Source organism: Aythya marila, assembly GCF_965140915.1.
Source record: "Aythya marila genome assembly, chromosome: 9".
Lineage (NCBI taxonomy): Eukaryota > Metazoa > Chordata > Aves > Anseriformes > Anatidae > Aythya > Aythya marila.
The window spans coordinates 18,953,701-19,203,791 of NC_139050.1; the positions used below are offsets into that span (position 1 = coordinate 18,953,701).

General features: G+C 38.9%; 5 protein-coding genes across 9 annotated transcripts; 2 read left to right on the top strand and 3 right to left on the bottom strand.

The window, feature by feature from the left end:
• Nucleotides 1-44,689: 44,689 nt before the first annotated feature.
• PEX5L (peroxisomal biogenesis factor 5 like) lies at nt 44,690-145,863 on the top strand (the record flags this gene model as incomplete). 5 transcript variants are annotated; one of them, XM_082766851.1, is made up of 15 exons in its annotated part: nt 106,950-107,012; nt 108,350-108,454; nt 108,972-109,010; nt 121,722-121,833; nt 124,584-124,793; nt 125,874-126,000; nt 127,143-127,239; nt 133,030-133,125; nt 139,903-140,019; nt 140,956-141,099; nt 141,954-142,024; nt 143,217-143,414; nt 144,210-144,375; nt 144,750-144,907; nt 145,659-145,863. In XM_082766851.1, the coding sequence occupies 14 exons, from the start codon at nt 108,386-108,388 to the stop codon at nt 145,861-145,863; spliced, it is 1,809 nt and encodes a 602-aa protein (XP_082622977.1). The 5 variants fall into 5 exon arrangements, with proteins under 5 accessions (XP_082622975.1, XP_082622976.1, XP_082622977.1 ...); XM_082766849.1 differs by lacking the exons at nt 106,950-107,012; nt 108,972-109,010 and adding an exon at nt 44,690-44,710; XM_082766852.1 differs by lacking the exon at nt 108,972-109,010.
• A 9,000-nt stretch (nt 145,864-154,863) lies between these two features.
• On the bottom strand, nt 154,864-202,856 carry USP13 (ubiquitin specific peptidase 13). Its single transcript, XM_082767533.1, has 21 exons — nt 202,603-202,856; nt 193,759-193,884; nt 189,562-189,622; nt 181,721-181,842; nt 181,157-181,299; nt 180,742-180,926; nt 176,336-176,430; nt 175,062-175,249; nt 173,630-173,701; nt 173,269-173,362; nt 168,973-169,098; nt 167,532-167,685; nt 167,160-167,334; nt 165,061-165,149; nt 164,696-164,818; nt 164,188-164,214; nt 162,424-162,567; nt 161,315-161,481; nt 160,649-160,811; nt 158,933-159,017; nt 154,864-158,265 (listed from the first exon to the last, which is right to left on the bottom strand). Exons 1-21 carry the CDS (start codon nt 202,759-202,761, stop codon nt 158,172-158,174), a joined length of 2,592 nt encoding a protein of 863 aa, XP_082623659.1. The 5' UTR covers nt 202,762-202,856; the 3' UTR covers nt 154,864-158,171.
• Nucleotides 202,857-205,267: 2,411 nt separating this feature from the next.
• NDUFB5 (NADH:ubiquinone oxidoreductase subunit B5) lies at nt 205,268-209,913 on the bottom strand. The gene is made up of 6 exons (XM_082767033.1): nt 209,755-209,913; nt 209,136-209,221; nt 208,224-208,290; nt 207,383-207,444; nt 206,259-206,365; nt 205,268-205,518 (listed from the first exon to the last, which is right to left on the bottom strand). Exons 1-6 carry the CDS (start codon nt 209,873-209,875, stop codon nt 205,398-205,400), a joined length of 564 nt encoding a protein of 187 aa, XP_082623159.1. The 5' UTR covers nt 209,876-209,913; the 3' UTR covers nt 205,268-205,397.
• A 52-nt stretch (nt 209,914-209,965) lies between these two features.
• On the top strand, nt 209,966-216,467 carry MRPL47 (mitochondrial ribosomal protein L47). Its single transcript, XM_082767034.1, has 7 exons — nt 209,966-210,105; nt 210,695-210,840; nt 211,098-211,158; nt 211,656-211,752; nt 212,062-212,192; nt 213,130-213,225; nt 213,580-216,467. The coding sequence occupies exons 1-7, from the start codon at nt 210,005-210,007 to the stop codon at nt 213,695-213,697; spliced, it is 750 nt and encodes a 249-aa protein (XP_082623160.1). The 5' UTR covers nt 209,966-210,004; the 3' UTR covers nt 213,698-216,467.
• ACTL6A (actin like 6A) lies at nt 216,328-224,549 on the bottom strand. The gene is made up of 14 exons (XM_082767032.1): nt 224,465-224,549; nt 223,779-223,855; nt 223,419-223,593; nt 222,725-222,825; nt 221,400-221,497; nt 220,623-220,717; nt 220,256-220,362; nt 220,087-220,176; nt 219,849-219,910; nt 219,419-219,533; nt 219,003-219,083; nt 217,965-218,060; nt 216,977-217,063; nt 216,328-216,466 (listed from the first exon to the last, which is right to left on the bottom strand). The coding sequence occupies exons 1-14, from the start codon at nt 224,487-224,489 to the stop codon at nt 216,386-216,388; spliced, it is 1,290 nt and encodes a 429-aa protein (XP_082623158.1). The 5' UTR covers nt 224,490-224,549; the 3' UTR covers nt 216,328-216,385.
• Nucleotides 224,550-250,091: the final 25,542 nt, after the last annotated feature.

Consider the following 250,091-nt stretch of genomic DNA (forward strand, 5'->3'; position numbering starts at 1 on the left):
ACCAAGCTTCTAAAACATAGCAGAATATGTTTGAAAAATACAGTGCGTATTTGACTGAATTCTGTTCAGTTAATAGAACTATGGCAACTTCTACTTCAGAAAACTGGGATCTTAAAGGGACACTGGGTGTTTTGGAAGCCCTCACTGCATTGGGATGAAGGTTTTCCCACTTGATATCTGACCATAATCAGTTATTTGTCCACACCCACCTTTATTTTTCCTCACACAGTTTTCTCTATGCATTTGGATATCTTGAGAATCCAATCCCAGCTGCAGTTTTAAAATTTATTCAAATAAACACATTTAATAAAAATGATGCAAATGCAATAATACAAAGGAATCAAATGTAGCCAAGGGCTTACATAAACTAAACAAAGCAGCTATCAGAACCAGACTAATGAACCCATGTAAATACAGGACGGTCATCATGGATCGGGTATTTTATATTGTAATTCACTTTGCTGCATTTCAGAAGCAGAATTAGATTTTCGGACAACTTATGAAAATTTATATATACCCATCTTTCAAACCCTACCTTCCTTCCTTCCTGTTGGATCCATCTACTCTCACAGTCCTCGTTCCAGTATTTTCCCTCTGCAGGTTATGAATAGCTGCTACTCTCTGCAGCAATGCTCCGTGCAGCCTTTGTCATATAAACAGAATCTAAAACAGAGGGTATGCACTCAAACTGCTCAGATATAGTTCAGGTAGACCTTCTGGGAAATGAGGACGGGGGCTATTCTTGACTAAAGTCATTATCTCAAAAGCCTTGTTTCCAATTTAAGCTTAAAAAGGGTCCTGAGTTTCTACTCCAGAATAGGAAAAGCTATGGGCAGAATCCTCCACATTGTCACTCCACCATCAGCGCTGGGTTTAGCCCTGTGCAATGTCACAGCCAGAGTGACTGAAGCAATACATGTTGCCAGAAGGATGGCACTTTCTAAATTTTAAGGACCCTGAAAAAATGACTATACCTTCAGACCGACAACAAAGATAACACAGTTTTTTCTGTCCTGAAATTTGTCTACAGCCCCTAAAACTAATTAGTTTAAAATCTAGATTAATACATTAATGATAAATAAGATAATTATCTCTAGTTTTATCTTTGTAAACAGAGACCTACAGAAGTGGGTGAGTTACTGAACACACTGGATAGGCTGAGTTTTTCCCAACTAAAAATTAGATGCACAAGCTTAGAGAGAATGAAAGCTTTTCCCCCTCCAGATGGTAAGCTGCCTAGGCAGTAATTGATTTTAATCACAGACTCCTGACAATATTCTCTGCCTAGGAAGGGTTCAGTAGCTACTGATGTCTGCAGCTGAAAGAATATGGTGCCTATTTTCAGTCATTTTATGGTCCAGTTCCCAGTGTTCCCAGTGAACTTTCAGTAGCATGGTTTATAACGTTATTATCCCCTCTTGTTCTGTACTTTACTGCTTAGTTTCAATTGTTGTTGGACTTAAGACTGAACTTCTGAAAATGCCATCTATCTTTTCCAGGCCACTGATAGAGCCATCAGTTTAGAGATGTATATTACCTAATCCACCTGGTTTGACACATTACAATATCATATTTCCTGTTCACTCATACGTGACACATAGCCAAAGCTCTTTGCCCTCAAGTTTATAAACTGGATTCAGTACCCTTGCCAGAAACTGTCCCCAAATTTCAACCCAGTTCATTTAATTCCAGTATCCCTTTAAAGTGAGCATAGTTAAACATATTTATCCCCCAGTTCCCATCTTTCCCAGCTGGCTCTCTGGGAGAACCATTTGCAGTAATCTTTCAGTGACACCAAAACACCTATTTTTCATCTCCGTCTAAGCCCACAAAGTATGTGAGACATTATGTTTACTACAGACCACAAAACTTTCACCTTTTGTGTATTGCTTTAATGCTGTAATAGGCTGTCCCTAAAATCTCTTTGCTTCTCCTTCATTGCCTCTGAAAACATTTACAGAAGTCCCAGGACTTCAGTCAATGCAAGAGCTTGTGTGCCCTGGGTTTCAGATTACATCCCCAACCATGAAATATTAAAGAGCATTCTCTGATGGTACCCTTCAGAAATTACTAGATATGAGTGAAAATGCCCCTTTTAACAAACTGTTGGAAGGAATTAAATAATCACAATCAACCCATGATACTCTCCTCTGGTACATTTCTCACAAGACAAGAGAGATTAAAACTTTTTGCAATACCTCAGCATCTCCAGTAAGATATCTATACTTCAGAAAGAAGAGATTTAAAATTATTCACTACTGGGTCTTAATGAAGGACTTGAACCAGCTCAGATTCAAGTAGTTTTAACTTAGATTAGATTCAAATATTTCCAATGAACAAATATTCAGATGTACACAGGTAACACAAACTCAAGAAGCTCTTTACCCTCCACAGAATAATTTCTGTGGACTTTACAGATGCTATGGCATAAAGAAGAGTTAAGTGCATCATGTACTTGAAACTATCACATACTTTTCCTTTATTATACGTATCATTAGGAAAAAATATAACTGCACCCCAGGCATCTCTCAAATACCACGTACAGGTCCTTCATTTGGTTGATACACTCTAAAGACATATTGGGTATAGCCACAGATGTTCTTTACTAAGTTGTACTGAAATCAATCTAATTTTGAGATGAATGAGGTGGTCTGATTTAAGGACTTGATTTCCCAGCATAACAAAAACATTAAAAGAAGTGAAGTCTCTTACCACTCGGAGTTCTGATGGATAAGCCAATTTCTCAGTCATGGTTTCTGCCTTTTAAACCAGAATTTCAGAAAGGTATCTATGAAGGTAACATCCATCAGCTATCTGGGAGGCATCTGGGAGAGAAAAAAAAAAAAAAAAAAAAAAAAGACATCTCAGATTTATAAGCAACACTAAGTTAAATTGCAATTAAGTATGCAAAATATTGCTTTAATACTAGTGACAAGGTAGTAGAGGACCAGCACCAAAGAATCAACAGGGATAGTTATCCAGAGATTTTTTTAAAAAATGAGTTTCGGTACCTTACATACAGGGTAGTGTGATATGGCATAGAGCATAAGATCAACTACGTCCTCACTTGACAGCGTGCCAAATTTCAAAGCTGTCTGATGGCATATGTGATGTGAGCTCATGGCTTCCATCCAGTTCCCAGTCAAATGATGTCCTCATCTTACCCACTGACACTATCCAGCCGCCTCAGCTGAGGAATAGATGTTAGAGGGAACTACAACATTATACAGAGGCAATGGAAATTTTTAGGCAGAATTTTTTTCTGTTGAAAAAAATAAATAAATAAATAAATAAAAATTTAAAACTTTTTGTGGGCCAAAACTGGCGTTTCTAAATAGCAAGAGTGCTATTTTGTTAAATGGTACAGAGAGACTCTGTGCTGGTTTTCCAAAGCCATGCCCACTCTGTGTGATGCAATATTGATCTGAATAAGTTTGCTGTAGCACTGGAAGCAGCACCGCTGTGTTTGCAGAGTGCTCCCTTGGCTACTTCTCCCTGCTCAGGAGGAGGTGAGACAAGTTTGGATGGTGCGTGGCTCCCATGCAGCTGCACTGTTTGCAAGCACTTGCTGAAGCATATAAGTAGCCAGTACCACAAGCCCACTAAACGGGGCTGGGGTGCAGTTATTTGTGTAAGTCACGTAACGTCAGCATCTCCTTGCTGCTTTAAGGATCACAGCGTTTCCCAGATCGCTGCAGCACTGTGGCTGTGCTGTGAGAAGTCACTGTTGGCACAGGCTGCAGCCTTGTACACCTGTCTCATGACTACGACGGCAGTACAGTCTGTGACTCTAGTGCAGGCAAACATATATTCTTTAGGATGAGTAATTAAACACTGAAATACTCTCACCCTGAGGAGCAGAAGACGCAGTTCAGCTTTTAATGTACATGTGTATCTGTTCTAGAAAGCTCGTGAGTCCTCGCAGGCAATTACATCCAATTACAAAGAACTTTCTCAGATAAAGTAATGTTTTCTTCAGGAAACTTCATCAAGCATATTATGGAAATTAGCATTTTATTACCATTACTGCATTATTTATTTTTTTTTTTTTACTGTAGGCATCACACAAACCTGGAACCCTACTGTGCAAACACATGAAAGCAGCTACTTCCCCCAAACACAGAAGAGGGGTCGTACTGTTCTCATTTTTAGTACACTTTATAGACAGCTGAAGCACAGGGGATATAAGTGGTTTGCTTGAATCATGCACAGTTTATGGCAGAGAGGGGAGACAAGCTGAGCTCTCCCTAGAACCAGCTCTAGTACCAGGACTGCAAAAATCACCCTTTCCCTTTAAAGGGCCGTAACACACTGTGTTTGGGGGAGAAAAAAATGCAAGTGATTCTCTGCAGGACTGGAGCTTAATGGCTTGTCACTGTAGTCAAATAATTCAGTGTCAAATGCCAATTTTGTTTTTAATGATGTAGCGATGTACCCAGCTCCCACACACGTTGGAGGTGCCTGGGTACTGTGGAGTCTCACTGGAAGCTGTGTGAAGTGGAATTCAAACATCCTCCACCACCTTTTTAATGAAATAAATTCATCTTCTAATAGAAGAGAAGTCCTTCCGTGCTTGAGTTCTCCATTTTACATTCATACATACTCTGTACCTTGTCTGTTTGCATTAAAAGAAAATCCTTTTGATCAATGCTCTGGCAACAAAATTGCACTCCCCTGCATAGAGCTCCCCTCAGTCAACCCGCAGTGTAAATGATAGTTAATAGATAAAGAGACACGCTGTCAGGATCAGCTATGCATGTGTTAAAGCTTAACTGTCTCTAAGGTAGCAAGGAATAAAAGCCTTTCAGGTAACACATTACCGTCTAGCCTCATCTGCAACACATTTCAGTACAAGCAGCGAGGCTCCTTGCCTCCTCCTCACATCCTGATTTCCCTTTGCATCAAGTCTCCAGTAGGGTGAATGGCAGAACTTTGTCACTCACAAACTGGGCAACTGAGACAAATGAAACCAAGGTATCTGACCAAAAATATGCTTTGCCTTACTGGCACAGGTGGCACCAGAAACCAGGAATCCACCGATTCCAGCCTGTTACTGGATCATCAAGCTAGGTTGCTTCTACTGGCATCCAAACGGTGTGTCAGTGGTTATTCTAAATAAAGCAATAAAAAAATTTACTGGCAGCCTTAATGGGATTTTACTCTTCCACATTAGGATTACTCAGTGAGGAATCAGCTCCTTAGCACATGGTACAGAAATGACCACATAGTCACACAAATCCTCCTCCATTTACTGAGCTGCATCCACTTTGCAAGGAGCAGAGATTATAAAAGCAGGAGCTGAGCCCTGGCAGTCCTTCTCTGAGCACAGGCTAGCACTGTGGGGCAGGAGATATTTCCATGCACTCCTTATGCAGGTACATAGAGAGGACTGGTTATTTATTTGCATATAAACCTACCTGGAATTTCAACACTTTGAGATTTAAAGCAAAATATGCAAATCTACCTTTGCTTTTTCACATTTCCCAGCCAGCTACAAAGCTTACTGAAATTTTTGAGAATCAGTATTTGCAATTTAAATAAAAAGCAATCAAACTTTGAACTTTTTTTTTTTTCCAGCAAGTCAGAACACTACCGTGATGAGTAAAGAGAAAATTATCGCGGTAGTCAAAAGGAAAATTTCATCCCCCATAAAAGCAGGGGTCTCTGTCCTTTGCACTGTGGAGGATCTACACCATAGTCTGCTTGTTAATAGCCATGATAGGATCAGGACTATGAAGATCCATGAAGAAAACCAAAAAGCAGAAATAGCAATCCAAAGAGGTGAATGTGCTGTGCATGGTTAGGAAAGGAACGCTGAGGACAAGCAGGATCATTATCTTACCAGATTAGTAAAGAACAATATTTTTTACATTACAAGAAACATAAAGCAGCAACGCTGGCAGTTCACAGCAGCATCAGTATTCAGACATATGGTTGAAGTTCCCCAAAGTTAGTGCACAAAACTTGTCAGCCTGAGAGGAGATTTAATTTGTTTGGGAAGTTCTTACGCAGCTACTGCCTTTAACTGTAAAAAATATTTCAAAGCTCTGTCATCTCCAGCACTGTTTCCAGCTGTGTTTAAACAAATCTGATTTTCTTTGTCATCGTATGCAGCTGTATCTCCTCTCTTCTCTGCTTTCTTTTGAAAGCAGTTCACGGTGATCAACTCAAAGGAAATGCAGCTTCATTCCAAAGGGGTTTCATTTCTTCCCCACTCTGATGGTCACTGATCACAGACCCATATTACAAAAAAGAGACTGAAATTGTACTAAAGGTGAATTAATTCACGGGTACTCCTGCCCGTAAAAGTATGGTGTATCAGTGTCAGGGCACTAATCACCCCCAGTCCTCTCTGCTCACATGAATGATGTATTGGTCCAGTGTTGCTTCCTGTAGCAGGAGTACACAGAATAGGAGCAAATCCCTACATCAAACCAAGACAGATCTCACACACACACCCTGAAGGCCCCACTAAACAAACAGGATGAGAGAATAAACATTATAACATGTTACTGCTGGTTTGGAAAAGGTTTGGAGAGGGGAGGGCAAGGCAGCAGATACAGAATTACTTGCCATTTCCATCATGCCCTCTCGCTCCCTCCCATCCACACATGTTTATACACAGCAGTTAGTGGGAAAGGTGGGGGGAAGAGAAGGAAAAAAAAAGGAGGGGCAGCACAGAAATCAAAGCTAAAAATAAAAAAAAAACAATTATAATGCCTGTTTTTCCAACATATGTCAACACCTTGGAAATAAAAAGAGGTGAGAAGTTCACCCTCTGTACAGCATAACCGCTAGCAGGGGACTGGAGCGAGAGAGCCCCCAGTTTCATTCATAGGTACCTCTGAAAACCTGAATTAAGCAGCTTATTGTGCTAGCACATAATGTGACCAGCTTTGCAGAGATCAATGTCTTCTCTACAGATGCCTGCTCACCAGCTGAGAAATCAATCAGCTAAGCCTCAACAACTGCCAGAGGAGCAACCAAGGACATGCAGCCCTAATACTAAATTTAAACAGAGATTACAGCTCCTATTTCCCCAGCAAAGTGTTTTGGCATGAACTTGTGGGAACACCCGTTCAGAGCTACTGTCACATATGCTGGAGAAGAAGAGAAATGAGGCCTCGCTTCAGTGTGTCTGAATTGTCATATCTAAATAGCACGAGACCTTTTCCCTGCTATATATCCCTCTTTCTTTTGTGGAATGGCCTCATGGCACCTGACCGAGGCACAGATGAGCTAAGTGCTCTCAGTGCACAGGACGCCCTCATCCTTTTGATAAAAACATTTAGTCTCCACACTCAGCATCCTTACATGTGGAATATTACAAAATTCACCAATGTGCACAGGCACATTACTGATAAAGTCCTTTGATATTACCCATAACTAAAGAGAGATAATATTTTTATAATTGCTATGGGCTTTTAGTGGAAGTCTGAAAGAAAGGGAAAATACCCAGCTATCTGCTGTGGGGTCTGCTTTTGCTCTTTGGAGCTGATTTTGCATTCTGAGAGCTCAGGGAAGGAAGAGAGTAAGAGAAGAATTCATCTGGGTGAGCCTGATTCTTTCAGAAATACAGAAAAACTTGGTTGTTGAATAAAACAACTTTTGGAAAATGCTGTTAAGTCCAGAGCGCAGCGCTGCGGAGGGCTGCGGCTCAGCTCTGCACTCCCTCATCCAGGGCTTGGGAACAGCTGCTGCTCTCATGGGCTTGACCTTGGCAGCTGCCACGCACCGATGGCAGTCACTGGTAAACGTGGGATTTCTTAAGACATTTTGTTTTTTCTGACAGTTTAAGATTTGAGATTTAGAGATGACCATCTGCATGCTGCACTGCAGGAAGACACATGCAGGGAGGACACCCTTTTTTGTTCTAATACTCTTCAATCTGTTGTGAGAGTTACTTCTGATTAATTGAGTTAAACAATCTGGTGTGCTGTTCCTATAAGTTAATGAACTTTTCAGTCATCTTACTCATCAGCATGTAAATCTAAACCCACTGTGATTTAGAGAAGAAAAACAGGCAGTGAAGAGGGTGCTAGGCTCAACCTGCAGCAGTTTGGATCTCAGGCAGTTACTGTCAGACTAATTACAGACTATGTGAAACCTAAGTTCAGTTTCTGCATTTTCAGATATTTACTTACTAATAATTGCCTGAACAGACTGAGCTACAATATATACATACCTAAATACATATACATAAAGCCTCCTCTCAATCCACTGGTCCATATCCTGCACTGCAGCTTCCCATACAGGTTCACTATAGGCAGCAGTGACAGCCTGCAATATATATCTCACGTGGTTTTCTGATCAGGGGTGTGCACCCCTCATTAACCAGTGAGACATCATCTGTCCCACATTCAGCCCAGCACCACCATGCCACGAGAGTGACTGCTTCAAGGACACAAATCCACAAAGGCAGGAAAGATGGGCTTTGCCTTCCTCCACTCTTTGCTGCCATCTCAGCAGAGACCAGTATTTATTCTTTGTCAGACCTCCTAGAAAGGTCAGACAAGTTTGTTCCATCCATTTTTTTAAAAAACAAAACTTTTTTTTCCTAATCAAATAGGTCTTTGTTATGGTTTCATTTGAATACCAGTGATAAAGACATCAAAAGTTGTAGTTAGCTCCTGAGCAAGACCCTGATGATATACCACTGATAATACCACTCAGTACTATTTCTCACAATTAATATCTCTTCCCCGCATTCAAATCCATCCCTGTGTTTACATATATTTGTTAGAACATAGAAACACATATTTCAGGATTGAAATGCATACCTGGAGAAATTAAAACATGAATTACCCAGGCAAGACTTCAGCCTGTGTGTGCTGTATTTCACATCCTATCTCTAGAATTTCACTTTGAGAATTTCCTGATAAAAAGTAGAAGACAGGCAAACCCCTTCCAAAGAAAAAAAAAGATTAGAGGAACCTCATAGAAGGGAAACAGCTACTCAGAATGATCTGCTACTTTGTAGCGTCGTAATTTCAGTCCCTCCTGCACAGCATCTCAGATTGCTGCCGACAGAATGGGAGGAGGTTGGGTTGGTACACAGTGGTGCCAAACAGCACTCCCTGCCTTCAGCAGGGATTTTAATAAGCAAACAAAATGAAGATAAGGACATTCTGGAGAAAAAGGGGGAAAAAAAAAAAAAAAAAAGAGGGGGTGGGGGAAACTGTTAGGGATCAAAGAGGAGGCAGGCATGACTTGGATGACAACAAAAATCAATCATTTTAGGGTTTGGTTCCCTGCTTCTTAATAACTATAAGAAAAAAGGTTAGACGATAAAGGGAAGGACTATTTCACAGCTCAGACTCAGGATTTTTTTTTCCTAGATTTTAAACTTTATAGGAAAATGATCTATTAAAACTGATATAAAGTAATCAAATCTTTCTTGAAATTTCATTCCTTTCATTAGCTTTTCATCAGCAATGTACCCGAGACTTCAAGATAGTTAATGAAGTTTTGGCTGATGCAAATTCAAAGTCAACCATAAAAAGGCTACTGTACTTTATATGCTGCATAATCTTTCACTGAGTTTAATGTTTTTATGGTCTACATTGTACAGATATGACTACAAGATAGATTTCAGTTTGAAAATGGATTACACAATATTCCTAGCATTCAAGGCATGCTATCAGTAAAAAAGTTTAAAGAGGAGATAATATTTACTGTGAACTACTTCTTCCCTATCTGAAGTGGAAAGTGAAGTATTCTGTAGCTAAATGAGAAATGACTCATTTTCAGAGCATAAATCAGCGTTTTAATTGAATTGAATTAATTGACAGTTGGTATCATAAGGAGAAGATTTTCTGTAATTTTTTAGGAATATCTAATACGTCTTCTTCATAAAGCAAAAGTTTGTAAAAGGGAAAATAACAAAACTCTTTCTTGCTGGTTAATCTTTCTTGCAAAAGTCGCTTCCAGGAAATATATAGCTCCTATGTTAATGAACACAATCATTCACAGGGATGCCCAGGGGCTTAGAGCAACCCTACATGAACCCAAACTGCAAATAAACCCATCTCATATATTGAAATAAAACAAACTTCTCTGTACTACGCTAGAGTTATCAATAGAATAGGAAATCATTTTTAGTGGGGAGAGCACATTTTTTTAGTCCTGACATGGATAAAGTGTTTGGCTTTCATTTCCACACTGAATCATCTGGGTATTCCTTATGGTTCTACAGAAGTAACATAGGATCCTGAGCCTATTAAAAGTATTGGCAAAATTCTCTGTAATTATAGCAGAGCAAGGATTTTACTCAATGTATCAACATTTTTTTTTTTTTTTTTTAATGTGAGTGCATATAAATTAAAAAGATGCTTTTGCCAATGCATATCTGAATTACTCCTGTGACTCCAGAAGGATGAGTTTGGAATCACAAAAGCAGAACTAAGATAACACGATCCATTATGTGGCTAGCAATTTCCAAAGCAGGAGAAAAATATCTGTTGCATGGAGACAGAGCTAAGAAGTCACACAGGAAACATTTTCTCTCACAGTCTCTCTCACGATCAGCTCAAACCAAAAGCTTCATTCTGCTGCTCTTTTAGAGCAGCCACAACCTTTACCTCTGATGAAATATTTGCTGGGACAGAAAGAAAAGGCTCAGGATCAAATCTTGTAATGACAACTCAACAATGCTGTCCTTTGGAACATTTTTCTGAAAACCTTTCACCTTCTTTCAGTGCAGTTAACTGCACCAAACAACTTTTGCTCTACCAGCTGAAGTCTAACTACTCTACAGATTGTCTGACTGCACTGAATTTCTACAAGATCTGATTCAGGAAGATACCTGGCCACTTATCTGATTTTAAGTGCGAGGGTAGTCCCCTTGCAATCATCAAGTTCCTCGTGTACTTAAAGTACAGTGTTGGCCCAAGAATAATCTGATATTTTTAGTTGAGTATTCATTCAAAAGGATGTGCATTTTCACATGGTCCCTTCCCTATTCTGACCCTTCTGAATGTGACTAGCCGTCTCCATAATTAACTTCCTGTTCATTTTTACAATTTCATTCCCAAAGTAATTAGTTCATGGGCTGCTCCAGCCTGAATCTGATAAATTTTTAAAGCAGCAATGGCTCAAACTGTGGCATCCCTTCATCTCTTGTAAATACCACCTTCTATATTCACTAGTTTTTGGAATAAATGCCTCTGGAAGAAGTATATTAGAGCCCTCCAGGTGGTGATTAAAACATCCCCCCCTGAAACACTCCACTGGCCTGGCCTTTCCTGAATCCTTTCTTAGCTTGAGAAATTTAAACTGCTCAGCGTCTCAGAGCTTAATGGGGAGGAAATTAGGGTAGGTTTTAGGCTGTTCCTGGGCTGTCCTCTGGCTATTCTTATTTGGGCATGTCTGAGAGACTGCCTAAAGCTACAGGAAATACAGCTTGACTAGGATCACTGTGACATTGCATTCTGCATTACCTAGTAGGGACATTTTGACTTAAATTGTCACCAAATCTAGCTATTACTGATGAAAGGGTCATTTCTCCTCTCTCATGACACATAAGACATCCTTCCTTTGTCCCTAACTCAGGATTACTTTCAAATCATACTTACATGTTGCGTACAGTCATGGCTTCATCAAATTCAATGTATTTATTCTCCTTCAATTACATATTCTAGCTCTCTTTCTCTGTGCCTCTAACTATTCAACCTCTCCATTTAATTTGCAAAAACACTTGGGGACAGAACTTGCAAGAAACAGAGTTAGAGTACAAGGAATCACATTCTTCTGGTTTTTATTTTTAGTTTTCACCATTTTGGAAATTAGTTTGATGTTAATTCACTGGAATTGAAGCCAGTTTAATTTACTGATTGGCAATTCTCAAGAGAAACTTTAAGATTTTTGTAACCAGACCTATTAATCTGGAAGTACCTTCTCTATTATTAATGAACTGCCTTTGCTTTTAGCACACTGCTATCGGGAACTGAAGATGTTATTTCGACATGTTTGAAAACATGACTTTCTCCAGGAAGCTTCATCCGCTCATTTATTATTTGCCTTGAAGCTCTCATCAAAGGTAGATGACAGAAATGTTCTTCCAGATAACTGCCCTAAATCCTCTGAAGAGGTTTATTTATGTCATTATTACAGTATAAATGATTGTACTGATATTAGTAAGGTTTTACTTTCTGCATCCTTTCCACCTCTTCTGACATGAATTTAAATGCACGCAACTGACACTTTTTCTTAGTTCCAAGAACGACAAGATTACTTTCAAGAACCTTCATAATGGAAACTGCACTGCACCAGAAAGGCATTTAAAATCTGTTTTGCTTTTGGTGAGGACAGCAGTGAAGTGCTTGAAAGCTGGGGAACACTAAAAGCAGCTTCTGGGCTCCACCTGAAAGCACATCGCTACTGGGTGGCTGCTGGAGGCACACTGCCGGCAGCTCTCCCACCCCTTCTGCAATGAGCAGCCTCTTCCTCCTGCCCTCTGGTTTCTGTGTGACATCAGAGCTGCTCCTGCTTTAATTTAATCTCCTACTACTAAAACCCACTGCTAAAGATTAGTGCCAGACACTTTTCATTCCATTCATGTGAAATCCAAAGACAGACAGCGCACCCTTGTCTAGGTGACCGCAGCATGGGCTGCCACAGGTGCAATCCTCTGAGGCCAGGCTTCAGCAGAAACCCATTATTACAACTGAGGTCACTTTTTCAAGTGTGCAGCTTTCTGCAACCTTCTAATGTAATATTTTTGACGAAACTGCATTAAGAGTTTGGCACACTAAGTACGCAAGGTACTCAGTATGTAAGTAGCCAGCTTTCTTTAACCAGAAATGCCTTTCCTGATATTAATTACATTTTGCTTGTGCTTTGGTGTCTGAATCCTAGTAAGAGCTGAAGAATCTCTTTGGGTTTTGTTCCTATGTTTGTTAATACCAGATCTGTGCATTGCCGATCCACTTCCCATGCAATGTACTTGACGTAGTCACCAGCACGGAGAAGGAACTCACCTTTTCTTTCCACACAGGGAGAAATGGCTGATTAAAAACTTTGACAGGTTTGAGGTCTGCCCAATTTGAGTGGTTTTGTTGTGGGACCTGGTAAGGCTTGAAAATATTACACAGCTTGGGGGAAGCCATCCACTGTGTAGTAATTACAGTTCTATCCTTGCTTTATGTTTACACATTATCATCTGACTGCCCATTTAGGAGAAATAATTAGAACTTAGCTAACTATAAATAAGACAGATTTGTTCTTTCTGGCAAATTCCTTAATGCAACTGATTACCCTTGGCAGAAAAAGCTACAATGGCATGAACCTCTTAAATAAAACCTGCACAATGATCTTTCCATCTGTCTAACTACAATAATTAAAGACATCAGCAATGCAGAGTGCTTTAGATTTGGTTCACAAGCATGGATGGCATCTATCATTAATTTGACTGACAGACTTATTTGTCTTCATTGCTCCATTTGATCTTATTTCCTGCTAGTACAAGGAGGCTTGCAGAGGACCAACAAGTCTGACAGATATACTCTGCTTTCAGCTACACCAGCAGAACCTGGAACGTCTTCATTCAGTTGCATCAACAAACAAAAATAAGCAAAATTTTACTGATTGGCTGCAGACAAATCCACAGGTTTGTAATGAAATATATGTCTGTAGGAGACATAAGGGAAATAAACATTCTTTTTATATGAAATAAGAGTATTGGCTTCAATCTAGTTTATGTTATTGCTGAAAACATTAAATGCTAACAATGCATTCTTTGTTACAAAGGCAGTTATTCCTGAATTCTGAAGAGTGATATTTTCCATTGATTATGTAAATTGCATTGAAACTTGTGGTGTGTTGCAAAAGACTTCTAGGAATATCTAGCTATACTAGTTGAACCAGAGCAAGGCAGTGAAATTAGATAGTCTACATAATTTCAGTCTAAAAATCCATCCCTGGGGAAGGATGGCACTGTTGGTTGGAAGCAGCGGTGTGTGAGGTTCAGGCTACATGGATCACTTAGTCTCTATTAAAAGGCTAAATATAAAATTGTTTCAGAAAAAAAAAAAAAAAAAAAAAAAAAAAAAAAGTCACTCCATCAAAGATATTGGAATTTGAAACTAAAATCCTGCAGATAGATTACTCATTTAGAAATGTTGCCATTTTCATTCTGATACAGTCAACATTATAAGGATTTAAGTAAACAACTTGGTCTAAAACTGCGTTTGCTTTGACAGCTACAGAGACCAGACCGTTAGATTCAATACCAGTTAATAAAATATCTATGAAGCACATATCCTTCTGGAAAAAGAGGCAGTCTTGAGGGTAGAAGTTCTCCTGTACCTGAGCATCATCCAAGAGCGTTAGTAGAGAAGGGCTCTATGGGAGGGCACTGCCTTCTGGGGTCTGAGCCCAATGCAGAAGAGCCTTTCCTTGCTGGCAAGAGCTGGCTTGAAGCAGACGGCCGCACGCCAGCTTTGCCCACCCTCTTGCGGATGCTTTCAGCCCCTGCTGCCAATTACCACTGCCAGCAGTGCACCTCCCACAGCCTCGAAGCAGACAAGTGCAGTTGCTGTAAATGTTATGGGTTGCAAAAGACGGCACTTCTGCTCCTTCCCAAAAACACACAGCTGAGAACTGGCAAACTGATCTCCAGCCTACAGGAAACCTCACACGAGGAAACTTCTCATTGGGTGTGACCTCTCATTTACAGAGTTTTTAACCCAAATTACCTCATTGGATGCACAAAATAGAAGTGAATATTTAGGTATCCAATAAAGGTTGCATTTCCCCCTCCCCTCTCTGTTAGATAGGTAGACCTGCCTCACAATGATCCTACAGGTAGTGCAGCAGGACATTTTTGTGTAACAATATAGAGAAAAATGATCTGGGCAGCTGTTCTCAAGTCTCAATGTATTTGCTGTCAATTTTTTTTCTTTGTCAGATGCATGTTATTACAGAGAATGAAATACAGGTGATCTCAGCTGGGGAGCTAATGATCAATTTGCAAGCAATAACGAGCAAGTCCCCAAAGTAGAGAATTCTCATTTATCTTGTGTTTCCTTTATATTTTTGTAGGGCTTCAGGTTGGATAATACACAAGTCAAAGTGGGACACTTTCACCATGTCAGAGGTTAAATACTGGTTTCCCCCTGGTCACCAAAGTGTTTGTTAATTCTCCTTGTACAGAGCACTAAGCCCCTCATGCCTGCAGCAGTTTCATAAATATATATTATTCTATAGGACTTTTGTCCTAATTTAGCACTTCAAAGAAGATAAACTGTGAGCCTGAGGAGAATCAGAGGGAGAGAAGAGGATATAGTAGAAAGAAGTTCCTAAACCAAGAGCAGGATGACAAAAATAGAATACACATGTAGCAGAAAACAGAAAGCCAATCCAGATTCTGTGGGTAAATCCAAAGGAAACTGCTGTGATCCTCCGAACATCTCCATTTGGAGATGTGTCAGAGCTTTCTCACACACGCCTTGTGCTCCTTTCTCAGTTCTGGGAAAAGTATTCCAAAACCTCCAAGATTTTGTATCTCCCTCCCCCGGCAACTTCCTCTGTTCTCCCGCCTGAACCAAGCCATGTGGCTGAGGCACATCTGCCCGGCCCTCTCTGGTTTCTCCGTATGAATAAGCTGCTCAGTGGGACCGAGGAGAAGGGCAGGGATGCCAGAGAACTCAATCAGGTTCAACACTGAGTTTCCACAGCAGTGTCTGGCCTTGTACAGCTACAGCTGCACCTCCTCCAAGAGCCACAGCCAGCAGCCTGGGGACTGCTTGCCACTGCTGCCCCATGCTCAAGGAGACGAAGTCCAGCAACACCAACAGAAATCCTCCTGAGGGCTCCAGCTGCCTCGTGGTCTCTCCTGGCTTCTGTAACACACCCAGGGGAGCAGCCTGCCTGTAAACAGACTTGAATATTCTCACCTGTGTGCAGCCTTTTTCTTTGTTTCCGGGATTGCACACAGCTTCATTAAGCCTGATTTCTGTGTATGAAGTGCAGATGGGGTGGCCTGGCCATCACTGCACACTTCCACATACTGACCCACATGGGGTCAGGCCCCGTGTAGGATCCGCAGTTACTGCAGAGCCAGTTCAGAAATCCTTAACCATATAAACCGAGTCACAGCCCAACAATATCAAGCTAAAATCACTGTTATAATTTTAATCAATTACCTTGTGGGTTCTAAGCCTTCAGGTTACAGCGTTCATACTGCCAGTGTTTTGAACAGTATCATGCTGACTTGATAATTATTCAGCTTACTTCTTTTTAAAATGAAAATAGACTCCCTTTGAATCACCTGACAACAGTGCTCAGGGCTTCAGCAAAACAAACATTCACCAGGATGTCAAGATGCTTCCGTTGTTTGCTAGTTTCAGAATAAAACTGTGATCCTAGAGCAGCTTTCTCTATGAACAGAAAATAAAGGATTGTGCTGTTAAATCCAAGATTGCAAGTGAAAATGCTGGTGGGCTAACCACACAAGGATAGAGGCCCACAGTCCTGAGGTAATTTATGTGTATTGGAAATCATAGTAAAAATGATTATCTTACAAATAATAAGGGAAATAAACTTATAAATTCCTTGGCCATTTTTCTACTGCTCTCCTAAAAACTGTTTTTCCTTGTAAACGAGCCTATCGCAGATTATTTGAAATGAAACTTCACAAACATCAAAATCAAATGAAGAGTATGATATGCTACAACCCACACAGTCTCTAGGAGCAACACGCGAGGCCAAGACTAATCTGAGCAGCACCTACAATCCCAGTCTTGCAACTGCCTATTATAATTAACGCTCAATCATAAAGAACGGCACCAATCTATTTTTACAGATACAAATGCCTCACTCTTTAAAAGCCTTCTTCAAAAATCAGTACTGACTAGTCTTGAGACAGTAATTTCTATGTATTAAACAGAGAAACACTTTCTTAGAAATAAATTTTAAAAAATAATAAAAAGGATGTCATAAACCGGTCCAGCTCACTGGTGATCAGAGAGAACCAAATGCTGGAATTTCAGCTAGAAAGCAGCAGCGTTTCACGTGCAGCACAATGTGCTTCAGAGCCAGGTTTCTGCATGCTGGATAAATTGCAGCTTTGCCATCCTTTGCTGCAGAGAACAAGCAGAGGAAGGATTCTGGTTTTGCAGATAACAATTAACACACAGTATTAAATTCCCTTTAACGCTCACTGTTATGACATCACCAAATAGTCGTATATGTTGGTGTTCTGGCCTCCTCAGTTAAGCTGGCAATTTAGAACAAAGAATATTTCGGATCTGGTTTCAGTACCAGGAAATAGAGAAGTCAGTGTTGATGCACACATTTCCAAAGCTGAAAGGACTTCAGTCTAAAGCCATGAATTATTCATAGAATATTCTGACACATTGGGGAAGAGACCTGAATATTCATGTGCCACACAACTGGTGAAGTCCCTACAAATTTGGGAAATGATGAGACTGTGGAAACTTTCCTTACTTTCCTCATGGGAAAAGCTTTGCCACGGCGGATTTCACTGATACAAGACATGCAATCAGAGCAGATGATGCCATGGGACAGACTTGAGCCTTGAATCAGAGTTCCTATTTTTTTAATCAGTTTCCTCCAGAACAATTGGGGATGCCAGCAATCTGAGAGCTGCATTGTTAAATCATGGTCACTCATAAAAAATTACCAATCGCATTACACTCATTTGCTAATCAGTTTGGAAGTTGTTTTCACAATGCAACCATATTCAATAATGTAAACATCTGATTTGCGATTCTCTCTTGCCATAAATCTTCTTCAGCCATTTATAATGAGACAAAATGCAAAGTGCAAAGCATAACTATGCAAACTTGGTGGTCAGTTCCATCTACTGTGCATCGATAAAAGTGACTGGCTAATGCCCTTAATGATAAAGAATGGGGCCTTCTTAAGTGTCTGACAATTAAATCTCAATAAAACAAAATAACCAGTTCTATAACGTCAATAAAAAATATTGCAGAAGTCTGTTGCGGCACTGGCCAGGCAGTGGGAAATCAAGACTACAATGTTCCTCCACCTTTTGAAAATTCCTGTGTGATCTTGGAAACCTACTTTAAACTTTGTTCTTCATTTCAACACTTCTTTTTTTTCCATTTTCTTCAATCTATCTTAAATTCTAAACAATTAAGACATCAACTGTCTTGTAACACCTCTTACAAACATGTCCTGTTCTTGTCAGGGGTATCTCAGAAGGACAACTCTGCTATCAATACTTAAATCATAAGCAATAGTATCAAGATTGCCCAGAATTTGCCTTCACTTAATCTCTGTATTTCAATTTTCCCACTGCAACGTTATTATTTTTTATTTCTCATGATATGTAATGAGGCATATATTGGCTTTGACAGCCCAGTACCTCTTGGCACACAGTGCCAGGAGAGCGCTAAAGATTATTGAGCTAAACAGCTGATAGCAGGCACCCCCTTTATAAATGACTTGGATAAGATTAAATGATGTGAAGAATAAAATTGATGTTAACTGATGGTCATTGCAAAGTGTTATTTTCAGAAGGCTCTTCCCCACAATGTGTTTCACTAATGCAAAGCAACAGGAGAGCAAGTTAACGTGACTAAGTGCATGGATTAGGTTTATCGTGGAGACAATCAAAGCTGCCCTAAACACCCAGGCACCCAATTTCCATGAGTGCAAATTGAAAACAAGTGCTTAGAGCTCCCAAGTTGCCTTTAAAGAGCTCAACCCATAAAAGATATTTTCTTCTAGTTAAAAGATTTTTCAGAGCTCTGTTTCTCACTTACACTTCCAAAACGAGTCTCTCTCTCTCTCTCTCTTTTTTCCCCAGAACTGGCTGTGAGGCTGTGGTTACGCTTTGGGCAGCAGTACAGCCTCAGCAGGCTGAAACAACCACTCCATGCATGTTCCTACCCTGTGTCATCTCTGTAATCTGCCAGCAATTGCAGAACACCAGAAGCTTAAAGCTGGAGCTGCTCATTTACTTTAGAAGTTGCTGCTCACTCTTTCATATGAAAAAAGATCCAAAAAAATCATGATTCTAAATTGTGTCAAAAGGTACGTACTGTTCACCACTAAGGCCATACAGATTCTGTTGGGGTAAAAGCATAAGAAACAGCAACAACACACACTCAGCTGCTGAACTGTAGCCATAAAGTGAATTACAGTACACGTGTTAAGTACGACAACCAACTTCCCTTGGACAACAACTTACAGTCTTCATTCAACACTCCAGCTACTCACTGGTATAGGTAAGTAAAATCATCTCCATGTCAACTAGACAAACTGAGGACCAGAAATCCAAGACCTGTCTGAGTTTTGCTTTGGTAAATCAGTACTTTTGGAAGGAAGAGCAGCACGAAGGAGCCCTGCCCTGAGCCAGTCAGTGCTGCTTTTTCCTTCCCATTGTAACCTAACTACTCCCTCATTCGTGCTGTTTATTATTGAATGAAGTGCTGAGATCAGAGCTAGGTGTTTCCTAACGCCAGTTCCCAGATACTCATAAATACTGTTAAAAATCTGCAGCAATTTTGCCACGCACAGCGCTGCTGAATGCAGACTGCCGCAGGTACAGATGTCAGATTCAAAATGTGTGAGCTCAGCAGATGAGCCCCGTGCTCTGACACTGATCATATGTGTTGTATGAATGTCATATACGTCATGTGAGCTGAGAGATACAGCTCTCACATCACTGTAAATATCTTTAGACTAGTTATGCTAAATTACCCATTTATTACTGTGAGAAATAAGTATGATTCAGATATCTATTTTAGGGTGAAATGAATTATGCTTTAAACTCCAATGCCTGTACCAGTCCAGACTTTCCCGGGAGTTAGGATCACTGTTCCAGGTGAATGCACTCCCTTGTAGCCGATGCTGAATGCCTTCTGCAGGATCACCAGCATCACACCAGTGCAGAGCTGGGAACAGCCCTTCAATTTCCTGGCTCAGCCTGATGCTTTGTGCTGGGTATTATTGCCCTGCTTTTGAAACTCAGGCAGCACAAATCTTAACTTTGTCCACCGGATATAAAATAAACCACAAGTTAAAAAAAAAAAAAAAAAAAAAAAAGAAAAAGGCACACACTGAAGACGCATGTATATAAGAGTGACTTCTCATTACCGCTCTCCCAATTCCCAGTGCCGTGAGCAGTAGGGTGGCATTTCAGCCTAGCGCGCTGGGTATTACCTTGCTTAAGGAGCGGAAGCACATAGTCCCCATGAACCAGCCTCAGGTGGATTTAAATTACTCTGCTCTTTCAAAGTGACAGTTTCTGATCTCCAATTTCCATTGGTTCCTAAGCTGCTAGAAACAAGCATATTGTACATGGGTAAATAGTTAGTGTGTATATCTGGGTCAGTAGCCAGCCTGTAATGCAACCTGTCCTTAGTGGTAATACACACTGTGTTCCTTCACATGCATGTTTACTGGCTACAGCAGCTTAGCCATACTTAAATATGCTGAAATTTAGCTTCAGAAAGGTGCAAGAGGTTGTCGATGTTGCTCTGGTGAAAGAAATCAATCCAAAAAATATATTATATTTCCTCATCTAGATAAAATCTTGGAAATCTTGGAGCTATTTGGCATCTCTTAACATCCCCATCCTTTCTTGGACAGATGTCTTTGCTTCAGGGTACATGGTTAGCTATAAGGAAATTCAGGTGGGACACTCCCCAGGAGGAAGCTACAAATAACAAAAAGCACGTCCGAGGACAAAGGAAGCTGCATAAAATAGGAAAGGTTTTGACTTGCACTTTCATGCATGGAAACAAACCAGCTGCATAGATCCATGCCCATTTCATGGTCCTTGAGCCAAGATGGCAGGAGCAATCTTTTTTCCTAGAGCCCTAAGCTGCATCACACACTCTTCCACAGAGATCCTCGAATAACTGTGAACAGCGTGAAAGCGTGAAAAATCAGCTCAGATTGCAATTAGTTCTATATAGATCCAGTAACAGAGGAAATACAAACTGACAGAGACAAAACACTAACTGGTTTCTCCTTATGTAACAGAATCCTTGCTATAAGCAAAATAACCTTTTAATTGCAGCAAAGTCTTTAATGATACTTATAGCTTGTTTACAAAATAATGATCCCTCCTTAATCATTCTGTATTTCTCCTCTGTCGTACTGCATATTGATACATTCTGGGGTTTTAAAATAGGACCTTGCTTATATAACGCAGGCACAAGTGAAGTGAACGTGAGATAGAAGCCTTGGCACTACAGCAATTCACACAAAGAAATATCTGTATGATTTCTTCATGGCTGCAAGCAACATTGTCTTCACTGAAAAGTTTCTTTTCCCAATTCATTCTCAAAGTTCAGTATTTTTAATCTTAATAAAAGCGCATAACATACTGCTCCAAGAGTCACCACATACCTTAGGCTAGAATACTGTCAGCTCATCATTCACTTCTTAGGAAGATCAGTACTACGCAGTTCACTTGAACTGACTTTTCATTTTAAGAATAAAAAAAAAAAAAAAGGCATGCTTTACATAAACAATTAGATATGTTCATTAGGCTCATGTTATGGAACTGTGACTGGACCCAGCTTAAAGAGTGCTCCCTGGAAACCTCCCAGGGCTGAGGTGTGGCAGCTCAGCAGGCATCAGGATGGGATCAGATGAATGCTGGAGATGCTATGGGGGCCACAGTCCTTTGGATGACAATTTTATAAGGAGGAATAATAGGCTACAATGTCAAAATTTAGGGTATTAGGCAGGAAACTGAAGACAAAGAATCTCTACTGTAGGATTCCCTGAAAGGCTGCAAGTAGCTCATGTGTGGACAAACCTGGGAGCAAAATCTCCCCGTATAGATGTGAAAACGATGTGAAGAAGGGCATTTCACATTCAGTGAAAGGGTTTACACAGAATGACTTTGGCTTCACATAAATATTATGGGAAGCTGGCAACTGATAACAGTAAACTTTTTAAACTAGGGTAGAAAGTTGGAGAAAAAAAGAGTACATGGTTTGGGTTGCTCCATTTTCCAGGGTGAGGTAAATACACTCAAGAAAAGGGTAACAGAAAGTTACTAGGACTAGCGTGACTCAATTTAAGTGAAAATATTATTATAAAAAGCACAGGAGAAAATTGTAGAAGATAACTAGTAGGATACTGTAAACTCAGTAAACAGCAAAAGAAAAACAAGTAGAAGAAAGAATCATTCTGTAAGTTACAGAAAGCTCAGCTCAGAGTGAAAAGAATCCCTGCCGTACTTACACAATCCAATCCCTGGGCTGAAATTCCAAGGTCAGATAGGAAAAGTACAGCACTGAGATTGTATTACCAGTCACCTGGCCATGGGGGCGATAGCAGCTACGACATGCTGGAAGGCGTCAGAGGCTATGAGAGCAGAAATGCCATCTAAATGTAGAAGAGGTGGCAGGCATGATATCGAGATTAAATATCTAGACAGCACTGACAATTGCTTCCTTGATTAGCTCCTTGCAATTCACTGGAAGAAAAGCAATTCTTGGCTTGATTCTGAGCTCCATATAGCACTGGCTTGTGATGTCCTTATAGGCTCACAGGGATTAAAAAGGCTCCACCAAGAAAGCACAGTCATGCACCAGTGCCTGTGCAGTCAAGGGGTTCCCAGCCTGTCAAGCCCAGCGGTGTCCAGGCCCGGAGAGGTTTCCCATCAAAGAGGAATCCAAAGAGTATGAATACAAAGCAATTAGTTTTTATATACACAGAACTATAGGAAGTTAGTTCTTTGAATCTGGTAGCATTTCACCTTATTTTTCCATGGATAAATAGAAGCCAAAGGAACAGAATACAGACATTCAGGGTTTGTCCTTCCATGAGTTCAGGATGTATCACATCAAAAGCATGGCTTCTAAACATATGTATATATTTTTTGTTGCTGTTAAAACTAACCAAATAAATAAATAAATTGCATGGTTGCACATCTGCCTGCTAAAAACAACAGAGAGCTAACAGAGAGCTTAGCTGACTGCCTAACCAGTTTCTCTTACTGTTCAAGATGTTATCTCTTTGCATTTGTACTCCTTGAAAACATGACTTTGTACAGCATCAAACAGGCACAGGGACAAATGCAAGCACAGATGTTGATTCCGTGGTGTGATGCAGTTAATTTGAACTTGTTCTTAGTGATGCTCGAAAACCTAATATATTTTCAAATTAGGCTCTTGAGGTTTGATCATGTTCTCATTAAATATATGAACGAAACTCCCAGTGATTTTCACCAAGAGCCAGGATTTGGTCTTTAGGAAGATAAGAAAGCTTAATGTTAAGTGCTGCAGTCCTCTTAAAAAGTATTGTCACTATTCATTGATTTTTTTTCAGAAATAGCATCTCATAAGCAGTTACATCATTTGTTATCATAAGAAGTTCCACTGATGCCTCGGGCTTCTCTGAGTTTCTTTTCACTATATTTTCTTGTCTGGTAGAAGGATATATGCACAAGGAACAAGGCTGTTTTAAAGTAATTTTCTTTCATTTTAATTTACAGGTTTTTGTAAGATTGCAGTTGCTATGTGCAATTTCTAAAACCATAATAATTTGCATACATTAAGAAGGTATGTGCTTGCAGTATGTCATTACTTCTGTCTCCTGCATAGCTTTTCTATATGAAAAGCAATTCTGATTCAGAATTATGAAAAATAACATCTAAAAATACTGTAGAGAAGTTGAATTAATAATACTTGGCATTTATTCCTTCTCTTGAAAACATTAATAATTGGGGAGTGTTCAGAACCTGTCTAGTTCTGAATATAAGTGAAGACCCACTGGAGACAGAAAATGTCTCAAATTTTAATGCCATTTAACTGACAAGGAAGGAAAGGACCGGGTAAGTGAAGAGATTTGCTACAGGTTTTCAAGCTTTGTCTGTATTCAGACAAATTTAGTTTTTTAAAAAGTACTCAAACCCACATACCATGTTCTTTTTTGTCACAAAAAGTTGTTACCAAGCACTGAGTAGTTTTAAAGTCCTGCCAGGGCTGACTCTCCTGATGTATAGCTACTGCACGTCCTGAACTCTATGTGTGAAGTGAGTTTTTGCTCATTTACTCAGGTGAAAAAACAATGACGAAATTGCGCTTATTTAAGGACTGATTGCTTTAAATAAAGGCAAATCAGAAATTTAGAAGAGAATGTTAATTACATCCAGTGACATACATATCCATTATAAACTTGAAAAAATGTACCTGGAGGTTGCTCACTTCTCTGAACGAGCCAAGTTTTATGGCTTGGCTGGCAATGCCACTGAGTTTAGTACAGGGCAGTAACCTTGCACATTGCTTTAATACTGCAACATCGAAATGAACAGAAATTCAGGGCAGCTTGTTATAACCACAGCAACAGTTAGATTTGTCTTCTTTTTGCAAGCTTTATTCCTTTGGCCTCCCCTTAAAAACAAAGATCCCTGTTGTCTTGAAGTCTTTATTTTTTTTTTTTTATTTATTCTGAGTGATGAGAATTAGTCACAATTTTCAAAATTAAATCTCACTAATGCCTTATAAAATGACAATGAAAATTTCTCTTATAGTTCTACTGGAAATTTCTTGTCTGACATACATCTCGGGTTGTTATTTACTTTGTTTCATGACTGCATCAGACTGGTGGCTCACAGTAATCCTGTAAATCAAAAACTGCAGTTGGCTTCTTCCTGTCATTTTCAAATAACAACCCTCTGGCTTTAATCACATCTGTTTGTATTTAAACAGTTGTAGACTTCTTGCAGGAATTATTAAAGGAAGTTCTCTAGCTTGTGTTAAGCAGGATGTCAGACTTCTCATGCCTCCTGGCTCAAAAAGCTAATTCTATAAACCCATAAATCTCAGGGCATCCACCTATCTCTAACAGAGCTGATTATGGGGGGACTCGCCTTGACCAAGTTATTCCATAACTACTCCCTGCAACATTAATCAGTCCCTTTGCTAAAGCATCTAGGACAGCATTTTCAGAGTCACAGTACTGGATAAATATTGAAAACAATTATATTTGCACTTGCTTAAGTGCCTTGCTGATGACATGAGCTGGTTTAAATTTGTATGCTTCTACAGGAAAAAGTAAACACTGAGGCAGGTTAGAAAATAGACTTGTACATAGGAGCCTGATTATTTAGCACCTTCATTAATGCTTTAGTCATATTCTTTAGAGAGCAAAGGGCTATGAAACCTACTGGAATTTTTATACTGATGTGATCCAGACGTAGTCTCTGCCCAGATTCTGTTTAGTTTAGCATCATTATACTTTTACCAATATTTACTTATGATCACATTTCAGCTGTGGTCTCGTGTTTCTTTACCTGATCCTGCTTTTTCACTCTGGTTCGTCACTTTTTGCTGGCTTTCATGGTTGAGCTCTCTTATTGTTCAAAATTGCCTTGCAGCTCCTCATGTTTATGGAACTCTCGAGTTTGGGTACTGAATCATTTCTTACTTAAGATGAATACTTATTTCTACTTGCTGGAAATAATAGTCTAGCACTTGGGTTTGTTTTTGCAATTATCACATCACAGAGCAGGATCTTTCCATTAGTTGCATTCTGAAACTTTAGTCTAAGTTTTCAGTCTAAGTCTGAACAACTGTCTTAACTTTTTAATTCTTTAACTAAACCTGTTCTACCCTATGTGCACAAACACTTTCTGGTACTTGCTTTTAGAAAGCACTTCTACATATTTACACTTCTCAGAGGAATGTAAAAGAAACTTTCAAGGTTTGAGATCTCAGAAACCTTGGAGACACATCTGATTTCCCGTCCCCTGCCTGACTTCAGGAGAAACCCCAAAAGAAAGATTTGCTGTTCTGTGTGATGCAAAACCAGATCAACTGAAAATGATTGGCTTTAATCTTCATTAATTTAGCATCTACTTAATATCTGATTTCTATGTCCCTTTGCCGTACGAAAGATGTAAGATAAGAAATATAAGAACCTTTGTAAGCTCCCACATAATTAGTTTTTGGTCTTTCAACTCGAACTGTACCAAAGTCATGTATCAATTTTAATTAATCTGCTTTTTTTTTTTTTTTTTCTTTTTTTTCTAATTTTTATTACTCAGTTCCTTAGCAGGCCTATTATCGCCCTACCATGGCAAGCTGAGGACTTGGCCTCTGAGCTGTTCACCTACCGGGACTCATCCTCCTTGCAGAACAGAAACGGAGAAGCAGAGGAGCAAGACAGCTCCGCACCTCCCCACCAAACTCAGTTGTACTTTCTGCCTGTAACACACATATCGTTATTTTGGGTAACAGCTCTGGGGCTGTAAGGCACAAACAGCAAGCCCGTCTATGACTGAAATGGCTGCCAGAGTGCTTTTTCTAATTACGAAATAGTTCACCAGCACATGCAGACATCTCTCTGCAACCCTCGTGCAGTCTGAGGCTACCTTATATTTAAGCTCTTAGGGTTTCTCCTGACAGCTTTCCCAATACTGAGAAGATCAGTAGCCTGACTCTGTGTTACACAGTTAAAAAATAAATAAATAAATAAAATAAGGAGGTAAGGACTGGTCTGCAAATCAATCACATCACGTTACAGCCCTGTCTCACCCTACAGCACTGCTCATCTCTACCAGTTGCCATCTTATACTCCAGAAAAGTGTACTCAAGCACCCTCCTGTCAGATGGCAGCAGCTGCCAAGGCTCTTGCACATTCAAGGAGCTGAGAGTCCCCTACTTCAGGTGGGAGACAGTGAAATCTCTGGTTGTCCCATCGTCAAACATTTCAAGGACAGTAAGAACCAAAGGATAAATTTTGTCCTGAAATATTGAAGACGAGCTGATGGAAAACTACCTGGCTCCTCTCTAAAATGCTGCTCTGCTAAAGGAATGTGGAACACCGCTGTCTATTCCTCTATAGGTAGATGACCTCCTTATTACTTTGCACGCATTGCTCCATTAGCCAGCTCTGCTCTTTCTCACTCTAATCCTCAGCGAAGAGTTCTGCAGACTCCTGCTAATTGTTGCAAAAACTTTACAGTGCTGAAAATTATTGCTGGATCATTGCAATTGCCTGTCATTATGAGTAAAACCAAGTATTTTGAATGGAACAAAGCAGTTCTTTATCATTAGTATGGTCTTGTATGAGGAAAAATAATACAATGGATTTGTTTGCAACATTCTTCCAGCTATTTTCTAAAACTTGAACAGGGGACTTCTACAGGAATAAAGAGCATCACTCCACAGGCTTCCAAAACTGTCAGATGCTATGGGGTATCTGCAGGGTGGAATACTTTGGAAGTACCAGACAGTTCTGGGAAATGCTGCTGACATAGCCACATCAGGACTTAGAGGGTAGATTTGCCTAAAAATAATGTGCTAAAGTTTGTCACACACACACACGAAGTAATTGTTTCCAGTGTCAATCACTCTCTTTGTCTTCTTTTCTTTACCCTTTCTTTCCTCTTTTTCTGTGCATATATATATAAATAGATATACATCCAGAGATGACATCCTGCTCTCCATGGAACACGTGTCACCAGCCTTTGAAGACAAATATACGAAGTGCCAGCTGGATGTAGCAGAATAATAAAATGTGCACTGCTAAAAGTTCCTTTCTCTTGCAGAAAAGGGTAAATAAAAGGATGCATGTGGAGATCGTTTGAGATAACTAAGACAGATAGATTAGATGTTACTGATGGAGTAGGCAGCCAAATTCATACCATTAAGAGCCGGTCTGTTATTTTTCTAAAATGCAGAAAAATAAGCAGTGGAGACACAGGAGTGACACAAGAAAGCCTACCACAGCTGTGTCTCAGCAGCTCCGTGCCTCCTGGGACCGTTCATAGGCTGGAGCTCAGGGGAGGGCTTGGAAGAATAAGCTGGATTTACTATAGTGAAGACATTATCCAAATATCTTGTTTTTCTCATGACACTACTATAGTCTGATCTGGAAAATATTTATTATTTACAGTATAACACTGTAGCATAATAAGAACCAAGGGGTTATTGTGACTACTCAAAGTTTGGTATGCCCTGGCAGAATCAGGCTTGTCCTTACATTATATGAAATATTTACAGGAAAAATCTGAAAATGTCAAAATAGAAGCCCCTGAATTTCATTTTGAAGTTGTAATAAGAAATGCCAGTTTCATGGGGACTTTGGTCCTTGTGGAGGAAAAAAAAAAAAAAAGAGAGAGAGAGAGAGAGAGAGAGAGAAAATCCCCCAAATATAATAATGGTTTTATTTTTCAATTTAAATTTCAGAACTGTATGCTTTCATTTTGAATATGTCTTTAACCTCTACAAATGTCTCATGATTCCACTCTGACACAGACTGACCTGTCAGAGAATATTTTATAAAGACCATTTCCTAGTTTGTAAAATAATAGAAAGCATAATTACAAATTAGATTTATCAAAAACATATGAACTAAACATACAACTTCTCATCTCCACACCACCTTAGGATCACCAAACCCTAAAATCTTGACAGAAATTTTCACTAACAAGAGCTCAAGATGATGTCTTATTCTGTGGAAAAATGCTTACTGAATGCATTGAATCAGTGAAATGCCTTTCGTTAAGGCGAGAGTAGAAAGAGAAAAGTTTTGTGACAGTGACACTGTTATGCACACGATCACCACAGAGCACAAATACCTTCACATCCCTCAGAAATTCATAAATTTTACTGACAGATGATAAGTAGACAGGACTTTTAACTTCCTTGTTTTCTTCAAACAGTACTTTGCTTTTTCAGTTTTCATTCCTTTTATTTTTTTTTTCTAAGTGTTTCTAGCTCTTGCCAGATCCTAAGAGTTCTTACCATATTTTTACATTTTATAAAAACTAATTTTGTAACAGTCCTTCCTTTAGCAGTTAAAACTGAAAAACTGAATGCTGAATAATGAATTACAGCTCTTGTTAGGTAATCCTTGTCCTGCTGTTGATACTTCTTAATGCTTTCCTTGCTCTCTTTTTACAGCAGGGTTCCTCATGCTTTATTTTTATCATTTATTATTTACAAGGTGCCATGTGTTCCTCATTCTTCACAAAACAGCAAACGTTCCAGGTCCCTTCCCAGAAAATCTTGTGATTTATGATCAAAATGAGGTGCAATCTTCTGCTTTAAAACCCTCTTGACTGTTACATCACTGAACAACAAGTAGAAATGTTAACTGCCTATCCCAGCCCACTGCTGACCAAATAAACCTAAGACAGCACTGAGGTCTCATTCATTACCTTTACCCCCTAATCTGTTGCCTTTCCATTACTTCCATTCCATTACTTCTGCACAGTGGAGCTGATGTTTACATCATGATCTGCTACACATCTGTGATGTGCTCTTGTTTTGATGCTGATCTGATCTTACAGTTCATAGAAACCCAGATAGATAAAGAACTTGAGAAGTGATCATGACATAAAGCTATATTGCAGAGCATAGTGTCTAATTTCTTCTGCTCTTGTAAGGTCACATTCACCACTACACACTGGACAGCTGGCTATAGGTCTCAAAATATAACTATCAGATCTGTAAATGCAACTAGTTCGTTCAATCCACATCTTGGTGCCGAATACATGTCATTAAATGCCAGCCAACAACCTCTTTTGCTATTCTCTGGCGTGCCAATGAAATGGCTGGAAAAGTCATAAAGATGTGGAATTTAACTTTGATTTCTCATCATTCTTTTTACACTGGTTAACAAACAGTTCATCCTGTGACAACAGAAGTTCAACCACTACCAGACTTCTGAACGTTCTTGTCATTTGGGTAAGCATTTCAGGCTTTCAATAAGCCTGAGTTTTGTAACTTCTCAGAGATGTTACACTGCTGAGAAAATACAATATGAAACCATTTTCATAGTTCAGAAAACAGGCTCAAAATTTTCAACATTGAAAAAGCCAAACAAGTGGATTTTGTTAAGTACTGCTATTAGCCATGATCATCTAAGATGATAAGCACAGCTAGCTTTTTAACAGACCAAGCAGAACAGCTGGAAAAAGGAGACAAGCGTTCAGGTATGTGAGCCTTTCTTTAGGTCTGAAAGAGAAGTTAAATTTCAAGCTAAATACGAGCTACAAACAAGCCAGTTTGGCACATATTGGGCTTCCTGAAGCATTCTGAACCTGACGATACAGATGAAAGCTACAAAGATTATCTTCAGAAAGGCAGAAAGAGGGAGAGTTTATAAAACATGCAAGTGTTACTGGGATGAAGAAGAAGGAAAATTACCAATTTCTCTCTATAAACTATTCATTGCTAGATATCCTGCAATTGCGTCCTTTTTTCTTTCTAAAGAAGAATTCATCTTCTTTCTAAAATAAGCAGTCCCTATCCTCGTGGTCTCTTCATAGCAGACATAGATAAGAGTGTAGCTTAGTAGAGCTGCACTCAGCTCTGTTAAGCCTCTATTAAGTTCCTAATTGAACCAAGAAACATAACTTTGGTTTAAGGTAAGGTGCATTTCTCCTGCCAGGCTTTGTATTTATGGGCATGACAAGACCAGGAACATTTCCCTCTCTAGCTTGGGAGACATAGTTATAGATCAGAAACCATTATGCTAATCTAAGTACAGCAAATGAACAAAAAAAGGCCTCGGGAGGTAACAATCTAGACTCAACCTACCTCTGCTCATGTGTTTACAGTAACCAGGAAACAGCTAATCCTCTTATTTCTAACAACAGCTCAGTTCCTCCAGGACAGCCAACTGAGAATTGGCTGTAATTACTGATTGCAGGAAGTGATTACTCACTTCCCTGACCTAAAGAAACTAGGCTTCAGCCATGCCTAGGGTGTTTATATATTTCTGTGCTCATATAAACACTTTTCTGAATCCCTCTGGAAACTGCAAATCATATTTGAGCACTGTTCTACAGAAATGACAAATGATCTTATATTTCGGAGACAAGACTTCAAACTTGGAGTCATCGGTACTTCAGAGTTCTCCAACACATTTAACTTTGCTCTGAGATTCAGTGAGTTCCTCTGTCAAGTGGTGATGATGACCACAACCCGTATCATCATATTTGCAGTCTAAATTCATTATCTCTTATAAAATGTTTTGCAGTGTTTAGAACAAAAAAAAAAAAGTTACAGAAATGGAAAGCATTTTCACTGTACTAATTAGCTGTGAGAGTGAGATCTTTACAGAATTGTAGCTCACACTACAGGGGTCCCTTTCCAGGGACTGCAGGTCTGCAGCTATCTGTTAAATCTTTTTTTTTTTTTTTGATGTCTGAACACATCTTTATTATTATTTTTTATTTATTTACCACAACCGAAACATGTAGAAAAGCATACAGAATGTATGGTGCCAATATTACTCCCCAAAGCACTGGTTTAGCTGGCCTTAGTTCTTCATATTTACATCTGAAATTATACAGCCCTACTGGGAAGGAATAACGCATACGTTTCTTTTTGTCCTAAGGAAGTGCTGTGAAAATTAACATGTAGATTACACACAGGAATCACGACTAGAGCTTCATAGCTTGACGGCTCACAGCAACTGCTCAACAGGTTGGAGCAACAATAAAGGATAAGGAGGGGAGCCAACGGGAGTGCTGAGTGCATGGGAAGGAGTTAGAATTAAGGTGGGCAGAATGCAATTATTTAAATTGGAATTTAGATAAGACAGCAGAACCAACATGCCAGTAATGTGAAAAGAGAGAGATGAGGTAGAGGAGATATTTTGATTACTGTTAGCTCACTTCACAGATTTTGCAGGGTGATAGCACAATCTGTTATCACGAAAAGAATAGTGAAGTTTTAATTGAACACATTAAGGTCTCTTTATCCATCCCCGGAGCAAAGTCTTCAATGTTATAAAGTCTAAGTGCGTTTTCTAAATCTAGTTTGACTCAGTTTTTGAACCACCATTTGCATGAACAGTCCTTGAGCAGCAATTTGCTGGCTTTGATTTATGAAGAAGAACCTGGGCTGGAACATCAGCATCCCAGAATCAACTGGTGGAAGGATTTACAGCACACTGGAATGAGACACCCTGAGTGTCACAGGGAGCAGATAGGCACCAAGCAAGGCTTCCCTAGCAAACAGAAAGGGCAGACGAGCAATAATACAGATTGTTGGAAATCATTCCATACATCAGAGAAGGAAAATAGTGTAGAGAGTGAGAGAGACAGGACCAAATTTGTCTCTATAGTGTCTCCATCTATGGGTCTGGTTACAGAGTACAGCATGATAAAAATAAACTGAATAAAGGAGAATTGAGTTGCTCTTCAACCAGGACTTACCAAGTAGGAGTTTTTTTGTTGTTGTTTTGTTTTAGCCACAGCACAAATTCTTTACATGCCCTCCAGCCACCAAACAGCAGCAATGCTTCTGTTCTTCATCAGCCAGACAGTTTCCAAGTTATTTTGCCATGAACTCATCTAACCATATCTCTCGGTACGCACTGCATCAGCATGTGCCTCAGGAAACAGGGACTTCACATGCTACCCACATTCACCCTCATACCCAAGCACATGCATATGTCTACTGCAGCTTATATCTTAATCACTGGTACTTTCTGGAGAAAAGTTTCAACATCTGCTGTGTCTTAATTATAGCACCTCAAGGGATACCAGCCGTCTTTCACGTTAGTTAGCAAAGCCTTTCCTGTTAGTGATTCTTTGGAGGCCAAATCGTTCATCTTAACATTGCCACAACACAGCAGGTGAAGCACAAGACCTATTTGCCTTCCAAGCCTTCACATAGGATTTACTTATTTGGTTTGCAACAGAAATGGTAAATACCCCTCTGCAAAGGGATGAATTCCACCTCGAATGAAGTGGAGTTGTTCAATAAGGAGCAGGCCTTTGGCAGGTATAAATTATCACAACTCTGTTGTCATGGAGCTTTGAGAATTTATCCCTGCTGAGGATCCGCTCCAGGAGTTTGCGGCTTTTATTGCTGTGTATGTATTGTGGCAGTGAAAGGTTGTCTATCATGATGAAAGTAAGCGTGGCACAATGATGTGTTTGTATTTATAACACTCGCTGTTTTTATATGTGCCTGTTATTCATTACTTTTTTTCTAATCACATCTCCTCTTGCTACTTTCTGAATCTGAAATCCCCATTAGGATGAACTGTCGGTAACAGCCTTTATCAGCTGCCACCGGCCCTGAGACATGGGCAGTTAATGGCATGCACACACCTCCGCCCCAATTTACATCGGGGAAAAGAGACAGGGAGAGACTGAGTTAGTGACAATTTTAAACAGAACCAGTGCTACACCAAGATAAGAAGATCTAAGTTTCTGGAGTAGTTCCTGGGTTTACATGACCAAATAATATTTCCTGACAAAGTGAGGACGTGCTTCTTTCTGAAAATGATGCAAAGACATCACTACAGGGAATCAACAATTCACCTTAAAAGTGAACAGAAAGGGAATAATGAAAATTTGTAATGTGGCAATGTTTGGAATAAGATCTTTTGAAGTATTCAACTTTAGAGCTTTATTTTTGTGCTTTATTCAGTTTCACAGCTGCACAGAATAACTTTTATATAGTTGTCTGGAAAAAAAAAAAAAAAAAGGGAAAAAAAAAAAAAAAAGGCAGTCTTTTGCATTTTCCAGATGAGATTTGCAAAAGCACCAAGAGATCTCTGAGCACAAATCCCACAGCTTTCTGTGGGACTTGTACTGTTGCATCACCCGTGTTTACCTTGAAAATCACTTTTGAACCCAGTGGTTTTCTATTCTGTTTCTGGCAATGGGATCGGAGTTAGTTAAATCAACACAAAGTCAAAGTCAGAGTACCTTTTTTTTTTTTTTTCATTATAGTCTTATCACTTGGAGATGAGAGAAACCCTAAAGTAAACTTGGTTTACCTGACACTGACAAACCAGAAGCCAACTTCCAAAAAATCAGTTTGTTGAAAGACAGACTTTGGTGCCCAACCATGCACTTCAATCACTTGTTTCACAGGTGTCAAGTCTGAGACATTTCCCACATAGGCATAAGATACAATTGATCATTGTTTTCCCATCTCAGTTCATTAAACATATGATTGCTGTTGATAATCGAGATCTCAGGACATGCAATCTTTAAAGAACCTTATAATCTATAGTGAGATTTTTATTCTGCCTACATATAAGGATCTCAGTCATTTTTGTCTCTGTTAGCATCAAGACATCCTAAAATTTAAAGATAGGTATTTTTTTAATAACTGAAGAAAAGTTAAGATAAAATGCATTTTTGCCCTGCTTGGGCTCAAAATGAACAGCTCTGCTACAAACACTCTTTCGCATGTTAACCCAGGTAATTTGGGAATGACAGAAAAGCTGAAAGGAAAGATTCAGCAGAATTTATTTATGGTAGACTAGCCTTACATGCCAAGTCTCACAGTGCGTGTTCTATTTAAAAATGACTTCCTTGCTATTAATCATGTGCAGCCATTTCTATGACAGCAGGAGAAAAGATGAGCTGGAGCTGGTATATTCACACAACTCGCGACCCTGACACTTTTCCCTTGACAGGTGTCTATCACAGCTTCCCCCACCAGCCTGTGCTGGAATCAAGCGGGGATCCCTCCTCTCATCAGCTAGGTGGTGTACATACGTCTCTGCTCGGTTGCTTTTCTTCCTGTGAAACGCTGCAAAGCACAGAGATCAGTGTGCTGCCTCTGCACATGATGCTGTATCAAAGAACACCAAATGATTTAAACAGTGACACAGAATCACTCAGGGCCTGGCCCAGTTAGACAGAAAAATTTAAGAGCACCTCTCATATTCTGGCACATGAGCAAGGACATAAAGATTTGGTTTACTGAGCTGGAGAGACAGACGCGTGCTCAGGATCCCACATAGTAAGGTCCCAGAAATCTTTCCTTGTATATGCTTCCTTTTCAGAGGTACATACTTAGTACGTATCAGCAGACAATTCCTGATCTGTGTGACAAGTACTTTCTAACCCCCACAGATGAGAATCTTTGGATTGTTTCGAATAAAAATAAATATAAAAATAAATAAATAAATAAAGGAAAGGAAAGGAAACACCATTAATAAAAAAATTCTTACAGGTTGCAACCGAGAACTCATTATGTAAATTCAGCATTGGAAACATGAATTTCGCACTCAGCAGAAAAAAAAAGTAATGACTTTGGCAGCCAGTGCAGCGCAGGAAGGCCAAAAGCTGTAATGAAAAAAGGTTTGATGGTTCTAAGGGCACTGAGGAAAGCACAATCTCCATCTGATAAGGGATGTACATGCGAGATTAGCCCTGGCTTCCCAGAAGAGCCTTCCCAGAGTGACATCAACCATCCAGAAGAAAAGGATTGATGTTCAGGTTTGCCACATGTAGGGGTTCAGTGCTGCTGCACTTGCACAACAGAAAATACAGCTTTGTAACTGCTTCTGGGCAAGTCACACAGGTGGGAAGAGAAGCTTCCTTTAACCTCCCACACTGAGTGTGAAAGCAGGATTCACACACATGTATATTAAAGAAATATGGGCTTAAGAAAATTCAGACTTTCTCTTAATTTCTAGGAAGTTGTGTGGTATCAGGGATAACAGAAGAGCTTGGGAATCAGTAAAAACAGCTACTATCCTAACTTCTGCCAGTGTTGCATTATGTAGCCCTCAGTGAATCAGCTTAGAGATTACAAAAACAGGAGTTACGGTGATCGGTTGGTTGGTCTAATGTAGCACAACCATAAGAACACTAAATCAATTCCAGCTCTAAATAGACACACATTTTTCAGGGTGAGGAAAACAAAACAAAACAAAACAGGGAATCTTGATTTTTTAAAAGTCCAGACAGAGAATCCAAAGCAATCACAGATCTACGGTTAGTTACCTTCATTGTAAGAATGTGCACATAGACTCTACCGTTGCCTAATTTACAACTTTCCACCATTTTATCTTTTTATAACTGCTATATTGAAAAGTCTTCTACTTTCACATTCTGCACCCAATATAGATACAGACTGGGACAAATCATCTTTACTTAGTTAAGCTAAACAGATTCAAGAGCTTGGGAATGTTGCTGCATCCCCTAAGGCCTCACCAACTCTTTATTCCTTTTTTAAAATGAATCTCCATCCTCACACATACTCAGATATTCAAGAGGTAATCCTATCGCTACTGACACTGAAGTACCATAACTTCATGAAGTTTCTCATTTTGCATCTTTAGGTCTTTAGCCACTCTGTGACAATGAAATCTTACATTCAACCCATGATATACACCGTGATCTCCCAAACGCTTTTCTGGCATTGTTTCTCAAGATAAGAGTTGTTTACCCTGCAAAAGTAAGCTGATTTTTTATTTGTTCATATCCATATGCATGGGTTTAATTTCAGTTTTACTGAAACATATCTGACTCATGGATCACAGTAAGTTATGTTTATTTCCAAAATCCCAAACCTTATACCATCTATTACCATTAATGATTTTTTTATATATATTTTGGGGTCATTAAAACAAATGAGAAACAGAGCATGGCCAAACAATTCCTATGGGATCCCATTAGATAATGTTTCCCACTTTCCATATTAAGACTAGCAGACAAGCAATTTTAAGTCCCTTTAATGTGTTGCCCAGTTGAATTTGCATTATTGTCATTTCTTAATCAAAGGTTGTATGGTACCATGACAAATGCCCAAAGAAAGTCCATTACATCAGCACTACAACATTCATCGACCAAACCTCATATATAATAAGAAAGCTATTGAGTTAGTCTGACAAGATATACTTTACATAAACCAATGAGAACTGCCATAAATTACATTATTCCTGATTATTATTTTACTAATAATGCCCCATATCAGTCTTCCATTATTTTGCCAGGGATTGGCACCAGGCTGAAAGGCCTGTAATTACTAAGCCATCCCATTTAAAATTCTGGCACAGTATTTGCTTCCCCAGTGCTGTAACAATTAATGAAAAACAACATTAACAGTCCACAGACATTCTTAATTTGTTCCTTGAAAACTCCCTGATGAATGTTATTGGAACCACTGATCATAAAATGTCTTAACTTGAACAGTAGCTGCTTAACAACCTATAGAGTTAGTGATGAAATCAAAGTCATTTCCCAATCTCTAGTTCTACCTAGACCAAACATGGATAACAGTACTCCTTTGAGATCAGCAGCTTAAAAATAATTCATCAGAGCTAAGTATTTTAGTTTTATAACTCTTCAGTACTGTGATACCTCTCCAATGGTAAGAATATTCATACTTCAACAAAAATCCTTCCAGTCAGATATATTCTTTCTTTTGTATCAAAGAGGATATGCAGTTCAAAGTATTTGCGTATGTTTTTCATTCTGGCAACCCAGAATTGATACAGCAACATTAAACCTCTCCCTGCCAGGAAATCCCTTATGTAACTGCACGGAGTCACTCCGTAAGCGGATGCTTCACTGAATCCAGTAAATTCTCAGGGTTTGTCAAGTGCAACAAAGAGCAAAGCAGTTAATATAGTAAAAAAGAATATGTGTCGTCTGTATTATCAGTAATCACCGATGGATAAAATCTAATTAAAGAGCAATAATTTTCACTTTGAGATCCGAAAAACGTTTTTGTTCTTAAGACGTGATCAGAAGAAAAACCTCACAACCTCTGTCATTTAAAGTCTAGCACATTTCACATACTAGTGCTATATAAACATTTTTAGCAATATTAAACCACTTAAACCAGATTTTCATTAATTCTTTAAATAAGTATTCTATGTTAGCAATCTTTGCTATCTTCAAGGTAAGTTAATGTGTTTACATTGGACTCATTGATGTGATTGCAATATAGTGCAGACATACCAGAGCTAGCTTAAAACCAAAGCCAGCTTGGATACTGGCACCTATCTGGCCACAGACATCAGGAGCTCAGAGCAGGCAAATGTCTGCAATTTTTTGAAGCTTCTAAAACAACTTTGGAACCCCCAGTGAGTTTAACATGCTGTTAAAATGTTCCTGGCATCTGATAAAACTAGATTGAAATTACCTAAAATGCTCAACTGTGATCAGAAGTCTTAACAAATCGAACCGCAGTGACAGGAAAACATAGGCTTCAAAGTATTTAAGTTAGCTAGTTGTTTTTAGAATAATTATGCCTGATCAAATTCACCCTCAGATACTTTGAGCATGGAGTGAAGCAAACTCAGAAGCATTAAACAGAACTTTTAAACAGGGACAAACATAGTGCTTAGAATTAAAATAGGGAAAACCAAAACCACAAAAAAAATAAGTATAATAAAGGGATGAGCAACCAGCAGCCCAGACTGTTTTCCCTGTGCAACAGGGTAACAGGCATTATAGGAAAGCAAAAAAAAAGACTGGATATTTCCAATCAGAGCTTTATGATATTGTCATAAACAGCTGGGGAAACTATGGCATAGATAAAGTCACTGTTAGATAGCTGCATAACTCTACCCAGAAAACAATTTTTGACAATTCACTTCATCCTAAAGGGGTTTCATAAGTGGCATTCTATAGAATGGCACATAATTCAGTATTTTGATTAACGATGTGGCTAAAGGAATAGGAAACATATTTCTTAAATTTGCAGGCAACATGTAGCTGTAAAAGCTTCTGAGAGCCAGACAAGGATGTGATTAGAATTTATAAAAGGCTTGATAAATGATTTTGAGCAAATAGGTTACAGGTCTATTAGTACAAAGGCAAAATTCTGCAGTTAGGTAGGACTAATCAATGAGAAAAAAAAAAAAAAAAGAGAGAGTAAATGATTCAGGAATAACACCAAAAGTAACAGCAGATTACAAACTGAACATCCTTCAGTAGCATCATGGTGTTGCAATACTATACAGTACAAACATAATAAATCTGAAGATTTTTTTCTGGTCTACTCAGCATCAATAAAGACTAGAGTACTTGTCAAGTTTTGGACATTACTGAAGTAACCCAGTCTAAGGAAAGTAATAGAGATGATCAAAATATAGAAAGCCTGACCTATATGACAAAGTTTAAAGAACTGGGATTACTTAGTCTAGAAAAGAGAAAGTTGAAGATGCAGTAAGGTTTTTTTTTTGTGTATAAAGCAGATACGAAGTAAAAGGGAATAAGCTCTTCTCCACATCCTTTTGGCTCACATGAAATGGCTCCTCCTATCTTTGTCTAGATAGGCAGAAGATCCTTTATGCATAAGGCATTTCTGTGTGGGAAATAGTGTTATATACACAACAAAATCAGCCTCTCTGCAAACAAACAAAATCTCCTCTGCTAGGAAACCAAATATATGGCTGGACAAACAACAGTGACTATGGTGTTAGGTGACACAACCACACAGGATGAAGGCTGGACACATCCACCAGAAGCCTGTCTCCTGTTACAATTTGGTGTGGGTATCTCATTAATGGATAACGAGATCCCTCCCAGATCTCTCAGAAATAGGTACTGCTGAACTCAGCACAGTCCTATGTGAAAAGCCCACTGAGATCCCACCTTCCCTGAGGAAGTTTCTCCATAATTTCCCTCCTAATCAGGCATGAGTGGTGTAGGCTTTGCCCCACAGTATGCCACGGCCTGTATGCACGATGCAGTGTGCAGCACTTACCCCATGCTTGCTGTACATAAATTTGGGTAACAACAACAGGATATTCAACTGAAATAGGACTGCAGAGTTAGTAATTATGCTGGTCATAACCTGGACTTACGCCATATTTCTCTTCATTCTGCTGACAAGTTCTAGGCTGGTATTTACTGACAGAGTTACAGGCGAACAAAGCTGGTGTGAACCCAAGAGCATAAAGAATTATCCTGTTAGTATTCCACTCAGCCTAGCTACAATTTAATCTTTGTTTGTTACTGACTTGTGGTTTTTACACTGAGTCTTGTTAATTAAATGTTTTATATGCATCATTAACAAAACTTTTAGATTTTTAAAATTAATTTTGGATTGTGTTTTGCTGAAATTTATTATTCATTACAGTGTATAAACAGTCAAACACCTCCTTCACAGGCATTCCCTAAACACATATCAATCATGTTAGCGTATAAAAGCAATGTGTAAATTACACATACACAAATATAATTAATTAGTACTTTCCTTGATGTGTGGTTGTGCTGTTCATACCTTACAACTGCAATTAGAAAACAAAATATAAAGTGTAATTAGACTCAGTCATACTAGCAATGTTACAAATTCTTAATGCTATGTAATTAATAAAATTTAAGACTTAATGCATTAACAACTGAGCTTAATTTTATGGTTTTTTGCATCTCACTTGCGTCTAAGAATAAGCTAGGTTATTTTCAGTAGTTAATTTTTAATCATGTTTTCAGAAATTAGGCCAACTATTTCCAGTTAGCAGAAAATATTATTTATGAAAATATTTATAAGTATTAATGTTTGTAAATATCTCTTTCTTAATAAAATACAGACATTAGGCCTAAACTAACCCAAGGAGTTATCTCCATGGTTGCATGAGCTAATAGACTGATGTTTTATATAAAATATATGCACGAGAACATTGATCGACTGTCGAGCAAAGCAGCAAATCTATATCTTTATGATCAAACACATTATCGTTGGATGCTGGCAACACAAACTGTTGTCATACATGAGAAACAAAAGAGATTTGGAGGGACACAGGAAGCACAGCAGAGTGATGAAGAACACAACCCACGGTGCACGCAGAGGTCCGAGTCCCCCAAAGTGCTCTCTTGCTTCTGAGGCAGCAGGAAAACAGCACGTCACAGGCAATAGCTGCCTCCAATGCCACTGAACGCTGCCCTCAATTTCCATTTAAATCTCTTCCACTGAGCACTTTTTATCGCGCACAACTTACAGCTATGAAAACTCATCCTCTTTCAAACTGTGTCCCACATTGAGAAAAGCACCCGTATTAGGGAAGTGCACAGAAGTAGGTTTCACATTGAGTATATATCTGATTTTCTGACTTGGAATGTGCAGGTCTGTTTATCATTCAATGATTTCCCTAACAAAAATCATGACTTGCTCTTGCCATGTGGTTTCTTGGCATAGAAAACACAGACTTTGCCATTCCAAACACTTTATTAATGCCGAATACTATGCTAACTGTTATTAATTTGGAGGCTATATGCTTCTCCTTGGGCAGTTTCAGAGCCAGTGATTTAAAACTATTTCTTATATTGCCAAGATGACATAAATATTAGTAAAGCCTAAAGGAATGAAATATCCATTGCTGTTGAAAATCAACAGGCCTCCCAGTGGGAGTTAATTGTCAAATTTTGGACAGTAACTAGGTAGCTACCAGACCTCCAGAAACACCTTCTGCACTTCCGTATCTCTGAAAATGTCCTTGCACTCCCATTGCCATCTCTAAGCTTCTTGGTTACCCTAATTTCCCCATAAAAGTATTTGGAAACAAATTTGAAGCATTTATTTGTAAAATAAATGATTTTTATTTGACTTTTTGCAATTTTTTCCCTGGCAATTTAATATTAATTAAAATCTGTTAAGCCATATGGTGACTCTTCTTTTTCTTAACAAACATTATGACTTTCATATTTTTTACCGTGATTTTTCCCATTTTTGCCATAACAAACAGCAAAGCTCTGAGAGCTCACAGCACGCAGACATCACTGGTTCAAGTCCTAATGCAGGCACACAGACTGCCATAAAAGGGACCACAACAGAAAAATGCTTTTCACAGAATCAAGGAAATGTTTTTAAACCATTTTAGGCAAGTGGACTCTGTGTGATTAAACACGCCCTATAACAAAATAGACCTTTGCAGTCACATGTAGAGCAGAGTCATAAACAGCATGGATGCTGGCACTCACCTTTTTTAAAGCTGTATATAGCATGCCTTTATATTACTGCTTCAGAACTGCAAACTAATACTTTCTGCCCCACCCCCCAGAGCACATTTTTGAGATTTTATTTATAACCAAGCAATAAACATTATTCACCGATTAGATGGAGAGAGAAACAAGCTTGCTGAAGCTTCGTCTAGGAAATAGCTGGAGCAGCGGCAGAGTTTACACTTGGGGAAGCACAGCACAGTGTGTGCATGTGTGTGATTTGCACTGGAAGATATTTAAAGAACAGCTCCTCGAGAAGAAACCGCTGCCACCCAGCTATCTATGCATGCATCTCCCTCTGTCTCTGCACTGCACTGCCTGCTGCTGTGCCAGCCTGCTCCTCTTACTGACCAGTGCCAAGTGATTTAGCTCCCTGATAAGGCAAAAGGTAAAAGCTGGATCCACTTGGCTGTCCTGGATCTGCCAGATCCTGCTGAAATGTGGCATCATTATGCCACTGTATCAACAAACTGGGAAATTGACGCCTCTGCTTCTGGTGAATTAAGAAAAAATGTCTACTCCAAAACACACTCTATTGTAAAATTTAACATCTAGCATTTTTGTCTTGCCAAATTCTAACAGTCTTTATCTCTCATCTGGAAATAACATGGCATGAATAATAACTCCTGGATTAACAATTCTTGCAGTATAATCGTAGTACCTTCTAACATGTAGGAAAATTTAAAATCATTATCTATATATTTAGATTAATATATATATGTAAATATATATTACTATATGCTGGCGTTGACAAATTTACCCCAGCTTCCACCTGATGAAAAAAAAAGCAAGCAAACAACAAAAAGAAAATAAACAATGACAACAAAACAAAAGCAAAAACAAACAATCAAACAAACAAAAGCTCTGTACAAGGAAGGAAGAAAGGAAAGAAAGAAAAAATCACAGAAAACTTGCACACTAGCCCAGGAAAGGACAGTGCAACCAGACCAAGAGTGCAAGTTCAAGACTACTGAAAATTTGTTAGCCTAATACATGTCTGTCCAATAAACAGTAGACACCAAGGCTCTAAGTTTAAATAGGAATGGCTATTTTTCATCTATACATGAATTTTCTTCTAAATTGAGCAAAAAGGTAGCCACATATCTCTCTCCATAAAATTACACTTTACACTTCAAGTAAAACCATGATAACTCAAATCTGATCTTTCCATCTATGTAAGTACAGTCAACTGCATTATGCAGTGGTATTTCACAGCAAAGTATGCCTAACATATATGGACAATGCCAAAGAAGTATTTTAAGCTCATCAGCTCTTAACTGAGGTTCTCAAAGTAACTTAAGGAATGTAGGTAAAAAAATAGTTCATTTTGTATTTCTATTTGTCACCAATATGTGGCTAAACTCTTAGACTGCTCTGAAAATCACAGTGAGTTGGATGCATATTCATTGGATGTAAGAAGACAACTGTCACTTTTACTACCTAAAAGATAAAATGCCCAAGTTTAAGTGAAAGAAAAAAGTTAACAGCTAGATTTTGATGGTGCCATCACTGACAACTTTACCAACTCATGTTCTGCAGCCCCCCTCTTTTTACTGAATAGAAACACTTCAAAAAGGCACATTCAGTTAGCTAAAATGAGGTCTGTGATGATACAAATGTTCAGGGATGAGAAATCTATTTTGCATTGCTCTGGTACTGGAACACGCTTGAGGTTGGATTGCTCTGGTCAGCCCATAAAGTTTTGTGTAGTTTAACAGTAAAACTTGTGAGCTCAGAGCCAAGAAATTATGCAATATAGCAAATGTGAGGCACGGGATGCTTCCTGTACTACTGAACATAGATACACTAGGCGGGACGTTAATTCACAGTGAAGCAAACCCTTCAGCAGATAAGAATTTTAAGGTTTGAGGTGGGGAAGGCTGGATCCAAGACAACGCAGGTGGCACCTGCAGGACTTCACAGGCCTGTTGTGCCCATTACAAGGTGAGAATTTTGCATGCCCGGGCCATTACCCAATTGCTTTCTATTCTGGTGGTATCTTCAGTAAGCACAGAAAAACATTGCCATGCACTTGACATAGGTTTAGCTGCCTTCTTTTTGTCTTTGCATTTTGCAATATCGTCAGGCTGGAACAGGAGCATCCGGATGTTCTGCGTGGAGCACACGGGGTCACCTTTACCTTCCCTACGTGGCGCTCGGTGCAGGGCCTGGCCCCAGCACACCAGCAGCCTCCAGCGCTAATAGGAACATAAATTCGTCCCTTGCGTCCCTCCGGCTCGGGGCTGCTGAAGTTTCCCGGCGGCACGGGCGGGCAGCAGCCTTTAGCCCGGTTGCAGCCGCAGCAGCGGGGCGCAGCCTCCTGCCAGGCGAGGCAGCAAAACTCGGGAGGCTCCGTGCGCCGGCTTTCCCCGTGCTCTGCCTCCAGCACGCTCCTATTTATTTGCATTTTTACCATCCCCACGCTCTTTTATTTTATTTCTTTAATTGCTGCAGCGGAAGCCGTCAGGCCCCGGCGGGGCCGCGTTTCCCCAGCCTCCCGGCGGCCCCGATGCTCGGAGGGGGGGGGGGGGCTCCGCACGGCCCCGACTTGCGGCGCTCCCCCTGCGGCCGGGGGGGAGGCGGCGGCGGCGGGACGAGGCTGGGCTCCGCTGGGCTCCTCCCGGCTCCTCCCGACCCGACCCGACCCCGCTCGGCTCCTCCCGGCCCGGCCCCGCTCCGCCCCGCGGCGCTCCCCGCCCGGCGGCCCCGCAGCCGCCGCCGCCTCGGGCCGCGCCGCCTCCCCCCAGCACCGGGCGCGGGGACAGCTCCGGGGCGGCTCCGCGTTAAAGGGCGGCGGAGCGGGGAGAGCCCGGCAGAGAGGCAGGAGGGAGAGGAGAAGAGAGGAGGGGAGGAGGCGGCCCGCAGCGCTGGGTGACGGAGAAGAGGGAAGGGAGCTTCCAGGACAAAGTGGAGCTTTGGCAAAAATAGCTCTTTCCAGGGTTAGGCTTTTTTCTTTTTTTTTTTTTTTTTTTTTTTTCCCCTTCTTCTTTCAGCCGAGCGCGCCCCGGGGGAAGTGCCCCCATCGCAGCGGACACCCGAGCTGTCGGCCTGAGGGGCACCTGAAGCAGAATGTACCAGGGACACATGCAGGTAAGAGGCTGCAAGCAGGCTGGAGAGCAGCAGCCCTCGGAACGGGCTCCCCCGAAACGGGCTCCCGGGAAGTTTCCGCGGGCTGAGCAGGGGAGATGGCACCTGGGCACCGTGCAACAAGTGAAGGGGTGCAGCACCAGCGGGGCACTCCAAGCCGGGGCTGGAGGGGCTAGCTCTGTGCAAGGGGGAGGACGGAAAGGGGCTCTGTCAACTTTGTAACTAGGTGAAGTTTGGTGGGTATTTATCCGTTTATTGTGCCTGTTTGTTCAAACAGATTCAAGGGAGCATTCCAGGGCAAACAGTGTTATGGCATGCTTTAAGTGACACATGTCTCTTGCCATCTTCTTGATGCATCTCTTCCTGTATGTCAAGTGAAGGACAAACAATAAGGGAAAAGACATAGCACTTGCTTTGCAAAATCTGCAAAGATTTCATGTCACACTGAAGCCGTTGATTTGCACAATGTGTTGTGCTTTAAGGTGATGGATTTCTATTCTGCCCTCCCAACATGGGATGAGAATTGATTTTGCTAAGCCCTGGAATGACTTTGTAGAATGAATTTCAAGCACATGTCCAAGTGACTTCAATGTTTCAGGTAGAAATCTTGCCTCCTGATCCTACTGAACCACATCACCACAGCAGAAAATGCCTTTCCCTGACAAAAACATACCCATGCCTTGGACGTGATGGCTTTAACCTTGACTCCTGCTCTCCTTCACGTGGCTCTTCCTTGGAAAGCCAAATCTATTTTGAAGGAGGGAATGCCAAAGTGGAGTAAAGGTTTACACGGATCTCCCAAATGCGTTTCTTTGCTTTGGGACCCACTCTGGCTTTGTGCTCATTGCCAGGAGTGATCAGATGCTTTTATCACGTACAGTGGCACCAGTCCGGCATGTGGCGTGTGTTAGTACTAAGGCTGTTTACAGGGAAACTGCAGTTCTAGCAAGTGTGAGCTGACCACTTCTCTTTGGTGAGATTCTGCAGAGCATTTAAAAATCTGCTGAATGGTCATCAGGGAAATTAAACTGAAATCAATGCCAAACACAGGATTGTGTACAAAATACGTGAGTTAAGTGAGGACTCTGATTCAGCAGTCTCTGCTTTCCAGAGCTGAATGATACCAGTTACTCTTTCATGTTTGTGTTATCTGATCTCAACAATGATAAATACTGTGTCATAATATTGCTTGTCAGAGAGAGCAAACAGGTTTTAACAAGAAATGGAATCAGTGGAAGGAGATACTACTATTACATGCTACTATTTATGATAAGATTAAAGGATGCAGTGTTTTATGGTAAAGAAAACAGTCCTGTAACTGATGTTAATTAATTGGATATTGGCAAATGTGTATTTATACCCTTAAGAAAGCAGAAGTTCTTTGCTATGGCTAATACATCGCAAGGTTTCAACAAGCACACACCACTTTTTAAAAGGCAATGTAATGGAATATTGAGGGTGCTGGCAACATTGTAAATTTTCTGAGTCATTAAAAGGCTGAAATCCAATTTGCAATAGAAAAACAGGTTAAAACATACAAATGTATTATGACCGATGTCCTTTATTTTTTTTTTCTTTCAAAATACGTTTGTTTATCTAGCTCAAATGTAATTAAATGCTATCCAAATTCACTTTAAAAGTTTGCTGAATTTAAATACTATTTGTATTCAGTACTCTCGCCTGCTAAAAATGAAAACCCACCTGAGTGCATCAGCCAAACTTGTTAATGTATTTCTGCCCTGACAGGAAGCATTAACAGTCTTCAGGCACCTAAATGAAGCCTAAAGCATTAGGAAAGGTTCTCATGTTTACTATATCCTTAATTAGAGTCTTTAAGTGAGTCAAAGACAATAAAGAGCTAATTATATCGCAATGAAATTATGCATGGTAACATTTATTAAGCCACGTTAGAACACAAACTACTGAAGCTACCACACGCATACAGCGTCAAACCACACGCTAACAAAAGCACAGGCACATCCTAAGCATTACAGGTCTGTTCTTAACATCTCCCAGGACTTTTTGTAAGACTTCTTTGTACTAACTTAAGGGAAAAGTATTTGAAATTACCGGCCGATCTAAAATAAGGTAAACTATAAAACTATTCAAACCTGCGTGGATTAAGCTAGGCACCTGAGTCACTACCTGGACTCTGTTTTCAAAGACCCCGAGCACTCGCAGCTTTCGCTGCTTTCAAGTGAAATTGGTGTCTTGAGGCGGACCCTAACTGGGCACCCAGGCATCTAATTTATGCATCCAAATGAAAAATCTGCCAACATGTAATGCCTAATCCTACCGTTTTTAAGGCAGAAGTTCTTCTGAACTTAGAGGGATCAAATGGGGGATCTGGTTTAGAATGCCAGTCATGGTTTCCCGTATTGCCAATGCTCTGTTTTCAGAAGTAAAAGTAAAATCTGCAGAAATGATTCCTCAATCTAATTACTTTTAAAGATGTTTACAAAGCCAATGTTTTATTAATAACCTGCTGTAGCTCAGCTAATTCTTCAAAATCTTCTGAAAGGTGAGAACATTAGCAACTCTAACAATGTCATGAACATAATTACGCAAACAGAGAATTTACCTATCTCAAATAGGCATCAGGCATTATGAGCTTCAGTGGGGGAATTTTGAAGCTCAATGAATTCTGCAGAGTGCATGAAATACACTTTGTATTTATGCACCACTGGAGTCACCTGAAGTGAAGGCACTTAAAGTTCTTTACTGCATCAGACCATAATATGTGTATTTCTTATAAATTTTTAGCTTACAGTACTTTTTTTTTTTTTTTTTTTTTTTTTTTTTTTCCTGAATCCCAGAAAATGTCTTGGTTTATTCCAAACACCTAGGTTTAGATTTTACTGCTTTATAAACAAAACTTCACAACACAAAAATACTGGAGAGGTCCTAAGCAAAAATCCCAAAGACAGAATAAAACGTAAAAGGAAGGCATGTTGCAGGTTCAGCCACAGCCTTTATATTGCCAGGTATACTTGTGTGCTGCATGCCTTCACATAAACTACTAGGAGGAAAACAAAGTGGCTTTCCCCAGAGCCAGCACCACAGACAGGAACAGGATGCAGAGCAGCACAGCACCACAGGAGCTCTTTCAGAGCTATTTCACTATCACAGCAATCATAAGCGTTCGGTTTCGCCGTACTATTTACCAACCTGTTCGGTTTACATGTCTGAAGCCTGAGCCTTTACGGCGGAGCTATTACATGAGAAAGAAAACTTGAGATGAGTGGTGCTGGCTGCTCACCTCTGAGCACAACCTTCAGTTATGTCAGCAGCCCTACTTAGAGCAGCAAGCGCTGCCAGCACCAGGCCTGAGGGCTGCAGGAGCACACCCAGGGCACACGTCAGGTCCCAGGCAGTTCTAGGGGCTCTGTGTCTGTTTTGGGATTACACAGGTATGGCAAAGAGTCTCAACGCTATTCTGTCCACGTGAAGGAGAGGTGTTTCTCTCTCAGGACAGCGTGTGCTGTTTCCCATCGTCCTCAAGGAAACAGTAGCAGGCCAGATGGAAGCAGAACATGAGCTGAGTTCATCCCACAGTTACTGTTCTAAAACGTCTATCATTTTAACAACCAACAATAAGCCATTTTAAAGTTTTCACAGTATATCATGGACCTGGTATCGGTCCCTCCCCTTGATTTTCATGACAGTTCTGTAAATGGGCAGAGGGTAAATGACAATCACAGAACGGGCAGCAGCATTCAGCTTCCGAGGGCATTCAGAATAAATGCTTTCAAAACTCTGCCGTGATGCTGTATATAGCCAGCTTTCTCCAACACAAATGCTTGAACAGAAGAGGTGCTTTGCCAAATGTTGGCATGAGATTTTATGTGTGGCAGTGTTATGTTTGGAAACGGCTTAATTTACACAAAGGAGAAATTTTGACCACACATGGCTACACGAGTTCCTTTGGCACTTTGTCACACAAACTGGCTTATTAGTCATGATGCCTTGGCCAAGTTCCAAATCAGATAGCTGCTCCTAAACTTTTAATTGAACAGCCAATCAACTTCATGCCCTTAAGTGTTGTGTTGTGTGCTGTCCTGATATTTAACATTCTACCATTGGCATTTCACATTTAGATGACATGATCCATATCAATCCACATTTCAGTAAGATCTTCAAGCCCAAATATATACGGCTGCAGTGAGTCTACAGAAAGCATAGCTATGTACACATGGAAATTCTTGCAAGATCAAACCTCAAGGGCTTTACATGTTTTACTGGGCCTGAAAAGTGTTGCTAAATATTTTAGAAGTTATAAAAAATATTTTTGCACTGATTTCCCAACACTTAAGGCTTGACTGGGAGTAGTGAAGCAGAATTGTCGCAGGATTATCTGCTGATGTAAGTCCCATCTTTGCTTATTTAGTAACCTAATAAAAATACTCTAGTAGTGTTGGTTACACTGCTACTGAAAATAAATAAAACCCAAGCTATTCATCAATTATGATTACAAAAATGGAATCGCTCAGCTATGCATTTTGTACATGAATAAAGCAGCCCATAAAAAATATAGGCAACATAAAATTGAATTCAATGCTAAATTGAATCTTTGTTCAGCTGTTAAGATCAACAGAAACTTAATAACTTTAAACTACAAAATTCTAAAAATCTGGACACATTGCTGGAATGCAAACTGACCCCCCGTGATGTTGATGAATCATAACTCCCAGCCTTACTGAAATTCCATTATGATAAACAGATAATTTTTCATTATTACAAGCCATTTCTAAAAGTACTCACAATGCCAGGGCAGTGTTTATGGTGGTATGTTTTCCATTTTGTTTTGATATTGTTCAATTATTCACTAGCAGCTTTTCGAGTTTTGAAGAGCAGATTATGAACTGCTTATAAATGAAACAAGCTAAAAATAATGAGCTAGTTTTCATTGAATGGAGTTTGTTCAAAAAAAGAAAGGTGATAAACTGTTTTTGGCTAAGAGACATGCTGAAACTATTCAAATTGTGCGCAATGCCGGTACAGATAAGCGCTCCATGAAGGCAGTCATACAAGAATCTTGCAGAAAATCTTGCAAAAGGCTCAGGAACTCTTGGCACCCAATGCATTTTTGCTCACGTAAATTATGAGGAATTCTTTTTACCTAAACAGGGAGACAGCACTCTGTTCTGGAATTAAATCCATTCAAAATGAGGAAAACCAACAGTCCCAAGCAATGTCACTTAGAATCATAAAATATCCCAAGTTGGGAGGCACCCACAAGGTTCATCGAGTCCAACTCCTGGCTCCACACAGGACCACCACAAAATCAGACCCTTTATCTGAGAGTGTTGTCCAAACAATTCTTGAACTCTGGCAGACTCAGTGCCGTGACCACTGCCCCAGGGAGCCTGTCCCAGTGCCTGACCACCCTCTTGGTGAAGAATCTTATCCTAACACCCAGCCTGAGCCTCCCCTGTCACAGCTCCATGCTGTTCTCTCGGGTTCTGTTTATTTATGTAAATGTTAGTCTATTTCCAATATATAACCTTCACAAAAGAGGCATTGTTTACTTAAGAAATCATGATGTATTTTTTTAAATTACCACTGCTGCCATAATTTATGATAGCACAATGCAGAGGCTAGGTTTTTAAACTAGACATCCAGAACCCCAGCTTTTACCTCTAGTTTCATCATATAGATTTGGCAAGCTCAGTCACCTTTCCATGCATCCATTTTGCCTCACCTACATGTATGCTGTCCACTCTGACTACTTAGCATAGGTTAGTACGTTAAACTTGAATAGTGGTTACTTTTTTTTTTAGTACTGATTTCAAACATCCTAAAATGCACCTTTTCAACTACCAAAGGCAAGGTCTGATAATCAATTGCTAAACACTTCAGCTGTGTGAAGACTTACAATGATTCTTCTGGAACAGTTCGGGCAAAATTATTCACATGCTAATTTTTTAGGATAAAGCTTTAAGCTTTTATAACTTAAACCCCAGTCCATTAATGCAGTTTTAACTTTATATGCACAGATATTGTTCTGATGTACGTTGGTATCAACACTCCATAAATCAACACTGACTGCTGTTATGCAACTGAGAGTCAGCCTGTCCAAGGTCTGCGTTAGCATGTGTGTGGATAAATATATTTGCTTTGCATACACTATTTTAGCAAGAGTCTATTTTGATTACTTAGCCTCATACTTGTTTGAAAGCATAAGCTTACACATGTTTGAAAACTAATTAATTTAACGGGGCCCACTCTTAATAGAGCAGAGAGAGGAAAAAGAATGAAAAGGCATACCAAGTCTTAGTCAAGCGTGTAGATGAAACTGCTATGCAAAGGAAGGAGGCTGAAAAGTTGGAAAGAAAGGTCACAAACTAGATCAGTATGAAATACCCAAACAGGACAAGGTGCATGAAAGCATAGGATAAATAAGCTATACAGAAATATAGAGTTTTCTTTAGGAAATACAGACTCATAAACATTCACAATCAGAAAATAGTTCGTAATTTATTAAAAAAAATATTAATAATAATCCTGTTTTTAAACAAGCTGAAACTGCAGAAAGTTTAAAAAAGGGTTTTGATGTCTAAAACAGGTCTGTTTAAAACCATCCAATTTAATTAGCTACCTCTTCTGCAATAGTTAGAAATGAAAATGGTAAAAACATCAGAATATTACTTAGAATGAATGAGAAAGGCTTGTTTTTCTTACATACCCAGAACAAGAAGTATCAACTAGTTGTTTGTATTGCAGAAGGTAAATTTGCACAGTCTGTTTCAGAAATAGTCAATATCACAAAAACATCCACCTTCCAAATCAGGTGTCATAACACGTCAAGGAGGAGATGACTCTCTATAGTTATGCATTTTCATCATTGCCCAATAACATTACTAATAAAACACCTAAGGATCACAAAGTCTATATTCAGCAAATTCTTCTACCAGCCTACAATTATTATGAGCAGTGTAATATTCTGTTCCTTTCTTCTCAGGCTTTTGAAGTTCTGAGTCATTGGTACACGTGTTTCACTTCCAATGGTTTATTTGTGAATAAGTTAATTAAGTTAAAGTCTAAAACATTAAGATTTGAAACATATTGTACTGAATGGGAAAAAAAAGCATGTCTCATCAGATCATCTAGCTCCATCAACAGAGAACACAAACCAAAGTTTAAACTTAGCCCCTGAATTTGACTTTTTCCAAGGGTGGCACAGTTAGTCATCATGTCTTGGTACTACCGCACTTCCTCCCAGACAGTTTTGATTAGACTTCACTCAGGCTGGCATAATTGGTGTAAGCCCTGGGTTTCCTTCTTCTGCCTCTCCACAGCCTATCAAGGCAGTCAGATAGATATGCCAGTATTTTTCTTCTCTCATTTCATCCAATTTGCTCATTTTCTCCTCCCTACGCAGGTTCAAAGGCTTTCTCAATTTTTTTTGCCTGTTGCCACCGTAATTTCATATCAATCCCTTAAAAGTGCTCTTGTCTTAATAAGGATATTGAATATTATACAAGTTACATGAATACAAATGTGTTTGGACAGCATTTTTCAATCAGCATACAAAATAATAGCAATGCGTTTAGAATCTGTCAGTGTAATAACAAAAGCATATGTGATAAAGAAAGCACTGTGCACTGAATTCAGACAAACAATCTTTCTTGATTACATTAAGACTTTGTCTTCTGTTATAAGAGACATAAAAGAAATTCAGATACACTCAGCCACTGCCATTTAGAAACAACAGCTTGAGAATGTTTTTTGGCGTGCATTTATTTTAGGATCAGTCACATTATTTCCTTGTATTTTTACCTTAGATTGATAATTTGGCTTTATAGGCTAGTTTATAAAAGCAGAAAGAAAATTTTAAAATTTCCCTTACCACTCACGTTATTATCGAGCTGAAGAAGTAAAGTGCATGGTGTGACCAACATTTGAGCCCCCTGTATCTTTATTTACATAAGTAAAAGTAAGAGGAAATTATACTGATGTAAATAAGAAAATAATTGGCTCCCAAGCCCTTTTCACATTAATCCCTGTCTTCCTAATGTCACCAGTCAGGTCCCAAAGTTACAGCATCAACTAGAGATTATAGCATGTCCTGTACAGGGACAGAAAAGCTGTTACTAATTGCAATTTCTAATCCAACATTTTCTAACTGGTACTTGTTTTGAGATAAAGGAACTCTTGCTGTTCTTTTAAAGTCAATTGAGAGGTAATGTTTGCCTGTTTAAGCCTTCCCTGGACTGTAAGAGAGCTGTTTCTCAAGTAGTAACGCTGAATTTACTGAAGTAATTAGGTTCACTGAATTCACTAAGGTCAAGTTTCCTAACCTAAGTACAGGAATAAGCAAAGTTATAATAAATATAAGTGTTTTGAGTATTTGTGTTAGTTAAAATTGATAGAAAACATCACATTTTAATGTGACGATAATCTGCCAGAGCTCTGTAAAATCCAGGGGAGGATTCCCTAATAAGAAGTTCTGAAAAAAAGCCAGCACTTGTTATTTTACACAAAAGAACAGATTATTATTATTTATGAAAGGTAGGAGGATGGTCTCGGTCTTCACTGAGGTGTTGGACACTATTGTCATACATATGATTAATGAAATAGTAAAGCGTAGCTCAACATGTATCTCATCAAAATGACAAGTTATTTCTGCTGTCATTCACTGAGGTTTTGCAGGGAAGATAATTTTCCAGTTAAAGGGTTCAGATGTAGATGAGGTATTTTATCTTTTTCTATCTGCTACCCAACACTCCTTCCAAGAACCAGGATGATTTTAAGAAGACTTTGAGAAAGAAATACAAGGAATAGTGACCAGCACTAATAACTTTAAAAAGAAACAAGCCAAAACAACCTTGTCAAAGTAAGAATGGCATTAGGTTTGGTTAGAGTATTGGTAAAGAAAATAAAGCAGGAAAATTATGATTCACAACAGAAAAAAAGGCAAAAGAATGGAAATTAGGAAGTGCCATTATTGTTCTGAACAGTTGAAAACATTGCTAATATTATCACTGTACTTAATCCAGGTAACGTACACAGTGTGGTGGGAACTATAAAATGAAAAGGGATGCATAAACTCGCCTGACCCTCTGCAACTACCACAACCAAGGAGTCCGAATCATTAGAAAAATAGCTGGATACTACAGAGAAATAGTGAAAGAACAGTCCTCCCTACAGCACTCAAAATAAAAGACACGCTGCTCAGAAAATACAGCAAGTCTAAGGTGTTACTTGTATTATGAACCTGGATCCCAAGAAAGCATGGGGAAAAAAAATCAATATTTAAAATGTTAAGAATAAGTATAGAACACACAAGGAACGGAGAGAAAGTGCTCCTCCAAGATAAAAATAAGAAGTACAAGCTGCCTAAAGTAAAGCTTAGTTAGACCTCATTGAAACTTTATTAAAAACAACTGTAGAAAGTTTTTCAGTTATATGATTAAGAACAGCAACACCAACAAACAAACAGTACTCAAAACTGGCATCCATATAACCTAATTAATGGCCCAACACCAAAAAGATTATGAGGGTATGGTTCCTGCAGTTATTAACAGCATGTGAAGCAAGAGCTCAAGCAGAAGTACACAATATAAACTCTGACCCAAACTGCTGATGGAACTGGTATATGGAACCGAACACTTGGTAGCAAATATTTAACAGTGTAGTTATGAATCCAGATATGGTGCCATATGACAGGGCAATAGAAAATGTGTCAAGATTTAAAATAGGGTAATAAAAATAATAATCACGGAATCACAGAATCAGGCAACTAACGGCCCAGATACCCAAATGGCTGTCCGTAATCTGCAAGGTTTTAGGTATAGACTTTAAGGGAGAAGAAGATTAAACAAACATACACAGAAAAATGGAAAAGATGCTATTTGAATTTACCAACAGAAGATAATGCCAAACCGACGTAACATTTTGTTGTCATAACGGGCTTTTTGAGCAAAGGAAATGTAACTGACTGATTTCTATGGTCTTTGGTAAGCATTTGCTATAGTGCCTCAAAAGACATTATTAGTGAAGATGGAGGAAGTGAGGAATAATAGCAAAATCACAGAGAGGGCAGGAAACTTGTTCACAAGAACCAGAAAAATACAGCATTAAAGGAAGGACAGTTTCTCAAAGAAAGTTTATTGATGAAGGTCTTTATGGATGAGTTCTAGAAGTGATGTCTGATGTTTTCATCCATAAACCTACTGATGAAACATCAGTATTGGGAATCATCATCAGTACCGGTGAATATTAGGTCACTACACAGAGGGAACTATGTGAACTTCAAGTGGAAACAATACAAATACGAAGATATTTAACAGCACAATATGCAGCTAATCATCAGTAACAAAAATAAAATAAAAATAAAAATCTACCCTAAGCTGTAAAATATAATTTAGAAATTATTAAGATAGACTTGCATATACAAGATGGCCATAAGCCATTAATATACCCATAAAAACACGAGTGAAGTTTTAGTTTTAAAAGAGTTGTTTTTTTTTTCCAGAAGAGTCAGAAAAATGTCAATGCCAGTTTACAATGTCACTAGCAAATTTTCAGCTGAGTGTCTTGTAAAGCTCTGGCCAAGAAGGAAACAGGTCCAAAGAAGGATGGATGATCAAGAAGAAGGGAAAGTCTTACGAGAAGAGACCAAAAGATTTTGGCTTATTTTGTTGAGTGAAATGATGGCTCAGCAGGAGCATAATCACAGCATGTAAATGCATCAGGAAGATAAACACCAGATACGGAGAACCTAAATTAGCTAAGGACAAAACTGGCACACGAACAAATCGATATTAACCGTCTGTGAATAAATTCAGGTTAGAAATTAGAAAGTTTCTGATCATTAGACCAATCAAGATTTCCAATAGCCTTCCAACTGGAATAGAGGAGGCAAAAAAAATACTAATTACTTTAAAGATGAAACAATCAATTTCTGAAAGACTTTTTATGACATGCTGCCTATGACAGCAGAAGACAAACTCTATAACCTAACAATATCCTCCTTGTCTTCTGAAATTTCTCCAACCTCAGCAGAAATGGACCTTGACTCATGCAGAGAAAAACCAAAATCTTCAACTGCAAGAAGCCAAAAGTCTTCCCATTGTGGATGAGGAGGACTTGATTGTTTTCACTGATCCTGTAACCTCCTACTGACAGAACAACACAGGAGCTGACAAATTAGTCTCACTTCTCCTATTGCCCTACTCCAAAATGTCACAGACCTGAGCTCTACGCTTGGAACACTCTCTCCTAGTTTCCCGACTGAGTCTCCCACTTAGCTGAACTGATAGTTTTGCTGTGTGTCAAATCTTAATAATCAGAGGAAGTGTGTTTCCTTCCCCCATACAGCTAAACTCAATGGTTTGTACTAGAAACACTGAAGCTTTTCCACATTTTATATTCATGTTCCAGCAAGCAGGCACTGAGGGTTTGAAATCACCAGCTGTGTTAACATGGTGTAACAGTAAGTTTAAATCTATTTTAATAACAGCCAAAGTGTGTATGCATGAGGATATAACTATAATCCATCAGGATCAGTAGAGGTATTTCTGGCTTCCTTTTCTTTCCTGAGCTCCAAAACCAAATGTGATGGTCACTGTTTAGAGCATAACGCCCTTAAAGAAGAGAACAGAGTACTTGGCTTTGCAGTCATTCTCAGGAAAGTCTACTGAGCTCACTTTGAGCTATTCTCTTTGAACTGATCATAAAACCATGTTTTAAAGTCAGTTTCTTGTCCCTTCTGATAAATTGAGTAAAAAGAAAAAACAAAAAAAAAAAAACAAAAAACAAAACAAAACAAAAAAAAACAACCACATTTCTAGGTTAATTCAGATTCATAAAATTACTTCAGAATCTCATTGTGGGGGTTCCTGTCACCCTTCAGATCACAGTGGCTGTGATTTGCATCCCTCCATCTATCTGGCAGATGGATGTCCGTGAACGCTCTCCATCACAACTTGAGAACAGCCTTGCAGCTCTTGGTTGCTAGCAGTTGCTGTGCTGCAGCTTACTGAGCATCACTCTGCTTCTCACATTTATGAATTCCAGGAGTCATGCCAGCAAAAAGTTTCCAAATATGTGAGATTACTGGATAATGGCTAGATATGCAATAGAAATGCAAAAGCATATTGCTAAATTTACTCAGCAAAGAAATAGGATGGTTATTTCATGAGTTAACTACTTTTTCCTGCCAGTGAACGTTAAATGAACTCTTATTTCCAAATTATTTTTAGTAGTATTTGTTATAACACTGGACCCGGTGCTGATAAACTAGATAAGTAAACCTCATATGCGTTGGTGGAAAAACAATTTTATAGTTGTCAAAGAGTAACAAAATTTCACTGCCCTTTTTCTCAGATAGTCACAGACAAATATCAGAAATAAAGTTTCAGATAAAATTTCCAAGCTATTGACTCAGCCTCATTAATCACCACAGAAACAACTGTACATGCTGATTGCTGCATGTATATTGTGTGTATTTGTTAAGCTACAAACATGCAAACTTTATGTGACGGTACTAATGAAACTATTTACTATTACAATGACAACTATTCCTCCTTGCACACAAACTAGCTCAACTCCAGTCCCATGTAAGCATCATTTGCAGAATTAGGGAACAGAAGTGTTGCTATTGAAGTGGCCAACCAGACGCAGACCAGAAAGACTAAATACACAAAGTTTATCACATGGCTGAAACGCATGCCCATGGTGTGCCCAGTGAACAATTACCATTAGCTGAAGATCTGTAAATATGGGAATAGTCCGTTTTTCTACTGACTTTTGCAAAGTTCTGTTCAGAAGGAAATCAGGTGGCTTACACTAATACATGTCTAAACAATAAATTGTTTTCCAACTAGCCATCTCATCTGAGTTGAATGCCTTTTGATATATCGCTGCCAACAGGTGTTCTCTGATGTCCAGTCTTGCTTGCTACATCATCGTTTCTAAAAATTAAAATGCTAGTTAGGATTTCAGCAGATAGGAAAGCATCGCTTTGCCTGCATAATCTTTGGACAGTGGTCAGCAGGGAGTGCAAAAGAAACACGTACCCTCAGCTACAGGTGGAGAGTTAGCACGGCTGCTTTTTCACTGTGATATAGCAGACAGATGGTTTTTTTTTTTTGAAGCCAGTGAGATGATGGCTGGACCGTTCTCACTTCAACCAAGAATTACAGAATTACAGACGTACCTATCAAAGACCTGCTAATACCTTGCAGAATACTCTGATAAATTTGCTATTCAGAGACAATTATGCTTTTGTATTTTTTCATGTTTTTTTTTTGTTTTGTTTTTTTTTTGTTTGTTTTGTTTTTTTTTTGTTTGTTTGTTTTGTTTTTTTTTGTTTGTTTTTGTTTTTGTTTTAATATATGTAGTAGGACTTCTTGACAGGCAATAGGATCACTCCTTAAGAGTTCATCTACACTTGTCTTTTTTTTTTTTCCTCAGATAATAAAATCCATTCCATAAAAGACAAAATAAATATATTATAGGCATACACAGAATAAAATCTGCTTATACTTACAGATTCCCACTAAATAATAGGAAAAATAGCCATGTAAGATATCTGGTTACCATTTGTTTCGCTCCAGTTTCAGTTTGGGACATTAGAATTTGTGTTTATGGGCAATAAAATAATTTCTGAAATTTGAGAAGCATAATTTCAAACCAGAAAATTTGTCACAGACTTCTGTCTTCCATCACTTTCTTATTACTGGTACAGGATCACGGCACCATGCACTAATACTACCAGATTTCTTTAAAAAGATGCTATTCTGCCCTGTCCACTGAAATCCCGATTCCAGTAAAATCAATGAAAATGATACCATTTACTCCAGTGCAATCAGGATTTTATTTAGAATCTTTCACAGTAGGAAAAATTGTTTTGTCTCAAAGTAGTTTTAAAAAGGATATCTTCATTTTGTGAATGCTGAGAAATAACATACCTAAGTAGGCTAAATTCCACTTTGGGGATTTATACTTGTTTACACTCCATCGGTAAGTGGTACATTATGTACTTTCTGCATAAATAGATGAAGGATTAAAATACCTATTTTAAAATCTGAAGGGTTTTAAATATGATCTACTCTATGAAAGAGGCAGGTTCCATTACTTTTAGGTCATTTTCCCCCAATAGGCTACATGAGAAAAGCACTCCACCTCTGTTAAGCAGTCTTTTGTGAAACTGTCATTTACTGATTGGATTTTAAAAAGGCAACCCTTGACTCTGATTTGGGGAAAAAACAGAGAAGTTTCAAGACTTTGCATAATCAGCTGGGTGTGGGAACCACACACAGGGCCTGCCCTGCCTGACAGCTCAGTCTGGGGGAAAGGCACCAGGTAGGACCCTTACAGCAGTTCAAGTTGGCTTTCCCAGCAAAGCTGAAGTTCTCCCAAGTCCGCACATGCCAGGTCTTGAGTCCTTCACTGGAGTTGCTCTGGATCTTGTTGGTTACAAACCATTAACATTGGGACCAACTCCAAGTGCATTGTGTTTTGTTTTGGTTTTAGTTTTAATGCAAGTTCTGTCCTGTAACTTTCTGGATCCATGGGCATAAAGCAGTAACCTCCCGTGGTTACAGCACTGCTCCAGAGGGACTGGTTAAGTTCTTGCTTTGCCATTGCCACAGATTTTCTTTACGAGCTTGGATGAGGCACTTACAGTCTTTGTGCCTCTGTTCTCCATCACTAAGACAGGAATAAAAACACTTCTGTCCTCTAGATGTATTAAAAGATATAGAAGAAAAGATAATAAAATAATTCCTATAAGCAGGATAACACCATGAGCCCAGCCTTGATTTGCACTGCTCGGTTTGCTGCACAGGGGCATGCTAGCCACTGATTCAGTCTTCAGGAGTAAGCCAACATTGCTTATAAAATGTTCCCAGTTTAGATTACGCTTTTTTTTATTTAAACTGTGTGAGCTGTAGGCTCCTGCTTGTCAAATCCCTGACCAGCTCTCAAAAGGAAGATCATCAACCTCTCAAAGAAAGCGTAAAAGGAAAGATAGTTGGATCTCAGTTCCCTTGCTTAGAATTCTTTTTTAGGAGGAGGAGGGAGCCCTATTTCCCCCATACAGCACGCTGCTTTTAGAGCTATTACCTTAACGATCATGCCAAAAATTGTCTGCAGTGAATCTTAGAAATGAAAAATAGAATAAAATCAGATAGAGATCTTAAGATGAATGGAACGGATCAGTGCCAGTTGCTGAGCTATACTCCCCGAGACCCTTTTAGTTCAAGGGATGGCAGATGTAATTAGAAGAGAACCTGATGCAAGGTATTAGAAATAGCAGCTAAACAGCATATACCATGGATCAATATTGAGAAGCTATTTAGCAATAAAAGAAAAATTTCATTTTCACCAAATGCTGAAATACAAAACATGCTGAAAACATCCAGAAACCATTAAGCCCAATCATTTTAAGAGAAAGCTGCATAGTTTTATTGTTTTTATTTTATTTTATTTAGTAAGAAAGAAAGAACAGAGGGCACTGCTGCTGGCTAGGTATTTGTTAATTTTTCATGTGAATTTATTGCATATGTAAGTGATTGAATTAGTAGCACTGACAGGAACCCAGGCACGGTAAAAGCTTCCTGATACTGACACAGCACTGCTCAAGCCGTACAGTCCTGACCATTAGCAATACCGCTGTCGAAGCCCTGAGCCTTTCTCTCGAGCAGAGGCTGCAGAGCACACTGGACTGGACAGAGCAAGGTATTGTTTCTGCGATGCGAATTCGCAGACATCCATAACAGAGGCTAGCATGAGACCACTACACTTTTTTAGATCAATGACCTCATCTGGACTCTGATGCCAGGCTCCAGGGAAGAAAGGCCAGTGCAAGCTAATAACATGCTACCAAAATATTGCAAGGTAAGTTTTGGGGGGGAAATGTTAAAAGGGTTTTGTATTTTGCGATAAAGAGACTAAATGCAAATGGTCAGCTGCATAAAAGATACAAGGGAGAGAAATTGGACAGATTTCCCACCTTTGAGAAAAGCAGGGCATTTCCAGACACTCAGAGGCTGGAAATCCTGGAGCGAAATCCTAATCTTCCAGTACATCACCGAGAGATAGATTCCTTCAGAACAGTGTGTCTTTAAGAGCAAACTAGGGAGATGTAAATTGCATGTCTACTAATTTAAGCATGCAAGTCTACTGCCAAATATTGCCATCTAAAAGGAATATAGGTATCATGGCTGCTATGAAGCCCCTGGGGAGGCTCGTAACCTTTGGGAGCCCTTCCCTCCCTCCCTGCAATGTATTAACCTTTTGGCCACGTCACCGCGTGGATCTACGTAAAGAAATCGTACACACAGACGCTCATAGCTGGGGAGTGGTAGAAACAAAACTATGCAAAACACAGGATGCATGATGTTGTGTAGATTCAGTATGAAATCTTACATCCAAGAATAGACACAAATATTTTAAAAATAAATTTCAGATACATTATGAATGTGTGGAGGGGCAGCCATAGCGAAACATTTCACTGCTGTCTTATAAACTTTATTCCTGTAGGGTCAGATTGTGACAACTAATAAGAATGAAATATGACATTTTTCTAAGAGTAATACTGCTGGCTTTAATGGTGCTACTAATGGAGTAAGATTTTCCTTGGAGTAAGGGTGCCATAAAGCAGCCCTCAGCCACCGCTTCCTGTTTACTTCTTGCGGTTTATTCTCTAGAGGAAATGTATTTCTTTCACTTGAAACTTCTGCTTGTTACCCAAAAAAAACGTTGCTTATTATTTTTCTTTTTCACACCATTCATCCACATGGAAAGCATTTCTTTCTAAGTTAATCATTTCACAGGTAGAGGAGAAAAAGAACTATTGTTTTCTGATTAACGGAGGGGTAGAGCTTTTCTTAACATGCTCTTTCTCAGTAGGTCCAGACGGTCTCTTCTTAAATTTAATTTAGATATCATTTATAACTCATTTGAACAATTTTAGTCACTTAGTAAAGTTACTTCAATATTTTCCTTTTTATTGAAAGTTATTGCATTGCTGCAAGCAAGGTATTTGGTCTGATGAATTTCTACATGGTTCATCCCAAAGGAGAGACTACAAAACACAAAAGACCCCCAGATTAAATTGCGATCCAATTTAACAACAGCTGTAAGGGAAATGAGGAATAGTTACTCTAGAAACTCAATGTCATAGTAACATGAAAAATGAAGTTGATCATCCAGAAATTTTAACTAGTTTAAGCTTTCTCCAAAAGACAAATATTACCCTAGTAATTACAAACAAAAGTAGGTAGAAGCTCCCATTAAATGACAAGACTGAACCAATGACAAGATTCATGAGCTGGAATTAAGATATAAGTTATATATAAAAATATACACCAAGGTGCACAATTAGAGGTAAAACTAACAAATGTTTTTGACAATTGAAATTACAAGAAAATGGGTTCTAATCCATGGGCAGATTTTAAGGCTAGAAGGATCCATTTATTGTCATCTCCTATGAACTGTAACACAAGACAGGCTGATAAACTTCACACACTTACTCAATCTGAGAGATCATAGTTTGAATTGAGAACATATATTCTGGAAAAGCATCTAGCTTAACATTAAAGACTAAAGTGACGGGAAATTGCTCAAGTTATTCCATTACTAATTCTTCAAAGTATTCCTAGGGAGTATTAGCAACATGTTATAACAGTTCTTTCATACACATACAGAATACATTAGAACTTATTTTACAAGAATAAAGAAGGCTTTAGTTTGTTTGTTTTTTGTTTGTTTGTTTTTAGTATTCTCAGAAAAGATGAATTATAATGAAAATGTTTTAAATTGTACTTTGCATGGATTAAATTGTAATCAGCATGGATAGCACACCTAACTCAGTCAGGAGCAGTGTAAAGATGGACATGAAAGAATGAGTTAAAAGTCTCTGTCTTCTCATTGCCAACACAGCATTTCAGTTCACTTACAATGGACAAAAGTGGCAGTTGGAGGAGCTGGAGGAAGAACCCTCCAGGCAGCAGCGTGCTCTTGCTATATATGGCACAAAATCATCTTACAGTGTAAAAGTTTCCATTGCCTTTGGAGGGACCGGGACTTCACCTCTAGTCTTGGGGAAGAAAATTACGATAAACTATCATAAAAAGGCTGGGTCAAAAAAAAGGAAGGCTGCTTTGTAGAGCAAACTTAAAATTTATTTGTGTATATATGTCAGGAGTGTGTTTTCTTGTATATTATGGTAAGCAAAATAGTGTACCTACTCTTAGGCAGTTTAATCATACATCTATTTTAGAATGTTCTTGGAAGTTCAGTAAGAGAACTTTTTACAGTCCAGTTAACAAAATAGGGAGTGACAGTCTCTAAACCTGAAATCTGAAATCACTTACTACTAAGAATAATCTAGACAAGACTACAAACAAAGAACTCCTCTTTTCCTTATACACAGAAAGGAAACAAAGTTATTCACCAGTCCAGTTGGGGAAAAAAAAAAAAAAAAAAAAAAGAGTTTGTATTCACACAGAATTATTAAAGGATAAAAAAAGACAAAGGTATCTGAACTTATCAGTAAAAGAAATAGGTTCACATATGTTCTGATTTTGGTAAGAATGATCAATATTTGAAGACATTAAACAGACTACAGTTGGAGACAATCCTCTTACAGAGAGTATGTGAGGAGTCAAGACCAGAGTAAAGCTGGAAGTAGGCATTGCATTGATTCTGGTAAATCAATATTACAAAAAACACAAGTTAGAAGAGCAACTATGTTGATTTGACTAACAATCTCTTATTTCCCTGTAACTTATTTTTTCTGATAACCAAAGCAATACTGCCAGCAGTTACAACATTAAGTCTATTCCATGCTTTTCAATTATTTTCACTGGACGCATTTCTGTCCTGTTCATTCCATGAAGGTATTAATTATATTAATTCATTTCTCCCAATCTTTTTAGGTGTATGGTAGTAATTGCCGTGTAACTGATACCAAAATAGAGTGCACTGATTTGGAAATGTATTGTGTACAAGGAGGTTAGAAATGCAGTGACCTTATCTGCAAAATACTTTACTAAGTGTTTGAACATTTACCTGAACTACTCAGTCAGGAGACACTAAATTACAGCAGCTATATATTTTGGAATTGATGACATCTTACTTTTTTTTTTTTTTTAATTACAGAAACTATTCATTATTAACTCAAACCACAATACATCTACCATATATATATTTACTGCTGGATTAAGATTGAAGGAATGTTGTTGCTATTTCCTCATGACAAGTAGAAGGCAACAAATCCCTCTATAGGGACTAAGTAGCTAAATCAACTTGTTTACAAAGCAAAGCCTACTTAGTTTATTTAGAACAGTCTCAGCAGACCCAAGGTAGTGCAATGAGAATCTCTACCTGGATCCTGGATGCTGTCAGATTTACTTCACTAAGACAGCTCCTTACCTTGAATTCCTAACATTTTGACCAATTATTTTTTCTCTCCTAAGTATTTAATTTATCCAGCAGCAAAAAGTTGATACTTAATAATTCACCAACAATATTATGTGCCTGTACCTTTCCCTTGCAGCTGTATTTACTCAAAACAAAGCTATTCAAATAAGCCTTAATCAAGACATATCATGCTACCACGCTGTGTTTGTACAAACCCACTTAGTCCTCTTCAGCTGGGAGCATCAGTAGTGAATCCTCAGACCAACAAACAGCAGGGCAAAGTGGGACGAGGCAGCCCTGTCAGCCACAGCAGCACTCCCACAGCAGCCACCCCTGTGCTACCAAAATGTGGCCCAGTGCTCACAGCTGGATCCATGCTCGAGTCTTTGTCCTGCACTGCAGTCACTGAGAGCTGGTGACTCCAACTGCAGATCACAGCCAGCAGGTCTCTGGCAGTGGTGCCATGTAGAGAGCAGGGCCAGCTGTTAGTTGGGAATTCATGGGGAACGACATCTCTTTTCTTAAGCTTACTTTATTACAACTAAGGGTTAAATTGTATTTAAAACTATCAGAAATAGTTCCTGAAAGATAAGACTCACGTAAAGCTTTATTAATAACTACGGCGTGCTAAGACTCTTGCTTAACTAAGGCCCATTTCCTGAATACCATACATCAGTATTATTTAAATAACATTTTGACAATCCAACAGATCAAGTTATATTGAAGAGTTCTCACAGTAACTGAATGCGGTACATTAATAGCACAGATAGCATCTGAGGTACTTGCGATTCCCCCGTATGTCAGACTTGCTGGATTCTGCCACGCTACCCAATATAACTCAATTAACGCTGACTTCATATGTGTGTGCACCAGTTAACAAGCTGCAGCCATATTTCGGAAAAAGATCATTTTACTGAGCAATGGCACACACACTTTAAACCGCATTGAATCCCCCTTCAGTCCCTCACCTCCCACAAAAATCAGAATTTAAAGTGCTTTCTGCATGAGGAGTGACTGAGAGCTGAGGTTAATTCAGTGCCTAAGACCGAGCAGTGACCATACAGCAAACCAACAGACTTCTGATGGCTCCAGGGAGCTGGCTCAAACATCTAACCATGAGACAGAATCTATTATCTCCTGGCTTGAAATTGTGGAGTCTTTATATTTTATTCCCTAAACACTAAAAAAAAAATACCGTGGGCAGATGCCAAAAGAAAGACAACTATTTTCAAAAACATTTCACAGTAAACTGTGCCAGTACTTGTGGGAACTTTCTGGTGGTCAGCATCGATCTGACATCGGAGCCCATGATGAGTGGGCGAGGCCACGACTGCTGCAGCCCGTGCTACAGAGGCTGTGCTGTCCTGTAATTTCTTAAAACAAAGCTTTATTTGTTTTATCATTACAGCAGTCTGAAGTTTGAACCTCCTGGACAATTTCTCACTTTATCTAAAATGGAAAATGTATTTAATTTTTTTTTTCCTGTAAAGTTAGTGTTTATGGCCCAATAACTACAGAGGATAATGGGAGCCTTGTGGGAAATAAAGCTATTTATGTAAGATTATGAGGGGCCTTTTACAAACAGCATACTTTGAAGATATTCAGCTCTATAGCTACATTTTCTTGAAAAAAATGTTTTTTAACCTATGTGACTACCACTCTGAAAAGGTAGATTTGAGAATAAACCATACAAATCAACCACAATCAGATTCCGTGTGAGTTATCAATCACTTGTGTATACACAAAATAAAGAATTGGACTTTTCTGTGTAGAAAATTTGTATAGCTGTTTCCTCAGGCAAAAAAATGCAGGGATAGACAGAACCATTGGAAGGTCACAGAAAGAGAATGCAAAACCATTTCCACTCTGACCTCCTATCAGACTTATAACGAGAAAATATTTAGTGATATTCTAAAAATTGTTAGAACTGTAACTTCTACGTAATAAGAGCACTCTTGTCCCCAGAAAATCAATAGCTACATCTTCATTAGAGCTAATCACTAAGGCTAAAATTTGAAGTGCATTTTGGCAAAGCAAAGTTTTATTTTATATATATATTTATATACATAGCCATAAAAATAAAATTAAACAAGACATTAACGCAAAGCTAACAGTAAACACCAGAATACCATCTCAAAATGAATTCCAAAAATTCTTGCTCTCTTTGTATGGACTTGAATGTTTCCTTAGTAACCCTTCAACCCTGAATATGAACAAAAGTGCTGTGCTAGAAATCATCCCATTAGCACCACGAAGTTGGCAAATCAGCAATAAACATTTTACACTTTTATTGGTACATTGTCAGCCCCGCACATACCAAAGATCTTTTATGGGGATTCCAAGGAACTTGAAAAGCACCAGCACTCTGGGGGCTATCACTACACACATAGTTCTCCGTGCCTATGAACACAGTCCCCTTTTCTGAGGTTCTCCATGACTCGGTTTCTCTCCTTATAAGAATAGTTTATAGGGGCAGTACCCAGCCTACTTTACAGAGATCTATCATGTGGCTAAGCTTACTGATGCCTGTCAGGCACTTCTAGATATTTGGATTAAAACAACAACAACAACAAAAAAGAAACATGGAAATGTACTGGAATAAATACTGCCTTAGTTTAGCTCACCCTAATTGCCAGAAAAGATTCTATCTTTCTCAAAATGTATGCAGGGGAAAAAAGGGACTACCCCCTTCCTTTATACAAAGCACAGATATTTTTTTCATGTTGGTAATGAAAGTTAAAATGAGATTCCACACAGCTGCAAATGAAATTTGTCACCTTTTCTCCTCTCCCTTTTTATGGCATCATACACAATGCTTTTCTGACCCGTCCTGAAGCCTTTTGTGTGAGAATTAACTTCTCAGCTCCACTCTCTGCCTTCCAAACCTACACAAAAAGCAGAAATTACCTGCCTCAATCACTCTTCTTTCTTTGCTGTTTCTTTTTAGGAGTCTTTCAATAGCGACAACTTTAACCACTTCACTTACTGCACTCATATGAAAACGGGATCAATACAAAGCCATAAATGACCGGGGTGGTGTGGGACCACGCTGCCTAGCATGACATATTTTGTCCATCACTGTCCTACTGCAGTTATATTATGCTTTTAGTATTGCATTTTAAGACAATGGCATTTTGATGTGCAGTGAAGTTTCAGACTGCTTCATTCGAGATTTTTCTTGGATACTGTCTACATCTTGAAATAGTGAAGATGGTTAACTATTGTATAATAGCGAGATAATATTTTTGAGGCATAGGACAGGACATACCAAATCTTGCACCATTAAAACCTCTTCTGTACACACACAGCATGACATAAGCCCAAGAAGAACATGTATGTGTATACTTAGAAAAAAAAGTCTATTGTTTCAGTACATCCACCACAGGGATGTGTGGGAAAACAGCTCAACCCGTTAAGAAACAGCTCACATCAGCATTTTCTGCAGTGTGACCTAGCTACTTCATCTTATTGAGCTTCAGCGTGCTTTGCTGGCTGGCAGTAGTGAGCAAAGAGACAGAGAAAAACAAAATGAAAGTTGGGAAGAGACATTAGCTTGAGAAAGCTGTAAGGGAAACCTCTAACTCTGTTTCTCCCAGACTTGCAGGTACCCACCAGTGAAAAGCAAAAGACTTCCCATTTCCCACATATACATACAAGAAAAATTAAGTTGCATAAGATTGTGTCTTTAACAAAAATACATGGGGAGTCTCAGTCTAGATTCTAACTGTTAACCCAGATACACAGATGTGTGGTCTCTCCCAGGTTTTCTGGGGATTCGGGTCCCTTAATAAAGACCCCACTGCTTCTGTTGGCCTCTGGATATGTTAGAAGTATAAGTTTTCAGTGCCTTTAACTTTTCCATTCTTACCACTATCCCTAAGTACATGCACCATCTCGTTCATATGCAGGCAAGGGAGTGTGAATCCAATGGCAGTCAAAGATTTGTGCCCTAAAATAGCTACTGGAGTAAGGGATGTGTGGCAGCAGCAAAAGGCCGGCTCCAGTCACAGGCTGGGATGCAATCACCCAACCACGCTCGGGCAGCAGCAAAGAGAAGTGCTGTGCTACTGTCTTGTATACACAGTGGCTTGGTCAGTATGGTGTGTAATTTATTCTTCCTTATTTCTAGAATGTCCCTGGAAATTGAGGCAGTAGTATAATCTCCGCATTGTAAGCAATAAAATGTAGAAAAAGGAGTTGCTTTTCAGTTGTCTGTGGGAAGCCTATAGCAGATTGCAAGCTAAAGCAGAATTTGCATTCCCAAATTTTAGTACCTAAACTACTTCCCTAGGTGCCTTTGAAATCAGCAGGCTCCCTCTGAGAGCAGTGCAGGCTGTCCCTCTTTCTTACGCAGTTAGACAAGCGCCTGGTGTAGGTTTATAGGAAGAGATGTCCACTGATTTCAGAATCCCACCTTTTTGCTACATTTGGGCCCCTCTTTCTTCCAAGAGCCAGTGCCCGAAGGCATTTGCAATTCCACTAAGCCCATACTGTGTGTGTGCGAAGCTGATCTACAGGAAAAACTCCTCCTTCTGCAGTGCCCCACAAAGCAACAACAATTTGTCTGACAAATCCGTGCTTTTACAGCACAACTGGAACACAAACCAATTTGCAGTCAGCAATTTTAACCAAATGAACAAGTTACATTTCCCATTGCAAATCTTAACATTGACACCTCCTCATTGTAATGCTGCACTATAAGATAATTGTACCAGAAATCATGAATCACATTGTCTACCTGCTTTAAAATTGGTTCACACAATAAGAAAATACATTGAGAATAATCCTGAGCTATGGTCAAAGTGCAGCTTTTTTCCACCCCTCGCATCTAGGCAGCAGTAATATTATTGTAGCCTCAAGAGCTTTCAAGTTTCATTTTACAAAATTTGGCTTATTTTTAAAATAACAGCTCATACATTGTTAACAACCCACAGCCGGCTCTCTGAGCACACAGCCTGAGAAAGTAAGCTGAAGTCTGTTACCCCACAGGCTCTGTTTGTACCCGGTGTGCCAGAGAAGGTCAGGGAAAGTTCCTGGGCACTGCACTGTGACTGTGCACGCTGCCAGGCTGCCACAACCATCCCTCCATGCCTCTGCCCATTCCCATGGCATCATGCAGATGGTTCCAGGCACGGCTCAGGAGGGGGCAGAGGACACTGACCGTTTCCAGTGGTTGTCCAGTTGCAGGCTACCTCCATGGGAGGGTCAGAGTTGGGCAGCTTGGATGTTGGTTAGCTCCCACACAAGGAACGGGTCCTGTGGGCAGCCAGGAGGTGGACTCAATGATCCTTGTGGGTCCCTTCCAGTCCAGGATGCTCCATGGCTCCATGACCTAGGCAGGTTTAACTTAGTACAGACGTAACCACAGGCACTAAGGAACCCTCAATTCCAAACAGCAGACCAAGTCCAAGCAACACGTACTTGAGAGGAATGACCTGGCTCCAAACACCCACAGCTCCCTCGTCCTGCCTCAAACCATTCCACTCTCAGCAGAAACCCGGGCTGCACGTCCTGCTTTCATAAGCCCTGGTTCCAGCTGGGTGGCACACAAAGCTTTGCACTGCGAATGAGAGCACTACGACCACCCAGTTGGCTCTCCAGGTAGTAACAAAGCAAGGAATTTGACACTGATTCCCCAGTCAAGTCCAAGAGCGTGTGTTCAGAATACATCTTCTAGGAGCCAAGAATCATTAAAGACAGCAAGAGACGGACAAAGCTGCTGCTCTCAGTGCACTCACAGTTAAACAGTATGCAGCACTTCACTTCAAATGCACACAGTGTATTTTCAGCACTGTTACCTGCTTTGTCTAATTACTGTTTTTCCTAATTGTATAACCCAGCATTAACGGCACAGTAATAATTACTTAGGAAGAAGCTTGTCATAGCCAGGAGAGAGAGAAGGTACTTTGCTTTAACATCTCCAAGTGTGAAGATACATTTATAGAAATTATGGCATGCACACTATGCAAAAATATCCAGAATTATCTGAAAATGAGTAGTCAGCAAAGGGTAGGTAGACTATGCTGATGCCTCTGGGTGATGCGTGTTTTTCTGTCAGCCATTCTCAGCACTTATTTTTGCCAAATAATAATAACGATGATGCTTTATGAAAAAAAAAAATACTAGGAAATTTAATGATTGTTGCAGATTTGTACTAAGAATTTGTTCAAGGTACATTTCAGAATTAGGACAATGATTTTTTTACAAAAACTTATCTGTAATAGACTATAAAAATTTATTATATTTCTCTCTAAATACCTGCATAAATTCTAAAAGTAAACTAAGGACACCTGGTATTCTTACCAGTTATCACTGGATCATCCTTTCTGTGCCCAATCACCCTCCTGAAGTTCTGTAAGGGACAATCATTTTGGGGTGACTTCCAGGCAAGACTGAACTTCACTCTCACTGAATTGATAATCCTAACACCAACCCAGCCTTCTTCTAAAAACAAACAAACAACAAAATAAATGAGCAACCAGCTGTCCAAGGGGGGCAATCTAATTTAACACTTTTGGGAACATCCCTGCTCTCAGAGCTGCTCCTGCCAAACTCTCTTCCCTGCTGATGGAAATGGCTGGGTTCTTTAAGCACCAGCAGCATGAAATAACAGAACTATTGAACTACTCTAGCATGGAGCATGACATCAGATCTCTCATTGCAAGCCAGAAAATCCATCAAATTGAGACTTTGTTCCCTCAAACAGTCATTTACTACAGATCATTGAGCTGCTTATTTAATATTTATGCAAACTCATCGTGATGTTGTGCTGGATCATGTTTAAGAGGCAATCTGGGCAAAGAAGACTGAGATCCTAAGAGGCTAAGAAGAATCCTAAATACATAAAGGAACATTTCTTTCTACTTTGGCTGTATGACCAACCTCATTATGCAGCTGCTTTTAAGAGCTCCCACAAATGTGTTTTTTTTGAAAGCCTGCATGAACCCAAGGGGCTGCCACTCCTGTTAATGTCCATACAGACACAGAGGGCTTCTAGAACTAGAGCAACCTTTGCACACCAAAAAACAACTTACATGGTATTACAGGAGCACTGCAGTGCCACAGCTCAGCACGGGCACAGGTGGCTGGATGCAGAGTTTGGAACAGGTGGGTGCTACTAGCTCAGCTCAGAAATCATCCAAGCATGCCAAGCAGTTCAGATGAACTTGGACTGTTATACAGAGGACAAAAGAAAACAAAAGGAAGCCCTTTCCCTTTGTGTTCAGCCCAGTCCCCTTAGGGAATTTTGTGTAGATAGATCCAAACACCATCACCTAACTGCAGTTTCTCAGTTTCCACTCCAGCACAATTCACTGGCAAATCTCTAAATTAGAAGCCAAGTACAAATCCAATTGCCTTCCAAATTGGTCTGCTTGGCACAGCAATCAAAATTGTCAGATGCCACATTGCTACCCCACCTAGGCCTTACACAGCAAATGCCACTGTGGGCTCCACACTTTTATGAGAGTTACAAATGCCATAATTAGTATCAGCTCAAACTATTTATGATGCCATAGGATTGGATCAGAATCTGTTTCACTTGATCATTTGGTTTTGATCAGAACTCACTTTCAGGAAGGCAAGGACGAAAGATAAAAGAAAAGAAATTCACTTTGATCAGGAGTTGCTTTGCATAATCTTGATTACAGGACTTCATCGCTCTTTGCAAACTGTAGCAGTGGTATCTGGCTTACACCACCCTAAGTAATTTATAAATAAGCTAAGCATAAAAATAAAATCCCTTTAACTCTTGAAATTGGAGAAATATTTGAGATATAGATAATGTTCCACTAGCACTTTCTCCCTTGGAGTTATTACATTGATTTTATTATTCCTGTCGTGTTCTGTTTAATTGGATAATAACCGCCGTCACATTATTGCCTTGTAAGTACGTACAAGCACCTAACAGTGTTTACCAAAGAACTCCATATGCCTTCCTGCTTAAATGGGAACATTATTTTGTGAATGTGCAGCAAAGGATGACAAGTAGCTCCACTAGTGCTAATCACATGGGAATGACCAGAACACAAAAGCTAATTAATGAGAACTCTGATATCTGACCATTGCATTGGAAACATCGTGCCTAATAACATGAGCGAGGACTAAAAGGGGACTGCAAAATAGCATAGTGCTTGCTTTAGTGGCACAAGCTGACTTCCCTACAGTTGCTAGCCATTCTCCGTCTTTTTCTCTTTCTATTTTTCTTTTTTCTTTTCCTTTTTTAAGCTCATTGGATTAAAATAATAGGGAACAGAGAGGAATGAGTTACATGAGTATAGGTATCAACATTTGAGCTTTCCCCTACACACGGTGCCTGCATTTATGCCACAACACATCAGGCTTTCAGGTCATGAGCCAGGCAAGTGCAGCATTTTGCTTCCTGACCTGGCAGAATTCATGCAGAACCGGGAGGCAAAGTACAGTGACCACGGACTCAACTCCATCTGCTTACTCTAGGTCAGGTTTGAATTTGAAGTCAGTCACATCTCTCTGCAACTCCAATGATTTCTGAAGCTTGTCATTAACATCAGGAGTAGATTATGAACATTTCTTTTATTAACATGTCCCAGTGGGGGATCTTCAAAGTGTCAGCACTGTTAATCTCTGATCTGGGTGAGGTGGTGTCAGCACTCACCAGGACAGCACTTTCTTCACTATTGTTTGTAATAAAGTTAGGATTTTGTTATAAAATCTGAGACAAATGTCACTCAAAGCTCTCACAGAGGAGTTATCAGACGCTCACATTGCGTAACTCAGTATAAGCTTGATTTGCTTCAACTGAATATTTGATGTGCAGGGGAACCCTTCCCAGATGGCTGACAACTGTCTCTCACAGAAAAATTGGGAGAGAAGGGCTGCATAAATATGATTTTTTCATTACATTTTATTAACAAATCCAAAGGAATGATGCCTTTTAACTGCAGAAATACAAGGTAGACAACACATCAATAAGAGGTATTTGCTTGAAACCCTCCAGCATACAATAAACATGCTTCTAATCTCTTTATCTGCCAGGGATTTCTTTTTTTTTTTTTTTTTTTAAATCAGCAATACCAAAGAGTCTAGTTCAACTCAAATGTATAAGAAGGAAACATATCAGCACTACCGGGCAGTCTATGAAATTATGCTTTTCTAAGCAGTTATACTCTTAGAAAAGGAGCAAACAAGTAAACAATTCACTATACCACTTTGCACGGCTCTAGGGTTCTCCATTCAATATCTGTGCATTTACCCATTTTGCAGAAAAGACATGTAAATTTCCCCAAAATTTTCAGTTGCTCATCTCTCAGCTTTCTTTCCCAGTGACATTCATTGCAGTTGTCTTCCAGAAATCCTGCTGTGCAGACATGTAGTCCGATTCTTAAGGTGTTTTGCATGCTGGGGAACCTTCCACAAAAACAGGTCAGTTTATTTTTAGATTCCCTTAACTTTATTTATTGACTTAGGAGGATATGAGGAATGGGCATAAGCGAAGAGAGTTTTGTAGAAATGGTATCTTTTATTAGATTAGCTGATACAACTTGAAAAAGCAAGCATGCTTTTGGGCACTGGGTGCCTTCTTCAGCAAAATCTAACTCAATACAGGCAATTTCAGTTAAATCTTATTATATTGATGACAATACTATTATGAAATAACTGTGGAACTGAGTAAAAAGAGGGGCATGGTGAAGGTTTATGTAATTTGATATTCCAATGTTCCACATGATGCCAAATTAAATGTCTTGGTCACGACTGCAGGGAAAAGAACACAGGATTTCTTCTAACCCCCCTCCTCTTCCTTCCCTCCCATGCTCATCACTGCTCAGAAATCTGGCTCTGGCTGCTGCTCCTAGTTCTAACCCTTACTAAAACATTAGTTATTATAAAGTTTCTGTGCAACCACAAAAATACTATTGTCAGCAATATTCCACACGCAGTAGACATGTCAAAGGAATGTCAAAATAGCACCAGTTTTACAGTCTTGTCCCTCTCCCAGTTTCTGCTAGGAAAAGGCTATGAAAACAGAACGTGGGAGATATCCAGGAACGGGTAGTTAGTGGGACTGTGACAGACTGAGAAACAGTGCAGTGAATAAGAGGCCATCACGGAGCCTCACTATTTAAAGATCAAACCATAACAGAGAGCCTGCACTAAAAATTAAGAGGAGGGGAGGGAACGAAACAAGACTTGGGAGACGTTGCTGACACCAGTAGGGAAACGGGCAGTGGAGAGATAAAGGCAGATTGCCTCAGTGCTAAAATGACTGTGAAAAACTTATAAATTGATGAGAATAGAGAAAATACCAGACTGTAATCCCATTAGCAAATAGAGACTGGCCTCCACGGTGATTCCTGGCAATGCCACTGATAGCTTACAATTAGATTTTTCCACAGCAAAACAAAACTGCACAAATAAGCAAAAACTCACGATTTTTTATAAGCAACAGAAAAACAAGTCAGCAGTGTCAGTCAAAAAATATCCTAATTAATTTACAGCTAATTAAATGTGAAAAGTCCTGAAGAACTAGGCATTTATTAGATGAACTGCAAACAAGCCAAGTACAGCACTGATTATTGCAACAGTGCAATGTTTTTGCTCATCTGCATCAAGCGCAAGACAGCTTTTTTTTTTTTTTTTATCCTTTCTGACTGTTGTTAGAAAGCAGCTCCTTCCTAAGAGCAGAACCATGAAAGCAGCACTTAGATGAAGAAAGGCTGAAGGCTTTACAACCTCTCCGAAAGATCACCCGAAGCACACAAAGCTGTAGAAAAGAAAATGATGGAGTTGGAAAAAGAAATAGCCCAACAAGGCATCAAAGGTGACGTTGTTTGGACTGCATGGGAGGAATGTGCAGAGTACCGATGACACTTTTCTTTCCATACTGTCCAGGTTTCAGCTTCCATCCATGGCCATTAACAGACAATCTTTCTATTCAGTATTTATTAAGCAGAAAATGAATGGGGAGAAAAGTTTAGCTGGTTTTATTCCTATCTCTGGTATTAGTTTGCAGAAACCACAGGCAAGTTGTTCATCGTAAGGCACTGCCTAAAACACTGAGGGAGAAAGCGGTGTATTTCATGTGCCTCTGGAGGCTACTAAGGAAAAAAGAACATCATTCCCCCTAGACTGGAATAGAGAGGTTTGCTGAGCTCAAACAGGTCTGGTTCTACCCATGAACACCCTCAAATGACATTGGGAATGGCTACAGCCACACTTCCCAGCTCTCCTCTGCCCTCATTGTCATGCATGTACTGGGGTTAATGGTAAAAGAATTTAAGTTTGCTGGTGAGGTAGAAGAAACAAAGGGCATTTTTCTATCTCCTCTGCTTTTGTACTTTTGCTTCTCTTTGCTTTGAATTATCCCATCTGTAAAACAGGACCAAAATAGTTCTTTACTGTACGTGCAAGTATTACTGTGGCTTTGCAGTTCCAAGCACTGGAGAAGGTCATGAAAAGCAGGACTTAACAGAGGAGGCAGAAGTCACAGCTCCCTGTTCACTGCCTTTCATCCTACAGAGCTGTGCCTCGCTAGTCTAGCTGGCAGGATCCTTAGTAAGCTGATTCACTTGTGTTTTGACATATGCTTTTCAAATTGCATAATTAAAAACACAGCTTGTCTCTTCCATGTACTATTGGCAGTAAATTTTATCACTTGAACAACAATTTTATTATTGAGAATATTCTGAAAAAAATAAAAATAAAAAAAATCTCTGTGGTTCAGCTTAAAGCATATTTATCCATGAGGAAAGAGTCAACATTTTTGCAAAACTCTTTCTCATTAGGATTCTTCTCTTTCCAACAAGCATCTGGTAAGAGAAACAGAAGTGCAAAGGTACCGCAGTGCTGAGCCAGGCCTCACAGTGCTGTCTCCTGCAATCTATAGCTCAAGCTTGGCCCCAGGCACCTGGGGTGAGCAAGTGCCGACAATCGGCATTCACAGTCATTAGTAGCTGAAGCAGGAGCTGCTTAGGAAATCCAGTGCTCAGGGAAGTCTGATGTTGCTTAGTTGCTTATTTCTGGGCTAAGGAAACCGCTCTCTGAGAGCTCTTCACAAGAATCAGATACCCAACACGTTGCTGTTAAGAAGCTGAGATGGTCTCAGTCCACCCTGCCTCAAAATGCAGATGGTGGAGGGAAAGCAGTGTCCTTTCCAGCACGCAGCTCTCACTCAAGCTCCAGAAGAAAGTTATCCCATTCTGTAATATCTGAGGAATCCAAAACATCTGCCATCTTCAAGGTGTCCCCAAACCAACAGATGTAGGACAATCTGCTACTTTAATGGCATTTCATTCCTTCCTGCTGAATTTGCTCCACGGTGCATGGAATTGATTAAATATTCATAGCAACAGTCAGAAAAGGGATAAAAGCAAACTTGGATATAGCCCAGCAGCCATAGTAGTTGTGCTGGAAGAGAAAAACACCTGTGTTTTAGGCTTTCTTTTGCTGATCACCTAAATAATGAAATGGTCAGTAAAGCCAGGGTCTGGAACTGCCAGGCTTTGTTGATATTCATAAACATAGGCTTTCTTCATCCCACTGAATAATTTTTATTCCACACAAATTAGAGCTGCTTTAAAAAAAAAAAAAAAAAAAAAAAAAAAGGTAGCAAGAATGTCATCCAGATACCCTAGACCATCCTATGGATTGGTGTGCAAGTACTGTGATGGGGCGAGGAAGCTTAAATGGCTTTGGGAAGCACAAAGAACATGATAGAGGGTGATTATTCCTACTGTGGCTTTACTGGGTAAAAATAGAGAAGGATGCTACAGTCGTGTAGATTGGCATGCTCTGAGAAGGCCCGCTATATTTAGCCAAGTAGGGAAAGATAACATATATGTTATGAATCTTACAGGTATGGCGTGAGACAGGTCAATACTGTCAAGACGGAGATGTCCAGAAGTAAAACTAGAGGTAATTGAGAAACCACTAAGTAATTAATTTTAATATAAAGACCCCTATCTCTTGCCAGGGGGAAATATACCCACTCACAAAGAACTTTGCATGGTTTGGGGCAAAAGAGTTTGCATTTCTTGGGCAAAATAGCACATGATCTGTCAAATTACATTAAGAAACTTTGTGCCTGCAATAGAAATTGTGCCCAAAATCTGCCTACTTAAAGGAAGTCATCATTACAAGAGAAAGGCAATGCATGGAAGAGAAGGCGTACACTATATATAATATTGAACAAGTCTGGAAAATAACCTGATAGTTTTACTCAACTTTGGAGACTATGTAAAATGGTAAGGAATATGGACCACTCACTGCAAAGCCATGCAACAGGGAGGATCTAACAAACACTGAGAGTCCTCCTGGATCTGTTCCACACTTCTCCTCAAGGGTGGGAGAGGTTTTTTTTCTTCAATTAACAAGAAAAGAATTCTGGATCTTTCCAGCACAAACAGCATGTGTCACAGAACATATGACACACACAATACATATGGGCAAGTACAGAAACAATGAAAACATGGTAGCATATATATGCTCGGTGTCTAGCCTGAAATGGTAAGAAGTGGGCGCCGAAGCCCAAGACTCTGAAACACAGCTGTACCACAAGGAAGGAAATAACTTCCCTCTGCACTATGTGCTGGAAGTTGTACACCACGAACTTTACTACAGTATTAATTGCCCTCATCTGTCAATGTTTAACATGCAAAGTGTGGAGTAAAATCACTTAGGCAATTCAGTCCAAGTAATTACCTATTTTACATCCTTTCTATTGTAAAATAATCTGGTCTCATTTTATGACTTGGAAAACCATGCACTATCAATTTAGTGATAATATATTAATAATTGTGCGATGTTCCAACCACTTTCTATAGATGATGTCATGTCCGCAGAGCACCTCATTGTCAGCAGAACAGATCTGAGATGCAAATCAGTGAGAATTTAATTATGTTAAAATAAACAGATGCTCTACCATTCACTGAGCTCTCTATTGACAGCGTTCAATAAAACATAAATTGAATGCAAGTTGTTACACACAACTGTCACTTCCTCGGCTGTATTATTTGCATAGGTTGCCCCTTCCCTGTAAACAAACAGAATAACCGCATACAATGAATTCCAGCTGACTTTGGTCCAAGCAACCATGAACTGCAAAAATGAGCTTTCTTCCATACGTTTCTTTCTTATTTTAACTGCATCACGTTTTCACTAATCTGCTCCCAAGTCTCATTTTGTTCCTTTTTAAACAGCTAGCCCCTAGAGTCAAACAGTGATATCTAAATCTCTCTTTTTATTTTGGAAAAAATGTGTCTATGTTTTATGGTAGTTGAGAGAAACTTTTACATGTAAAGACTTGCCACACCAGAAAGCAAGCAAAACAATTGCCATTTTTACAATGTCATTATTTTTAATGGATTGACTCATATTTCCTAGGGGAAATCAGAAATTCTTGACTTTCAGAGCCACCCTAGGACAACACAATCTAAGACATGAAATTATCCCTTCATAGACCAGATTTTCAAAAGGCATACATCTGCATGTAGGACAAGCTCAGAAATGAGTATAAAACTCATCAGGTTGAAAATATGTGTGCAAAGTGAACCTCACACATATTCCTAGAATGTTAGAGTACATATAAAAAAGGACCTTTAAAAAAAAAGTCAGTCTTATTTAAGTCGATTTGACTGCACTTGGAACTATGGATAACACAGAATTAAAAATAAAAATAAAAAAATAAAATAAAAAACAAACATCCAAGCATCTTTATATTTAGCAGCTGCAGAGACAATAACAGCTAAAGCAAAAAAATATATATACATATTTTGAAAATTTACTAAAAGCTGACTGGTGCCACATAAATCTATGTAACAGCCAACCGAAAAAGATCACTTCTATTCTTTTTTGCTGTAAGGTGTTAGTTCAAATCCAGTCCTCACTCACTTGAAAGTTACCTCCACAAAGGTGAATACCCTATTCCATTCTTGCCGTGACACCACAGGAAAGATTCATCAGGTTGCTTCTTCCCCCTCCAGACCTGTCTGGGTTCATTTTTTCCTCTAATCTCTCCTAGCCCCCAATTGCAACAGTGAAAAGCATCTTAGAGCAAGCAGCCATTCTCTACTTATCTCAAAAGTAGTCAGATGTGAATCACTATTGCAGGCTTTGCTGTAGCTTCTCAGCTGTTCCAACAGTATTTGGCTTAGAAAAACGTCTCAATGCGCATTCAGCTAGGGAGATATCTAGGGATTGATTATTATTAATACCCTGTAAATGTTTCTTTCCATATTCATCCTGTTTAGTTTATCTTCATAACCTGAAAGTCTGTAAAAGATGAGGTACATAAACTAATTAGCTGTAACTGAAGCTGCTTTCTGAAGAGGGATCTGCTGCTTCGTGAGAGCTGCAAGAAGCAGGTGACTTCTGGTTCTTTGACCATGCTAATTTATACTAGGCTTTAATCCAGAAAATTCTTTCAAGTTCTCATCTCTTCCTTGTGATAGGTACACAACCCCTTGTTGAAGGGGATGGGAGTGCTGATAGTCACAAATTACCATGCTGAGGAAAGTTGTATCAGATTTATTGTAAGATGCAGGAATGTTCAGACTTGTTTAATATGCAGAACAAGTTTGTCTCCATAACTGCACGCAGTTTCTATTAGTAGCGGCAGTGCACAAATAAGTCAGTGTGGCTTTTGCATATTTCTTTTTAAACATTTTTCTGCCTTTAAATTGCATTCTCATAATCACCTACCAACTTTCAGCTTCAATACAACACATTTCTGGTCCTGCTCCTGGAACCAGGATGCAAAGCATCAAGCCTTTACCCTGCCTGAAGCCCTAACCAGCAGCAAACGTGTGCATGCATACAGCAGACACGTCTTTTAGATTACCTTTTTCTTTCTTCTTTATTTTTTTTTCCTGAAATCAATAGCCAGTATTAATGTGTATGAGCAAGACTGAGTCAAAATCTTCTATGCCAACTTGAGAAAGTCAATAACTTTAATTAGGATTGGAAATATGCTCATTTTTCTCTTTTGTGGCCAAACTATTCTCTCAGTTTCAATGGAATAACTTTGTCAACTTAAATCCTCATGGACGATCCTGTATGATCAAATGCTATGCTCACACTATATACACTAACAGAATTAATGCAACAACCACTTAGCTGAAAAACAATACTGTTGGAAAGGTTGGTGCACTTTTATTATTATTTATTTTTAGCAGAATGGATATATTTCAATATGTAGGCTTCAGCTGTTGCAACTGCAACAGTGGAAATGTATATTTCTGCTATGCTTTCTCCAACATAATAATGTGTAGTCTCAGCAATTTCTTGTACTCTGAGAAAAACTGCAAAGACTCAGTGTACTGTAATCTGCTGTGAATTCAGCATCTGCTTATGATATTCTCAACAGGAAAAGTTGTTTCTTCATCATCTGCAGATGTAATTATAACAGCAAGGCCTGCAAAATGTTCACAGATCAGATGTTTAAGATGAGCAAAGCACTTAAAATTAAATGTTACTTTCGTCATAAAAGAGAACATCCATATTCTTCTGTGCAGGACCCCTTAGTTGAGCACAAGTATCACGTAATTACAATGCTTTGCATCTTTGCTTCACCTTCCATCCAAGCCTCTCAGCTTACTTTGCAAACAACTGGATTAGGTATTGCAACAGTCAGAGAGAAGCATTCTGCAAACTATAAAAGAAAGAAGACCCCAGAGGTCACAGCCATTGAGCTCTGCATACCTATGACTGCTTACACATTAATATACTTGCATCGCACATAGGAAGTAAAATTTTAACTTTTTCTCTGCCAAAAGTGCACGTTGTTGGTTTACTTTCAATTCGGTCCTTTTCTGCCCTTTCAGGCCCTTTTCTGCCATCAACCAGCTCATTAATGAGAACGTTAAACTCTGTTGGGTCCAGTATTGACCCCTGGGGTAGATGAGCAGATACCTGGCATTTTCCTACTGCTGACATAATTTATTTCTGCCTGAGCCTTAACCCCACTTCCCTGACTGCCTAAAGATGAAACTTCTCGGGATTTACAGGATCACCAGACTACATGTAGGTCCTCAACTTCCATTCTGATCTGCAACCTGGTCTCTACAGACACTTTGAAAATACCACTGGACCTCTAACTGCAGGTCTAACTTCAATTCCTAAAAATATTGTCACACTTTAAATTTTTATTCTTACTTTGTATATAGGCAATTAGCATTGCTGTCCTCTTAGAGGTGACAAATCGAAACAATAAGAGTCTGGGCAAAGTTTCACAAAAAAATTGTAGCTGAGCCAGGAGCCGAACCTAATCACATTGATTTAAGTGTCATTCCTTTCAGAATTAAGTTGTGGTAGAAGGGCTGAAGATACATGAAAGCTATGCAGAAAGAGCATATATATATATATATCCATTCTCAGTACGAATAAAGGATAAGTTGTTTTTGACAACTCTGCCCTTCTGCCTCATGTTTCTCATACCAACATTTATGTCTGGTTCACAAGTCTACTACAAGCAGGAGTAGGAGGCTGACAGAAGGAGCAATCAGAAGAAGGTGGGCAGCAAAGCAGGAGACATTTGATTTGTTTTTCGCTTGCTTGGTGCTGAGTTGACACGGTTCCAGCTAGGAAGTCCAGACCAAACACGACATCTGAGACACGACAGAGGCAATTAACTGAAGGACAGGCTTTAAAGCAGTGAATTGGTGGAAATTCTTGTGTGCAAGACGTGCTGCAATTGCACCTCCAGCTTATGCAATTTAAGTAGATCCCAAGATAGTTTTTCTATCACCAATTAAAATTACCTAAACTTCCACTGCCAGTTTTCAGTGGGATGATTCTGCAAAGATGAATAAGTGTGAAGTTACAGGAAACAGTGTGGTTTCTGATCAGCTGTCAGTTAGTTACTCTCAAAGATGAAAATTTTAAGAGAAAAACCTCGTCTGGTTTGTGGGCCACAGAGCAATGGTCAAATTTAGATAACACACAGTATAACAAAATGAAGTTTGGCTGTAAGGGTAGTGAAAACTTGGTTGTAGGTTTTAAGTGATCATTTAACACAAATAAACAAAATCCGGTCTGGAATATCCAAGTGATTAGAGAGCTCTCCAGACAGCAGTAGTAAAATACAGAACAGAAAAATACCACTTTTTTTCCTGCTGTATGTTCTTGCTTTATCCAGTGAACCTTAGCCCACATCAGTGCTTTTTCACCTGTGGCCCACAGACAGGGAAAATTCACAGCTGAGGAAAACTCATGGATCATGCCAAGGGAGACTGCAAAACGCAATGAACAGAAGCAAAGTCACAGCTGCTAGGCCTAAACTCACTCTGCAGATGCTCATACCTCAACTTGAGGTCTACGAGTGACAAATTCAAAAACAGGGGCCGTATTTCCCAACTAGGAGGGAAAGGACCCTTCACTGATTAGAAAGCAAGCTTATGAACTGGAGGAAAACATTAAAATCCTTACTCTTCCATGGACTTCTTGTGTGATCCTTAGCAAACCTCTCTTGTGTGCCCACCTGTAAAGCAGGGCACGTACATCCCCATCTCTTGAGTTCCTTGTGAGAATAGCTATATTAAAGATGTGCACTTCACATGGATTACTGTCTCTAGGTGGAGAAACAGCTGCCGACTGAATTTCAGAAGCATTCATAAAAGCTACCTCTAATTATTAATGGATTAACTGGCTTTACCACACTGCGGAAGAAGGAACATTAGAAACAGCATCCAGTCAGCTGAGCAGACATTTGTGAGAAAGCTATGAATAAATGAAAGATTTTTGTGAAAAAATACAGAAAACAAAACCCAAAAGTATCCTCAGCTGTCATGGATGAGATTAATCACAGGATAAAACCAGCCACAGCATTCCACTGCTTAAACTATTCTGTTATAGCCTGCAGGAAGCAAGAGAAAATCAATCAGCAGCTTAAAATGATTTGGGATATGCTCAGCCACAGCATAGGGGAGATTTCATATTGTGCTTGCAAGGAAGAAAAAACTTATGCAGAAATTTGTTCTTTCACACATTCTAGATACTAAGGGAAGCATTAAAATGCTTCCCCTGACCATTCACAAGGTCACAGACAGTCAAAGCTTCCAGTATTTCAAACAGCTGTTTCTGGGATACTCCACATTCCCTTCTCCAGCAGAAATGCTGCACAAAGTAGCATTCACCTGTCAGATTCAGAGGGGGATAATATTGCAAGATATTGTAAATGGAATCACTACAACTTGTAACAAGCAAAGATTTTACCGTCGATGTCCAAAAAGGAATATGCTTTTTTGTCAACTGCATATAAAAATGTCAATTTGAAAAATTGAGCCCATAGAAGTAACAAAAGGTAGAAATATTTTTTAAAAGCATAACAAATAATCCTGAATACTTGGAGGGCTTTGGTGAATACAGGTGCTTCAAAAATGCAACTAGTCATTGAGCCATACAGCAACCACAGACTGTACGGGCAGGGTTAATGCTGCCTGTAGCAGGATCTGGTCAGATCTGGTAAGCGCATGCAAAGAACGATATTTTTAAAGTATTTGGATACTGTGGTGCTAACCACAAATAGTGGAAAGAGGATGACAAAAATAACCACACTCCTAAAACATCATTTGAAGCCATAAAAGTCTCATTAGCGATTATCCTGATTTACTCAAAAACATCAGTGATATTACACAAAACACACCATATTAAAAACATGATTCAAACCCATAAAATAGCAGGCTGCAATACATCACCACCTTTAATCTAAAGCCTTTTGCAACCCATTCATTTGCTTGGCAGCTCCATTGCTGAAACAGAGACACGTGCGTCTTCTGTGGTGAAGGTTTGGCAAGGTTTACCTCTGCAAACAGCATGTCCTGCCACAGATGCGTCTCTCAGAACATGGTCCTTACATCTTGGGCAATGCTGTTAGTTCCCAGTTCTGATTCAAGTCACATAATATGTGCTGTCTTTAATACGACAAGTCTTGGAATAACACGCTTTTCTCAGCGGAAGAGAAAAAACAAGAACAACAACAAAAAACAGGAAAGTCTATAAAACCAGAAGGTTACAAAGTACTTCAAATGATGCATCTGCAATTTCCCAAGGCTTTTATAGACAATTTTGTCATTTTGAAGGGAATGATGCAAAATTTTATCATTTAGACAGCTCTTATGTTGCCTGCCTATGTGTTACCGCTTTTAACGTTACATATGCAAATGAAAATAAATATCCAAAAGCTGCATGTGGTCAATCAAAATTCATATTCAAACACACAAAAACCTGACAATATATTTTCTCAGTTTTCTCAAAATTTTAATGTATTTTTAACTTAAAATTCTGACTAAAATATTTCAAGTTTCTACAAATTGCTTCCATGCTGATCTACGTGAATCGTCTGCAGTATCTTAAGAGCACAACTTCTACTTTACATTTAAACATCTCGTTTTACACATTAAGTCTATCTCTAGAGTTTATATTGTCTTTCAAAACTTCGTTCTATCACAAGTAATTATAACTGTTCTAGCACACTTCCTGTGTGCAATGCGATGTTATTCTAGTCTTTTTCTTGTGTTGCCAAGATTACATCCAATTTTTATATTGGTAATAAAGTCCTCCCATAAAAATGAGACATATTGTTTGCTGTCCTAAGCTGCTGTATACTTCTCAGCACCATAAGCAAGAAGGCAAATTGTGTTTCAGTCTGCTACATTTAATTAATAAATATAGCAATTTCTTTGTAATAGGATATAACAGTAAAGTTTACAACAGTTCAGCAGCTTTGCCAGGAAATCACAAAAAAAAAAAAAAGTACATTCATCAATTGGTTATAAATTTATTTTTAAACAATGTGCATCTTCACAGAATTCTGCATAACCTGACTATGGCCACAATAATAAACTTTAAAGCCTTCAAGGAAATAGCTGATCAAATGCCCAAAATACGAAACTTTGCCAAAATTTCAGTCTACAACAGCATGGACAATGACAACTACTTGAGAATGTTACAAGGAAGTGAGAGAGGAAAAAAAAATAAAATTAAAAAAAACACTTAGAAATGGAAAAAGGTGTACCCTTTTTTTTTTTTAATTAAGGGTCTGTGTGTTCCTACACAGCTGTTCCTAGTCTGGCACCTACTTACCTTTTAAATAACAGCTAAGCTCAGCAACAATTGGGAAAGAAAAAATATATATATATATTGGAAGTTCAGTAGGGGGTTTATGTTACACAAATTAGTAAGTAGATTTAAAAAAAAAAAAAAAGTTACTAAGTAGATAAATGGAAGAGGAGTTAAATAATATACAAACTTGGGAGAATTAGTTTCTGAAAGTGAATTCAAGATTTTATCAACTACATGCTAGTACTCTCTCAGCCTTTGACAAGATCACCAACCACAGCTTATCCTGCTAACTGTGCTGTCCTATTCCCTGTATTTTGTCCCAAGATGAAATAGTGCATATCACTATCCAAAGTTTCTGTGCACAGATAGCACCAGAATGATGCCAATATCTCTGACACAATACAAGAGAGATAAATTTGTTGATCTGGCAAACTCTTTCCTCCTTCATGTATCATCACCTTCAGCTTACAAAAGTTGGTGATGATCAATGCAGTTCTGCAGAGGTTCAGCAACGCTTAATGGATTTAACTGAAGGGCTTGGGGAAATGTCCACAATGCCTGAGGCTTAAGTCCTGACATAGAAATGCATACGCATACATATGCTTAATGCTTCACCACATCAAATACTATACAGGATATTTTCTCCTTCTAACAATGCCTCTAGCAAGGTTCAGCTCAAGAAACCCAGAACAGAATATGTAAAGATCCCTTACTCAGCCATCCTTGTCTATCAGCTGTTAAAAAATGCTTTTAGCTCTGATTATATTTCTCAACTCTTTGCTAGAACTACATTCATCCAACCAAGAAATAGAGTGCCTGTGCCACGTCCTCAAAGTAGCAAATCGCACAGAAGCCGAGTATTGAAAACACATCTGTAATCCTTCAGTAGACTGAAATATGTTTACATGAGAACCCGTTCAATAATTTTGAATAAAAAGCCTGTAATTGAGAATCAAGGACTGTTCACATGAGATTTCTCAACAGGAAGAAAGGACTGAATACTCAACCCAGCTCCAGTGCCATTTATAATGTAGTTTATGATTCATTATTTACATCAAATACTCACTAGAGAAAAAGGCTTGCATTCCAACTTCTTAACCTTTTAGGCATGTTTTCTTTCTTTGGAAGATTTATTTTAGCTTAATGGTTATGTGGGTAACACTACTTAAGCAAACGATTATCCAAAATTTGCAGCTTAGCACTGGAAACTCTTCAGATCATAGTTAATCATGGATTTCAAGCAAGGATGCAAATAGGGACCAGTGCGTATATCACGATTAATGTGATTGGAAAGAACACGATGTTCAGCAGAGGAGGCAGAGCCCCTCTGCTTCAGGTACACAGGCGCTGATTAGTTTCACATAACAGCAAGAAAATTCAGTGAGCTTAGATCTGTCAGAGCATTTGTATGAGGACTTCACCAAATGACGTACATCAGCACAAAGAGCTTACAGTCTAAATCAACTACAATGCAAGAAGAGATGAAAACCAAGAGGATGTGAGTGGCCATTTTTCTTGTTAGAGCTTTCCATGTGAAAAAAACAAGCAGAGATAGACATCACTACTTAAATAGCTACCTGAAAGCAGCCAGTCTGGAGGTATACCTGTTCTCATACACAGAACATAAATTAATTAGTTCCATGATCCTGTAAGACACCATAAATTTTCTTGAAGGATGAAAATGCTGGTCACTATCTCCTCTGAGACATTACACCTCCAGTATGATTACCTTCCTGAACACCTTCAGCAACTCTGCAGGGATCAATTGTTTTATAGGATAAATTCATTTATTTTATTTTATTTTGCTTTAAAATGTTTCTGACAGAAGAACTTTTTTTTTTTTTTTTTTTTTTTTTTTACAGTTTTTGAAAGTCCAGTAAAGTGAAATTATTGGAGAGGGATCAGTATAGTTAACAATTATTCTTTGTTTACAGCTCTCGACCTAATACAGTAGAATATATATTTCAGAATATATTTCTTCAGAAACCTTATTTCCATAGCCAGATTTCATGTCTTTAAAGCTCTCCTCTCCAATTCCACCACAAATCATGTAAGAATTTCTCTTTTCAAAACAAAGGTACGTACTCTAAACGGAAATCTAAAGGTCAGGCATTTACATTTTCACCTGTTAGCAACTTTTACAGGAAAAAAAAAGACCATCCTATGTGTCTATTCAGCACATTCCTCATTATTATAATACTTCAAACCCTTTAGAAAACAGAGGATGACATATCCTCTTTTAATGGGAATACTGGTAGAAAACAATAATTAAACAGCCTAATGTTGATTTGAATACTGAAACAAATTGCTTATAATTTTAAAATGACTGCCCTGTATAACAAGCAACGTAATGTTTCCTTCCTTGGAAACATACTAATGAGCTACTGTCTTCTCTGCATTAGAGGACTGCTCATACGGATCAAACACAAAGCCGAAATCACAGTATTAGCAGGCAAATAACAGCTAAATGAAGTGGGATTAGACAAGGATGATGGTTAAAAGAATCAGACGATTTGCACTTGTTCTGCTTGCACCTAGAGCAGTCCTAGCTCAGCTCCTCCAGGAAAGGCATTCAGAAGACACGATGCAGCTGCACCCAAACCCACACCAGCTGCTATCGGAGCAATGCCTGGAGACAGAGCAGACCTCAGCAGGACTCATGAACTTCAGCCCTTCTCAGACCCAAACCTTGCCTACATCAATGCAGGAGTCTGCCCAGCAAAAGGAGATGGGATTACACATACTTCAAACTGTCTTAAAAGATACTGCAATAGAACTACAACCACATTTCTCCTAGCAAAGATACATCCAACACCTGGGAGCTACTAACTCTACAAAGAAAGGCTTATTAAAAATCACAAAGACAGAATTAGGAGGAACAAGGCACCTGGCCTTCCCGAGGAAGTAGCAGATTCCCAGGAGGGTTCCCTTGACACCTGAGTACTTCACAGAGGGCGTGCTGGATTCCCAGTGCCTGGAAGGCCCCAGCACCACGCGGTGTGATGTGCCAGGAGACCCAATTAGCCTCACAAGGTCCACAGACACAGGCAGGAAGAAAAAAAGCCAAAGCACTTCACTTTTTTGGATGTAGCTCCAAAATTAACTTTAATCTTTGTCAATAAACCATCCTCTGGGGAAAGCGTTCCTAGAGTAGATTGTAAAACTCCAGGATTATTTTTTTTTCAGCTGCTAGATACCATCATAAACAGCTGCTCTCCATCACAGGACACTTCCTCCAGCCAGTTCATGCACGGAGAGCTGAAAATCCACTCTAAGGGGAGGATGGCATAGAGTAAAACCCCACAGGCTTCTAAGGCTGATTCGTGCTCTATACAGCAATAATTTAATTCCAGTTTTTACTCTTCAGTGTTTGATTTTGTGACAGACCTTTGTGCTCAAAGAGAAAGGTGGTGTTCTCCTGTTACCATGTTATTTTATATATGCAATGGGTAAAATAACACGGCAGCACGAAACCTATGGAGTTTTGCAAACAATGTGACTTTTCAGTTGAAATCTTCAAGTAGATTTACACCCCTGTGTACATTTAGGAAAGCGAGATGTATAATCTGATTAATTGCAAATGAGTGCATGTTGTTGAAATATGATCATACAATAGTTAGAAGCTTAAAAATTCCCAGTTTCTGCAGTTTCTCAAATCTTCCTAACTGGTCTTTAAAAAAGATTTCACTCTAGAGGAATGAAATTCTTCACTTCACTGAGTCTTTTTACTAATTTAAGCAGCAAAAGCAGCTCATTATACAAGGTAGATCACGCATATTTAAAAGCTTAATTCTCTAGATTATGACTCTTAACAGAGGATGTATAAAAGTTAAGCTAATTTATCCCTGCAAAAAGATGTTATACCTCAGAACACAAGGATGCCTTTTGCAGGCAAGGCAGCAGCCAAAGCCAGTATTTCCTAGACAAATGCACTGCATGGAGAGGCAGGGCGATCGGATTACCACAGGTCACATCTATACAATATATTTCTGGGGCTTTGTCGTGGTTTAACCCGACCGGCAGCTAAACACCACGCAGCCGTTCGCTCACCCTCCCCCTCCCTCTCTGGGACGGGGGAGAGAAATGGAAAGTGAAGCCCGTGAGTTGAGATAAAGACAGTTTAATAAGACAGGAAAAAAAAAATAACAAAAATAATAATAACAATAATAATAATGATGATACAATGGGGATAATACGAAAGTAATAATAGTATGTACAAACAAGTGATGCACAATGCAATTGCTCACCACCCGCTGACCGATGCCCAGCCTAACCCCGAGCAGTCCGGCCCCCCTCCCCCCGGCTAGCCACCCCTATATATTGTTTAGCATGACGTCAGATGGTATGGAATACCCCTTTGGCTAGTTTGGGTCACCTGTCCTGGGTCTGTCCCCTCCCAGCTCTTACTGCACCCCCCAGCCTGCCCGTTGGCAGGACAGAGCAAAGGCTGAGATGTCCTTGGCTTAGTATAAGCACTGCTCTGCAACAATTAAAGCATCGGGGTGTTATCAGCACTCTTCTCATTCTAAGCCAAAACACAGCATTCCACCAGCTACTAGGAAGAAAATTAATTCTGTGCTAACTGAAACCAGGACAGGCTTAAGACAACCAACTTTCACTGTTTATTACCAATTCTAAAATTATACCTCAGTAGGAAGTCCAGGTTCGTTTCAAGTCCACAAAGCTGAAGTCTGGATGCAAGATTGTTTTGAACTTTAATAAATCACAGCAAAGCTTCAACAGAAAATGAATTTATGCTACAGCTTGCAAGGATATCTTTGACCACTTCTGGATGACCCTGAACAGACACCATCCATCCATTATAGTCACTCTTTTTGTGAAAAAAGAAGTTCTAGGGGACTGGGTCCGGATGTGCCACTACTAGCTCTAGTTGCATGTGCCCTGTGAGACTGGCAAATGTCACAAGATGCTGTGCCTCTCTGGAGACCCCACAACACAGCTAGAAAAACGTAGGAAGTACTGCAAAAAGATAACACAAAGACTGGGAGTTAAAATATAAATTGCACCCCAAAAAATATAAATTGCACCAAATACGCCAATTATCTACCCACTTTAATAGAATTATTGTTTAAAAAATTATTACAAAACGAAACAGAACATACCAAGGAAGGAGAGGCAGTGATGCCAGCTACACATCTGATAGCTCCAAAGCAAGGCAGCTCTATTTCACCCATCCTCAAAATACAGGCATAGGACAAGCTGCAGGTCTGGGAAGGTACCATGAGAGCGACGTGCTGTGCTGATATTCACATATCACAACAGCTGTGAACAGCTCCAACTTGAGTGGAAGTTCTCCAAAATGCACAGATCTTAATCATTACACATAAATGCAAATAATGCTAAGAGTGCACTGCCATGATGAGTTACTTATTATGTAGATATAGTTCCCAAGCTCAACTTGCTGTACCTCCTGATTGCTTCCATATATTTTAAGCTGTCTGTGCCACAACTTCTGTGACAAACTCCTTGGAAAGATTATGCTGTCAAATACAAGGGACATAACTGATTTTTACCCCTCTGAGCTTTTAATCACAATCATCCTCTAAAAAAAAAATAATAAATAAATAAAATAAAATAAAATAAAATAAAGTAAAATAAAATAAAATAAAAATACAGCCATCAGCACTGTGTATATGTGTATATGTGCTGAGAAACTTTCCATGCCTAGTATACGCTTATAATCTCACTTCATCGTGTACAACACCTTTCCCCTCTTATAAACCCTTGCTTGAGCTCATCCTATGGCATACTTATGAGGGCTGGTGATCAGGTTCCTCCTTCTCTTCACTTCTGACATATTTCATTATCTGTGTTATCTTCTTCTGTCTGACCTCAGCAGTTTTCACTTCAACAGCTGTCTCCATTCTCCTGCAACCAGTATTTCTCTATAAAAATACTTAATCCCTGATGGTATTTGGAACAGCAAGATGCTGTGAAACTGAAAACAGGATTGTGACTTTCTTCAATAGCTATTAAAAATATATATAATCTGTGCACAGAATAACTGATATGGAACATTTACATTCTGGGATTCCTGCAGCTTGCCTATGGCTGTGCACGCTAACTGGAGCTAACTTCAGGCTCTTCCATTTTTAAACATGCTTCATGAATATAATTCCTTATCATTAATACAATATATTCACAAGCTTCATTTGCTGCTTGGAACTAAGCTTAGGCTAAGTTAGAAATTTCAAGTCAGACATGGTTTTGTACTGGCTGAGTTTTACAAATTGTATGCCAATTTTTAATGTTTATTTTCAACAGATTTGTAACACTCTCGATAATTCAGGAGTACAACTGAAGGAAGAGAAGGAGGACTTTGCTAAATGTAATTCCTGCTTACAGGATTTGCTGAGCACCCCTTATAGCCAGAGAAGGCAATGGGATTGCGAGCGTTTAGCATCTTACAGGGTCAGGCCATCACCACTGTCTCAATTCCACCAGGTTAATGCTCTGAGGGCACATAAATGCTAGCCAGGGCCATGTCCCTAACTACAAATAGAGCATTATATTTAGTATCTAGGTTTGTGAAATTCAGTCTTTATACATGTTAAAATAGTTTTACATTTTCAAGTGACTACTCCATTGCACAAGTGCTTCCTCACATCCATTCACCCAACAGGACCCCAGAAAAAACAAAACACACAAACCCCAGGAGTCACTCTGTTCTACTGGAGAGCTGACAGGAGCATCACAAGGGTTTCCTGTTGAGCACTAAGACTTGCCATAAAATTCAGATTCCTTAACATTCCTCTGTGATGTTTTTATTCCACTTGCTAACATCAGGTAGTTCTTCCAGAAATGAACAATCAGAAAAGGAGATAGGCTTTGAAACTTTTTTTCCTTTGGAATTAATCCTTCGAAATAGCAAGACCAACACAAACATGCACCAAAAATGGAGAAATCTCTGAAGTAGGATTAAAAACAAAACCAGACAAAACCACTTATGGTTGAATATATATAAATTGACTTTAAGTGTCCGCATTTCTTCTCACTGAAAAGGATTGACTGGTATGACTGAGTTGCATGCAATTTCTATAAACATTCTATGAACGTAGATTTTTGAGGAAACCTATAACAGATACAGACCAGCTGCTGACATCTGCAACATACATCAAATGAACATGCCTTAAAGGTACCAATATTCAATATGGTCAAGTCTCTGCTGCCATTTAGTTTTCATAGGCCACTATTTATTAATGCTATAAATTAAGATACATCTCAACACAGAATACAGTTTCATAATTTGCATCACTGAATCACAGGCTAGGACCTGGGGAATAATATAACATTTGCTTTCTGAATAAAAATATTCTCTCTCAAGGAGACTAATACTGTTTGGGACTTCTCTGTTCAAGTTTTATTAAAGGGACAAAGAGCATTAGAAAAGTCAACACTGCATCCAAGGCAAAGGTAATCTCTCAGGGTGCATTTACCTGCCCTGGTGAGCTTCACTGAGACACAGGTACAATAACCCCAGGACAGCTTTTAATTAGTTTGTAAAAAAAATAAATAAATAAAATTGTCACATATGTACCATGAAGCACACCTCCACATTTGTTTTTAACATCAAAACTGTGTCATGGAAACATTTTGAAAATGAATGAGGAAGAGAACCTTTCTATAGATTCCTAAATAGGAAGCCCGCTGGTTTTGCTACTTGCAAGTATCCTGCTGAGAGAACAAAAATGCAGGGCTGAAGTTGGGACAAAATTTCTTCGCTTTTATATCATTCACAGAAAAAAAGGAGAGAGGGGAAAAAAAAAAAAAAAAAAAAAAGAGATGGGAAAAAAAGAAAAAGCTGAGGCATGGTGTACTTAATAAGAAATAAAGAAGCCAATTAACTTGAGATTTTTTGATAATTTTTGATCATTTTGAAATAACATTGTTATTGCACTTAAGTTAAAAAATCAAGGAATATAGATTCACAGCTACCCATTTCCTTCTGACCTATCCAGCTGTCACCTCAGTAACTAAATAGAAGACTTGAACTTAACAAAACTTTACATTCTATTCAAAGTGAATTAGATTCACAATTTTTCATTATGCTGATAGTTACTTCAGCTGTGAGTCAAGCAACAAGACATTTTAAATTGTGATTTTTCCAATCAGACAATGAAACAGACAGCTGCACACACCAAAGGCAGATGCAACCCAGATATGAGCAGAGTATTTACAAGGGTATTCCCATAGCATACGTGGTGGTGCTAACTGAGCGCAGGTCCCAACAGTCCTGCTATGCTTGGCCATTGCTTTATTCCCAGGATCTTGTAAGGTTCTCAGTATCCAGGCCATTCATATATTTTCCTAAATGACAGTATTAAATCAATACATAAGTCAGGAGAAATGTCAACGTTGCACAATAGCTATGGCAATATAAGCTGTGTTCGTAAGAAGCCACAGCTGTGCTGTACTGGTCCACGGTGCCAGTCTAATTTGGCAATTTCATTAGAGAACATTCTGCATCCTGCTTTACAAACACCACCTATTGTTTCTAGGCATGATAACAAACAGAATAGGGGGCATCATATGTCAAGCCAAAGCTCCTGCAAGTCCAAAAGTGCAACAGAAATAATAACGTTAGTTCTGTACCAGTTTCTGACTCATTGAATACGCAGTTCTCAGAGGACAAATTTCAAAAATGTTGATATATTTACAGCACAGTAACAATAAGGGTCAAAACCCAACCTACATTGCTGTTTTACAGATTATTTATTAGGAGGGTTCACAGAATTCGCAACTAGAAAAAGATAGCAAGGGATTATCTGAAACTCAACCACTTACAAAATGGAACGCCATTGTGACAACAGGCTCACGGGTACATTTTGGGCCCTACTACAAAGAGAAAGAAAGCAGCAGGGGGGAAAAAAAAAAAAAAAAAAAAAAAAAAAAAAAAAAAAAAAAAAGACTGGCAGAGAACCCTAAGGCCAGTGATAGGAGATATAGAACAGAAATGAAAATTCATACAATAGTTGCCTATTGTTACCAGAATAAAACTTACTGCAAAATCTTGCAAAGAAAGTCCTTCTTTTCTTAGATCCCGCAGTATTTATAACAATTGAAAATCATCTATAATTTGCTGATCTGGTGATATCTGTAATACTTCTCATTAGACTAAAATAGCTGGCTTGAAATAGTCAAAGTCAGGCTAAAGAAGTCAGGCTTGGTAATAGGAATTCTAAATTAGGCAGCTACAAGACAATCACAAAAGCCTGCATTTGTCTCTCAATCTCTCTGGTGCACAGAAATCCAATTGTGCACATAGGCTTTGCTTTACAAATAAACAAGGAAACTTCTTGCTGACATTTGAAAATGCAGCACAAAAATACAAGCTCACTGCCTGGATTTCTGATCTACACTTACTCTCAGAAAGCCCACTTGTGCACACAAGTCAATGTCTCATGTCTATTAACAGCAGATTTCCAGCTATCTAGATGCAGGGAAACTAATATGCATAATTCTGCGTTTGCAACCAGATCTTGAATAGAGTTTTTAAAATCTCACTGCAGCTTAAAATCTCACTGCAGCTTAAAATCTCACTGCAGCAAATCACACAGATTTTAAAATCTCTCTTTGCCCTCTGTAAATCAGGGTGATTTACAGAGGGCAAAAATAAATCAAAAGCCCTTACTCAGAAATAAAACAGTTAATATTCTGTGGTTCTCACTCTTAAAGAGTAAAATTTAAACTATATTGTCATAGGCAATATAGAAATAAAAGGTCAGCATTTGACAGAAAAATGCCAACACAAAAGAAAACCCTTTGGAGAAGGGCAACAGCCTCAGCAGGCGCACAAGGAATTATTCCTCTACTTGTGAGAGCAAAGGGGCACGAAAGAAATAGAAGGGTTATTTTTCAACACTTTCAGGATAACACAGCAACATTTGAAAGGAGATGGTCTTTCATGTACTCGGAAATAAGAGCAAGTTCTCAGTCTACCTTAGCTGAACTGTCTTCAATCGCAGGCACTGTTACTGACCAAAGAAACTTATTCTATTAATGAAACAAGACAAAACGGGTGAAAATCTCTACTCTGGTTGATGAGAGGACAGTTCAATTCAGAAAGGGACATGTGAAAATAGCTCTAAGCTATCCTTTTCACTTCACTGATCATGAATCAGCCGCTTGAATTTTTTATTGGCTGCTAATGACACCAAAGGCACTTTCTGCTAAGGTGTGAACAGGAGGGGGAAAGGGAAAGTCCTGCCCATGCTGTGTACACTCAGCACAGCCTCCAGATCCAACAGCTTGGCAGGGTTTCAAACAAGGCAGCTCATGTGCGGGCAGGTATCACCAAATTGCAGGTAATGTGTCCTTCCTCCGACAAGGCAGCAGCTACATCATGTCGGTGCCACAGGCCATCGCACCCCTGGAAATCCTCCTTCCCTCCTCTCTGGCGCTGATCCCTTGGGACCCACACACACTTGTCAGTTTTCGGTTGCTGCTCATGAACATCTCTCCATGGGAAGGAGCAATTTGAATCACTCTCTTTACAAATATGCAAGTTTAGTCAGCTAATAAGTGTGTTAGAGCGTGTGATCTTGGCAGTTGTGGCGTGTTCTCCTACCTCCCCATCTGCACTGGAACAAACTTCGGGTTGAAGCACGTGTCAGGGGGCCTCTCGCTGCTATCACCATCTGTGACAGCTCCTTTTCTCCTCAATTCTGTTCATGCTATCTGAGCTGAAAAGAAATCTCCTAGTCCTTGCCAGTCTAAGCATATGCCTATGTATTTACTCAAGTAATTTTGCTGATCCAAGTTGACAATGCCATCTTTCACATCATTTCACTGGGGTTTCATTAACATGAAACGTCCAAAACTTAATGGCAGAGAGTCAAGTTTGGATCAAGACTTCCTTATTTACAAGGCTTTCAGAGTGAAACACAGCAGCCATGTGTTTCAGTGAACACAAAACTCCCAGTGCTGCCTGATAGACTGGTATTACGCCATTGGGGCATTATCAACAGAAAAGCTAAGGCTGCTCTACTTGCTACCCTAGCAAACAAGGAGACAATGCAGTGAGCTACTGCTGGACTAAATCAACAGCAAACTTGCTATTTCTTTTCCTCTGCTGGCTCAGTTGCTCTCTTCAGTGACAGCAAAGTCAAGGTACACAGAGACACCTATATTTGAAACGCCACAACCTCTCCTCCACACCTTTGCCTAACAAGCATCACCCCCATGCTGGAGCACTATACCCTCCTCCAATATACCCTCACTCCCTCCCTCGTGTTTGTCAGCTACACCCCGGGCTATTTCTCAGTACAAACAGCAAACACCAGCAAGCTGCTTTCCCTCAGATACCAGCTTGTTAATTCTCTGATAAGAAGCCCATTTATTGAGCCTGTCCGCGAGCACATCACAATGTTAACTCATCCCTGCTCTTCCACTTAATCAAGATTTATTTTGATGTTCAAGAACTGTCCATTCTAAATGAATGTGCTCTTGTGGAAGGGCACACAAGCAGCGCACAGCACTGGACTACAAGATTAATACCGATTATTTATTTATTTTACTTTTTTTTTTTTTTTTTTTTTTTAATTAAACCTCTGAGGAAAACTAACTCTGACAATAGCTGTCATGCTACTGTCAGGCAACTTAACCTTTGCAGCTTTAGGTTCCCATGCCACGACCTACAGGGAAGATTCCGTTTAGCTTTAACTACCTAGGACAGACTGGTGCTGGATTTGACATCGTAGCTGAAGAGGCAGAATCCACTAATTAGTGCTACAACTCATCCAAGGGATTGTCTGTGCCAGAAGCCAATTCTGAAATACAAGCAGTATCATTTCCATCCCAAGAAAGTAAGTGTTAAAGAAGCTTCACTTCAAACATAATCAATTATTTAACAATTTTTGCATATAAAAACCTAATTAAGAAGTTTTGACAATCTAGAACCTCTCCATAAAAGGTATTTACCATTACCAGCTCCTTTTTATTACCAGGTCACAGATGTCATGCTGTAGGTGCTCCAGGGGCTTTAATTAAACCAAGATATTCATTTACCAGCCAAACCTGGCTGGTTTAAACAGCTGCTATAAGAAGCGTGGACTCATCACCTTTTTAATTAAACTGCAGGCTTGTAAACATCCCCAAACTGATTGAAACTATAGAAAAAAAAATAATAAGATATCAGACCTTCTGTAATGAGGAACCCTACAACCTAAGCCCATAAGAACCGCAAAACACAGTGCACTTTATAAACATTATTAGGATGCAATGCCAAAGCATACATTTTAAAAACACATAAATTGAGTGATTAACTTTTTTTTTTTTTCCCAAGTAGATTCTTTTTACTGCATAGGTATGCAAAAATAAGGAGGTTAAACACAAATTTATAACAAATAGTGCTCTTGATTGCATTACATTAACTTGATATAGAAGGTGAGTGTCTGTTTATACAGAACACAAAGAGCATCTGATAATGAGCGATGTGCTGGCTGTAAGAAATATAGATATTGCTTTCGGGTCCTAGCAGCACAGCCCCAGTGCTAATTACTGTCATCGGTGTAAAATGAGCTTAAATCCACTACAGCCAAAAAAGTACACAAAATACTTGTATAAATATACAAAAGAGTACGTTTGTGCAAATGGAACTGACATGGCCCATTGTGCTAAAAACTTGTCTTCATCAGTAAGGAGAGAAGAATGAGTCTTTAGCTGTCCAGGACAGCTGAACTCGGATTAGATCTGGAACTAATTACCTACTCATGCCCCTATATTTTTTCATTTTTGTAATTTTGCAATTACAATTTTTTTTTCAGTATTTTAAAAGCTAGTTCTCCAAACTAATAGTACACATCAACAAATCAAGAATATCTTGTAAGAGTACATCCATAATACCTCAATTTTAAGAACTTGCTTCCCAAAGGTTTCCAGACTGTGATAAACGAAGAGCTAAATGAAGGGTTAGTAGCATAATCCTCTCTAAATGGTTTTATACGATGCTGTTAATACTGCTTTTGTGGCATTAACATACTTCAGATGAGATCATTCCAAAGCAGAAACTGTGCACAGAGGCCACCTCCAGGTCAGGGACACCAAGTTATTCTGCAGTCACACCATTATTCCACTGCCTCATCTACTACTGCCATTGTCTGATAAATGGCAACCTCCTATTTTTAGGAAATAAATGGGTAAACATATTCTACTACACCATGTTAGAAATAGAGTTTTACCTTGCAAGTAAGTACACTGAGACTCAGAAGCCTTTGTTACCAAGGGCACACAGCATAGGAGGCACAAAATCAAGAATTTTGGGTCAAGGCTACAGCATAAGGCCCCTTTATCACCAAAGTGCTGTAACAGCTCTACTTTAGTCTCCATTCATTGTAAAAAGTACTCAAATCTTTTAAGTTCTGGCAGAAAAATGACATCATAAATTCAAGGGTATCGAATGTTCGTATTATGGAGAGAATCAAATGTTTATATCACAGAAAGTGCTAAATCTGTCCTGGCGGCATTTAGAATGGTGGCTGGAGAGAACATAAATATTTCAGGAAAATAAGTCTTAAAATTATTTTTCAGTCATAAACTATACTGACCTGCTGGTTCAAACCTGCCATCTAGTAAGACATGTTCTTATTATTTAATACTTAGAGGACTAATCACAGGCCTGATGAAAAGTAACAGCAATATGTTCCAAAAGAAATCCAGATCATACCCCTCTGTTTATTTTAACAAGAGCCAAAGGAAAAAAAAAAAAGGAGAAAAAAAAAAAAAAAAGCTAAACAGAATTAAATCTTTTCCTGTATCATAGAAATCACTATAGAAGAGAGTTAAACTGAAGGCATGAATTTTGATCACATAATGTTTAATGCAGATTTATAGAACTCAAATCCTGAGATTTTCATCCTAATCTTCAGTAAGAGTTAATACCGAATGAGAATACATTACAAACTGTGTTCTGTGTCCAAGCTGTCCTCCTTTGTAAATAAATTCAGAACAATCAAAAAACAAACATTTTAGAAGTAACATGAGTTTAAAATAGCTGTGAAATTAGTCACGTAGCAAGAGACATCTAACAATTCATTTATTTGAATACATATCCTAATATTCAAAAACAGCACGCAGAATGTTATCTGACTCAAAGTAACAGGGCATCTGAAAAAGTTGCCCTTATTCAACATTAATTTTACCTTTCCTAAATAACACCACCTTCCTTCAGGGCTTTCAGAGGAAAGCCATCCCTACTGCAGCAATAACAGACTTTTTTCATCTGGTAACATAAAAGCCAGGGGAAACGAGAGACAGCCTCTACGTCCAGCAGTTTTGATTAAAATTTGTTATATTCTCGACAGGTTTGCCCATTCTTTTCTGTGCAGAAAATCACAGTTTGGGGATTTAAATGATCTTAAGACTCTCACAGAATTGTAACTGCAGAATATGATCAGATTAGTATGCATGCAGAGCCTTCTTATAACTCTATAAGAGACTTTTCTCTTTTAAATTACATTTGTTTCTTTGCCTCTCTTTTTCTCACTCCAAATGTCTGCTGAGTCGCTGCCCAAGCTAGAGAAACTATACACACAAAAAAGAAGAGTGGGCTAGTGGGGCCCAGTTCTTTTCTCAGTTATGCAGGTGTACAGCTGCGGAGTGAATGGATTTATAATGATACCCCATTGGAGCAAGAACAAAGTGCTTAAGCTTGCAAACACTGGAAAAATATACATTTCTGGGGTGTTCCAGGAAAGCTGAGCGCTCATTATACCATTTTAACATCAAAATGTGTATCACTCCACACACACACACACTTTTTTTTTTTTAAATAAAAACAACAAAAAAAGAACTTGTATCATATTTCACACAGTTATACTTCTAGTTATCAGCTACGCATATTGTCATGCACTTTTTAGAGTGTCACTGGTCCAAAGTGAAGACAGAAACAGACCACAAACTGACTTCTCCCCAGAGATAATCCGCTTCTTTCTCTGCAGAGGTTGGGGTCTGAGATTCAAGATGACAGCTACAGGAGAGAGATCCCATTCTATGTGAGGCCAACATAATCCTATGTTGCCTCTTCTAGGTGGCAACATTTATTTATTTATTTATTTATTATTGAGAACCATCAGTGGGATTAAGATATAACAATTAAGATATAATAGCTCCAGGTAGCAGTTGGCACTATCTTTTTTTTTTTTTTTTTTTTTTTCTCCCAATAATCAGCAGCAACTTTTAAACTATGCCTGCCATAACTCACTTGACACTTTGCTCTGGTCAGCACTGCTTTTGCTTTATTAATATTAATAATGCAAAGTTTTGCTTTTCAGGACACCATATGTGAGAGCACAGGAACCTTTCCCTAACAGCAACAGAGTTAAAAGCAGAGATACTGCAAAAGCAGATCCAAGCAAAATCTGCACATATCAAGATTCCCAACATCTATAAACATTTGCAGTAAGCAGGCACAAAATTAAATGTTTGTCTCAAGCTTTGTAGCTCCAGTTACCTTCTGACATTAAATAAGAACATTTATTAGTTTCATTGAGGGCTACCCTACCACCGCATCAAATTTCTTTTTTAACCTATGAAACTTTTTTACAAAACAGGCTCAGAATCTTGTCTTGTAAGTAACAGATACTTCAGAGCAATGTTCTACTTTCTGAATTTCCTACAAAGGATGACTATTTTTTATTCTTGGACTTTGATAAACCTCTGATTTTTCCACATTGAAAAATACCTGCTTGGTTTCTTTTTTTTTCCCTAAACAATTCTTTAACACAAAGCACAAGCTCTTTTGTTTAACTGTCATAGTTACTCAACTGTACCATCAATTCTGTGTTTAGTTGAGCTGCGGCATTACATCTTGAAGAGCATTAGCAGTAATACAAAAGTTCTACATCCCCACAGATTACCTCTTATAATCCAAATTGATTTCAGCTGTATTGAATAGATTACTCGTCATTCTGGATTAACATCCTCAGCATCAGGGGCAGGGTGTAAAAGAACTGAAATTATTTTGAGTTCTACCTACCCCCTAAAAAGAAAAATACTGATTTTTATAGGGGAAAATATGTAAAAACTTAAATAATTCTTAAATACATTTTTCAAATCAAATACTGAAGTCTTCACTGTCTGTTTTAAGGCAAAATTCAAAAAAAAAAAAAAAAAATCTTACTGATGATTGAACTTCTAGCCCTTTAGTTACTCAAAAAGAGACCTCACTTAAAAGAGGGAAAAATGGCTGAGGCCAGCTCTTCATGCCTCCACATATCTTCAACTTATAAGGCATATTAAGAACCACATGCAGAAGAGGGCATACTTCTGTATGCTGATAAGAATTCTTATAGATTTATCGATAAATTTTCCATTCAGTATTTATGGTCCAGTAACTTGCCTAGCAGCTGAAACATATCTTGGGTTGTGAGCCAGCAAAGGAAGATGAGGAAAGTTTGCTACAGCATGTTCCCAGCTCCTATCTGAAAATATTATTCAAAATTATCTCCTTTCCAGTTTTCCTGTGTGCTGAAATATTGCACATTATTAAATAGAAGATATGCATACCAAATGTTTAAAGACAGATTTCACTTTCTCACTTTTTTTTTTTGTTTGTTTTACAAACTATCAGTTTCAACACACACGCATATCTCAGATGGCATTTTTTATTAGGAATCAGAATTTAAATTATCATTTCAAAACAACGTGTGAAGTCTGAGGCCTACAGTTCACATATGTGAACAATGAATATATATTGTATATTAGTCACTAATCTGGTTATTTTGGAAGTGATCTGAGCACCTTGATTTTAATTTGAACTAGTACTAGAGGAATGCCTTATTCTAATTCAGCACATGCATAATGACAATAACAAACCAACTCTGTAATTACTATTTGTGTGCTGTGATTGAGACCCATGACACTGAAGTCAACATAGAGTGGATCCTAATTCAAAAAGACGAAATATTTCAGTATTTTCTCTGCTGAAGATGACCAAACAAATTAGAAGTTGCCAATTGATACACCCAGTGATTTAAAAAACGTTCCTTAACACAGACTAAGCAGAGACAAGAGAAATTTCCCAGCTATTCCCTTAAATTTTTGAAGTCAAATGCAATTGTGCAGTCAGAAGACTCACCCTTTTGATAATACAGTTCAAAATTATCAAGAAGTCAATCTAAGCACTGAAGAAAAATACTGCTACATATCCAAAATGGCTTTAATAAAAGATGACGCTTACATTGAAAGAAAGGATTGCAAAGCACCTTGCCCTAGCCTGCTATCACAAGCAACTACCTTATGTAACTCATTCACAAAAGGACCAGAACCTTAAACAACCTCACAGTTAACTCTGCTGCAGACCTCACTCTAAGTTACAGGCTGATTTTACTATTTACACCTGGACCAATGCTGTTGTTCAAAGGTTGGAAAGCATTATCTTACCCAATAGCTGTGTCCCCTGTGTATATTCTGAATAGAACATTTTAACTTGAGGGAAAAAAAAAAAAAAAAGTTTCATTGTGTCTTCATCCTCTTAGCCTGCAGTAATCAGACTAGTTGAAAGAAAATGAGTTAATTTGACACAATTGTTTATCAATTTTCAGTCATACTATCTTTTCAGATGCATTAAGGAAAATAACTTTAAGTTTTTTAGAGCAAAGTGGGTTTTGCAGAGCTTTCACTGGAGATGCTTTGGAAGCAGTACCACTTGGCTTTCAGAATGAATCTATAGGCATCAAAATGACAACTTCTAAAGGAAGCGCATGTAATGCAACAGCTACCGATGGACAAAGAAACAGAAAACCTAACAATGCCATTTCAATGCAAATGCTTTTCAAAGTGGAATGCAATTTAACCACGGTATTGACATTTAAATGGACACAGGGCACAATCCAATAAGGGTAAATGTGAATGTGGTGATTTCTTTTTATCAGGTATTATCTTTCTTTGCCAGTTTTCCTCCTATGCAGTTTTAAAAAAAAAAAGTCTCCCCATATTAATATTGGAATCTAAATTATTCCATCAAAATGGGAATGAAAGAAGAAAGGAATGAAAGATGAGCAGTACACTTAGAACTTAGCCAATATGGATTTAGCTGCTTTACTGTAAATTATTCATTGGGCAAGTCTTTCCATACCCGATTCCTTATCTGTAGCCAGCACTACCTGTGTTCTGTCAGAAGAATGAACAACTTGGTCAAAAGCGGTTAGACCACCATTAACAGAAAACTTTCTAAGAGGTTCCAAAGGATGTAAGTACAATATCGGAAATACTAGCTTGGGTCTTGAAAGCTGGTTTATCTTGACAATACTGCTTCCAGTTCAGAACATATAGCTTGGTTCAGATATCTCTGCACCACACTCAACAAAGTTTCCCTAAAAGAATTACATATCCCCCTTTATGGTCGATATCTACCTCACTTTGTTAAAAATTCACCAACAGCCTTGATGAAAAAATTTTCTGTTTAATAACCATCTTGTTGTGGGTCACAGAACTGCCTCACCATATGGCTTATTATTTTTAATGATGTATAAGATGCAATATATACCACTAAAAACAGTAGAAAAGCTTAGATGATGAAAAGAAAAACAGATGGAGAAAACATGAGCAGAAAAGCCTGAGAAAGAAAAAAAAAAATGCAGAATAACAAACAGATCCTAGGGGAAATCAAGAGCTCATGGTAGCCCTGTGGACACTAGAACTCTCACGGCACCACTGTCTAGCTGTGCATGCTCATTTTGAGCCATAAAAACGTTTGCACTGCATAATTTTAACGCCATGCATGTCCATTTTTATTTTTAAACTCTACAAAACACAAAGATTTGCAGTGCATAAATCCATTCTGAATATGTTGCTTAATTGGTACTGTAAGTCTAATATATCAGCTGCCTGGGGATCTGGACAGCAGCCAAGCATCCCAAGTTCAACATGCACAGTAGTTCTAGCTGCTCTCCCTCCTAACATAAAGGGCTAGTGCTGCTATAACTTAACGATACCATTAATGCACCTTCTGTAACATTTGCTTTATAAAACTTCTCCCCAACCTATTGATGCTGGTTCCCTTTTCAGCAAATAGTGTAATACTTAAAGAGCAGATCAGCACCTCAAGATGTTCTGGACTGAAAAGTAGAACATAGAATTGGGTTTACTGTCAACGCAAAGAGCATGATTAGCCCAATGGCTATCTAATACCTGTTTTAAGCCCCTGCATAAGTCTGACTGGATTTCTGATTGTTCATGGGAAGGATATTCCTGATCTTCCCTTTTTCCAGTCAACTGTGAGTACTCTGAAGTTGGATCTTTACTGTGGTCACCTCAATGTAAAGACCATCTGAGAGCACAGCGCAACCAAGATGACTTGAAAGAGCAGTTTATGTTCACCACCGTTACTGCAAGTTTAAGACATTTCTGGAAGACTAACTAGCCATTTCCTGCAAACACCATCTCTGAACTAAGACACATTTCAATTCAAAAACTTGATATGACAAGTACATTACAAATGCTCTTTTGGTTTTTTTTCATGGCTTTTACATTTATAAATATAAAAGTTATCAGTTTCTCCTCACCCAGAAAGGAGAGATACGACATGAAATCAGTAATGACATCCTATACGAATCATGCCTTACTGCATATTACTTTCTTCCTTCCAAATTTCTTTAGAAGGAAAGCAGTGTTAGAACTTCTGTTTTACAAAAGGAGAAATATGCCTACATTCTGATCATTTCCCATAGTTCAGTGAACAGCAATACACCATAGCAGTGCATCAAGTGAAGGCGCAGCAGCACGGTCAGTTCCTCAACAAGTAAATAGCATAGCACAGGCTTATGTAAAGGCAGAATTTCTTTCTCTGTCTATAGATACTTTAAAAAAAATAATCTGATCATGTAAACAATTTTTCTGTTCACTTTCCTCACAAGAGTAACTGGTAGAAATATTGCTGAAAGGTGAGACTCAAGTGCTTTAAATATTTGTCAAAAGACAGCTTCTAATTATGTTACAGATTTAGATAAACTACTTCTACTGCATAAAAGATGATATTTATATAATTACTTATAGTTTAAAAACTGATGTCAAAATATTATATATTTACAAGGCACTGGTCATTGACTTTTCATATACAATAATAAATTTACAAAAAAATGTAATGAAAAAATTACAGAATGATATTGCATTTCAAATAGTAATATTTCAAGTTATGCCCAGTTACTCATTCTAATTGATGTACCCATCATGACTTGAAGTTGATCTATTGGCCTCATACATTTAATTTCAAAACTCTACAATAAAGCTTTATAGTACATAGGTGTTGTTGCAGAGCTCAGTGCTTCACTGATTTAAAAAAAACACACACAACTGTATGTAGTCCTAAAGATTTACATTAATATGGCCTTGGAGTAACTTAATTAAAGACTCATTACATATTACAGTAAGACTCATTAAATATTACAGTATCACATAGCATGAGTTGTATTGAATTTAATTTGGAAATATTCAATAATACCAGCTGCAAAAAATAGAGCATTTCCTCACAAATTTCCTTACAAAATCTTGACAAACATACATAGTCCTTTGGAAATGTCTGTTACTATCCATTATTTGATCCCAAAGGATAAGCCTGCAGAAATTGTTATTATGTTTTCTACTAAATTCTATTATAAATATTTAGCATCATTAGAATAGTCTGAACTGTACTCCTTGTTTTGGTTTTGAGACATCGCCTAAGGGAACTGTTCTAAGTGTAACAAATAAAAAAGTACTGGTGCATTTCTTTCCTTCTTTTTTTTTTTTTTTTTTTTTTTTTTTGAGTAGTACATTCTATGCAAACAAATATTTTATTTCCTTTATCTTTTCACATTTTTCTTGATTTACACTTAGGTTATCATGCTTTATATCACAACTGTTCCCATCTACATTGCACACAAATAGGAAAGGAATGAGATTTGTTTACTATATCATTATGCTGTTGTTTAAATGAGAAAATAACTTAGCTTGCAATTCTGACTTATCAACAAACTGTTCATTCTAAACACCTGGCAAGTATAAAACTGGCTGTTACAGAATTACAGGGTTTGATCTGTAAGGTACAGTAACAGGTGAATACGTACAGCAAGCCAAAATACTAAGAAACAACACAATATTGAAGGAGGCCAAGTAAATAAGTAACTTCTTTTTTTATGTATTTAAAAAATACAAAATATTTTTTTTTAAATCCTTCAATAGTTGTTGCTAAAGTCTTAGGATAGTTTGAATACTGTGATAAATGTGCTAGAGATCATTTCACTTGCAGTTCTAAGCAGTAACAAGGTTGTCCTGGTCACAAACGAACTATTGCTTCATTCAATTCAGGTAAGGACTGGTTACAATAGTATTCAAATACAGCAACCCAAACCACCAAGCTTACACACCTTACAGCTAAACCCATTTTCAGTCACCAGAATAAACAATTGGATTTCCCAATGGATTGGTCACCTGTATCTCTCTCCATTAAAAATCTGGCATTTAAGCTGCCAATCAGGTATGCAGGAGATTGCCTACAAACTTCTAGTTTCAGAATGATTATTTTTTTCATATCAAAGGCTGAGTAGCCACACATAAATCAGCTTGACTTTGTCAGGTTGTAGTCTTTTGGGAAGGCTAAATGACCTAATAAAAGTAGTATCAAACCTCTTGCTTTGACTAGCGATTGTGCTATACCTGCACATTAAAAAGTAGCGCAAGCACTGCTATTCATCAGGTTACGGTTCTACATCGTGCTGTAGCCACTTTAAACTGATGAGATGTGTTGTGTATGGTATCAACCGTTCCCAGGGTTTTGCAGAGTTGTTTACTAAAGGTTAACAGCAGGCACTAATATGAGTATCATGACTCTTTTCAGGCAGTAGGTGAAACCTTGAAGAAAAAGTGGCTCTGTCTTCAAAAAAGTGACCTGACCTTTGCTTTGGTGGGTTTTTTACTCTGCAAGAAATAAAAAGCACTGCATGCTTTCCAATGCATCCTTTCTAGCTGATAAACTACCTTGTTCTAGCACTCAGCACGAAAGGACTATGTGTTATAAAAAAAACAAATAGCATGTTAACAGTATTAGCTAACGATAGCTCCACATCATACAAGAAATGATCTTCATAGACCTGAAATACATCATATGAATTATGAACCAACTAAATACATAATTGACCAAGAACCTTTGATATACTTCGCAATAACAAGTAACTTTCATGGAATATAGTTTAATGAAATTCACAATGACTTTGAGGTTCTTTGGATATCAAAGGCACCACAGCTCCAGCATGCTTACAATTCATGACACTTCTGCTCCAAGAATTTCTTGCAGCATGCAAAGAACTCTCTGTAGGGTAACTGAAGCATTGCACAAGCAAGCAAATCTAGCATTGACCTGTCAGTTAAAATCTGTTCTAAAATCGCAATAGTATGTAATGATTTTACATGCAATTGGTGAAATGTTTATGAAACACCGTATAGTTCAGTGTACGTATATTTTATTGGACATGAAATACAGTGCTAGTGAAAGTAATTCTATTATGATATGACAGGGTAGTAAAGTCTATTAACAGAAGGGGTTTTTAAGTGTTGAAATATTTTAAGTGTAGTGGAAAATAGTGCTTTTATGGAGCCAGATCCTGCTGTCTTTGCACTGCTAAAGCTTCCCCTGAAATCAATGGGAGATTTATGAGTACCACAGTAAGTACATGACGATGGTCATGGGCATAACACTGAGCAGTGCTGCTGCTATGCTTCATGAGTACACTCAGACACTGCTGCTTGCAAGAGTCAAAGAGCTAAGAACACAGTGTGGTGGGTTCAAGAAGATAAATACCCTTTTTAAATGAAGAGCACAGCACAACATTAATGCATTTTATTTGGCTAAAATACTAAATTGGTCGTTAATTATTTTGTTTCTCTTGAATATGTAGTGTATTAGGTGAATTTTAAGGAAATTAAGTTTAAGAAGTCCTTGCATTACGTTCAGTAACAAGGATGTTTTGGGAAGAAGCGCAGAAATGCCTATGACAGTAGGATCTGGCTCCGTCCACCGCCAGGAAAGCCAGGCAGCGTGGTTAATTACACGCACTGCTCCCAGAGGCGTCAACACCCCGGGCCCCGCGGGTCACTTCCCCACTAGGGCAGCGCGAGCCCCAGCGACCCGCCAGGACCCCGCTCGCCAACTCCCGGCGGTGTTTCAGGGCCCTGGGGGAGGCCGGCTGGAGCCCCCCAGCCCTGCGGGCACTGACCGGGCCCTTGTTGGTTTCACTGTTGTAGGGGAAAGGCGCTAGGGCGGCCGATAAGGCTGTTGCCATGGTGATGAAGGAGATGCCGAGGGAGGAGTCTGCGGAGGAGAAGCCCCTCCTCACGGTGACATCACAGGTGGGCGGAGCGCGGGGCGGGGCCGGTGGGGGGGGTACCAGGGGCTTCTCTCAATAGGAGATCCACAGGGCATTGGGTGCGCGGTCATCAGCTGAGGCACCTCAACGCAGTACGAAACACCAAGCACTGGTGGTGTTCATGCCCCAAATCTCCCCCCTGAACACCGCATCTTGCTCCTTGCAAGCCCTGATGTCCGTGAAGGGATTGTCGAGGGAAAAGGATGCTCTCCAATGCATCATTTCTAACTTGATCCCAAGTGACTGACAAACAATTAGAAGCCAACATCAAATGCCGCCCCTTCCTTCCCTGATCAATAAGCGCAAAGCTTCCATTGGTGTCAACAGGGCCTGAAGCTGCGCCTGGGCTCATTAACTGTTTAATGAACCATTTGTGTTGGTTGTCCATCAGTCTGCTCAGCAGCTGTCTGGTACAGTTGTGCACTGATAAAGTGCCCGTGTCTGTTAGCGTCACACCTCCCACTACACACACATACCTACTTCCCCACTATGCACCAAAGGGGTGCAGAAGCCAAAAGAAGGCAGAACCAAGTGAACAAGTGAGTATTTTCCATAGCCATCTCTGCATCGTGTACCCATGATGTGTAGTTACACCACCATGTTCGCTCCTCATTCACATCCCAGGTTCCCAGACGTCATGCTGCTTTGAGCTGCTGCCTCCTTAGCGTGTCCGTGCAACCTTCTTGTTCAGACCGGTCGCTCAGTTGTGCATTGCTGTACCGCCTTTAGTCATCACCATCAGCATTCATTTCGGCTCTTTACCCGATGAAACAGATGGACGTGGCTGCCGCTCGCAGGGCAAATCATGCGAGTTCCAAATTGGCTGCAAACAAACTTCCCAAGCCAGACCAAACTGGGTCATGAGAATAAGGCCTGCTCTTCCCAAAGTTATCGCTATGCTCAGATCAAGCCAGGAAGAACAATATTTGCTTTTAAGAAACTATCTAAAAGTGAAATTCCCATTTACAGAAGTCCTAGAGAACTGCTTACATCTGACTGTAGTAGCAGACTCTGCAAGAAGCAGAAGGGGAATCTCAGAGACAGAGATGCCAAAGCCTTGTTTATAACCAAGGAGTTAGTGATAATAGAGGGAAGTCCCTGAAACCGTATGTTATCAGATGCCTTTTACCTGTCTTTCTCTGGAAGATGTTAAAAATACATCCAACAGAGACCGAGTCAGATACACATTCACATTTCATTAGGCTGCTAGCCAACCTTTATTTTGTAAAACATGACACTTGTTGACCTAAACACTCAGTATGAATTAGATTTTGACAGTTTTCAATTCACAATTTATTTTATATCAGATCTCAAGGCAAATCTACAAATAGCATAAACCAAAGAAGTACTGCAGGCTCCACTGGGGTTCTGCTGATATGTGGCAACTGGGAATCTGGACCTGCACTCCAGCAGTAACAAGCCTACTACAATAAGCAGAGGGGTGTTCTTGGTAATTGAATAGTCCTTTCAGCATCTATTTTCTGTGATTCTATCTCAATTATTTTCAATGAAAGTCACTTTATTGGTATGAAAAGGCATTCAGTAGTTGCCAAATTTAATACTTCAGGCATCAGAGAGTGAGCTTTCTGTACTAATGAGATTTTGTAGAATATAAATCTATATACTATGTAGCTGTCTCCCTTTATCTTTTAAAGGTAATTCAGAGGAGACTGGAACAAATGAAAAAAAGGTAATTTTGGTATGAATAAGCCTAGGAAAAAGTTAAGGAGTTTGCTGAAGGTTCAAAGATTAACAATACTCAGCTAACTGAACCTGAGATAAATTATTTTATGCAACTCATTTATAATAAATACATGGACCGATTGTGCACAAAGTTGGATTTGAATTCTATTTTTTTCTTTTCATTTAACCTCTTCACAACTTCATTGACAGAAGAAAAGATCTCCTTTAAGAATTAATTTCTAATGAGAAATTTAAACCTAACTATCCCCTGGAGTCAAAGTTTAATTGTACAGTCAACTATGAAATTCCCAATCTGCTACAGGTCAGTAAACTTCAAAGGAGCTCATTCAATAACATACTCTGATCCACACTACAACTTTAAAATATGATGAACTGCTTTATTGAGCAGTAAAAAAGTGCATGCTTATATGCCTTGCCAACCTGATTTTAAAACAACCCAATCCCAAAGTATTGTGAGTTATCTGTCCTGTGTCTGTCACACTTAGGTTAAATTCTTCAACAGGGTACACAAGTTGGAGAGGTAGAGATGGTAGGATCCCTACACAAACAAAGAAATAAGACCTACAGGAAGGGATTCATGTCTAAGAGGATCCTGGGGCAAATATATTCTGTATAATACGCTAGACTTGTGAGTCCATGAAAAATTCACCAAAGAAAAAGATATGTAAGTTATACTTGTATATGGGAAGCTATCCCAACTTCTATTTCTAATAGAAAAATAGGGAGGTGCCTGCTTAGTACACAACCAATGCCCAGAGTAAAAATTTGATATTAACTGCTTATAAAATATTAAAGAACACTTACTTTTAGAACTGGAAAGTAAAAATGTGAAGTTAGATTAGAAGAAACATGCTGAAGTTCAGTTTATCTCATGAAAAATGCAGGCAATGACACAAATAATCCAAAAAGAAATGTTTCATGACTACACTCCAATTAACTCAGCTGTTTAAGGTTTTTATGAAGAAAAAAAGAACTCTATAATGTTTTAGTTCTTACTAAGAGTAGGAGCAATGTTTTTTGAAAGTGAATTTAATTAACATGTCACTGGTTGATCCAGGCACACCTGTATTTCCTCAAGAGCTTAAGTAAAAATATACAAACATTTCCAGTGCCTAAACTCCACTGTTCTGGGTGGGTTTTCTTTGTTTTAATTAGATGCTCTTTTTGTTTTGTTTGTTTTCCTCTTGAAACTAATATGTGGCCTCACAAATTTTATAAAGGAAACAAAATAAAGATAGCTAATATACAACTCCCAGTCTGAGTAGATTAAGACACGTATCAGGGACTCACATTATGAAACTAATAGCATAACAACAGTTTTCCATATAAAAGTTAAGCCCTAATTGTTCAGTAACTTCATTTCAAGTAATTCCTATACATTAGTTATAAAAAAAGCAGAAGTCTTGCCAATTTTATGAATCTTCAGCATTTAACTTTGGAATTTATGAGTTATTGTAGTCCAATCAGCCCCATGAAAACAGTGGTAACTTCCTCTGTGATTTTAGGACTAAGCCTGTGATCTTAATTTTATATTCTTTTTAAAAGATTAGTGATAGATTCATTAGCCATACTCCTCATACATCTCAAATGGGTCTGCTGTTATTTATTGTAAAAATTTTGAGTAGTTTACAGGAGACATTTAAGTCTGCACACTTTTTCATCTGTTATTAAAAATAGGTAAATACTATGAGTGTAAAAAAAAAAAAACAAAATGCATAAACGCACGCTTAGCAGTACAAATATTAATTAAATCTTTACCTCCAAGTTAAGTATTGCTTAACACTTTGCTTTTAGGGCAGTATGTATAATTTGAGCAGAAATATTCTCATGAGCATAATAAAGAAAGTTGCCTCGATAATATGCTTAAAAGTAATAAATTGGCTGCTTGCCTAAAGTTATACAAGTTTCTCCATCACAAATTAAATACATTTTTCCATGAAATAAGCTTTAATTTGAAATTACCATGGGAATTGATAGTATTTTTTCCATAAAATAAAGCTGACTATATCATTTTGTGCATTTTAAAAATGTTCTACCGTTCCGTAAGCACAGAAAGAGCTGAACAATTTTTGCTCATTTAACCCTTTTTTATATGAATAGAAATTAGTTTTCAGAAATGTGTTCATTCTTCATATATGAATATTTTAAGTAAAATTATACCATCCTTTTAAAAAATTGCAAACTCTGTACTACAATTGTTCTATATGCAGTTAACTTCTTGTTTGCACAATGAAAGTGTTACATTGCAAGTTTAAAACATTCTCAAGCACCTTTCAAGTTTCAAGCATTTCAATCTGCAAAATAACATATCAAAGCCAACACACATGCCATGCCATATCCCTGTGGAGAAGCCATACAACAGGAAATTATGATTTGGTTCCCATGACTGCCCACAGTAACACATCCAAAAACACAGCCTTATTCTAGATATGCTACAGAACTCCACTGAAAGAAAAAAAAAAAAAAAAGCATGATTTCAAAATAATTACAGCCTATATGTAAGGATACAGCAAGTGTACAGTAAAAGATTAATTTTGTTACATTGGAAGTAGACAGATCATTTTCAACACAGTTGAAAATCTGTAGGGATAGCATAAGCTTTACAAAATTGGCACTCGTGATAAACCACGGTAATTTTGATATTGTTAATTCTCTCTTTATCTTTAGACCTCGTGCTGCTAATATTATGAAGATTTAGTCTTAAAAAAGCAGGTGTATATCTTTTATCTGAATTGACATTTGATTATGCACCATACTCAGAACAGTGCACAAAGCTGTATGTAATCCACTGCAAAAACTTTCAAACATATCTGTGGATCACAGGTGATTAACAAAGCATTTGTACATGCAGCTCAGTTCAATATTCTGGTGGTCTTTTCTTTCTGCTGACGAAAAACCATTACATGATTTCCTACTATTTTGTAAGCAATCATAACAGTTGCCCCAGAGATGCTGAAAGATTACAGAAGTAGTACCAGCAATATGAGTGAAACAGGACTCCTTGAACTTGTCACCTATTTCAAATCCTTACTTAGAAGAAATGGAAAACTGTGGTTCCCAAAGTCAGGCTGCTACTGTAGTTGGAGTTGCCACACAAGAAGTAATTTCTGCGAGTAATGCAGGAACCAGAATCTAGCACCATGAGTTACTATTTGCTTTCTGTAGGTACTATCATAACACCTGTGCCTCTCCAGGTCTTTCCCAGTATAAATTTCTCCAGGGCTTTCTCAACAGAAAATGGGTTCTGCAGAACAGAAAGGCTACAGGACTTCCCCACCCTGCACTTACTCAGCTTAGGTGTCCCATTTGTTAACCCCTCAATCCACAAGCAAGTCATTTCAGGAATACAGACTAAATATTTCCATGAACTAACTTTACAGAAATCATTTCCTTAGAAGAACATTTTGCAATGTTTAGTGACTGTATTCTTCAAGGACCATTAAGTATCTGTGACAGTTAATTTCATCTTTGATCACTGCTGTACTCTAGTACAACGGACTCTAGTAGTTCTCCAGCACAGAGAACTGGGGTATTGGGAAAGGGAGAGGCTAAAACATAAGTCACATAGCAAGACCATGAAGACAATGCAGAGCCAGGTGAGGGTAAGCAAAATCTTACACCCAAGAAAGGATTTCAACAACTTCCTTTCATTAAAAGGTACACAGAGCACATGGATGTTAATGCAACAGACAGACTTGAAGTAACATTTTTATAAGCAGTAAAAGCCAAATTGTCAGTTCCACTCAAAACATGGCAAGAGCAACATTTCTCCCAATGGCTCTAATCCAGCAAGGCAGTTAAGCACACGCTTAACCTTGAGTTTTGCAGGACATGCTTAAGTGGCTTGCTGGCATAAAGCCAAAATGCAGGAGCCAGATACAACCCTGTGTTTGGCTACTGCTCCCTTTTAGTTTTCTTAGCCAGGTGAAGAACAATGGAGGAAAACATGGTAAACCACAAGATATTTAGTTCTACGTTGCAGCTAGACACTGTAATTTGTGTAGGTCAGCACTGACAAAAACATATAGGATGCTACCATGACACAGCAATAGCTCTCACAAAATCAATGCAAGTGCTGTTTCTGAAGACGCAAAATAAACATGTTACACCATTTACTGATTGAGACATCAGGCACAAGTTTTAAATAACACTACTTTCCTGTGAATTCAAACATCCAATACGATGTCTATATAGTAATCTTCCCACAGTTTTCACAGCCTTCACACAAGCTGTGGGTCAGTTGTTAGCATTAAGCCTCAGGGAACGGCTGGGCCTGTGCGATTTCAGGTAAGATATTGTCACCTCTGATTCACAGGCCACTGCACACACTTCCTACTACTTAGCAACTGAGTACCAGTTATCACCTGCCAAGTGAAACTCATCTTCAGAGAGGTAGCAACACCAAACTGCTCTTTGAAGGAGAGTGAAATGAGTTTGTTTCTGTTTTAGAGCTTCCCACAATTTGTGTTAGGTGGAAGTCAGTTACACTGTATGCCCTGTGTATTGATTCTCTGTTCCTGTGAAAACCAAATATTTGGCTGGCATGTCAGTTTTGTTGGGACATAAATTCACACTAGAGTGACAGAGAAAAGATTAGTGTGACCCTGGCACAAGCATGATTCCAGAAGTCAAGTAGTGATCACACTTACTATATGATAAAAAATAAAAGTGTGGAGTGGTAGTGATATGATTTTTCCTTGTGAAATACTTACAAATGTTCTAGAAAAGTAAGGAAAGAAAAACACAGCTCATGCAATTTGTGCTTTTTGGCATGAAACTACTGATTTGATAAGGATTTCCTTTTCCAAGCCTCCCTCTGAGACAATAAAGGAGGTATCTTGATACTTATCCTGTCAAGATAGCAATCCACAAACACTACTTCCAGTTATACTTCAGAGAACAACCACCTCAATTTCTAGTTCTGGTTCCCATTTGTCAGTTTTTACAAATACCTCACTCAAGGAGATGAATCCATAGAAATCACTCATTTCCTCTTATCTTAGTGAATACCACCAGAGATTGTGATATGCCAAATATGTACAGAGAACTTATCTATTAAGAAATTTGAATTATATATATCTCTTATAAATTAATTAGCAATTGAAGTTAGTTCATGTTTTAGGTGATGCCTCAGGTTGAGTTAGAAACTAAAAGAACAGGTAGTATAGCACTGACAAACTACTATCTAGTTTACCTGCTTATCCAGTCTCACCCAAGCAGCAGACAAGCTTTTCTCAGAGCAAAGATCAAAAACACAATTTCTCCTATAGAAATTCTGAATTAAGAAGCTCCAGTTTTCTCATATGCTGACCACTCATTATCATTTTTGAGTCAAATATTTCACTGATCCATTTTACAGCCCAACCACAGCGTTCCAAGCACAGTGTGTAGGCAGAGGTACAGCAAAAGCCATCAATACCCATGAGTAGGTTTGCTGCTGAATGCTACAGGGGCTTATCCAGTAGTAGTCTTGGGCTTTCTAAGTTAATTCCTTGAATAATTCAGTCATCCTCTGATGACATAATTTGTAGAATCCAATCCAACTAGCTTGCACAGCAAATTACAACTACATTTTTGGTGCCTATATAACCAGTCCTACTAAAATAAGTTCCATATATAGTCATTGGGAAAGCTAGGTGCCTTTGAGAGCCTCCTGAGGGAGAGCCTAAATTAAGCAGGGAGGATCTCCCTCTGGAGCTGCTTTTCGAGGCATTTATCTCTTCCTACTGAATATGGAGGGAATTTAAGCATTTAATTTTAGAGAACTAGTTCACTATGTGCTCAAAACATAGGTGCTAATTAGCTGTCTTTGCCTGACTGGAACCCCACAATTTAGCTCCCAAATCATTTATCTTGAAGACTAGCAGCATGTTACACTCCACTAACATTAAAAAAAAAAAAAAAAAAAAAAAAAAAAAAGGAACTAAACACCATGTATGGTGCACCACAAACACAGTAAGATAGGAATGTAGTAAGAGAGTACATAAAAACAGCATTTCAGTTCTATCAACATGTTCCACCTCCAACCGTGGTGTAAGCCCATTGCTCTATGAAGGCAAAGCACTCGAAGCCATGATCAGGGCAGGTTGTACAGGTGAACATCATAAGCTGTAAACGTAACACTAGTTAAAAAGCTAGTCCTCACAGCTGACCCCCTGAGCACCAGGCGTGCTCCAGGTCCCTCCACCCAACAGCCAAAGTAAGCTCCCTTGTGGAAACACTTCACAGACCCATTTCATGACACAACCCTGTCAACTGCCTCCATCCTCCTCTAAAATAAATAAAAATAAAAAAATCAGGCTACTGACTAGGTGTTTCATAAATCTCTTTTCACAACAGAATTTGTAGTCTGGGAGCAAAGCAAAACAAAAGCCATGGCAGTTGTGATACCATACATAATTTCACCTTTTCTCTTGCACAGAGAATCACAATACCACCAACATCACTGCCACAACAGGCACCTGCATTAAGACCATAGACTGAAGGACCCCAGGATGAAAAGGAAGTCCCATAGAAGTTTTTATGGGATAGCAAAGCTGTCACCATAGTAGCAGCTACGTGCCGACTGAGTCTCACAAAGGCCCCTAAAGCAGAACCAGGCCTGAGGAGAAGTTCAGGGACAATGTATCCTCTAAATTGTTTTTGTTTCTTTTTAAGAAGCAGGGAACTCCCATGGGGACAAAGGGAGAAAATACAACATGGGAGGCTTTGGGAGTGACAGTAGGGCATAGGAAGAGTTGGGCAGGCAACCAGTGGAAGCTGGGACCAGACTGGATACTGACTAAAAGAGAAGAGAAGCCCCCTCATGGGACCTCTCCCTTTCAGCAGGGCCGCTACTGCTCCTACCACAGCACAATGTGTCTCCTCCAGCCTTAGCACACCCATACCCAACCCCATCTAGAGTTTGACTTTTTTTTTAGCCTTAAACCAGTTACTCCAGTTCAGTCCATTGGGCTGACACCTACCTCTCACACCTGAGGAGGGCCCAGAGCGGGAACTACTACGAGCCACTGCTTCTACCCCCATTTTCTCCCAGAAGCTCTGAGAGCAGAATGAAAAGCACTAGCCAAGCCAGAGCAGGGGGAAATAGAAAAATTCATCAGTAAAGGCAGCTGTGGATAATAAATTATACTGATGAATAAATGCAGAGAGCTGGGGCAGGGGTGGGTGACAGGGCACAGAAAATGGAGGTCAGGTGGTGCCCCTCAGTGCTCTGGGCTGCCGGCCTGCCTGGCAGCTGCTGAGGTAAAACGTGGCAGCTGCGGCCTCTGGCACGGCACCACTGCCTCCTGGCCAGGCCTCTGTGCCTCATCTCAGACCTGCACTAAATAATCTCATTTTGAATACGTTTAAGGAATGGGGCTGATATCAGGCATCGAATGGTGCTTCTGACACTCCCAGTTTCTTTCCCAAAGCACCAAATTCCATAAATATTTGGTATGAGAAAGTCCAATAGCAATACTGAGGGGAAAAAAGGCAGCTTTTTCTGTTGTGTTGCTCAGTGGCAGAAGTCAGTCACATAAAATTTGTTTGAATTTATGAGGAGCGTTTTATACTATGGTTGAGACTCTTCATATGTATTGATAGTAGGAAATATCACCCTTCACAAATTTTAGATACGTTTCAGTTAAGGGAGTGTTTTTTTCTTTAATTAAAATATTTTCTGTAAAGAAAAATTAAGTTCTTAAAGACATTATGAGAATTTATGGTACTCACTGGCTAAATTAGTACTCAGAAATCAATAATTCTACAGTCTGAGTCTATACAGCCTGGCGTGTGTACAAATATCGCACACATAAATATTATGCGGTGGTGCACTGCCAGCAGCCTGGCTCTCACTCCCAGCGCCTCTTCCTCCAGCACTGCATGGTGCTGGTCGGCTTTCTTAATTTCACTTTGCTTCTCTTGTCTGCAACACAGAGATAATACTTCTCAGCTCTGTGGTGGTGCCAGGCTTGATTCATCAATGTTTTAAAGCATTCTGTGATATTCACCCTGAAAGGTGCTTGAGAACCATAAATTATTACTTTAATATAGATAATAGTTTTCATCTCATGAATGTTTTATAACACTACTCCAAATTCATGCCTGATATAACTCTAATAATTTGAGTAGAGTTAAAAGAGGGATACATTTGGTACAATATATGAGACAGCAAAATGAAATTCAAAGTGTGAGACCAAGGATTTACCAAATAGCATTGCATACACAGTAATGTTACAAACTGCCCCTCTGACTACTTAACTGCTGCAAAAAGTCCACTCACAGCACTATTTAACCTCTTAAGGTTTGATTCATCATGAAATAGCTGCCTCACATCAAAAACGTTTTTCCAATATGTTCTATTGCTATGTAGTTTGTATATATTGAGAATAAGTAGACTTGATCATGTATTTGTTTTCATTTTTCAACCCAGATATTTCATTTGAAAGCACACTTTTTCACCGGCACAATTCTTTTTAAAAAGGCACTCCTACAGCTTCCAGTTCTTAGTCATAGGAGCATAGGACACTACTGGGAGGAATCCTCTGGGTCATCGCCCACTTCTCAAAACCAGTCATGTCATAAACAGCCATGAAGAAAGCTTTTCAAATGCCACTTTAAAAAGCCAGGCTTTTTGTCCCCCAATCCTAAAAATTACACTGTTTGTTCAATTCACTGCTGTGATAGTTAGAATTAAAATTCTTTTAATTTCCACACCAAATCTACTCATGGCCAGTTGAGATGCCAACTTTTTTCTATTGTTGAAATAGTTTTCCACTTCCACAACCCCTCTCTCTTTACATATACAAGAATAATAATTATATCCTTACTCAATCTTCATTTTGTTAGCCTAAGCAAGTCAACTTCTTTTAGAGTCCCTGTAAAATGTGTTCTTTATTCCTCTGATCATCTGGATGGCCCATCTCTGATATAGTGTATATGTTCACATAGTGACAGAATCAGAGAAGAATTTATTTGTTTTCTAATTAAATAAAAATGCTGCAAGTGCACTGCAAAGGCATAGCTTAGTAAAAATCAAATTTGGTGTTCACTGGTAAAACTGATTATGAAGAAGTGGATATCTGCCTAACTCTTTCAGTTTGATGGTAGAATTTTATCAGTACACTTCTGGTACCAAACTAAGAAGTCGTGTGGCTGGGCTGGTCATCATTATATAAACAACATAATAAAGAAATGACTGGTGATGTGATAACCACCTTTGAAAAGTTAAAAAAAAAAAAAAGAGAAAAAAAAAAAAAAAAAGAAAAAAAAAAAGACGTCTGCTACTTCATACTTGGCTGAATCTTGAAGAAATTCAGGTTTTTATCTTTTTTGTTCTAGCCCTTCTTTCCTTCCTTCTTGCTTTCCCTCCTTCCCTCCTTGTCTCCTTGTCTCCTTCCCTCCTTCCTATTAAAGAAAATTTTCATGGAAGGTAATGCAAAACTTAAACAGCATCTAAATCCTACATGATAGTGTACCCTTCTGATATGCTCATATAGATACAGAACCAGTGTTTCCTATGAAGTTTTTACATTTACACTTATTACTATGGAACCTCATCTTTATTCCCTCCAAATAATGTAAAACTTTTCTTCATGCTGTTAGCACATCACAAAATAAATCATTGAAGATCCAGCTGATCCATAGACTTTTACAAACTTTCTGATGGACGTTATGTTCACCAGAACATGCAATTTACTGCAAAATTGCATCCACTGTTACTGATGCTAGTTCCTAGGAGAAAAGGTATTTGAACAATTTTTGCTGATATGTGGAGTTGGTCATAGAAAAACTTTTAAAATATTGAAAGTAGTTTGGACAAAGATTAAATAGGTATCCACCCTTATTTTTTCACCAATAGATACGATCACCAAATCACAGACAGAAGAATACATATATAGCGTAGAGATGTACTAGGTCCTCTTAAGTCTTAAATATCAGTATTAGGCAAAAGTATACACCTAGAGATAATGTAGGCAATATAGAGCCACTTTTAATAAAAATCAAAGGTGTGCAGTTGGTATAACTGCAATTTCAAAACAGGTGTTGAGATTTAACAAATTAAGCAAGTAACATTTGTGTGATGAATGAGACAGCAGTATGAGCAATCAATTCAGATAGTTATAAAAACAGATTATTTATTCCGCTTGTAAGGTGTATCTGCAGTCTAGGTCTAGCACATGCAGAATTAGAGTTTGGAACAATGTCATTGCCAGATTTCTGAAGTAAGTGCTCCCAGTTTGCACATTCTGCTACACACAGTTGGGCAAGCAATCTTCCACGTTAATTGTGTAAATTGCTAGTTCATATAGCAATGATGTTACAGGCCAGATTCTGGGCAAATGAATATTATATTATACAGTCAGTCAGCTTTGGGTACCAGCTTAAATATTTGACCCATCAAAATTATAGTCTCCAGTATTTCCTTGAGACATTGGAATACCAAGTAACAAACAGTGAACCTAAGATGTAGAGGCAACCCCACTACTGCAGTAGCTAAATGCCAGTAATTAATAAACATCAAATTAGGATAAAGGAATAACTTTTCTTACCAGTTTTAGATCATGTTAGCATCCTCAATTTAAAAGTTCAAATATACACAGAGAACATTTCAAAATTACAACAGTGGAAAAAGAGCAAAAACAGGACAGAGAGACGGAGCTGAGAGAGAATAAAGGTGAAGCTGAAAGTGCTCCAGATGAAAGTAACAAAGGAAACACATGTATTCATATTATTAAAGATAAAGCAAATGCAGGCCATACCATCAGACATAAATCCAGCACAACGTAGGTCTTGATCCTGCCATCAGAGAGGGATTGTAGAGAGGAGACATTTATTTATGAGACTGTTTTTTTACTGTTTAGGTTTTTTAATACCCAATACATGAAAAGCCTGTAACGTGGAGATTTCTTTTAGGTAGCAGAAAACCAATACATTCCTGCAATTACAATAAAAAGAGGAAACTGCTTAAAATACAAATTATGAGTCTTCACACAGTCAAAACTCATGCAGGAATTTCATAAATTCACCAGAGTCCATCCACTGTCATTCATATGTCCTTGTATTGCAGAGAGGTGTTTTCCATCTCAGCAGGTTATTGTTTAATGGGCTAATGCATATTTTCTAGATGGAATGGTGTTGTAGGAATTCTGTGGGGAGGCATGTTACTGGTGAAAACAAGACCACTTCCAAATGTTAAAAATGCCCTGCTTAGTCTCCTGGTGACAGAGAAGGCCAACTTCACCCACTGATTTGAAGGGAGTTACATCAGACCTTGCATACTTCAGCCCAGGAGCAATATATTACAATAATTGCTATGAATGAAATCACCTTGCTGCTTTATTTTTGTGCAATTTTTAAAACTAGAATATAATTTTGCCCCAAGAGAGTGACTACATTGATTTTTTTTTAATTTTAAGCCCAGAGCTATTTGTACATTTAATTACAATCTCTGACTCTCTAGCAATCTAAAATAAAGCACATGATATTGTACAAAAATGTTTTATTTGTTCAAATTGTGTACCCCAACAACACTCTGTGATCCTGAGATTTTTTGTTGTCAGCTGGTGAATGAGCAGCAAGAAAGCAGACCACTTCTGAGCCCCTCCATTGATGACTTTCTCTGTGAAGCTAAACCAGAAGCTGTTGCAAGGCCTGTAACATCAAATACTGCAGGTAACCAAAATTCTGTACCATCCCTCACGAAAGAGAAATAATTTTAGTTTTATTTTAATTGTGGTACATTTTGTCAAGTAATTTCTTTTAGTCTCTTGTAAACAAATACTATTTGCACAAAATTATAAACCGATATTAAATTGTAATTGTTTGATCTATTACTAGAAAAAAATATTGCTTATTACATTTCAGGGCAAATCTGATGTGATCCAAATCATATTTATTCCAGCAGATCTCTGAGCTTGAATTAAAGGAACTTCAACAGGAAGTATGTAGCAGATCAACAAATTCTCAATCTTTGTTTTTACAAAAATATAACTGATGGATAAGCCACATTCACTCTTGTTTTAACCAAACCCATTCTTTAGAAAGATGTGGATGTCTGAGAAAAAGGGAAGAGAGATCAAAACAGTTTATCCAGACTTGAGTTCAGAAACTTCAGTACTGAAAGGATCCAAGAAATTTCTTGTCTGATTTGTTTTGTGGTGAGATAGTAAAGCAGATAATTAAGAAGAAATCCTGAAAGCCTTCTGAATTAAGAAAAGTGTATTGTCCTTTGGATGTGTTTGTAGAAACTGGCAGTCTCCTATTCAGTGTTTGTGCAAAGGTAATCTAAGCATTTGAGTTGATTTACTGAGATACCATAAAATCAATAGTGCTACTATGTTCTGTTTCAGTCTCATAAAATGGTTTGTCTCGTTAGAAGTCATTTAATTAAAATCCATATACATCCAAATTATTAAAATAACTAAATGACTAATTAACAGCTGGGTGATTATCTTCACATCTAATTAATGTGTCTAAAGCAGTATGCGGTTTCTAGTAGCAAATCTGGAACACTGAATTAAATTAACAATTGTAAATAGTATTTTTTCCTTTGATACAGCTACAGATATTACAGGGATTAATATAAATGTTTTCAAGTTGTTTAAGATGGTGTTGAAAAAATTAAGTATCTTATGTCTGGGTAAGATCCTATATCTGCCTTGAATATCTGTTAGATTTGGGGCATTTTAATCAGATTTTTATTTATAAGTTTTTTATTTTGTGAAGACTGATGAAATCTGGTGATTTACCAAGATAGATAAAGCACTACAAGAGATAACATTAATATATATGTCAAAAACACCTCCCCTGTAAACTGATAATGCAGAGGAGGGAGTTTTCCTGTCTTTTGTGTGAATTTCCAATATTACACTTCAAACAACTTATAAATGAGAAACTTGGACTGAAGCCTGGCTTATACAATGGCCTTTAACAGAGCAAGCAATAGAATTTCTAATTATAGTTAATATTTATCATGAAAAGGACAAACAGCAACAACAATAGAAAAAAATGCTAACCATAGTTATTCCCTTTTGACCAAAAAAGTTGGCCAAATGTGGGGCAACTCAGATTTGTTTGCAGGAAGAAAGTATCATGTTATTGTCTTTTGTGCTATATTCTTCTGCACCCTGTTTCTTCCAGCACAGCAAAAATCTTTACTGTCAGAATCTAAGGCCCTTTTTCAGTCATGCATAGATGCACAGCTCTCTCATTGTTAGGATCATATTCTCAGTGCTAGACCTTCCTTTGTTTGAAGCTTTTCTAGCACAACCGTTCTTTCTCACCTTTTTTTTTTTTATTTATATATTTTCTGCATCACTGACAGACAGAGGCTTCAGAGAATAGTGGAATGTATTGCTTTTTGCCAAACTTTAACCATGGGCAAAGCAAAGGTAGCTCGTTTTCTCCAGTTCCTTTCCTAATTTAGAAATAATTGTTCTTGTTAACTTCACAATTACATTTGCTTTGTCAATCAACATGTTCTAATATGTATGATGGAACCTGATTTTACATGCAATTCTTTTAAATTAATGACAGAAAATACATTTTAGACTACAATTTTTAGTAGAACCTGAAAGAAGTCAAACTCTCACTGAATTTACAAGAACAAAATATCTAACTTCCCTCTGTAGTCTTTAAGCTTTGTCCAGACTCAAAGTACAAAGGTTAGAATATTTTTTTACCTTATACCATGGCATTACAGAATTGGAAAAGACCTTCAAGATCACCAAATCCAACCATCAACCTGACCTACTGAGTCAGGTCACTAAACCGTGTCCTTTGTACCACAAATGAATTAATGGTTTAATGAGCAATGAATTAGATGAATAGTTCTAGGAAACTAAGGTGAGTTGCCTACTAGGAAAAAAAAAAAAAAAAAGATTGGTTCAAAGTATTTTTTTTAGAAAGATTTTTTTTAAAGTGGTTTTTTAATGAAAAAAAAGCATAATTCAGCATCTCTGAAAACAAAATCTCTGAATGTGACATGTTAGAGAAAACTGTCTATTCTTCAGCTTTTTCCTTAATGGCATGTCACACAACAACCTAAGCAGCTGTTACCAGTATTTTCTAAGCATAAGATTAAGCCAAATCTAATCTAAAAACTCAATTGTACAGGGAACCTTCACAACATAAGAAAAACTGTGGACTAAGACCTAAGAGGATGTTTTGAAGATTTTCAGAGCAAAAGCCTTTCCTGCAAATCAGGCTTTTTTAAACAACTGCATCCAGTTAAGCACCTGGGATCACTAGTCATATCTGAGTATGCTGGTCATCCTCTTTAGCAGGAAATACACATCTACTATAGCCAAATGAAAATACATAAACTTAATAATTATTTTTCCAATTAAACAAACAAAAAAACAAAACCCAACCAAATGTGAGTTATTTGAATTAACATTGAATTCTACCATTTTGTCTCTAAGTGTTATCAACAGGTTTGGATCTCTTGGATCTTAGTGAACCTGTCTTACAAACCCAAAACAAAGCAAAGAAATCAGAGAATCCATCAAGAGGTGAAGGCTTAAAAGCTTCAACCCACAGAAAGAAGACAGACAATTCTGACCTTATCAATGTGGACACTGAGCAGAAAGTCCAGACCATCAGAGTTTCAGACAAGTCTTCACTAGATTTAGGTAAGAGTGTAGCTATGATATCAGTGTTACATAGCACAAGTTTCTCCTCGTTAATGTCACAAAATAATGAGCAAGATCTGAATTTTCATTGCACTGCACTTTAGCAGGGAGTGTAAACTTAACTTTGTGTAAACATTTTACCTTTATCATTATACGTATTGTTAGGAAGTGTGCAAATAAAGTTCTGAGTGGATTTTTCAAAATCAGGATCGGTAAAACGGTAGAAAAATCTGTAAGGCTATCATGAGAAACCAATAAAGGGCACAGATCAGAAACAGCCCACACTGGGTGTCCTTTTCAGATCTGCATATGTTAGAAATACACAATAATTTTTAAGTACTGTTTCACCTATGCATGCCAGAGAAAAAAAGTTCTGGACAGAAGAACTATATTTATACAGATTGAACAAAAAACCTGAATACAACTCAATATCCTGCCAAGCATGATCTATAGATGAGCTTTGAAAAAGGTGAATTTAATTTAGTTCCATCCAAACTAAATTACTTGCACCGCAACTGAGAAATTTGCAAGGTAAATGTAATTTATACCAAGGTAGCAAATTTTCCTTTCATCAACATAGAACTTCTTTTATATAACTTTATCATCAAACAGGAGCTGAATATCTCATTTTTGCAAGTCAAGTCCAACATATGAGTGAATCCTATTGGTTGCCTATACAGTTATTTGTAAATGGCAGTCACCAGAATAAGTTTTATTTATACAATTTGAATACAATTAAGAAATTAAAATATATTCCTATCAGTATAATTTTATCAACAGATCTAAATTACATGCAAACCAATAATTTTAAATCAAGATTTCCACTGGCATTCTGACCATGAATCTGCTTTTAGTGGCCTTAAAAATCATGATTTAGAAAAATGTTGCAAATTCAAATGTATTTTTACAGAATATAAGCTAGAAAGGTGCAAAACATTTCTGTTTATTGGACCGTAATTAAAGTAGTCTTCAGTGGCTTGGCTTCACAATTTCCTCTGAACTTGTATTTAACACAGGGGAATTAATTCAAGAAACAATGGTTTCTTTGATAGGTTCATATCTTCTTTTGTTATCTTTCAGTTGATATTCAGACACAGATAGAGAAATGGGATGATGTCAACTTTCATGGAGAGAGGAGCTGCAAAGTCCACCCTTCGGCAGAACGAACCTCATCATCATCTAGAGCTCCATCAAAAGAGCTTTTATGGTACAAATTTTGCTTTTCTGAGAAAAATATTTCCAGTCTAGCTTTCTTAATTAACAATGACAAGTCATATTATTAAATCTGTTAGGATTACATTGAAAGTATGCAAGCAGACATTTTGGACAATGTATCATAAACAAATACTATATAATTACATTTTGTCAGCAATTTTTAATGTTGTGAAGAATAGCAGGTGCAGTTGCTAAATAGATAGTGGTGAAAATTCCACAGAGGGATGCAGTGATCCAAAAGACTACAGATGTGAGTAAAATTAGTAAAAAAAAAGATACTTTGCAGTGATTTGACAGTCACTGGATACCCAGTGTAATTTCTTTGCCATCAAGAGGGCAGAATTTCTGTGTGGAAGAGGCAAGAAAAAATATCTAAGCCAAGTATTACTTCTTCCACGCAGTTCTACTAAAACTACAAAGGATGTAAAAGAGGGAAGAATTGGGCTTTGCATTTAGAACCAGGTCACGTAGATTAATTCTGCTGTCTTCTTGGTATGTAAGCAACACTGATTCGCTGCATTATGCATGACCATGATTATCATTTTCATACACTAGAAGCAGATTCATGACCAACTGATGCTCATCCTGTGTCTTAACCAGCCCTTTAGCTGAGTGTTTCATTAACTTAGAACTTTACAGAAGAGTTTCGCTCAGTTAACCTGATTTTAGCCTACAGGGCTTCATTTTCTAAGGAAGAAAATAGGATCTTGTGGCACAAAGAGGCACATAAGCCAGGATGAAGTCTTGCAATGTGGTTGTTGATTCTTAGACACTGACTGCAGTTACATTCTTGTGTCATTGCCTAAACCTCATTTTGCATTTCTATGAAATGGAAGTGTAGTGGTACAGGCAAAGTCTCCATTCCATTATGCAAGTTTAATGCCCATATGTGCTTGGTGCTTTACTGGTGAATCAGGCCTGATTCTGTTTTGTTGCATTACTATTGTCTGCACAGAACTGAAAAATGGAATAGCAGGAACACCAAAAAGGGTCCAGGCACTTTTGATATCTCCAAGTTAAACAATTAAGTTAAAAGAGTTAACCTAATTAGTCTGTGTGAGCCTATGAACCTGAAATAGATAAGGCAGAGCATCTTAGTCTGCAGTGATGAATATGTAAATACATTATTTCTAGGTCCACAGAAAATAGATCACAGTCTGAGCTGACTAATGTCAAGAGTGCCTTGGACGCTGATTCAACATCAGAACTAGAACTTGCACCTGCAATACAGGTAAGAAGAATTGGTAGATTTAGTAACATTAAAAAGGCATGTAGGAATGGTCTCATTGGCTAACTGTTCACATGCTGAAAAAACTATTTAAGGGAAATTTTCAGGATCATCAGTTAAAAGCCTCATACAGCTGAATCTTCACACAGCTTCCAAATTAGTATATTACAAAATTAGCATAACTGTCAGCATATCAAACATTCAGAGTTTAACACTGCAGTGAACTGTGTGACCTTCCTGTACAAAAAGACATCGAACTATAATTTACAGCAGTATCTTCTTTCCCTTCCTCCAGTTCTGAAAATCAAACTTCTTATGTTTCTCTGTTCCTGTAATATAGCTTTTCTCAAGGTCTCTTGGTCAACCAGGAATACCCAGAATTGGGAAGTGGCAAAGGAATACAGGAAAGAACCATTAGGCCAACATTCATTAGTAGTTTATCTCCACATGTGGGAAAACAGTGTGTTCACAGGACTTTTTCTGCCAGAAAATGAACTCCAGTAAGGAGGGCTCTGGGGTGCATGTCTGTAGATTTGCCCAGTTCCACTGGCATACTGTATATTGAACAGGTCCTTATGGAAATTACTTGAAGACATATGGCATTATATATGTGTATATGTGTGTATACATACATATGTACAAATATACATTTATATATGCATTCATATAGTGCAGATTGCTTATACACCTTATTTCCAGTTTTTTATTTCTTAACTGAAAGTTTTCAAGTTCAGCCAATGCTACTGGCAGGGGTGAGAGCGAGTTGTTTGGTGGATTCACTTATAGTTGAAAGCAATTTTTCTCTCAATTTTTCTACAGCTATATTTAAGCCTGCACTTCAAAACCTTTCTGTTAGATGTAATATCTGGAAATTAATGAAAATTAATAGTCCCATTTGAAAATGGAAAAATGAGACACCAAAATGCCAAATGTCCTTTTTGGAGATCATGCACCACTTTTTGCAGAAAACAGAAATAGAACCTAGTTATCAAGACTCATTTCAATGTTTTCATTAAGGGAAAAAAAGTCTCCTTTGCTTTCCTGCCATTTCTACGTTACAAACAGGATTTTTTTTTCAATTTTTATTTTTCCCATGGAAAGTTTAACTAGTTCTAATGCATGATCTTTTTTTTTCATTCTGTACAATACTTATACATCTTAGTAATGGAAATGATCTGTTGCATAATATCTTTAGATGGACAGCATCTTTTCACGTGATTTGTCCATCTTTTCTTCAAGTACCCCAAACCACTTTTTAGGAGGCTGTTCCTCAGCCTAATATAGATCTAAACGCCATCTTTATGTTTAACCTAGATCTGTTTAAATCAAGTAGACAGTCACAGATTTTAATTCTGTGGCTTTCTGTAAAAACAGTTGCAAATACAGCACCTCTAGTTTATATGGTCTGTTTCCTATTCTACTAGAATAACTGCAGAAGCAAAAATTCACATTTTTAATTCAGTACAGATTCAATCCTTTGAGTCTCCATGCTATTTTATGAAATGGATGGTATTTCAAAATTTTAAAAATCTTAAATTGAATCAGCCAACTTGAAAGAGAAGCAGAGTAAGATTCTTATCTGATGTAATGGTATATTTCATGTTTTGTTTTGCTTTATCATAAGCTCCTTTTTTTCAAACTCATGATCCACTCAGGTCATGAAATGTTGTTGACCTGGTAGTTAATAGTGCTTCATCCTGCTTATACTTGGACTGTCAAAGTTGTCAGTTCCCAACAACCAGGCTCATCTGTCTTGACAGAGTTCTTAATCTGCTTGTAAAAGAAATCACAATAGTAGTGCTTTTATCAAAGCATATGTTTACCATACTTTGTCCTCTATAGATCTTGTCAATCTCATTTAAGGGTAACCTTTGCATATGCAACAGATTTTGTCATACCCTAAAGATTTCATCTTGTCAAACTTGCTGCAGTTAGCCATCAGTAGTTGCTGAGACAATTGCCTTTATCACTCATCTTTGACATTAGATTTAGTTCCTCAAAGTGAAATACTAAGCAACTAGGTTACGTTTTCTTTAAACTTATACAATCTCCTTAACAAAATCCTGTGTTTACCAGTGCTTATGTCATATAAAATCACAAAGGCAAGCTTTGAATTAATAAGAATCATAGAATGAGGAAGAAATGTTTCTGAATGTTGGAAAGGGCAATAGCATGGTAGCTGTCACTGGATGTGGCCAACTTCCTTCTTAGTATTCTGCTCACATCATATGTTTCCTATTATTAACTCTTAAGCTGTATTGGCCCAAGTATCTTTGTTCATTCTTTTATCTGCCATACCAGAAAGTTCCTTGTTACGGTTTTATTGGTACAAATATCCTATAGTGATGGTTTTTTTTTGAAGGTTTATTTTCTCTCTAACAGTTACAAACTGCAGAGGGAGATAATATGTTAAAATGTATATGCATAAACTCTGCTTATGTTTTAACTCTCAAAATACAGTTTAAAACTTGGGCTTCATTGCTCACTCAGAATGCATATACAAGAAACCTCGACATACTACAAACTATACCTAATTTTACTATCTCTACACTTAGACCAAGGTGTATCTCAGAGCCTGTAAATCTTAGAAATGTGCAGTTTTGGGCAGCAATTTTTAGAATGCATGATTTATTCCCTTCTTCTCCCAGATACATACGGTAAGACAAATGGCCTGTCTCTTTTTGGATGTGCCAGTTACTCTAATAAAATTAAGTTACAAGGGACAGATTTAGCTCATTATTTGAAGACCTGCTCAAAAGTTAAGACTATAATTTAAGCCTCTCACCAACAGTTAAGGTCCAACAGCACATAAGCAGACTACAGGTGCAGGAAACTGTGCGCAAATATATTGGAATGGAAGATTTTGTTCCTGAAGACAGCAGCCAGTGATCAACTACAACACCTCCGCTGTAGAGCGGTGAGCATATCAGACCACAGTGTATGCAGGCTCTCCATGCCTCAGACATACCCATTCAACTCCGACCCATACTACACCTTGGGCTCCCCTTAAGGGTCACAGCTGCAGAGTCCCAGTCCATCACCAGATGGAGAGGTGAAATTCTTCAGTGCTGGCACTCCATTTCCATCCCTTCTCTTCCTGCACTAGCAAAAGGCAGCATGTTTGTTACACATGGGGTTTTTCATTTCTGGATATCACAACTCAGAATATGACTCTGCATTGTCTATATGCAAATGTAGCTTATGTGGGTTTTGTTAATTACTTCTTTTTTCCCCTCTGATTGAGAGCAGATGTGCATTTAATGGAGGAGAAGGTATTTCTGCGGGGATTATGCAGGGAGAATGTGTATGCTGTGATATGAGGCAGAGGAGGGGACTTCTGTACTTCTTTCTTATCCTCTTTCTCCTCAGCTCTCCAACTGCATCAACAAACTCTCTCCCCTTCTCCAGTACTAGTCAGTCTAAACATCATGATTTATGGTATTGTCCTTGACCTAAGGCAATTACAGTCACTAGAAGCAAAAGGTGCAAAAGCTGATGTAGTTAGACATTTTGCAAGAGTCAACTCATAAATAGTGAAAAGGCTAGGAACATAATTAATGTCTATCAACACACTTTTGTGTCAAGAAAAAACAGATTTTTTTCTTTGATCAGATTGCAGGTTGGGTTGATAAGCATTGCTGTGTGATACTCAGCAAGATGTTTGATTTAGTGTACTATATTCTGATTTAAAAATTAGTACCACGCAAAATGAATAAAGCAGCTGTTAAACAGATTAAGGCCAGCTAACAAGTTCTCAGAACCAGTAGTTATTTACTAGGAATTGTAATAAGGGGGGATTCTTCTGAGATTACAAAGAGAAATCATGATCTTCAATATTATTGATCTGAAAATAAATGTGCAAGCCATTCCTCGTGAAATTTGCATTTAATGCAACAGTGGACCGAATAAAATGTAAACAAGGGAGTCATGAAAATGAGCTGGTGACCAAGACACCTATATAAATAAGTATTACAATACAGTCGCTTGAAAACTCATATATTACAGAATGAGAATGCAGGCTCTACTTACAATGCTATGTTGGAAGGCAATTCTGAAAAGGATCTATAGCTCTGAGTGTACGAACGTGTCACTGTGAGTGCTCCCCATGCAGTACTGTGACAAGAAAACCATAGAAAAGCAGGCATAATTAGTGAGAGATAGAACACTTACTCTCTGCATAAAGAAACAGCAAGTCAGGTATTGGACCATAGTATTCACTGTTGTTGTCTCTATGGCTATACATTAAAACTATAATAAATTAAAGAGGGAGAGTAAAAGTGCCACAAAAAGGTTGAAATCTGAATAAAATGCCTCTTAACGAGCTAAGTTAAGATCTTAATCTCTTTATAACATTTAAAAGATAATTAAAACCAGATTAAAGTAATGGGTATCTTTCCACAGAGAAAATAAGGGGTACTAAAAAGTGCTTTACACTACTGGAGAAAGGATAAGAAGTAATAGCTGGAAACAGAAATTAAAAGTAATGAGTCAAACAAGGAGGTCAATTAAACAAATTTCCAAACATGGTGATAGGATTAAGGTCTCTTGATAACTTTTAATTAAAAACCCAAGCACATTCCTCAAAGACATATATTCCAGACAATTCCATTTACCGTCTGTAGAACATCACTTTCATCTTATGGATGTCCAAGTGACAAAAGAAAACCTAGAAACAAACAGACAATTTGAACCAGTTATCTCTTCTGCCCTAAATTCTGTTAATCAGTAAAATGTGTTAGATTATGTTAATCAGTAAAATAACTGAAGGAACAAAACAGAAACTTTAGGGCTAGACTGATAAAAGTGTGTCACCTTTCTAGTTAAAAAGGCATGAGTATACACAGGCAGACAGACACGTCTGACCCTGCTTTGCACATTGTATGAACGCACAGGAATGTTATTGAATGTTTCATTACAAGAAAGCAAATTCCAGCACTTGCAGATACAGCCCAATGAGCCTGAAGTGAGCAAAGTTAGTCTTTTAGCAATGTGTCGTATTGCAATTGAATATTATAAGTACAGTCATCAGAAACATAATCATGTAAATTAATGCAATTGGGACCATGGTCAGGCAAATGGCTTATGAGTTCAACCTCTGACAAACACGAGAGAAGGGATTAGCAGTCAGAGCTCTGTTTAGCAAGATTAGGCCACTTTGTGATTTTCTATGCCATCACTGAATACTGTTTGTTTTTGTATTGTGCCTTTTGTGCAAAAAGCATTAATAATATTTTTTAGCAAGAGAATAGGGCGAAACTTGTTATGGACTTCCAATGGGATTGACTGATAGTAAGGTATAGAAGGGAGCACTACTACTGGTTGTAAAATGGATTTATCCCTTCCAAACCTATCTCTCTAATGTGATCCAAAAGCAGGATCTGAAAGAAAAACACAATATATACAGGCAAAATGAGAGGCTTTCTTCTTGGAATATAGTGAGTGGAATGCATTGCCACAGTCATAATACAGGACAAGGAACAATTAAAGTAAAAGTCTTAACAAAAGAGCCATCTATTCCCTTTTTAGCCCAGTCCTCTCATTGTCTTTTCTTGGCTGTCTCTTTATCTTTCACACATCTTGAGTAATAAGAAAATTCTAGAAAGATAAGTTATTCTGCTTCTGATGAGGAATGATCTTTCTACAGTGTATGCGAATTCAGAGGAATTCATGCAGGGACACAATTCATTTTGCCCAAGAAAAAGGCCATTTTGGGCTTCAGGCAGTTAAGAAAATAACTCAGAAATTTGGCAGAGAGTATATCATCCTATTCTGAGTTATTCTTTTATTTTTTAGGCACGATCAGCTAAGGAGCAACGTTGGGGAGGGCCTCTTCTCTCTAGAAATCACTCCTTGGAAGAAGAATTTGAAAGAGCAAAGGCAGCTGTTGAGGTATTATTTCATTTACTGTTCTTATTTTCATCTGATGTTCTATGGATTTTGTATTCATTTTGCAGCACAAGAAGAGGAGAAAGTTGGAAGTAGATTATTCAAAGCAGAGAAAAGATATGGTTCCTGGAGTTACTCATTTAAGATATCAGTTTCTCTCTTAACAAAAAATACAACCTTAGCTATAAATGGACATGAGCCAGAACCAACTTTTCAAAATTGATTTTGTCTTACTCTAGCATGTGGGTCAAGAAAAATTCCCCATAATGCAAGTACTTCAAAAATGAAGGTATATGAGTGAAAACTATTTTTCCCCAGCAACTGAGTGTGTGCAGTTATTTCAGCTCAGACACAAGCCAATTCTCCACATTGAAATTGGAATTCAGAATCATTGATAAAGAGAATGATTACTTGCTGTAATGGATGAGTAACTGCACATACAACCATAACCAGTGCATTTTTATAATTAGAATTATAATAGAATTATAGATAGAACGTTAAACATCAGAGTATTCTCTCCTCCTGATAAAGAAATTTAGTTTGAAAAGGTGAAGGTATTCAAATAGTTCTCCTATCTACTGTTTTTTTTTCATTAACTTCTACTTTTCTAAATGAAAAATGTCTCAAGTGTTGTCCTATGCCACCACTCCCAACTGAAATCTTGCACCAGTCTTAAGACAAGGTGGCATACAGGTTTTTTAACAGAATCCATTAAAAAATAAGGTACAATTGTCAATTCTGAGCGTCATATCTTCTCAGAGGTTCAGTCATGACTGTTTAAAATCCCCTTGCCACAAACAGCCATGACAGCTGCATCTCACTGAGGGATTTTTCCCACTGAAGGAAATTTTTCATGATATGATAAGGTAACACTACATGGCTTCACAGGATCTTAATGCATGGAAAATACCATCTCAGTTTACAAGGTTAAAATGGGCACCATCAGTAAATTAGCTGTTTTATAAACTACAGACTAAATGTATAGCTTATATATTTGTATTCTCTAAGTGTCTTTTTTCCTGACCAATTAGATTAACAACTTTAAATAACTGTTGGTGATGAATATGTTTTTCGTTTGTTTGTTTGTTTTTTTGATGTTGCACATCATACACACTTGTTCCTGGCAGGAAATGAGAGACTTGCTTTCAGGTCACCAAAATTTTCTAAACATTCCTAATTGTACTGCAATGTGATCCCTGAGGTGGGACATGTGCAGTAATCTGTGGTTGAGACAGGGAATCTGATGGTGAACATCTCTGCATTACAGTTAGTGGTTAAGCAAATGGTGTCAGTCTGCAGTTCCCAGAAACCATGTGTGATGGGGATTTCTTAGACAGATTACCAGACTCTACTGAATTACTTTGCAGAATAAAATAAGGAAGAGAATGTATTGTAAAAAGAGCCTGCACATTAAAAGGTCATTCTGAGGCAACAAAGATTATTAAAATGCTTTAATGTAGTCTTGCAAACAGCTATTAAAAAGATTCTAATTAAACGTTTCCCTATGTAAATGGAAGTCTAAGTAATTCCTTCTGCTTAAAATAGAAATTTAGACCAGGTAGTTAAAATAGAAAGGATTCCTCAAGATCTTATAGAGTAGTTATTTTCATTTGCATCTGAAAAGCATTGAATTTTCATCCAACAAAAATGAAGTGGTAAGAAAGTTAAGGTGATTGAAATAAATTGAAATAAATTGCAGGCCATCTCAGAAAGATTAGTGCTTTCTTAAACAGAGAATAGATAATGTTCAAAAATCCGTCTTTTAGGCTTTGGATGTTTCTGTAATATTCTTCAACTGGGAAAGTTCCGAGGGGTAACATTAGCCAAAAAACTGATCAAGAAAAGGAAGTGAATCTGAGGCTCTCCGTTGCCTGCTTTGAAAGGAATTAATTAAAAAATCAGTAAATGAAGACACCAAAGTTTATGCTCCACCCAATATTCACTTTAGAGCTTTGGGAATGGTCTTAAGATGTCAAACTCTCAGATTAATGAAAATCTGTGAGGTAATTCTTTCTTAAGTAGGTTTAAAGATGTCTGTGTCATTGGGGATTCCTTAAAGAATAAAGAGGTAAGTAAATTAGCTTTTTTACTACAGAGGATCTAGATTCACTTGCGCTGATTGGGTCCTTGCAGACTTGCCTACCTTTTCTCTCATTCTGGAAACTGGATTTGATTTTTTCCTTGTCCCTTTACTATACACTTGAGGGAAGCACAACTAGCCTGACATCATGATTTCCAAGTGCCATACCAAACATGGTCTAAAATATTTTTTCTAGTAATTAGATGTTTTTTTACCAACGGTCAGAACTTTTGAATTTAAAAATATATAAATAAATAAAATGCTAGCATAGAACTCAGATCTATCCTGTTAATATGATTGTTTTATCCTGCACCATCCTGTTGATGGTGAGCTAGAATTAAAAAAACATGAAACCAAGAAAGTGCAAAAACTTCCAACAGAGAAATGTCTCAGACACAGAAAAAAAGCAATTTTAATATTTTTTATGCCATATTTCCCTGGTGTAGATATTAAATTGCAGATGCCACACTGTTTTGTGAGCTTACAGAAATTTTAAACTGTCCTTCTCAGCATCATTTTATTTGCAACATGAGTCTTCACTGTATAATAAATATACTGTTATGAAGCATCAGAACATATTACTGCTAAATTTTGTGACAACGAAGTTTTTGTTAGTAGTAATTAGTAAGTGCACAAATTTAACATATTTATGCAGTAATTCAAAGGAAGTACATCCACAACAGCTTTATTTTTTATGCATTGGTTAACAAGAAACATTGCAAACTGAGTTTTAGCAGTATGGGACAGGCAAAATTCCATTCAAAAAGTGATGAAAACCAGTAAACTTAAAAATTAGCCATCAATATTCTGAAAATCCACTCCCACCATTGTATCACAGGAAGTAAAGAATCTGAAGAAATTTTGTCTCCCACTGAGACACTGCTTCAGCATATTTTAAAATACTAAGGGTAAAAACAGCCTCTTTGACAAAATGCAGAATATTCTGCAGGGAAGGAGTCAGATGGTATGAAACGTTTTTCCTGGTTGTCATTTCACTCAAAGGCTGCAGATGATATGAGAACATGTTAAACGTGTTCAACTGCTCTGAAAACTTTTGATATGTCCAAAGCAATTTGCCAGCGTTAAGGTAGGAAAAACATTGAAATGAAATAATTGGCACCAGTCACATAGCAAATAGAGTTAAAATTAGATTTAGGAGTCTTGATCCAGAGCCAGATTTTCAGAAGCATTCAATATTAATTTAGCCCTCCTGCTACTGAAGTCAATGGAAAAACTGCCACTAATGACACCTGAAATAGCCTTAGGCCTTTAATAAAGACCATGCAATATTTATGCTCCTCTTCTTCAAGGACATTAAACTGCTCTGCTATTGACATTGTTATTTGCCATGGCAATATTATGGCATTTTATCAGGTGCCACGACTGAGAGTGATCCAGTTCCTCAGCGCAGTTTTGCTGTAGTGGTTTCAGAACCCGCATGTACTGAATGTGTTTAGGAAGCCATAGCTTCTGCAGGAGTTCTGAAATGGAAGGGAACTCACAGTCCTGCTGTCCCTCCTCATCAGTCCCTGCACTGTACAACTGTACGGTACCTGACTCCAGACTTTCCCAGCAGGTCCTGTCCTTTCAGATGGCTGGACCCTTAGTATCTGGGCTTTTACATCTCATACGTTTAGAAAATAGAAGTACGGACACAGTCCCGTTTGGGTCAGTGTCGTAGAACACAGTAACTTCTCTACTAAGGTAGTCTTATGAAACTCTCGGAGACTTTCCAGAGAAAGTATGTATCTTACTCCTTTCTCCCTGTATTCCTTTCTTCCAAATGTCTCCATTAAGACTACCACCTGTACAGGTGGGGATAAGCTTATGTCTGAACTAATGAAAAGTGTTCTTGTGAAACCCCACAGGAATAAGAAGATGACAAGAAGAGTTGCTTAAGATATCTCAACACTACCTGGTGTTATGTAATAATTAAAATAGTCTTTAATATACATTGATTTAAGGGAAAAACATTCTGTTAATCCCCTTGAACTCTGGAAGGCTGATAAGAGAAACATCATGTCACTTTCAATGTTTTAATATATAATATCTTAAAATCATATATGTATGTATTAATATATATCTATTATATCCTAATAATATCTATATTAATATCTTGCAGTCGTAGGGTTGCTCTCCCACCACACCCTAGGAGACGTTCAGACAACTGAACTCTCCTAGACTTTGGTTTCTGAGGGTTTATCGTGACATGAAGAGGAAAATCAAAATCATAAGAACTACTCTTCAGGTCAAGGCAAGGCTACCTTCCCTCCCCAACAGCCACATGAAAGACTTAAATCCAGTTTGCCCAAACATGCAAATCACTAGTTATAGCTGCAAAATAACAGTTCGGTCCTGACCCCTGTCCAAGTAGTATGTGATGAAATAAGAGAGCTAATAGCTTAACTGGACTTCCCAATGCATTTTTCCTCTATTTTTGATTCACTATAGATAAACATTAATCATGGTTATTTGAATGCATGGTAATTCATTGGCCTTTTAAGTACAGTGTGCATAAAGTGAGCTTCTGTGTGAATTAGAAATATGCAACTAAGCAGCAGAATTTAAATTTGAATTTAAGACCTAAAAACACTGTGTTTTTATATATGAAGCAGAAATGTGATTTGATACATTTCCAAGTCAGTGGGTCATATAAATGATTTTTGTGGGAAAAAAATGCAAGAAAAAAAATTTAATGTAAGCATAATATACATATATATCATTAGTTCTATAACTTAATCTGTTTTAAAAGGCATTACTAATTACTGTTCTATAGTTATATTAATATCAATCCATAGAAAAGGGAAATTTCCAATCCTTTACCTCATCCTGAATCTCCAAATTACTTCTAGTAAAAACACGGTCAAGTAATTTTCTTCTTCAATGCAGCACAGATTTGCACTGAAAGCAAAATAGACCATGGAGATATTTGTTGAACAGGATAGTTTAAGGGATTCAAGTGCTTCTGCTCATGGCTGATAAAAAGGGAGAGATCTGAATCATTATCCTGGCCTTTTCAATCCCTAAATGGACATTTCAGCTATTTCTCACAACTATTTAAAAGGCTGTATTTCCTTCAAATTTGGAATGAAAGCAAATTTTGAATCCTCAGAAGTTGTTGTGTAACAGAGTTGTCACCTTCAGTTTGCTTCTATTAAAAAGAGTGTAATCTCTCCAGGCGTGAATGATTCACACTCGTTTCCTAGTCCACAGAGTAACATAGCAGGTATCTTCACAGATCCTGCCATTGCATAATTCATGCAAGTCTGAGTCTCCTGGATATCAGGAGGCAGATGACATAGGAAGAGTCAAAGGGAAATGCCTGGCAGGTTTCTAGACAGGGAATGCACCTTGCAATTTGCAAACAGTCTTGTGATTTATAGTAATTGCACCTGTTGATAGTGGTTGCAAGCCCTCCTAACCCTTCATATCTCATCTCAAATGCTCTTATTGCTGACTCATTCTGGATCAGTTAATAGTCTGTGTTTTCCTTTTTCCAAGCACCTAAGAAGGAGGCCTGTGGCAAGTAATGCAATCACAGACTCAGATTTTGCAAATCTTGCCTGGCTGTGGAGCAGTAACAAAGAGTGATTGATCTTGCAATAATAATTTGGACAAAACTACCTGGACGAGTTTCTAACAACTTTAAATAATTTTGTTTAGTACCTCACTCTCAAATAGGTCTGTCTATATCTCAGTAGAGTTATTTGTGCTATTCTCTTTGACATAAACAAACTATGAAACTGCACCCTCGGTAGTGCTGGTTCACTGAAACACTGGCCATGCCCTTAATGAACTGGAGAACTTTGCAAAGGCTTGCGGTGCTTAGCACATATTCTGCTACGGGACTGCATTTCAGGGCTATGACTAACATGTGGCAGCAGAAAAAATAGCACCTTATCTTGGATTCCCCCCTCTTTTTTTGTCCTGTTTCAGTTTCTTCACATCAGTTTCTAGCAAACACAGTGGTTGCTTCATTCTGGTTGTTACCCATCCTAAACCTCGTTCATTTTTCATCATTTCTATTTCTCTGTTATGTGTTTTCCCCTCTTGACTTTCAGCTAAATCTTAGCCTTACTGTACAATTTTATAAGCTCTTACAGATTCCTTTCACCAGCACAGGATGTGTTGGGATTCCTCCATTATGTCAAAAGACATTTAATTTGAATTCTCATGTGCAAACACTCTCTGTCTAAGCTTTGTCATTACTCTTTTATGAAGTAGAAAATGCTGAATCTATCAAAGTAGTATGCTTGTTCTGTTTTAAACTGGTTTATCTATTGTTATGCTTTAACGTGTATGCATAGGGTTGGTTTTGTTTTGTTTTGTTTGTGGGTTTGCATGTTGTTTTTTGGGGGCAGTATTCATTTCATTCAAATTGTATGTAACAATTTGCTGTTAGCATCAGTGCGATGTAGTGTAAGCTGCTGCAAATCCTGCTCCAAATAGAACATATGCTGCCTCTGAGATAAAGAGATTTCTGTTGAAGAAACGCATTCCAATATAGGAGATTAAATTTAATTATATGGAATTCCAAATTTGTACTGTAGTATTTCAGTCAGTATGATTATTAATAGAACAAATCCTGCTCAGCAAAATTGCCAGACTCAGGCCACTGGTAGAAAGAAATTAAAAGCTTACCATTTTATTTTAGAGTTTTGTTGCTCATTTTGTTCTTTTTTTTCCTCTTTTTCTTCCAGTCAGACACAGAGTTTTGGGATAAAATGCAAGCAGAATGGGAAGAAATGGCTCGCAGGAACTGGATTTCGGAGAACCAGGAAACACCGGGGCAAGTCACCATCTCAACCATTGAGAAGGTAACACAAAGTTTTTAATACAGCACATCCTTCCTGTGAAATTTTTTGAGCCTCAGCTGTTCAAGGGAACCCAAGAAAACTCTTCGAAGATAAGGAAGCTAATTTTACCTCATTTAAAGCTCATCCTCTTTAAAGTGTCTGAGTAGAGTAGATTTGGAAGACTACTGTAGTGAGAACACACTTAGACATGCATGCTGTGTGAACTCAGCCAAATGGATCACAAAGCAAACTGCTGGATTCTGGGCGCTTTGAAGACAGGTGCTTAAGGAAGAGCAGCAAATACTAAGAAAATCTGGGCTGACACTTTCAGAGAATAAGAATGACACGTTCTGTCTCTCTTCTTCACTCCCTCCATATTGCATGCTTTACTTTTGATTATGTTATGTAGCATACACACTTCACACTGCAATGGCAAAGGGATAAAAATGCAAAATCTAAAAAAAAAATAAATCCTAAAATAGATGGTTGAAACACCATTCTATATCTTGAAGGTTAATTGAAGATTTCAGGGTAGTAACTGAACAGAGATCAGGTTACAGTCACCACAGGGAGTCAACCACTTGACGTGTGCTTTTAACCATCAAATTGGATGTCCTGGGCTCATGCGAGGTTCAGTTCTGCTGTTACTGCAGTCAGTGTGAGCTTGGACATTATCTTTGATGGAGAGTCCAACATGAGTATCAGTAAGAATAACTTCAGAGCTAAAATAAATATACAGAGAGCACAATATAAATTCCCAGTGGTGGTTAGGTTTTTTGTTTGTTTTTTTTTTTTGTTTTACAATTCTTGTAATTTAAATTTCACAGAGTAGCTCATACTTTTTTCATAGAACAAAGGAAGTTTACATCCATTTGGAAAATTGTGAATCATTTAATTTTACAGTTGATATTCCTTACTGCAATACTTCATCATGGGTCCCTTAACTCTCTTCTCCAGGGATATTATTTTCATACAGAAAACCCCTTCAAAGACTGGCCAGGTGCTTTTGAGGAAGGACTGAAAAAAATGAAAGAAGGTGACCTGCCAGTTACAATCTTGTACCTGGAGGCTGCTATTCTGCAAGAACCAAATGATGCAGAGGTATTCACTCTTGTGCCTTTTATTGACAAAGGAAAAGGGGACACCCTTTAGCATGCAAAGATGGAATGGTTTCATGGCTCAAACCTTTGCTAGTCATGACTGACTGAAACAGATTGAACAATAATGGTTTTGGAATAGCATATGCCTTGAAATAGATAAAGGTGAGCTCTTCATAAAACGAGAATCTAATCTTGAAATTATAGAATTTCCAAGTTGTCATTTAAAAGCATTGGAAGAGACAATATTTCAAACTTTTCATTTTTTTTCCTGATGTTTTCAAACTATTAAACATTGCTATTGAAAAAGCCATTGAGTGATTGAACAAGAATGTTGACAAAAACTTTAAAGTTATATCAATTTCTACAATATTGTTTTTTTCAATGGGTATATATTTAAAGTCTGTTTTCTGTGAAACCTGAAAAATATTAACAATAATTACAATTTAAGTATCTAGGTTTCTCTGAATCTCTTGCTACGGTAAAATAAGCAGCAGTATTTCAAAAAGCCCAGACCTTCTGGAATCCTTTAGTCCTATACAACTTAATAGTTATTCTTCACTGTTTTACATAGAAGTCTAGTTATATTTAAAATATACAGTAACTCACATTTGAGAAAACATCATGTGATTATGCACTGACAGAATACCTTTGCACTGATTGATTATAAAAATTAACAGGCCCAAAGATATTCAAAACCGCATTGATTTGTACTGTTGGTATGTTCACCGTAGAAAAATCTGTAATTAGAACACATCTATTTTTATTTACTTCCCTGCTGAACAATGATACTAATTGTAACTCTGCTTGTGCTTGGGTATATATAACAAAATAATGCAGTGATGATTATTTTTGCAGGCCTGGCAGTTCCTGGGTATAACACAGGCAGAGAATGAAAATGAGCAGGCAGCCATTGTCGCCCTCCAAAGGTAGATGAAGATAATTGCTAAGTAAGGGGTCTAATGAGTATTAGGTACTGGAGATGTAGGTATACTTAACCTCATACTTGTAACATTAAGCATTTATTTAACTAAGTAAACCATTGACATAGGTACAGAAATCTTCCCAGTAACTTCAGAGTGATTAATATTTCTGTTTAATGAAATAAGTACAACATTTAATCTAGTAATGTAATTAGTTGCTCAGAAGAAAAATTATGTGGCCTGATAAACATGAATTAGGCATAATGCAAATAAAGCCTCTTTTTGATACTGTAGCCACTTGGCATATTTTTTTAGTCTGTCCTTTAATGAAGCAGTTTTCTTAATTGGAATGAGCACCCTCCAGCAGCTGAATTCTAACCTGAGAACATTTATGGTTGATAGAGATACAAAGATGATCTTATGCTTGTCTGTAAAACGTCAGTTCCAAAATATCAGCATTAGTATTACCTTTCTCTAGTGGGTTTTCATGTCTCCACTTGAAACAAGTAGCCTCTCCAAATTCAATGCATTAGCAATGTTAACCATCAAGTCACTTCACCTAAGGATACTCATTTATCTCATTTATTAACTCATTTATCTGTAACTTAGTGTATCACCTGATAGTGAAACCAAGGGATTGCCTGATTGATGGCTTTCCCATTCCCACAGATTTAAAACAAGAACATTCAAACAATAGACCAGATTCTGTTTTCATTTCATTATATATATAGCTGTATAAAGATTACTCAAGTTGACCGGCTCTAGCATTATCAAAGAATTACTGTGAATTCAGCGTCAGTGTCAAGATTCATAGGAGAGAGATTTTTGTCTTCAAAATACTTTTTTATATATCTGAAAATCATATTAAACTGTTTCCTTGAATTTACATGAAGCTTCTTTTTATTTACTAGACAGTTAATATAAAATGAGTCTACCCCATCAGAGTACTCATAACCAAAAGAATGAAAACATAACCTATATACATATGTTTATGTGTATACATGTGTGTGTATGCACAGACATATGCATGCATATGTGTGTGTATACACGTGCATAATGCTCATAATGAAAGTATTATTGGTTAGATCTTATTTGTGTGAGCGATTGATTATTTTTTTACACAGGCTGTTGTGAAAGAATTCAAGAATTGTGTTTCACTAAAAAAAAAAAAATCAAAACATTTTTATTTTCTGCCCAGGTGCTTGGAACTACAGCCAAACAACCTAAAAGCTCTGATGGCGCTAGCTGTAAGTTATACCAACACTGGCCATCAACAAGAAGCTTATCAAGCTCTAAGAAACTGGATAAAGCAAAATCCAAAATACAAGTATATTGCAAAAAGCAAAAAAGGGTCCCCAGCACTTACCAGGAGAATGTCAAAAACATCAGAAGAAAGGTAAATGCAGCACAAATCCTGATGGCAGAAATGTAATGACCACTACAAATGATGGTGCATTCAAAAAAAAAAAAAAAAGTCCATTAGTTGGCAGCCCTTCAACATGTTTTCATGAGCCCAATAAATGTCTCTGAATTGTGAAATGCATCATAAAGTCATTAAAGGCTTAAATATCATTTATAGAACCAAAACACTAGGGCTATCTCACTGCGGGTCATTTGGAAGACAGGCCTTATGTTTTACCCTTATCACTTACAAGCCTTGGGTTGACAAGATAATTTAGTATAAGCAAAAGTAAAATATGCAAGTTCTGCTTAATTGCTAAGTGCATTATTCTACTGTGGCCTCATCACCCACTGTTGTCAGTGTGAAGGCTTTATGAAGCCTACAGTGGGTATAGAAGTCTTAAATTATGGCTCTACAGGGGTCTTGGGTAGTTACTCGATCTACACCTCTTACTATTTTTACCAGTCTAGAACTCTTTTACTGCTGAGAAACCCATCCTATTTTAATAGCTTTGGTAAGCCTTCACGTTTTCTTACTTGGATTCATAGCAGCACTTTGACTTCATTACATAGATAAACTTTTGTATTTCAGAAATAAGTTTGCTACAGGACCTGGAAGTAAGCCTTTGCCATGATGAAGTTAAAGAAATTTATTTTCAAATTTTAGGAATATATCACTTCTGATACATCCAATACAAGGATTTTAATTTCTGGCTATGCAATCAATACTGCAATGTTTCCAAAAAAATGTAAGATGCAACTTTATGTTATTTTTTTCTCCCTTGTCTAGCTCATTACTTGAAGAAGTAAAGGATTTATACCTGGAGGCTGCTCATCAGAATGGTGATATGATAGACCCTGACTTGCAGACAGGACTTGGAGTTCTTTTCCACCTGAATGGAGAATTTAACAGAGCAATAGATGCTTTTAGTGCTGCTTTAACTGTTCGTCCAGAGGTACGCTTTTTGGTTTTTTATTTTTAAGAATTTAGTTTTTCAGGCTGTTTTCTTTCTTGCCTCTTGAACAGACCAATATTAATGAGATGTCACTTCAGCCATTAAAATTTTAATACCTGAAATAGAAATGTTAATTACAAGACAGTCCCATTTAGAAACAGATTTATATATGTCTGATTTCTAGCTGTGTGCTGATTAGTTGTACCAGTTATATAAAGTTCCCTAAATCATAAATCAGAACCTCCCATTCTGTGTCAATTAAGAAAAGACACGATACTGTTATTTTCTGCAGTCCTCCCTACTTTGCAATCAAAAATGAGCTATTATTGAGCCCTCTTTTGACACCTACAGTAGAAAACTCATTTTCTCACCAGGACTATACATTATGGAATCGTCTTGGAGCAACCTTGGCAAATGGAGATCGAAGCGAAGAAGCCGTTGAGGCCTACACACGTGCTTTAGAAATACAGCCTGGCTTCATTAGGTCCAGATACAATTTAGGTATAAGCTGCATCAACCTAGGGGCATACAGGTAAGTTAGAAAAATGCATAAACTAAAAAGTCATGGATCATATCTATCAAGTGAAAATTCATTTTCTAGGTAGAGCTATCTCAGAGTATAGTTTATTAATCTCAGCCTTTAAAAAAAAAATTAAAAAAAATTACTCAAAGTACTAATGAATGATGCCTTTCTTATATCCACACATCCTACATAACAGAACTACTGACTTTCTATTAAAAATATAAATCTCTCATTCAACAAGCTGCTTAAACAATTTTAAGCTATAAATGCAAGTACTCTAATAGTAATCAGTGGGATTATTCTCACACTTAAACTTAGACCTTAAGAGCTTTTCTAAAAGAAAATATTAAAAGCCTATCTTTAGAAAGGAAACTTCAGTTAAACTGCTTCAAGTTGCTAATCCTGTCAAAACCACTTTTAATACGTCCTTCAGGAGTCAAGGGTGATATCCCAGGTCTACGAAAAAGGGTCCCAACTGTCAGCTTAAGACAGTTAACATAAAGGGGAGCTATACAGCAATGAAGACAACTTCCCCAGATGTACGAATTAACTAATAAATAAATAATAAACTCTGAATTAGTTCAAGCCATGTCTGCTTGTTTAAAGCAAATCTAACAAGAATAAACAGAGAGATTGATGAACTGCATTGTTTAAAAAATAAATAAATAAATAAATCAATTCTAGCATGGCATTTCCTAAAGTTTTAAGCTATTCATTAAGCAAATTATATTGCATGTTTCTTTTTTCTTCTTTCCTACAGAGAGGCTGTCAGCAACTTTCTCACTGCTCTCAGCTTGCAAAGAAAGAGCAGGAATCTACAGCAGGTTCCCCATCCTGCTTTATCAGGCAATATTTGGGCAGCACTTCGAATTGCTCTGTCTATGATGGACCAGCCAGAACTGTTTCAAGCTGCCAATGTGGGTGATCTAGACATTCTGTTAAGAGCATTTAATCTAGAGCCGTAGTAAAAAGCATCCACAAATTGATTAAGTTGTATTAGGAAACAGAGAACTCTTTTATTACTCATCTCAAAATGACAACATCTTCCAAAAGATCACAGCTGTAGATCGGTAGGGGAATTCTCTTGGACATTATTCAAAAAGGAAAAGTTCAAAAGCACAAGATATTGTAAATAGGCTCAAACTCAAAAGATCAAAATGAGCTGCAGCTAATCTGACAGAGCCCTGAACTCAATGAAATAGCCATTTCTGAAGAATCTTCATCCCATGCAAGCTATCTCTCTCTATATGTACACAGCTATACAAAGAAAAATATATTACAAACAAACCTAGGTAATCATTATTGCACATGTAGAATGGCAAGCAATGCATCCAAGAAACCTGCTTAGCAGCTCATCACACTATACTGACATCACTTTGCCCTACGACGTGGATTCCCTGTCCTTTTAGTTTCTTTGAAAAATCTTTTTGAGGTCCATCTTCAACATAGCTCTGAAAATAGATGCATGTAAAATGGATGTATTTTGTTTTGAATATATTTATTAGTTGGCAGTCAAGAAAATCTTTGCTTCTGAAGGTACCTTAATTAATTTGGGCCAAATTCTGCAGGCTCACAGTGTTGTAAACTATGTGCAATATTAAGAAGAACATTGTACATGGAGGTCTGTGAGATTAGGCCATGTATATATTGGAAGGACAAGTGTTTCAAGCAGAAGCAGTAATTTGCACTAGAATTGTTGCTGTTTAAACCAGCTCTCTCTGACCATGGACAGAGTATGTCTGCTTCTAAGGAGCTCGTAGCAGGATCTGCACCTATCTATGTGTACTTATGCACTTTAATCTTTCTTTTTGTAAAATTGTGCTGTGCTTTATTTTAATTACTAACAGCAGGATGTACAGGATAGCCTTGTTGGCATAGAGGACCAAATATCGTTTCCTGAAATGTGATAAGAGGGTTTTCAATATTCTTATGTTTAAAAAATGCAAATACAGTATAAACTGCAATATCTATTAGAAAGATTATTCTATTATGCATCAGGTACTACATGCATGCATGTGCATGCACATACATATTATGTGAATTATGTCATTTCAGAACATAATAAGCCACAGATCTTTATTGAAAATAAAGAAAAGTCTTTATAGGAGTTAATGCCTGCAGACCGTGCTTGAAGGATTTTTTTTCCTGAAAAGAATGGTCTAAATAATGCTTGTAGGATTGGAACTGAGATTTAATCCCGCTGTTATGGCAAACAGTAGCAAAAGTTTCAGTGAACTCTATGACTAAATGACAGAATTTAGCAGACTAAATCCTTAGAAAACATCGGTATTTGTAGCTACTTAAAAATATGTATGCATATCATCTTAATTTTCCCTGATTGGATGAATGAGGTACAGTATTAAAGGAGGAGGCTGCACTGCCACATGATGAATGGGTGGATCTGGGCACAGTGCAAACATTCAGCTTGAGGTAAATGAGTCAATCAAATACAGGAATATCATTTTTATGGGGATAACTCTCAGTTGCCAATATTTTTAATACTTTTTTTAAACAGTGGAAGAATGAAATGGAATTGGGTGGCTACTGTGTCAATTCATGGTCAGGAATGTAATGTGCAGGGTAGCCACTGGAATGTGATGAAGTGGGACAAGCAGCAAGCAGCACATTTCCTATAAACATCAGTGGGGAGAAAAAAAAAAAAAAAAAAAAAGAAAAAAAAGCTCAATCAGCTGTTTAAAAAGCAAAATGGACAAAGTTCCATGTGCATTGAGCAGTTTCACTGGTACAAGCCTAATCTTTCTTGCAGCTATCTGTTATTTTGAGCAACCACTTAAAGTAACATTTCACGTAAAATAGAATAATCACTGCATCTAAACATCAACTATAATTGTTAAATAAAAATAATCAGTTTTTGTTACAAATAGGAGGTTTACTTCTCATTCTCTCCCACAGAACAGAGGTGCTGAAATAGCTACAGGAAATTTTTAATAGTGCTTTATTAATTTGTTGTTTATATCTATTCCTGTTTATCTATCAAGCATATAGCAACTGATTCCTGCAATTTCCTCTAAGGATTGGTTATCAAGGACTGCCTGGGAATGTCATTTTAGCTAAGTGGGTTGCTGTATGCATATCTGCTGACAACAGTTTGCTCTTTTGCTTTGACAGCGATGTGTGATGACAGCCCTTTATTGATAAGGCAGAGCAGAAGGTGCAGTGCAATTGAATCTGGAGAGTGATAAGAGAGAAGGGTGGCAGCTTTGTGAAGAGGCTGTAAAGCAAAGGCATATGTGCTTAGATTTTCCTTGATGCCCTGCTATCACACACGTTCTTGAACATCCTCTGTGTGGTAGGATAATTAGTGCATATCCAGAGGAATGAGCTGCTCAAGAGTTATATTTTTATACCTTTCAAATCAACAAACTTAAATGCTTGACTTCAGAGTCATAATGACAAGGGGTATTTGGTACTGATGACAGTTCGCTAAACCTTTTTTTTTTTTTTTTTTTAATTTCTAGCATGTGTACAAGTAACACAGCAATTCTGTTAGGAAAACCTAATGCAACTCTAGTTCACATGCCCCAACCCACCCCCAAAAAAGTAGGTAACTTGATTTATCCTAGGATGCACTGCTCAAAACTGCATTCCTGTGCCAGTACACGTCCACTCCCATGCGAGGAGGGCTGCCTGCATAAACCTAGCAAAAAAAACACAAGGGTTGAACTCTGCCCCCTGAGGATACTCAAGTCCCCAGTTCACCACAAGCAGTGCAGTCCCTCTGTACAGGACATGGGCTCCAAAATGCCACCCAAAGATTGTGTGCACTCTTGGAGATTACCCCAGCAGTTCTCTGCTGTTTCAAATAGGTGCTCAGCTGGCCGTAGGCTACCACTGACCAACATGTTGTGCAAGGGAGACCAAAGCAGGCTTCCTGGGGGCAGTGGCACATCTTGCACACTGCCAGACACCAGTTCTGTGCTGGCCTGTTCAGGAAAGCGACCGCTGATACATAGCTCACCTTACTTAGTGCTGGGTGCGCTTCAGTGTCCTGGGCTTTATTGTCCTCCTGTAGCCCCCACTGCCAAGCCCTGTCAGCACACAAGACAGCTTTGATCTGACCACCTCATATAGTTTCTTGCATTTTTGGTAGCCAGCATGTGTATTTGCCTGTAACAGCAAGAGGAAATGTAAAGAGCCTGCAGCATATTAACACCTTGAAAAGGAAATGCATCTACTTGTACTTCTAACCAGGCACGAAGCAGGATAAATAAGAAGGCTGCTGAACTGTAGCAGATTGAGCCTGAGAGTGAGAGACAGGAAATCTGGATCCTCTTCTCAGTGCTCCTTCTGAGATCCACCAAGTCCCCAACTTGCCCAGGTGTGCAAGAAAGGAAGGGCAAATAACAGCCACTGCATGTGGTGGCACTGTACAAGAGCAGGGGAATGCTGCTACAGGCTGTGTGCCTGAGGTCACTCATGTAAATTCAGAGAAGGCAACATAGGAGTACAGGGTTGCTCAGCTCTAAGTAAGGAAACAGTTTTACATAAAGACTAGAAATTTCAGCAGCGAAGAGACCCTGAGACATTCCAGGATTACAACTGTAGAGCAACTATGGGGTGGTACCAAATTAGAGTGCTGCAGTGGTTTATCAGCATCTCCCACTCCTGCTTCCCCTTGTTCTTACTCCCCTCTTTCTCCAGAGGTGATTTATCACTGCCAGGTAATTGACTCCCAATTTTTGAGTCTTTCCTCTTTTGCATATTTCATGCAATTAAAAAGCACTTTCCTAACCCATGCTTCTGTCTGCCCTCTCCTCTGCAAAAGTTTATGAATATTTATAACAAGTCTGATCCATCAAGCTGCTAAACACTGAAAGTCTTTGCCTGATCAGCTCAGATACAGCTACCTGATGAGGGCTGGCCTCTGATACCACTGCACATGTTTAACAGTCACTGAAATAAAAATGATTATTTATGGGGTGAAGCTTTACAATGAAAGCAATAGGCTCATTTCTTGCTGATCTCTTTAAACTGTAATGATTAAACCCGTTGTTGCAATAGACTGGTTTTTGCCAGTCTAAAGTGTTGGTTTGATCTTCAGGTAAACACATACATATCTGTATGCAATGGCATTTTATTAAGACCTGATAAATAACAGCACTGTTAAAAATACTGAGGGGAAAGTTCCTGTAACACAAAACCTCATGTGACAATAGTGCATGCAACTACACTAACAAATAACCGTAGCGAAATACTAATACTAAGCATGCAGCATTGCTACCTGAGTATACATTTAGAGAATGCATGCAGAAGACACACGTCGGGTGTTTTAAAGCTATTAATTAGTATCTTCTATGGGATGTTTTAAAAGCACTTTGCATCTTCCAAACTCAAAATCAAGTTCAGGTTATTTGTCACAGTTCAGACAGAACACAGAGCCCTTTTTAAATCCCATCCTTAGAAATCGCTGCGTGTTGTGGATCTCATGTTGGCTTGAAGTCTTTAATGAATGACAGACATCTGCAGTCACTGCTTTTGCAGACAAATTTTGGTACCCTCTTCAGAATCAGAAAGCCAAATATGTGCAGGTTTCCCAGGGAAGTTGTGTGTTTGGATTTTCTCATTTTCTTTACTAGCCTAACCCAGGTAGCACCAAACCAGAGAAAAAGATTCCCAGAGCCATTGAAACAACTACTGTCTTGCTCTACACGTAACACGGCCACGCTTTTCAAACTTGCCCACTAGCTCTGAAGGCTGCCTGCTATCTGACTATCCTGTTTGAAAGTTGGACAATCACAGACTGGTTTGGGTTGGAAGAGACCTTAAAGACCATCCAGTTCCAGCCCCCTGCTGTGGGCAGGGACATCTCCCACGAGCCCAGGTTGCCCAAAGCCCCATCCAGCCTGGCCTTGGGCACTTCCAGGGATGGGACATCCACAGCTTCTCTGGGCAATGTACATGTAAAACTTCACAGGATCTGAGCACCTGCTGTATGCATGGGTTTTAGCTGCAGACGCTCAATTCAGCAGAAAGCTCAGCACATCAGGCACGAAGAGCTAATGAGCCAATTTGGAAAACTTGGGCCTGTCTGTCAGGTGGAAAGGAGGGCCCTAACAACACCAACAGGTGCTCCACAAACATTCATAGGATCACAGGCCCCCATGACAGGAATAATAACTGCTGACATTACCGGCAGCCACAGAAGCAAAGACCGAGGCCTAAATCATTGCCTGTTACAGTCAGTGAGAATTGGACTGACACAAATTGGTTGTAGATCTCTCTTGCCTGAACGTGCATCTGCAAAATAAGACATATGAGTTTCTTCACATGAATAACCTGCGCAGTTGACAAACGGAGATTTCTGGTCACCAGTGTTGTCAGCTTTGCAGCCTGTACAGTGAATTTATGTAATTATGTTTGTAAAATACCAAGTATTCACAGACAGAAGTGATAGACAAAATGCACTGCATGCTGTGAAAAAACTGACGGGTGGATATGCAATAGTGTTATCTACTATTCAAACCTCATCTAAGCTAGAAATCAAATTACTTCATTATGGTTCTATTTTTGGACTGGTGAAATAAATCAGACACAAGAGCGCCATGCATGTAGAGACCACAGATGCTTTGAACAAACCTTGGCAAAATGAAAAATGTCGCAGAACCCACAGAAAGTTTCAGAGCCTCAGCCCACAGAGCAATAGGTACTATGCCTGGGAGAGAGACAGAAGGAACCTAAAGTTTCCTAAAATAAGCTGTAACTTTACAAATGCTTGCACATGTGACAGCAAGCTTGCATGGTCAAGATTTAATGTGCTTTGATCTTTTTTCCCCTTCCACATTTACAGAATGTCATTGACATTGGCTAAAACTTTAATTTAAATAGCCTTTTTAATATCAGTAATTATTGTAAATTCAGAAAAATCAAAACATTTATAAATATATTTTATATATCAGAGTATAACATATCTAGATTCAAATAAAACTATATAGTTTTGAAAGGCATTCTGTGCAGCTTCTTCTATATGCTGTAAACTGTTTGAAAAACCTTTGCTATCTTGCATCAGTTTTTTTGGCTTTATTTTTAAGCCAACATACAGGAAAGAAGGGACTCTAGGGTTGGCAGATACTTTCACCTGGGCTGTCAGAGGAGCCCTGCTGCTGCACAGACTTACATTGCTCACTTAACGCCTCTGTCGATGGGTCGGTGGACGTGCAGGGTGCAGCACGTGGAGGTGGGAGCTCAGCCCTACACCTGAATGTTTACATTCCCTTACAAAGGTCCACACCGACCCAGACCAAGCACCTGGGTCTGTAAGTAAATGAGGAGTAAAAAATACCTTTCTTACAACTAACTTGCCTCTGTATACTTAGTGCATTATCAGCTGTGTATTATATTAAACACAGAGCTGTAGTTTACTGATGCTTTACGTTGATGTTTCCTTGCACTGCTCTTTAAAATAATCTATTTCCTCAGAAATGAACTACGTGCATATTGGATGTGTTAAATTTATTAAGCTCATAGATGACTATTTGCAGAGCACCACATTTAATGTAGTATTTTTGTACTGTAATGGAAGCATGCCTTCCTTGGGTTCTTTTCCACATACTGAATTGTATTTATTTACCTGTATTTATAACTGTGCAATTTTTAAATATGTTTTAAAAATAAACTTTGTCTGTGGCTTCAAATATTTCCAAATCTGTTCTCAATTTGATGATGGTTTTGACTTTAATTACCTCAAATGAAAAGAGGGACCTACTTCTCCAAGTGAAATAAAGGATTTTTAATATGAGGTCTTCTTTCCTACTGTTTATGACATAATAGTGCTTCTCTGGTTAAAAATACAGCCCAGAAGAGGCTTTTTTCCTTATCAAAAGATTTTTAATAAACTCATCAAGTTACTCTAAGGTGAGGTTTTGGTTTGTTTGATTAACCTTACATATATATTATTTTTTAATTATTATTTTTTTTTTTTATTTCAACACATTGGTCAACTATACTTACATCTAGAATTTATACTAGCTGAGGACTGGACCAAAGGAGGTTGCACATACACTCCAAATGAGGAAAATGGAAAGAAGTATATGAGAATTTTTCCTGAGATCATGCAACTTCACACTTCAAAATTAAAGCACAACTAATATTACAAAACAATCTTCTAGGAGACAAAAAAAAAGCCAACTATCAGTGATTGGCAGACTTGCAAAGGAAGAGCTTTTTATAGAAGTAAAATAAGCAGAAATCAAGCACATGCTGTAGAATTTGAATGGAAAAACTTCCAAATCTTGTTCTTCATAATGTCATGAAAGTAATTCTTCAGAAAACATATAATTTCCTTTATTCTGATAGTAGGAAGAGCTTTTCTATATAACTATATCCTGCCTAGTGCAACATAGCATGGTGAATGCATAGACTTCAAAGTAAAAAGTCAGATTCGCAGCCTCATCCTGAGTGTTCTTAAAGGTAGGTTACATCATTAGTCAAAGCAACTTCCCACAAACCACCGTGGGAGTTGGCAGTAATTTTAGTTTTGGCTTTCACACAATTTGCTGACAGAATAGATGTGACAGCCTGGTGCTTTTGCTGTATGTGGGACTGGGGGGGAGGAGGGGATACAAAGTTGGGATGGATCTGGAGGCCTGACCCCTTTTATTGCTGCTCAAGCATACCAACAAAGAATAAGCTGGAGTGCCCATTAGTTATGTGCTCTGTAGCAAACACAGACCAGGAGCACAGCACTGCAGTCCCGAAGTTAAAGCAAGAGAGAGGCTGAGAAGAAATCCTACACACAGAACTGCTCAAAAAATCAGTGCGAAGGACACTGGCGAAACAGTCTGAAAATATAATCACCTACTGCACACAGCTGTCAGCCATACACTATCTGTCCTCTGTATTTTTATAGCACTCATTTTTCATCACAGCTGTCAGTGCCTCGCTCACCCATGTCGTGCTGGTAGCACACCTAAGGGACAGAGGTGTTATTTTCCATTCTAGTGATGGGGAGCAGAGACCAGGGGTGGTACTAGCTTGTCAGTTATCTAATACTGCCTTCCCCAAGCAGTCCGCAAAAGTCAGCGGTCACAACTCTGCACAGAAAAATCTTGCATGAAGTCTGAGCAGAGCCCTAAGTTTTGCCCCTTATCTTGCACAAGGAGCCACATTCCCTCCCCTCTATCAGTTGCTGTAAGTGGTGAGAATACGATGCAGAGTGACTTGTTGTGGTCACAAAGAACATCTGTGATAGAGAAGAACCAAGAGATCATTACTTTTGGACTTTGAGGGTTGAACCATCTTTACCTTTCCTGTCATCACTCAACTCTTCACATGGTCCCTACTTCCATGTCAGAAAATGTCACTCAAAACCTGGTAGGTTCACCCTCTTGCATCTCCTCCGGCTCATGGTCCCATGATCCTGTGAAAAGATCAAAGGGTTGCCGTCCATCAGTCTCCTTTTTCGGCCTATTCTTGCATCTACCAAAGATCCCAGTGGTCACGCTGCTATGTGAATCCCTTATGCATGAAGAAAAACAATCCTTTACAGAACAGCAGGTCAAATTCCTAAATGAATATGAGGACTTACAGACCAAGATAAAGCTATAATTAAACAGCAGGAAACAGAGCGCAATGACAGCACTCTTCCATGTGAACATTGCCAACTCTCATATTCAAAGAACTTCAATTGGCTTAAAAGTTGCAAACAAAAAAAATAGCAATGGAAATCCTATTTTCTATTTTGCCACGTTATACCCATTCTGCACTTGGGTTTTTGTTTGTTTCGGGAAGCAGAGAGGATTTTAAGGTTTTTGTTTTTTGCCATCCAGAGAATTGCCACAAGAGATTAAGTCTGTCACAAATCTCTTTGTTTCCCCATGCAGGTTTTTAGGTAAAACACCAAACATGACCACAGAAAGTAAGAAAAGAGGTAGCATCAGAACATACTCAGTCTACTCCTCTTGAGTTTGGACAGGAAAGAAAGAAAGAATCCACACAGCCACAAGAAGTGAGAATATTTCTTTTTAATTTAAAACAGTTGCAACAATGTCATTCACAACCTTGCTCATCCCAAATACTCTCCAAAATGTTAACAGTGCTCCAAGCAAACAACTCTGAATGGTGCAAAGTAAACCAGTACAGACACTTCAAGGATACAACAGTAAAACCTCTGAAGAGTGAACAGAAATCAGAAACCGATCTCAGCCATTAAGGTAGACAGGGATAGGAACAGAATGAAAAGTGATGTCCAGTTATGTATTTTGCATAGTCTTTCAATGCATGAAAACAGCAATGGAAATAAAAATGGCTGCTGCCAGGATGAAATACAAAAGGAATGGAGATGCTTCTAAAACAATCTAATAACTCCAGCTGCATCTGCATTCAGAATGTGTGCTACAACTCAGCGGAGGCTGCCTGATTCAAAGAAACTGATCCTGGTTTCAGTTCCACCAGTGCAAGTCAGAAGTAGTCACTGAGCACAGCAGAATTAGAAGTGATGGGAGTCAAGAACCATCTAGACTTGTTTTTATGTCAGGAGTGGACATCCTGCTCCTCGAGATTCATGATGTTTCTCATGATATCCCATCACAAAACTGAAATGCCTTAACTGCTCATTTAGAAAAGGTGGAAAATCTCTACTTTGGGAAAGAAGAGAAGAATTCCTGAAAGCCCTGAAGAATTTCAGATATTTTCAAGTGCTAGGTTTTAGCACATCTGTAAACCTTTCCCCTGAACTGCTCCCCACACTTCTGACCCACTCACTCATTTCGGCAGGCAGTATATGAGAGTACTCAACTGAAAAGAACTTCAGAAGCCGAGGTGCTACCTCTCACCTGCTGCAGCCAGATAATGCCCTTCCCCTTTTATTTATTGTTTCCAGTTTGTCACCTTTTTAAGTGTGTCTCGTGTCAGCTGAAACCAGTATCAGTCCCACAGCTCTTCCTGTTTTAGGATGCACCAGACAAATGGTTTGCAGAAGTCCAAGCTCCACCCTTAATCCTAAGAGACCAGCCACGTTTCCAGTTTAATAATGAACATGATAACAGCTCTGTTGGCTTCCACTTACCCAGAGTCTCTAAGTAAAAAGGTAACAGTCATCAGATCTTGTTAGTTTATAAATAGCCCTTTAAGATTATGAGGCAAGAGGGAAGCTGATGTGTTGAACTCCATTGGGATATAAATAGGTATTCAAAAAAAAAACATAAATAAAAGACATCTTTTTTTTTTCCCCACTACCAGAATGATAAAGCACGAATATAGATATATGAATGTTTTGTTCTTTCACTTTAAATTGAAGATGTGACATTTGCTGATCCCATTTTCAAACTTGGCATTTTCTGGTGAGATACACAAATACTCAAAAACCTTGAGGAAGGAAAAAAATTACTGGCAGATTTTATTTTGTCCAGAACTGGTGGCTCAATAATTACAAAGCAGCTGAATCTCACAGGAGCCACTTAATGCACTATAGCACCATGCTTTTGTGTCAATAAGAGCGCTTAATGGAGGAAGCTTTCCCAGCAATTAGGCACCATTTACAGAATTATTGCACTAGGATTTTTCTCCTCTCTTAAGATCAGAAGCTGAAAAAATACACTTTTTTTTTTTTTTTTTTTGGCTCTGCATGTTGTTGTTTTTTTTCCTCCAAATGCTGGAAAAAATAAAATGCCCTGCTCATAACCAGATTTTTAATTTGGGTTCTCTTTTGTAGCTGCTTGAATTTTTCTATTAAACTCGCAGGTACTGCAGAGATTAAAGCTCCCTGTCTCTCATATTCTACAAGGTTTTTTCTTTGTGTTTTTTTTTTTTTTCTTTGTTTTGACCTTTCCAATTTACTTTGAAGGCTCAGTAAGATTACATGAGGCAACTCCTTCAACCATCTCTAAGCAGTGGCTAATACATTTTGAACTTTTAGTAGTTTTTGGAATCACAAAAAGTATCACATTCACCATTGTATTTTTTTCCTAGAATTAATGTTTTCAATGACAATTTAAAAACCCATATATATATAATCTTGCCTGTGCTGCAAACTGAAATAACACCAAAAAAAAAATAAAACAAAAACAAAAAAGGGACAGGAAAGGCCAGCCCCTACCTACCCACCCTTCATTCCTGCCAGAGATATAAAACCCCTTTTGTGAAGGTGTCTGTAAAAGAGCAGATTATTGGTGTGATCGCAAGTTACAAGAAATCTGAAACATCATGAGAAAGTATTGCCTTTTTTTTTTTTTTTGGGGGGGGGGGGGGGGGGGGGAGAATCATTAAATAAATATAACAGAATTTTACTAAGCAATTTTCCCCATTCGCAGATGGAATTAAATACTTAAGCAGCCTTTGGCAGAAAGAAGAATGGCACTGCAAATACTTTGTCAGGGAGTTGATTTCAGCTGGAATGTGAGTGAGCTAGATGCAAATTTCCAGAAAGGAATATAATGGGACAATAACTCCTTCTTTACCTCCTTCATCAGAGAAAAAAAAATAAATAAATAAAATAAAATAAAATAATAGGCTTTTCCTGAGAGCACACTATTTAATTTTATAATCAGAAAAAAATTCCTTCTTTTAGCCACTTGTAATCCTGAATCTGTTTGAAGAACTTTCAAAACAAACATTCAAGAGAGGATGAAGAAACCTACCTCTGTGAAAATAAAATCCACTATTTCTCTTTGGCAGAAAATGTACAGGGCACTGACATCTCCGTTAGTTTCTCAGTTTTATGCATCAAAAATGCAAAATGAAACACTACAAGACTGGTGTAACTGTAGCTGGCTTTTCTCACTGTAATGACAATAATCTCAAATAAGACATTTTGCTCTGAAGAACACTCACACACACCCTCCCTCCAACTTTACACATGATATTTCCGTAAGTGGTCTGCACTCTGGCTGAAAACAGTGACTCCCAGTTACCACAGGTGCAAATATTTCTTCATGGTCTTCAATGGATGCATGGACTGAACACGCAGGAGTTGAGCTGAACTGGTCTGGTTTTGTCCAATTTTGAAAATCCTGTTTTCTCCATATACTAGCTGCAAACTCCACCAGTAATCTGCATGGTCTTAAGGTATCCTTTAAGGTGTATAAATTTAAAACAAGGTACTATACATCACCTGATAGAAATTTTTCCCTCTAATGCTTAAGAAGGCATCAAATAACTGTTTTTAAATAAACTATAAATATCCCATGTTTTCCTTTGCTTTTTGGTAGTCCAAGGGTTAGGGGTCTTTTGTTGGCTTTGATTTTTTTTTTCTTGGATGCTTTTTTTGGCAGGTTAAAAAGGCTTATGGCTTCTTAAGGCCAGGTAATAGATTTGAGGCCTAACTTGGTATCCTGTGGTAAAAATAAATGTAGCCCTGGTCTTTCGGAGGTCGTTCTGAGGCACAGACTCTAAGGTCATTGTAGATCACCCATCTGAAATGAAAACAAGACTGATTACATTCTGTCTGTATAAAAGTCATCACTTTTCAAGGACTAATCAAATCCAAAGTTCAAAGAACTTAAAATCTAAATGTAGGCATTGCAACAGAAAAAAATGACCTGAGAAACAGCTAAAGCACCTTTACTGGCAATATCAAGAACCGAAAAGGAAGAGGGATGTGTAGAGGAGTATGCAGTTAGAGTTTAAATGAAGGAAAATTATGGATTTCTGATTAAAAAAAAAAAAAAAAAAGCATATCAAAATCACAGCCAAGATCAGTCCGCAGTACTATCGGTACTAGTGTTAGAACTAGCCTGTAGTCTGATGGGTTTCTATTAATGGGAAGGGAGAGGAAGTTGGGGGAAGCTCAGATAAACAGTCAGGTACAAAAGTGATGCCCCCAAATGAACAAAGATTTGAAATAACAAGGACAGAACACTCACTGATTCATTTCAACCTAGATCTCAGCCGTATCAGAGTTGACTAATCACGTCTATAATCTATAACAATCAGAAACTTCATCTCTTTGGTGGGAAATATATATACGGTTATAATGTGTGTTTTGCATGCCATGAATACACATCCTGCTCTGAACAGATGCATGTTTCAAAGAAAACATTTGTACACCCGTGTGTCTCCCTCCACTCATCATCAACTCACCTTCCTTCTTTCTTGAGATGACAAACATAGTGGCCACTCATTGTGGATGTTCCCATGTGGCTGATGAACCCAAACAGCTCGTATCCTGTTTAACAAATACAAAGGGGAGCATAAATCTTATTGCTAGCATTGCAATATGAATCCAGGGGAAACTTTTCTTTCTAATCCTAGAGAAGCACCTGGGCACTCCTAACTCAGACTCTGCATCCCCAAGCACAGTATCTGTTAAGACTGCAGCATATGCTCAGTTTAACTAGTACTCAAATTCACTGTCAAACATCAAAACAATCCAAGCAAAACCCACATACATCTGTGCATGTACAGCAGGGCTGTGATCACAGCCCTGGAAAGAGAAAACAGCAGATTCATTCCCAGTTCACAGAGAGCACCACAGAAAGTGCTAGATATGGAGTTCATTCCGCACACAGATTAGCTATGTGTTTGAGCGTGATCACAGATCCCCTATAAGTCAAACAAAAAAAACACGTAAGTTCTAAATTTCATCAGCTCATAAAAGGGAGGACAGGAAAGAAACTTCTTCCTTTAATACAAAGGACAATTTTTGTACTTTGAGCCTCTGGAGAACATATCATTGGTTCTTGCTCCCCACCCATTCATGCCATTCACCCAGATTACCACCAAAAGTAAAAGGGTACCTTCTTTCAGGATATTGCATAAGGACAGAGGCCTGGATTTTGGTGGAGAGGGCTTTCTGGAGCCATTTTACAGTATCATGTTGGTTATCAGGATTTCAGGCACTCAGTAAATGGTCTCAGTCTATAAAGGCTAAGTACCACAAAAAATAATTATTCCAAATCTTTATTTTCTTTTTTGTTGTTGTTGTTGTTTTTTAATCTAATGATTATCAATCTTTCCCACATCTCCACAAGACTTAAGATTGGATTTTATCATGTTAGAAACAAAGAAATTAATGTTCTTATACAATAATGGCAACCACAGAACCAAAATCAAATTGGATGTTAATATTTTTTTCTAAGACCATTACAGTCAAAACCAGAGGGACAAGCTTAGAATATAAAACAGTTATTAGAATTGGTCACAAATGACCCTTCAATATGATCGCATTACATTGGAACCACTGAGCTATTGTACTCTAGTGCTTTTACACTTAAGTTGCTGTGTGTTTTTTTTTTTTTGCCTACTTCACAACTTTCACTGCTGTACATTTGCTCCATCTTGTGGTTTATTTAGCAGTCATATGACTGAGAATCTCAAAGAAAAAAACATAGCCCAAAAGAAAACATCAAAGCAGTACAAACAGGATGCTAATTATACCAGCCACATTAGAATAAGAAATTTGGTTGAGGGGATTTTATCAACCCACCCACCCAACCTCACCCCACACCATAGAAGGACAGAAACTCAGGTGGTCTGCAACAGCAGTGTTATCTTTGGGATACTCAGCCTCTGAAGATTTCGACATTCTAGCTTTTCTTTGTCCTTCTATCTTACAGCAACAACAAAAACGTAAAACTAGGCCAGGAGAGACTTTTATGCCGTGGCAACAAAAAGCTGGGACTCAGGTTATTCAGTGAGTCCAGAGAAAGTTTACTGAGCAAACACAGACCACAGAAATTAGCCCCACAGCATCTGGCTCAGCCCCAGAAGCAGGATTAAAAGTAAGTTGTCTGAAAGAAGTACTTGGGTAGGTGTGATGCAACAACACTATCGCCAACTCTAAGCTGAAGAACTTACTTCCAGGCCCATCTTTGATCCTGGGTCCCTCTGATCCTGTCTCTGCAAGGATATTCGCGTTAGCATGGTTCTCCAGATCCATCACGTCCAAAGCAGGCTCACTCTCTTCCTCAAGTTCAGGGCGGCTGAAGATCCATTCCAGCGCACGCTCCAAATTATTGTTCTGTGAGTCAATCAAACAAAAAAGCAGCCCTTAATACATTCTCTAGAATCATGCTACCACTCAGATACCAGCCTTTGAAACAAATATGGATCATATGCAAAAGCCCTGAAAGCTTCTAAGATACATACTCTTCCTCCATGGAAAACAGTATTCAACAAGCACTCTGCAGAAGCTTAATAGATGGAAAAGAAATCTTTCCACAAATATTTCCCATGGTCCCAGATTTCCCATCATGAAGACACATAGTCTTTCGGCATTCTGATTGTTTCTCAACAGATGTTTCACTACATTTTAACATTACATGTATGTAATGCACACTGCCCACCTTCTCCACTTTAACCTAACCAAGTCAGGCATCCCACACTTTGCCAGAATAGTTCTACACGCATTACCCACTAACTCAATTTTTATATGTATTTTTCAGAGCTACCTGAACATGCACACATACAGGGCACATAATATCAGATGAAATCCACATGCTACCACTAACTCAAGGAACTCACTGTTGCCTTCAGTGCTTGAATTGCTAGGTTCCTTTGGAAACCCATGGAAATGATAATGGCAACCATCTCTTCAGGAGGCTGGTTATCCAGCCCAACAGCCCCTAACCCAGCCGCTCCACTGGAAGTGGCTCCTCCAAACGCAGGTACAACCAGTGGCTCAGCAAAGTCTGGAACAATAAAACATTCATCAATTCATCCTTTTGCCCCACTGAACTGGAAAGTCAACAACACACACAAACAAACAGGACCTCAAAGCAGCCTGGAAATCAATGTGCAGTTTATTTCACTTGCCCGGTTGGGACTTAAATGTGTGGAAAGCCTTAAAAAACAACAAGTTGCAACAACTTGGTACATCACAGAAGTGAAACAACTGAAGGAAAGTAGCAAAGGTTGATGTAGAAGCAGTGATGACACCAGAACAGTAGACAATCCGGCTGATGTGCATATAGTTGTAAAATTAACTGATTCCATAGCTGAAATATCCCGCTTAAGCTCAAGTAAAACTCATTCTCCATTTACACAAGCAACACAAGAGTCCACAATGAAATGGGAACTCAACCAAATCAGGAGCTCCCTGGCAAGGGCGTGCTCAGCTATACTCAGTACCAAATCATGGGCTCAAACTTTGTATGGTTGAAACACAGAAAGTGGAGAATATCTAGCTGCCAATTAGGTGTCCATCAGTAGATAGCACAACTTATAAATATGTTGTGAATGCACTAATCTGAGCTAGAGAAGGCTGATATGGCAAAAAAGCATCCACAAAACAGAGCTCTCTGAACTTACGCTTGATCACAAGTCAGCTTTCCCCTCTGCAGCATAGACCTAGCCAAAGGCTGGAAAACAGAGAGCTAGCCCACACCACCAGTGAGGACAAGAGACAGTACTCTTGGTGTAACTTAGGTTTGTTGTTGTCTTCTAGACAGAGGATGCCATATGATGGTCAAGACCTGCATATCCTAGGAGCAGCTTAGGAAAATTCACTCACACCTCCAGGTTTCCTGAGGTGAGGAAGGGGGATGTTGTTTCTCTGTCACACGTTATGACATTTCAACTGCCATGATAGACAACCAGGAGGTGAGTTTAGTTTGCACCTTCCAGTCACTAACCTGGTTCTTCCATATGTGCAATGATCCAGTTGAAAGCCACTTCAGCACCCAGGTTGCCTGTATAGTACACGGCTTTCCGACATGCTTCCAAAGGAAAACCCATCTCCGCCAGTTGCATAACTGAAGACTCATCAATATCTAGAGCTGCAAGAAAGGACCTTCTAGAATATACAAGTCTAATTTAATCTGTTTTACAGTCGTTCTTAATGTTATTTGTGGTGATACATATTACTATACATACTGCTAGGATTTGTTTTAGTGCTAGTACTTAGGTTAGCAATAAAGCCATACTCATTAGAAAGCAGCCTTGTACAAAGCATTATAGTATTTATTATGATTTATTATGGACTTGGAATCATTTGTCTCACTAACCTACATAGGTCATTAACCTTGACAATTTCCTACAGAATTTCATTTATAAAAGAACTCACCGCTGAATTTTAAGGGGTGAAGTTAGGTACTGAGCTTAGCTAGGGAAGGCCATCTAGAGCCATCACTGCTCTTTGAGGAAGGATCTTGCAGGCAAGAGGAACAGTGGCTGCTGGATCTAGCAGTCTCCAGCTGAGCTTCATCTCTGAATTACATAGCCTGACAGCTTCAGCTGAGGTCAGAGTCCAGAGGGAGCCAGGATCAAGCAGCTGTAACCCCCAGAACTGCAAGATCCTGCCGATGAGTGGCATCTTGCAGATGAGCCCTTGGCTCCTGCTCTGGTCTGTTCTGCACTGAACACCTGCAGAAATTCAGCGAGTCTTTCTTCCCAGGAGAGGTGGTACCCACCTCTCTTTAGGTCTCATACCATACCACTCGGACACATTGTCTCTTCTGGGGCTTTTAGCTTAGAGCAGAACTTCTGCTACTGCCTCTGCTGATGCATGGAAAAATCGATTTGTTCTGACAGCACTGCTGATACTATAAAGCACTACAAGGACCTTCTTGGTATTCTCTCTCTCATTAATAAGTTATTATTAGAAGTAGCACAGATAACATTCTGCTTAGAGATAACTGCAGGTAAAAATAAGTTTCCAACACAGTAAATATTAAAGACACCTCACAGATATTCATATTGCACTTCCACCTCCTTCATTCTACAAACCAGACCTGAAATAAGTCTCTGCTAAGATCATAACAACTTCAGTCTGGAAGTACAGCAGATTCATCAATGAAAGTAGCAACCAAGTGTTCTCTTTAGCAAGCAATTATATAAAACATAAAGGAACTTTCAAGCCTAGAGAGGTGCTGTTCAGCATTCAACATAGACAACTGTTAAGTTAAGGCTCTGTCCATAGAATCTGCATCGCATCCTACATATATCCAAACACATGTAATGTTTAAACCTAAAATATCTCCTAGTTCATATAATTAAATGCATGGGTATAAAATAGTAGTGTCTATTTTCTAATAAATGGCTGCATGCGTGAAGCAAAAATATTGTAAAAACATTACATCCGAGTTAACATCTCCTGGTCTGTTCACAATTGTATTTTATTACACACAGGTACATCAGATTTTATATTCAAGGTTACTGCAGATAGAGTAGCAGCTCATATTCTGGCTACACTTATGCTAGTACAGACTCTTTTATGCAGAAGAGTCCTGCACGCATGCAAGCAAATGATGAACAAATACAGATGTCAGCTGCTACTTAAAGGAAGCATGCAGCCAGAGCTCCATGCATCAGCATGTGTACAAAGAAACCATTAACTGGGCAAAAGCATGGCAATTTAAGCAGATGAAATACCAGTCTCAGAAAAATGAGATACATACACTCCATGAAATGGTTCATCGTACGATCTGAAAAACAAGGGGAAAAAAGGAGGGAAAGCCACATATGAAGGCTAAGTAGATTCATATTGTTCCATATAACAAAAAATCCATGTTTTTTTTTTTTTAAAGTCACAGAAACATTGGACCTCATACAGGCAGAGCATGACCATCTTTATATCCCTGATGTTTTGCCTTGAATTAACAACCTCCCTAGCAACTCAGAATGAGATGCCACTAGTATCATAAACCAGCAGGAATTATATCTGATTATATCTGATAACTTAAATAAGAACCTGTTCTGTTATAAGGTTCCATCACCCAAACGCACTAAAAACAGGTCAGTCCACTAAAAAGGGCTAAAAAGAATAGGTCATGGTAAGAAACTGCAGATAAGAGTCAAAATTCAAACCTTTAGAGAGCTGAATTTTGACATAGCCTTTGGTCTGGCACACAGCCTCAGGTATTAGTTGTCTTTCATGGGGAGGATCAAGAGAATAGATGTCAGTACCTTTCGGATCATCAGGAATGATAATGGGAGGAGCAATGTCTGGAAGTTCCTCTTCTCCTGGTTGGAGACCCGTGGCCCGAAGGTGATTGATATCCAGGAAATCTGGCATGTCTACAGAAACATCTACAAAAACAGAGAAATGGGTTAAGCATATGAAACCACCAAGGACTCTGGTACACAGCTGACAAACAGCTAGGATAACTTCACATGGGTTAGTTTAATTTGTCATAAAAGAAAAGAAGATTCAATTAGGATCTTCACAGTATAAAATTCAGAATGAAGTAATGTCCTCATACAGGAAAGCATGTATACCTTACAGATTATATTAGATAGAATGAGAAAAGGGAAGTATAAAAGGCACATACCAAGCTTTTTGGGTATCCAGTCAAGGCCAAAGGTGAACTTCTTTATCTGCACAACTAAGTACTCAGGAAATGAAGCAAAACGTGAAGTCCTGGGAAGCACAAGAAATTCAATTCAGTGAAGCAGGGCAACAACATCAAAAGCAGCACAGATTTTAGTACCTCATGCACACTGAGATAAGTAATTCTAGTAATTCTGAGTGAAATGAATAGTGATGAATTTTATAAAATATAAGTGAGAACCTAAATTTCACAGAAAAGTAAGTTTTCAAGTACAGTGAAGTATAGTAGCTTTCTATACATTTATATCCCAAATGTCAGCTGAAAACCTTGCAGATATTCAGCTTGTATGAAAAATACAGCAAACAACTAAAAGTAATATATTAAATTTGCTTAGTCAAGCAATTCTGAAATTGAATGTCAGAAAATAACTTTTCAATGATGTATTGGCTAGAACTTTAGGGCAAATGTTTAAAGCATAGTTTGGACAAAATGGGCTAACAATGGAATGTGCAGTTTTTCATTCTAACAGTAGCATAGACAATGAGGTATCAATCCACCTATAAAGCATTTCATTAAGATAAAGATGTTATTTTTGAATTTTTCATATAAAAATACTATTTAGAAATGCATTATATTCTTATTAAACTACTACGATATTTAACAAAAATAGAGATGACTCGAGGTGAAACAGATATCTGATTTTTGTCAGCTTAATGAAGAGAAAAAAGTTAATCTTGAACACAATGAAACATTATATGTATTGCTGTTCTCCTTCTCCGCGTTCCCATTTCCCTTGTATTTAGTATCCTGAACCTTTCCCCTTATCTTCCATTTACACATGCCATCCTTTCCTCTAGTTCAACTTATTCTGGGTAAAATACAATTAACCCATCCTCAATGAGGCCTTCTTTCCATATTACAGATAGTTGCTTTCTAAATTATTGTTAGCTCTACCCTGCAGTTTTAGTAACTTTATTATCTGCAGCAGAAAATTTTGAATTTTAAACATATTCTTCTTTATCTTTCAATGCTTTTAAATATCCAAGGAATGAGGAAGTGCTAAATCATGGTCAAAGTAAAGAGAGAGAGAGAAACCTCCACAATTTTCTGCTACGATTTTCTCCATACCACGTGCACTTGCCTCACAGCTTTCAATACGAGTGAAGCTGTACACAAAAAGAGGGATGAGGCATTGATATGTTAAGTGATCTAAAAATAGAAGGTATCACAGCAAATCAGTTGCAGAGCTCATTTTTCAACCACTCCTTGCTGCTGACATATAGAAATGGAACCTGATAAGAAACTAAGTCTTGTTAACAAGGAATTCTCCCCCTGCAAATTTCAGTCCTCTGCCTCCCATTCTATTTCATCTCAATGCTTTCTAAGCCCAAGAAGCTTTTATTCTTTTATCTACCTAAGTATAGGCACACAAGGTAGTTTTCTTTTTTTTTTTTTTTTTTTCCCTAAGTCCACCTTGTACCATGACCCCACATAAGTAAGAGCAATCAAGCTTAACAGATGCAACCATATCCTGTAGCTGGCAGATGTGGATGGGTTGAAATCCAGACACATAAAAAACATAGTAACATAATTACAACAGCATTATCAGCATAGCACTTCACAAATTCAAAGACTTCCATTCATCAAAAGAACTTTTTCAAACAAGAAGTAAAACCTTCACTTGCTTTATCTTGTTTTGTCTCCACACAATGCTATTCAGCATTTTTAGTCAAATGAAGACATCAAGGGACTAAGCACAGAGATCCAGAGTGTCTCTTAACACTCAGTACAGAGCATACTAGCTAATACATGGGAATCAATTTTAAAACATGGGCAAACAATTAAGTAATAAGCATTTAAAGTTCAAGCTCTTAAAAACCAACTAATTTCACCTCTTGGAGTTTGACAGTTTAGATCAATTTATTTCCTGCTCGATTGCTCATTACAGCTCTTGTTGAGCTTGATCTGCACATTGCATTGTGAGCCTCAACATTAACACGATCCCAAAGCCCATAAAGCCCTTTGTTTCTCACTGTGCCATGTCCAGGTAGGAAAGTAAGCAAAGAGTACAGGTTTTCATTAGGCACACAGACACTTACTTAACTCCTGCAGATTTTGCTTGAAGGGCACTGCTCCAGAAGTCTTCTACGTTGTTCGGTTCAGAAAAAGCCTGCAGACATGCACTAAATGGGATCTTGGCACGGACAAGCTCTGGTGGAGCTCTCCTTGCAGCTTCTGCTTCTCGCCTCTTCAGTTCATACGCAATTAATTCATCTGAGAAATACACATCACATTGAAAGCTAAATGAGCATTGTTGTGGTTTTGATGTACCTCACTGCAGTCTTATTTTTGCAGGTCTTAGAAACAGAAGAACCTACCTACCAGTAAAACTCTCGTGTGGCTCAACAGACATCATTCATTGTTGGGAGAGTTTCCAAATAGTCAGTCAATAGACCTCTTTGTTTCCTTACCTTTGTTTGTTGCTGCTTCCATTGCAACAGGTAACTGCATGATATAGTCCACCCTCTCTGTGTAGCGCACCTTTCTGGACTGGCAGCATTGTGTGCGTTCTTCCACCAGGAACCGGAAGACATCACTGGGGTTTTCTGAACCTACTGGGTTCCTCTGAAAGGAATATTAACATTCACTTTAATGATCATCCCTTAGATGACCAAAGAATCCAAAGACTGATGAAAAGCACAAAGACACTAATGTTGCAGCCAGCTCTGACAGCTCAGCTTGTTTCCTATTTCATGCAGAACTCAGAGAAGTTCGTGATGTCTGCATACACAGCAATATCTTGCAGAAAGATACTAATTTGCAGGGTATGCACAGAATGAATGTGACTGAGTCAAGGTAGACAGAAGAAGCTACGAAAGTAACAGGTTATCATAAAGACTGAAATCTCAGGTAAGTAACATAGAACATCCCTTCAGCAGACAGAATTGTTCCTACCGCTCTGAATCTGCATTGAAACAGAACGAGAAACTTGTAGTTCATTATCCAGATAGAAATGTCATACAAAGAATAATTCCTCCTCCTTATTGTTCATGTTAATATCTGTGATCAGGTTTAAAAAAAAAAAAAAAAGTAAAAAGAAAAAAAGAAGTCTTCTAGCCACCCTGTAATCAGTAATGCGTTTTGTGATGTAGAATGTTACACATTCAAATGTGAATAACTTCATCCAAACTAACACATGAATAAACACCTTTGATTCTTGGGGAAAATAGGAAAATGAGGGAGGAGGGATGGAAAAGAAAGAAGTGCTTTAAATCAAAACTGGCTGTCTTTGTAAATTTCCTTTTCAGAAAGACATAGTTAAAATTCACAGCACTGGTTCTTTTACATGCAGCATTGAGCTGGAACACAGTAGAACTAACATTTTATATTCAGAAATATTCAACTGACAAATATTCACTTTGCCTTCATCAGGAGAGACTTTCTCCTGTAATGACTCAAGGATGTACAGCTGGGATTTGTAAAAGGAGTTGGATGTGGTGATTAGTTTGCTCCCAATGTAGACAAAAATTTGCAATAATAATACCACCTAATTCATTATTATTCCAAGACAGACTTTGTTATGGTAAACAAATGGATAGTATGCAATCATAAATGAACAGCAATTTAAGGACAGACACATACATTTATAAATCTTATAGTTTGTTCAAAGATGCTTGACCTTTCTGTATCTCTTGCATCACTGGTCATGCAAGAGTCTGAAGTCATGAGAAAGGAGAATAAAATGAAAAATTGTTTCTAAATCAAAACACATTTAAATTGGTGCCATTTTCTACATATCCAACACTATAAAGAATATATTAAAAAATGAACTATTCATATAACAACTTGGTCCTCATTGTCTAACACAACCACAGAACAGAAGATTTCCACAGAACATTAAGATTTTCTCACCTCTACGAGATTTATAAGATGTAGAAAAAACTCCTGCGCGTCTTGTTGTCTATTAGAGGAAAATTCTGGGTGGCCTTTACTTATAAAAGCCTTAAACATTCGGGGAGATATTCCATTGTGTTGTGGCTAGAAATAAATGAAAGAAAGAAAGCTTTTAAAGAAGAATTTTTGTTTATTCTTGGACCAAAGATCACTCCACTAGATCTATTTTTGACCCATTTCTATCACTGTAGAAATAATAATTTCAGTTTCATCTAGACTTCCATTTTAATAAAAATGAAAAGGAACCTGAAATGTTATTCGACTGTTTTAGAATATGTTTTCTGACATCTCCTGCATCATTCATTTCATCTGATTTTTCCATGGCATTTGCAAGTTAAAACCAATTACTGCAGGTTTCATAGAAGCATAGAATGTTTGCTGAAGGCTAGTAGTTTTCAGAAAGGCTAAAAGTCTACACAGTTTTCTAACATTTGACATTCCTTCAGACCACTGTTTCACTTAAAGCTATGTGGGCATTGAAGCACGTTGATAAACCAGCTGGCAGCTTTACTCAGGACAAAACCTTTCCAGAGATCTCTGCAGAGTGAAGCAGAGAGCAACTAATGCATGCAGGATGAATTCCCAGATGGGTTGCAAAGAACAGACATGAATCTGCAATTTGCAGGTGTTAGTTTTGTTGAAGGACCAGGAACATACAGCCTTTGGCCAGAAAACTGTACCATTTATGAAGATCTCTAGCTGCTAAGAGAGTCCTCATTTTCATTTTCACAATCTCTATACCACTTCAAGACGCTTTTTTTTTTTTTTTTCTCCTTGGAATTGTATCCTCAAGAATACACTAGTCATTATTCCTTTTACATAACACTTTCAAAAAGGTCAGAATCTTTTACTCAGATTTGCCCTCATCCTCCATAAGACCAAATAAATTTCAAGACAGTCCAAGCAAAAGCATAGCCTCTAGGACATACTAAGGGTTGTTCAATATCCAGCCAATCTCAGTCTCTACTACAGTTGCACTATCATTCTGGTATAAAAATAGAAAAAGCAGCATGAAATGGAAGATGCATAAAGCATACACTAGCAGAGCAAAATTTTATTCTTGGTTTCACCAGTGTAAGATAGCCCTAGACTCACTGAAATCAGAAGCAGATGCTCAATTATGTTTTTTTCGGTTTCTGGCAACATACCAGCTACCTCATTAAACTAAGATGCTAGTTAGAGGGTCTCAGAAAGAGAAAGGGTCTCAGTACTGTTTGAACAGAGAGATGTTCTAGGGATTTCTGAATCATGGGTTATTTATCACTTTTGTGTCCTCGACTGCCTTTCAAAGCCAAGACTGAGGAGAGAAATGCGTAAAACAGCTCAAATTACTTCACATCAGGCTTTTTCCTATGTTGAAAGCAAGAATACTGCAAGGTGGCACATTTGCCCTGATGTGTAATGCAATGAGTTTGGACTTAAGCCTTGTTTCCATCTATATGCTTTTTACTCAGCCATTTGAGCAGGGAGAAATATGCCACATGTGACAATCTCTAGAAAAGGATCTCACGCTGTAAACTCTTTCTACCTCAAGGACAAGAAAAATAATGGAAGAAATGGCAGAGCTCTAAGCAGAAAATTAAGTCCTAGTTGATGACCATTGAAGCTTTCAATCTGTTCTTCATATCAAAGTGGGTCCAAGTGGCTGCCATTCCCAGATAAAGCTCCTGTGGCAAAAAGATTTCAGCTCCCCAGAACCATGAATATTTATAGAATACCTGGCATACTTTCCCCATCAACAGTTGCAAAACAGTTTAGCTAAATATAGACTGTGCTGGACCAATGCAGATCTCACATGAACGCTTTTACAGGCAACAACTCCAAAAAACTTTGGATGAATTCCAAAGACCCAGAAAGCTAAAGAACTTCTTTGCATGTAGGAGGCAAAAAAAGAGGGGGGAGAGAATAAAAATAAAATGAATAATTGATTTTATAGACACAAAACTGAAGCACTTGAAAATGTTGAGGGCCTAAAATCCTCTGCAATCATATTAGTTTATTTTAAATATCAGTACAGCTATCTGGATGAGAAATATCATCTGTATGTATACTGGTATTTCGTGGAAGAGCTGGCAGGGCAGGAAAACACCCCCAAGCCCACAAAACCTACATTTGTACATCCAGAGTGAGGGAACAGAGGGAACAGCTATATTTATTTTTTCTAAGTAATTCTTCAATACAAAGAATAAAAGGAATAAAAAAATATTCAATAAAAAGAATAAATAAAGGCTAATTCAAATACTGGTAACTGCTAGGATTTGCTTGATAACGAACTCATCTGATACATACAACTACAATTTTATTAAATTGACCTTATGAATAATACAGATATTCTTAAATAACAACACATGGCTGCTACTAACTACCTGACAGAAATATGCTATTTGTCATTAAAAAGTTCTCAACATCTCATTGCTAGGAGTGACCACTGGCCTAAACATGCAGATGTAGGTTTATTCTAAGTGTCCTGATCTTCCAGCACATAGTTCTTCATTCATATCCTGTATGCATTTAACAAAGCAGGTCATCAATGCACAGAATTTAAGGTGAGGAGTCTGTTGAAATTATTCTACTATTTCTTAGTTATAGTGATGCATTGATAGATTTTAACTTTATTTAAAGGAAACATAAGCCACTTGTGATTGGTTGCACCAAACCAATGACTATCTGTTGTACAAAACAATCGCTTTGAGACATGAAGCTTTCAAATCCTGCAGCCTACTGTGTACCAGATGTTTGGTCTTTGTCCAGTATCCCCCTGACATTCTTATTTTAGGAGAATTTCCTATATCAATAACTGATAGAGGAAGGTAGAGGAAAAAATCTATTTCCATGGAAAACATCATCATGCTTCTGTGACAGAAGCAAACGTGATTGCTATTATCTGTGAAAATATGACTTGGTAAGAGAACTTTTCCTCCATAAAGAAAGCTCTTTCCTACAGGCATTATTTTCACTATTTGCTGCTAGCTCACCATTTGTTTCTAAATATCCCATCTATGGAGTCTGTGCTTTGGCTCCACGTGCTGCTTGGAATCACAATAAGAGAGGTTGGCAGGGACACAAACACATTCCAGGCAGTTTTTCTAGCATCGCTCTAAAGAAGATGTTTCAAAGTAGATAATTTGAATAGTAAAACAAATCTAAACTTCAACAGATTCACTTGGGTAGAGAACACTGACCAAATAACTAGGATTTTCCTCCACGCAGTTATTAATTGGGTGACTGTAGGGAAAACAGGCAAATCCAAAAACATCAGTGTTCAAAGTGACAAAATCTGAACTGGTGTTATTCTCACTCTGAAATGTTGAGGGAAATTACACTAACCTGGACAAAGAAAATAATCTTTCCCAGCTCACCACTAAGCTGCTGACAGCTTTTCTTCACAAAAGTAAGAACAGGTACAAAGATTAAAAGGTGAATCAGGCAGTGCCCATGAACCTTGCTGACAAAAATACATCAGTCAGGCCTTGGTCAAAAATTATCCTTACTTTTAAAAAAATCAAAATACTGTAAGAAAAAGAATACGAGGAGGCTTTCTGGTTATTGTGAAAGTATTCATTGCTGAATGAAGAAAGCATACACAGATAAAGGTGTAGGTGTATGGATGCCACTATGTGCCTTGATGCTTGGCTGTCCAGTGGTTACAGTTTCAATTTATATCCAAAAATCATATCTACTGTTCATTTTCTAGGAGAGACCCCACTGGCATAGGCATGCTTCCACATGTTTTTTGTAACCATAAAATACTCAAAGCAAGCCTCAGTGGATATAGCTCTGCATGACACCTCTTTCACACAAATGAAAGCCTCCAGCACCGCTAAATCTCGCATTACATAGACAGCTTCTCCTAAAATCAGGTGGAATATCGTCAGACACTTCTCAGAAGCACCTCTTCAGTTCTTTATCCTACTTTCTGCAATTTAGAGAGGACTTAGACGTTTTCTTCTAAATACTCTGGACTCTCTAAATAACATTTTTTTTGTTCCTCAGAAAAGGTAAACCAAAAGGTAAACCTAAGCTCTGCTCTCATTACTGGAGCAGGAGAATGTTATTAGCAGAACCAATGGTAGCTTTAATGCTTTGCACAAATAGTCCCTGACTAATATATTCCTGACAAGAATCCTGCTCATTCCACCTTGCTAAGCATCCCATGCTGGATCCACCCATGCTCTCCAATGCCCAACACCTGTTCCCTTTTCTCAGGGTATCATTTTTACCTAGTTACCAGGCTGCACAAGCTCAGTCAAATACCTTGTGTTCTTCTTTCATCACCTGTTCAATAAGCTCAGATTTCATGGGTGGCTTAGAGTACTGGCCTGAAAGGAGGCCATGTCCCAGTTTAGCCCTGTAGGGAAGAAAATGGGGGGGGGGGGGAAGAAAAACATGGGAAAACAGGTAAAGAATAGACAGATTTCTTCCAAGGAAAAAAGAAATGTAGTGTCTTTGAACCCCTGAGGAAACATTATCTGTAATTACGCAGACAAGTCTTCACATTCTACCCTGTGCCATTTCTCACTTTCAAGCCCATGAAGACATGCTCTTCAGCCCTGCCATTCAATTATTCAGATTTTATTTACATTGACCAAGTAAATCACTGAAAAGTGTCACTTACATCTGAGTGTTGAAATCTTGCGTTGGATCAAGAGGGGAGTAGTCATATATTCTTGGAAGGTTTCCCACATACCTGAGCAGCAAGAACAAAACAGAACAAAACAAAACAAAAACATTCAAACATCACAGCTAGATTTACTCAGAGATATACTAACAGATACTCAGTGTTCAGCAGTGATACATCTGCAAGCTCCCTCTGTACTAGGAAGTCAAATTTTGCATCATAGCAATGACTTAATCTGTCCCTGGTGAGTGTTTCTATCGTGGAAGAAATAGTAGTAAAGGAATTATGAAATGGACGTTTAAGTTTTGCTTAGAAGCTTCTAGCTAGAGAGAAGGATACAGCAGTGTTGTTCAGTAAGAATTTAAGTTCTATTCCTTGATTGTGAAGTAGCTGCTGGATGAAGTTACTCAAAACTACAGAGAAACAACATACATTTACTTCCTAGTCTTGACCAACACTGCGGAATAAATTCCAAGGTTGTTTTTGTTTGTTTGTTTGTTTTGTGTGTTTGTTTTTGTTGTTTTTTTTTTAAAGTCAGGACCTAAACATGTAAAATAATGGTTCTGTTGAGTTTCCTCAGAGAAACAAATGCTAACTCCTGACAATAACCACTGAAGTATATATTATTGTAAACAGTTTGTTGAAAAGTGCAGCATTTTGTAGCATGCTATCTATTACTTCACTTGAAAACAGATGTAATAACAGGCTACATGGTAGGGCCACAGTGAAAGAACACACCTAATTTCTGCCTCGTCCAAAGATCTTCACTGCTCTGTTAATACTGTATGCTTCAGGAAACTCCAAGGACAATGCTGTGGAAAACCACTTCCCTTAGTAAAGTCCATCCTTATGTTTTTCAAAAATGGAGATAGAAAAGCTGTCAATTAGACTCTACTCCATATGGCTAACAAAGTAAACAAACACAAGTTTTCTCCCTCTTCTTCTCCTGAAGGCAGTTGCTACTTGTAAACCTGGGAGGTGTTCCAAAATCTAAAAGCCTTACTTCCAGAACACACACTACCATAGCTGTGGATGGAAAACGCACCCTGAACTTATTGCAAACCATAGACTGTATACTTTTTATAAATATAAAAGCTTCTCTCCTTGGAGTGATGTGGTCTGTTTTGGTTGGTCAGGAGTATTTCACATTCTTCTGTTTTGCTAATTATGTATGACAGGCAGACCCAAACAAAAACACTGAATCCAAAGCAAGTTCCAATTTCAAAGGCAGATTAGGTTTGGGATTCCAACCTTATCCAGAATAGAACAATACAATCACTAAATCCTCTAACTGGCCACTGAACTGACTGAAAGACCTGCTTGGAGATAAGACAATAAAATACCATTTTGCACAGAAAAAAAAAAAAAAAAAAAAAAAAAAAAAAGAGAGATTGGGGAATACAACAAGAGCTAACTTGGAGCTACTTACGCTCTCTGGAACTCTGGGATGCTGAAAATGATTTGCATGACAGCATTGAGGTAGCAGCTATTTCCTAGGTTCTTCATGCCAGTATATCCTGGGCCATACATGGGCTTGAGTTTCACTCCAGATTCCTGAATCACTTCCCATTCTGAGACTCTTGGTTTTATATCATTATCTCTTAGTCCATTTTCTGTCTGAAAGAAACAAGAATTTTTTTTCCTTTTAATTTCTACCACTATTATATTGTTGCTGTCATCATCATCAAATTTGTGATCTAATCTAGATAAGAAGAGCCAAATCATGGGAATAGGAAAATGAAGGTAACTTGTGCGTGTCGGGAAAGAGATCGGGGTCAAAAGTCTAGCAGCTTACTTATCCAATCCTTTGCAGCATCTGAGACTATACCTAAGTTTTGAAGGTTGCTAAATAAAACAGGTTTCCCGGAAAGACCATTGAATAAGAGAGATTTTTTATTCATAACATTGGTAAGGAAATCAGTATAATAAAACCATGTTTTATTAGTTACATGAAGTCTTTTGAAACTGGTTTAACTCTTCTCAGTTGCTTTGTGCTTATTTTTAGTTTTTTCTTCATTTGGACAATGAAATACCTGTCTTTAAAACCATTTTCCATTCAGACTTCTTAGATTATTTAAACAGAACCGGAAGCAACATCCGTCAAGATACAAATTAGTAAAAAGGACTTTTCTACTGCCAGGAACAGGACCCTGTTTGCCCCAGTCTCTTTCTGGTATACCACATTATAATCCATACTCCTACACTTGAGTGAAAGTATGTATTTATTCATTTTTAATGTCTGTATTAACAAGACCTAGACTGAAATTTATAGCTTTACATAAAGACATTTTCAATCACATTTTACTTGTCCATTAATTTATTTTTGCTTGATATTTTTATCTACTTACACAATTAACAGGCTTTCCTCCATTCATTGTAATTAAATATTCAAGATATTATTATCTAATTGAATGGCATTTTTCATCTTGAAGGAAAATGGCACAGAAGAAGAGAAGTGACACATATAAACTGCTGACTACAAAGGAACTTTTTGGAAAGGCAATTCTCAGATTTGAGAATAACGATTCACTCATCCAGACCTCAGAAAATATAACATGGACTGGCTGACTAAACTTTACAAAATTAAATATTATCATAACAGTCTGAAGCAATCACACAAATATAAACTACAAGCATCTTTTTTCTATTTCTTCCTGTCCCCAGCTAGAAGAGAAAAAGAAACCAAGAAGATTCATTTCCTACCACTTGCATCTGCAGCATATCAATCCCAAAGTGTGCCAAATGCTTTGCTATGTGTGGATCTAAAACTGGCTCCTCTTCATCAAAGGAATAGACATCTAGAAAAGCAAAGAGAACAGATGATCTATTGTATCAAATGTTATTCCTTCTCTTTGTTTACTAACATTGCATTCTCAGTACAGGCATGCCTACGCAAGATGCCTAATTCATATTCTCTGGGTTTGGTTAGGACCAACAGGCAGCTGTATGCATACAGACCCACACAGCTTAGTAAACGTCTTAAATATTTTCAACACAATCACGTCAACTCTTCTTCTTAGAACAAATTAGATGACCTCACAGTATTAAAACCTAAGATGTTTATAGCAATTACAGTATTTTCCCCCCAAAGTAAGTAAAAAAAATCTGTAGCAAAAAGAATGAACAGGGAACATGAAATTCTCAGATTCATAGACAGTCTACGTTTTGAACATGACAACGAGAGATTCTGATTTTTTGTGGAGCTACTAGATACAGGCAATCGCATTAAAACTGAGCATGTAGAGCCCACTGACTACTGGCAGTGGTGTTTCTAGTACAGTTCAAGGAATCCACTGATTTCCTTTTCCTGTGGAGATGCAGGAAAAACTGTGCATGTCTTTATTAGATGAAACTTGGATTGGACTTAGAAGATTAATCTTGTGGTTAGGGAGAAAGGCTGATTTCATTATTGGGGTGTCTGGCTTTATTATATGAGAGATTTAAATTTCAGTTCTAGCTCTAAAATAGGTCCTTCTGGCCCATAAACATTTAGGAAGGGCAAAGTTCAAACTGAGGAAGGAAGCAATATGTCTAGTGATATTTTCATTATGAAACCAAGTTTAATAAATCCAACAGAGGGACAAAATGGAGATAAAAACCCATTTTTGTCATTTACCAAGCAAGACTTGTAATGAAGCTGAGTTTTTACCTACTTGAGTAAAAAACAAAGCTGCAAGCATCATATAAAGATAGGCATTATAAGACACTCACTAGAATGACTTGAACAGGCCTTCCATCTTCTTTCTCTCTTTTCTACCCTATTGCTCTGCAGTTTATGACCTGCTCTGGTCTCTACTCACACCTAACCCCAGAATCCCTCTACCGGTCTGCCTGCACTCCTCTCAGCCAAGTGTCCTTCACACCCAGCAGAGTTTCTCTCAGTAACCTTGCTCCATGTGACTAGATCCAGGCTGACAGAGAAATCTGAACCAGTAGAAAACAGAAATAAACTTAGGAGGAGAGAGCAGGAATCCAGATAAAGGCTGTTCACAGCACAAATACCACCTCTGAAGGGTAATTATTCTGCTCTCTCCTGGCAACTACAGACCTTGGCTTTGCCTCAGCCCATCACATGTGTAAGAATTTAACAAGAAGGCAGTCTCCTTGAGGACTGCTAGTAGGAAACTCAAGCTGAAATGACAGCTTGAGGACTAGCCACCATTCTAAGATCTAAATGCAACTTAAAATTTGGCAGCCCTTAAAAAAACATTAACTCTCTCAAACTGAGGAATGGTGGTTTTGGGTTGTGCTGCTTTCTGCTGATCGGCCATCACACCCTTTATTAACATTGGTCCTCGTGACCCCTCTGGCATGTGCGGGGCTGTAGCTGCCCATCTGCTGGAATTCCACTGCATGGTAGCAAGCATGCCCAGAAGACATGACACCTCATCCACACACATGAGATCACAACATTCCCATAGTCTCCTGGCGAGGTCATAGAACAGCCAAAATATCCTGTAAAGCTCAAACACCTTACCCAAGCAGGATTACACATCAACTGATCTCAGGTGACTTCTTTCAACATGGAAGCTTTGATTTTGTTTTTCCTCATTTCTGGTGAATGGAGAGAGACATCTGGGACTGCCAACCCAGAGCAACAGAAATGGAACACGTAACGTTAACCTTCCCTCAGGTTCAGCTCGTCTCATATATTTCAGTACTTTCTGCTGTGTAGCCAACTTAAATTCATGAGACAAAAAAAAAATCAGAGGGCAGCAAATTATAGAAAGAAGATGACAGCCCCCAAACACAGGTCTGTAGTGCTCTCCTGCAAGAGTCTGTATACAAGTCAGCAAGTGTGACACACAAAGGCTGATGTCAGAGTAAGAAAGTAAGAGGAATACAAGAAAAAAGCAAGAAAACATAAAAAATCTGAGATAGGCACCACAAAACATTATTAAACAGAGAATAATCATTGTAATTTGTACTGCAGTAAGAAAAAAAAAAAAAAAAAAGTGACCATGCTACCTTTACTTCCTTTGCTTCTCGAGCTCAAGATTTATGCCTGTACTGGCTGCGTGGACATCACACTTTCCTACTTAAAGCATAAAGGGGAATGGTCCATGAAGAAACAAGTTGCACAGGATTCCCCAAAGAAGTATCTGACAATTATTGAGACTGGGATCCACAAAGCACTTCATTAAAGAACCTGTCAGATAGGGCCTGTACTGCTGAACACCTGTTCCAGTGCTCAGAGCAGTTTCAAACATGTTACCTCACAAATACTTCAAATCAAACCTAATGACGCTGTCAAGAGAGCTAGCAGGTAGCACAGACTGCCAAGAAGTACTTAGCCTAGAGAAGAAAACTTGATTTCTGTGCATCCTAGGGTGGAATACAGAAGTTTGGTTCAATTTCTGACCTGATCCCAGATCTTTTTGTTGACAGAACACTACAAAAGGGGGCTAATGCCCCAGAAATCCCTCACAGTGTATGCGACAGATTTCCCAAGAAAAGACAGGGAGCTGCTCTCCTCTGCTCCCTCTGTGTATAAACAGGGTAGATATAAGCAGAGTACTGGCACCACCTCTTTTTCCTTCTTACTGGTGTGAAAAACAATTAAGTTATGTCAGCAGAGGGACCAACACTTATTACTCCTCTACCATTACCTCTTCACCTCCAGCCCAGGGAAGCAGAAACCAGACAGACTTTACGTCACGATCAGCCATGGGGCCTCTTTCCTGAAGCTCATCTGTCATCCAGCCCTATAGAGAGGTTATGATTACCATTGTAATATAGATCAGAGAGAATGATTACTGAAAAGGAGACAAGAAAGGTTGGGGGAGGGAAGTCTTTTCTATAGGGACACCAAGTTAACATCATCCAGAAGAACAAAGGTCTGTGGAGAACAGCTGCTGCCCCTTATTCAGAGGGAAAGATGACAGCCTGTCCTTTGTTATCCCAAAGGCCACATGAGAGAAGAAGCAGCTGATCAGTGGGAGGCAGAAGTACAGCAGCTGTAGGAAAGAAGTACTGCTAGTAAAGATGCCAAAAAAAAAAAAAAAAAAGAATTGAAACAAACACTAAAGCTTATTGTTTATTTTGTAGATGCAGTTGTAACCTACATCCAGGAAAATCCTAACCACCTTCAGTATTTGAAAGATTCAGATAGGAATCATCTGAGACCAGGTTCACCCAAGAAAAAAATTATTCCATTTGGGAGAGAAGAGAACTAATTTTGCTCAGTGTTTCTGTGGCACAGCTGGTAGAATCTGACTACAGTCTCCTTTTCCTGAAACTGAATAGGACTTAAAGATGAAAAATTCTCAACTGATGTGTGTAAATAAATAAATAAATGGGGAGTTGCTGTTCTAAAAAGCTGTTTTTCATCCATATGGCCACCAGCACTAAAAACCAAACATAATCATGCTGTCTGATATTCCTTTTTTTTCCCCTCCTTACATCTGCAGCAAAGGGTCTCTTTGCTTATGATTTTTTCTGCTTCTCATGGTTTTATTCCTTGTACTTCTCACACCCCATAACCCTCTCCACAGCAACACTGCAGAATGTCACACAATGAGAATATGCAAACAAGGATACTCCTATAGCTTTTTCCCCCTACCAAGCATGCATCGCAGCAGCCTCATGAAGGTTCATTACACTGAACAAAATGTTACCAAATCACAGAACTATAGAACACTTCCCAGTAGATAAAAAAAAATACATGTTTAAAAAGAATAGACTTTTCTGACTTAAAAATCATTATTCTGTTGTTGTTTCTATGTTATACAAAATTGAACCATTTGCCCTACACTACACAGCAAACTTAGCTGAACTAAAAATATTGTTTCTCAGGACTATGCTGGTTCCAAACAACACCCTTCTTCCCAATCTATTATGAATCTACTATTATACAAAACCAAAATAATGTTTATATCAAACACGAAACAGGAAGAGAAGAACAGATTAAAAAAATGCAAGAGCTCTCTCCAAATGGAGTGTGTCGTTCTCGTCAAATTGATCAAGATTCACAAACTCACAGGGCTTCCCTTTCCATATCAATTTAACAAATACTTGCACTGGAGGCACAAACCCAGTTGGTAATAGATTTACACTGTTTGTCTCGTGCAGACAAGACTCCCCATCTCAGAACCTGCCAAGTGGCTGACCTGCTCCATCAGGAGTGATGGTTCCCAACTTCACTGCCAGGGGATAGCCCGTCTCCTTGTAGTGCTCCACTGCATGTCCATTCCCTCCACTGCCATCAAAGAACCACTTCCCACACAACACCGAGCCATCTGTCAGGTTTAGCCACAGATTCTCCCGCAGGTCACATTTTGAGCACTTCCAACCACTGCAAGAGAAACAAGCAAGAAATGACAGAAATAAGTAAGGCAGAAAGCAGTTCTGGATTCTCAGAATGATTCCCAGTTTGACCTGGTAGGACAAACCAAACATACACAGCCAGCGTGGAGCTGTGCAAGAGAATTGCTGGCTGAGTTACTGGCATTAATTTTTATTTATTTATTCATTTTTAACTCTGGACTGTATTAGCCAAAAATGAATAAACCTTGCTATACTCACCTGGGGGGAATTCTAACACCATTGTCTAACTGTACAAGTGTTTTGGCATGTTTAGACGCCTGTAGCTCTTCTTCCCAGGAGTCAGGTTCCTGCTTCCTGTAGGGCGATTTTGCGCTGAGGAGTGCATCACAAGCTATCGTCACCTGGAAGGCAAAGGAAGATCAAACTCAAAACCTAACATGGTTCAGTGAGTGGTGAGAACTTGACATCCAGCCTAGTTGCTAACCACATTGAACTGTGTATCAGTAAGACTTTTTATATGTTTGGGTACACAAGTATTTTTCTGGATTGCAGTTATTATTTTAGCAGGGGAGTAAGCGCAACATATAATACATGAATTTCCCTGGGACAAGCTGGCATCATAATAAGAGAAGGAATACAGCAGGTAAAAGGAAATCCAAGAAACGAAGACAAAACAGATTTTTAAAATGCCTGCCTGTATTAGAGTTGGTTAATATCTTTATGTAAAAAAGAAGCACCATAAGTAAAAAAAAAAAAAAAAAAAAAGAAACTCCATCTTGATAAGAATAAAATTCCTATCACCATTTGCACACACTCACTTACCAGTGCTGGTAACTCTTCTATGTTTGGCAATGAGATTTCATAGTGATCAGGAAATAGAACAAGTTTTGCTTCATCTTCGTATTCAAAGTCATCACCGTTCAGATCACTGTTTGTCTCTAGATCTGGAAAAAAAAGATGGGGAATGTTAGGAGATTGTTCTGAGATCAAGGTTCCTAAACTGTGACAGTAGTACTCTATGAGGCATTGCCTGCCTGGCATCAACCTAGAAACTTACACTGTCAGTAGTTTCTTCTGGCTAAAAATATTTGTGAAATCCTGATCTAAACTGAAATCTCACCATCTCACCATGTGTTGAGGACCAACATTTCCAAATTAATCTGATCCCCAGTCATAATCACAGTTGATCTGGCCCCTTTCCAAGCAGTCTGCTATTGCAGACACTTCATCCTGGGAGGCAGCTAACAAAATTTTGCTCACTTTGGACAAAATCAGCATGTAATACTGATGTGCATTTCACCTAGAATCTTGAAACATTGTCACAGTAGCTATGCCTAAAGTGAACAGCAGAAACAACACACCTCTGTTTCAGCACCCCATATTTTTGGGATCACAGACCGGTCTGAAACACACTGCGGCCATAATTCATCTTCCATCTGTGGCCTTTCCTCCCAGGATGTCCATGGATGGAAGTATTCCCACATCTCATCCCTAGCCTCAGACAGCTAAAAGCAAGTGCAGTTTATTTCTTACTGCAGCATAATAGAGATAACCACCAACCTCACTTAACTCTGGGCTCCTTTCACAGTTTGTACTACAAGCTTGTGTTTTGATGAAGGAGAAAAATCTCAACAGATGCAGTCTGCAACTCTAAGCTCTTCCTTACAAAGCAAAGAAACTGAGCATCTCCATATGGCAACACATCACCAATAAATTTCATGTAATGCCCGTATAGGAAACTTGACTGGGCCAGCATGGCAAAAACAAAAGTGCTGACCACCTCCAAAACACTACAAAGATTTCAACCTGTGCAGGTTCCTCAAAGATAAAAATATGTTGGATGCTGAGGCAGGCTTAAAGGCAGCAAACGCCTCTTCCAGGGCTTGCAGTCACACACACTTCCCTCTGCCACCAGAGGGAACCTGAGGACAGCTCACATCAGCGAGTAATGGTTATCTCAAGACATGTGTAACGTCTGCTGGTATTTCCATTTCTTTATGAGACCAACATTAAAAGCTTGTAGTATTTACAATATGCTATACAGGAACAGCAATGATACAGCTGCCTGGATTCAGAATTCAGGCACGCTCTTCAGCTCACCTCACCAGCAACTTCTGCTACTGACCTGACCCGCAGCTGAGCTAGGGATCCAGAGATGAAAGACTGAGTATCCTATTAGCAATCAGCTCCTGCCATCTAAGGACATCGCATACTTAGGAGCATCAGCCTTTTGCTTGCATCGGGAAGAGAAAAAGTTCCTTTTTACCTTTTTAGGCTTCATACCATTCCCATTACTAGACAAGCAAAACACGATGTCCTGTGAGCGTGGCATTCTGAACGTCTGACACAGCAGACGTTGCGCTTCTTATTTTACAGAAAGATACACACAACATCATACCAATTCCATGGAAAATAAATAAATAAATAAATGATGAAGATTTAACTTGCAACTCCACTTGTAACGGTGACCACATAAAGCTGGTACACTTCCATTCCACTTACCTACTACTTCTGAAGAAGGATGACAAGGACTGCTAATGATTTTTGGCAATTGTCACTCTGAGGCCAGTTTCTCAGTGTTTATGTCCAGCACGTAAGGGTGGAAAGGACTTCCAAGGTCACACACTCAAAGCTCTTGATACAGCAGACAGCCTCATAAACTAATCCCTTATGTTCACTGTCAGGCAGGCCCCTTAATGATGTCAAGTTGAAAATCCCCAAATAACTACTTACGCTTTCAAATCTTGGCTTGTATGCAGAGAGCCACAGCTGCTAAGTATGGTAAGAAGTTCCACCTGTATTATATTTTCTGTGTCTGTGCAAAGGCCAATGTAGCTAAGAAAGCACGAGCTTAGCTATAATAAAAGCAGATGACCAGTACATTGGGAGGCAGTGGAGCCCACACTAAGTGAGGCTGACCCCATAGCCACTGGGCATCATGCATAGCCTGCAGGACACTTCTAATGTGGATTTTAAAACCAGTGCAGAATTTGACAAAGGAAAAAGAGTAACTGTGGAAAAGAGGAGTGGGGGAATTCTACTTGCAGATTTGAGTGTATTTGACTATAAGATAGTGTAGCAATAAAGGCACTAAGTTGGATAAACTTTCAAGTTCTGTGCTTCATACAAGGCTGTTTCTTAGGCAAGGATGACCTTCCAAGATATCCTGTGTGTAGAAGAATCTCTGGGCAACAAAAGGTTCACTCCAGTTCTACGACTGCCACAAGACAACCAAACACTACACTTTCTAAGGAGCTGACAGCTTGGTGGTGAATGTCCACATGACAACATTCCCATTCCAGTAGACGAACAGCTTTACAGAGCCCAGTCAGAGCCCCACTTAAACACTGTGGTCACTAAAGCAGAGTGCCCATAGGTCACAAGTGTTGTGCTGGGAGGCCAGGACAACAGGGAAAGCAAAATAACAGACACATTAAAACAGAGGCTCGACTGACATTATTTTGGGCAAGCAGTCAGTAGAGTAAATTTACTCCAGCTCCCAGGCGTCATTTCAGTGACAGTGAGAAATGCATTGCTGCTGGGCTGACTGAAAACAGCAGCTGCAGGTGGAAGACGGGGTACTGTAAGCCAACCCACCCGAGGGGAAGGAGTGGACTTGCCCAGATCAGATTTAGACAAGTTACCAACTGATGGCACTAATAATAGGGGCATAAGGAGATTCCAGGCAGGACCTCTAAACAGGATATCCTGTGCGTATGGATGTGTCTGTGTGTATGAAAGGGAACACAAAGGTGAAAATTGAATGAAGATGTTGACTAATGAGACTGCAATTACCTCTGAAAGCCTAGAAAGACAGGAATCTGGGCTTGATCCTGCTCTCACTGAAAGTAATCAACAAATTTGTGTCAACTTGGAAAAGTAGGATTAAGTCTTTAAATCAGTAATTTCTTCCTGAAGCCTCTAAATAATAACGAATTGCAGCAGCACTTTGCAAACTACAAGGTATTCAGTTCATTTGTCTTCAGGCACGTCTGAAACACCAACCTCATCAGACAAACTAACTAAAAATGAAGAAACAGAAGAAATATTTTACAGCCATAGCATTCTCCTTTATATGAAAAGGAAAAGCAAAACATACTACTAGAATCATTCCCATTATTCACTGTATGTAAAAACCACATTCATAATGCTTGCTACATCTCCAAAGCATTAATATCTCACTCTTGTTGCAAGATAGAGACCTCGTCCATGGGATTTCTGGTACAGTCATGAGTTAAACAAGCAAAACTCATCCACCAAAGTTAAAATTCTGGACTACTTTGCTAGCACCATTAGCCTTTTTTAAGCTAGCCTAATTTTCCACAGTTTCACCTAAAACAGCAGACTAAGACTTGATTAGTGTAAGATATTTGCTCACCGTTTTATACTCAAGCCAGAAGGCAACAGGTTTACTTATGGTCTGATCAGTTTCCCTGTTACTGCTCAGAAGTTGGTACAATTTTACTGGGCTAAAATTTAAAAATATTGCCAGGACATACTAAAAACTTCCTAAGATACTTTTTTTTTTTTCCATTCATGAGTTTGTATATATCTATGTGTGTTTACTTACATAAACATAAACCTCTTCAGCAGCTTATAAAACAGAAGCATCCTTACTGAAAACAGGGTCCTGCTATGGCTGCTATGAGAAATTAGAGAGCTAAGTGGAGCTGTGCTCAAACCCAGCGTGGTCACTTTAACAAATGGTCTTTACACTTGGAAACTCCAGCTTTCAGTACTACCACTGCCATTCATGGGCAGGTGCCAGGCAGGAGAGGTTTACATGTTCTCCTGACTCCCTAAGTGAAAGTTTTCCTTTCCGATGCCTTCTCAGAGACCAGCTGCGTGCCATGGATACTCCTCACCAGTGAGGCTCCTCTCATCAGCAATTACCATCCTCACAGATTGCTGACAGAGCTGTTCATTTGAGTATTTGAAAACTGTTTTAATTGATGGTCTAAGTCAGCCCTGACTTTGCTCAAAACAGAGCTCTCGCAAATTGCTGCACTGGCAGATACTGTTATGGTAACCGATCTAGAAGAGGACAGCTGTCTATGGACAAATTTTATGACAGCCACTCTGGCAGCTCTCTTTAGACGATAGTTTGGTGTCTGGCATAGGCCAACAGACACCCACGAAGAATGCACCACAACAAGGCAGAAATGCAGAGATACCATCCTCAGAGTAGGCATCTAGAAACTAGAAGGTGTAACTGGTTGCGTTTTTGGTTGGTTGGTTTTTGGACAGGGGTTGGCTTGGGGAAGGAGGAGAGAGGGGAAGGTACTGCATGCAGATCTGGTTTCTCTGTTCAAAAACCAAGATGTAATAGAGAACAAAATATAAACTATCAGTCCTAATTTTCCACTTGATAACTGTGCCAACATTTTCACTGAACCACCCATGCCACCTCCCAGCCCTACCTTTCTGAAGAGCACTTCTTGTCTTTGCATTTTTCAACATCTACTTCTTCTATTGTTTAGTTACTCAGTAACACATTAAAAATCACTTTTAGATTTAACCTACTGCCTAATTTTAAATCAAGCAGCACACTATTTCCTCATTTTTCAGTTCATTTCCAGATCATTTACAATCACATTAATTCTTCATAATTAGAAAATTATTAAGGATTCTGCTGATAACTTTCTCCTGTGAGAATGGAGTCTCCGGTCCCTTCAATACAAGGATCTTCCCTCTCATTCCATTCAGCCTTTTGACCAAGATCTTGCAGGGAAGATCACAGTACATTCTGTTAATCAAACTGCTCCTATGTATGTAGTGTCTGACTCTCCTCAACTTTTCTGGCAGACCCATAAGTATTATTTCATTTCAGAAAAAAAAATAGTGTTTTTTTTCTTATTATATTTATATAATTGTCTATTAATTCTGATCCTTTTCTTTTTGTTCTAGATTGACTAATGGGAAAATCAAGCTTAGCAATTATATTTTTCCTGGTCCCATCATGCTATTTTTGTTTCTCTTTTCCTCAAAACTGGTGTCACATTGACCATATCATGGCCAATTTAAGCAGGAGGTCAAAGCGTCTTCAAACTTCCTAGCCTGGATAGTATTGCAATAAGGACACTCGTCCACGCACCTTGATGTAGACAGTCTGCTTCACGTATCACCCCAAATCCCGACAGCTGGCAGCACCTGAGCTTAAGTTACCATACCCACACTGCCTAGCAATACCTAAACAAGCTGGATTGAAGGCAGTTCACACATTTTTATGCACCACATTGTTATGCTTCCTGACCACAACACAGAACTCTCACAACTTACACCCTCGAGCCTCCACCATAAGAAAAACAAACAAACAAACGAAAAACAACAACAATGCACGCACAGACAGTTTGCTATGGATCTTTCAATGTTCAAGGGAAGATAAAGCTTCCAGTGGATTGACCCAAGCAGTCCGTTTCTGCTGCATTTGCTGGACAGCAGCAGTGCTAGAAAGTAATCAATGAGCATCCAAAATATGTTTTCCTAATACTAAGGAGATTGAAAAGGGTTTAATATCCTTAATAGACTTACATCAAAGAGGCTTATTAGAAGCAATGCAACTAATGCCAAAACTGGATTGGCTTTGTACACAAAGCTTAATTCTCTGGGCCTTTGGGGAATTACTCAGATACACCTAGAAACACAGTGATGTTAGAGTTACCACTGAGCATTCTCTATCCTTGCCTCACAGGAAAAACCCAAAATGGCAGGGTACATATATATATGGGCTGATTAGAGCCTCTTTGGTACAGACCACTATCACAGGTGTCCTAGGTCACAATAGAAAAGAGAAAACCAAAACATTCTTTTAAGGCAAGAAGACTGGGAGCTCCAAACCAGTGAGGAAAATGATAGTTTAAAAAGAAAAGATGCCGAATTTTGCTAACCATCTCTGCTACTGTCACATGCAAAATGATCAAACTAGCTGACCTCTCTGTGCTTACACTTCCTTTGAGATGAAATGTCCTATGAACAAGGACAGGAATAATTTCTGGATTTTTAAGTATGGCAAAAAAATAAAAATAAAAATAAAAATAAAAATAAAAATAAAAATAAAAATAAAAATAAAAATAAAAATCTGCTAAGCCAAAGATGAGAGCTCTCAAGGATGAGAGCAGAGAGTTGATATAACAACTCTTAGGCAGCAGGGGCTGCAAAGAGGACTGCAGCAGAACAGACAACATGAGATACATTTTCACAACTGCATTAGATTCCAGAAGCACTGGGAAAAAAAAAAAAAAAAATTATAGTTCAGTGGGCTAAATCCCCCCAGTGAACCCACTTTGCCTTCAGAAGTTCACCAGGACCAAGGCAGTTGGAACTGCTGCACCAGATCTATTCAGTGGGAACAAAATGCTCGTGCACATGGATGGAATTTAAGGACTCCTCCAACATGGCACATCATTATGCCATGTACACTGTGTGCCGGCATTCCACAGTGACAGGAGCCTCAAAGAGTTATGCAGTACATCAGCAAGAATAAAGTTAGACCACGTTTTTGCACCTCTTGTTTACGTGTACATTCCTGGTGCTGTACAAACATTGCTGCATTGCAGCCAGCTCTGGTTCTGAACCAATCATTTTATAATCATCCAGTGGTAAGCATTATTTTTGATGTAAAATGACTGTAAATGGCATCTGCAGCCTAACAGTCTCTTCCTACAAAAGAAATTTCATTTGTTTATGACTTATATTAGACTTTTTTGCTCTCTAAGCCCTCCTTGCAAAACTTAGTCCAGACATTAACAACAACAACTTAATCGATCATAATCTGCAAAGGCCTCTTAGGGACACATTCCACAGATCAAAGCAATTCAAATGGGGAACCATGCTACTGTTTCCACTTAGCCATAAGAGCTAGAAATTATAATGAAAACTCTTAACCTCTTCATTACCAGGAGAAAAAAATCACTATTTCCTATTAATACAGAGAGAATAAATAATAGATGAAACAGAAAAGTACCACAAGTAGTGGGAGGAGAGAGAATATAAGCATTGCATCAAATTTCCCTCATCCATATGTATGGAGCCCTCAGGTTTTCTGGGTAATCTGAATCAAAGGATATAAAAGATTACATGCTTCTGTCAAAAGGGGTGTGGTAAGAAAACTGCTTTCCATGAAACAAGGGAATGTAGTTGTGGGCACAATGGAATAAGAACTGTTAAAAGATGCTCATGATGTACGTACTGCAGCATTTACTACAGGATTGACCACAACAATCACTTAAAAGCATTTACCTGTTCTTTGAAACATAAACAACCCTTCCCATGAAAAGTTGTTGAGCAGAAAAATGCCACACTGAAGCCTTGTTGTATCTAAGCATTAAGTATTGATAAACCTTTTAAGAAGAGGACATTGTGTGTATATCACAAAGAGAGAAAAGGGACAGAATTGGTCAAAACTGCCTATCAAAACCTATGCTGTTTGTCAGTAAAGGGGCTCCTTTAGATTAAAATGTTTCGTTTATGTATACATACACCTATTGCCAAATATGCACCATTGCTAAGCATTACTTGTCTGAACCACCTTTAAAAACTAGAGCCAAAACAGAAAAAGAAAACCCATTAGGAGCCTCAAAACCAGACACAATGGTGGACAGAACCCAACTACACACACAGATAGGGTCAGGAAAGGATTGTGCAAAAACAGCTGTTCACAATACCTAAAAATAGCTTAGCATTCCTCCTTTTTGGTAAAGCTCCACCAGATGCCCCCGGTACCTTCTGGAAAGAGAAAGAAGCAATTAAAAATGCATCAAGTTAAACGACAGTAAATCAGCAACAACCACATACCATCGTAATTTCTGACATGTGTGTATTTGTTCACAGTCCTTCTATCAAACCATAGCCCTTGTTCAGCAAGAATGCAATTTTTTTTCATTCACGTCTGACAATGGACCAGCTCAGCACTGCTTACCACCCTCACGGAGTGGGAAAGCACCATCTGAATCCTTCCTTTGCTCTGTTAGCAATTAAGCAAAGCGTGTCTCACCATCCTCATGGGTGACTGCTGTCCTATCAACAAGACAGGGACATCTAGCATCACCCAGACCTCTCAACACTAGATTCCCTCTAGTATTTCTCAATGACTAAAGCTGAATTAGAGTGAAAAAGAAAAGGTATTATCTGCATAGAAGACTCAGTCTTTCATAATTAATTCCAGTATGACCACTTCAGTTTGAATTATTAGCTCAGCTAATTTTCTTCTATTAAAAAAAAAAAAAAAATGCCCTTTCCATCAGGAACTAAGACTGCTTACATCTAAGTCAATCCAAGTCACCATCATGTTTTCTTAGTATTAGATAGCATGGAGGAAGCCTGACAATGCTCAAGCAATTATTTAGGAGTGATTTTTATTTTATTTTTTTAATTCAACTCCACAGCAAAGAATAGTAATTTCCTCATGACATCCACTTTCAAGCACTACTTTCCCAGTTCAAAAGTCTTCAGACTACTGGGGAAAATGCTAGTGGCTAAGGAAACAAATTAATGTACATGCTTCTTAAGCCATTTTTTAGCAGGCACCATTAAATGAAATCAAATAAGCCTCTGCAACTATAATGCCAACATGCTGTATTATGTAGTGTATGACATTAGTGTAATTAGTGAGGTTGTTAGGTTACTTTTTTGTTTATTTATTTATTTTAAATAATACTGGGATGCAACAGGTGGACAAAAAGCAGCCAAGAACCTGTCAGCCTAGGGAAAGCTCATGTTTGCCTCCCATGCCTTGGTAGGTGAAAGGGTCGCATATTTTGGGTGGTTCCCTTCACCATGTAAATAAAGCATTGACCAAAGCAAAGGCTTGAGTCATCAGCTCAATCCTGTACATCATAGATAATTTTTCCATTCTTACTACCAACTAACAGTCATTGGCTGCACTTCAGAACAAAACATATTATTCATATACACGAACCTTAGGGAAAGGGAGTCAGCGATGCAACTCCAGCATTCAAAAAAAAAAAAAAAAAAAAAGATAATTTTAAAAAAAGAAAATTCTCAATGAAGTAAAACAACAAGCAGAGCACTTTTTTTCTTCATACAACTGGCATTTAACAAGTAGAAAAGAAGTAGCCAAGAATCTATTTTACAAAAGCAGCAGCAAGATACAGAGTAACCTGACTATAAATATATTAAGAATCTATTACACATATTCCCAGGATCACAGCTTCAGAACTAAAAAATGTTTCCAATAGTGGAAATCTCCATTTGAATTCAGATGCCTCCAAGTGGGACGTTGTGAAAATCATTAAGACTAGAGATTTAAAAGAGGAAGAATTCACATGCAGCATTTCTGTTACTGCCAGTCTAACATTTAGCGCTTCTGCTTGGTTTTCCCAAGCTGTTGATTACATCTGAACTAGAACTGCAGGTGCTCAATACTCCTGCAAAACTCAGAAGCCGACAGTGTTTGACTTCACTTCTCCACCTGTCAGAAACTACTGAAAAAGCTCCCCGTTCACAAAACAACTTTGTCTTCTAACAGATGTGATCCCAGCAAATGGGAGCTGAGGCAATGCACCAGCAGTGGCATTAAATTCCATTTGCAGTGTTTCTCATACCAGGCGTCAACTGGCCTATTCCACATTTCCTTTGACTGCACCACTGCTAGATTTTTTATTATTTTTATTTATTTTATAACAGGACTGTCCCTGAATAATATCCAGGAACCCATCACTGTAAGAAATTTCATGCTTCTCTGTCCAGTGTTTTCAACAGGGCTGAGGTATTGCTGTAGCACCAAGCTAAAGCTCTGCCCTGTGCTGAATATTACCCAGGCAGACCGATGCAACAGTTACACGCTACGGAAGAGCAGCTAGTTACAAAATTCTGAACAGTTGAATTCTGGAGGAAATAAAGAAAAGGAAAAAACAAGAAATCAATCTTGGTGTTTTAATCAAAATTTTTGTGATGATTCATCAGATGCCTCTGTTGCTGCTCTGCCACTGGCAGATATTCGACCTCTGCTTAAGCCAATAGACTAAAGATCTGGCCCTTGTCCTCTAACTGAATTATGAGGAGATACATGACTGATACTTATTCCAAACACTTTTGGAAGCAAACAAGGATTGCTGCAGCAATGCAGTACATTCTGCAAGGACAATGCCAAGGGAACCACAGGCAAGAATAGCAATCTCCCTAAAAGAACCTTAAGATAGTATAACCAGTGCCTTTGGCTTTACTGTATCACACACTATCAAAAGCTTGGCTTAAAAACCAAAACCACAACAGAGCATGTGCCAGACACTTCATAAAACTGTTCCGGTGAAGGCCTGATGTTTCACATTGCTCAAAGGAAAACGTGCATAGCACATAAGAATCAAACAGCCATGGTAAACAAAATACACAGCTAATGTACGAGGAATCCTATTTATGAGCCTTATATTAGGTTACAAAGTCTTCACCTGTACGGTATGGTCAAACACTGTTTCTTACCGCATGATCCAGAGTGTCACCACCTTCAAACATAGATGCCAGGCCCCTCTGCTACTACATCAGTCACAAGCAGGAAAACAGGAACCTCTGAACTACTGAAGGTATATGCAACACCGAATAACCGTCAGGCTAGCTATTTCTCCAAGTTCTTCAGCCAAATCCTTATCCAGGGAAGGAATCTGAGGCCTCATTTTAACCTTAGTGTACCTTAATATTGAAAATTCCCAGACCAAGTGCTGGAAGAAAGTTACATATAAGCAATGCTGATAGATCTTCTGCTCAGTTTTCTCTAGTCAGAGACAGCATGTTTCAAGAGCACAAAATTCACTCAGAACTGTTGCTAAAACTAGACTAGGTGGTCCATAAATTTTAATGGTATGAGGTGAAAATGTAGTGATCAGCCTCACAAGGGAGAACAGTTCTGAAATATAGCAAACATCATTAATAATCTCCGCATGGGAGACATGCAATCCGCCTCTGTAATTCTGATAAAACATGAACAGTTTTCTACAGGAAATAAAATAAGCAGTCAGAGCATTTTACGTAACTCGGGGCCTTCATCACCCAGGGGAAACATTACTGTAGAATGAGAAAACTGAAATATTCTGTCCCACTCAAAGCAGCTATTTTAGGCCCTCTAACTGGCCGGAAGAGACAAGAAGCTATAAGCAAAGCCAGTGCCTTCCATATAGCTCATGTCAGAATTCATCAATGGCCCTTCAAAGACAAACCACACAAAAACAGATGTTACAGAACACTGGTTATAAATTACTGTTGATACACAGCGATATGGAAGAAGAGCAAACAGGAAGTTTATAAGTGCACATCCATATGTGTGTGGGTGTAGGACTGAACAGCGTGCAAGAGCATTAATTTAAGCTAAGCTTGAGATCACAGGCCAGCTCAGGATTAAGGCTCATGATTTAATTGCACAGAGATCTTTGGATGAAAAGATGTCACCCTAAGCTAAAAACTTAAAAAAAAAAATAAAAATAAAAATAAAAAAAATAATAAAAAAACTCAGAAGCTTCCAGACAAATCTGAGCTTAAACTGGCCATTTGACATTTCAAAGGCACATTTCTAAAAAGCATTTAGTTACCTACAATATGTTTGTAATACCCGCACAATACGTATGCAATATGTAGAAGCATGTAGTGAAAGATCAGCAAAAGCCAGGCAACTACATGCATCTCTGGGCAACAAGCTGCCTTTAAGATCTGACCCTCTGGGGCTCGTCATTCACCTTAGAATGGAAACAGTAGGATAGTTTGGGATCCAAGCACCTGAATTTGATATTGAGCCCCAAATATGAACAGCTTTACTTCTGTCATTCAAGGTTTGGCCTATGCCTAAAATGCGTTATCTAAACAAGCAAGAGACCCAAGGACTGCCAGGCTAGTTAGTTGGGAAGCACAAGTCTCACCTCTCTCACATGTCGCTTCAGGTGCAAATATACACACTGTCCTGTTTTCCGGTAATGCCTTTCAATGTGTTCCCTTCCAAATCCCAGAAACGTGTTCATGCACACATAGAGACCTCCTTCTGAATCCTAAAAGGAATGACACAAACAGTTACAGCACAGAAGGAACTGAACAGGACAGCAAGGACTCAGCAAGCAGAAAAAGCAGAGAATTGCAAACCCTCCCTGTTATCAGGCGAGCAGTGAAAATGTGGCTTTCATACCACGTAATAGCATTTACATTTCCAGCCCTCTAAGAACCTTCCACACCATATCACACACAGAAACCCACTGAAACAGTTTACATTACAATTACTGATTGGTGAGTGTACAAACTGGAGGCCTACAAGTCTGTCCAAAAAAAAAATCCACTTGGTTGTCCAATCCACATGGATTTGTAGGCATAGAAGTTAATAAAACATAGAAATAAGGACACATTTTTGGTTTTGTTTTTTGGTGGTGTGGGGGCATTTGATTGCAAGAACATTCTGAACCAGAAGTGGGGCAGAGCTGGTAGCGCAGGGATTCAGACACAACTTCTGCTGTTGATCACAATCTTGTCTGAGGGAAACATCTCAAGTGAATTTATAGCTCTTAGAAAGGGCTAACAAGAAAGTCGGCAACTGTTTTGTGAACACTGGTCAACATCTGTAAGGGATTCTCTCTAGCCATGCAATTAGAGTGCTTGGAGATGAAAGCACTACAAAGGAAACGTAAGGACATATTCCTGGTGCTGCTTACAAACACCAGCACTTCAGTTACAGAGCCTGGCAGGAGTCCCATCACCTTTGGCTCTCCCAAAAGCTGGGTGTTGACTCCAGTTGGTATCAGGGCCTCGCTCCATTGTATCACTGCTGCCAGCTCTCCGCTACGTCATTCAAAGCACCAGGAGGACTTTCAGTCACCTGGCTTGCTGGTGTTGGATCAATTTTTCAAGCCCTCTCCAGCTGACATTGTTTTGAATAGGTGGTGCATAACAAAGATTGAGCCTTTCAGAAGCACTGTGACCTTTCTGCTATTGAGAACGTGTTTGTGCTAGTGGATGGTACAGAACATCTCATGGTAAATTCCCCAAGGAAAACCGGAACTAAATTCACTCATAGGCACCTTGGAGGAAAATAAATAAATTAATTAAAATCAGTATCTCTGGAAGCAAGTCACCAATCGTTCCTAAAAGTCACATTAGGCTTATACATATAAACAGGTATTGACTGAAAACCTTTACAGCAACAACTGCTTTGACAGTTACCTGCCTCCAGTCCTGCGGGCTGCTACAAGCCCCAGAGGGCCAGTCTGGCAGAGCACGGCTGATCCCTTGTCCTTTCCTAGCCAGCACCAGGTACGTACACCTTATTCTCTTCCAGAAAAGGAAGCTGAAGGGCTAGTAATGCTGGTAGTGCTAAGTAGTTCTTACTCATTTAATACCTGGCACAGAGCAGCTGGGCCCAACAAGCCTCTCCCCTCCCACTGCTGCCCCAAAGTCAGGCTTGAACGTGCCACTCCAAACCCTATCAGCTCCCCCAGCCCCTTTCAAAAATTAGTACTGAATATTTCCGTGAGACTTAAAGCATCCCTCTGAGACTACAGCCCTCATCCATGAATGAAGTTTTAGCCCAAAGCTTTAGAAAATACCTGTCTGCTTCTCTTAATGTAAAGCCAACAAACAAGTCTCGGCCTTTCAAATTTACCCGAAAGATGAACGTATAACAAATGCTCCTGCCCTTGCTTTGCCTGCCTCAATAGTGCAGGAAGTTGAATTGAGCACTGCAGGATTTAAGTCTGTGATCTGAGGCAGGGGTTTAGGCCATCTGCCATTCAAACCTAACATATACCATGAAGTCACTCATTCAGCATCTAGATACCACAATGATGGGCTCTCTGCACTGGAAATAGTAAGCTGGTCAGCCATCTCGCTTCAGAACTGCGTAAACACTACCTGAGATTTCATTTAAAATAAAATAAAAGTTCATTGAATTTGGAAATATTCATAGCCAAGGCAAATATCTACAATTGGCCAAGAGGGGAAAAAAAAAAAAAAAAAAAAAAAAAAGTTGAAGAAAAATAAAATTCAATGTCTAGTTTTCAAAATAGTCATAAAATGCAATTATATTTAAAACATAATACATTGAATTTTTAAATTCCACGTGTTCATTCACAGATTCATCTACTTCAAGGCCCATTAAATCTTGGCTGTCTGGTTTTATAGACTGTATTCCAAATGCTTTTGTATTATCTCCTCCTGTGAAAAAGTCAAGGATGTGTCCTCTATAAGAGGATCCTATATGTAGCCAGCCTAAAAAAAAATATATTCTAATGTCAAATCCACAGTTTCTGGAACATTGTTTTCAATTTTGTTTTCTTGGAGACTACTCTCTCCTTTTCTTCAGGAAACCCACAGGACTGATAAGCTGCCTATGACAACAATGTGACACTTTCAGCAGCTGAGCTAAATGTAGAACCTGCGTAAGCTGGCTGTGGTTACTGACAAAACAGCCCTTTCTCCTGGAGAACGCTGGCAGGCTATTCCCTCGTGAAACTTGGAAAAAAAGATGACAGGATGTGCAAAAGCCTAAAAGGCCACAGGAGAAGAGGGACACAGGTAAGAAAGCGACCTTTGCAGAGTGCTGTGTAAAGGATTAGGCCCCTGCTTGGCGCTCAAAGCACACTCGATTGCTATAAGCCAGGCTTTGTGCTGGTGAATTTAGCCCTACTGAAAACACAACCAGTGCTGGAGGAACGATGTTTTACATAGCTGTGGCACGTAAATCCCTGTAACTGACATTTAGCTTAGACATGTGTGAAAGTTCATGCTGGAGAAAGGCTCTAGCCTCTGGTACTGACGACACTCTGTAGGACTTCATACGTGCCCATGGCACCAGATATCAACAGCTTTCAAACACCACTAAACATGATCAGGATTTGAACTAATGACCAGCATCCCATTACCGAACTCTCTGAAATCCATGGTTTAGCAATTTTAGCTCCTGAGGCAGCTTAGACAATAAGGAATTTATAAAAGCACAGTTGGTGTGGTGGCTCTACTGACTCGGCAAGCAGTTACAGGCTTGGGCACAACACCTACTGCACAGCCGCTCGCTTCAGACCCACTATGACAACAGCAATACTCGCTGTGAAGGTGTTAGAGAAGAGTAAAATGAAAAGAGTAAAACGGAAATTCTACTTCTTCCAAGTCTCCGCATCCCAAACACAAAGAATGAAAAGTTTGTTCACCCTATTGCCTATGAAGTTCCAACCGTGGCAGACTGTGTTCTTCCCTGTCTCCATCAGTGTTTCCCTACAAAAAAGACAACTCTGTAGGACTCTTTCAGGCTCTGTTCAGAGTGTCTGTTCATCAGTAATTGCCATAATTAATCTGGCTGTGGCTGCGAGACTCCTGTTGGATAATGGCAATCCAACCTCTAATATATCTGGAACGGTTACAGTAACATTCCTTGCGTACACATGTTGCATCGAGTCCCCCTACAGCACAACTAAATGACACATCTTTCATTTCAGGACAGGCTTAAAAAGAATAACAGAAGTTTCAGTACTGAATATTCATCTAAACATAATAAGTTACAATGAAGAGTAAAAAGAAAGCCTGTCTCTGTCATGCACCAGTGCTACCAACATCAAAACAAGGAAAAACAAAGCAGCCAACCCGCTGAACACACTGGCACAGAGAGAGGGCTCCAACAAAACAAAAAAACCACTTCTGAATTTCCATTTCAATAAATATGGCAACTGCCTTGGGGCTGGGGAGGAGTGTGCTGAAGGCAAGGAATATAGCAAGTGACTTTCAACAGGAATATGGGGTATGAACACTGGCATCAGTCTGCCTGTTAGGCAACTGTCCACTATCAGCCACAAGTGAGAAGCAAGCAGTGGTGACAAAAGGAAAGCAGAAAGTGAACGATAAGAAGAGAGCAAAGTTGGGCATCTGGTAAAGAGGAGGAGGGAGAAGGAACCAACAACTAGAAAAAATGAACAGAGCAGCACAGACAAACTGAGGCACTGATTGTGAACAAGGAGTGGAGAGGAGCTGTGTACTGCTGGAACTGGGGAAAGATGAGAAAGATGGGAAAAGAGCTGGGTCAGCCAGAAAAAAAGGACCAGAACAATCATCCAGGAGTAGGAAATAAAGAGTAGGGCTTGTAATAACTGGACTTTAAGCTTCAAGCTTGAAAGAAATCTCTCCCCTCTCCACCTTGAAAAAAGGGAGAAAAATATCTAAGTCATTATTTTATCCCACTTTGAGAGCAATATGCAAAATACTGACCAGCTTGAAGAAAGTACAAACCAATTTGCTGCCTCAATAATTTGGAGGCAGCAAATAACAATAATTTGCAATAAATAATAAGCTACAACTATGCCATAATCATTTGTTTGGAGTATTCTGTTTGTCTCAGTGTGTTGTAAGCCAGGTATATAAGCTAGGCAGGAGGGGCCCATTTCTAGACAGCTGCATGCAACATGGTCACAGATGTCTGTTGCATGCTGCAAACTCTCAAAGACTTCAGTTTCAACTACTGTCTGATAAATTCTTCGGGAATTGTTCTAACATTACCATTAAAGTTCCCAAACCACACCAATGTCACCAAAATTCACAAAGGAAGCTGCTGTCAGCAGCAAGGTTTTCCAGCGGAGAGAAGCCAAGTTTTAAGCTGCTCAAAAATACACAATACAACATCTACATCTAAAGGACCGAGCCATCTACAGAACCAGGCAGCCTGGTCCTGTAGCTGTGTTGGACTCATGGCCTGTGCTGCAGCTGTAACCAATGCCCTTTGCAGAGAATGCCTCTGAGCACATCCATCTAAGACACGCGCAGACTGCATGTAAGCTGTTCTTACAATCCTGTTTACATCCTTTTTCTAGCAGTCATCTCCCCCTCTGATGTCTCTGGTCTAAAATGATCAGAGGTCATTGAGACAGGGATCCCATTAAAAGGTGGGATTTTCAGCTGAATACTATACTTCTGTTCAAGCAACAATAAATAAGAGGACAAAAGATTAAGCAAACATAACCTTTCTGTCTCCTGTGTTCTACTGAACAGCACAAAGTCAAGTTCATCTGCCAGAAGAGGAAGAGAGAGAACTGCAGAGAAAGTGAGAGAGAAGAAGCCTTCATCTCAGGAGCATGGATACAGAAAAATAGTCACCAGAAGGGGCTGCGCATCAGGTCTGGAGACTGGGAAGTACAGGATTTCATCTTTCCAATTGTTTGAAAGGGGTATGAAAGGCTATTGCAGCTTCTGGACCAGTCACTGGAGGGAGTGATACTCACACTGGGCCTCACTCGTATTTTGTAGACAGCTTTCCTTCCTGTCTCAATTCCTGTATAAAGAATCAAAGGATAACTCGAATAGGAGCCTTCATGAAAGAAACGTTTTTTCTAGAAGCTGCCAAAAAAAAAAAAAAAAAAAAAAAAAAAAAAAAAAGTAATTAACAATTACATTAAAAAGGTATAGTTTCTCATCTTTTGAGACTAGCAAGCTAAGAAGTGTCACTAGTGCTCTCAAGTGTACAGATATTTCCCTTGTGCTTCTGCTGACTTTCCTGGAAACTAACCCTCGTACATTCTATTGGAAATAGGCCAAATCTAAAGATGTGAATTTAGACTTCAGGAAAGCATCAGGCTTAACTTCTCACCCATCTGGTGATCTTCCTACCAATAGTACCTGAGAAGATCATCATGCTAGGGTTAATCCACAAGGCAAAAGTACACTGAATATCCACTTGTAGCTCTCCTGTGCTCACACTTCTGAAATCTCTAAACTAATGACTCTCTCTGTAGCACAAAAACTCCATTGTTCTCAGATCTTCACCCAGGGAAATAAGATTTAAAACTCAAGACAAGAGAACAGTGAGTTAACAGATTTTGAGAACAGTCTGTGAAGAGCCTGCACCCACTAGAACATGCTATTCAGTGAGACTACTTCGCTTAAATCCAGACAAGAAGAGACGACCAACAGACTGACAAACAGGTCTGTGAAAGCCTGGTCTTGCAGCCATATTAAACTTTGCACAGCTCTAACTATAAGGTTCCCCAGCACCTCATTTTCTTTGGCAGCCTCTGCCACAACACCTCTGGTTTTGACCATCTCACCCCTCCTGGTCCTTCTCATAATTCCCCTCCTAGTCCTTCTCGTAATTGCCGGAGAACCTTTCTCTGTAATAATAATGGTTTGTATCCTAGTGCTCGTAGATCTGATGGTATTTAAAAAATCACATTTCCTTGCAGGGATGGTAATAGTAATCAATATGGAAGAATACTGACGAAACTTGAATATAGAGATGCCGGATAACTGTATGTGCTGCTTTAAAAGATACCTACAAATACTCAGGAAGTTTACTTCTTCAAAGAAGGAAAATAACACAAATAAAGCTTGAAGACAGTCTTATGGCATTAACTGCTGAAATAGATCTGATATTGAAGAAAAGTGACAGAAGAAAACCTTTTGCATTGAGTTAACTGCAGACAGAGGCATGCTCAAGTTAGAAGTGTAACAAGAAGCATATTTGAAACGGCTAAGTGAGAAGGTGTGAGGAAATACCAAGAAATTACAAGAGGAAAACACCTCCCCCATCAAAAATGTAACCTGAAATCAATCTTACCATAGATAATAAAACCCAGAGGACATGTTTTTAAACATTGACTATTTGCTTTAACATTATAGAAAGAATAAAAAAACACCTGTGTACCATCTTTCAAAAAAAAAAAAAAAGAGGCTGGTACATCAACAGGGAGATGCTCACATAGGTCACACAAACCTGACCTAAGAAAATAAGTCACTGACCAACCCAACACAACACACACAGAGATCAATGCCTTCCTTCAGCCAAGTCAGCAAGCTATCTGTGTCCTTCTCGCACTGTGAAATAAGACTAAAAACAAAGTCTTGATACTTTTAACTTTGTGCATGAACGTATTTTTCCTGAGAAATTACACATTTGCTCTTTATAATTGTCATCCTAGAAACAATATCCAAGTATCTGGTAGAGTTTAAAAAAAAAAAAAAAAAAAAGGAAAGGAAAAAAAAATCTGAGACAAGTCTTTGGCCCAACTAAATTGAGGAGCAGTATGTGCTGAAAAGCCATGGAAAACAACAGAAACTGAGCCCAATTTTATCCAATTTTATTTTTACTAGTACTGCACAGGCTCAGCCTAGCCTTTTGCCCAGTGAATGCCTATAATCCATTTTAAACCAAAAGACTCCAATGGCTGAGGGCAACACTTTCACAAATCTGAAATCTCTACCTAATGAAGTCAAAAGGATAAAACATTTAGAAGAAAAAAAAAAAAAATCACACTGTCATTCCAACTCCCTTTTGGTTACTTTTATGCCTAGCTTTTGTTAAGTATACCTCGGTCTTGCTCAAGTGTTCCATTTTGTTCATTGTTTATAAACACAGTTTTTGCTGTGTTTGTTGTGGGATCAATTGTTTTAGTTTTTTGATTTGTAGCAGTATTTGACATCCCTTCCTACTGGTAAATGGAAACTTTCTATAAACCATAACATTCGCCTGAAAGTGACATGAAGCATGTGCTCACCTGAGCAGAAACTTGAAGGAAAGATTGTGGCAGACCGATTCAACCCCCCACCCCGCCCACAGAAAAAAAACTTATTAAGCATATAATGCAATTAGTGCCTGTGCAGAGAGTCTGATTTGGCAGTTTTAATCAGACCGCCTCCTGGTACAGTCAGGGCTGCTGGGCGACACTTGAGATCTGAAGAGCGCGGGTAAAAATAACCTCCGTACAACAAGACGTGATGAACACCAGACAGCTGAGTCACCTTTAAAACCAATTTTGATTTTCTGTGTTAGGAGAGATTATCAAAAAGAGGTGGATAAAAGATTCAAAAATCTGTCGGAAATGTTTCTTTAGTTGAATGTTCCGTAATGTAAACCCCAAGCTTCCCTGAGGTTGCTCCCGATGACTTTGACATCAACATGGAGCGCTCGGTCGCCACTGGGAAACCTCACCTTCACGTGGAGAAGCAATTTTGAATAAAACTTCAGCTCCATTTAAAAAGTCCAATTTTTAAACACTTCTTCCTCACACATCATCAACTATTATCATTTATGAAGGCTGACAGTGGTTTCAACAAAGGGAAAAAAAACAACTTTGGCCCCAAATTTGCCACTGAACATGTGTGATCTGTGGAGGTGGTGGATGAGTCGCAAGCCAGCTGAACCATGACAGAAAGTGCAAGCCTGCCATGCACCACACGCTGACCCTACAGCCGCTGTAGGGGCCTGTGGGGACACACAGCGAGCCCTCAAAGCCCGGTGGTGTGCCTGAAGCAAACCCTGGGCGAGGAAGCAAGGAAGGACCTCCTCGGGAGGATTTCCCTGAGGATTTCCAGGTTGACCCTGCACTTTGGAAGCTTTCTCACATCTCAAACGTGAGGATGGAGACAGCGGGCGAGCAAAGCGATCGGCGTTTGCCAGCCAAAACGCCCGAGCGAGGAGGCCGCCCGCTGCCCCTCGCCACCACCTCGCTGTGAGGAAAACGACGGCTCCCGGGGCTGCCCGCGGCCCTGACACAACCCGCGGCCGGTGGCGAGCGGGAAGGGGCTGAGGGGGAGCCGGGGCAGGTGGCGGCGGCCGGGGAAGGGACGAGGGGGGAACCACGGAGCCTGAGGAGGGGCAATGCGGGAGGCCGAGGCCTGGCGAGGGGCAGCGGGGCCGGGCTGGGGCCGGCTGGCCGCGGGGAGCCGGCGGGGGGCAGCTCGGCAGCGGGGCGGGGTGGAGGGGGGGTCGGAGAGGGAAACGGGGAGCGGCGGCTCCGCGCTGCACTCACGGGCGAGTCGTAGGAGAAGGCGCACTCCGTCTTGTAGACCCGGTCCCCTGACTTGGGCACCCGGATCGTGGGCATGTAGGGGACGAGCAGCTCGCCCAGGTCGCCGGCGGCCATCTGCGCGTCGCCACCGCCGCCGCCGAAGAGCGCGGCCCGCTGCATGCTCGCTGCCTGCCGCCGGCCGGCCGAGGGCAATGGAGGCGGAGGGCACCGGGCCGGGGCCGGGGCAGGGCGCGGCGGTGGCGGCGGCAGCAGCGAGAGCCGGGCCCGGGGGAGGAGGGGAGGTGGAGGAGGAGGAGGAGGAGGAGGAGGAGGGAAGCTGCTATTTTTAACCCAATGGCAGCGGCACCAGCTGCGGCGGCACCGGGGGGTCCCCTCGGGCCGGCCCTCGGCCGGGGAGCGCCGCCAGGTGCCTGAGGCGGGGGCCGCCGCCGCTCGTCAGGCGGTGCCGGGGCCCCGGAGCTGTCCGCGGCCCTGACGGGACCGCCCTGAGCCGCGCTGCCCCCCTGCGGGGTCTGCCGGGGAGATGGGGGGGAAAGGGAGCACGGCCGGGTTCGGGGTTGGGGTGGTTTTCATCAGAAAGCCGTGATTTCCAGGGGGCGGGGATGGAGACTTCACCTCCTGGCGTCCCTGCGGGGAAGCTCGTCATGGGTAGCCTGAAGCAGGTTCCTCTTTGACCAGTAATATAAATTTTTAAGCAAGGAAACGCTATATACATATAAACTGGAACGATTTGTTGATTTCATGTGCCTAAATACAAGGCTTTTGACTTCCAAGTCCCCAGCCTATAATTAACCTTGTCCATCTGCTACAGGTTTCTCTCCACATGGACAGCGCACCTCTCACTGCCCCGCTACAGGTGCTGAAGGCGGCAGGTTTGAGCACAGCCCCTGCCAGGAGGTGGTGAGGTTCAGCACAGCCCCTGCCCTCTGTTTGTATTCATCCTGCCCTGCTCATGGTAGGTTAGAGAGGAGGATCTGGTTCTTGGGGTGCTGGCACAGTAAGGATGCTGTAGGACATCTGTGAGAGCACCAGGAGCCAAACCTAGATTCTCTGTATTGAGGGTCAGAGCCCTGAGCTCAGAACGACTGGTTTTTGGTTTGTTGTGTTGCTCCTTGCCTTTCACTTTGAAAGAATACTGATAGGAAGGAAGAATAGCATGAAGTAACTTTGTACAAATATACTTGATATAGTATCTTTTTTTTCTCCAAACATTATCCAATAACTATTACACATGCTTGACAGCAGCAGAATTAAAGAAATGGCTGATTCATTTACAATAAAGACATGAATAGTTCTCCACCTGGAGTCCACATAATACCTAAGGATACACAGACCACTTCCAAGTGATGTGACCTTTTAAAGAAATTTTTAACTCAAAAACAAAAGGTTCAAAAGATTGTTCTAGTAAAATTTCAATTAGCAACAGAATTGAAAAATCATGAGTGTGCATTCAACTATGAAGAGGCAATTTTTCAAGGAAAAAAAAAAAAAAAAAAAAAGCGTTAGGAACTGTGTGAAATACCAAGGGCAAAATATGATCTCAGTGGAAATGGTTTAGACAAGAAAAAAATTTACATCAAAGAACCATACCCATCATTGGATGCTGGATAAAAAAAATAATAAACGGTCACCAGAAAGATTTTACCTGGAAAGGCTTTGTGCTTTTTAATGGTCTCTCTTATAATTAACATAGCATTTATAAACAATGTGAGCCACAATGAGAAATACACGCTAACCTGAAAGATCAATGCAGACAAAAAGGACAAGTCAAAGCATTGATGAGAAATCAATCCAAGTCTTTCTAATGTTTGGCAGTGCTTAGAAGCAGCTAATGAGGCTGTCTTTGTTTAAGATAGCCAGTGAAATACTGTTTAATGTAAATAAATTAGTTTTTAGTTTTAACAGTTTGAAATCACAAGATGATCAGGGTTTCCTAAAGGATTTCGGCTTGTTTCCATTAAAAATTGGACACTGCATACGGACAGATTAGTTCAGGGTTGCAGACTGTAAGATACATTATCCTTCAACCTCTTGAGGTATTTAAAACTAGAGGAATACCTTTGCCATTAGAACCAAAGGAAACACATCCCTCTAGTGGCAAAAGTCTGCCAGATAAAAAGAGCACCGTCTTTATTACCTACATATTTCTTAAAAGTGGTATAGAGGAAAATAGAAAACAACAAAGAAACAAAAACAAACAAAACAGTAACAAAAAAATCCATGTAGAAACATGTTCTAGAGAGACCATCTTTTCAGTGATCTGCACACATAAAGGTCCAGTTTGGAAGGCGAAAGATGAGTCTAGCTACAGATAATGAGAAGGAAAATACTTATCTAAAGTGATAGATATAACTCCAACATTCCAAAGACCTAAAGGTATTTTTCTTTCTTCATTTTCCACAAATAATCTGACACAAGGTGCTGTGAAAGAAAGAAAGTCCTACCGTTTCTTGTACCGTTATTTTAAAACTACTAGAAATCACATGATAAAGACTAACCTTACCAACTTGTTTCGCATATACTAGGTCACAGAGGCCATTCTACACCGATGCCCTGGAGAAAAAGGGTAAACGTTGGCCACTGACAAAAGGCATTTTCTCTGATTAGTAACTTCAAAAGCTATGAGACAAACTGTCACACAGTTTCTTTCAAGTTATCAGAATCAATACAAACACTTCTTTTGTGTTTTGTTTTTTATTATTATTTCCAACAGTACACAGCAGGACGTATATTCCATAGTTAAGCCACAATTTGTTGGTATGCATTTAAAACTGTGCATACTATCTTCAAACTGTTCAATTGTCAGGCGTGGATTTCATAGAATTGTCAGTAAGATTTTTATCAGGTGTTTCATAATGATACCATGGTCCATCTCCCCTCTGCCTCATCAGTCTGCGTGCCTCCAGCTCCATCATCCTGAAACAAAAAAAGCATCACACACAAATGACATGAAGTCTCTTGGTTTTGATCAGACTGTTTAACATCTGGGCATTACTGACAGCAGTAATGAGTTTAGCATCTACTGTTTATTCATGCTATTGAAACATAAGTAATACCAAAATACGAAGGGTTCAACTAAAACATAAACTACTAAATCCTTCTATTTCAATTTTTTAGCAAGTCATCTCACAGGAGAGCCATAAAAGTATTCACAGGAGTTCTGTTATAGGTCCTTACTTAGTAAGTCCCAAAAGCAACAACTTGTGAAACTTGGACTTTCTTCTATTACTACAGTTTACTCTGAGTAAGTCTAGAATAAACCTAGAACATCGCTATTGCTGCCCACAAAAATTTCAACAGCAGCAAGGAACACAACCAGTCCTGTAAATTGTGTCATTTAACTTCTCAAGCCACAAGCATTAGCAGAGGCAGAAAGAGCTGTCCATTTCCTGACTCAGAAAATGTACCTATAATTTTATAAATATGAACTGTTCAGGGGAGATACTGCTGTTTTGCCCTTGGATTGTTCCAGTTCTTAATACTGCAAAGGCAGGGATTACAACTTGCAGTGGGACACCAGCCAGTACAGCAAGCACTAGGGTGATGTACAAGCAACCGAGTACACTATGTCAGCATTCAACTCGCTGTTAAGCAAAACACAATACTCAGTTACAGTATGTACTAACATTTAAAAACACCCTAACAATACAACATACCTCAGGTCAGTTTTCTTTGCTTCAATATCGAGCAAAGCCATATGCTTCTCATAGTCCTTTTCAGGAGGGTCAAAGAAGTAACGAGCTATCCAGCGACTTATAGGGTGCTGGAAAACACAAAAGCGGAAATTATTCATGTAATTTCCAAGTAGAAATGCCATCATACTTAAATCATATAACATGTTTCCAATCCTAAAGACACGATCAACACTATTGTTATTGTTGAATGACAGCACCCGTAAAGTTACAAACATGCTCAACTACTTGTAAGAACAGAACCCTAAAATGTTAGATTTAATTTGCTGTTTCTGTTATCTACTGCCAAATAAGCTACAGAAGAATATTCTGTAGCAAGATGAAAAACAAGTTAACGGAAGACATTCAATTCATTTTCTTTCTGTTTAAGAAAAGTTCTTTAAACTGCCACTGTCATCACAGAAGTGGATTCCAAATCTCGTACTGTAATCAGTAACATTTTAAATTGCTTCCAAATAAAAGTCATTCTAATAGAACAAAAGGTAAATGGGTTGAAAGAGTCATAACAGTATTGCTGGGTTCAGTTGCTTTCTAAGTAAACCAATAAACTGCTTGCAGTAAGAACACTGAGCTTTCTGATCATAAAAATCTTCAATTCCAAATTTAAGAGCACAAGAGATGGCAGACTTTGAAACAACACTAGCAAGTCATACAGAAGAAAGTAACACCGCTTCAAACTCCAGTTTCTTAAGAGTTGTAGCTCAAAAGCTACAAGCAAAGACAAAAACTGGATGCTAAGTATAAAAAGTTCTGTATGTGACACAGTCAGACCATTCTTACTATTTAGGAATGTTATAAAAGAATTCTTGGCATATAGCTTCAGCAGTTTACTTGCATAAAGTCAGAAATCATTTGCATCTACCTGTGTCAACAACCAGATTTCCTACAGCAACACGCACATTCCATAAAACTGAAGAAAAGCAAGTTTGCCAAAAATTACAAATGGACAATTCAAATTCTATTACTCTGATACCCAATGGCAGGGGTGTCTCCGTTCTCACTACCAGACTCCACACAGTTTACTCCCAAAACTAGCATCAAGAGGAAAGGCGTCCCTAAAATATCACCCCTTTACACGTTACACTCACCTTGTAGTATTCCCAGTATTCTGGAACATAACCTTCAGGAATCTCTGCAAGTTCAGCTTCACCTGATAAGGAATGATCATTATTACTTCATTTACTTCAAGTATTTCATATGCTGCCTTTCATGTTAAAACAAACAAAAAACAGCAACAACAAAAAACAACACTATTTCATACAGAGAGTACCTAATCCCTTATCTTGAATTCTACTGAGAAAAAATCGACTTCTTATAATTTCCCCAGATATTTCACACATCCAGCTCAGATTTTAAGCCATGCACCAGAAGGATGAAATGGGCAGCTATAAACAGCTATACAGAAGAAATCATTAAGATCAAGTCCACAGAAATGTCCTTTAAAGTATATGAGATGAAACCATGTTTTTTTCTAATCTCTGTTTAATTAGTTCCATATTATTACAGTAGATCAAGACAAGTATAGTCAAGCAGAATTTGGATTTTTTTCAAGATAAAAAGCTACAATTGCAGTGTATGCAGCTTTCTTGAAGAAGTATGCAAAACAAAGTAAGAAAGACTCCTTATTTGGATATAGAAGAACTGTTCTTTAAACCTCGCTGATGTCTGAACTACTGAAATATGGAATTTGTCAGTTTTTAAAAACAGAGAAAGTTTTTAGAAAAATCGACAACTACAAAAAGAAAAATACTGAGAATGTCTTGTATGTACTTACACAAAATTACAGTATTTCTGAGACCTATTTCATGGTCTTCCAAAGAGCAAGTCTCAAACATTTGTGTATTTTTTTCTATCCAGCATGCTTAGCTTCCATTTGACCATTTAATGATCATGACTGCGTACTTAGCTTGGTCATGACAGAGCACTCACCAATGAAGACGTTGACATACGTTATGAATAGCGCCACTGGTATCCCTGTCAGAAATATATAGAATCTCTGTAAAAGGAATAAGGAGAAAAAAAATCAGTGTGGAAACTCAGAAGCCTGACAAAATTCATATGAAGTTATTTTGCAAATCCAGTAACACAAAGTAATTCTTAGTTTTGCACTTATAGTTCAGATAGAAACGTTGTATGTAAAGTTACATTGCTGATTAAAATAATTTAATTAACAAACAAATACAGGAACTGTGGTGCTGTATCAGTCCACGGACCCATTTACTTCAGCACTCGATCTCCCAGATAGGTCAGTGTCTGCAGAAGCGTTTCCCTGAATGCCACCTCAGCATCTAATGAGGACTGGCTTCAGCACCTAACTGTAATGAGGCACTAACACCGATGCAATATAACCCAACGTGAATATAACCACTGCTAGCTTCAGTAGCCATGGAAGACAGATAAAGGCAGCCTGAGCACACAAAGCGAGTACGATCATGTTAGCTGTTACCAAGCGTAAGGGGTGCTTCTCACAGGTCGAACTCAGGTCAGGCTTCCTAAGTCTAAATCTCTGCTGTTATTGGTCTAATAATTGAAGGCAAACCCAGTAGAAGAGTAACCTCATATGTTTTAAAGAGGAGGGTGAATTAGAAAGCATTTGCAGGTTATGCATATATGAACACAGACACATAAGAATGCTAATGGTGTCCACCTAGTATCTTTTTGCTTCATCAGGCTTTTATGAATAAAACAATATTTTAGAAGGACTGGAAATTCTTGTTTATCTGAATAGCACTAACACATTTCAGATGCTTGACATAAAAAAGGAAAAATACAATTTTAGAGACTCTTAGACACATTCAGAATAACAAATCTGCTTGCATATTAAGCTTGTTTTAAACTCACCAGCAAATTTAGAAATCGAGAATCATAAAAGCTTGTTGCCTTGATAATAAACATTCTCTTCCCATGGCTGCTGTGTCGGACAGGAGCTGAAAATTGAACCAAAGCGTTATGGTTTTTAATCCACTTATTGGTTGGACCAGGACAGAGACAGCAATGCAAGCAGAGGACAGAAACGTACAGCAGAGGCCAAGCAGCTGCGTTGGTTTTCTGGAGGGTAATGATGCTCCTAACGCTTCCCTCAACTAATTTGTTGTTTAGATAGAAAGAACTTCATACTTTATAGACTGGTTCATCCCTATGTGTACATCCCAACAAACCTGTTACCAAGTCCAATTATTTCTGCACAGGGCCAATTACAGGATCACAGGATCGTTTCACTTGGAGACCTGTTACCTGTATCTTGGCACCACAGACCAGGCGGGAAAGCCCACAGGCGCTTCGCCCACCCCCACTTGTGGCGCAGGGGCCGGGCCGGGCCGTGCCAAGCGCCCCCCGCAGCCGCTCGCTGTCCCCGCGGCCTCCCGCTCCCCGCTCGGGTCACCTCCGCTCCCCAAGGTCACCTCGCCGCCGGTTCCCTCCCCTCCATTCCCCCCCGTCCCCACAGCCCCCGAGGCCCTACCGACGGTGCCGGGCAGGCGGGCGGCCCCAGCGGCCCAGGGGAGCCGAGCGCTGCCCCCCGCCGCCGCCCGCCGCGCTCCCCAGGCAGCGGCCGCCCGCAGCAGCAGGCTCATGGCCGCCATGGCTGGTGCTGGCAGCGGGGCGGGGCCGGCGGGCGGGCGCGAAGCCAGGCGGGCGCCATTTTGAGGAAGGGCAGAGCGCTCCCCTTACTTCCGGCGCCTTCGTGCGCGACGTCCGCGGCGCCGGGGAAAATGGCGGCGGCCGCCGCGATGGCCGCCCTGAGCCGGCGCCTGAGGGGTGTCCTGCGGCTCGTAGGAGCGCGGCCGGGCCGGGCGGCTGCCGGGCTCCCCGGGTAGGCACCGGGGGGCTGCGGGGCCACCTGAAGGCGGGGGGGCGGCAGGGAGCCTGGGAAGCCGCCCGTGGGCTTTCTCGCTGGGCAGGGGTGCGGGGGTCCGCGTTCAGGGACCTCCGCTGAGGTGCGGGTTTGTGGGGCGGGGTGAGGGGAAGGAGCCGGTAGGTGTAGGGCTGGGAGCTTCCACCTCTGGTTTTTGCAGCCCTTATTATGCTATTAGTGTGTGGTTTTCATTCATGCTCCTATTAGCTATTTGCTTAACCTCAGCGTACTTAAACAAGCCTTCTGCTTATATTAGCTATTTACTTAAACTCACCATTCTGAATAGCGTTGTTCATTTATTTATTCTTTTCTTAATTTTAAAATCTGTATTTGTTTTTTGAGTATAAATAAATGATAATTGAGACGAGGGGAACACAACACTGAGATGACACCTTTATGAAGAACTGAACCCACGTCTTCTGCCCCTAGACCCCGGTGTTTCCCAGCCTTTAGGGTCGGTGCCTTCATGAACGAAACATTCCCATCTGTCTGGATGTTATTTTTTTTATGTGTGTAATATAGTGCTGTTACTTTAATCGTTACTCAGATTAACACCAAACCTGTTCCACAAGAACCTGGCAAAAGTTGAGCCCCCCCATCAGTTGAAGTTCCTGCATACTACTCTGTCTCGGAATGGTTTGGAGGAGTTCTTCGATGATCCAAAAAACTGGGGAGAGAAAACAGTAAAGTCTGGTGAGTTATATTCAGTGTTTCTAACAGCAGCCTTTGAGCCACTTCAGCTCAGCTGAAATTTGTCCTATTTGAATTGTAGAAAGCTATGTAACTATGGCTACAAGCGTAGCTAAATATCCATAAGGATAACTTTGCAAGAGGTATTATATTTTTATAACAATGTACTTGTTCTGTTGAATCAACTGAGACAGAAAAAGCGCACTTTCAGAACAAGCAAACTTTATTAAATTAATATTTATTGACTTTTTTATATACAGGAGATGCATGGAATATAAAACAGTTAAGGGGCAAGAGCAGTGAAGACTTGCACAAACTTTGGTAAGTTTTAGTGAAGTAGCTGCTGTCAGAGCAGGTTTTTGTTGGTTTTGTTTTTTTTTTGTTTGTTTGTTTTTTAAATAAAATGGGTCTGTATTAGCCAGTCAATCTATTCTGCCAGCCAGCTCTGCATACATAAGTGTGCTTTGGCCTTGAAGCAGCCCAAATCCTGATACTGCTCAAAACGTGGAAGCTGTTCTGCAGATAGTTGTACTGTAGGTATGTCCAGTATGAAGGGTTCAAGTTCAGTACAGAGGTTAAATTTGAACCCTGTAGGGCTTATGTGAATGGCAGAAAAGATTTGATTGGAAGGGGCCTGTGCTGAAGCTAACCCCAAAATTAGGTCAGGCTGCTCAAGTCTATATCTATTCAGAGTTTGAAAATTTCTGAGACTGGAGATTACGTTGTCACTCAAGGCAACCTTGTGTAGGGGCTAAGCTAGTGAATAATTGCTGGTGTATCTGAAAATTATTTTTGAAATACTGTGCTTTCTGATTTAGGTATGTCCTATTGAAGGAAAAAAACATGCTTTTGACTTTAGAACAAGAATCAAAGAGACAGCAAAAGCCCATGCCAAGTCCAGAACGATTAGAAAAGGTAACTTTTTCATATTAGCTAAAAATTTAAGCAAAATAGCTGAGTGAAAGGTGAAGCATTCTCAAGCTTGTTAAAAAACATTTTTTAGATTATTTCTACTTTTTCAGTGTGAGCACAAACACTGTGCTTAAGTGACACAGGGAATGGCCTCTCCACCTGTTAGTCCACAGCTGTGAGAATACTCATGATGGAACTCACTACATTTGACCTACCATTTTCTTTTAAGCTTTGTCAGAGATCTTCATTGGGGGTCTTAAGTTGTCAGCATTGTGGTTTATTGGCCCATCCTGAAACTGTTTCTTCTTTTAGGTACAAAAATCTATGAAAAACATTGACTTGGTAGTCAAAGAAAGAGAAACTGCTTTGAGACTCTTACAAACTGGCCATGAAAAACCAGTACCTGGCGAGTGGAGAAATGACTTCTTAGGACGCACCTACTGGTACAGAAAAGAGAACTTTTCTTTCATATATTTGAAGTTTTCTTATGGTATCTCTATTGATTAGAGCAGAAGATTTTTCTGATCAAGAAAGGGCACATATACTCTATAGAAATAAGTATATTTTCTAGTCATCATTCAAGGGCTTATTGATTTATTAATTTTTAATGTGGTTGTAATTGCTGCTAAATAATTCTGTGGGTAAACTCAATCTTTAACTGTAACAAAGCTAGTTCTGTGCTGCTGCTAAAATTTCTGCAGTGGGAGAATGGCTGCTGCTGTGGTGATTGTGTAACACATGAAGGAACTAGAGAGTACGGTTCAAGCTGAACTGTCTGGACTTCCCTCGTTATAATACAAAATCCATCTATTGAGGAACCACATGCAGAAACTCAGCTGTACACCCAACAGTAGGTCTGATGCAATCTGAGTGCGCTGGAGGCTGCAGATGGGTCTACACAGGCCATCTGTGCAGCCCATATGCAAGAGAAACCCCAAAGAAAGATAATAGTCCTATATTTAGAGGGCGAGACTTAGGTTGCTCAGGCAGATTTGCACTTGACATGGCACTCAAACACAGGCATTCAGAAAAAAAATGTAGTAGAAACAAAGCTCTCTTCACAGTCTGTTTACAACAGCTCTTGAGAATTCTCTTATGAAAGAGTAATGCTTTAAACTATAACTGGAAAGAATCACTCTCTGTTTTGGGCCCGCTCTTCATATGTTTACAATTCTTAAAGTAAGACTACTTTCTACAGGAAGATGCTGAGCTATGCTTGAAATGTAGAGTTACAAACCAAGCCAGCAGAGCTAGAAGTAGATAGACAAATACAAGTTGTGTGATATACTGATCAGACCATGCTGTCATCCAAGAAGTCTGGTAGAGTTCAAGAATGGAGATAAAGTATACATCCTAAAATCACTTATCAATCTTTAACAGGTATACATACAAGGAATGGCCGATACCATGGTACCTGAACAAAAAATACAAGAAAAGGAAATTCTTCTACTTACCTCATGTGAATCACTTCATCAGGTAAAATGAACTTTTTGACACAGAACACTCATGTGTTCCTCAGTCTTCCTCCTTCCACTGTGTAGGGAAAAGTGTGATCTGTGTTTTTTTTTTTCTGTTCTTATCTTAGTTATTTGGAGATTTCGCTATCTATCAGGTTGTCATTTTAAATGCGATTTAAACAATTCCTCCCAGAGACTAGTTTTTATGGCATTCAAAAGCAGAAGACAATAATGAGTCTGCTTTGCAGGCATTTTTACCTATCAAAAGCAAATTAATACTGAAATCATTACACAGTGGGGGCATCTACTTGATTAGGGTGGTGGGCTCATCAAGGAAACTGCCTGGAAACTAACTACACTTTCTTTATTTCAGGCTCAGACATGAAAAATATTTACGTGCAAGGGTAAGACGACAAAACCTAGAGAAGACAAGGCAGAAGGTCTTACAAATGAAGTTTCCTCATCTTGCTGCAAATTCGCAGAGCCAGTAATATTTTTGAAGAGTGCTGCAAGCACTTAGTTGAGTGTCTTTGCACGACTGGAACACAAAAACAAGTTCTGAAACCAGTGAACAACTTGACTGAGTGTTCTGGACAGTTTTCCATCTTTATTTTATCCCACATTTGGACCTAAAATAAATTTGTGATCTGAAATCAAAGAGCAGCTTTAGTACATAACTCAAAAATTAATCCTACTGATTTTTTTCTAGGAACACTTGAGAAGTAACACAAACCAGCTGTTATGAAAGTGAAACACATTATGAACAGTGACAAGTAGCCAGATGAAGGCATACAGCATAGGGGTGTTTACCTGCTTTACTTTAACAGATGTGTATTGAAACTGGAGAGAAACATGAGAACCTCTAAAGCTCACATACCACACTTTGTTCCCTGATCATCTGAGACAGTTATATGTCAACATAAGTTACATGTGCATTCTACGTAAGTGCAGGGGGAATTAGGTTGTTAGTGAGGTGTGTGCATGCTGGTACTGAGCAAGTGCTGTTAGTAAGTGTGGCAGGCTGCTGCAAGGAACTCTTTCCCTAGTTTAAGTTTGGCTTGTTAGAAAGCATTAAATGTTTAACACATTAGCTTTTAACAATGCAATCTTAATACCTGTATTTCTAGAGACCAATGACAAATTCAAATACTTGTGCACTGTTTTTTGCAGTGCACAGAATGTTCGTAGGTAGACTGGTAGTAGTCTTCTGTGGAACTAAAGGAGGCAAGGAACTTTTTACTCATCATTACTGCTCTCTTTTGGTGGTAAACAAAGCTTTTAACCTTCAAAGGAGATTATTCTACATTGCTACATAAAGTCCCCATTTCTACATGAAGTCCCCATTTACACAAATAGTCTCTCAGGAAGCAGGTGTGCTATGCTATATAATCTGATAAGACACCAGAAACTCCAAGGGAACCAAAACTGCATTAGATACATTCATCTCCATCATCTTGACCTGCTCTGCATCACATGAAATACCTTCCTCCTAGACAGAGGCTCTTAACAATGGTGACAAAACCCCAGAACTTGATCTGCTCTTCGTATGGTACTAAACCACTCACAATTGTTACCGTTGCACTGTAATTCTTTTGTTTTATGAGGACAAAAGAGAATATAAAAATTGACAGTCAAGGAAACGTAAGTGTCTGATGTAGAAGGAAAACTCTGAATTTACAGTCAATTCTCCAAGAGAAACAAGTTAAAAGCCTACTTTATCTCTTCACCTCTAGCTACAAGCTGTCCGATCACTTAGTACTTCACTGATGCCATAGTAACTTCATCCTTGAATGCAAACTTAAGTCTTTCTTCCAATGTAACAGCGGCAGGTGATTGTATCGTGTTGTAGCTTACTTAAATTTGCCTCCTTTTGAAAGAGAAGCATAGTTTGTCAGCAACTTTGAAAACAACTTTGTCTCAAGAGCCACCTGATTATCATGGTACAACAAAAACAGGTTGTTTTGATAAATTACTTTATTGCTTGGAGGTAACATGAAACTGTTTTCAACTAGAGGCCCCAGCATTACCCACAAGGTCTTTTAGGATACTGAAAACATAGCAGTATTGTTTATATTTTTTAAATTAGTTAAATGCTATTTGGTTTTCCACAGCTTTTAGAGTAAGGAGCAAAACTTCACCGTGTCACAACACAGAACATCATACCGTTGTAAATTTGAGTTGCTTCACAGCATTGCAGAGCTGCATTTTGATAGCCAGTTCCTGCTGAAAAAGTCATCCCACTTCCTCTGCCCCTGAGTGCACGCTCCCCATGCAAAATGCAGGCACTTACTGACCTCGCTATGAGTCAGCCAGAGCTAAACCAGCAATAAACAAACAGCGACTGCCCCTCTCAGTTACAGCTCACTGAAAAATGTCAAGCCACATCCTGAGGTCTTCTCTGACTATTATTCCCCTAGTCTTGGGGAAAGGCAATTCTCTGCTTCACTTTCCCTGTCTCTAAGAAGTTTTGTTTCTCACCTACAAAGGCATTCAGCATATTATATACATTCTTTAGAAATCTAGTGGAGAGAAATGATTGTTTACTGAAACAAAATTGCTCCGTAATAGAAAATTAGCAACCAGTGCATAATATAACATTCACTAAATGGAATGTAACACTCCATTAGACTGTAAAAGTTTACCCTGAACTGACTGCCCTATAGTAGATTAGTAAATACAAACTTTCCATTTTTAAAAACAGAAGAGTAACTGTTTCTCTGCAAGTACTCACAAAGTTGCTCAAATAAAAAAAGAGCAAGTTTTATTAGGAGAGAAGTAAGCAATTTAAGGCCAAAGTACTAGCAAAGGAAGACTAATATATGAAAGTACGCTAGACATTTTTAATAAATTTGTGCAGGCATTTGTAAGGTTATGCTCTATCTATTAGCTAACCTGTAAAGCTGTTCCCAGGAAAAGATACTAGAGAAAATAGACATTTATACAAAATTATAAAATGCTCATTATATGAATTATTGCTTTACAAAGGACAAACATCCTTTTTCTATGATAGTACCAATTAGGTTTCTTAAAATTTCTAAAGGTTTGTTAAAAATGGAACTTGAATTATGCAAAAAATCCAATATAAATTTTCTACAAAAGAGTCCATCCCATTCCTGAGTATGCTAAAGCTATAAATCAGAAGAAGCACTGAGGGGGCAGCAGTTTTCACAGTAGGAGGTTTAAGGGCATTTTCTTTCTACGCACTGTTTCCCTCCTTCTTCATATTCTTGTTTAGAAATCCACATCTGTTGAAAAGTACCCTACAAAAACAAAACAGCAACAAAAAAAGAAATTAATGTTAAGTGAAATATTAAATTCTCATAGAAGGAAAAACAAGCAAGCCAAATAATGTAAGAAGAGTGACTCCACATGCTTCATAATCTTTTTCCTTTGACTTTCATAGCACTAGTGATTGAACTAAAGATAGGAAGTCGCAGTAGCAGAAGCTGATTTCAGTTGCCCTTTCTGATACTGCTAAATGAATCCCCACAAACCTTGCCAATACTCAGTAACTCAGACAATGAAGTTCATGCATGTGATGAAGGAACAGGTTTGCAACTTTCATGATATACTCTGTGTGTGTCATTTTTTATGTACCATATTTCAGGCCTGCACCTTGCCATTAGAAATAGGAGGCAAATTAAGTTTGGATTATCAGAAACACACAGATAATTATTACTCCAGTAGCACAAACTCTTCAATGCACACATATGTGGAATTAAGTTTGCGGGTAACAGTGCTGCATAACATAGTAACAGAGGTTTACTAACCAAAGAAGCCAAAATTGAACCGCCAATCCACGAGCTGAATCGCCGCTCCACTGTGGTGTTGTTTGCTATCAATTTCAGGCGCATGCTCTGAATAGAAGAGGAGGTAAAATGAAAGAACAATCAAGTCCAAATTGCAGGCTGGTGCCCTTTGGTCACATGAGAAGGGCAGCACAAAGAACTTCGTGTGTATACCAATATGCAGGTGGAAAACACCAGTTTTCTTTATCTTGCAGTAGAGCTTATCTGCCCTGTATTTAGAATCCCAGAATAGCCACAATGCAAGAGAACAGGAGTATATCTGGCTTTTATCATGTCTCCCAACAGTGAACAACAGCAAATGCTCGAGGCTAAAAACATAGCAGGTAAAGAGCAATACTACTCACAGGACTACTTAAAATGTATACTGGGTCCAAAACATCTTAGATGTCATTGACCCCAATTCATTAATCAGTTTTGTACCTGTTCTTTCTTTTTGCTTCCAAAATGCCTTGTAGCAATAAGAGCTTTGAATGTCAACAGATTTGCTCCATGGCTATTATGAGTGAGTACCTAACTACCTTTCCCAGTTTCTCATAACATTCGTGATTTCACAGCTGCTACAAGTTGAACATCTTTTCTTGAATATGGATATTCAAGCTCTCAAGAAAACAGAGTAGTATTAATACTTTCTCTGACATCATATGACTCAAGAAATACAAGTATGTTAAACACCAGTTTTTATCTACAAGTAGGTTTAGCTGTCTGTAACACCCAAGAAGAAAAATTTGTGTGACAAAGTGACAAGGCTTCAGACAGAATGACTGAACATGCCTCAAGCTAGCCAGCAACACTTCAGGAGAGAGGCCATCGAGGGAAAGAAAGAGCAACTGTTGCTTACGGACAGTTACAGAACGTGGAATCATAATGTCAAATGGTGCAATACATACTTGTGTATTTATGCAGCAGAAAAACAAAGTGATAAATGCAGTGATTATAAGAGGTGTTTTACCGGTGGAGTTTTCTGAGACAGCTCTCTGTTCAATCTATCTGTGAAACTCTGTATTAGAGTGTTTCCTCCTGCTACAATCACGCTGCCATAGAGGCCCTAAAAAGACAGTAACGTACGTTAATCCTGAAATCATTCTGAAAACAACTTTCATAGAACATATTATCAACAGCAATAATCCGTCACTTGATATCAACAATATTGCATCTCCCAATCCAATTAATTGTAATCATGTGAAAAATATTTCAAGAGATCTTAATGATGAACTATACAAGGAAGACAGAAGCTGTGTAATTAAGGATTCTAAATGATTTCACAGACTATTTCCTTCTGTACAGAGCCCTACACCTACAGATACCTTCTCTATCCAAGCTGATGGTTTCCTTTCAGCCAGATATTCCAATCACAAAGAAAATGTTTGTGGCACTGGAACAGTTTTCCATCTTATTAATGCTGCAGTTGGTGAACACAAGTCATGGTCTGGCCTACACAGCCAGCCTGACTCTCTATTTAAGAGGAAAAATTTTTGAACTAACCCCCAAGCAGTCCACATCAAATTGGAATCTTTTCAAATTGACACCCAAAAATAGGAAAACACTGTTTTAAGTGTTCTCTAAAACCTCTTCCCTTCCTTCTACTTGCCCCCAACTGTCCCATACGATAGATTATGTTTTAAAAGTACAAGTTTCAAACAGCCCAGAAATCTGAAGATAACAAAGGTATGAGCACAAAATGCTCATCTCATCTGAAGCTAACCCACATTATGCACTACCAGCCACAAAACCCAGACATTAGCTACATACTCAGTGTTTCTACCTATATATAGAAGTCAAGAATCCCAATTTAGCATTTTGTAAAACAAAACGGGAATCCTATATGTTCTTATATACAATTATGTAATACTTAAGAGAATTATTCAAATGTGTTTATCATTTTCCTAGGAAGTCTGTATTTCTTTATCAACCACTTTCTACCTCCCCCCCCAGAACTCTGGTCAGCACAAGAAGCATCTATGCCTTACCCAGTACATCTAACACTTACCGGCCTGATGTCTATATCACACATTCCAACACTCGTTGTGACAACATGGCTCACACCCAGCATCGTGTTACCAGACAGACCCTAGAATTAAAATTAGTAATTCACACATCACCACTTCAAAAGGCCTGATTATTTTATTACTATTTAAAGGCCTGATTATTTTATTAATATATATTACGTTATTAAAGAGGGACCACATTGTTAGGGAAAGAAAAAAAATATTTCTATTTTTCCATTCAGCTAGCTCATCACTGCCCATTTTGAACTACATTTCCTCCTTTTCTATCCTGACCCTAATAAAACAACACAGGCAAATTTTACTGCCCCAGGAAGTTAGGAACACCATACAAAAGGAAGCCATGGGATAAACTAGTGATTTAAAGCCTTCCAACTATTACAAATCACAGTTGTTTTACCTTTACATTAGAAGGGTCAAATAATCCCTCAGGGATTTTTAGACGCTCAGCACCAAAGTCACAGTTATAGCCATTAGGGAACTCATAATGAACCGTTGGCATCTGTGCTGCTACCCTGGAGCAGTCAGAAAATGACACATTAAAGTACAATGCAGAGTACAATGTCACCTAAGTAGCATCATAAACTAAGGTTTCAATGACAGTATTCTGATTCATATGAATTACACTTTTGATAATATTATGATGCCATGCATCTTGGAATATTAAATCAACAATCACCTGTATGTATATTGTATCTCTACTTTCAGAAATAAACAGATTTATCTAATTGGCTTCTGTAATAAAACAAGCTAACAGCAATGAACAGGCAAAGTTCATTGAACAACTGATAATTTTACAAGGACTAAAAAAAAAAAAAATAGCGACGTACTGTTCATCATAGGTTGAATCTGATACTTGGAGGACAGAAGCTTGGAAGTCCTGAATGACACACTATGGAGATAAGAATTACATGGTTACAAGAACAGTCTATATTTCAACAGAATTTATAGAATCAATACTGTCCTTAACATCTTCCATTTCTTTAAGAGGAAAATCTGATGCACCTGTAAACAGGAGTTCTTCACAAGACTGCCCAGGGGAGTTTTAGAGTTGGAGAAGTGACTTACATTACACATGTAGTTGTGCCAAGATCTAGTGACCTGGGGTAACTTCTCTTTTCTCTTCCAATTTGCTGGTGATCCCTCACGAACTGCCTCCTGAGGTTGTAGGGAATATGACCATCAGTTCACCGTTTGAGCTCAGACGAACACTTACTAAAAGAAGTTACCTTCCTACCTTTGAAGCAATCATATATGGAGGAATTATCTCAATATTCATTTCCTGAAACAGTTCTCGGCACTGCATAGTAATAAAGTCTCCCGCAAGTGGTGATTTTACAATACCTAAAAGACAAAAAAAGAAAAAAGAACAAAAACCTGAAGACATCCCACCAACCCGGAATGCACTGAAATCAGGATGAACTCTCTCAACAAACTCTTACTTATCAGAAGGTACTGTTGGGTGGGGTTTATTGTCCCCCCCCCCCCCATATTTAAGGGGATAAATATACATTTAAAAATAATAAAAGAAAATGTAAAAGCAGAAGCTTGAAAAGCTGACTTAACTTTGATACTGCTGTGCTATTATCCATGAAAGTTTTTACCTTGTTGAAGTACATATCCGTCATGCACTGGAATAGCAGTGGTGTGTGTTGCCCCGCTATCCAAGATGAGACCTGTGGATCTCCCATTAGCAAAACTAGCCACGAAGATTAAAGAAAATACTGTAATTTTCACCTTAGACAAAAAAGCCATAAATTTGAGCATAACCAGGAGTAAGGACCCCGATGTTTCATCACTTGGCTCTACAACTAGACTTGCTGTTTTCCCAGGCACATCACCTCTCTATGAAGTGCACAACCTCATAGAGACAACATTTAGCTTTGACCTGCGAACTAACTTGAGCTTTGGATGCACAAAGATGACAACTAAGCTTACTGCATAGTATTGACTTCAGAGTATATCCAACTCATTTAGATTCTAAAGGTAAAAATCTGTTATTAGTTTAAAATAATTAGGAATATTCATCTTAAGGCTATGGGAACTTGAAGCTCTATATTACTGTACCTAGTAGTCTGGACAACACCATTTCAGTTCTGTAATATTTTTACCAACGGTATACAAGAACCAAAAAAAAAAAAAAAAAAAAAAAAGAAAAAAAATAATTGCCTCCAAGGACAGCAGTCAGAGATTGGGAGAACTTCAAACCAGAGTTCTAAAGTTAAGAAATGGAAGTTGTTTACTTCCTCCCAAGATGTTTATGGAAAAATTAATTTGAAGAAGAAAATTTAGACATGCTGTTAAACTAGGAGTTGCCTAGAATAGCTTTACTGTAACTTTCCAGGGGGGAAAAAAAGGCAGTGCAAACTTATAAAGGATACGCTGTTAGAACAGCGGTTTTACACAAGAAAAATGCAGGGATGTTGTAGTGTTCGAACATCAATTCGGTCAGCTTTTCACGCTTTGCTCTAGTATTCCACTAGAAGGAAAAAAAAAAACACAAATATGTAAACAAGAAGAAGGTATGCTCATTGTGCAGATCATTAGAGCACACTAAAAGAATGCTGGCAAGATGAGGAAATAATTAGTAGTTACAGAACATTAATGCTTATCCAGTATCAGTCCTTCAAAGAGCTTTCCAAAATAACTGACATGCCTATTTTACAGGGGGAAACAGTAAATGAAATAACTTGCCCAGCTGAAAAAACAATAAATCTAGGTTTCCCTGTTCTTGAAACATCTTCCTACAGTTCTACTCTACCCGTGATTAAGTCAGGATATATCTCAATCTACACATTACTGTAAAAGTGCATTTTTTCCAAGTCAATAATGAAGGTTAGTACTGTAAGGGAAGTTACAATGGAAGCCTCTATACAGACATCACTGAGCCATCAAACAGGAAACAGCCACTGCAAACTCATCCATACTCCACCACGTACGATCGCCCTCTCAGAGGCAACATGAAGGCAGTTCTGTTTCCCTGTTAATTTAGCGATTTTTAAAGCTATTACAGAGAACGCAAGAAATCACCTCACAATCATCAGCCAGATACGATTCAACACAAGGGAAAAATGAAAGAAAATCCTATTCATAAAGACTTTATTGAAGGTATACAAAACTTTTGCATGCCCAGTCTATCTTACGTCTTCAGATTTCAACATCTGCCCTTTGAATACTGAACGTTACTAACTGACAGAAATTGTGTCAATATTTTATTCCTGGAATTTGTATTCATCCACCTCTCTTACCCTACACAACCATTTGCAGAAAGGAAGACAAAAAAATAAAACTTCTCCACTCTACGTATTTATTCTCTGTCGTATAATAAATACTAGATAGAAGACTGAATGCCCTGACAAGTTTTTATTAAGTGTCAAGTACAACATAAGACATCCACACATCTTTTTGCTTTTACTTTAGGCAGTAAACTAAGACTTAATTTTTTAATTATTGAAAAATAGTAGTGCATTGAAAGTACTTTCTAACTCATGCCAACTATTTCAAATTGTTGTCTTCTTAATTGCATTACTAAAAATACCTTATTTCCAAGAACCTGCAAAGTATTTTTAAATTTGTTGCTTCTGTAATTGAATTTTAACACTTCAAAGCTACCAGCCAGTATCAGATTTCTCCAAGACTAACGTTTGTAGATTCAGCAAGAAGATACAGGTAAAACTTCTCAAAATGCAAAGCTGCTTTTACTCACTGGTGCTTCAGACATAAGGACAGGGTGCAGACTTGCTTCAGATTTAATATGCATCTTGTAAGTGTGATCCAAAATTGCCTGGAAACTATCCCAGTCTTCAACTGTAATGACATTGAAGCAAGCAGATTAGTTACTTCTAAGTCCTGATCCACTTCATAAATACACAGAGGTTTCCTGATGCCTTTTTCTTTTTTTTGCATGGAGCTCTTCACTCAAAAGCTGTCCTCAGCAGACCTACACCTCCTGTAGCACTTTCTGCTTTGAAGAATTCTCTTCCTCTCAGAGCATTATGATTGAAATTCGGAGTTATGATAGAAGTCCACCAACACAACAAACCACCTGCACTTTATTTTGTAAATCCAGTATCCGTTCTTACGGCCTATAGACTCTGTTCACACATATTACAGTAATAAGCTTAAGAAGCATCTCCAAAAATAGCCATTTATCAAAGAAGGTGTCTAAATCAAAGCCTAAGAAGAACTCTACAAGTTTTCTCTTAAGACAGGAAAACGCCCAGTATCATATTAGAATTTCCTTAGTGAAAGCAGATCCTTTTCTTTATGGTCCTGTTCTCTAAACCCAAGATTAAAAAAAAGAGTTAACTTGTATAGCATCTGTGTATGTGAAAGCTATGACTTTCCGCAGCCTAGCAATGCAACTTCTAAAACAGATAGAAAAGGACAGAGCACCATACTCATTCCATTTTTTAAAGGTGAAATGGCCTCCATATTTTCCCTTGGCACTCTCAGGGCATTGGTGTCTATGTAGTAAGTCGGGCCCCCTTGTTTGCCCTTGTCACCATCTATCTCCATCAGCGTGCTGCCATTGTCCCTTTCCAGCACCACACCAATCGCTGTTGGAAAATCAACCTGCAATGCAAAAGGTAAGCCAGGTATGAAAACGTGTCATGTTCTGCTTGGATTTTTTACTAACAGAATTCAGAGTTTAACTTATTGAATACAGTAAGAATATATATATAAATTCTGAAAACTCATAACTAATAATGAAGTTCTAAGTCAGTGTTACGCCTCAGCTGAGCCACGCAGCTCCTCACCTTTGGACAGTCCTCGCCTGCATAGCCTGCTCTCACCGTGTACGAACCGATGTCAAAAACAAGAGCGCCGACTTCATCTGAAAAGACCGTCAATGAAGAGACAGTGAATGGTTATTGCACCCCACCACAGTCCTGCCTTGAGTTTTCCCTGCCCTGTTTTGCTGGCAAGAAAAGAGAAGCGAGCTGAAGCATCTTTCCAGAGGCACAGAGCAAGTTCTGTGCTGGAGACACCAGACAGCCAGCTGAAGGATGCTGAGCGGCTTTAATTGGGGTGAGGACAGGCTGGAGCCGGGACAGCGCTACACCTCAACCATATACAAAAAGGAGGGTGGTTTTAGGAGAAGGGGAGCGCAGTGCCACCCAAACACAGCACCACACGCAGCCTTCGCCTTCTCGTCACGGCGAGGCGGACAGCTCGCACCCCGGGGGCCGGCCAGGACCGCGGAGCAGGGCCCACAACCACCCTCAGCACTCCCTTGGGCCCCCAGCGGGGCGCCCCACACACCCCAAAACGCCCCAAAATACCCCAAAACACCCCAAACCCCCAGGGGCCGCCTCTTCTGCCTCAGGAAGCAGCGAGGGGGGGATCGAGAGGGCTCGGACCGGGCCGCGGCCCCCTGAGGGAGCGGCGGGGGCGGCCTGAGGGGGGCGCCGGGCCGGGGGGTGAGGGGGGGGCCGGGACTCACCGCCCCCGTACACGCCGCCGCTCATGGCTGCCGCTGGGCCCCGCCGCGCCTCGCCTCACCGCGCCGCCCGGCAACAAAAGCGCCCCGGGCCCGCGCCCCGCCCGCCAATGGCAGCGCAGCTCCCGCCCGCCCTGCCCAACGGCCCCGCTCGCTGGCCAATCGGAGGAGGGGGAAGGAGGGGTTTAGGAGAGGGGTAGCCAATCATGAGGAGGGGAAGGGAGGGAAGGGGAGGGCGGTGCGTGAGGGGAGGGAGGGGTAGGGGGGTGCTGAGGGGGCGTTGCTGTGTGAGGGGCGGATGGAGGGTGGGGGGCTTGGCTGGGGCGGGCTGGCTGTGGAGAGGCGCGATGGCTGCTGCCGCTGGCCCTTTGCGCTGTCGTAGAATCATTAAATCATTAAACACAGAATCATTAAGTCGGGAAAAGATCTCCAAGATCATCTGGTCCAACCAAAGTCTCCCACTGTACTGTATCACTAAGCACCACGTCCAACCTTGAACACCCCCAGGGATGGTGATGCCACCACTTCCATGGACAACCCGTCCCAACGCCTGGCTGCTCCTTCTGAGAAGAAATATCTCCTCATTTCCAACCTGAGCCTCCCCTGGCGCAACTTGAGGACACTCCATCAAGTCCCTTCATCAAATCGTTCCTGTGCCTCTCCGTTGGGTGCCCCCACCGAGAATAAAATAAATGTGTGTTTGTTTCTTACATCAAGTGTCTCTTCATAGCCCAGCCTTACATTGTTCCCTTCCCTCTAGGGACACTCCTTTGCATGTCAGTGACCTCAGGACAAAAATTAGTGCTAGCAGTCTCACCTCATCTCATGTCTGTAGGTATTTCGGTGCTTCCTACAAAGCTTTGTTTCTAAGTTGCGACCTAGTTTCAATTATATCTTTATTTACACTGAGTTTAATCAGTGAAGTAAGAAGAGAGAGAGAATTAATGTTTGGTGCACCCAGTAGTTTTATTCAGCAGGTTCTGTAAAACTGTTGCGAGAAGAACAAGGACTACAACAAGTATAAGAAGTTTCAGCAAATGTTGTACCAGTGAAGGAGAGAAGCAGGCTAGATGTGTGCGTTTGGACTCCAGCTCCGAAGATACTGTAATTAAAGTTAAACTGATCACCAGCAGTCTTCCCTTGAGTTTTGGCCTGGACCAAAGAACAGAAGAATAGAGAAATGGAAGAAGAATGGACAACCAGTTGGGTGGTTTTATTTTAAGCGTGGTTATGGGACTGTCAGGATGTGGTTGGACATATTAGCTCTCAAGGGTAAGGAGTTTAATTTGACACAGTGTGATTCTCTTTCTTGAATGAAAACTTCATAATTCTATCTTGCAATTAAGAAATGTGTAGTTTTTACATAAGTTATAATACAGTAAAACTACAAAGTACAGATGCTAGTATTAAGAGAATAAATACAAATCTTGCTTTTTCACTACCACATGAAGTCAGTGCACGTTGATTTTGTGTTATAAAAACTTTTAATGTTAATGTGTTATCATGATTTCCAGTATGTGGCACTAATACTCAAGGCAGAGTTGTCTGAGAAGGAGGAGTTAGTTGCAGTTGGGAAAAGCAGTTCAGAAAATTTGGAATTAGAATTCCAGAGGACCTTGATTTATCTTGTGCTTGTACTTAGGTTTTGTTGTAGCAATGGTTCATCATATTCATACAGTAATTGACACTTTTGACCAGATCTTGCTTTCTCCACAACAGCTGCTTATGATTCATCAGCATGCCAGAAACAAAGACAATCTTGTGGTGCTTTATTTTTCTATAGTATTCAAAACAGAAGAATTCCCAGTGATGCCAGCAGAATGTGTGTGATGGAGTAAAGAGGTGCATGGCTGCATAAGGCATGGAAAGAGGACATTCCTGTGCTTGACTAATCCTTCCTGCTCCAGTGGCTGCTCAGGACCAATGGTAGGAATTGCAATGTAATACACACTGGACATCACATTGGTATCTAAAAGGCTCAGGTTTTGATAAGCATAAATCTGTGTACAGAGCCAAAAGAAAAGCCAAGTCTGTTTACAAGAAGCCCAGAGAATCTGGGGATGGAAATTTAGGCTGTTAACTGCCTTGGTCTTTCTTTTTGCTGTCTTGCATTTTTATAGGAATTTACATCAGTGAAAAGTGTGCAGACCATCATCACTCTGTTTTGATAACATTCGATGTGACTTTGCATCTACTTTACAGCAGTGTGGATAGCCTCACAAAATTTACTGATTTACTGTATGTGACCAGTTTAATAACTCTAGAGTTGGACGTTAACATAAATTGTCATCGGGAATAAATGGAAGAATCGTTTTAAAAGTCAGGCATGAATTAAGGTACCAAATGTTGATACTTACTATGAAGCAAGAGTTAATTTTATCAGTGGTAGTCAGGAGAACGTGGAACTTCCTGGTTAATGCCCTGAGTGCTTTAAAACTTCATTTAGATGTAATTGTTTCAAGCAAGTGCATTCACCACATACTCACCATGTATAAAGCAATGTAGATAGTGATGTATACAAGAAGCCAAAACTGAACAGAATGATATTTTGTTTCTCAACAAGCTGTATTTCCCCAGTGGGTTGCTGATGGCCTGGTTTTGAGCAGTGCCATACAACTGATGGTGAATCTCCCAGACTGCAGTGCCAACTTTCAGATTGTGGCAGCAAACTGGCTGTGACCATGGTTTATTCATAATGTCTGTCTTTCTTTGTTGATTGCAAAATGCATGTTAAAGGTTTTATTTTTCTTGTTTTCTGAAGAGGTCTTAAATGTTTATGTGAGCTAAAAAAGTATCTGTATATGAAAAAGCAAAACAATCGTTAATACTCATTCACTCAAGAACTTTGTGTGACCTCTTAACTTTCCGCTTTTGTTGCTGAAGTATTTGGGTACTTTGTTAGTTTTATCAACATCCCTGTAAGGAAGGGAAGTATGAGAATAAACATGCTATCATCCTCCTGCAGAGACAGAGCTAGGACACAAACTAAATGCTATGTCTAACTAACTGGCCTCAACTTTGCCACACTTCACCTTTAGGTTCTTACCTGAGACTGGAATCCAAGCACTGAGTTATGTTTCATATAAAATGTAATACAGACAGACACTTAAAAACTGTGAGAGTGTAGCCGCTGTACCGGATCTTTGGGCTTAACAGTTGAAAATACTGAGGAGAGGAGCTATGTCTGAAGTCTGTTAACTCCAGCAAGGGAGTCACAGGAATATACATGTATGTCCTAGCTCTTTTGGAGCTGTTGTGTCCAACTTGTTCGTTTGCAAAAAAAGACTTCTGACTCACTCTCACTGTAGAACGTGATTGAAGGAAAGGTTGGTGGTGCTTGCTTTTAGTGTACTAAACTTTCCATCACTGATAGATGGCCTGACAATTTTTTTTTTTGAGGGGAAAGGGTAGGAAGAAAAAAAAAAAAAAGAGAGAAGGCATGCTAAGATGCCACCTGATTTTGGCTGGAATAATAGGAGCTAAGATGCACTGGAGAATAGAGGAAAAAATAATATTAGTGCTGCTTTATTCTTCACCAAACTGGAAGACTCTTTCCTTGTTCTCAGCATGGTACAAATTCACAGAGACAGCTTAAATGTGAAGCAACACTCGCCTGGAACTGGTCCTGAGATAAAAGGTCTGCTGTGCTAAGCCAGTTCCAGCCAGAACCAACTTAATTGTACCTGTATTGCCTTTCTCAAATGAGTCCCTTGTGTATGGATGTCTCATTTGGCTCAGATCTGGCAGCACTCTCTGTTTCAGGCTTAGCACTTGGTCTATACTCACTTTGGATTCTTGCAGGGCTTATTAGCTTGGCAGCTGGGCCAAACCTGAGCTGGCTTAGTACATCTCATCTGCACAAACAAAGCTACTTAAAATTGAGTAGCCAGCTCAGGCTGGTAAACAGCAGATCTTTGTGTCAGCTGAGCCTTACCGTTATATGGGGCATTTTGATCCCCTGGGCAGAGTGGAGGTTTGGATATAACCAAACAGGTAGCATGGAGTGCAGGTCTCCTGTTTCTTGGGCAGGTGTTCTGTCTTCTGCCTCACAAGGTTCAAATTCCTATTCCCAGTGTCCCAGGAGGGTGCTGGGTTGCCTCACAAGTAGTTTTGAACTGTGACGTTGTGCAGCTAAGAATCATGGCTTTGTGCAGCTGGAGGTAAGGAATCAAAAAGGAGAGACTGGTAATCAATCTCCTCCTTTTCGAGGGAAGGGCCCTATTTCTGCATATACATTCTTGATTGGGTGAAATAAGGCAGTCCTGGGAGTAAGGCTGTGTGGATGTACCAGTCAAAGATCTCATAGGAGTTAGAGCACTTTCCATGTTACCTTTTTGGAAACAGTTAGGCTTGGATTTTTGGCCTGTTTTATAGAAAGCTTGATTTTCACCTGACATCTGAAAACAGTTCTCGTGAGGGGGATCTTCTGGTGTAACCATGTCTGCTCTGTGCTACGTAGGTTCTGTCACCAGAAGAGGGCATAGTCAAAGCAGGGGGCAGAGACTCCAGCAATCAACATCAGTGTGGCAGGTTTTGGAATACAAACCAGGATTGCATTATTTATAATGGGTTTCATAAAACAAAGTATTAGCTTCATTTTCTAGATCTACGTATTTCATCACAGAGAAGAGATTATTACAAACTTAATTATTGAACAGTAGTTCAGAGAGGAAAAACTAATAGTTGACTTGCTGAATGGGCATGTTTTCAAGAGTTTATCACTTTTTTTTTCCCCCCTAAATTCATTCAGGTAATTTCTATGACAGGTATGTTATTTATTGTACCAATCGTCCAAACTGACTATACAGAACTACACGACTGCATAGTCTGATGCAGAATAGTGTGTGCTTTTTTTTTTTTTCATACACTGATTTATACAGGGAAGCTGAGGATTGCAGTGCTTTGTCCATTTATTACAGAAAATCTGTATTCGAGGGCAGTCATGCTCCTACAGTTCTAAAGTATCAGCTGCTAAATTACAGATCAGCAGACCCCTGTATTAACATGTTCAATTTTTAAAAGACTTTGGGTTGTTAGATAAAATCTGTGCATTATTTGATGATGTTTATTGAAATTGCTGTAACAGATATGTTCATGGCATTTTTAATAACTATAATGAGAACTCTGATTTTTATATCGTATGCAAATTCTTAGTTCTTTTTTCTTCTGTTTATGTGGTTATCATGGAGCCTGATTCTCCTCTCAGCACTTTTACACTGGCACATTGTACACAGCAGAAAGTACGGCAGAATTGTAGCCAAGGGGTGCATCAAGCCCGACATCTTTATTGCAAGTGAAATTGAGAGGAATCTGTTTCCAAATGTTGTCAGGAAAAGGTGTGGCACAGTACAGAACTTGACAAGATCTGCAGATGGTGAGCTTTCCGTGAGCACTGAATGTCAGTTTATGCATGTGGGTATCATTCACATCTACTCCTTTATATGAAAATTAGGTAGGGCTTAGGGCATACTGGCTAGAAGGGTGGTCAGGGATGTTATTTCTGGCAGGATATAAGCAGCATATAAGATCACCATTCCATGACAGTCTTGGTATTTTCTATATTCACTTTTTTCACACCTTTTCATTATAGAGGGATTGGGGTGAGGGGGAGAGAGCTTTATTATCAGTCAGTACTTGTTGGTTGGTTGTAGGTTTTTTTTTTGAACAACCAAGAAAATTAGAAGTAGAAAACTATCTAGCACTGTGGAATGCTGATAGTAGGGCAAATCTCATGTATTTTTAAACTAGTGCCTTTAGGAAACTGGCCTTATGCTACCTTTTTGACTGCTTCCACAGTTGATAAGGTTGCAGCATAAGCTATATTATATGACAACAGATAATCCACCTAGAGCAGACAGTATGAATATCTCTATCCTAGTAAGAGCTCTGATCAGATTTTGCTTTTTGAGACACAGAAGGATCCAAACATGAAGCACCCAGCTGGAGGAAAACAGGCCTTTTAAGCTCTATTGCTCAGAAACTGCTTGTTTTCAGTGGCGTGTTTACATCTACCTAAAAGTTGTAAACACAGTTTCTCCTAGCATATGCCACTGCTTTCATGCTCACAGGTGGAAGCACAGGGAGAGCCAGTCCTAGGTGCTTAAAATATGTATTTATCACTAGTAGTTCGAGGGCTGTATGGATCCTGAGGCTGTGTCATGGATTGAATGTGTGGCTGGGCTGACTTGGTAGCTGCTGGTTAGTCTAAACTACCAGCTTTGAAAGAAAGCCGGCAGCAATTGCAGGTGTCACCATCACTGGTGGCCTGTATGCCCTTTCCCTCTCTTGTGTTGGAATGATCAGATTCACTGCTGTCCTCTCTTCTTGAAACTTCTCCAGTTTTCCTTCCCTAGGGTTCCCCAGCTAAGGTGGTTGTCACCTCTTGGAATCGTTTGGTGCATAGACCAGTCTCCTGTGACCCCATAAACTGAGTGGCAAAAGTGCAGGACTACAAATGGTGGAACCGGGGAAAAAAAGATGGAAGGAGAACAATGAATTACTAGTTTTGAATTCATCTGTGTTAAAGGGCAGACTGTGTCTGTGAATTTCATTAAAACTGAATACTAGTGGGTGCTAACAGCAGTGTATTCATATTCAGATGTTCGCATTTTGAGTGTTGGTACTTTCTATTCCTCAGTTTATCTCACTGATTTTCACTGTAATGTTCTGAAGTGGCTGGATTCTGCAACATGAAGCATTTTACAAGCATTTAAATGGTTGGTTCAGAAAGATGATGAAGACTTTTAACTCCCACAGGCTTGAGTGAGCTGATTGTTTCCTAGGACAATCTACTTGGAATAAAATCAGTAATAACTTATCAGATTATTTGTCTTCTTCTTTTTTTTTTTTTTAATGTACTGACCAATTTAATTTAATTTTCTAATGTATTGGCAAGTTTTATCAGTGTATGGAGCGGACTGCCCAAGGATTTGCAAACCGGTGTTCTGTCAGGTACTACGTATGTTAGACTTAGCAGCATGGCTGACACACAGTCATGAAATGTGCTTAGGAGTCTGTGACTGTGCTTCCTTCCAAAACCCCATTAGAAACCGTTCCCTGACTGCAGCTCTGGGCTGGTGTCTTCCCCTTTTTCCCGTTCACTGACTGGATTTGTCCCCATTGTGCTGCCCAGAACATTCACTTGAGCCAATCTCACATGTTGAGTCAAAAGCTAGTTGGTATGGATAAGCTTGGATTTGGACCCTCAAAGAAAAGATTTATGGGAAGCACGGGGTATGCATTGGCCATCTACATAGTGGTGAACTTTGCCTTCTGTGGTTTATAACTATGAAATAATGCTTCTTCTCCTTGTCAGGAAAATGTAATAGCAAAGGCAGTGCTGTACTGAGCCTTCACTTTGCTCAGATCAAGATATTTCTGTAAATTTTAACCCAGTAGAACATTTGCTAGTATAATGTCAGCATTTTAAATAATTAAAAATGAATTGCATTCAGCAAGTAAATAAAGTACATCTAATGGACCATTATCATCTTTTGAATATCCTTTCTTTTCATTATTGTTTTGTCATAAAGTTCACTCACTTGCAATGGCTCATTCAGCCTTTTTGGAAAATTATCATGGTACAAGTGTACTGTCATCTCCCTGATTGCAGGGGGGGAGCTGAAAATAATGAAAATGAGGCCCATTCTTCTATAATACTTTTCAGTGAAAGCACTGAAATCACTTTTTAAAGGATTTAGGGTCTTTACTCACAAACTGTTTGCCAATTTGTGCAAGGTATCAGATCATCCATCAAGCCAGTAGTACAGCTAAGAATTTAACTTGAGTCTCCCTAAATCTTAGCTCACTGTCCTGCTCATGAGGACAACCACGGGCCCTGCCGCATATCTGGTCACATTTTCTCTGTGATAGATAGTGATTGTGTATCAGGCTAACACTGATTAGGAACAAGTGGAAAAAGAATGAGTGAAGTTAGTCGCCTTCCCTCTTGTTATTCTGCTTTTACATTCTGGAGCTGGACAAGTTTCAGTCAGATCTCCAGTCTAACCAGCAGAGAGGATCAGACTGATTCATGTCAGCAGTCTTCCCAGGTGCAGAGCAGAGGTGCAGCAATGTCCTGCCTTTGTCACATCTTAGAACTGAGGGCTGTGTCTGTTATGTCCAGAGCAGTTCTGGTAAAGATTTTTCTTTTACATCAACTTCAGTATTTAGCGAAGTAGAGCATATGCTTCTCAGTACAAGTATCAATTCATTTTCAATCTTTTGCACTTAGAAATCCTGTTAAAAATGTGATTTTCTATTTTAGAAATGTGTATGCATGCTTAACATGCTGATTTTTCCTGCCTTTATAGTTTGGTTGCTTGTGGAAGGACCTGGATGGTTTTTTTGTTTTGTTTTGTTTTGTTTTGTTTTGTTTTGTTTTTAACAGAAGTGTTGGTAAAATTTCTTGCCTCCATTCTTGTATGAACAAGCTGGAATTCTAAAGCCTGTCCTCTTCTTCAAAGACACCTAGACTTGAATCCATCTAAATTTCAATGAGTGCTAATTTTTACTCCAGAAAGTATAAACTAATTGAATTTAGGCAGCTAGGTATAGACATATCCTAGTTGCAGCTGCTAGCTACTTCGATTTGTCTTGTTTCAGGTTTGGAGTAGGGCAGAGTTCAAATATATCTAACATGTTTTCATCAGTTCATCACAAAATTCAGTTGTCATGGTAGAGCCGTTCCCATCCAACTTCTACGTAATAGCTAAGTGGTTAGAGCAGCTACCTCAGTTCACTTACTGCTTCAGCTCTTATTTCATCTCAGAGAAGTGTGCCCTTTCCTTGAGGTTATAAAATGATCTGAGTGCTAACGCTTTCCAGTATGCTCTTTGAAAATTGGTTTGTGTGCATTTAGGAATCCAGAAATTGTCAAGTCTAAAGAAGAGCGAGTGTAAGGATGCCTGATCCAGCATTGTAGTTGGTAAGATATTCATACAGGGGTGGAAGATGCTTTCCTTCAATCTTCTATCCAAAATTCCTTCAGTTTTATTTAACATTGTAAAGAAGAGCGGTGCAGATGTTAAAGAATCTCCAAGCAGATTACTTTCTTACCTCAAGATTTTTTTTCCAGCTGTGGAAGGATTAGCCACACCCAAATTTCTCTAGCTCTGTGATGTACACATCGCAGTGATCACAAATTCACTGTGATCATTCTGTGCAAAAATAACAAAATGCCTCTTCATTTATTTTGTGATGCTTGGCTGGAATCAGAAGCATGTCATCTTTAGGCAGAATGTGTTGAATAACACTAAATGTAATTGCTAATGTGTTTATTTCTAATGGCATAAACACGAGATCTCTTGTACAATTTGTACAAATGCATTATTAGGGAAAAATCAGGGTATGAGAGCTAATAGGAGCAAATGCAATAGTAACTACACATAACAGTAAATAAAGTGAAAAGGAATTGTGAAAAATACATCCACTCTTGTCTGAATTCTACTGTGAGCTATTCTAATAGGAAATTTTAACAGAACTGAAAAAGAGAATAAAAAACAGTGTCTGAATTATTAAAGTCACCAGCAACCAATTTGCTTCAATTAAAGACTGGAAGATGTTCCCAATGCTTTGATTAAGAAAAAATTAGAAAGTTTCTTATTCACCTCGGCAGGCATCTTTGCAAAATGGAAGGTCCCTTGTGCTCCTCTGAAGCCATTTAATGCATATATGAGCATGGATTCTCAGAACTATCTATAATGCATATAGTGCTTTCTGCTCTCAGTGGCTTTTTTCCCACTCTCTTTACGTCATTTGCCATTTGTGAGGGTTGCCAGGGTAATGACCAATCATCCCTGGAGAGATGCATGCTAGTAAGGACAACATAGGCTTTCTCTTTTTTGGTATTCTGCAGTATGTGTTCGAGAGCTATTCTAGCATCAAGATTGCAGAACTTTAGTTAGTAGGGAGTGAAAGTTTACAGAGCATGAAATAACAGCTTACAACCATTGAGGTAAGTGAGGATTTTTCTTCTTTTCTCTTTCATTAACATCTCTGTCTGGATTCATTCAAAACACTGAGCATCATTACATTTTTTTCCCTATATGTATAGCTGACTTTGGTATTAGTTATAGCAAAGGGTTTTTGCATGATTTGAACAATGAAATCTTAGTAGTGCTATGTATACAACAGGTCTTGATTTTATTCTTTTTAATTATGACTCTCACAGCCTTTCTTGCCTCTACATTCACCAAAGACATCCAGTCATCCCAAAAATATTTTCAGAAGAATTAATTAAAAACAAACAAATAAAAAAAATCCTATGTGTTGTAATACAAATTACACAGCACTAACTGTGGGTGCCTCTAAGGCAAGTAGGAATTTCTGAATGGTCTGTACTAAATACATCTATGTACACATATAAAACATATAACAGGACACATTAACTGGAAAACTGAAAATCCAGAGTTGAGCCGTGGTCTGTAAGATGTTGAGGATGTTCAACTCTTGTTTTTATTTTTATTTTTCTACTAGACACTTGCAGATTTATAGGCTAACTCTTTGCTCACCTGTGGGCAATAAGAAAATAGAGCCTCCAGACTGCAGGTTTTTTTCTGGTTCTGATGCTACCAGTGGAAGGTGGTGATAAATGCTTCACAGACTGGGTTCAAATCTTGTTGTTTTGCATGTGAGGGCACATGAAAAAAAAAAAAATCTGCTTGGAAGTTCCCAGTGACCTTAGAAGCTTCTGTGAAGCATTTGTGTAATCTGAGTAATGACACACATGACTCTAGTGGTTGATTTGGGGTGGTTGTTTTTGTTTGGGTTTTAAACGAACTACACTGAAAGTATCTTGAGTCAAGTGCATGTATGTTGGTGCAGATACCTGTTTGCGTGCTGGCTTCCTGGGAGAAAGGGGCACTTGGAGAGCTTGTAGTGTTTTTCTGTAGAAATATTAAGGTATTGAAGCTCAAAATAGTAATTATAATCAAAATATCTATTTGCTGCTTAATGTATTCATACCCATACATAGCTGCCATATGCTTTTACATCCTGACATTCTTACATGTCATGATAGGCACGACATATGTAGTAAACAGAAGAAAGCGTGGATATTCATTTTGCTCTGTTTTGTGCTTATTACAGATACATAGAGAGTGTGAGCTTGACTCATGTGGTCCCCCAGTGGAAATATACATTCAGGACATTTCATTTAGCATGATACGTTCCAGTTGGTAAATTTTAGATGTTACGAAGGATTCAGATGTGCTTATGGTAGCTTTGTATTACCAAAATAACTGGAGCATAGCAGTGAGTCTGTATGTTTGTATATCAGAGAGAAGAAAATTGAGTAACAATCTTAGTCTGAGATGAAAATGATCTTTTCATCAGGCTGTAAAGGAAATACTTTAATTCAGAAAGGAGACCCGTTTCTTCTTTCTAAAATTGTTACTGTTTTTTTCTGGATATCACTTTTAAACAGTTTAAAATGCATAATATTTAAATGGTTACACTGAAAGAAAAAAAAAATCAGTAAGTCCATATCTCTAGTTTAGCAGCATTCCATACAATTCCACCATTTCTCAGTAATCTAGGAAACACAAATATATATATTTTATTATTCTAGGTAGTATCTTATGACAGAAAAGTGACATGATTACAATTAGATAATGTTAATTAGTGAAGTAGGTTGTCAAATGAGAGATTCAGAGAGAAACCCTTCTGGAGAAGATGGTGGGTACCAAGCCTCAGCTTTTGTCTTTGCCTTTTTCATGTCTATCTGCTTCTCTCTCTGTCTCTCTCTAACTTGAAAATGCTCTGTGACTGTGTTATGCAGAGAACAGCATTCGCTTTCAGACAGTGTGATAGAGAGATAGAAGGTGAAAGGCGAAGAAGGGAATAGTCTGTGACGTGAGTTATTCGCATTATCATGTCTTTCAACAACTGAGGCAAGATATTTGTGGCTCTGAGGAGTTGAGTGATGCAGAAGACAGGAAATTCTGCAGCAACAAGTCTGAGAAAACCTGTGGCAAATATGCTGGGAGTAATGAAGGAAAGCCACAAGGGCAGGTGGAACTAGGTGGTTTTACTTGTGCTTGAACTGGAAGCACAGTAAGCTAAACAATTAGTAGAGAGCTCCAGGAGGCAGGCTGGGAAGAAACCTCATTCCTGGAGCATGCTGATAAAACTGGGGTGCAGGATTTGTGGTTGTGAAAGCTGGGGATGACAGGCTGAATAGAGCCAGACACTACAGCTTGGGATACTGGATTTACCCACCATACAGTATAGGTGCTATTGAGCCGTTTGCCCCTTTTAGTGCCATGTCTATTGCTGGAAGCTTTGGAGAGGTGAATTTCAGTTGTCTCTTCATCTTCTACTTTTGAATACAGAACAAAGAGGAAGAATAATTAACAGCACATTTATCTGTTGTTGAAAAGTCAGGCCTCGGACCAGGATGGAAAAAATATGGCACAGGCTAGAAAATGAGTAGATACTTACAAATGGGAAAGCAAATTAGGATGGCAAAAGAAAAGTAGGGCTTATCCTAGAAAGATTGAGACATGCTGAATAAGTGCAAGAATATCTGAAAACATCCAGTAGCCCAAATTCATCATCCCATGAGAAACAGAAGGCAGAAAATAAATGAAGGCAAATAAATCAGTTGACAATAGTTTCCAAACACAGTGTACAATAATACAAATCATTATTGATAATATGGTATCACTGCAGTGGGCAACTCAGCCTAAACTGTAGCTTTTGCTCTTAGAGGTTAATTATCCTGAGACCTGGTAGATTATTTTTTTCTGATAGGCATCAGCTATAAATGATCTGTCATTATTATTATTATTATTTAATGAACAGTCTCTCTCTTAAAGAAATGCTGTGAGATTTAATTAATGACTATAGTCATTAATAAGACCATCTGATGAAAAGTTTACTAATTCTTTTTTATCTAACCAAAGCTGTATGGTTCTGCATTTTGTTGCTGTTGTTTGGAATCCAAGTTCTTATTGCATTACCTGGCCCTGGCCATCCACTGCTATGAACAAGCTTTGCTCTATTACTTCTGGGATCTGGTGACATAACTCCAAATTTCTGATGTGAAATCATAAAATGCATGTATTCAGGGCATTAGAGAAATAATTTAATTGTGTGGACTTAGTTAAAGTGGCACCAGAAGGCATAGGAATAGTTACAGGAGAAATGTCTGATTTTAAATTGCCATTTACTGGTATTTTTTGAAAGAGAGTGGTTAAAATGTGCTTTATCATCCAAAGCTGCAGTCCAGGAACACGTTCTTACATAGGGACAATAAAGGCATACAAAAGGAAGGTTACTGTTATTTGACCAGAAGTATGCATGGTTAAGAAATTTTGAAATTTAGGATGTCTGACAGTGCTTTTCAAATTCTCTTTTAAATTGCATTTTTAGGTTCACTTTGAACAAACAATTACAGAGGAAGTGTCTTGTGGTTTAAAACAGAAGCGTTTGTCAGAAGACGGGCATCTTTAAGTCTTTTACTAAAAGCTTCTAATTCATACTTCTAGTACTATTTTCAAATGATTTAGCTTGAGTTTCATTGCAAAGCTGTAGCTTTCAGGTTTCAGAGAGACATACATGCTTCTGAATATAGGATCACCTATTCCAGAATTGTTCTGTATTTACTGTGTGATGCTGGATGAGTTCATTAAATGCTTCAGGGCTCACTTCTCCCATATATAAGCTGGTAGTATTTACCTCATAAGACTATGGATGTTATCTATGATTCTTTGTGTAGGGTTATGAATAGCCATGGTGTTCAGGGCCTAACTATTTAGATATGCGAAGCCTTACACAGCCCTCACAGATCCCCCTGTTCATCTTGTTTTTCTATTGCAGTTACAAGGTCAAGTTGAAATAATCCATATGATTACAAGAGTCTGCATGACAAACTTTCCTGGAGAGCAACATCTGTTATCTGGTGATAACAGTGATTCAAAGGAGCGCTCCGGGAGGAGAGCACTGTCTGTCTCACATGAGCAGGATGACTCAGTAGTTCACATTTGGAAAGAAACGTTTTCCAGGCCTTGCGAACGTGGTTCTGGAGGCTCGTTCCATATGCTGTTCCATGCTCTGGTGAAGCTCTTGGGCATGATGTGGAGCGAGTGCTCCTGGTGGCCATGATCTTGTCTTCCCCGGCAGCACAAGGGACACTGAAGCAGCTGGCTGCCACTCGCCCGCTCTGGTTCCTCCTCAGCACATGGCTCCTGCTGTACGTGCCTGCTGATACGGCCGGGTGAGGGTGCAACATGAAGGGCTCTAACAACTGCCAAAATCCCAGGCCTCGTGTATCCTGACACAAGTTTCCTTCGCAGAAACCATCTTGTGACAGGACAGGACTCTGTGTTCATGGGTGTTTAACAGCTGAAGGTGTAGCTTGGGTTAATGTGTTTAGAGAAATTATACTGTGATGACTCAGAACTATGGATACACACATCAAATCTCACAAGGATTCAAATTTATTTCCCATTTTATCTAAAGTTTTAATCAAATTCAGCCCCAATGTATGATGGTTGACTTTGCTGCGTCAGGCACAGCGGCCTTCAAGCTTCATTGGGATGGCTGAATAGGCCTCCTGCCCTGACGTGCTGCTGCCTTATGGCAGTTCAGCTCCGCTGACACTAAACCAGCTAAATGTGGGTGTTCCAGGCTGGTCTACTTGCACAGAGCCTTGCACCTTGCAGACGTTGCCTGCTACAAATAAAACTGCTCATAGGTGCTATGTGGTAACTTTATGTGAAATGCTATAGACCTGAAATACTGTACAGCTTAATTGAGTGCAATTCCTATCGACTTCAATGGGTGTTTTATTCAATTAGGGTCTGCAGAATTTAGATCATTGCCTTTGGCTTACATCATTGCAAATATTATTGATGGTTATAAAGCTTTCAGGGCTCTTTCAGGCTTTTAGTCCGCAAATTGACTGCAATGTGAAAGTCTTGCTTGGGGGTGAGTACTTATATCCATCTCATCTTTCATTTACTTATTCCTGAGTCTTTCTCTGCTATTCCTTTGGGAGTGCTCATATAAAATATGCAATTTAACAAAGAGGGGGAAAGGAAGGTTGTCTCAATATAGCCAGATTCAAATTTCAATTTTGCACATTAGACGTATGCCTTTTTTTTTTTTTGGCCTAAAATGTAGAAGTGAATCTGATTAATTTTAATTCTCATAGAACAATGAAATTAAGACACAGTAAATTTGGAATAGGTATTGAGGAAAATTAGGTTTCCCAGAGGCAAGGATGGATACAGTGCTTGAAACTTTAAAATTACCTTCCATGAAGCAAGAGAAATTTTAACAAAAAAAAGCACCCTCTGTTGGCAAGAGGAGGAGCTGGATGGTTTAAAACATTTTTTACCCTTCTAATCTGCATGCAATATACTACTACTGCAAACACTATCCCTCAGGACACTGCCTGAATTGCTCCGTGTGAGTAGCACAAGCAGGGCTCATATCACATAGCTGTGACCATGCAGCCTCTGTTTGCCTTAGAAGATAGGCAGTGTGGAAATCCGTATACTGGCTCTGCAGTAGCCACTGAGAGAAATAGGATGCAGTCTCTACTCTTTTTCCATTCATGCTTTGGAGAAAAGTGGTGAATAAGCCTCTGCGTGTACAGTACATGTAACTGCATCTCCGTGCTGATTCTAGATCAGCATGTATAAATATATATATATAACTTAAGTAAATGAAAATAAGAGAGGTTAGTAGAGATGGGCACAAGCAGTTTTAGGAGATGTATTTTTGAAATCTGATTGTATTTCAGGTAATATATTCTTTCTATTGATCTTTCCAAAAGCATCTGCAGAAAGGGATACGAAGTAACAGAACATACACATGAATATTTTTAGGTCTAATTAGTAAAATTTGATAAATGTATCCATGGGAAAAACAATGTGTGTACTGGCTAGAAGAGGTAATTCTGTCTTAGGAGAAATGAAATTGAACTAAAATAAAAAAGTATCCTCCCTATACAAGGCATTTTTTTCGAGCAGAGAGCACAATAAATGTTATCTGTCAGGGAAAGAAACAGGCTGTTTAAATTCAGGCAGCGTAGCATCTTCAGGCAGAAGGGCTATTTTTAACTTCAGATGTAGCTTAATTTAGAAACTGAGCAGTTGAAGTCCCTTTTTTTTCCCTACTCCTCCGACTGGAGATTTTTTATAACGATTGTAGATATCCTTGTGTGAAGATACTGAATAGAATAAAAAATCCATTATCCTGAGCTTCAAGGTCATGAAAATACACAGCTAAAGAAAGCAGCTGTATGGCAATATTGTCACGCGTGTACACACAGAGATGAGATTGATGCACTGGTTTGTAAGCATAAGGGCCACTTTGGCAATTTGCCAGGAGGTTGCATATAATTTTTATATCCCTTTATGCAAGATTTTACCCAGGTTTGTATTTTATGTAGGAAGTAGTGTAATTGCATATAACCATATACAACACATGGTAGAGAGTAAATTTCAGTGGTTTCTAAGGGAGAAATATTTATGAGGGAAAAACTGGCACTGCTTCCCTGCATTGATTTTTCTGAACCAGCTTCTTCTGTTTGGCTTTGTTTGTAAGTTAATCACAAGAACTAAGAAGCTCATCTTGCCAAGGAAGATATTCACAATTTAGAATTGCAGACTTGACTCTATTAACTGATTACAGGCTTTTTAATGTATTCAGTTTCAGAATATGAAAAAAATCCTCTCTCAAATGGAAGTACTTCCAAGATGGCTTGTTGCAAACAGTCTTCTTGCATAATTGCATACTCTATGTCACTCAACAGTAATCTACTGAATTTCAATAGCATTTCAGCATAGAACTTGATTCTTGCTGAATTTTATAGTTTACCTCTTCAAGCTCAGCCGAAAGTGATTCTGAAAGCTCTTCTAGTTGCATAATAATAACAAAAAGCAAAGAGAAAGATGTGCCATTGCGACAGAAGTAATTGGGTTATTAATAAGCTGAATGTGACATGGAAAAGTCGTTTCTGTTTCTGAGCATAGTGACACCTTCACCATCAACTCTTAAATACCCACAAGCACACACAACTTCTTAAAGTCCCTGAAATTTTGCTTAAATGTTTGAGCAATTGTTCACATACAGAATAGTTAACATTTTTTGTAGCTACCTAAAATCCTGCAATTATAAATGAAAGCTTCTGCTGCCATTTATTCTTTAGCTTATGACAGTTAAAATTAGAGGGTTTCATTCCATTGTTTTTATACACAGGGTAGCATGATATAGTGTAGTAAGAACATCGTAAAACAAAGTAAAAATTTAGAGCTATAGTCATTACTATTCAATGGAGGTTAAAAAGAAATGTCCTCTTCTAAAGCTGGGCTGTTCCTTCCTGCATACATTGGATGGGGATTCTTTCATCTTCCATCAGAGTATTTGTTTCTGCAGAATGCTCCTTTCCCTGGTTACCTTCTATGTGAAAGGAATATAAGAATAAGCATAGAGGCTGATAGAGCTGTTAGGCTCTGCTAAGGGGTTTCCCTAATCCTCTACTGGCCAAACAAATCAGAATTTATGCTGAATTTGGTCTCTGGGAGGTATTTTAATGGTGCTATCAGACTAGGAAATTCAGACTATGACGCACAGCTTGGACTGGGAATTTGAATCAGAGTCTTTCCTGAAAAAGGATTTTCTTTGCAATAAAGCAGATATATTGCACCAATATTTGCTGAAATGTTTCAGCTTTATAGAGAAGATGTTTTTTTCACATCAAGGGTTTGATCTGAAGCTTGTAGCTAAAGAAACATTCAGAACACATTATAATTTCTTGTTTTGGGTATCTTGGTATGCTGTCAGGAGACAGGATTCAGTTTGCCTATTAAAGTGGTTTAAAAAAAGACTAAAAGGAGCCATGGAGTTGTCAAGAAAAAGTTGAAATCTTATGGAACTGAGGGTAATATTTTTGTTCTTACAGAAACAGGATATACTTTAAATAATTTTCCAAATGGCTTTATAAAATCTAATCAGCTTGAAATGATAGATGTCTATTTGTATTTGCTTTGTTTTCATTCAGTCTGTAGCAAAGAGAAAAGCAATTGTTTTGAGAGCAAATGGGATTTCTATTTTCAGCTATTCTTGCTTTTAAATAGCAAAACGCAGCTATGACGAATGATGGTGACATGTAGGTAAGGCTAACTTTGAAACTTGAGCTTGAAGTAAAGCTAGGGGTTCTAACAGAGCAGCATTAAAATACTCTGGATTATTCTTAGGAGATTTCTGCCATTTTAGGCCAAACTCTTCTGATGAGATTATAATTATAGTCGCAAGTGAGGCTGAATTAGAAAACTGACTTCTTTTGGTTCTGGATCCAGCCTAATGATAATAAGTAGTTCTTATTCAGTCCTTTTCATCCAGAGATCTCTGTGTTTTATAATGAAGGTCAACATCATGGCCTTATTTTACAGAAGTGAAAGCACAGAAAAGCAATTTGAGTACCTAAGATTCACAATTAGATTAGTAACAGACCTAGGAACAGACCCAGATCTTATAACCCTGGTCTGGTCTTGCGTTGTCCCCATTAATCAAACCAAAGCAGTATTTATATTTTTCATCTGAGCATCTGAAACCAGCTTCGTCATGGCTTGGACTTGAATTTCCAGTAGTGTTTCAGGTGGGGGGGATATAATCCAGAAAGGAAATGTAACAAAAAACAAAATAAACAAGGACAAATGGCAACAAAACAACAAAAAATACCTGTTTTTTTTTTTTTTCTCTACCTTGTGATTTCCTGCAAAACCTCTGCGTAAATGTCCAGGTGGGTTTGTGTCCCAGAAGGATGAGTAATCAGAGCAGGGATTGGGGTACCACCCTGTGAAGGATGACAGAATCCCTTCCATAGGAGGGTGGCTGGATACAATAACCCCAGGGTTCCATGTGGACCTGCTCAGTACCTGTGCAAATTCTTCATCTCTAGAGGGACTGATTTAAAGATATTCTTAAATATGTGTTATTCTGCTGTATATTATGTGCCTTTTCCTTGTTACAAATCCTTAGCATGACACATTTCCCCCCTCTAAAGGCACTGCGGTGGAGCTGGGAATGTTTTCTGCAGCCATTTACTTCTCTGTGACCTCCCTGCGAGGCATTGACATCTGCTCCATGACAAAGCAGGCTTGGTTTCCCTCTGGTGGAAATCTGCAGGCTGGATCCTGAGCTGATGTGTCCAGTGGGGTCTGTGAGAGAGGTAGAACCCAGCTGCTGAAGCCTCCTGACTTACATTTGTCCGATCCCAAAACAGTGATTACAGTTGTGATCTCCACCCTTCCTTGCCAATCTATACAGTTTGTGTTTTTATTGGCAGGGAATCACGTGCTTCATGTAGTGGCTGTTCGGTATGACTTTTATTACAATTTTCATGCTTCAAAAAGTTTAATCCTTCTATTTCTTGTGACTTGTTCTTACAGAACTTTGTCACTCAGCACAGAAAACACATTAATGCTTTCCATGCCTGCAAATCACAAGAGGACATGTAGAAGATGAGTTTTTATTAATCAGTATGCTGTCTTCTCAGAAATGGGAAATTGATTTTACCAAAGTGTGACAAACTACAAGAAGTAAATGAATTGATATTCAGGTGAAATGCGGGAGACTGTAACAGACATATTATATTTCTGATTAATTATACAAATACACTATGCTATGCCTGTGTAGGGGCTTTCACACACCAGTATGTAAGCAGTTCACAAACATGTAGGCATCGTTATTCCATGTTATATAGATTGGGACATCCTTCATCTTGGAGAAGACAGTCATAGATGAGGTACTAAAAATAGGCAGATTTAAGAGTGTCTGCTCACTAGAGGGGATGAAAGACCAAGATGTGTTTAGATATGCAAAGAATCAGAAGTATCAGAGCAGGAAAGAGTGTGGTTGAACCAGTTAGTGCACTGATAAAATCTGCTACTTCTAGCTTCAGCAAAATTTGAAAATGTGATAGAAATGGAGTGCAGAAACACAAGGAAGGAGATGTGTAAGTAGCTGTGTTCCTTTTGCCTACCCTTGCGTGCCTAACTTAGGTGCCCAGATGAGGAAGCCAATTTTCTTGGGCTACGGAGAGTTTAAATGCAGAGGAAGTTCTTTCAGAAAGTAATTCAGATTCCACAAATACGGCTCCACCTCTGAGGCACCTCTACAGGAGCCCAACGCGCTTCACTGTCTTTACCAGAGACTTCAGGTAACTAACTGCCTGCCTTAAGCTCCTGAGATAGCTATGAAACAGGCAGTGGTAAAACCCAGTCCCTGTAGGGTCACTGCAAAGACAATTCTGTACCTGGGACTACAAACCTGTTATTGACAAGGTATGCTTTGTATGCCATCCCCTTGGGAAAACTCGTATTTCCCCTCAGTCTTCTCTTTCTGGTCTTTATGTGGCATTCAGGTCCCATGTGTGGAGGCTGAATAGTTTGTCTGAAAGGAAAAGAAAGTCAGTGAAAGAGAGTACCTTAGACCTGCGCGTTGCGTTTGTAACAGAACCTGAAGTCAGGTAGACCCAAGGACCGTTCTCTTCTGTGTTCTCTCCTAGAGATGGGAAGTTATTTCTGTAATCAGGATCGGCTTCTGTAAAGTCCCTGACAGAATCATAAATTGTGCTGTTTAATTCAACAAGATCTATTTTTTTTAAAAAATAGAGAAAAGTTCATAATCAAAGCAGTACTTTTTGTGCCGAATTTGATGTACTAAGAAAGTAACATTTACCTGAAAAGAAATGTAAGTTAAATCTGGCTGTTCATTATTTATGGTTAGAAATATTTTTTTCAAGTGCTCGAACCAATTTTTTTATCATTTTTTTTTTTTGCTAAGGCCTAGCTTCCAAAGATCCATTGAATTTTCTGTCCCTTGCATCTGACTTGCAGCACTATTAACACTTTTCATGTTTCCCCGTTGCACTTGTGTTGCTTTAATACAAGACACGAAGGCATGCTGGTGACAGCTCTATACCAACAAATCCTGGCAGACAGATGCTACGATTTGATCCTGATACTCACTGTATGTTTTACTCACTGCTGTAATATTTAAAATACAAGCCTTGGCTTTTTTTCCTGTATATATCTGCATAAGAATCCTGTTCTGATTTAATATAGCATTGATAGGAAACTATTTAAACTTAAATAAAACAGGGGGACAATAACATTAATATGTTTCATGGTGCAAAAGAAAGGATTCCTTCTTTTTGGCTGACATGCCACAGGTTCTTGCATGAGCATTCACCATACCTACATAAATGTTCTTCTTAAGAGAAACTTTCTCCTCCTATTAAGTAGCCCTTTATGTAGAAAAGATAAAATTCATCTGATAATGTCATCAGAAAATTTCTCTCCCCTTGGTGCTTATTGATAAACAACAAATTAATCCAAGCCCTTAAAAAGCACACGGCCTATCTCTGTTGGCACTAAACTCTTCTAATGACAGAAAATACGTGCAGATAGAAACCTACTGATTGCACCATTGTTAAGCCTTAATATTCTTTTGAGTGTTTTCTTGAAGTATTTTTTGACCATGAGGAAAGAATAAATGATGGTAGCTACAAAACTCTGGGTGAGCGGCGTGCTCCCACATCCCCGGTCTCATCGCGTTGTTTCGGGAGCCAGCCATTCCCCTCTTCACATCTGATGTGGGTGCTCCTGCACGGTGGCTTGGAACAAGCCTTTCAGCTGCGTTTAGACATTTAGAAATGTCCCTCTTTGATGTCAGCCCAGCTTTGGGGAGTATTTGGTGTTTTTCATGTGACTCATAACAGGAGGCTTCCTGATATAGCCTTTCAAAGGAACGGGCAAGAGAAGCACAGTGTGATTCTCCAGGGGACATCAACTTTGATAGTTGAAAGGGACCTTTTCATCTTGGGCTTGAAGAGACAGTGCACCCTACATGCTAAGGAGATTTAAAACATCCTTGTTTAGATTGTTTTGCCTCGGGAGATTGCTGTCTGATAATTAAGAATGAACAAAATCCAAGGTAAATTCTAAGTAGTTAATTGTTCATGGAGGAAAAAAAAAATTACATGAATTTCAGCCATCTGCATGAGATCCCGGGTGCTCAAGGTGTCAAGTGCACTTAGGAAAAAAGTAAGACTGTTAAGGAGGTATTCCTGAATGAAAATATCACTCACAGTTTCTTCAGTAATTATACTCCTGGCTAGCTCGTTGTATTAATGCTTGCCATTTGCATAAGCAATTATTACAACTTCTGTGCACATACAAAGCAAAGTGGATTATACTGCATGTAAAATTTATATGGAATCTAAAGTAAGAAGGTGGGGTGCATCCCATGAATGCCAGGACACACATTAACAGTTTGGTAGTTGTGACCCACATGTCAAATTAATGTTGTGCCCCAGTTATCAGTAACGTTGATGGTAGTGGCAAGTAGTGGGGTTATTCTTGGGACTTGTATTTAGTGCATTTGCTGATACATTGAGATGAAACTCCCACATAAGAAAATGTTGGGAGGTGTTGCCAATACTGAGGAGAAGTAGGTTGTCATTCAAGAAGAATTAGACTAACTTTTTGACTAGCTTGCTGGTAATTTGATGTAACCAAGTAGCACACAGTGCAAAGCCATACAATTCAGGCTTAATAATAACTTAATAATAACCTGTAAGGTGAGGGTTTATGAACTGGAAGTAACAGAGGAGGAAACAAATTTGAGTATACTTGTCAGTGGAAGATGGATATAACTGGCCAAAGGGGTGTAATTATGGTCGCAAATGCAGTGATTATGGTAGAAATGTATGATTCAATCCTGGAAGGTGAGAGCTTTTTAACAGAGAGAAGGAAGTACTAGTGCCATGTTACAAGGAGTGCTAACTCTAACTCCTTTGACTATTTCTACAGTGGCATTTTATATATTCAGACAAACTGTGCGAGGTGCAAAGAAGAGCTACTAGGAAGAGCAAGGGAACAAAGCTCCATCTTGTGAAGGGAAATTAGAAATGCCTCGTTATACCCAACCAAGCGGAGGTTGCTAGGGAGAAGGATCATTAAATGTGATGAGAGCAAATATTGGTACGTGGATAGGTTCAGTTTCCACGCTCACAGAGTGCGTAGCCTCTGCTGAGATCTCTAGCAAGGCTGCTGGTGGCTGCCTGCTCAGAGGGTTACTGGTGTGATGGGAAGAGCTGACTGGTGTAAAGTCCAAAAGAGCCCAGGACTCCTGTGCATGACACTGGCAGGAGGATTGCCACTAAAGCTGTGTTTTCATTAGTACCGCAGAAAGTATTCAGCAGCCTTTAAAGGAAAAAAAAAAAAAATCATGCAATTTTAAAAACCTTGGCTGCAAATTGGTTGCAAAAGGGAGAGCTCTCCTTCATTTGAGATCTTACTGCAATTCCTCCCGGTTGGTCCTTTGAACTCATCTCTGGCGGTGCCACTGCCTCACCTCGCCTAATGAGCCGGCTCAGCGCCGCGACAGCCGCTGCCGCTGGCTTGGAGAGCCCCGCAAGTGCGAAGCGCGGTGACATCACGCTCCCGAGGGTGTCAGCTATTAGCTGCTAAAAATAGGTGCAGGCAAACACAGAATAGAGAAATCAACTGTCTGTTGAAGCCACTGGTGAATGGAAAGGTGAGGAGGGAGAGCTCGGCTGAGGGGCTTTTTGCTTAACTGCGAGGGCAGCGGCGCTGTGCTGCGATCCCGGCTGCTGTCGCGGATGACGCTTCAGGACTGGTGAGCTGGGGAAGCCCACAGAGACAGGCTCATCCCTGGTGTAATTCCAGCACTGTAATGGTAAGTGAGCTTTTGTGTTGATTTCCCACTGGTTAGGTTATCTGATCTGAGTAATCCGTGTTCTGCGGTTCTTAATGAAAGTGCGGCTATGGGATGCGCAGCGCTAGGATGATGTCAGTGTTACTGCCAATGTAATCACTGCTCTATGCAAAAATGAGGCACGAATCAATATTAATATTGCAAAATGGAGCGTTCAGAGGTTAAGAAAGAAATAACACACAATGCAAACCACATGCAGGCATAAATGCCTGTGCATCCAGTTTCCAAGTTCAGGTAAATATCCTGCTCAGTGTGTGTTCTGGGGCTCTTCAGTGCAAGTTTTTCAAGACTACTTGCAACCTTTAGGCCTTGATTACAATCTGTGAGCTAAGACATGCTTAAAGACAGAGGCATACCTTCTGTTTAATGTTTCTGTGTTTCTGAGAAACATAGCAAGCAAGGTGTTTCAGATAAAATAAAGCCTAAGCTGCTCCAAATTAAAACCTATCTAATAAAGCACATATAAATACAGGAGCAATATAACATGAAAGTTAAGATTAAAGTAAGGCTGGGTGTCTCACAACCTTTGAAAATTGCATCCTGGAGTTTTGATACTCATTAGACCATGAACAGACATGTTCACCTAGGCTCATTAGTGTGGTCAGAGGTTTTCACAACTGAGCTACTCATCGCAGTCTTTTCTGCGCTTCTTAACTTACTGTCTAAAGGCAGAACAGATTTAGAAATATGAAGACTGGGACTCCAGCTGTACACCAGAGATACTCATGCCAAGTTACAAAAGCTAACCCATGGGCCTGAAACTCCCTTGGCCGAAGTATAATCCTCTTCTCATTTGTTTGGAGTCACCTACAACAGCTTCATGGTGATTCACAAACATCAGCATCCACTTGTAAGTAGCTCCAGTCCCTTTTTCAGGGAGAACAGCTTGTTCTCCATCCAGCTTTTGCACCCTGGCCCCCAAACTGCTTGGTGTTCTTATTTGCAGCCGGTACAGAGGCTGAAAACACAAGTCTGCTGATCCTGAGCCTGACTCACGTCTCTGTCAACCACTGGCAGCAACCTTCCCCAGAGGGACCGAGGAGCTTGATGGATGTTGTACTGCGGGTTATCAGAGCGCGTGCTAATGAAGCAACAGATCCATTACAGTATTTATCCATTTTGCAAGATCCAATTACATGAACTTTGCAAGGAATGGAATAGTTTGATTTTACCCTGTGTTCATCCTGTAATGATGTCTCTAAAAGATATTCCCATCCTATCATTATTTCCTGGTGCCGATTCATCTATGTTCAAGATTGCTTAGAGCCTGGATTTGATTCTGCTTTGTTTCTGATAATGTTTTTTTTGAAATCTGTTTGATAATTGTCATGGATAAAACCGAAGAATCCCTGGGTCCTTCACTTGCTCGGTGTGAAATGGAAAGTAGAAGTTCCTTGCTATTACAGATCACAGGCAGGGGACTGACGTCTGATTTATTGTGTTAAATTACATTGTCCCTGTTACGTAGGAATTAGACCGTGATTGTCATAGTCCCTTTTGTCCTTTCAAAATGAGAATTTATGACTTAAATGACTCCTCTGTCAGCCACACAATTTTTATGATTATAGTGAATCTTATTTTTAATTGTCTGGATTTTAGTTGCAAGTTTGGTGTTTTGGATGCAGTTTACCGTCATTTTCTTCGGTCTGCAAACAGACCAATAAAAAAGATGGAAGAAATTCTATATTTGGTGGTGGTGGCTGGAGGGTCAAAACAAAATAATACTAATAGACTGTTATTGAAGAATTTTTCCTCTTTGAATGAGTTTGCCTTTTTTTTATTGTTATTATTATTTTAAGAGGACTATTTTTGGCTACTTAAAAGTAACGGGAAGAGTAGTGTCTGAAAGAGATCATCAATAAGGAACAGAAAT

What these genes read in the sequence shown, in the direction of transcription:
- NDUFB5 (XM_082767033.1), bottom strand. Translation starts at nt 209,875, where the DNA reads ATGGCGGCCATGAGCCTGCTGCTGCGGGCGGCCGCTGCCTGGGGAGCG. An exon ending in CCGCCTGCCCGGCACCGTCG is followed by an intron (nt 209,222 to 209,754) that starts GTAGGGCCTCGG and finishes TTCAATTTTCAG; the next exon opens with CTCCTGTCCGACACAGCAGC. An exon ending in GCAAAGAAAACTGACCTGAG is followed by an intron (nt 205,519 to 206,258) that starts GTATGTTGTATT and finishes TTTTTGTTTCAG; the next exon opens with GATGATGGAGCTGGAGGCAC.
- ACTL6A (XM_082767032.1), bottom strand. Translation starts at nt 224,489, where the DNA reads ATGAGCGGCGGCGTGTACGGGGGCG. An exon ending in AAAACCGCTGTTCTAACAGC is followed by an intron (nt 220,718 to 221,399) that starts GTATCCTTTATA and finishes CTTCGTGGCTAG; the next exon opens with TTTTGCTAATGGGAGATCCA. An exon ending in GTTCAATTTTGGCTTCTTTG is followed by an intron (nt 216,467 to 216,976) that starts GTTAGTAAACCT and finishes TTGTTTTTGTAG; the next exon opens with GGTACTTTTCAACAGATGTG.
- USP13 (XM_082767533.1), bottom strand. Translation starts at nt 202,761, where the DNA reads ATGCAGCGGGCCGCGCTCTTCGGCGGCGGCGGTGGCGACGCGCAGATG. An exon ending in TAGAAGAGTTACCAGCACTG is followed by an intron (nt 181,300 to 181,720) that starts GTAAGTGAGTGT and finishes TTTGCCTTCCAG; the next exon opens with GTGACGATAGCTTGTGATGC. An exon ending in GCAAAATCTGCAGGAGTTAA is followed by an intron (nt 165,150 to 167,159) that starts GTAAGTGTCTGT and finishes TGTGCTTCCCAG; the next exon opens with GACTTCACGTTTTGCTTCAT.
- MRPL47 (XM_082767034.1), top strand. Translation starts at nt 210,005, where the DNA reads ATGGCGGCGGCCGCCGCGATGGCCGCCCTGAGCCGGCGCCTGAGGGGT. An exon ending in AGAGAAAACAGTAAAGTCTG is followed by an intron (nt 210,841 to 211,097) that starts GTGAGTTATATT and finishes TTTTATATACAG; the next exon opens with GAGATGCATGGAATATAAAA. An exon ending in GAAGACTTGCACAAACTTTG is followed by an intron (nt 211,159 to 211,655) that starts GTAAGTTTTAGT and finishes TTTCTGATTTAG; the next exon opens with GTATGTCCTATTGAAGGAAA.